Source organism: Poecile atricapillus, chromosome Z (assembly GCF_030490865.1).
Source record: "Poecile atricapillus isolate bPoeAtr1 chromosome Z, bPoeAtr1.hap1, whole genome shotgun sequence".
Lineage (NCBI taxonomy): Eukaryota > Metazoa > Chordata > Aves > Passeriformes > Paridae > Poecile > Poecile atricapillus.
Window position 1 is genome coordinate 3,021,268 of NC_081289.1, and position 288,358 is coordinate 3,309,625.

Genomic DNA, 288,358 nt, shown 5'->3' on the forward strand with positions numbered 1-288,358 from the left:
TAAAAAACTTACTGTGCTTGATTCTCTTTCCTGAAATTCCATTATATTCTTCAGCATTAGTTGAGCTGAATTATATTTAGAAATGTTTCAGCCACGTTAGAGTGGTTTTAAGACAATTTAGTCTCAGGAAATGTTACCCAGAGGGAATACAGGAAGAGCAATCATTAAGGATGCTTGTCATTAGACTTTTAACCTTCGTGCTTTCCCCATCTCTCCCTACCAGGCAGCTCCAGCAAGGATCATTCCTTCTACAGCTTGTTCATTTATCTCTATCTTTCTGCTCTCACTGAAGTCAAACATCAATTAATGCTGTTAAAGCAGAGCTGCTATGTAGGTATCTCCAACAGAAGCATCTTCTCCCTGCTGTCTTTATCCTTTTTCTCTATCTCTTAAAACCCCAGCAGGCAAACTGCATTTTCCCAAAGCACACCAGGCAGCCTGGGAGTGCTCTGCTCTCCCTGACCTGGTGTGAGAGGTCAGTGTGCTGCCAGCAGAGCCAGCAGGCCATCTGCCAACTCCACCTCCAACAGCCTGGCCAGCAGCCCAAACTGAGGGCCAGGTTCCTCAACATCAAGAGACTGGCTCTAAAATTGACTAAATAAAGATTAAATGTGATAACATGGGCTTCTTTTATTTGCATCCTGGATTTTCACCATTAAGTTACCCTAGGACAAATATTTTCTGGCTCCTAGAGACAGGGCAGGGCAGACCATGAATCATGGATAAAACCTAAAAATCTCTGTCAATTTGAAAAAAACAACAAAAACCCCCCCAAAATCCCACAGTTTTGGATTTTTTTTTCCTTTTAATGCAAGGATTATCCCTGACTCACAGGGAACTTCAGAACAAAAGAACAAGTCTTGAAATACTCATAAGAAAGCCAGTGATGACAATAACAGCCAGGTACTGATAGATACATGCACTTGATTTTTTTCCTTGCTTCATCTGCCTCTCCTGCACCATTGCCATCAGTAAGTTGTGAGGAGGGTGTCAGCACTCCCCACATCATCCCCTGGCAGCACAGATGCTTCTTCCCCCTCATGTGTGAGCCAAAGAACACTTTGGCTTCCAAGAAGTGTATTTCAGGTCGGGCAGGTCAGGTTGAATGTCAATTTGACCCCTGGTGTCAAAGCAGAGCTTTTCCACATGTTTTGGAAAAGCCCAGCTGAGACCTTCAGGCCCTTCCAATCATTCCTGGCTCTGAGTGGTGGTCAAGCCCACAAAGATGACCCAGCTGGAGCTGTCACCTCAAAACTGGCATTCATTTAATGCTCAAAGGTGGGGTTTTCCTGTACTCTGGTTCCTCTGTCATGTCCAGAGAGTGTCAGGAATTATTCTGACACCTCTGTGCTCTGGTGCTGTCTCACATCTTCTCCAGCCTGCAGCCAGTCTGTTGGAGTCTGAGATATAGTGTGTGCCCTTGTTTCTAATACTTAGTTCTAGGATTCAAAGAAACACTGAATTTCATATAACATGAAATTCATGAGCATGTTTTCATGGTGATACATGAGAACAAATGTTTAAGTTAGATAGGAAAAGTGTAAGTGTGTAGATTAGGAAGTTCTTTAAATCACTGGGTGAAGAAGTAGTTTAGAGAACAGGAGACAAGATGGAGGATTTAGAGTGTTGTCTCTTGTCCTTCTTCTTTCTTCTTCATGTTCTTTTCCTAGAGGTTTTTGGGTAGTAGTAATTGATTGGGTAAAAAATACCATAGTGCAGCACACAGGTGTTGGGTCATTGGGTCACTAAGAAAAATAATTTAGTTGGCATCTGTTAATTGGGTAAATGGACATATAAAAGACCTTGAAGAGGATCTTTGTTAGTCATTTTACCCCTTTCTATCATAGTGCACACAGCTCCTTGTACCTTGTAATGATGATAAGAAAAAAATAAACAACTGAGACCAAACAAGAGAAAACTGCCTCCCTCTCGTCAATCTTCAGTTCAAAGGGAAAAAGAACCTAATCTGAAAGTCCTTAATGAGACACCAGTCCAGATGGGGACATGTGACAGAGGAACCTCCCTTGATCCAGGCACCGCAGTCCCTGAGCATCACCTTCCCAGGACATCTCTGTGCCAGGCTCTTCATCCCAACAGATATCTATTCCTACCAAGGCCTTGCCCCAGCAGCCTTCCATTCCTCTTCACAAATCCCATTTGTGGAGCAGTGAAAAGCAAGTGGAGCACAGGTCTTCAATATTTTTATTTACTTTGGGAGCTGCAGCAGGAAGAGAAGCAAGAACTGGAAAAAATTTCCCTACTGAGATTTAGTTTGGATTTAACCAGCTCTGCCAGAGAAAGGTCTCCATTATAGGAGGGGATAGATCTGTCTCAAGATGAGAAGAACTACAGTCACAAATTATGTTTATTCCCTGCAGTTCTGCAGGTGGATGATTTTGGAGCTAAGGCATGGGCCCTGTGTGATTCCCATCTCTTCTATCAATATGGAAAAGTCCTTTATGGCCTTTTCAACACAGAGTTTTGTGGCAGGGGGAGGTTAAAGGGTCATCAGAAACACTGCTGGACCTCCTTGGAACTTCATTTCCTCATCAATACCTCTCACAGAGGATCTTATTCCTTATTCCAGGGAAGCAATATTATATCATCAGAGAGATGGCACGAGCAAAGGCCAGAGTCATCATGCTCATAGAGGTGCCATTAACAAGCGCAGACACAAAAATCAATGCCCTGCTCTTCATGCCTCTGACTCCAGATCCGCAGTGACCCCGTTATCTGACTCACCCTTTGCAGCCCTCCCTGCAGTCCCCTGGAGACAGACACCTCCCAGCACACTGGATACCCCTTCCCACAGCCCCATTCCTGAAAAAAGAAATAAAGCTCAAAAAGAAAAGAAACCAAGTTTGTAAACAGCAATTTGTCTGTGAGGTGAGAGGCAAGGAGACAGAGGTTTATTTAAAATTAATGTCAGCCCCAAAGGATGTTTCTCCTGTCTCTGTGGTCCAGGGTTATCGAGGCAATGCTGTGGCTCCTGTGGCCTCGTGGAGTCAAAGGGGACAGAACTTGTTCATGTTTAGAGCAAATCACCATCTCTCCCCTGTTTTGTTGTTCTTCCTTGTCCTTTCTGATTTCAGAAAAAAGAGGCAACACTTCATCTTTCCTTCCCAGCTTGCATTTTTGCTCAAGAGTGGAGGGTTCTTCAGATTTCTCTCTCAATGTTTTGTAGTTGGCCTCTTCTACCTGGGCTACCTGCAAACCATTGAAAGTCTCAAACAATTCACAACCAGCAATTGACAGAAACAGAGTCACCTCCTGGCTTCCATTTTCATTTTCAATGGAATGCCTTCATTTCCATTTGCATTTTGTAGCAAACACAGCTGAAGTATTTCTTGATATGTCTGTCTCCTTCCTTCATTTTCCAAGAGTTTTGATTCTAGTGGATCTCTCAGATGTCCCACTCTACACCTACAAAGCGTTTATCTCTTTTGCTTTGCTCCAAGTATGGTGAGCTGCTCAGAAAGCTGCCAAATGGGAATAGCTTGGCACAGGTTTGACTCCTCCTTTGGTGTCCAAACTCTCAGTACTGCAAAGCAAAGGGACAATGTGGATTAACAAACCCATCCCAGATCTGTGGAGGGGGCAGAGATGCCCAAAGCTAATGAGGAAGCACAGAAAGAGTGAGGGCAGATGGGAAAGGGGTCACGAGGGCTTGTTTTGGGAAGCTGAGCTGTGTTTCAGCAGGGATTGGAAAGCAGATGGTCATGCCTTCTTTGTAAAGGAAGAGTCCTGAAGAGTCACAGCTCCTTTCCCACACACCAGGTTTGGCTGCCCTGTGCATCCCCAGATATCCTGGCATGGAGGTCCTGGAGTGGGCAAGCTGCAGGTAAAGGCAACTTCCCTGGCCACAAGCACTTGAGAGACCCTCACTCACAGCAGGAAATATGACAGATTCTGTTGGTGTGGTATTCAGACTCTCTCTGGAGATGTTCCTCAGTGCTGGCTTCAGAGAAGAAATTTGGGTGCATTATGGAAATCAACAGGGAGGGGTTCTGGCTCATTTTAAACTCATGGTGGGGCAACAGCTCATTATGTGAGCTGATTATGTGAGCTGATTATTATCTCACCTCTGTGAAATGAGCCACAGGGATCAGGATTACCACTAGAGCCTTGGTAGGCAAAAAAAAAGGCTGCAGAGTGGTCACTGCCCAGCCAGGAAGACAAATGTCCCAGTAATTCCCTCATGTCAAAACCAGGAGCCTCACACTGGGCACCCAGACCAGCTTCACACCCACACCCAGTAACTTCTTGGGGAAGCCAAGTCAAATCACAACTCTACCAAAAAAACCCACAAACTATAAAAAATAAATAAAGTAGAAATTTCATTATCTCACCTCAGCCTAAAGGTATATGCTGGTCAGCAAGTGTAGGACAGAAATATAGAACGACTCACCAGGACATCTGCTGCCATTCCCTCCAGGTCTCCAGCCCAGCCCTCATCCAGCTGCCTCCACGCCTCCCTGCTTCCCAAACCCACCTTTTGTAATGCAAAATAATAACAGGCCTTGTTCCCTGCCTTGCCTGCTTTTCATCTAAATTAAAACTCGGCTAATCTTATTAATGAGCTCACCCTGGTGCCACCGTGTTCTTTGGATGCCCCCTAACATCATTAGGGGTTTATCCAGGGAAACAAAAGGGCATTACTCCATGCAGGGAATGAAGAATTAGTGCAAGGCTGGGGTGTGCTTTGCAATTGTCCCCCTAATCACTTGTTTGTGTGCAATTAGTGGCTGTAATCTCCATCTCATTGCCACCACAGCAGCGTGCACGTGTGGCAGGGGGGATGCAGGGATGGGCAGGGCAGAAGAGCATCCAGAGATGTGAAGTGTGTCCAGGTGGCAGGAAAATGGAGTGAAGAGGTCTCAGAGTGAGCAAACCCCAAAATATTCAGGCATTTCATCAGCTGAGGCGTCAATTGGTGGCAGAGCAAGGCTGAGAAGGAAATTGCTGGGGTGGGAAGACACCTTGGGAGGGACAGCAGAGATTCAGAGCACCCTCCCAAAGGATACACCTGGGAACAGGTGTGCAGGGCCACCCGGCATTGAAAGACAGGAGAAGATGAGATGTAGCTTTGTCCCTGCCCTCTTAAAAATAAAATAAATTTATGGCTATCAAATACCAAGGAAAAGGAGGAAAAACATAGTCAAAGGAAAACACTTCTCCCAAATTCACCTGGGTAAATCACTTTCCGGATATGTCATTGAGCTTCCAACCCTAGCCCAGTTTGACAAACACTTCCATTCCTTTCAGATAATTTGAGAGAGGAAGTTTCTTCATGTCTCCACAGATTTGGGACAATGCAGATGAAAATACTTTTCTCTTTCAGGCTCTCCTTCCTGAGGGCCATTATAATCATTCACCTCCAAGCTCCTGGCTGTGTGTCCTCGGAGTAAAGAAGAGGGAGGAGGTCACATCTTCTGCTGTTGGGATCCAGCCTGCAGAAGTGAGGCATCCGAGCACGGATCCATTGCAAAACAACTCCTTGTTTCCAATCTGATCTTCCCAGCTTCCCGCATACTGGATTATTATTATTATTATTATTATTATTATTATTATTATTATTATTATTATTATTATTATTATTTTTAGGGCCTGCTCCCAGGACAGGGAGTGTATTTGTTGCTCAGTGGAGCTGCCACCATCAAACACTTCAGCATTAATGTTGTTTTGTCTCTGCAGTGCTGGAGTGGGTTTTCCATTGAACTCTGGGTTTGATCTGGCAGGGCTCTGGGGTGAGAGGAGCGTGTGATGCCTTGCCTGAGATCAGAACCTCAGCAGCACTTTGGGTATTGATTAACTGAGGGAATTGCCGTGGTTTGGCTTCACAGCCCATTGCAGGACAGTTTCTACTCTGCAGTCTCATGCAGGTTTGCAGTTTTGGGGTAACGGTGATGAAAATAAGCTTGTTTCAGCCAGAATTTCAAATGGAAGATACCCAACATCTCCTTCCTTAAAATAAAACTCATGGCTTTATCATTCTGAGATGTTTAATCCCTGGGACTAGTTTCTTTGGAGTTCTTGATGCCATAATCAACCTTCAGAGGTTTTCAATGCAGTTATTTATGTGGATACACCTTGCAGTTTTTTGTTAGCCAATGCTCAGCTCTTCAGGTGGTTTCCTTAATATTTTAAACCAATGTGGAGATGAAAACTTTTTGTTTCTTCAGTACAATGTTTGAGAGGTTTTTGTTTTTTTCTGAGAGTTCACACTGCCCTGTGAATCCAACTGAGAACAGATGTGAAAAAATCAGTAAAACCCCTAAAATCACCACCTTCTTCCTCAGGTTTCCACTCATTCAGGGAGATTCACAAAAAAACAAACCAGCATTTGGCAAAAACTTAAAAAACTAAAAAAATTATCTGGGAGAGATTTTGGAGGGGAAAGGCAAGAGGGAAGGGGACAGGGAGAAAGATGGACCTGTCTGCAGTGGGCTGGGATGGACACAGCAGCATCTGAGTAAATGATGAGTACTTAAACCATCAAAACCAGGCTGGAAGTTGTAGATAGGTCTGTTAATATCAAACCTGCTCTATGTGGAGAGCTGTGAGGGATTCCTGGGAGTTATGGAATGTGAGGGAGCACTTTAGGGTGTGTTTACAGGGCTGAGGATCAGTAGGGTGTGTGAGTGTGACTGTACAGAGCACAGTTCAGACACTGTACACAGACAAGCTGGAGAGTGGTTTGGGTTTTTTTTTCCCAAGCTAAATTATGCTGTCCTTTCCCAGCTCCTCTCCAAGCACCCCCTCCTTCCTGAGACAACGCATTAAAGCATGAGAAAAGTGATACTTAACATTGAAATTCATCATTAATTCCTCTGTCTTTTATTGTCGTAACATTAGCCATAATGAACTCCTCTCGCACTGATGTCGATTTGGTGTGTCACTTTCCCCAAAAGTGCTTCATAACTTAGCATTAATTAATGGTGACTTCTTGCAAATTGTGTTACAGAGCTGATAGCACTTCTGGGTAACTGAGTGTCACCAACTGCAGCCATCAAACCTGCTGTGGTAGCCAGGCATCAGGCAGGATTAATTTCTGTATCACACCAAGACATCACCCCTGGATCTTCCAGGGCAAGGAGGGGAAGTCCCGTGGCTTGGGAATTTAACTTGGTTCGGTTCTCAGCTTCACAACTGACCTCCAAATCAATGGAGATGTCGACCTGGGCAAATCAGTGGAGATGTTTGCACCACTCTGCTGCCACAGCTGGGGCTGTGTGAGGATGGGGCAGGTGGAAATCCCAGGGGTTGGGATTTGAACACTTCATGGTGTCTGCAAAGTTCTTCCCAGGTGGAAAAACACACTTCAAGGTGTCTCTACTTCATGGAGCTTTGACTTCCAAAGGATCTGCCCACCTTGGCTCTCCCAGGCTTTGTTATGTCACTTCTTGCTCCCAAATCCAGCTGGGTGCAAGCCCTCCACTGGCAGCTTGGTCAGGGGGGTTTGCCCTGACATTACACAACAGAACCAATAGGATTTTACCCCAAAAGGCAGAAAGTCTAAGTGGTTATTGAGTGTGTCCTGAGTGGTTATTGAAGGTGCCTGAAGGGAAAAGCTTATTTGTAAACATCTACAGGCTTGTTATCAAGGGCTAGGGCTGGGGTCACAGAGACCCCCACATTTAGTGCCTCTCTGAGGCTGTCCCTGTGTGAGCTGCCTGTCTGAGCTCCCGTGGTGTGGAGATTTGGATGATGCAGTGTACAAACTGACCACGCAATCACTTGCCTAAGACTAAAAGATAAAATAAGAGACCAACTTTCATCAGCAAGAGGAAAGGCAATAAGAGGGGAAAAAAGTTTAGTTCATTACAAGTCATTGTTTATCAGATTGAACTGTGCCTTTTGGCTCAACAGGACTGTGACTTCAGTCCCAATTTCAGCACTGCTTTAAATATAATACTAAACAGATTTGTTTTCCTTGGAGAGGAGACTCAACCACCTTCTTCACAGATATTAAAAATGCAGAGAGAGGCTGGTGTTTAATGAGTTCACTTGCAAGGTACTAAAGCCAGCTACCACCTGTCAGGATCTTCAGATGTGCTCCTAGGCCTTAATTAAGAGCTGTTCTTGGTTTAATTTCATTCCTTCTCTTCCCAGCCCCACCTACCTCCTTCCACCCTTTTTGGTTTGCCTTGTTTCAGAAGACAGAAACCAGCCCCAGAGAGACGCCTTCCAAAGTCAATCAAAAATTAATTTCAGGTGGCAGCCGAGTCACAACTTCTCATTTATTCATCAAACTCCAGTGACTTCCCAATCTCCTAATCACAGATTCATTGAATCATTCAGCTTGGAAAAGACCTCTAGGATCATCAAGTCCAACTATCAAATTCCTGCTGAACGATTCCAGCTCTTCCAGCTCCTCCTGTTTGTTGCCTAGTGGTGGGACAAAAGCAGCCAGCCAAGCATGCAAATCAGATTAACAATTTGCACCTCTGTGAAAGGGATTAGCTGCTCTGCCTGGTGTGGATGCTCTAAGAAATCAGTCTGCATCTGTCAAAATCTGTAACCTTACTTGTGTCCCTGACTCCATACTTGGGTTGGTTAAGATAATAATAATAATAATTAATTAACAGGCTGCTTTAGATTGCATCTTCTCCCGTATGGGATTAATCTTGTATTTCCTTAGGGAGCTGATTTTCCAGGCTGGCTGTGAATTTATTCTTTGCTGCTCTAATACATGATGGTGTTTGCATGCTTTCAGGGTCACAGCTACAGCAGGGAAAGCATAGGAGTTAAAGCAGTGGAGCCAGTTTAGGATTGTGTCCAAATCCCATAAATGCCACATGTGACTTCAGATAAGTCACTTAATCACCCTTTCTCACACCCTATATTTACCAGATCAGCCAAGGCAAGCGGATTTACAAGGATGATTCATCCCAAAAAGGGCCAAGGGACATGGCTTCTATTCCTGACTCTGCTCTGAAACTTCACTAAAGTCACTTTTCTCGCACCATCCCGACTTCCCAGCTGCAGAGGGAGGGTGGCATCTGCTTGGCTCTAAAACTGGAGTGACAGCCCTCAGCCAAGACACTCACCGACATTCCCAGCCTTCAGCATCCTTTGGGAGAAGGTGACCCTGTGGATGGTGGCTTTTCAGTGGATACCATGCTTCTGATCTGAAATGGGGACATGTCACCTGAGGCAACAACCCCAAATCATCAGCTCCCTGTGCTGATTAGGTCTGAATTAAATATTTTGGACTAAATGTAGTGATAAGTCTGAACTTCCTCTACAAATTGGAACAAATTCTTGTCTGAGAAACTGTCTCCTGCACAAGGTAAGAAGGAAGGGACGAGACTAAAACTCACAGTAACACTTGCAATGCAATCTGGGGATGCTGCAAACCTCCCCAAGCCCCTTCTCCAAACAAAACAACACAATGACCTCACCAACTGAAGTATAAGGTCAAAACAGTAACCCATGAGTTCTCCCAATTTTTGCTTCACTGTTGACCTTGGCAGACCAATCCCCCTAAAGGGAAGAGAGCAGCCCTGCTTGGAAGGTACAATCTCCTTTCTCTTGGTGTGAGAGCCAGTTTAAGGCCAGCAAACACAGTATTCCATATTACAGTATTCCATACCTTGCAAAAGTTTACCCTGTGGAACTTCTGCATTTCCATTCCACCCAGTGCAGAGTGGGGTGGCAGAGAGAAGCTGAGCAGCCTCTTTGGACATACTTTGGGCATCAGGATTGGTTGTGATGGTGCAGTCTGGACCCCATCACCATCAAATTTACCCCAAGCCTGCTCTAGAGGCACTCTGGATGTGGGAACTGCATCCTGTTGGATGGGCACAGCCTTGGCCACACAGCAAGTTTTCCTTTCCAGTGTGTACAGAACACTTCCATTTAAAGTTAATTTTCTGTGCATTTGAGTTTTCACCCTGTCCAGTCAAGGTCTGAGTTCCTAAAATTATTTGAACACTCCCAAGTCCTTAGTTTCTTTTTTTTCCCATCCTTTCCAGCCTCCCCCAGAGGAAGAGCTGTTCCCAGCATCTCTCACACCATGGACAGGGAAGTTCAGCTCCATGGTGCTGCTCTGCCATGCAAGAACACCCACCACCTCCTGTCTCAGTCAGACCTTCGGTGACTTTGTGTCCTCTGTTTCCTCTCAGAAGGCTCCAGGCACTGCTGCAATTCAAGCAGTTGCTCCATCATCACAACCCTGGCTTGTCTGGCCTTCAGCTTGTGTGCATGAAAAGGACAAGAACATTGTCTTCACACCACAGGCTGGTCATGTCAGCCAGGGAACAGAAAGAATCTGCTTCTTGGAGCTCCTAAAGTGGGTGTTCCCCTTCATCTGCAGGCATAGAGTGATCCTGTGAGAAGAAGCAGCGAGAAAGGCTTGGGAGAGGGTGGGAATGCTGCAGGAAAAGGAGCAGGGCAGGATTTGTGATGAACTTCTCCGGCAAAATTGTAACTTGGATCAGGAATCAGGGAAGAGCAAAAGCCTGAGAGAAGTCCTGGGTGTGCTCACACACCAGGACCAGCAGCCCCTGGGACTATTTAGTCCTTGTCAAGCAAGGAATGACATCTCCCTTTGAGCAAATATCCATCCCTGGAGCTCTGATGACGGCCCATCCCTGTCCATCCATTAAGGATCACATTTGTTTTTGTGACAGCTGGCACAGTGATTGCTCAGTATGGATTGCAATTACAGCCCAAGCACGGTGAATCTGAACTTATCAAACAGGAGGCTTTAACTAACCAACAATTCTGCTCAGAGGGATGGGCCTCCTCCTGGGAGGAAAAGGGGCTCCTGAGGATCTAAAAGCTCTCTTCCAAAAGGGATGTGTGCCCAGCCAACAGCAGGGCTGGGCTTTGTAGGGGAGGGTGCTCAGGTGTTAGACAGAGAGGAAATCTTGATTTGTTCCTTTGCCAGTCACTGAGAGAAGCAGGAGGACTCCTGGACTGGTGCCATGCCACTCAATAACCCCATAGGTAAACAAGGAAGGTCTCCCCCATAGTGAGGGAATCAAATGCTAAAATCTAATGGGAGCTGGAAGAAATTCAGATTTTTTTTAAAAAATTAAATTTATTATGCAATATACATTATGTATATACATATATTTATAATTTTTTTATTATATGGGAGGGGTTTAAGTGTGTGAAATCTCACACATTTTGAATGTGTACCTTTTGGGTTTTAATCCTACAAGATCTCCAGTCTCAAACATATACAAGGGTCACCCTTCAGCCCCCTCCCTGCCAGCTTTCACTGCAGGCCACAGGAGGGAGGGAATTGCAACCCTGCAAAGCCAAGAGCCCAAGGATGTCCCATGGAGACACCCCAGAAGGTTCCCATATGGTCAGATAAGCTGCTGGAGCTGATTTCCTGGCAGCAGCCGGGGTGCACAGTTGGAACAAACCTGTCCCAAGACGTCCCACCTCCCTCGTGCATGCCAAACACAGCTGAGCCATGGTGGATGCCAGAGCTGGAGCTCATCAGGAGACCTGGAGCTGAGCTGGGAGCTGGTCTGGCTGCACACAGGTCACTCCCCAGCAGACAGGAAGGCTTCTTTGATGGACAAGACTTTTCAGAGCACAGAGGGAGTGTGGACGTTGTAAGGTTTTCCCTTGAGCAAACCAATGAAAAGGAGATGCAGCCAAGTTGCCAAATGCACTTGCAGACACAAACTGTGCTTTGGGCAGCACTTTCTGCTGTCCCAGACCTCAAAGCCTGGGTTTGCATCCCTTGTAGGATTGGTGAAAGTCTACTCCTTGAACAGGACCAGAGTGGCAGGTCATTGTCTGTTGGGAAGGTAGAATTAGAAAGAAATTATAAATATGACTCTGTAGCCAGAAAGGCTAAGGAAGAAATACAAATGAAAGCACGGTTTGAATAATTCAAAGAAACCGGGCTGGTATGCCAGAACACATTCTTTCCCCCAATAAAACTAAGCTGAGACCCCTCTTCCCAGCCTTATAAGGAAAGGTCTGAAGGACCCTGAGATAACTAAAAATACACAAAAACAGCGATTTCTATAGGTCGCACACAAATGTTACTGTATTAGTATACTTAGAAAGATTGGTTAGTGAAAGAATAGAATATTCAATGTATAGGTTATATAAGTAATTGTAAAAGAGAGTTTGCTCTCTTGGTCTCTCTTGACTCTCTTACTACGCTCTCTTGGCTCTCTCTTTTGGCTCTCTTGGTTCTTTTAGTCTCTCTTAACTCTTAACTCTCTCTTAGCCCTCTTGGCTCTCTTGCTACGCTCTCTCTCTCTTTTTCCCCGGCTCTCTCACTTGTGTTCTGTTACCCATTTTCTTAGCAATCTTAAGTCTTGAGCTCATGTATTTATCTTTTACCCCCTTTTGTATTGTTCCCTCTGAGCCCGCTTTGAGCTCTATCTGCTGGCTCATAGCAGGCTCCCTCTCTCTCTCTATCCCACGCCCTGAAATAAACTTCTAACACCTAACTCAATTAGAGAGGTCTTTTCCGTGTCTCAGACCGTCCACCCCAGAAAACATCTCCTACAGTTGTCCCTGCTCCCCTCCATCCTGGTGTAGCCCCATATCACACACAGGCTGGTGCTGAAGGGTCCCAAAAGCACTGAACATGGAGAACACATCAGTTTGCATCAGTTTGTAAACTCTGAGTAGTCTCACCATGCTTACCCTTCACTTTGCAAGGCCACTGCCCTTAATCTGTTTGTGTTGTCTCAAAGAGCCACCTGCAGCTCTGTCCCTGCCCTCGGATGCTGTTGATGGCCACGGTGGAGATGGGAAGTGCCCAACCTTTCTGGATCCTCTGTGCTGCCTCCAGCATTCCTGGCTCTGCTTCCCCTGTTTCCTCAGTTTCCCTGCCTTCTTTGCTGAAAATACATTCTCTGGGGCAAAAATTGCCAGACAACAGGTGCACAAGAAGCTTTTGTTCTTTGACCACATCTCTTTAAATTCACCTCCCTTAACACCTCTTTAGTGGCTTTACCCGGCCAGGCAGAAAATTCTAACAATTCTAACTTCTTTCCTGAAGCGTGCAAACTCCACTGCTTTGATTTGTCTCTCGGGGTGGGATTGGTCTCTCCTGGTGTTTGATGTGCACCACGTTGGTCGTCTGCAGCCTGGTCACCTTCAGACACCTTTAGAGTCCACAGAGAGGAACAAGCCCTGCCAGGACATGAGTCATCTGACCTATTTGAGATGTCTGCTTCAGAATGAGATTAATCACGCCCTGGAAGCACCTGTTTTGCTCCAGCTAAAGCAGGAGTCTAGACAACCAGCTCATGAATTCAAACTCACTGTCTTTTTAGGTGCTCATCTCCCCAGGATTGTCGGCTCTAATGAACCCTCCAGCAATTTTGTCAGTCCTGCTTTAGCTGAGCTGTACTTTGGCCCATGCTGTGTGATGACAGCTAATGATGAGCAGTGTGACCTGATGAGAGCAAGGGCTGCTGTTGTCTCCTGAAAAGAGAATTCTGCCCTTCAGAGAAGGTGGGAGAAGGTGTGTGAAGGTACCAGACTAGGCAGCCACACTCGGGATCTGGATGTGGGTGGATTTGGGGGTATTTTTATACTGCCCAGATGGTGAGGATCCTGCTCAAACAGTGCAGAAGAGATATCAGAGAGCATAAGTAACTTAAGGATATGTTCAAACTGCGAAATGCTGAGCATTTACTTGTGCTCTGTCTGCTTTTCCTGACAGTGCTGGCTCTCAGCCTTGCCAAAGTCAGGGCACAAACTGGGAAAAAGGAGCAAATCCAGAGTCCTGGAGTTGGGGACTATCTCCTTAGAGAATTCAGTGTCCCATCCATGCAGCATCATAGGCCATAAACACCTACACAAACAACCTTTGGAAAGAGCTTCAGGTGTGAAAGGTGCAGGTGAAGAACTGCAGCCAACACACGTGCCCACGAACTGGACAGAGACCTGCCCACTCTGCCCACACCTGAAAATACATCCAGGGCTCAAAATGAAGGGATGGGACCCACACAAAAACTCATGTGCACTCATTTCTTGCTGTGCTTCCAGAACTCAGGCACCACTTGTGTCTAAGTGAGTCCTTAACAGTTCTGAGCCTGAGCTTGCAAAAGGGCTTTGACCTCTGCTTAATTAATAGAAAAGACATAATCTTGATGTATGGATTGCTGTTAGCATCCCTGGTTTGATACCAGTTAATTTAACTACAGCAGGATCTGTGCTGGAAGCAGGATCATGGGATTTGGCTCTGGGGGCACTTCCAGGTTTCATTCTGCCACTGATTAATGACCATCACAAAATCATGGAATGGGTTGGATTTAACGGGGCCTTCAAGCTTATCCAGTTCCATCCCCTGCCATGGGCAGGGACACTTTCCACTATCCCAGGTTGCTCCAAAACCCATCCAACCTGGCCTGGAGCACTTCCAGGGATCCAGGGGCAGCCACAGCTTCTCTGGGCAACCTGTGCCAGGCCTCACCACCCTCATAGTAAAAAAGTCTTCCTAATATCCTATCCAACCCTGCTCTCTTTCAGCTGTAGCCATTTCCCCTTGTTCTGTCCCTCCATCCATTGTCCCAAGTTCCTCTCCAGATTTTCTGGAGCTTCTTTAGGCACTGGAAGAGTTTCTGAAGTCTCTCCAGACCCTTCTCTTCTCCAGGCTGAACCACCCCCATCTCAACCTTCCCCAACTTAAAATCACAGGGAGAATCTGAGCCCAGCTGAGTCTTTACTTGGTGGGTTTGACAGTCAAAAATTTCCACCCATTCCCACAAAGATATCACAAAGATGAGATCCTTATCATGTCAGTGGAGCAAAACCCTGTAAAATATCCACCTTTTACCGCCCTTGGAACCAGCCACAACCAAGACAGCGCAGGAAGCACGCAGTGAGAAGTGAACTGCCTCTCTCCTGGTACTCGAGGCTGGTGCTTCATGGAGAGGAAAGGAATTTCCCTGAAGGGCCTCACAGAGGGTTTGTTCTCGGCTTGTGAAAGCCAAGCAGTGTTTAACATCAGATGAAATCAGTGAGAAGGAGCACAGGAGTGGGGCCAAGGGTGAGATGATGTTTTGTGATACAGTTAAGGCTCACAGCAATCTCAGTGTTTTGGGAGCAGATAATACAAGGTAGGAAGTCTCCCATACTTTTTCCTTTTCAAGCGTCGCTGTTCTTAGAGGAGCCACTAATCCATTATGATAAAAGAAAAATTATTTACACAGCAGGAGATGAAGAAGGGCTTGAGTCCCTCTGCCCCAGAACTTGGCTAAAGTTCCAGTGCAGCCTTCAATGAAAGCAAACCAGTGCTGGGGACTGCATGAGTCTCTCTCAGGAGCAATAAAATCCAAGCTGAATCAGCCAGCTTGCTGATATGACAATCCTCTATTCTTTTGTCTCTTGTTTCAGGCAGGAGGGGGAACATGAATGTGAAAGTGCAGGGAAAATATGGAAGAAAAGGAGAAAGAGGGTTCAGATTGGAAGTCAGCCAGTAAATATTGTGACCACAGGCAAGATCTGAACCAGAATACTCTGTACTGAGCAGGAAGTATATAGCAGAGGAGAATACTCTGTACCCTGTCCATCCAAGTGCTGCAGTGATTTAATCCAGTCCTCAGGAAGCTACAGAGGGTAGGAAGGAGGGAAGGATATTTACTTTATCACAAGAACACAATCCAGGACCGACCAACTATTTCTGAGAGACTTTTCTTCATCCAAAAAAGCCCTCTAGTACATCTGCTCTCTGCTTTATCTTCCCCACATTTATCAGAGGACTCCAAGCAAGGCACCCCAGGGACTGTGACAGAGCAAAGGTATGCAAAGGAGGAAGCATTTGAAGCTATTTTTCCACTGGGAATATCCTTTAAAGTTGAAAATCTGCACTGGCCAGCATTCTGATCTCTCGAGTCTCCTTCATCCACACCCACATTTTCACATGAAGGTGCAAATTCCCTCTGCTGTGCTGGCATGCAGGATGCTGTGTGTCTGACACCAGCCTCTGCAGGCAGTTCCCCTCAGAGCCCATCAAAGTGAATTGCCTGCACCCCAGAGAAATTGGGCAGTGAGTCATTTCACCTCTATCCTGTTCCTCCAACATCCAATATCACCCCATGGATTGATCCCTACATTTCTGTGCTTTTCCTGCTAGGTAAGGTGTTGCTCCTACCTTGGTGATTTCTGGAGGTTCTTTGAGCTCACTCCAGACCAGGCTGCAGAGGGTGTTTGCCAGCTCTGAGCCTCTGCAGAAGCTGTGAATCCATGGCTGTGTCCAGCAGCATCCAGGTACACAAAAATCTGCCTTCCAGCACCATCCTCCTCCACAGCCACCCTGGGCAGGAATTTTAACTGCATTAATTAGTTGCTGTTTGAGCTCCCCAGGTCTGACGTTATCACTGGAATACTCATCTAAATCTGGTGGCCAAACAAATTAGAACTAATGAGGCCATCAGGGTGATATTAACATAGGAGGAAGATGGGAGAGCTTCTGGAGGAGGTTTCACTGCCAGACCGGGCACAGCTTGATTTCCAAAGAGGCCTGGAGAGAGCAGGAGCAGATGAAGTGGATGCAGGGATGATCCAACACCAAAGCTGGGATGTGGCAGGATGTGGCAGCAGTTCCTTACTGCCTCCTGAGGAGTTTGGTAATGGCAGACAGGGTGGGAGCAGCAGGCTTGGGTGAGGGATGAGAGGCAGAGTGGATGGATAGAATTTGGCACAAAACTCCAGGGATTCTTGTCTCAGCTCCCTACACTTGACTTCTGCTGGTAAACGAGCCTGGTGCTTCAAGAGAGGCTTCAGAAAGATCATCTGAGTAACTCTCCCACAGGTGACTACCCAGCCATGAAGCCAAGGAAGCAGAGGGGATGGGATGTGACCCAGGTGCGTCCTCTCTCTCCCACACCTTTGGCTACAGACAGGCTTCCATGGCATTTCCACTGGCCCCAGAGCCCACCTGGGTGGAGGCTGTTGGAAGAGGCAAATTCGAAGGGAAGATGAACAGTTCTAGAAGAAATACAGCTGGCACAGACATGAGGATGGCTCCTCTGAGGGGCAACAGGCCCAAATGGAAAGTCCATCCATACTGAGATCCACCCTGTCCTGCAGGCACGCCCCTGTGGGAAGCGCCAACCCAGATGTCTCCTTGAAAAGGGTGGAGAAAATTCCATACCACCCCTCTGAGAGAAGAACCAGAGCATTCCTGCTCCCCCTCTGCCTTTGAAACACAGACAGTGGGTATCATGAGGGCATATGGTGCTTAAAGGGTCACAAACTGAGGTTATCTGAGTGGAAGAGTCATCTCAGGACACACAGAAGTGCTTCAAAGCTTTGATAAGGCCCTCCAGACATCTCCTGTCTAGGTACTCTTTCTTCCTCAGGCACCAGAGAGGCAACTGCTTGGGAGAGACACAACAAAGGCTTTTGGGAGAAGTTGAAATCTTCAGCAAGGCTCAGAGAACAAGACAGATGTTTTGGCTAATATCTGTAAACTTGGCTGCTGCTTGCTGAGATTTATTTATTTTATATTTTTATTTTGAAATCAGTTTCTTTCCTGCTGCAGAGGTAGCACTGAGAAGAGATTATTTGCTGTTCAAGCTGGTGATATACCCAATACCATGGTGTCATTTCTGTTTTCTTGGATGGATGAGGGTCACTTTTAGAACCCCTTTTTGTAGGAACAAACTCTTAAACTAGACATTTTAAAATATATTTCCCATAAGCATTTATGGTAATGAAGAGAGCATTTACAGAAATCTCCAAAAAGGGGCACTGAATCATCCCTGCTTGTCTTGTTCCTGGAGATTGTCCAAGACTGAGATAATCCTTGCTTTCCTTTGCAGGGTTAGAAGGTCTTAGAAGCATCTCCAGAGGTTCTTCTGCTTTTATAACAGCACTTGAAATCTATGTAACAGCCAATAAATAGCACAGATACCTTCTGATCGTAAAATCACAGAAAAATGAGGTGTCTGGTGGTGGTACCTCGGTCACAAAACTTCACCTTGTGCTACCAGCCCAAATGTAGCCCCAGGTGGCAACAAGAGAATGCCATTGTCACCTCATGTTACAGGAATGCCATTTTATGGGACACTAACCAGCTCTCAGTGCTCTCAGTGAAGAACTCAATGACAGAATTCACAATTAGGAATGAAACCTCATCTCTCTACCAGAGGTAGTTAAATGAACATTGAGGCTTAAAGATGAGCTGATACTGAGGGAAGAGTTTGTGATGTTCCTTCCAGAGATGCAGCAGGGAACACAGGATATAGAGATACACAGGATACACAGACCCTGTGTCCTTCACACAATCATGGAATGGTTTGGGTTGGAAGAGATCATTTAAAAATGATCCAGCTCCAGTCCCCTGCCATGAACAGGGATGCCACTGAGGAAAGCAGCTCTTGAGAGGACCCAAGCCAGCTTCCCCCAGCCATCCCCAGAAAACAGCTTTCCAGTGCTTTAATTGGCAAAAAAGCAACAAAGAGTTTATGGAATCTGTGAGTGACACCAAGCCCTCCATCAGCTCCTCCACCACACGTGGCAGCCCCCTCCAGTGCCCTCAGCCTGGTGCACGGTAGGGCTGTGGGGAGGGTTTCACCCCTGCCCAATCACCCTGCCCCAGCTCCCTGGCCACTCTGAGCAAAAAGGAGGAAAAGCAAAGAAACGCCATGACAGGAGAGTTAACTTTTAGGCTGGGTAAGGAATAAGGGAGCTGGATGTCATTGTGCTGCAGAAGTGACCTACTTTCGCTTTATCTGGCTTATCTCTGTTTGCATTGGTTTATTGATGGCAGGAGATACTGCTAAGTGAGTGGTGCTTCCAGAATACAAATGAAGGTTGAGTGCAGCCCTTCTGCCCAGGGAAAACTCTGGCAGGGACCAGGAGCAGCTCCTCCACCCAGCTCCTGGCAATTAGCAGGCAGATCTAATGCAAGGAGGTGCTGGGCTCTGAGGCAGTGACCAGAGCAGTGTTACTGATGTGCCTTCTAATGAGCCCTGCAGCAGACTGTGATGGGGGAAATCCTGGTTTAATCCCACAGAAAGCCTGGTCCAGCTGGGGTAGACTTTTCCTTGGTCATTCCTTGAATTTCATTGGGCTGGGAGAGCACAGGGAGGAAAGACAACTGCTGGAAAAGAGCAGCTCCAAGTGAGGGAGGGGACAGAGAGCTGCATGTTTCTGTCTCCCATTTTCTGGCCACAGCTGTGTTAGCCCAGGGTTCTCATGGCTCTCCACGTGGGCAGGGGGTTGTGCTCCTGGTGTGCTCTTCATCCCTCTGCAAAAACCTCCCCTTCTGAGGCTAAGCCTGTAAAAACACAGAGTGCAGGGCCAGGAAAACAGCTGCTAGCACAGCCTTGGCCAGTGCCACCCTCCTCCTGACAGCAGTGCCCTGGCAGGGTTGAGGAGATGGCATGGACACCACCTGAGCCCATCAGGCCACGTGGTGGAAGAAAGGAGAAGGAGATGTGTGCACATAAATTGCTGTGCTACGTGCCCTCAGCCTTGGAGCACGTGCCCTGCTATGTTTCATTGCATACTTTACAACGCCTATGGAAAGCTTTAACCACACAAAAACTTTCTTTAGCCCTCATGGAAAGTGTATGGACAGTAACAACCTTGGAGCCACAACTCTTAGTGTCCTTTTGCCTTTCCACAGGGGCTGAATCCCCTTTCCAAGCCAAATCTGCCTGGCTGGCAACCACTGAGACCAGGGGTCTCCACTGTCCCCACTCTCCACACCTTCCCTCAGCTCTCCCAAGTCCCAAGCCGGTTCCACACCTTGTTTCCAGGATCTCGTGTCCCACCTGCACAGGGCTGGTGCCAGACTTGGGAAAATCTCCTCATCCTCTCCTCTCCTCCTCCCTTTTCCCTTGCCTGCCACACCTGTATTTGCTAATCAGCTCACAGCATGCTCAGTAATTGCCCACGAGAAAACACGGGTGCAGATGTGGTGGGGAGACAGGGGCACGCACAAAATGAGATTCTTGTTTTCCAAACAGACACCAAAATTTAATTACAGCCTCAATAAACGGTTATTAAAACCCTCTTCACTTTGTTGTTGTCCTTCCCCCCATTGTCTCCTGGCTCTGCATTATTGAATCATCAGATCCTGTTGTCTTGTTTGGCTGCTTTGAGGAAGAGACACAATGCAGGAAACTGCAGAGTTTGGACCCACAGTGTCTTCCCCCTCTCTCCTCCTTTTCTTTTACCATATATATTCCCTCTCCTTCTGATAAAACACGTAGCAGAGAGTTTTCACCCATATTTTCTGCCTGTTTTCAGGCAGGAATTCCCAATCCCTGGCACGGGGAAGAGAGAGAAGGAAGGAAAAGGGGAATTTGCTGCTGTCTGTAGGGCAATGTGTCCCAGTGAGGTGTGTTGGAGCCCAAAAAGGGGGCACTGCCTGCTGCAGCTCTCCATGATGGGATGATCTCCTCATCCCCTGCCAAGACTGACATTCCCCAGGTGTCTTCATCCTAAGGGAATGTTTTCTTGCCTAAAGACAGAGGAGCTCTGGGTTTCCAGCCCAAAAGGATCTTCCTGCCTTGGGCTTGTGCAGTGTCTGGTCTCATGTTATCCTGGTCTTTGAGGTGACCATAATAACCTCCTCAGCCATGGCAGATATCCCATGGAAAGGCCTGGATGTCCCCTTTCCTGTAATCCTGAGCTAGTTGAACACTCCTGGCTATTTGCAGGAACACCTTACAGCTTCCCTAGGAAACTGTGCTTGTTTTACCCTCAGGGCATGAGTGAGGACTGACATCCCCACCACCCTCCTTCAGGGAAAGATGGAGATAAAGTTTTCCCAGAAGATGGTGCCTTGTGTTGGTCCTTGGGAGGATTCTTTGCTGACTCCACCACCCCACTTCCCAAGGACATGGAGAGGCTGTGGGCTGTGTCACCACAAGGTCCCTGTCAAAGGGCCCAAAGCTGTGCTTAAAAAGTCAGGAATTAAATCCTGTCCATGTCCAGCTTCCCTGTGAGGCTGTTGAGGGCAGAGGGCACTAAGAAAGCTTTGCTACTACACCAGGATTCATTAGCACACCATGTTAGCCCTGGGCATGCACCAGAAATGTTAATCAGACGTTTCCCCCCTTCCCTCCTCCCGGCTTTAATCCCTCTATCAGGATCCCTAAAGGTTTGACATATGCACCCCAAGCCTGCTCACAGGGCTTGGTGCTATCTCTGCCTCCATCAGGAGGAACCAGCCGGTGTCTAAGCTCCCCTGCTGCCTGCTGGGTTTTCATACTTGATTCCATCTCATTCCTGCATAATCCCTGCTTGTAATTACAAATATCAGGCGTGGGGGGCCAGGGGGGCCATCTGTGGAGATAACAACTGCCCTGTTTGCTGACCTGAGCAACCAGAGATGGCTCCTGCTACTTGCCAGCTCCGTTGCATAAATCCAAAGGGCCTAAGATTGTGTATTTACAAGGCTCCTTAACTCCCTTTTTGTCAAGGGCAGCCTTCCCACCCCAGATGGAAATAAAAAGGTGTTTATTTGCACAAGCCCTGAAGCCTGGCTTGTCTGTCACATGGGTGGCAGATTTATCTACATCCTGTTCATCCCTTCAAGCCAGACTAGGACACATGGAGATGAATCCTGAGTGTGGGCAAGGAGACCAGCACTCAGGTACACCCTCCAGAGAGCAGTTTCCCCAACAGAAATAGAGGGGAAGTGCTGGAGAAGATTTAATCTGGCTGAGAAGATCCTGGGTGAGTGGGAGGGAAAGGCTGTGGCACAATAAGAGGATGGTCTTTGAAAGTACAGATATGATGTGAGGCACGACCACTCCAATGGGATGCTCCAACTCCAAAGCCTTGGCTAGAATTCATGCCCAAGAAGAGGTGCCTTCTCCCCTGGCTGGCCTTTTAAAATCATGGCAGATTTGTCCCCAGAGGTTGTCCCAGTCACAAATCCACCAGCCAGGATGTTTCCCATCCCAGTTACCCTCACAGACCACGACGGGCCCCGTTTTTTGGCCACTTTGCATGGAGATAGACCGGAACCCATTCTGCCATCACACATCTCCCATGCTCCCAGCCCTTCCCCGCTGTCCCCACACCCTCACCCTGAGCTCCCAGATGCATGCTGGCACCTTCTTTCCCCACCCCAACACCAGACACCCCTTAAGGTGTTTCACTGGTGGACCACAGCACCTTCCCATCCCTGTCTCCCCAGATGTCCCTTCACTTAGCTGTGCCTTGGCACCCGAACAGAAAAGAATCATGGAGTCATTTAGATTGGAAAAGCTCTCCAAGATCATCAAATCCAACCATTAACCCAGCACTTGCCAAGGCCCCCAAGTGCCACATTTACATGTCTTTTAAATCCCTGCAGGGATGGGGACCCCACCGCTGCCCTGAGCAGCTGTGCCACTGCTGGACAGCTCTGGTGGTGAAGATCATTTGACAGGAGGGGAAAGAGTCACCTGAGTGCCCTCAGTGAGGACAGCAGTGTTTGGGCAGTGCTTTCTCTGCCCTAGGAACCAAAAAGGGACTGGGTGTGGTACCAAGCACCAGGCACAGCTTTATTTTGTTGTTAAACATCCTGCCACAGGTGAAGAGACCTGCTGGAGCTCTCACACACAATGCCAAGTGTGAGTCAGACTGCTCTGTTTGCCCTCAAGGCTGAAGAGGGCAAATCCCTGGCCCATTTTATTTATCAGCACAAACAAAGCCTTTGATCCCTCAGAGTCCCTGGAGAAGCCTCCTGTGCAGAACTCACAGTGCAAGTTGTGTCATCCTAAAAGAAACACCCACTCCTGGCCCCAGGACTCACACCCCCAGCCTGATGATGGTGTTAATTAGATCCCTCTTGTCTACAGTGGGAACACAGCTCACAAGCCACCAACATTTGAGACACTCCAAGAGGTGAATCCCACCTGACTCTCAGTTCGGAGGGGCCCAGTTCTGCACCAGGGTTCAAGGAGATGCACCAGGATCCATCCTTCCATCACCCAACTCCCCTTCTTGGCACAGTAAGTGGATGAGCTCTGAAAAAAGCAGATGTGAAGGACAACAGGATCAGCTTGAGGGGATGTTCCAATTCCCCAACAGGCTCTCTTTAACACATCACAACTGGGCCCTGGCTTTTGCTCCTGAGGGCAGGATGGGTAAAAATAAAACCCAAACATACCCAAATTGTCACCTCCATCTGCTCTGGAGACTGTGAGTTCACAGCTCCTACTCATGGTTTTCAGACAGGATCCTACATCAGTTTCTTCTCTTTGCAAGGATCTTTAATTCCTGACCTTCCCCATATCCTTCCCTCCCTGCTGCCCTCCCTGGCCTCTCAGATCTTTTCTCCTGCCTGTGCTGGAGGAAAATTCCACTTGCTTTTGGAAGGGTCACTGTGTGAGCAGCAGGGAGATGACAGCAGCACTCTGAGCAGTCACCAGAGATGTTCCCCAAGCATTCCAATCCCCTTTCCCCCTCCCTTTCTCCAGAAGTTCCAGTCCTTTATCACACTCATTTCCGCCCAACTATTTATTGTGCAATAACTCATTACCATTCCTCCTAGGACACCTTTAATAAAAGCCTATGCTTGCATATTAAATATTAAATTTATAAGATGTATAATCCTTCTAATTAAGTTGAATTTAATCTAGAGCTCTAAATTAGAAGGAAAAGAGTGGGGAGAAAATAAGAAGGGGAGGAAAAAAAAGAATCAGAAAAGCCGAGTGTGGCACAGAATATCTGTGTGTGCCAACCACCCCGTGGTGTCATTGTCTGAGAGCAAAGACCGAGGGGCTGCCCCCACTGAGATGAGAGAGGGCAGGGGATCCACAGAGCCCTTTGAAGATTCATTTCATGCCACTCACAGGCAGCACAGCCAGAGGCAAGGTGTCCACCTTTCACAGACCCATCCTGGAGTCTGACAGACCCGGTTCCTTCTCCTGCTCCACCACGGACTCCCTGCCTGAGCCTGAGTGGGAAAAAGGTCCCCATGCACAAAGGGGCTTAGGAGCTGTGTCGTTTTTGAGACAGGGCTTAGCTGCCAGCAAAATGATTCTGAAAGCCTCTGACTTTGGGGAGTTTTGGTCCACGTGGCTTTCCAGCCTTTGGATTTCATGCAATGCTTGGCTTCCTTTTAAAAGTCAGAGAACCTAATCCCAAATAATTTGTCTTTTGTGTTGATCCTGAGCTGCAGTTCCTGCACACAAGGGAAATTCCAATTCCTCCTGCAGAAGTCCTGTGTATCTGCTAAGATCCTACAGCTGGGAAAGCAATGGGATTATGCCAGGATTCTTCAGAAGTGGAACCTCATGGAATCAAAGAATGGTTTGGGTTGGAAGGGACCCCAAAGCCCATCCAGTGCCATCCCCTGCCATGGGCAGGGACAGTTTCCACTATCCCAGGGGCTTCAAGGCCTGTCCAACCTGGCCTTGGACACTTCCAGGGATCCAGGGGCAGCCACAGCTTCTCTGGGCACCCTGTGCCAGGGCTCAGCACCCTCCCAGGGAAGAATTTCTTCTGCAAACTCCAACTCCTGCTCCTCGTTTTTGATGTTCTTTTAATGTCCACAGGAGACATCAGGTCTATGGTGACTGCCACTGATTTATGACCTTTTTATGTGTGAAATATCTTATTTTGTTCTTAAAACATCTTGATTTCCCATCTTACCAACCCCATAGCTTTATGACTGCCTTTGGTAAATACAGTTATGGGTTTAACAGTTATGGCTAAATACAGTTATGGGTTTTTACTTGTGAAATATCTTATTCTGTTCTTAAAACATCTGTATTTCCCATCTTACCAACCCCACAACTTTATGACTGTCTTTGGTAAATACAGGTATGGATTTAACACAGTCCTTGAACCCCACCCAGCCTTTTTCCATGGGAGGGGAAACATGAGATATTTTTTAAAGCAAGAATAAGGTAAGCATCATGCCTGGCCAGAAGCTGGAGAGTGGGGGAATTCTGATGTTTTAAGCAGAGTGTGTAAGTGCCAAGACAACTCTGCCAAACAAAAGCATTTTTTTAAAAAAAAGTTATATCAGGTTGAGGACAAGAGAAGGGAAATATTTGGCAAACTGAGCACTGCACTCACTGGGTTGTTGGACAAGTAGGAAGAAAATTCCCCAGGGATGTTCCCAACACAGCTGGAAGAGAACTCCCTTGGGATATCTCCAGAAAATAGGATATCCCTTGGGATATCTCCAGCCCATCCAGAAAAAAGCTTCCAAAGGCTGTCACCAACAGAACTGGAGGTCACCAGAAATCTATCAGCACACCAGAAAGAAAAGGTGATTATGATATTCCCAGACAATCCCACCAGGACACACTGGCACATCTGGTGCCACGTTCTACCAAGATGCTCTGAGCCCATCCAGAAGCACTAGAAGAGTTAAAAAGCACAAGAACTGGAGTGCTGAGGAACAGGAATGTGAATTATCCCTCCTAAAAACTTAATCTTCCTTCCTACCCACTGGGTGAACAAGACCCACGGCCGGCAAAGCATGGAAACCCCTCTCCTTGTTGCCTCAATTACACCCAAGTTGTGCTCCTGCCTTTTTTCTGTCAGTAGGAGACTCTTGCAGGGCCATAAAGAAAATAACTCACTTACTGGCATTTTCTTCAAAGTCCATATTGTATGCATTGCTTTTCACAGGGAATTGGATTTTCAAATTCACAGGCTCTAAAGGTCAAGGATAACAGGCTATCAGCATTTAATATGCATTCCAGGGAAAAGAAAAAAAACTATAAAATTTGAAATAAAGGCTGCATGAAAATTCATTTCCAAAAAACCCAGATCAAAACATCTCCCTTCCCTCCCTATGAACTGGCATCTGCTCTTTGTTGTTGTATCTGAAATGTATTAAAAGTCTCCTGCTAGCACCATGGCTTAAGTCAACATCTGCAGCATTGATTCCTGAAGGTGATCCAGTAGGGAGGGGGGTTGGAGCCGGGACTTTTGTTCAGCATCAAAACAACAGCAACAGCAACAAAGACCATTGTAGCTTTTGTGCCTGTGTGTGCACGTGCCTCTTAGAGATGCTGAGGTGGGTGAAGGTGTTGAAAGAGATTCAGCACGGATTTCAAACAACTCCCTGCTGCTGGAGGGATGGGGAGGAGCAGAGAGGAAGAAGAATGTGAAGCCCTAAAGCTGTCTCTGTTCTCATTTCAGCCACACCAGCCATTCTCAGCAAACAGCTACTCTGAGTTTTGCTGCATGCCCTGATAGGAATGAGATTGAAAGGGAAAGAGGAAAGAAATTTGTTCAAAATCTCATATTATGACCAATTGAACGACTGTCTTCTCCCTTAGTGGATTCCACAGGTAACACCCAAAAATTTCCACATTGTCTTGCACATCTCCAGCACTGAAACAACTCCCTCCTCACTGGAGAATTCCCTTTCTCTTAGGATCCACCTAATTCTAGAATTTAGCAAGGCAAGTCTCCAGATTGAACAGTCACTTTGATAGCAGATGGATAGAGACAGACACTTCCAGAAGCTTGTTAGCCCAGCTGGAGAGAGGCAGGACAAAAACTTTCCCTGAAAATGTATTTGTCTCACAGCCACCTCCTCCAAGAAGTTTAGACAATTGCTTATACAAGAAATTTCACTTTTCAACAGCTGAGAAGGGCCTCTCCCTTTGAGAACTTCCCAAATCCTGCACTCCCAAATCCTGCTTTCAACAGAAAAATCACTCCCTGCCTTTCCATCAACACCCAGCCCTGTGACAGACCTCTCAGCACCAGTTTCCACCTGGATCACCCCATTCCCTGGATAAGGGCAGCAGGGACACAGGGACTCACACCCACACACAGACTGATTCCAGGAGTGGAGCAGGACCAGAGCCCAAACCTCATCAAAGTTATCATGACTCATGGGGTCCCTCAGATGTGGAATCATCTCAAGTTAAGGCAGGAAGACAGACATAAAGAAAAGAATTCCCTAACTCCCCTACCTCCCCACTCACAGCCTTATCTGTTGTGCCACACGTACCACAAAGCCTTCAGCTGGAGGAAAACCCATTGAAAATGTGCTGAGTGACTTCAACACTGAGTGCTAAATGATTCACCACAACTCAGTACCTGGTGCAGAGAAGGAGAGGGAGGAAAACTCCATGGGAAAAGTTTTGCAATCACTCTTCCCAGTCAGCTGCAGGGTGGGATCAGTCTGCCCATGCTCCCCTTGTCTGGGCAAGGATGTGCTTGGCAATCACTTCAGCACAGGAGCTGCTGTCCCAGCTGTCCTTGGCTCCTAGAACAGGTATTTCACACTCCTCCCTGGAGTCCCTCAGGATTTCCTCTCCGTCAGGTTTCTCCAAAGGCCCCAGCACCAAACCAGCACATCTCATGGGCTGGTGCTGTGCAGGGCATGAGAACAAGCTCTCCTGCATGAATTGCCTCTGCAGATTCTGGGGAGTCTCCAGGGACATCCAGCTTCCAGGAGGTGATGGAGTTTGCAAGGGGATTTTGAACCTGTGGATGCTCCCTGGTCCCAGTCATTTGGGGCTTGGCAGGGAACCCTCTCTAGGGCATCTTGCAGTGATTTCTTATGGTGTACAGAGAAAAGAGGCCCAGATCCTTCTTGAGAGAGCCCAGAGGTTGCTTACATAAGAAACAATGTGATCTGAACCAGTCTGAGTCCAGCTTGCTTCATAGAATCAGAGAATATTCTGAACTGGACACCCCCAAAATCTCACCGTGTTCCTGAAAGCATTTTCCAAATTGTTTCTTGACAAGACTTGGTGCCATTTCCACTTTGCTGGGGGGGCTGTCCCAGTGCCCAGACACCTGCTGGGTAAATACACAATATTGTGTATTTATATATGTATTTATATATTTACTTTTCCTAATACACAGTATTACCTGGTGTGGTGGTGCATCCCTCCCTGCCCAGCCCTGGGACACCCGTATCAGGAGCTGCAGCAAGGAACCCATCATCCAGGTGTAACCAACGTGCAGGAACATCTCCTGGTGTCCCTCCAGGGCAGCTGGCTGCCAGTCCCCATGGGCCAGGACATCCTGGGTGCCTTGGGCACCACAGGGACCTTGTGCTTCATTTCTCCTCTTGTCCACATGGATTTTCAGGAGGAGGCCAAGGCACTCCCCAGATCATTCACAACTGCAAACCAGGTTGGCTTTGCCAGCCCATCATCTCCAGCAGCCTGTACTGAGGCCTTGGACAGGCTACCTGGGGCAGAGCTGGGCAGAGTTAATCCAGGTATTTATTAAAGATCTTTAATAAATCCAGATCCATCCTGGGCAGTGCAGGAGCCTGGCAGAGGCTACACCCGAGAAGGATGACGGTCACGAGTTTTTCTGCAGATCTAAGTTTGGTCCATTTGCATATCAGGGGTTAATTGTCCTGTTACAGCTTCAGGTAATGAAGTCACGTTCCCCCAGTTTGCTCCTCCCCAATTCACTTTTGTTGATGCTTTTCAGGCCTGAGGCTGTGAGGTGTCCTTGGTTCTCAGGCCCGGCAGGATTGTTTTGTCTGCCCAAGCTGTGAAGAGAGCTTGCAAACACTCTGTGAGAGTTCAGAGTTATGAACCAATGCACTACAGGCTCTGAAACATAGAAAAGCTAAATCTTAAGGCATCAGTACCCCCTTGCCATGGAAAACAGCCCCTCTCCCTTGCAATGCCTCCCAGCACGCCTGTGGCAGGGTTCTTGGGAGTCTCCACAGAAAAGGGGTTAACCTGCCCCTCTCTGGGACAGAGCCAGACACCCAAAATCAATCCCTCAGCAGACGATATGAATTAAGCCAATTTCTGCATCAAAGCTTAGGAAAAGCTGGTTGCTGTTAAGGGAGCATTTATGAGAGGTCTGGAGGTGTTATTACATTGGGAAGGTTTCTCCTGCCCCAAGATCAAGGACTCCTGGACAGCAAATCTACAGCCCAAAGCAACACCTTGTTGTGAGGAAAACAAAACTGCTGGAAACAGGTTAAAAATCGGCTACAGCTGCACAGAGAGAAGGTCTGGGGGGTGAATTGGTTTGGGGTGTGCAGCACAGGGATCTCCAGTGGAGGAAAGAAACACCTGAGGGTTTCTAAAGGTTTGTCTGCTGGGGTGGACTGAAATTAATATGACCCCACCAGGCAAAGGCTGAGAGGTCCCCAGTGGAAAAGTCAGACTATCACAACTGAAGCCAAGGGAGTCTTTTTTTCACAGAGTTCCTGATCTATCAGAAGAGCTTTTTGCCTCAGGAAATCAGGTATCAGTAAATGTGCAAGAGAGAGAGCTGTTTGCATCATCCATCTGTAATTCTGACACACACCCTGCCCACTGCTCCATCTCCACTCAGGCAGATCTAGGTGGACCCAGAGTCAACATTTGCAGACACTTGAAGATGTTTGGGTGAAGGAAATGCAGTTTATTTAGGAAAAAGCATTTCCCTCCTCACACTTACCTGCTTTAAATTCTGCCCAGTGAGATAAGGAATTAAATCAAGAGTAAAAAGCACCAGCAGTGCAGGAATGGTCCTGAGTGTGTCCTTTCCTCATCCAGGAAAACAGCTCACTGAATTTTTGCCCCTCATTGCCAGTGCAAGTGGCTGAACTTATGCAAGAGAACTGAAAAAGGGACATGGTGGGATAGGCAGAAATTTGGAACAGAGAATGAAGAGCATTAATGGAGAACACTCAGAGGTTGAAAAAAAAAATCATTTTGGGAGGTACAAAGGAGAACATTCAGGATTTCTGTACTTCATGCAGATAGGAGGACAATTCCTTTCATTTGTCCCTGGAGCTCTCCAAGACAGCCAAGTTGCTTAGTTTGCTTAATTTCTAGCAAGGGTTGCTGACATGAGGAAAATTGTCTTCACACTCAGGCTGTGAAACACTGGAAGAGGCTCCTGGGGAGGGAAAGTAGCATCATCTTTTGTACTGGGGCAGGTTATTCTACCTGCTCACATCTGCACAGACACCAGTTCCATGGATCTCACGGGTACAGGCAATCCCATGGAGTGACAGTGACACTCCCTGGGATTTCTGGACACTGGCCAGATGCTCTGCCTGGTCTGGCAGACAGCCACAAAAATGTAGGGCTACCCGAAATGGCAAAAGATCCTGAGCAGCAACATTTTCACCACAGAAACAGGGCCAGGAGGTTGTTTGGGTACAGCTCTGGTGGGTGCAGGGTAGAGGGAGGTGGGATAAGGTCTTTTCCCAGCTTGTGTCATCTGGAAGCTGTTTCTTGACGATAACAAGGAACCCTGAGATCCCACAGCCAGCTCATGGGCCAAGATGATCACTGATCCCCTCTGACCTTCAGCTCCTTCCCTGGGAAACAGAAAGGAGAATGTCTCTTTGTCCATTCTTCTCCTTTGCTTCCACATGGAATTTACAGGTGGATGATGCTTCCTGCTGCCTTTGTGTGCCAGGTGCTGGGCTCCAGTAATGCCTGAGACTCTGAGGCTTTGCTGCAATCTCTGCTGTTACAATTACTGCCTTGTTCTTGTGGTTTAGATGAAGGAAGAAGTTTAACCCTTCCACCTCCACCTGAAAAGCCACCAGTTCTAGTGGAAAGCTGCAGGGTTTATGGTGGAGTGCCTGATGGGAATAGGGGAGCACCTTGAGCATTGCAAACTGAAGGTTGGTGTCAGGCAGGTGGTAATTGATCTGTGCTGACCAAGCATCAGGTCTCTGTCCCATTCCCTTCCCAAAAACAGCAACCACACAGCTTCCAGCCTCCTGCTTTCCATCTGCTGTGGAAATGCCTCCAGATCAGTGGCCTCTCCTGCTTTCTGCCCTTTCACCATGGAGCAGACTGAACCAGAGGTGATTTCCCTTGTTAGCTCCTGAAGAAGAACGAGGCCCTTGGTAGAAAATTCCCCCTCAAGCTCCCCTGGGGCTGTGTCTGGATTCTGCTCCAGTTCTTCCCACACCAGGGACATCCAAGCTGGCTCCCACCATGTGTAGGATGAAGGACACCAAGAGGACATCACGTCTGCATTGCACAATTGGCCCTAAACATACAAACCTGGAGCATCTCAGCTCCATCAGACCCCAGTTCAGCCCTGGCTGTTGACAGGAGCACAGAACCTGCCCCCTGCCTCATCTCAGGCTTCTCCATGGCAGGAGAGGGACAGAGCAGCCATCAGCACAAAGCATTGCCATGTTTTGGGGCAAAAAAATGGTAATCCCTGCACAGACATCCTCTCATGGCAGCCTCTGTGCAGAGGTTTGGCTTTCCTGGGGAAGCAGAGAAACAAGTGGTGAAAGTGTTTTTCTTTAGCTTGGGCAAATGGGCTATTTTTCAGTTGCTTTTTTTCCCCCCTTTCTTTTTTCTTTTTTCTTTTTTTTTTCCCTTTCTCCAGCAATAGCACAGCCGTTGCCTGCATACTAAGCACCCTGCAGCACTCTAATTATCCTGGCAGCACACACAGCCCCTGCTTCTGCTGATGGCTGCAGGGAACCACTGGGAAGGCAGGAGGAGATTAGGGAGAGACTGTGGGCAGAGGGAATGGGATGCAGGACCCAGCCCAGGAGGTCAAGCCTAAAATCGAGGAAAAAGGGACTGGAGTCATGCTGGGAACAGGAGGGATGTCCTGGCTCTGCTACAATCTGCCTGGAGGTCCTGATTGCTCGCTAAAGTGTGGTGAGCTCCTCCCACAGCGTGCTGGGTGATGATTTGATGGTGGCTGCAGGGTTGTGGGTCAGTCCCACATCCCACCAGTCATTCACCACTAAATGGAGGCTTTCAAATGCTCAAGACTGGGAGCATTGTGGCCCCACCTCAAATTCGGAGTTCAGTTTTGGGCCCCTCATGAAAAGAAGGACGTGGAAGGGCTGGAGGGTGTCCAGGGAAGGGAAAGGAGCTGGGGAAGGGGCTGGGGCACCAGGAGCAGCTGAGGGAGCTGGAAAGGGGCTCAGCCTGGAGAAAAGGGGGCTCAGGGGGGACCCTGTGGCTCTGCACAGCTCCCTGACAGGAGAGGACAGCTGGGGGGATAAGGGTGAGGATGAGAGGAATATAATCATTAAGGTTGGAAAAGCCTTTTAAGATCAACCATAATTGAGAAAATGACCTCAGATTGTGAGGAGGTTTAGATGGAATATTCAGAAAACTTTATTCAGTAAAAGGGGTGTCCAGCCCTGGCACAGCTGCTCGAGGCAGGAGTGGAGTCCCCATTCCTGGAGGGGTTTTAAAGCCATGGGGATGTGGCACTTGGGGGCGTGGGGCACTGATGGCCTTGGCAGGGCTGGGAATGGTTGGAATTGATGACCTCAGAGTTTTTTCCAACTAAATCTCTTTATGGTTCTATGTGGAGCTAGGAGGACTGAGCTGAGCAATGGGAGACCATTTTTATAGTCTCCTGTGAGAACTTTCTTATGGAAATTCGTCTGTTTTCAGGAACAACATGGACCTCCAAAACACCATGGGGCACATGTATTGTGGAGCACTGGGAGAAACAGCCAGGATCTTCCCTTGGGCAATTGTCTTCTGACAGGTTAAAAGCAAGAAAAAACAAAACCACGAAATAAAACAACAGCAAAAAACACAATCAAACAAACAAACAAAAGAATCAAAGAAAACCCCAACAAAAAACCAAAAACAAAATCACTGAGGAAAAAAAACAACCAAAAACTGGGCTATTTTCTTCCCTCTTTCCTATTACTCAGCAAAGCTAAACTGGATTTCTGCAGTGATTGTTTCTCCTTTAATCTGTCCTGGTTCCTAAAGCTTTAATTAAAACCCTACTGGAGCCTCATAGGATGCTCACAGTTACTTCAGAGAAGTCCTAATGCATTTCCAGACTCAGACCAAAAAAAAATGCTGAAGTGAGGGAACTTGGGCTGAAACCTGATGGGATTTCAGCTGTCAGGACCAGGGAAGGGAATCCTTCTTTGAAAGAGACTCTTTACTGTTATGGGTGTCAAGTCCTGCCTGCAAAAAGGGCATGGCCAGAGTCCAGTTCTGTGTGATGGATGTCTTCAAAATGAAGAGAGGCCCAGGCTGAGGGGACACAAGAGCTGATAGTGGAACAGGGAATAACTCAAGGCTAAAAAGGACCTCTCAGATAACCCTGAGCTCCTACAATGCCCATAGTAAGAAATCAGTCAGTGCTTGTTGTATAACCCATGTTGATCTCCCCAAAACTTACTTCCAATTTTGACTAGGAGGCAATCCACTGTCCCTTTGGGGAGAGAAATGCAGTGGCTCTTTTGGCAGATTATTCCAATAGTTAATCTCAAAATGAGCTTTTAAGATAATTTACCTCTATTTTCACTTATATTTATATTTCACTTTCCCAGGAGCAGCAACTTTGCTTTGCTGTAAGAGAGGCCTGAGCACTGTTGTATCCTGTTCATTAGTTCATTTAAAAGCAAGGTTTTCCCACATTTTATGCCATCCACATCTTTGATTTTGATAGTGCAATCTTGGAGGAGCCTTGAGCTGTGTCACCATGCAGTGCCAACCCTGGGCACTTCCAGGCTGATGTTCCTCTAACCTGCTGTGAGATTCCTCCAGTCCCTCCCAGACCATCTGCAGGGTCCCCTTAGGAAATGACTCACAGGACATTATTTGTGCCTTCCCTTATTTTGCTGTAGAGCTGTAGAGCTTCCTGACTTATCCCATGGAGAAGAGCACGTTCCTTTCCCTCTGTGCTGGTCTTCTGCAGATTGAGAAGTTTCAGTGGATGAAACATTCCTCATCCTCCCAGCATTCCCCATGGACAGGGAGCCCTAGGATCACTCTCCTCTTGATTTTTCCTAATGGGTCCATCTAAATGTCATAACTGAGCTGAAGGCCTCGCATTGATCCATCAAGTAGAAGAATTGCACCGAGATTAAGTAACCACAAACAAGGCCATTGCAGTCAATCTTCCCTCCACGGAGGCATCAGCAGGGGGAACTGTCAGCTGAAATGCCTCCAAGCATTTTAAAACCCAAAGAGCTGCGTGTTTTCATCTTCATAACCAGCCTTGCATGATGCATCCGAGCTACTGTTTATTACCCTGGCAAGAGCAATCTACTGCAGTCCCACCAAATGTAAAACAGACTGGCTTTTCCTTCTTCCTTTTTTTTTTTTTTTGTTATCTTTTTTTTTTTCCTTTTTTTTCCCCTTTTCATAAAAGCAATAAACACTGAATAATCTCAACATCACCATTGGCTTTATTGGTTAATCAAAAGCCTTTTTTTTCCCCTTCTGAGCCTAAGCCAAGCTCTTAACTCCATATTTAATGGGCAGATATTTTCTCCAAATGCTCTTTTTTCATTCTCATAAGCTAACTATACAATGGATAATGGCTTCTTTTTCCTGTTGAAGTGGGCTCTTTATCTACCTATTGGTTCCAGCTGAAGTAAATCCCTCCTTTTCAAGATATGTAGACAGTATTCCTGACTGGGAGACTGTTTGCATCTGTCCTCAAAACCTCTCCACTCTCTGTTCTTCTTCCTTTTTTTCCACAAGCCATATGAAAATATTGGAATTGTTGCCCATAAATAATTTTTAATAGAATTATCATTATTTTTTATATGTGTTTACTTATTTTTGTAATTTTTTCTTGTTTGTTTATTTTAGTTCTAGTGAATATCCATCACCAAGCCTGAAAAGACCAAGCTCCAACCTTTTTGGTGAGGTGAGGAGACCCATCTGCCACCAGCCCCACAGTGGGTGAGTTCAGAGTGGGTGCCAACACCACAGGGTGGGCTCTGGGTGCAACATTTTATTGCAGAGAAGGATGAAACAGGGAAAAGCTCTTCTAGACAGACATTCCCAATAAACATTCCCACGTTCTCTGCTGGACGTGGATTTTTTTGGATGAAGGAGTTGGATAAGGACTTTTCCTGCTACTCCAAGTGCTGGGTCCTCACTCAGCTCCTTGCACCAGTTCCTTTTACTCTCTTCCCCCACTGTCCAGCCAAAGCCACCCATGCAATTGTGAAATAAACTCAAGAAAAAACACTGGGACATGCTAAAAAAGAGAATCCCAGTGATGGATCCCACAGCTTGGAGAGCTGTGTCACTGCTCTGCCCTCTGCAGTGAGCACATCAGCCCCCAAACCTCCTTCCAGCTTCTAGCCTGAGCCACATCCTGGGAATTCTAGGCTCCAAACTGTCTGACTCAGGCTTCCAGAGGCAATGAGAATATCTGCACTTTAGGTGGCTTCAGAAGCACCCGCCTTCTGCAAAAGAGCACTTCATAAATGGATGTTTTTCACTCACAGATTATTTTTTTTTTCATCTCCCATGCTTATGGGTTTTTTTCTGAGCTCATTACTGGCTTGGCTGTTAATCCCTTCCATGACTCTATCCCTCATCTTCAGGGGCAGTTTAACAGTCCCTCTGTCTGTGAAAGGGCCTTCAGATCTGGGATCACAAAGCATTAATTATGGATCTGCAGTATCAACTCCGTGCCACTTGCTACATTCGCGAGCTGCCAGAAATCAATGGGAAGTTTGTGAGAACTGCAGGCTGTGATTTAAGGCTCCTTCACAAGGAGGAGTTTGGGAAACCTCTGCATGACTTTTTGGGGAGAGGTCTGGTGCGTGGGAAGTCACTGATGGATTGTGACACCATTATTTCTAGGGGAAAGGCTGGCTTTCCACTAACCAGCTCACTTGTGGGGTTGTCTTTGCACTTGAGCATCCAGGGATGAGCAAATCCTTGGATCTGAATCCAGGCAGCAGAATCCTGGCCCTGTGAAAGTGTAGCTTCACTACATTAACAGGACTGACCTAAGGATCCTCTGACTTTTCCCCTTCCTCACTCAGATTGTCCTTGGTGACCCTCTGGTTCTTGCACAGCACCTCAGTGTGACAGCCCTCTAAAGAGGAATAAAATAAACCAAAAAAATATTGTATTTCTGGCAGATTAATATCTTGAATTGCTCCAGCACAAGCCCAGGTAAGCATCCACACCAGATCAGAAGGGTGTAAATCTGTTGACATTTTTTAAAAATTATTTATTGTTCTGTCCCAGTGCTGCCTGGAGTCCTCACGCAGCCCCTCCTGCCTTGTGCAAAATCCTGCCTGAGCACTTCCCAAACTCCAATCCCAGCTTCCAGAGGGGTCTCATGGCCCTCCCAGGTCACACTGGCAAAGGTTTTACAGCCCATGCACGGCCAGGTAAAAAGCTAATGGTAAATGTAGGACCAGGAAAGAAATGTCCTGCATCCCCACCATCCTTGTTCTCCTCCCAAGAGCAGGAGGAGGTGGAGGAAGGTGCAGGAGGATGGTGGAGGAAGGTGCTCAATGGTGGCAGGAGGTGCTCAGGCCCCAAGCTGCTGTCCAAGAGAGAGCAGGGAGTGACCCACGGGCTCTGCAAGGCACAAACCTTTGCACCTGTGCCAAACTGGGCACAAAACACAGTTATACCAAACACAGAGGGTGTTTCTGCCCTCTCCTGCCGGACCAAGCACCCATCTTCCTCCTCAGCAAAGTAACGGTGGAGCAGGGTCTCGGTCACAGACACCCTTTGCTGTAAAACTCTCAAAAGTGACATTTCTCCAAGGTCTGTGCCACACAAAGCCACCACTGCCTTAGCTTAGCAGCTGGGAAAAAGCAGGGGCCAAGCGTTGGTTCCATCCCAAAAAAGGGGAGGATTCAGCTGCAAAAAGCTGAATTTTTGCTCCTTCTGATGGAGACTTCGCTTGTGGCAAGGAAGCAAGGTCTCAGCTTCTGTCCAGCCTGGCTTTATCCTCACCCCAGGGCATAGGGACAAGTTCAGCTGCCCTCGAAGTGTTTCCAGCCCTGGGGAAGGGCCAGGATGCTCCAGGAGAAGGCTGAATTTCTGGGTGGGGGAAGCCAGCACCTCGTGCCTGGCTGTGCCACAGTGCACTGCTGCCATCGTGAGCCCAGAGGCTGGGAACAGAGGCACCAGGACAGCTGTGGAAACTTCAAAATAACTCCTCGGAGCAGGAACTCCTTTCACTTCACTCCTGGGGTGAAGGGCTGCAAGAAAAGCCTTGCTCTAATTCCAGAGGATGCAGGAAGGTTTTTGCTTGTGCAGCAGCTTTGCCTGCTGTTCTCCTAAGGCAGGATCTGAACCCTGACATGGTTTAAATGCCCCAAGCACCCACAGAGGCTGTCCCACCATCCAGAACAAACCTCTAGGGAGACACTGCTGGTATCCCAGAGTGTCTCCAAACAGTTTTGTCCTGTTCTGGAGGAGGGAGAAATTCCTGTGAGGAAGAGCTGTCCCAGATTTCCCTGTCCTTGCTGTGCTCTGTCTGATCTCAGCTCCTAAACCAGCTCCTCCAGGCCATTCTCTTCTCCCCTGTCCTCTCCTGTTCATCGTCGTCCCTCTCTCTGGGGACACAGTCTGTGGTGGAGCTCAGGGGTCCAGCCACTGAGGTGGAATCTGGAGTCTCTGAAAAACCAGCACACCCTGAATTCCCCTGATTTAAAAGGCCCTTGGAACAGCAACAGCAGTTCTTCCTCTGTGACAGGGAGCTGGAAAGGGAATCAGAAAAGCCTGAAATATTTGTTTCTGCTTTTAACAACATTATTTCAATATATGTCAGTTCTTTTCCTTGCTTCTTCAATCCTGAGGAAGAGCAGCATGGAGTGAAGATTTTCCCTCTTTGGAGGAATGTTCTTCTGGGAGGTCAAAGGCAGAAGCTCCTGATTCCTGCACAGCCCCTAACAAGGAGCCAGGGTGTTTGGTTTGTAGCAAAAGTGCTTTTCCTCTCAAGCATCCCACAGGCATTTCAGCTGCATGCAGGTAAATGAAGAGCGCAAATTAAACCAGGGCTAGGAAAAAAATTCTCCATCCCTAAATATTGGTCCCTTCACACTTCTCAGTGTTCAATATTGCAGCCCCATCAGTTTTCCAGTCACTCGTGGTATCTTTCAGGAGAGTGAGGCACATACAAACAGGACAGGAGAGATCAAATTATTCCTAATGCTGAAATAAAATGGGGAGAAAATCATAACCTTTCACATCAGTCTCAGACATCATAAGACAGGAGCAAAAAAAGGATTTAATTCAGTTCTGCTTTTCCTTCTGGAGCAGCCCTTAAACATAAGCACTACCTGTGCTGATTTACCTGGGAACATCAATTAAGCACACTGATTTGCTGTTTGCCTATTAATCCAATTACTTCATTAGACAGAAGGGGTTTAGTGAGGCAGCCTTGAGAGGTTCAGTACAGATAAGTCTGGAAAAGCTCACATGCATTAATGACATGCAACCCCTGTTCAGGAGGCAGCTGCTGAGGAAAAGCCTCAAACCAAAGAGCAGATCCTGGCCCCAGCACAGAAGTGGGGCTGGTACCATCCCCTGGCTCCGCAGGGAAGTGAACATTCCCTGCTCAGCTGTGAAAGGACTCAGAAAGTCTTTTTTTTTCATATTCTCACTTGAATATTTACCCATGGAAGCCTCCAAGTAAAGCACCACTCTGGCTCCAACCAGAGAATCATGTCTGGGGTCACATTTTCTGAGGCACTTGAGCTTAAAGACAAAGCCACCAGTCTGATGACTCTTGAGGCTTTCTGGAAGCCCCTGGAGTTATGTGAATATTTTCAGACATTTAGATTTTTACTTTTTTTTTAATTGTCTTCAGGTTTTTGCTCTTGTGGTTATAGAATCTCAGAATGGGATGGGTTGGAAGAGTTCTTAAAGATAATCTTGTTCCAACCCCCTGCCAGGGAATCGTCCACTATCCAGGTTGCTCCAAGCCCTGTCCAACCTGGCCTTGGACACTCCCAGGGATCCAGGGGCAGCCACAGTTTCTCTGGGCAACCCATGACAGTGCTTCCCCATCCTCTGAGTAAAGAATTTATTCCAAATATGTAACTTAAATGTGCCTTCCTTCAGTTTAAACCATTGCCCCTTGTCCTATCACTGTCTGCCCATTATACAAACTCCCTCTCCCTCCATCCCATACATCCCTTCAAGCTAGGGTGAAAGGCTGGGAATTTCAGTATCTATATAGGCAAAGGTGAAGTTATTGAGAATTGATAGTTTTTGGGTTCCAGAGGAGAGGATGCTGCTCTCCTTTAGCCAGAAATCCTGCTGAGTGGCTGCTCCCACCAAAATCCCAGTGTGACACTTGGTTCCTTCCCTCCCATACATGAGACTTGAGGTTCCTTGCCACGAAAGGGGTTCCTGGCCAAGACATTCCCTCAGGCCCCATGACAAGGAATTTGCCTGCCTGGAACTTCTTTAATCACAGCAGCCCAGCAACCTTCTCCCCCCTCAGAAAACACCTGGCAAAATATCCCTGTTAGTACAACATGGATCTGCTCCCCCAGCTGTCCCACACAGTCCCAGAGCAGGAAAGGGGCCCTAAATGTGGGTGGGAAGAGTGGGGAGGGAACATCAGGGGGTGTCCCCTGCAGGGCATGAGACACAACTGCCTTTGAAAGTCAACCTGAGCAGCTGTTTAGCTCCAGCAGCCAATTTTCCCTCTTGCTTGCACTTTCCTGGAGTGTTTGGTCTGTCTCGGCAGAGAGCTTTTATTGCTGAGATGGTTACTTCAGCCTTGTCTCAATTTGCTTTTAGACTAACAAGCAATGTAGCTGCAAATTAAAAAGATGGAAAACAACAATAACCAAAGCTCTGCCTCTCTCCCCATCCCTCCTCCCTTCCAAGAGGACGCTGAAAGATTGAAAAGTGAGTCACTGAGAGATCTTTCTAGGTCACAGAAACCTTTTCTTAATGCACTGTGAATAGAGGAAGGAAGGGTCTGTGATTGCTGGGCAGGGACCTGTACCCCTCACCTGGCTACAGGCTCGCAGTGTGTTTTACATCTATTAATTACAGAACTCCAAGGGATTAATTTATACAAAATGGGTAAACTACTCCCCTTTTTCCGGTCTGGCTGCTCAATTTAGAAGGTCACGTCTTTGGGGCACAGATTGCTTTTTCTGGGGAGAGTACAGCCCCAGGTACCCATCAACAGGCTGTAAATCACAGCCACAATGAGCAGCATGAACTACAAGTGCATAAAACAGCATTCCCTGGCCCCAAACCCAACATTCTTTATCATTTCAGCCAAAAGAAATTTCACTTTTTGGCATTGTGATCACACTGTTTGTAGCTGGAATTGTTGAAGTATTTGTAGGAAGGGCTCTTTTCTGAGGGGGCACAATCCTGGTATCTAAAGGATTTAGAGCACAGATCCTGTTCTTCAAGTCTGACACAGAAATTATGAGCACAAGGAAAGATTCAGAGGGATCCATTTTTGGTAGAAAAAGGAGAGAATGTGAAGCTTCAAATCCTGACTTCAGCTTTCCATCCTGGCAGAACCAAAGAATTTTGGCCAAATGGAAATGACCAAGGGAACATCAGCTGAGCATGAGATGGGTGTGGGTTGGACAGAGGAAGCCGGATTACTTAGGGAAAACATGAAAGGCATTAACAGGTTAATGGAGTTAAAATATCAGATGGCTGGGAAAAACTCCCTAAACAGTCTCTTGGATATTTGACTGTTTTCAAAGGGAAATGCTGGAAGCAGCTGCTCCTGGAGATATTTTCAACCTTGGGGAGGCCAAATGCCGTAGGACATGGTGAAGGGAATATTTGCATTGGCTGGGAGGGACAGCTGTTTTCCAAGTGTTATTTATCTGCTCTTCTCCTCTCCCAGGAACATCTTCTCCCTCCTTGGCTTTGCTGTGATCCAGCAGTCACCCCACTGTGCAGAGAAATGTCCCCAGGGAGGTTCCCAACCCTCCACATCCCTCAGAAGTGGAATTTGCAGCATGCTGGGGCTCAGGATGACATCGCTCTTGGGCTGGGCCTTGGAGATTGCTGATGGATCTACAGCCTCTGTTCTCTGTGTGGTAGGAGAGGCCAGAGAAGTTGAAGACCAGGAATCACAGAATGGTTTGGGTTGGAGGGACCTTAAAGCTCATCCAGGTCCAACCCCCTGCCGTGGGGTTCCACCATCCCAGGTTGCTCCAGGCCCTGTCCAGCCTGGCCTTGGACACTTCCAGGATCCAGGGGCAGCCACCGCTTCTCTGGGCAGCCTCTGCCAGGGCCTCACCTCCCTCACAGGGAGGAATTTCTACCCAATATCTAACCCAAACCTACCCTCAGTCAGTTTAAAGCCATTCCCATTTGTCCTATCCCTCCAGGCCTTTGTCCAAAGTCTGTCCTCAGCTCTCCTGGAGCCGCTTTAGATACTGGAAGAGGCTCTAACTTCTCCTGGAGCCTTCTCTTCTCCAGGTTGAAATCTCCAAATCCCTCGGCCTGTTTTATAACAAAGGTTCTCCAGCCCTGGGATCAACCTAATGCTTTCCTCTGGAGTTGTTCCTTCCTGTACTGAGGCCCAAGAGCTGGAGGCAGGATTCTGATGGCAATGTTAGAGAGAAAGGGAAACCTGGGAGAACAGAAAGCATTTGCAAATCTTCACCTCTTCTTATGCACACTGATTGCACAGGCAGTGCTGTGTTAACACACCCACCTCAGCATCTCCTCTCAGGAGGAGGGCTCAGGGTTGTGAACCCTCACTAACTGCCTGTGTCACAAAGAAGGAGAACTTTTGTTTTTCTGGTGGCTTGACTGAGACAGAGCACTGAACTCATGTTCTGACACAGCTTCTCTCCGAATCTCAACATCAAATGGGATCAGCAAACAAAGCTTAAAGGGTCTTGGAGATTACCTAAACCCTCTGCTCAAAGCTAAGACCCTCTATGCCTCTGCTATTCCCAGCAATTCCTAAATCAGTTGTTTATTGCTTTTAGAAGATCCAGTATTAAAAGCCCCCAATTCATCAGCATTTTTCCCTTACTCCTGGATTTTAATTAAGTTAAATGAGCAGCAGGTGCATTTCCTCTCACTTCAGTATTTATCCATTCTTATGAAGGATAGAAAAAACCCAAGGAGAGACACAAGGTTTCTTAATTGTCCAAAGATGCCACTGACAAATTGGTTAGTTTTTACTGACTCTCAGTTTCACTGCCGTGGGCTTTTTTTCCTTCCTACAGAAGAAAAGGCCATGCCAGAGGAATATTTATGAGCCTGCACAATGGGGAAATGGCTTGTAAAAGTATCTACAGCAAAGCACAGCACAGACATGTCTATTTGCTAAGGAGCAGGACCAAGTTACTGAATCTGGGGAGCCACTGATGTATGCAGTAATAGAGTGAAATCAAGCTCCAGAATAAAATGTGCAGTCAGGCAGAGACCCAAATGAAATGCCATTGCGGGATACAAATGAAAAATTATCAAAGGATAAAATGAAACCCATCAAAACACAATGTCCTTCACTTTGTTGTTTTTATTCTAATTCAGAAACATTCGGGTTTCATCTCCAGCCAGGCCCTAAACAGAGGCAGACTTGCATGTTGTATTTCAGGCGTTCTTTCCTCACTCTTTTGTTCTTCTATTTCTCTTTTTAATTCAATTTTTTTTAAGCGAATCCTAAGAAGGGAAAAAAAAATCTGCCTTTGTTTCTAATCTGAGCAGCTTGCCCTTTGCCTGCAGGCTCTGCCCTCAAACCCCAACCCATATTCTGACCTTGCTCCCTGACCTCCCACATCCCCATGGCTTTGCCTTGAGCATCCTGGTGTTAAATCCAGACCCTGGGTTGGGACAACAGGGTCTGTGAAAAAGAGATATCCAGGGTTTTTTTCCTTAGAGGACAACCCACCTGGTCCCTATTATCTCCCTCTCCTCCTCCCTCCATCAGTACAATGTTTTAGAAGTGTAATTGGCCCAGTTTTAAACACTCACAAATGATTCTCCCCTTGCCATGGATTCCAGCTGCATGGATCTTTTACTTGCTGAATGGTCAAGCTCTCTGCTCCAAGAAATCACCCCCTGCACCCTCACAAGGACTTACAGCGAGGAGTGCAGTGGCTTTTTACACCATTCTGCAGTGATTAGGCTGAATCCTTTACTGAAGCACAGGATTTCCAGGTCTGGGCACCAGCCTTGTAGCACTGACAGACACTGCTGCTGCCTCCCTGGGGCAAGGAGAAGAAAATTGGCTGTGTTGTACTAACAGAGAAGGCAAATTATTTCCTAGAGGTGATTTAACTAATCAAGCACAGTCAGAAGGTGCAGATGTCCTTTCCTCTGTCTGTGCATCAACAGGGATGCAGGCTGGGTGCAAGACATGCTTGAAGTGATGGCAAACAGCTTCACTTTGGGTATTTTTCACAGGTATTTGGGTCTGTTTTACAAGTGTTACCTGCTGCACTTCCACGTGCTGTTCCTGAGATCATTTGGGCAGAGCCCTGGTGGGGCATACCTTGAAACTCTGGTGTTGGTGAGCAAAATCCAAGAGATTTTATGGGTTTAGAGGGCAGATTTAGATTGGATATCAGGAAGAAATTTTTCTCTGTGAGGGTGGGGAGGCCCTGGCACAGGGTGCCCAGAGAAGCTGTGGCTGCCCCTGGATGCTGGAAGTGTCCAAGGCCAGGCTGGGCAGGGCTTGGAGAAGCCTGGGATAGTGGGAAGTGTCCCTGCCCATGGCAGGGGGTGGAACTGGATGGGCTTTAAGGTCCCTCCAACCCAAACCATTCTGTGATTCTCTGTTTCTATGGTTTGGGGTAAAAACCCCTCTGCTGTAGAATGTGGGGAGGTTTCCCAGTCTGAATGCTGAGGAAAGCCCAGAAGTTGGCATCCATCAGACACAAGGAAACATTAAAAGGAACTGATCAGCACATCTTGTTCCAGTTCAGACCAATCACACTTCAATTCACCACAGAAAATCTCTGTTGAAATCCAGGCTTAGAATACATGGAGTTATTATCCATCAAGGTTTTATCCTCGGGGCATTCAGAAACATCACCCCAGAAAGTTCCCCAACAGCCACCTCTCTTTAAACATGCTTCTTCAAATCTTATTTTTCCATACTCGTTTCCTAGCCCTTCTAGCTGAGACATTCAGATATTCTGCTCTTTTTGACCACACGGATCATTTCAAGCACATATTATTGCGTTGCTATGGTTATATTAGGATTGCAGTTTCCCTTTGTATTTGATTCAAACCCGAAATGAGTTCTTCCTACATAACCAGTTTTCTAATATAGAGATATCACAATTGTGGGTTTTTTGTTGGTTTTTTTTTTTTTTTTCCAGCCAATATCAAACATCATTTCTACATTTCAATGTAATGGAAGGGCTGATGTGCCCCAGTCAATGCAAAATTCAATCCACCCACGGAAGGAAATTTTGTAATCAGTTAAAATTTGGCTGCTTAACTTTTAGATGAGTAAAATTAGAGAAGATGGATGCTAGTTGAAGCACTGAAAATATGATATTTCCAAGAGAACACACTTTTGCAAGAGTACAGAAGATGAATCGTGAACAGTCATTGCAAAAAGGGGGAAAGATATTTAAACCCCTTTCCTTTGGGTTGATTTCTTAATTAGCACAAGTCCCAGCATTAGATTTGGATGAAAGACCAATTTTTGCCAGAGATTCAAAATTCTGTTCCTTCCTGCTCAGGTGAAAATACTCACAGAAAGTAGCTATGAGACTCCTACAAACTTTCTGAAACAAAGCTGAAGGAAAATGTGGATTGGTAAAGCAATTTTGAAGACAAAAGATTTATCTGAGAGAAATATACTGATAAAATGCTTTAAGAGTCAGGCTTAAAATTAAAGATACAAGAACAAATGTTAAACATCTTTCTGTTACATCATCTTGGGAATGGAAAGGAATGAAGGACCACTACCAACAGTTGCTCCCATCATAAAACCTTTACTAATTTCCTGGCCAGCATCCCTCCATTGGGAGTAGGAGATGCAAGGATACCATGTTCCATCTGCCTGCCTGGAGCTCATTTTCCAGCAGTTGCTGGGGTGGGATAGTCCCAGCACCAGCCTGAGTCCCCAGGCAGGGCTGCTCCATCCCAGGGTCTTTGGACAGTGACCCCGAGGCTCTTGGGGACTCCTTGTTGTGCTTGAGGGTGGGGAGGATCTGGGACAGGGTGCCCAGAGAAGCTGTGGCTGCCCCTGGACCCCTGGAAAGTGCCCAAGGCCAGGTTGGAGCAACCTGGGATAGTGGGAGGTGTCCTTGCCCATGGCAGGGGAACGGGATGAGACGATCTTTAATGTCCCTTCTAACCCAAACCATTCCATTTTTCCACGATGACTGTGCAGTGCAGAACCCCAGCGCTCCTTCTCTCCCATCATTCCAGCTCTGAAGTGTTCATCACCACCATCTCCCATCCCAGACTCTCTCCAGGCTCTCTTTTGGGACCAGCCCAAAGAGGGGGAGATATAAAACAGGGGCTATCAGTGCAGGGGGCACGCTGAAGACAAGGATGCTTTATTCCTTCCCTCATCTCCCCCTCCTTAGTCAGACTGTGTGAACAGCCAGCACCGATGCATGGGCTTCTCCTGCCCTCAGCTGGCTGCTCTCAGCAGCGCAAAGTGCTCGGTTCCCAAAATCCCAGCCGCCTGCAAGTCAGGAAGAAGAGGAGAATTCACCTCAGCATCAGGCAAGCACCATTTGATGCCGCCCCTCTCTCCAACAGAGACACAACCAGAGCTGGGAGCACCAGAGCAGAGAAGAGCTGAGCTTTCCATGATGCTCTGTGTTAACTCTTAATTCCAGTCTCACGGCTAGCAGGGAGAGCGCTGGAAATGTAGGAAGAGCTCGTAAGGCAGAGGTCTGATTTGCAAAATGTTGATGGTAAACAGGGAAAGAGGGGTTTACCCTTGATAAGGGGGTGAGTAGTGTGGGCTCCCAGAACACAGCACGCTAAACAGGGTGGGATCGACTCCTGAGCAAGAGGAAGAAGGAAAAATTCCTTCCACAAAACAAGATATTTAATGAGTAATTAATAATTAGTTAATAATTAATAAGTAATGAGTATGCCGTTAATGAGGTGAGTTACTTTGGCATTGCAACTATAAAATCACAGAGTATCCTGAGCTGGAGATGTACAAACATTATCCAGTCCAGCTCCTGGCCCTGCTCAGACACCCCAACAATCCCACCCTGTGCATCCCTGGCAGCGGTGTCCAAGCACTCCTGGAGCAGCCTCGGGGCTGTGCCCATTCCTTGGGGAGCCTGGACAATGCCCCACCACCTTGTGGGGGCAGAAACTTTTCCTGACATCCAGTCTAAACCTCCTCTGGCACAGCTCCAGCCGTTCCCTCAGGTAGCGTCACTCAGACCATGACTGAATTAACAGCAATGCTCTTATTTAATGTCACTATGATGTCATGGGACTGAGAGGACGTGGTGTACCTTCCTGGCTGCTTGTGGCTCCACATGTAAATTAGTTAAATGATTTAAAAGTGTCCTAAAGATGCTTTTTTTTAGAGCAGATTGCCAGGAAAATGGAAGTGTCTTTCAGGTGGGTTTTGCCATGCTGGGCTGTTTAGGAAACTTGCCAACTTACGTTTCTGCCAATAAAGTTTTGCATGGGATGTGTAGTGGAAGGAACACCATGAACTCAACCCAGTCAAAAATCCATAATTACAACATCTTCAGACAAGCTCCTCAGGGCTAATTTGTTTTCCTCCCAGATCATGGTGCAAGCCTTTCCCCCATGCCTCAGTTTCCCTCAGCTGTGAAATGAAGATGTTCTGCTTCTCTTGCCAGCACAACGGGGTAACCAGTGGAGACATGGACTGGCTCTGCCATTTCTAAAGACTTCCATATTTTCTGCAGGTGTGCAATGGATAGAGGCTCATCCCTGGCTGATTCCTCATTTCTGCAGAGGAGAACTGATGCCTTTTCCTCCTACAAAGACCTCTGGACCTCTGGATCAGCTGGATCAGCCACAGCCAAGTCTGACACAGAAGGGTCCCTGTACTCAGCTGTGTTGTTTCTCCATGTCTGCAAATTAACAGGAACGTTGCTGTGTAAGAAGCAGCTGAGATCCCTCCCTAGAGCTTCCCAGGATCCAGGATTGTCACCGAGGAGAGGACAATGTCCATCAGTGCACAAGGAGACAGGGGTTATAGGCTGGAGTGGCTGCCACCACTTCCTACAGCTGTGTCCCTGCTCCCCTCTGACAGCACCTCCTGCTCTTCTGGAGATCTCACAGCTGGAAGTGAAGGGAGAAAACATGAAGATGTCCTCAGGGAAAGCAGGCCAGGAGAGGGCTGCTCAGGAGGGGAGAAAAACTGCTCCACCTTGATAAGCAAAGATACTGCCTGGGGATGCCGTGAGCATCTTCTTGCTGGGGACACAGCTGAATTTTCTCCAAACAAAGGCTCTTCAGGAGCATTTTCTACCCTGTGAGAGTGGTGAAGCCCTGGTATAAGTTGCCCAGAAATGCTGTGGTTGCTCCTGTGTCGCACTTTATTAGGAACAGTGAAAGTACGACACAGACTCTCTCAGCTTGGTTGATCAAGAGAAGAAGTTTTATTATTCCCAATCTTCATTTATAGACAGGTCTGAGAAGGTCCAAGAGGTACAACTCTCATTGGTAATTAAACCAACACATCATCATCATTGAACAATTGGGGAACACCACCCCTTGACTGTTTCTTGCAAGTAAACAACAAGGATCCAAACAACACCTACAAAGGTTGTTGTCCTTCTCCAAGGACTGTTTGGATTCCTCCTTATGCTTTCTCAGGCCAGAGTGAGAACCTTGTGTGACTTCGTTTCACACAGGCTCTGTGCTCCTGCCTGCTCTCAGCATCCATACCCCTGGATCCTTGGAAGTGTCCAAGGCCAGGTTGGACAGGGCTTCAAGATGGAGTTTTGAAGGTGTCCCTGCCCATGGCAGGAATGTGGAACTAGATTTTTGAAGGTCTCACCCAACCCTAAGTGTTCTGTGGTTCTGTGGGTTCTGGAGGTTTTTCCCATGTCTGTTTTCAAGGGTACAGCAGGACACAGCAAGGTAACAGCACAGGCAGAGGTTGCACAGAATTTGCAATTCCTTTGGGGAAAAAACCAAAACCTGTGACATGAGCGAGTTTCTCCATCACAGGCACCTGCTGAGATGTGATCTTACTTTGCTTTGGGAAATTTCCTTGATATTTTTGTGTGTGGTTTGGGGGGGTTTGTGTGTTGGATTTTTCTTTGGTTTTAACTTGACCAAGACGAATTCAGAGTGCTTCTTTCCTAGATTAACTTTGGGAGAGGGCTGTTCCTTTGCTCACCTCTTGAATCCCCGGTGTCTCTGGCTGGAATGCAGATGTGTGACCCAGGGAATGCCCTCCAGAGTTTCTCTTTCCCAGGGAATCCCCGAAACTTGGGAAAGCCAGATGTTAGATTTTGCGAATTCTACCACGCGAGGGCAGCCTCTTCCACCTTCCCGTGTTAAAAATCTTCCCAAATCCAGGATAAAAGGCTCTTTAGTTTGTGTGAAGTCCCTTGATGATAATATTGCTGTGGTGACACCAGCTGCTGGCTGATTTTCAACGAGAGACGTACAAACTGTTGGACTTGATGATCTTAAGGATGCCTTCCAACCTAAATGATTCTATTATTCTATGAAATATCGTTCTATTATATTAAAAAAAAAAAATCATCACAGGTCTTCCCAAAAGGATACCTGGAGCTACAGGAACATTGCTTAAGGACAGAGTTGAAAGTACTCCCACACCTCAAACTGTGAGCACTGAAAGCCCGGGGTTAAAACAAACACAAGGACTGTAATGAGTGATGAGTCCTGTGTGAGTAACCCTGAATTCCTGGCCAAGTCATCTCCAACAGGCACAAACCTCATTCTTCTGGCTCTTACATCAAGAGCCACCACGTACAGCAGATAAATAAAAGCTGATTTTTGCAACCCAGAGGCAGCAGCAGATTTATCAGCTGCTGTTTGATGGAGTCACTGCTGCGTGGGGAGAGAGCATCCCACCGAAGGCGCTGAATTACACACACATTTCGCCCTGGGTTGTGTCCTCTCCTTGTTTTGTGCACTCACAACCCAGTGGAGGTAAAGGACCTGCTTTCCCAGAGCAGAGGGCAGCATGAAGAGCCAGAGTGGTTTGTTCCAGTGGCTGCAGCACTGTTAAAACACTGGTTTTTAACACTGTTAAAACTGCTGTCTCCAAGCAGGCAGCCAGAATTTCTGGAGAGGAGGAATAGTGGTGACTATCATGAGGTGAACTTGTTTCACTGTGATCTCTCCTTAAGGACTGGTCCCAGATTTCTCTCTGGGGTCCCTTGAAAGAATTTTATTATGTGTTATGCTTTAACTCTGTGTATAGGATTAACCTCTGGAAGAATTCTTCCTTCCCCTCTCCAGACAGAAATGGTTTTCCCATGGACTGAGCCTCCATCCAGCAGAGCACTCAGCATCCTCCTGGGCTTGCCACAACCCAAACACAGCAGATTGGCCAAAAAGACCAGAGCCCAGGCTGATGAACAACCACAGCATTGCTTAACAGCCTGTGGAAGCTGAATTTGTGCAGAAATTCAAGCCTTGAGCTTGATTCCCCAATGCCTCAGCTCTGCAGACTGTCCCAGCAAGTTAATCAGGAAGATTATCAATTTACACCCACTTTGCTTGAACATGAGCAATTGACTATCAGAGCAGGAGTGAATTTGGCACCAGCCTTAACATATTAAGCAAATTAAGAGCTGGGATAAAAATCATTATATCTGACAGAGCAATTTGTGCATCAGAAGATGGTGTGCTTTTAATTCGTTGACAAGAAGGAGGGGGAAAGGGGGAGTATCCATTCTCTGCAAACCCAAAGATAACTGGGTGTGGTTTATTCTGGTGCCAACCCTTCCAAATAAGAAATAAATCATCAGGCAACTGGCTCAAAAAGATAAACATGTAGAAGACAAATTGGCCGTTTATTGCAGAGAAATTCGTCCTCTTATCCTGGCACCACGCTGAGGGAATATGTGGGATGGGATAAAAGCAGGTCAGCTCAGGACACCCCAGGAAAGGTTTGTTCAGTATGAAAGAAGAGCTCTGAAAACCTCTCCTACCTGACACCCTCATGGCTCAACCAGAGGGGACCAGGGCATGGAGAGATTTCCAGAGTGGGAGTAATGGCTGAGTGATGGAAAGCTGAATACTGGTAATGCCTTTGAGCCAGTCTGGGACCTCAAATGAGAGAGATGACACCTTGATTTCCACCTTACCTGCCCTTCATCTGTGTGGGAGGACATTTATCAGCCTGAGATCACAGAATTCTAGAATCCCAGAATGGTTTGGGTTGGAAGGGACCTTAAAGTCCATCCTGTTCCACCCCCTGCCGTGGGCAGGGACACCTTCCACTATCCCAGGGTGCTCCAAGCCCTGTCCAACCTGGCCTTGGACACTGCCAGGGATCCAGGAACTGCCACAGCTGCTCTGGGCACCCTGTGCCAGGGACCCACCACCCTCACAGAGAAGAATATTTTCCCAAAATCTAATCTAAATCTCCTGTTTGAAACTGTTCCCCCATGTCTTATCACTATCTGCCTGTCCAAAATCAGTCTCCCTCTTTTCATAAAACCCCTTTAAGTACAGGAAGGCCACACTGAGGTCTCCCCAAAGCCCTCTTCTCTCAACCTATCAAGATAAACATTGTACCTTTGTTTATATAAAAAAAAAATCCTTCTACTTAAGAAAAATTTTCTACTTAAGACCTATCTGCATTCAGAGGTGCTTCATGACATTGAATGGGTTCTGCAAGTTGGGATAGAACAGGTAAATTTGGAGTGAGAGGGGAAAAAAGCAAATTGATGGGTTATTGTATCACAGCTGTGAAGGACATGGAGGACAATCCATCAGCCTGCCCAGCAGAGCAGCTTCTGGATATCTTTATTCATCTGCCCTTTTTTCATGATGTCCCTTCAAGCCTGAGACCCCACTGAGGACGGCTTTGAACCTGCAGTGCCATGATAGGAAATTTCTGTGAGGGTCAGTGCAGAAGTGTCCTCTGACAAAGAGAAGACAGGACTCTGCTGTAGCAGCTCTCTGTGCTACCCTTTTGATTTAGGAGATAAAATAACCCAAAGCTGGTTTAGAGGTTGATGTTCTTTCTGCAGGGGTGGCAAGCAGCATGAGGGATTTGATGAAAGGTGTCTCAGAGCCTCTGCAGCACCAGGTGCTTTGAAAGAGCAGAGCTGAGTTGGACAAGACACCAAAGTTCAAACCAAGCTGCCCTGAGAGTTGGGGACAGGCAGGGATGGCCAGGTCTAGAGGAGCTGCTGAGATGTGATGCCTTGGAAAGCAGAGGGAATGGCAGGGGAGACTGGCAATCAGCTGGTTTGGTTTGGTTTTCCCAGTTCTGAAAAATGGTCTTGAAAAAATTCCATCCAGCTTTCTCAGACAAGCTGAGTTGGGAGTGTTCAGCCTGGAGAAGACTCCAGGGAGATCTTAGAGCCCCTTCCAGTGCTTAAAGGGGCTCCAGGAGAGCTGGAGAGGGATTTTGGACAAGGGTCTGGATGGACAGGATAAGGGGGAATGGCTCAGTGCTCTCAGAGGCCTTTTCCAGCCTTGGTGACTCTGGCACGTGTGGCGTGGGCATTCCCCAGACATTCCCCTGCCGGAGAAGGGATATGGATATCTGGAGGATGCTGCTGCTGTTGGCATGGTGGGACAGGGTCGTGAAGGGTCACACTCTGCTCTCTGGTGGACTGCAGCTGTTCCCAGATCTGCCTTCTCATGCCTCTGCATGCTGAAGGATGGAGACCTAAACATCTCCATGGATTCTATAGAGTCACAGAACAGTTTGGGTTGGAAGGGGCCTAAAGATCACCCAGTTCCACCCCTGCCATGCCAGGCACACATTCCACTGTCCCAGGGTGTTCCAAACCCCATCCAAACCTGCCTTGAACACTTTCAGGGATGAGAATCCAGAACTTCTCTGGGCAACAAGCAAGCCAATATTTCTGTTTTCCTTCATGTCCTGACACCAAAGGAGAGATGTTCATTTTTTCTGCTTCTGTAGCCAACATCCTTCCCCATACTGGCTCCTTGGCCAAATGAAGGCTGTGAGGAGAAGGCCTCTGGAGCTGTAATGCTTTAGGAAGCATCTAAAGGCCCTTCAAATAATCTCAAAGACACGTTGAAGCCACGCAGGCCTCAAGAGAGATCTCATTTTAGGAGAAGCTGGCTCACACTCAGTGCCAAAGGAGGTGGCAAATGAAGAAAGAAAAAAGCTGTAACTCTGTAAACTCATAAATCACCAAAGTCCTAAAAGAGAAGGGAAGAAAAAAAAAAAAAAAAAGGCAAGAACCCAACATGGCCTTTTTGGTTTGCAGATAAGCACAAAGTTTGGCAGGAAGGAGATTAGGGCTTTTTCCAGTGCACCTCACAGTCGATAATTCCCACAGCAACAGAGCTCTGGGCTGCAAACAGCCACATGTGCTCCCCTGAAGAAAATGGGAGAGAGCAGAGGGGCAGAGGGGCAGGGGACAGCTCATGATCAACTCTGCCAACAGTGAGAGAAGGTCCCAACTGATCCTCTCCACACACCTTCCTCTGGGGAAGCATTTTTGCTGTCTTTGTTAATTCAGAGTTTTTGGAAGCCCTGTGATGCTTCCTGGGAAACTCCAGCCTGACTCTATCAGCCCTTGCCAGCAGCCAAGGGTCGCTATGATTAATGACAGTAGAAAACTGTCAATGCAGACACAAAGAATTAAGTTGTCACCAACATTTAAAAATCAACGTTAGGCCATGGGAAGGATGGGGGAAGAAGAAAACAGTTGTATGATATCTGCAGCTTCTCACTCTCTCCACAGATCCTCCTGGGGTGGCCTAAATCCATCCTGAAAATAATTAAAAAAAAAAATAAATTAGAAAGTATAATTTTAGTACCAGAACAATTTTATAAATAATTTAAATTATTAACTTTTTAAGTAATGCTTCGTGTCACCAGAGCTCCCCAGAGCCCTGTCAGACACCAAAGTCCCACTCAAAGGACGCAGGTCTCCCATGGTCTTGTGCCACATCTGCCACTCCTGTGTGGACAATGAAGGTGCTCTGGGACATCTCCAGTGACATCAGTTGTGTTCAGGTAGCTTGGTCAAGTCCCTGCAGTTCTTCCTGGGACAAAAGCACTGGAGAACCAAGTGAGGGACACCAAATGTCACCCAGGTACCAACTGATAGGACGAGAGGAAATGGCCTCAAGGTGCACCAGGGAAGGTTTAGGTTAGATATTGGAAAAAAAAATTAAAATCATAGAAAGGTTTGTAAAGGACTGGAAAAGCCTGCCCAAGGATGTGGTGGTGTCACCATCCCTGGAAGTGTTACAAAACCATGTGGATGGAGCACTTGAGGTTTAGTATGAACATGGTGGTGGTGCTGTGTTGATGGTTGGACTTGATCTTAAAGATCTTTTCCAACATAAATGATTCTATGAAACAGAAAGGACCAGGGATGGTGGATAAACACAGCAATGAATTCAAGAAGAGTTAATTGGAAGGAGATCCAGAGCAGAGTCCCCTGCTCCATGGAGCATCTGCCCACTGTCCACCAGGGTTCAGCCTGGGGATGCAGGAGGCCAAGGGAGAAGTAGCAAAAATTCTCTAAAATCAAGCATCTCTCTCCAGGCTGTGAGCTCAGGGCTGGGGGAGGAAAAAGAAAAGACCTCATGACTCCAAGGAACATCCCATTGTGCAAATCAAAGGTGAGAAGTGCAGGTGGAATTGCAGTTCCTTGAGGTGTTTCTCCCAGCTCTGCACCTCTTTGTGCCCCCCACTGCCACAGTGAGCACAGGAGGATGAAGCCCCCAAAGCCCCTCCTGTCCACTCCTACATGCCCTGGCCATGGCAGAATTCCCACCCCTCCAGCCCAGTGGCCTGAGGAAGTTTCATTCCACCATCCCTCACCTCCCTGACTCCCACAGGTGACAGATGAAGCAGAGACAGGGAAGGGGACTGTGGACAGGCCCTCCCCTTCCACAGTGGGGGGTATTTCCCTATCAGGAGCTGATTAGATTTGGGCAGAGCACCGCTTCCCACGGCATTCCTTGCAGGAGGGAGCTGTGTGATGGCAGTCAGAAGGGAGTGGTGGCCTGGGTGACAGCGACAGGCTGTGGGATGTCGGGCCACACTCCATCCCTGCAGCAACCCCAGCCCTCCACAAGGCACAGATGGCTCCTTTCCGTCATCTGACCTCATTGTTTAATCTGACCTGATCCGGTGCTCTAATCTAACGTCCAGTTTAATCACCACTATGGAGCTGGGATTGTTTCCCTGGGCTCCACCCTGAGTTCCTTCCCTCCAAGCGCACACGCACAGCCCGGATCCGTTGTCCTTCTGAGGGGACATCCTCAGCTGGCTCCTGTGAGGGGTCTGAGGGTTGCTCCCTCATGCTCACATAGAGGAGACGCCGCTGCTCACAGCCAGAACTGCAACAAATGGATATTTCCATTTCATGAAGTCAGCAGAAGTTTCTCCTATGGCTGCTACAGGTCCCAGGGGTACGTGAGACCCTTGGCAATTTTTGATCAGGGTTTTTGTAGTGTTTGGGGGCTCCTAAAAAAAGGTCTGTTTGATCACAAGGCTATAATTACAGAATCACAGAATGATTTGTGTTGGAAGGGACCTTAAAGATTATCCTATTCCAACCCTTCGCATGGACAAGGACACCTTCCACTACCCCAGGTTGCTCCAAGCCCTGTCCAACCTGGCCTTGGACACTTCCAAGGATCCAGGGGCAGCCACAGCTTTTCCAGGTTTGCATCATGACTCAGCATGACCTTGGTCAAGTCACTTAGCCTAAACTTTTCCCAGTTTCCTGCTCTGCTTTGTGTCCTGGTCCTGCTTTGGCTGTCAGCTCACACAAAGTCATCCAGAGGTGATTCCCAGCCCATCCTTGGGAGGTAGCAGAGAGCACAACCCAGGAAAGCTGCAGTGCTCTCCAGTTGCCTGTTTGCACATTAAGACATCCTCACCTCAGTTCCCCCTCCTTGAAACACTCAGCCCAACCTCTCCAGGTCGAAATCCATGGACAGTGCAGCAAAGAAGCACAAAATGCAGCTGAGTAGGGCTGCAGACACCAATAAGTCCCAAAATTCTTCACCCAAATCAGGTCTCAGCCAGCTGTGGGACTCGTGATGGTGCTGCCTGTAGCCGGGGAAGGACTGCCACACACACATCCTTCCCTGAGCCAGGAAGGGTTTATTGCACACATCCCCCCTGCCCGCAGCCTCACAGGGTGGGAAGGGGCCTGGAAAGGTCACGCAGTCCATGACATCCCCCAAGGCAGGATCAGCTCTCCTCTGGCCCCGCTGACAGATATTTGTGTAACCTGCCCTCGGAGACCTCCTGTAAAGGAAGGCCACGTCCTGCCCCCAGCCACCTCCTCCTCCTCTCTCCGGGGTAACTCCGAGGATTTTCCCACGCTGTCCAAATTACACTGCATCCCCCCGAGCTGCAGACAGCCCCTCTGCTCCCAGCTGCAGCTCTTTTCCCAGACTGAACGAGCAGAAACAATTTGCTGATACCTTTACAGCGTGGAAGAAATAAATCCATCCCAGGTTGTCTGCCTCACATCAACACAGAGCCCCTAATTCACAGCCCTGTCAGCATCTGGGAGAGGATGTGGCTCTGCCAGGATCTGCCTGGCAGCAGAGGTGCTCCCAGCTCTTGCTCTCTCACAGGGCTGGGGGAGATTCCCTGCAATCTGATGGTAAGAAGTGAGAATAAAATGCTGCTCCTTTTCTGTCCCTACCCCAGGCTATTCTGGGATGATGCTTTCTCAGGTGCCTTGTGCTGTGCACTTTGTCCCACTGTGGTCTCTCAGAATCTCTGTTTCAATGAATTTTGCCTCCACCTCTCTCTACCAGCCCTTATGCAAGGCCACTGACAGCTCTGCTCTGTGCTTCTGCAGGGAACAGCCCTCAGGTGAAGGTGAGCTTTGCACAGGGAAGGTTCCACTTCCAAAACACCTCAGAGCGCTCCATTTTCTCTCCTTCCATCATGGATATTTTTTTTCCTCTGAGATTAAAGAAGCTGGCAGGTGGAAAGCAAGTATTTATGCCCAGCCTGATGGCTGGTGGTAAAACTTCTGTCCAAGGTTAGAGATGACCCTTTGGTATCTCAGTGTTAATCCCCATGTGCCGCTCAGGGGCAGCATCTCCTCTTCCCCCTCTTTAAGTTTTGTCACTGCCTATTTTAAAGACACTGCTGAAACCCTGCCCAAGACATTTATTTGCCTTCTGATGGGAAGTTGTCCTATTTTTCCATTTTTCTCTGCAGTCAAATAATTTCTCTGCATTGTAATTCTCGGAACTCTAAGACACACCATTACTGCAGCAGCTGGGGCTTTACATCCAAAACACACATGTGATCAAATTGAAAGGCTTAGCAACACCAATTCCTCTATTTCCTCTGGTATTACATTGACTTTCTCGCTGAAACAATTTTCACTGCAATATCCTACCAGCGAAACTGCTCCCAGATGCTTCAGCTTAGGCTGCAGATTTGGCTCTGAAGCCAGGTTTCACAAAATGCTCCTGGTGATTTTCTACAGAGCTTGGAAATCCTGGAGGGTTTGGGTTTTTTGTTTTTTTTTTTTCCTGTGTCAACTTCACTTTATTTGATTTGATAGGCTGAAAAGCAAAAACCAGATCTCTCAGCAGCCCTATTTAAATGTTATTTAAATGTGCTGTCACGTTGGCCTCAGAACTGCTTGAGAAATATTCACTCATCTGCCCCCTTGGAAAGCTGTAGCTTCCAGGGATTGCAGACAGGAGAATGATTTCTTGGTGCAATGCACCAAGGGATTTAAATGCTATGTGCTCTTTTAGTTCTGAGGCACCTCTTAATTAAGAACTGATTAAAGTTTGGGGATTATTTTGTAACATAATCACTGTTTCACAGGGACTGCCAGGGCTGGCTGCACAGGTTACACCCTGGGCATTCAGAGATCTCAGGCATCTGGGGCCAGGTTCTTTTAAAGGCATTTTATTTGCAGAAGGGGTTTCATACCACTTCTTCATCTCTCAGCCCTGTGGCACAGTTTGTATCCCAGATGTGGCAGGAAAGGCACAGTTTGTGTCCCAGATGTGGCAGGAAAGGCACAGTTTGTGTCCCAGATGTGGCAGGAAAGCTGGAAGCTTTGCTTAGTTAAATCAGAGGATTCTGGAGTGGTGGGAAGGGACCTCCCAAAGTCCTCCAGTCCAACCCCCTGCAATGGGCAGGGACATCTCCCACTAGGCCAGGTTGTTCCAAGCTCTGCCCAATCTGTCCATAAATCTTTCCAGTTATGGGGCATCCACCACCTTTCTGGGCAACCTGTGCCAGTGTTTTACTGTTCTCATTGTAAAAAATGTCTTACTTTTCTCTAAATGGAACCTCTTTTAGCTTGAAACCATCACCCCCTGTCCTATCACTACAGACCCTGCTAAAAGGTCTGTTCCCCTTGCTCTTATAGGGCCTTTTTAGGCCCTGGAAGGGGCTCTGAGGTCATCCCAGAGCTTTTTCTTCACCAGGTGATCACCCCCAGCTCTCCCAGCCTGGCTCCATGGCAGAGAGGCTCCAGCCCTTGGAGGGATGGAGTCAGGTCTGCAGGTGGGGTCTCACCTGAGCAGAACAGAGGTGGAAATTCCCCTCCCTGCACCTGCTGCCAGGTGTGACGCAATGGTGTTCCCTGGGTGGAGTGAGCAAACCCAGCCCTGCTCCCAGAAACCACAGGAACAGCTCCTTCCTTTCCCAGCCTTCTCCCATCCGATTCCAGGTCAGCCTGCCACTGCCACGCTATCCAGGCGTGCTCCCCACACCTGGGCTTGTCCATGGGGGATGGACAGCAGCCACAGGGCTCTTTCTCCTCCCTCTGAGCCTCCTTCGTGGCCTCAAATCATCTCTTAACCCACAGCAAATGTTTTTCTCTGCTCAGCCTCCTCCATCTCATCATATCTGCTCTCCCATCATGGTGTTTATGCTCTTCAAAGAACTGAAAGCCGTTATCCTATCTTCGCCTTAGTCATAATTTGGCCCGGACTTACACATTTCTTGCTCCTTTTATTTTCTAATCTGCCCTCTCAGGTCTCTCCCATCAGGAGACTGCTCTCACAGGCTGCTTGGGCTTCTCTGTTTATCTTGGAGCAGGAACAGCGTAGATTTTGCAAAGCTAGCTGTGAAGCAAGAGACTTTCACACTCAACAAGCTCACGGGTGGCAAAGTGCCATGGGACAGCTGTGGAATGAAAAGGGATTAGAGGAGCTGAGTGGATGCCCCTGGGACATAACCCCCAGTCCCTCAAGTCCCTTCTCCAGCAGAGGGACTGATGTGGGCTGTGCTGTCCCACCCTGACACAACTCGGCCGGCAGGATCAGAGCAGGGATCTTGGCAAGAAACTCCTGTGAAAACTTCATGAAAATCACATCATGGGGCTGTAATGGGAGGGCAATGTCTGCTCTGCAAACCCTGGGCTGCAGGATCATCTTGGGCCTGAGAAATGTGTCTTTTCCTGAGGCTTTCCTCTGCCTTTTCCTGAGCCTGGCATATCAGCTGATGGGGTGCTTTAGTCTCACCCTTCTCAGTCAGATGTGGGATCTGTCAGAGCAGATCCAGAGGATGTCACCAGGATGATTCCAGGGCTGGAGCACCTCTGCTGTGGAGACAGAATGAGGGAGTTGGGGTTGTTCAGCCCAAAGAATAGAAGGGTCAAGGGAGATTTTACTGTGGACTTACAGTACTTGAAAGGAGTTTATAAAAGAGGTGGAGAGGGACTTTTACAGAGTGGATGGTGATAGCATGAGGGGGAACAATTTTAAACTAAAAGAGGCAAAATTGAGATGAAAAAGAAAGAATCTTTAGGAAAAGATTCTTCACTCAAAGGGTGGTGAGGTCCTGGCACAGGCTGCCCAGAGAAGCTGTGGCTGTCCCATCCCTGGAAGTGTCCAGGGCCAGCTTGGACAAAGTTTGGAATAACCTGGGATAGAGGGAGGTGTCCCTGCCCATGGCAGGGCAGGTTGGAGTTGGATGATCTTTAGGTTCTTTCCAACCCAAACAGTTCCATGATTCCGTGATGTCAACGTGCAAACAGGCTGGAAGGCACAGCTCACCCTGGCTGGTGGGGTTTTTGGAGGAAAAGATGAGCAGTTACAGCAGGAGAGAAGGAGGGAATCAGTTCTGCAAGGCCACCACTCCACGTGTTAGAGAACATGGAACTGACGAATCATTTAGGTTGGAAAAGAGCCCCAAGAATCCCTGAGTCCAACCATTAACACAACACTTCCAAGTCACCACAAAACCACGTCCCTGAGCACCACATTCCGTGTTTTGGCAGGTCTGATCATTGACTGATGGGAATAACATGGAGAAAAGGCTTTTCCCATTCTAAGATAGTCAAACCCCAGAGGAGTTAATGAAATAAAACTTCTGCCAGAAAGCAATGAACCATCACAGCCCTTGAGGCTTGGATTAAAGTTTTAGGCTGCCTGTGACATTATTAGTGCCTTCTGTCCATGCAAACTGAAACCTCTCAGAGTTCACAGCAAACTCCTTCAGGTTTGGAATGGATGGGGAAGTGAAATGAGAGTGGATGGTGTGTGGAGGTGCCCTCTCTTCCCCTGCAGAGCAGTGACTTCTGGTGGCATCAGCACCTGTGCAGCCTTGGCATGGCTGTGCCATCCTGACAGGCCACCAAGAGCGGAAAAAATGGCATAGAGCTGGGTCAGGGGAGGGTTAGGCTGGATATCAGGAAAGATTCTTCCCCCACAGGGTGGTGGCTCTCCAGGAAATGGTCCCGGCCCCAAGGCTGTGAAAGCTCCAGGAGTATTCAGACAGTGCTCCCAGGGATGCACAGGGTGGGATTTTGGGGTGTCTGGGCAGGGCCAGGAGCTGGACTGATGATGATGCTTGGGGGTCCCTTCCAGCTCAGGATATTCCCTGATTCTATAAAACATCATTCCTGTAGACATTATTTGTGCCCTAATCCTTGCAAAAATAAAGGCAGGCAGGAGAGCAATGTGATCCCAAGGGAAGAGCCAGCACAGGGTCATGGGATACCAGAAATCCCTCTCTTGGCTCACCACATGCTTGTGTAGAGACTTTGGCCAACTCCACCACTCTTTTCCACTTTTCCCCCCTTTCTTTTGTGTTGTGACATTGGAAGTTCACAGAAGGGTTTCTCTGTGGGCGTGTGTGGGTGCCCACATGTGTGTGCAACATTCTGAGGTCTCTCAGTACAAAGGCAACATAAATTATATCGTGTCAAATTCTTGGAGTGGTGGTATTGGCAGTTTCCTCCCTCAGAGACTTTGCAAAATAGCTACCTGTGAAATTAAATTAAACATTTCTTCTCCTGGGGTTTAAACAATACACTCCCTCTAAGCTGGGCTAAGGATTTCTTTGTACTGTATTACCTTATAGATTAATACAGTGCAGAAAATTAATTACCTTTTATTCACTAAGACATTTATTATTTTTTTCCCCTTGCAGATTTCAGATTTTCAATTTGCAAAGAAAACTGAGGGGGGACTGCAGGCAATCCCACGTATGTGAGGAATGTAACCTTAAGATCTGGTTCCTGGTACCTGGTCTGCTCTGCTCCTGGGATCTGCTCTGCCTCCCCCAGCTGATAAGAGCACTGCTGGTTCTGCCTGCCACGCTCATTCCATTACTCCTGACACTGTCTTTTGTCTCTGGGGGGCTCTGGACAGGCACAAATCAAAGCTGTCACATCCTGCAGAGCCCTGGTTTGGCCTGGAGTGCAGAGATCTCTGAACTCTGCCTCGTGCATCCATTTATTACAGGCAGAAAATGGGCAGGGTAGAAATTTGGATGCCTTTTTTGCCTCTTTCCCCAGCCTCAGACTCTGATCTTGAAGGGTAAGGTTTTGCAGCACTGCATCGAGCAGAGCTCTTTTGGTGGTCCAGGCAGTGCAGCTGGGAGGGGAAGAGCAAAGCACCACTAAGATCTTATCACAGCAGGGATTTGAAGGGCAGTAAAACATTTGTGAACACCCTTTTTGCCTTCCAGATCACCAGGTAGAGATCCCAAAGGAGTGTGTGCATGTGCACACACACACAGATGCACAAATTCCCCAAATTTCCCCTTCAGGGATAAATAAAAATCCCTCTGCCTCACTTTGCCAGGAATTTTTTTGTTTGTTTGTTTCTACTCCTGCTCCTATAACTTGAAATACTTTTAGGGGCAGTTGATGCCCACCTCCACTGCCACCACACCTCTGTCCATGAAGCCTCTGACCAAGGAAGATGCCAGAGCTGGCAGAAGTCACCCAGCTGGAAATCTGGCCAGGCATGGGTTTGGCCAGCAGGTACCACCACGTTCCAGAGGTCACTCAGCCACTGCCAATGTTTTCCATGCAGAGCTGGCTCAGGGAGGACCTTTCTGAAGTGCAGAGGGCAGCAGTTTTATCTGTTGCAGCTGGCTATCTTTAGACAATTTTAATAAATCAGTGGGATTAAAAACATTCCAGCCTCCTCCGAGGTGTTTAACCCCGTCGGGCTGGGTGATGAGGAGGAGAGCTTTTGAAAACTGATTGCATTAAGAAGGGAGATCTGGAGGAGTTTGTGGTTATATCCTCTTGAGCAAGTGCTAAAGGGATGGTGCCAGCTCCCAAACCATCCTCTGGGGATATTCATGCTTGTATCAGCCCTGATAAAGGTGCCAGAAGCCATGCAGAGAAGGAAACCTCTGGATCTGTCCTGCCCTGGCTCCGTGGCACAGTATCTCCATTGCACAGTGGCAGAGGCCTTCCTGTCATCTGTTAAATGGTGTGAAACATTTCCACAGTTCTCCTCTGGAAGACAAGACATTTGGTCCTTGATTTTGGCAGTTTGGGAAGTTTGTCTGGGGGCCTGGAGAGGAAAAGGAGGCCTTGAACTTCTGGGGACCAAAGTAGAGGCAGAAGCTGTCCCAGAGGAGGCCTCTGACACCCATCCAAGGAAGTCCCTGATTATCCAGCTCCTGTCCTTCTGCACCCTGAGAGGCCAAACAGGGCTCTGAATAACCTGGTGCAGTGGAAGATGTCCCTTCTCATTGCATGAGGTTGGACTAAGTGACCTCTAAGGGTCCCTTTTTAACCCAAACCATTCCATGACCTTACAATTCCATGACCCAAAGGGTTCTGCACAGTGTGGGAGCAATTTCTTGGAAATGATCTGCAGGGGAAAATCCACATTAATTGCCTTTGCAGGGACAGTCCTCAAGCCTGACAGGTCCAAGCCTTTGCATCTAGTAGACATGACAGAGGTCCTGAGCTTGACATTCCACATTTTTCCCCAGGGAATGCTGCCACTGGAGTGACTCTGCCATCAGGGTATCTGCAGCCTGGTTCCACGCTGAGGAGCTCCACAAACCATCACCCTGGGCTTGGCTTTCCATCATTAGGCATTATCTAATCATCCTTTGTGATTATTCCAGAGGGAAATGGGCTTCCCTTCCCAGCAAAGCCTTTTCCACCAACAGAGATGGTGAATTGAGAGGTGTAGGGGTGGCTACAGAGACCTCTCACCGTCCTCCCTGGGTCTTCATGGTGGAAGCAGCTCCTTTTCCACAGTTACTCTGCAACAGGGAAAAGTCCAGCTGTTCCTGAAACAATTGAAAGTTGAAAAGTCACCAGTGTTTTATGCTCAGAATAGTCAGCCTATAAAATAAAGAAAACTTTGACTTCAGTGGGATTTAGAATCTAAGGTTACATTTGCTTCAATATTGTTTTTCCTAGAAATTCTCAGTTGTTTACAGAAAAAGCCCAAGAATCTCATACAACAGTCCCTGTGACTGAGGATGAACAATAAATACTAACAAAACATGATAAAATTTGCTGAAAACATGGGATTGCTATCTCATTTCTCCCTTTCCCAGCTCTCAGGATACATGAAGTCCCTGACCTGTAACTATCTGGTGGTGTGGAGCAGGTTCTGTCTCTGTTTCCCCCAATAAGCAACACCAGGTGAGTTTTTCATGATCTCAGGGTACATTTTGAATTCAAAATATGGTCCAGACATTGCCTCTGCAGCAGCCCTGTGCTGGTATTTTCCAGTTAGCTGAGAAAGTGGATACAGCCTTGAAGGGATGACTTTCCTACAGCCTTGAAGGGGTGACAAACAGGGTCCTAAGCTCTGGAGAGCTGCAGCACCACAGTCACTAAGGCAGAGGAGAATAAGAGGAGTTTCCATAAATTTAAAATGGAGAAAGAATTTCATTTCATAGTTTTTTCTGTTCTTACTGCCCATTGCTCCTGGTTCATGCTCAGCTGTCGATCAAGTCCATGAGGGTGGCCAGATCCAGCTCTTGGTTTGGATGCCCCCTCCAAGTTTGGTAAATGCCAAAGACGAGCTGGCAGCCACCTCTGGGAATGTAGAAAAACTGTCAAAAACACATCTCTGTGTGTAACAAACTGCTACAGATCCAAGAAACATTATCTGGCAGCACCACACAAACCCTGACTGTGAGCAGGGCCTGAGCATCACCTTCCCTTGTGGAACTCAGATGAGTCCTCAACAAGGAGCCCAATCTGCTTTCTGATTGTAGAAGCAGCTTACATCCTAATTAAGTGAAGGAATGAGAAAAAACAGCTGCCTTCCTGAAAAGAGACCCTCCTTACAAATCTTGTGTTAACAGGAGGAGCAGGAAGATGCCGACAGCTGCACGGAGTCACTATAATTAAAAAAAGGGAAAAAAGAAAACTTTCCAGTAAGCAGAGAGCTGTGGGCATCCTGCAGTGGGGAAAGGTTAATTCCAGCCTCATCTCCCAGCTGGCTTCACGAGGACAGAGGTTAAAGATGAAGCTGTAACACACACATGTCAACACAGCTCAGATCCCTGCCTAGCAGTCACCCTCCCGGAGTCCTCCCCCTGTTTGGTGAAGAGAATCCACCTCCCAGCATGTTCTAATGGAGTTAAAAAATAAGTGTTATTAAATATGAATGCTTAAGAGGCTGTGTCTCCAATTGAGACGTCTGGTCTCAGACAAGTATTGAAAAGAGAGATCCCTTGGGGGCTCCCAGTGAGACAAACTTCTGAAAATAACTGGAAGCTGGAAAATATCTGGAGGGGCTTGCCCTGCTTGGACCTCTCCCCTGGGGTCTACTTGCAGCCACACTTCTGTTGCCTTTCCTGTTACAGACAGGGTTAGCCTGTCCTACCAAAGCCAAACACACCTCTCTAAGAAGAGAAAAAAAATAAAGGGAGACAGGGAAAATCTGTAAAAAAAAGTAATGTTTAAATCCCAGGAGCTGCCAAATGGTGCTCTGAGGGGAGTCCTGGCTGGACAAGGGAACAGAAACTGTCCCTGCTGCCTCTGTCCCACCCTGGTTTGCTCCCTTGCCAAGGCTGCCCACAAGGAGATCCTGTTGTTTGCTGAGGCCTTGGAGGAGGAAGACATAAATACAAAGATGAAGGAAAGAGCAACCAGGACCTCAACAAGAAGCTGTGGAAGGGTGGCTGCTCATTTCTGCACTGCAGAAAGGACACAGGCCAGAGGATGCTGCAAACCATTTTGTGGCAACACTCCCATGCCCTGCAGGAATATTTTTCCCCAGAGAAGCATCCTCGAGGTTGTTCTGTGGCTGGCTGTGGTTAGTAGAGATAGGTGATGGAATATAGCTGGGATTTTGCTCACACAGCTCAGTGGTAACAAATGCAGACAGTCATGGAACCGTGGCGTGGTTTGGATTGGGAGGGACCTAAAGAACATCCAGTTCCAGCCCCTGCCACAAGCAGGGACACCTTCCATTATCCCAGGTTGCTCCAAGCCCCTCCAACCTTGGACATTTCCAGGGATGGGGCAGCCACAACTTCTCTGGGCAACCAGGTGCCAGGGCCTCCCCACCCTTACAGGGAAGAATTCCTTCCTAATATTTCATCTAAATCTCTCCTCTTTTAGTTTGAAACTGTTCCACCTCTTCCTGTCACTATCTGTCCCTGTAAAAACTCACTCTCCCTCTTTTTTACAGCCATCTTTAAGTACTGGAAGGCTGGAAGTCTGGAATGGTTTTACTTCCTGGCTTTGAGGGTACCCTCAAAACCATTTTGGAAAGATGCATCACTCTCCCCTATTTTGACAGCAATTCCTTCTCTCATCCCCTGTCCTCAATTTGTTCCTCAAAAGCTTTGTGCCTCAGCAGCACCCCAGGATCTACCCTCACCCACATTTTTCTCCATGCAACCCTTACTGAACTTGTTCTTCTGCCACACCTCAGCGTGCCAGCAGGCTGATGTGTTAAAAAAGTGATGCATTGAAGCAGCCTTGCTCTTTCTCAGGTATCAGAAAGTCTCTGCTACTCCCTTGGAAATCAGAAAGCTGTCCTTGAAATGACTGGAAGGAAAACAAATTAAGCAGCCCTTACTCTTGTGTTTCCATGAGTTTAACTGGTGTAACTTGGTGCTGGAGTGTCCCATTTTCATTCCCATTCTCATCCCCTGCAGAAGTATTTTTACCAGGAAAATTAAACTATTCCTTCACTACCGATCCCAAGAAGTGCAATTTAAGTTTAGAGTTTGAAAATGGGATGGGAATATAGGATATAAAAACATGGGTAGTCCAAGGAGAAGTGTGTAAGCTGCAGAGCAAACTGAGAAGGACATTAACTAAATCCTTGGAAGATTGCAGAGCAACATAAATCTTACCCCACCTGAAATGTGATTCCCTGCATGGGGGGTCTGGGTGACCTTTACCTCTGGAGGTTTCCTGTTGGAAATCTCTTGTACTTTGAGCTTTGGACAACACAAGCCAGGGAGTGGATTTTAAGTTCCCTTCTAAAATTTCGTGGAAAACAAACCAAGGGTTTTGAGTGGATGCTTTTTCTTTTTCAAGTGACCAAATTTTTGTTTGTTTTGTGGGTGGAAGTGTTTTCTTATAGTGGCTTTTCCACTTTAGGTTTGTTTGCTTGTTTGCTTTGTGAAAACCCCAGAAGTGGGAAAAACAAACCAACAAAACATGTTTTTCACCAAAAAGGCTGAATTCTCTATTTGAAAGATTTAAAGAGGTTTTTTTTTCTTTTGAGGGGGGAAGGTGGCACATTTGAAAAATTGGAAATTAAAAAATTAGAAAGCTGTGGTCAGGTGTTTGCCTGCAAAGACAAGGACAGGCTTTTTACAAGAACCTGTAGTGATAGGACAAGGAGAAATGGTTTCAAACTAAATGAGTGTAGATTCAAATTAATTCAAACACATAAAGAAGAGATGTTTTTAATGGTAAGAGTGCTGAAACACTGGCATGGGTTGTCTAGAAAGGTGGTAGATGTCCCATCCCTGGAAGTGTCCAAGGCCAGGTTGGACAGGGCTTGGAGCAACCTGGTCGAGTGAGAGGTGTCCCTGCCCATGGCAGGAGGTGGAACGAGATGAACTTTGAAGTTCCCTTCCACCCCAAACCATTTTAGGATTCCATGATTCTGTGGAAACAGAATAACATTCAAAGAATGTTCTTGGAGGATCCCCTTCTCTGTCCCCTGGGCCTGTTTGAAACTGGAAGAAATTGGATTGAGGACTTCCATGGGGGAGTTCTGGGACTCAGTTCTGTGGCTGGGCCCTCTCTTTCGTCCCCAAAATGTAGGGCTGAAGGCTGACATGATGTAAAGGGTTGTGGGGTGACAATATTCCTGCAACTCCTCCTTTGCAACACAACAGAGACATTGAATCGACACAGCTCCCCTCCTCCATCTCCTACCCTGTGATATCACAGCCATTCTCCATTTTCCCCTCAATTCTGAGTCATTTCTGTTGCTTTTCTTCAAAATAGGAAATAGAAGGGGTGGGTTTGCTTTTTTAAAATTATTTATTATCAAGCACTCATTTGCAGCAAGGAAAGAAATGAGAATTTGCACCAGACAAGCAGAGTAGTTCTGAAAAATAGCAAAAGAAATACTTCAGTCCTTTCTGAGAAAACAAGTCTGAGGCAACCTCTGGGAATCAAATAAAGTGCACATACACACGAACAGCAAAAACCAAACATGCTGTGTATTAATTCAAGCCAACTTATTTTTCAGAGTAGGACTTGGAAAACATAAACAAGTTACTACAGAAACAGAGGAAATTGGCTGGCATTTCCCAGTCTTCCTTTCACAGTTTTTGAAGATGTTTGATAAGAGATCCTCTCAGTCTTTTGAAGTCAGGGACGGTCCATTTCCAATGCCAACCGAAAGGCAGAGTCATCACTTTCAAAGGAAATAATGGATTCCATCCCCACTGCATAAAGGCCAAACTCCATCCTATGGATCACAGCTCCTCCTCCAGTGGGACAAAGCAGATCAGAAGGTGCCTGAGAGCTGCCAGAGTCTTTCTGATCAGGGAGACTTGTTAAAGGACAAATACCCAGAGGAAATGGACTCAGGCTCTGAGAAAGTGGCCCCTTCTGAAGACAGAATTTTTGTCATGACACATTCAATACTTAAAGCCTTTTTTTCAGCCTCAAGTCCCGGTGGCAAAACTCCATTTTAAGTCAGAGCCCTGTCTCCACCACTTGTCTCTTTTCCATTGATTTTCCTTGGCAGCTGCATGGATATTCCGAGGACTGGGGCCACTGGAAGGGCTTAGCTCAGCAGTTCCCAAGTTGTCCAAGACCTTAAGGTCATTCAGAGTGGTCTGCACACACACAGACACTCACACGAGCTGAACCCATGTGTGCAAATGGGCAGATTTTTAAACCTGCCTTGGCAACTTTTCCTGGGGCAGCTGTTTGGGCAGCAGGCACAGCTGGAATGTCTCAGCTCCTTCTGCCCCTGCTCACAACCCCTGCAGTGCTGACTCAGGTGGCATTGCCAGCATGCCACATCTTCCTCCTCCTGAAGGTTGTTGTCCCTGAAAACCACTTTGGCTGGCAGATTTTTACCTGTGATTTGGATAGAAACCCTCCTAAAACCTCCTCTGTGGCTCATGGGTGTACAAAAGAGCCCAGCACAGATATTAACACTCTGTAAGGAGCACATTGCTCTCCTCAGTGTGAGGAGGGTGTTTGTGCTCCTGCCCAGACCGAGCTGAGTGACCTCCACTCTGACCCATTAAATTTCACATGTTCAAGCCTTTTTCCATGGCTGTGTAGACAAAGTCTGTTTTTCCAAGTGTAGGCAAAGCTGTCAGCACCTCCTCTTGAAGAGCATCTGTGCTTGGCTAACTGACCAGGAGCTCCTGGGGAAATCCAGAGAGGGAACTCAGAAATTTTCCAAACTCTTCCCAGGGACATCAGCTCTTAGTTCCCATTGGCTCCAATAAGAATATTCCTCAGAAAATGTTGAATAAAACACATCAGTGGACCTCTTTTTTATCTTCTGAGTAGGTGATGTGTTGTTCTGTGTTGGTGGTGCTGGGTTAACTTTTGGACTTGATGATCTTAGAGATTTATTAAATCCTATTAATTCTATAATTCTGCTAAAGTCAGATGCTCCTGGTGGTGGGAGTGTTTCTCTTGCTGGTCATAGATAAACATCAAGGTCACCTTCAAACAAAGTGGTGGCCTTTCATGCCAATCTTTGCTGTCTTTGTACTCAGCACACTAATTCCAGGTGTTCCTTTTCCAGGAAGTTCAGCCCATTTGCAGTGCTTCTATTTTATAAGGAACATCTAAAGCTGATAATGGCACAAGGAACAGACGGACTCCCTGAGATCCCTTTCAACCCTTAGGGTTTCTGGGAGCTGGCTCCTGCCAAAACTCGAGCCAGGAGCAAACTGTCCTGCACCTGAATGAGCTGCTTCTCCCAATATTGTTCTAACACAGATTTTAGGGATTTTACCTGGACAATAAGGCAATCCTCCAAGCTGCCAGCACAGAGCAAAACAGGCAACTCCAGGATGCAATTCATCTCCTTCTACATGGACAGCCAAGCTTGTGTGAGTGAGCAAATCCCTACAGGTGTCTTTTCCTCACCTTTAAATATCCAGGCAGAGATGAGCAGGTCAGGTGGAGGAATATGAATTTAGTGAAAGTAAACCCTTTACCTTTATCCTGCCCAAACTAAAAGCTCTTTTGCCTCCCCAGGACATGCAAGTGTCTTGTGGTGCAGCCCCTGGAGATACCTGTCAGAACATTTTTTCAGGTTTGGTGGGGTTTTTTTAAGAACAAGCAACTTTATGCCAGTTGCTGTTACAAATGTGCTTTTTTCAGCAGTTGGGGAGGTCAAGCCACAAGTCCCTTGGCATAAATTGCTCTCACTCTCTGCTGACATCTTGTCAGGAGCTGGTTAAAAGCACTTTTAGGGCTCAGAAAGAACCCTGCAGAGGATAAAAAAGCCTTCACTAGGGTGAATCACCATCTGCTCTAACAGGGATACATCCTTCCCAGGGCTGCTGGGAGGACCTGTGTTAAGGAATGCTTTATTCTTGGAGGAAGCCATTAAAAAAAAAAAATATGAGGAAGGGTGGGATCACAATGATGTTAAAAATGAGTAAAAACTTTTTCATTAACCCATCACCTGATCTGCAGTAACTAAATACCCATATTTGTGATCTTGAAACTTAGGGATTGCCAGAGTGAAGGGCTGGCTCAGTCCCCTCCTACATTCCTCCAGGTGGGAAAGCCCACCTGGGATTTGCTGATGCTGATCAATAATCCTTCAGCACCGTGGGTTCGTGGGCTTAGAAGAGACAGAGGGGAGTCCAAGGCTGGCAATTTTTCTGTCACTGCTGAGTGGAGAAAAGGCTACTGAGCTCTGACTTACAGAGACCAGTGATCCTCTGCATCATCCAGGAACACAGGAGGTGAAAAGGAGGCTCTGGGAAAAGGAGATTTAGGTTTCAGACTGAGCAAGTCTGAGGAAAAAACCTCTGGGAACCATCTGACCTGGGCTTTGCTATTTACTGTGCATTTCTTGTCTAACTAACACAACTCATAAGGCTGGAATGTGTAGTAGCCCGAGAGAGAGCCTGTTTTGATTGTATATGAAAGCATAATAAAAGCAAAGCTTGCTCCCAGAGAGCTTTAGAGACTTAGAAAAAAAATGTTGTTCGTATTTGAGAAGAGAGAAGAAGGATGAAAAAGAAAACAGTGACACACCCAGGAGTAAACAGAAGGTATAAGTAGGGAGGAGATAAACCCAGGTATCCTGGCAGCCTGCTGCTTCGTCCTCCTGCCTTCCCTGACTGAAAGAATCAAAAACTGGAGGAAGAAAAGGACCAACACAGGGCAAAAACAGGCAAAAACAGGCAAAAACAGGCAGATGTGATTTTTAGGAAGGATACCTGTTTGCAGGGCCAGCAGATTTCCTTATCTCATTGATGCTTCTGTTCTCTGAGCATAATTATTCACTGTCCCCTTCTACCACCAATATCAAAAGCAGCAGAAAGCCACTGATCCTCTTTTCTTCTTCTCTTTTTCTTTCTCTTCCCATCTCCATCCATTTTCCCGTGACATTTGCTGTGGGCACGGAGTGTGCAGCCCAGTCTCAGAGCAATGGCCCTGTGTGATGAACTGCATCTCCTTGTGTGACGTGTTTGTTCTGCCAAAGAGACAGCCCTGAATCGGGAAAGGACCAACAAAGAGCCCATAAAGGAGATAATTTATCCCTTTCCCAGACACATCCATGAAAGCAACTTATCTTCCCCTTCATCCACCCAGAGCCAGGATGTGGCTCTTATCTGCTTGTAAACCAGACAGAGTGGAGCATGCTGCCCTTTAAGGTCAACCTGTTGAAAAAGAAGGAAAAAAAAAAAAGGGGGGGAAGAAGTAGCATTTTTAAGCTTTGTTTTTTCCCTAGCAGCTCGGGTGTGTTGGACATGCCTGTCATCACGGCAATCCCTGGGGAATGGGACCTGTGCCTGCTTTTTCTGTTCCTCTTGGAGCTCTTATCCCTGAAGTTTGAGCTCCATTTGCTCAGAGCAAGCCCAGAGGAGGCCACAAAGATGCTTAGAGGGCAATAGCACCTCTGCTATGAAGAAATCTGGAGAAGAGAAGGCTTTGGGGAGACCTTATTGCAGCCTTTCCATACATAAAGAGGGTTAAGAGATGGAATAAGACTTTTTACAAAGACATGTAGTGGCAAGACAAGAGTTTTAAACTAAAAAGAGTAGATTTTGATTGAATATAAGGAAGAAATTCCTGGCTGGGAGGTGCTGAGGCCCTGGCACAGGTTTCCTACAGGATCTGTGGCTCCCCCATCCCTGGAAGTGTCCAAGGCCAGGTTGGACAGGGCTTGGAGCAACCTGGGACAGTGGGAGCTGTCCCTGCCCATGGCAGGGGTGGCACTGGATGATCTTTTAGGTCCCTTCCAAGACAATCATGCTCTGATTCCATGGTTTTGTGTACAGGGAGCTGGACAACGCAGTCTGTGGACAATGAGGTGTTACACAACCTCTGCTAACAGAAAGCTCTGTAGTGGCTGGGGTGAACCACATTCCTACCTCTCCTGGCTCTCTGTGGAGCCTCAGTCCCCAGCTCAGGAGTGGCCTCTGGCACAAAAGATGCCCAGTTCAAACAGGGTGAATCCACTCTTAAAGCTCAGTCAGATGAATCCCACCCTGGTGACTCAGAGAGAAGGAATTGCAGTAATACAGGCATGTGTGATGAAGTATTTCCTTTCATTTCTCTTCCAGTCTGACTCCTGGTCATTTTACTGGATGCTTCTTGGTTCCTGTGTTATGAATAATAGTGAGTAACCACTTCCTACTCACCTTCTCCATTCTTCCCCACTGTTCATAGGTCTAAAACGTGATTTTAGAAAAGAAACTACAATGATTCCACACAAAAGAAAAGGTAACTCTGCAGATTTAAGCAGCTCCATGCTGTTACTCTGTTTTGTTCATTATTCCCTTCCAGTAATTCCTAACATTCAGTTCCCCTGGGCTCTGATGCCAAGATCTCTTTTCTGAGTGGAAATAGCTGCCCCAGAGACCATCTCACTGTGTATAAATATTTAGAGCTGCATTTCCCACGTGTGCATTACTTTGCATTTACTAACACTCAGCTTCACCTGTCTCTTTGTTGCCCGGTGTTGAGATGATCCTACAGCTCCTGATGGGAATGTTAGTTTCAATTACCATGAATAATTCTGTGTCATCAGCAAATTTCATCACTCTTTTATTGTCAGTCTTACCCAAATCATTTACAAGTGCATTCAAGAACGCAGTTCCCAGTGGAAAACCCTGCAGCACTCTCGTGGCAACGTTTTCCATCATCAAAACCAATCAATTATTTGTTTCTTACCTTTTAATAAATTAATAATCTACAAGAATAATTAATCCCATAACTTCATTTTTTGACTGCTCTGTTGAAAGACCATACTGACAACTCACCCACTTCCACTGCACCAGCTGGGTGATCTGATCACATGTTCACAAACTCCTTTAAAACAGTTGGATTTGTGGGGATTCATTCCTCTAAAATAAGTGTTGCCTTTTCCCCAACGAGTTGCATTTAGCCCTGGGACTGTGGATGCTGTTCCTCCTTGCAGACCCCACCAGAGAGTTTAATTCAGACATCAGCATTAATTTCTCAGGTCCTTATGGTGCCCTTCTCAAGAACTGCCAGCACAATTGCTGTTTTATATTCCCCTGCAGCTAAGTCTGATTGAAGTGACAAGCTTCACACCACGATTAATAATACAGTAGTTTTGTATCTCCATTCCCTCTCGAATCATGTTTCCTTTCTTTTCATTGATTTTTTATAATTTATTTTATTAACCCTTCTGTTAGGGATCATTCCTGTGATTGACTCTCTCCCTCTTCTTCCCCAAGATAAATGTTGGTGTAGGAACCATCTGAAACTGCTCCACATTTAACAGGATTGGAAGAATTCATCAAACCTTTCTGCTGTGACCATCCCTTCCTTGCACACCTCCTTTACTCCACTTAAAAGTCCCATAGAGTCCCTGACAGATTCTTGTACCAATAAATTGGAGCAAGGTTTTATTGATATTTCATTCCTTTAGTAAAATGTTTCTTCAAATCTTGTTGGCATAATTTATTGACGTTTTATGTTAAACTTCCAGATATTGAGTTTCTTCTATGCCTCATTTCTCATTTAGATCTTTTTAAGGATTTTGTTTTGCTTCAATCACTTTTAATCTTTTATTAGCCACCTATTTATCTAGATTTAGTCTTTTTTTCAAAATCTTTTTAATACATGATATATATTTATCCTCTGGACATCCAGTTTGTTGCCTGCAAAGTATCTACTCTACCGTATATAAGAACTTTGCAATTTTTGCCATTTCTTATAGTTTCTTTTTTGAAAGTTTCCCCCTTTTTTATTAAGTTTAACCCCTTTTGGGGGAATAAAGTTTCATTAGTGAACTTATTTATCTTTTCCTTCCTTGCAAATATTTGAGTTTGTGTTCACTGTCACAGTACAGCACAGGTTGCCTTTGGAAGCTGCTGGAATTCCCAGGCTTCAGGAACAAGGAAATAAAATCCGGTGATTCCTCCCGTATCGTGTCATTCTTTGCATAGTTTTTTTTTTAACCATTTTTATACCTCTGGCAGAGAGCTGAAAAAGCTGGCCTCTGAGAGGTGAGAGTACACTGAGGATGACCCATCATTTAATCACAGCCTGATTATAATCAGAGTTAATTTCAGAGTTGGATTTTGTTGTACCAGATCTCATCTAGTCCAATTTTTAACCTCCCTAAGGATATTCTGAAGCTGTTTCAATAATCAGTCATGCCCATGGTGAAGAATTGCACCTTAAAACAGACAGAATTTCTTTTTCTGCATTTTATTTTTTACTTTTCTCTTGCTATCTCACTGTTCAACTTTGTCTTCACTGAGCCAAGTCCATCTCCTGCTGCAGCCTTATAGTCTGCCCATCCAGTCCCCATCTCTCCAATCTGTATATAGACATGTGAGACCATGTCAGAAGTCCTGCTTAAGTACAGGTAGGAGACACCAGCTGCTCTTGCCTGTCAGCTCATCCCAGGAGTCAAAGAAGTTGTCCAAACTCAGCCTGTTCTCAGTAAATCATATTCATAATCCTCTTTTTATTAACTCCCATTCCTGTAAACAGCACAAAAAGGGACTTGTCCCATTGTTTTCCAAAGGTCTGAAGAAAAATCAACCACATTTAACTTCCTTGGATCCTTTTACCTCCCTCTTTGAATCTGAATGGGATATTTGCCTTTTTCCATCAGGAAACCCCAGGAGTTGCCACAGTCATTCAGACATTGGCCAGTGCCCTCCATCTCCTTGTCCTCTGTTGTCTTGTGGACTTTTAATTGCCTACAAATGTTCCTGACTGAATCCTCCTCTACTCTGAGCAGCGTCTTTCTTCCCCTGCCACAAGGCAGGTAGATCTGGGAAGTTTGGAGAAGTCTCCAGTAAATATTGAAGCTAAGAAAGGACTTGGGTATTTCCTTATAAAGCATCCTACAAAGTTTTGCTGCAACAGAAAAAGCAGCTGCCTCTGGGAGCTTTTCCTGGAGCACTTTCAATCAGAGGCACACTCCTAGGGGTGGCTTTTCTGTGCAATGTCATCATCACCAGAACAGAGCTATGGGATACCTGATGATGATATCAGCTCCTTGTTTTGGAGCTAAAGCTGTTTTTCTCCACATGCACAAGGTTCAGTAAATGCTAACCCTTCCCACAGATGCTGGATTTCTGCAGAGCTGTGATTAGAGAGCCCTACCAACAGGTCTGATACTGCTGAGGAGGGGGCAGGAGGAAGAGTATCCTCTTCATCACTGCTGCAGGACAAGGAGTCATCCATCAGTTACCACTAGCCCACAGCTCAGGATTAAAATCTGGGTTTTAATGCACACGCTGCCTGCAAAGCTGGGCTGCAAGAGAGGAGGGAGGAGGGTTGCTGCAGTCCATCCAGTTAGTTGTTTTTTAGGATCAGGTTCAGCCTCTGGTGTAGCTCAGTCCTTGGTCCTGGTTTGTCTTGAGCCCCAAAGCAGAGTCCAGCTCTGGGTTTGCCCAGGCTGAGTTGGAGGAGGTTGGGCTGACACCTCCTTGTTCAGAGAACCATGTCTGGAGCTCCTGGGCTCCACTACTAACTGGAACATGGGTACATTTTTAATCTGTTCCTCTCTCCACACTGCCAGGCTCTTTCCTTTCCCTCTGCCCCACTGTTCCTTCCTTAAATCCAGCCCTCTCTGGTCTGAATTCACACTGAAACCTGCCTTTCACTTCTCTGCCTTTTCCACATGCCAGCTTCCCTCCCCTCCCTCTGCTGCCTATAATTTACATTCTGCCCTTCACTGACACAGATGGGATTTCACATTTAAACAATGTTCCACCGTGTACCATTTCCCCCTGATAAAGAGACTCAGTCCCAGAGTGACTCAGCCCCGTGGCACGCAGGTAATTTCTCCAGCTCCCTCTGATGGCATTCCTCCCTGGTGCCTGCCTGTGAGAGATTCTCACATTCTGGATGTCTGTGTGTGCCTTGGGTGACTGAAGTGCACAGAGATGCAATGTACAGATTTAATCAAAATATTCATAGCAGCTCTGTCTTGAAAACTTCAAATTGCCCCCATTAGGAGAAAAAGTGTCGAACATTGCAGGGATGGGGCAGCCATAGCTTCTCTGGGAAACCAGTTCCAGTATTTCACCACTCTCACAGGGAAGAATTTATTCCTAATATCCCACCCAAATCTCTCCTTTTTCTGCTTAAAACCATTCCCCCTTTTCTGTCACTACATGCCCTTGTAAACCACATCACGATGTTCCATGTCTTGTTTTGTGAACAAGGATTCTGCCACATCCCTTGTTACAATGCTTAATCAATTTTCCAGTGAAGAAACTTTTCAAAACATCCAAGCTGAACCACCCCTGGTGCAACTTGAGGCTGCTCCATCCTCTCTGCCCCATAACTACTCATCCATTTTTGCTGATGGATTTTGCAGATTTTTCTCTGTGACTCAGCTGCCTCATCTCGCAAGTGCGAGGTTGGGATGGGTCGGAATAACGCCGTGAGGGACCCTGCCAATTCAACCCTGCCAACACAGAGAGGCATCACCACAGGGAGAGCTGCAGCTTTGTTCCCCCCAAACATATGTTCCTCTTGTTGCCATAACTGGGATCAGCTTGTTGGAGAGCCAGGCGAAGTGTCCCAAAATAAGTCATAATTCACTCCACGGATCCGAGGGGTTTGCGTCAGGATTACGAAGGCAAAATCCAAGAGAGTTACAAATCTACGGAGTAATGGTGAGCTGATAAAGGGAACGAGGGAGGAGGATTGCATTCCTCCCAGCCCAGCAGGCTGACAGTGCAAGAGGAGTAAGAACATTTAGTGCTCCGTACAGCAAGTCCTCAGCCCAGCAAAGGGTGTTATCAGCTGGACAGGGACTTCGTGCCTCCCGAGCGCCTCTCTGAGCCAGCTCACACCTCTGAGGTGTGACCCCCTGCCCTGGTTTGCTTCTGCTTTGCATTTCTCAGCTGGGCACTTCTCCATCCCCAAAAACCCCACTGGATGGGCTAAATTCACCCTTTTTTGTTTCCAAAAGCAATACTTTGGGGCTCACCCACAAGCGAGAGGAGGTTTAATCGTTTGTTTTCCTCCACTTTTTTATTCTGCTACAACATCCAAAAATGTATCTTGCCTTCTTTTTTCCACCCTTTTTTTTTTCAGCTTTGAGTACTGACAGATTCCTTTTTTTCCAGTTGCCCAAGAGAGGCTTAGAGGGGTCAAAAATGTGCTTATTGTAGGTTTTTCTCAAGGCTGGCAGGTCAAGATGATCCAATCTAATAACAGAGAAACATCCTCCTCCAGACCGAGTTGTGCTGGTGAGGGTCCTGCTGGAGGGTACCCACAGGTCTGTCTATGAACTGCCCAGAGAAACACTGTCAAATAGGAAAAAAACTATAAATGAATAAATAAATAAGCCAGAGATGTTGAAAAAACACTTTTTTTACTCATTTTCAAACAGAAATGTTGAAGTGTTAAATTGCAAACCTGGCTGTGATTTAAGCTGACCTTTCTTAAGAGCTTGCAGGGATAAGCAAAAAAAGCCACCTGATTTGAAATGTTTCATTTTAAGACAAACCCAAAGTGATGACTCAACCTGATATGATTTTTTCCTGCTTTTCTATTTTTGTGAAGGGAAAAAAAAAAAAAAAAAAGAAAAAAGAAAAAAAAAAAAAAGAAGAATTTTGGTTCAACCAGTATCCATATTTTGATTTTTGACTGACTGTATTTTCTGAGAAAAGCTGAGCCAAAAAAGTCTTTTAGATGAAGATGTAGCACTTGTTCTGACTATGAAGCAGCTGAGAACCACCAGATACTTCCTCTATTTTTATGGAGGTCACCTACATTTAGGTAGGTATTTCTGGCAAATATCTGTGAAAACTGGATGCTTCAATTCCCTGTATGAAGAGCAAAATCAGAAATCCCTCCTAAGCTCCTGGAACATCATCCCCTGCTCAGTCTGCTGTAAATGACCCTCCTTGGACACACCTGCACCCAGGGAAAGACCTTGAAAATGAAGGTGAGCCTTGGACCCAACTTTAGAGCCTGACTGAACACCCAAAGAGCACATATCCTCCTTTCTTTCAAGTTTATTTCCCATCTGACTCTACTTACTTATTTCTAACCAGCAAACTTCCTAAGCTGACTCCCTTCAAGCCCTGAAGATGCACTGAGAATTGTGCAAGTGCTGAAAAGCTGTTTTCCATGTCTGCTCTGCATCCCAAGAGGAAAGTTGGACCAATTATCACATCCCAACTCAGCTGCAAAGGTCAAGTGGCTTTCAGGAAATGCTTCAGGTTCACCAAAATAAGTTTGTGCCTGGCCTGGTTACCTCCACATACATTTTTAAGCAGCCGAGCCAGAGCTCTGGGATCAAAGTTAGGAATCCAAATTTTACATTGCAAATCTGTCTGGAGAGCAGAAATGTCATGGTGGTGTCACCAGCCCATGTCCCCAATCCCTGAATGATAATAAATCATGGTCAAATCTCCCCTTGGTGCCTTTTGGAAACAGAAGAGTCTGAATGAATACTTTAAAATATTTACCCCTTGTGGGGGAAAATCTTAGTCTGCAGCACTACAGGGGGAAGATACAATCAGATATTTGGGAAAAGATTATTAGATGATATTTTAGGTCTACAAGGTGATTTTTAGGGTCCCTTCCAATCCAAAACATTCTCTGGTTCTATGAAAAGATGGTGTCTGCTCTCACTTTCACTCCCTAGACTGGTGCAGAGGAGAGACACAGAGACATCGTGCTATTTGCCTGCAGGAAGCACAACACCAGTGACTATTTGCTTTACCTTTTTGCAAACAGAAATGTAGATTCTTGCTCTGAAGCTGACTCTCGATCACTTTTCACATCCCCCTTGCACATAGTGCAGACCCAGTCCCTGCCTCATGCATTAGCACAGAGATAACGAGGTGGGATGAGCTTTGGGACGTTCACAAAGAAACTCCGAGGCCCATGGGCTCAGCTGTCTCCACCTGATGGCTCACTGTTCATTCCAGCAAACAGCCAGGTCGCTGCAGTGCTTGCCAACAATGCTTGGCACAGGAATGTGGTGCTGATCACACCCTCTGAGCTTCCTGCAGCTGCTGGCACAAAGTCAACTTCCCTGTGCCAGGGCAGCACAGCAGCTCCTTCAGCCAGGCCTGAATTTTTGCCCTCAGATCCTCCATTTCCCTCACCTAGAACCATGGGTTGATTTGGGCTGGAAGGAAAATCAAAGACTATCTCGTTCCAAGCCCCCTGGAATGGGCAGGGATACCCTGGCAGTTTTACTGTGCTTCTCCAACTCCAGTTCAGCAAATTGGGAAGGATTCCGGTTACCTGAAGACTAAATGTCACCATTGCAAATTTACAGAAAAAGCAGGGCCTTGCCCCAACCCCACCACAGCAGGAGAGCTGAACCTATGGAGCTCCTCAGCTCCACATCAACCAACAATATTCCTTGTAAGACTTCCCACCTTCACCTTCTGGGATAAAGAAATCTTTGTGGATCACTCTGGATGTTTCCCTCAACCATTAATGCACAGTGTGGGATCATGGGAATGTGTGGAATACATTTTGCCTTGATTCCTCTGAATTTTGAACTCACTTGGCTTTATTTGCCATGCTGCTGTGATTATTATTTCATCAGCCTACCCCAAAACTCCTCTTTTGACCCCCACCTTTCAGCCACATTGGCTGTGCAAGGTTCATTCTGGCTTTGTCTCCTTGCTTCTGAATATCCCAAGAGGTTCTCCTTGCAAAGAGTGCTTTACATAAGCAGCTATCACTCATTTCCTTCTCATGATGTGAATTTTCTTTAATTTCTTGAATAGGAATTTGTGGAAGTGTAGACCCAGTCTCAGTGATCAGTGTGTCCCTTTAATTTTCACATACTCTTGTCCTAGGAAAGACAATTTTTCAATTTATTAAAAAAGAAATCTCCAGCGACTGCCTCTTAGTTTGAAACTTCTTTCAAGTAGCTCCACTAAAACAAAGGTTTCACTTAACAATGCATTTCCTTATGTTCTTAAATTCTCAAGAGCATGGGAGCACAGAATCAAAATCCTGGCTAAACAGAAGTTTATTTTAAATGGAAATATCTATAGAAATTGTCAAGAAGGATGTTCCGTCAAACGTCACTGCTGCTGCCAAAAATACATCTCGACTGGCTTTGTATGATGGCCTCAAACCCACGGAAAGCTCCTTGAGGATAAACAATTGTGCACTCCACTGCACTTCCAGGCTGCAGGACAGATGGTGACACAGGAGCTGTTAGCTGTGGCTGAAGGAAAAAAATCAAAGGTCCCGACAGCCCAGGATAACTGACGTGCTGGAACTTACTACGAGATGAAATATCTCAATTCCAGCGCTATTTCAGAATGATGCCTGGGCACTCTCCCCATTGCAGGTTCAGGAGGCCACCTGCTGTAACACTTTGTGCTGACTTCTGTGTGCACAGCAGGACCTTTGGAGGAGGAATGCCCAGGGAGGTGTCTCCAGTGATCTCTGCAGTCCCCCTGCACAAACAGTGCTGCCTCAACTCTAACCTGGGCAGTTCTTCCTAGCCAGGAAGAATTTACTGAAATATGAAACTTCATATGAAATATGAAATTCTCATATGAAATTCTCATATGAAATATGAAATAGAAATATGGAATTTACTACCCAAACTCTTTGGTTTATGATTCCAAAGGTCAGCTGGATGAGTTTTGACAGGTTTGAAGCTTTGGGGGTGGTAGCTTTGCTTGCAAGCAGTTCAGAATCCAAAATGTGATGTTCTGTTTGGCTGTGAAAACCAAACATGGTGTCATTTAGGTGCTCAGATGGACTGATAGACATCTGGAATGTGACCCTTGAGCAGCTGAAGGCAGCCTAGAAAAAAGAGGGAAAGGGAGTTTTACGAAATTATCGAGCAACAGAACAAAGGGGAATGGCTTCAAACTGAGAGTGGGTTCAGATTATAAATTAAGAAAAAGATCTTTACTGTGAGGGTGGTGAGACAGTAGAACAGGCTGTCCAGGGAAATTTTGTATTCCCCATCCCTGAAAGTGTCCAAGGCCAGGTTGGCTGGGGCTTGGAGCAACTTGATCCAGTGGAAGGTGTCCCTGCCCATGGCAGGGAGTGGAACTGGATGATCTTTCCAACTCAAGCCATTCCATGATTTTTGTTATTCCATTAAAATAAGTGTCCAGTGCAAGTGGACACATAGTTATGTAGATACATTGGCAAAACACGGAATTTTTTCCCTCATGACTGGAATTTTCTTTCTGTGAATAAATATATATGATATCAATAACAGGTATCACGCCCTCATTGCACCAAACACACACTGAATGACTTTTGAAGCACATTGCAGCTCTCACCTAATCAGCAGTGACCAACTTCCTGACCCAACCGCCTTTTGGTTTAGGATCCACAATGACAAAACTGAAACTATGAGGCATTAACTTTCCTCAGCAGGAGGCTTTGAATATTAACCTTATTTGCCATAGTTCATCTCCATCACTCAAGATGACTTTCAGTGCCACAGATACTCTGGGAATATCAAGATTTCCTTGTCTGGTGTCCATTAATTTCAGTGATGTTTCTAATTTAAGCCTGGAGAGAAAGTCCTCAATGACAGTGAGTTACCCAGCCACAAGGAGATGATTTAAGAGCAGATGCAATGATCTAGTTCTCAGAAGTTTCCTCTCTCTCTGACTGGCTGGTGAGTTCAAGATATCCGACAGGATGCCAGTAGATAAGTGCTTCCTGTGACTGGAATCAAAATGTGCCCTAAAATTCTGCTCATGACACAAAATATGTTTGGGGTGATGTCTTTAAACAGACAGAGGACAGGTTTAGGTTGGATTTTAAGAAGGAATTCTTCCCTGTGAGGGTGGGCAGGCCCTGGCACAGGGTGCCCAGAGAAGCTGTGGCTGTCCCTGGATCCCTGGAAGTGTCCAAGGCCAGGATGGATGGAGTTTGGAGCAATTTGGGATACTGGAAGGTGTCCCTGCCTGTGGCAGGGGGTTGGAATTGGGTGGTGTTAAGGCTCCCTTCCAACCCAAACCACTCATTCTGTGATTCATTCTGTGATTCCATCCTTTTGAGCTGGGTGTTTAAACTCCCGTGGAAGTAAACAGAAACTCAACCCATCCGAGCTCTGACAGCAGCTGAGGTGCTCTAGGATGTCATAAAACATCCTGAGATGGAAGGGATCCCCTAGGATCATCCAAGTCCAACTCCTGGCCCTACACAGGACATCCCAGGAGCCCCATCCTGTGCCTGAGAGTCCTCCCTGTGGGATATAGAAAACTTACAGATGTATCAGACACCTCACAGAGACAACCCAGATGATCCAATAAATCCATGACCAGGCAGCTGAATCCCACCTATGGACAGGAGACCAAAGCAAAGCTCAGCTTGGGGATCAAGTCTCATGGAAGGTGGAGGATACCTGCACTGAGTAAGAGCTTCCTCACTGAGGGAGCAGAGACAGGTCAGGAATACCAGACATTATATGGGATTAGCTTGCACAGCCAGAGACAGTTCCCAAAACAAAACTGGTCTGGATCTCACGGCTCTGTGGTCCAAAGCAGTGGCTAGTGGCACTACCAGCAGTGTGCTGCCAGTGTTCCCATCCCTCAAACCCCATCTCCTGCCCCCAGAGAGGCAGCTCCTAAGCCTTAGGGACTGGAAATCCACCAGAGGTGTTTTGCTGCTGTTTGTTAAACACCAGCAGACCCCTGCCAGCGATGGTGGAAACTAAATATAAACTGGCTCGGGCTCACAGATTTCATTATCGAGCTCAGAAGAGGAAACACCTGGAGCGAGGGGAGGAGGGGCTGAGCTCTGGAGCTTGCAGGGAATACCCGCCCAGAGGCACCGGCCTTCCCATCACAGCCTCCTAACAAATAACAGATACTGTTTTCCACTCCAGTAGCACGTCCCTTCGCAGTCACTGTCCAACCTGGGGCTGTAATTACTGCACCAGGCTGCTGCAGACTCCTTACGGAGCTCTGCAGCTCCATCGCTCATCGGGGCATTGGGGAGGATGAGCGAAAAGCATCCTGTCCACCTGCCAGCCCTTCATCTTCTGCTGGCCAGGATTTCCCTCACAGGGGACAGTGATGCCTTGCACAGGCTGGATCCCCATCCCACTGTCCCCACCACCACCACCTAACTCCTGGCATTTGCCTTTTCTCCCTTCCCAGCCTCCAGCTCAATCCACCTCCTCCATCCCCGGCCTGGACTCATCAAAGGGCTCTGTGTTGTGCCTCCCTCTCCCACTGAGGTCGGCACTACAAATTATCCTTTCATTCCTGCTGTCGTCCCCTCCACACAGCACTGAAGTCCCTGTCCCCCCCTACTCTTTCCAAATTCAAAGCTGAAAAAAGAAATTATATTCTGTTTTTCCCCACGAAACACAGCCCACCTGCCCTGACTTTCGTCCCCATCCCTTTTTCTGCCCTTCCTTGCCTGTTCTTACAGGAAAACATGCACAATGGAAGGGATCAGAGGCGGTGGGGAGGATCACACAGGAGCCAGCATCCATCCAGACAGCTGCTCCGGCTCCACCAGCCAGCAATAAAGATTTTGTTTTCCTCTCTCCCTTCACATGCTAATCACCCAGCAGTGATTAGAGCTGCAGCCTGACTCCAAGGGAAAGAAACAGAGGCGAGGGGCCGAGAGGAATTTTTTCAGCCCTGAGTAGAAAGGGGGGAGAAATTGGGGAAAGGAAAAAGCAACAAAAGCAGCAAAATCAAGAAATGGGACTTGAAGAAGCTTCATTCCTTATGGTTCGTCACGTCCATCCCTTTCAGCATTCAATCCCAAAGTGACCAGGCAAAGGCCTATTAAATATCCCTACTTTGTTATTAGTATTCCTCCCTCCCAGCCGGAGGAGGTGGCGAGAGGGGGAAAGGGAGATGGGAGCAGGTCTGGGGAGGGCGCTGGGAAATTCCTGGCATTTTTCTGCCTTTGTGTCTGGGGGCTGAACTGAAAGGGAGGGATGCCGGGCTGCATTAAGCCTCCTGCCCCCTCCAGCAGAGAAGGGATTGCGCTCCCAGAACTGAGAGCCTCTTTATCCCCTTCCTTAGAAGGTTTCCAAGAAAAAAAACCTACAAATTCGTTGGGGTTTTGAGGGAGAAATCGTTCTCAAGGGAACTCTGGGTTCTCCCTGCCATCTCACTGGGTATCCCTGAATCCTTTGATCCCCGTAGGAAGGCAGATCTCTCTGTACATCCCTGGGGGCTCAAGCCCTTCGTTTTTTTGGCTGGTTTCACTTCATAATTGCTGTTTGATGGGGCTCCCCTGGCTCTTCTTTTGACACGATTCTACAGTGCTTCTTTTCACTGTCAGATCCCAGCTGGTCGCATTCCTCAGGGAATAACAGCCACCACACAGCAAAGCCTGGTCTGAGCCACCACCAGGTTCCCAAAATAACCGGGGGTGGATAAAGGGGAAGAGTGGGAATGGAGGAAAATTCTTAGAGAGCAGAATGAGAATTGCAGCAACAGGTGGTGGCCCAGAGCACCATGTTCATCAGCCGCCAGTAGACTCATCCTCCATGAAACTTTTTCAGCTTTTTTCCTGTTTCTGGTCTCCACAGCATGCTGAGGCACACCTGAGCCCTTCCTGGCTCTTGGCTGAGGGATGCTGCCCAGCTGCTGGAGTTAGGGGAAGGAGCAAATGCTGTGACCCGGGGGCTGCTCTCCTGCTCACACAGTGGGGACCCAGCCTATTCTTCCACAGAAGCCATTCAGGGCCTAGAATCGTTCCTGGTGCTTTTCCAGCACTGTTGTATCCTCCTGAGGTGGGGGATCAGCATTGTACCCACCACACAAGGAGTCAGAGCCCAGGTGATTTACTCCAGGCCACAGTGGGGTTTTTTAACAATATTCTTCTCATACAAACTCTAAGCTCCTATTTGGCCTTTTTGGGTCTGGCTGAGTGCAGTGATGACATTTCACTCTTTCCAGGGACCCAAAGATGACACCCTGGAAATGGCTAATTTGGGGCCCCTCTATGCTCAGGCTGCTTTTTTTTCCATGTACAATCTTTTTCACTTTTCAGCATCAAACATAGGCTGTCCCTTTTCCTGCTCACTTCCTGCAGACTAGGAAAAATATCCTTCAGCAAATTTTCATGGTGAGTTTTCAGTAGCATAAATCTCTGCTGGTTTCGCTATTCACCCCCTTTGCCAGATCACCCCCGAACAGTCTGAGCAGAGCACAACCAGCATCACAAATCCTCTGGGAAAATCAGCCACGCATTCCTGTCCCTTGTTCCCCAGCTTTAAACATTTAATGAATCCACTGCAGCCTCTGAATAAGGACAGTAGGACAGTCTCTCCAGGAATTGTATCAGTCACATCAGATTGGATTCTGCCCATGTGCCAACTCACCCATGTTTTTGACAGTGTCCAGCAGAAGAGGCCAGAAAGTCCCCGGTGGCAGGATGGCCTCACTCCTGAGGTTCAAACTGATGATTTTTGGTGGCTGTCAGGAAGAATTCCCCCAAGAGGCTTTCCTGTAGTCACCATCATCCCATGAGAAGATGAATCTGCCTAATATTATGAGGTTCAAGCATTAAGTCATAGAATCAGAGAATAGTTTGGGTTGGAAGGGATCTTTGGAAGTCCCCTGCAATGAGCAGGACACCTTCCAGACCAGGCTCCTCCAAGCCTGACCCTGAATGTTTCCAGGAATGAGGCACCTGCCACCTCTCTGGGAAACCTGTGCCAGTATTTTTCCACCCTTATTGTAAAAAATTTCTTTCTTAGAGCTAATCTGAATTGACCCTTTTTGTTTAAAGCCATCACCCCTTATCAAAGAAGGTTCTGCGAAAAAGTTTGTCCCCATCTTTTTTCTGTATTGAAAGGACACAACAAGGTCTCCCCAGAGCCTTCTGTTCTCACTGAGCCTTCAGAGCACTGCCTGGATTGATTTTCCCTGAAGGAATCATCTCACCTTATCCCACCCAGCCCACCTGTGGGACACATCTCCAATCCTTCTCTCCTCCTCCACCCCGCTGGCACCAAGAGGAGAAAGTGTGCAGGATTTTACATCATGGGGAGCTGTAAACTGTGTCCAGATCTGTTTCCTGGAAAGAATTACGAGGAACTGACACACATCCACACATCATCTGATAGCTAAAAATAGGGAGTGTCCCCACCAGGAATCACCAAGCCCCACCTTGGGCGTGCCCATGGAGCAGCGGTGGGATGTGTTTGCAGCTACACAATGGGAGATGGGGAATGCTAAATATAGGGAGAGCTGTTCTTCAGCACAGGGAGGTGTGGTGGGACATGTGCAGTGCCAGGAGAGCAGCTTTTGGCCAGTAAATAAGAGATGACAACAGTCAAGGAGGAAGAAGTTCATTTATTCCTGAATACGTGCTGTCTTGTGCCTCTGTGTCCTGCCAGGAGTGACCTCAGGGAAACAGGAGCTCTGCACCACCTTCTCCTCCTCTCCTTCCCTACTCCTCTTTCTGCTCTGGATTCCTCTGTTTACCACTTCCAGAACATGCACAAGCACCTTGTAGCAAGAATTTCTCTCATTCATTGACAAACAAATGTTTTATATCAAACCCACTGCACACTGGAGAGGGAGCTCTTCATGACTAATGCACCAGAGGAGGTTTCAGGCTTCCATTTTCTTTCTCACTATTTTCTGTTATTATCCTGTGTTGTTAATGAAGATTGAGCAGCCCAACCCTGCCTGGAGCCATAGGATCTGGGGAAGCAAATCAGGCAAACTCAGTGATGTCACATAAAAATAGGAAAAGAGAGATCCCAGCCTGGGCTGGTCACTGAAGTTTGGCTTTCTGGTTCTCACTCATCTGAGGTTCAGTCCTCAAAAAGGACAGCTAAGTTGGGAACCCCCCCACTCAGTCTTGATGGTGAGGTCAGGCCTACCATATTTTGGTTTGTTATCTGTAGCAAATGGCCATAATATTTCCTGTTTTCCATGTTTGCCCTCCTATGTGCAGGACTAAATACTATTCTGTAATCCCATCACATGCAGACACATGAAAGAGAAAACTGTTTGAAGAGGACAAACAGACTCTTTTTGGAGAAAATGGGTTTTTTTTTTTTTTGTAATTCAGGGTGTTAACTACAATGTTACAACATCAACCTGTTCTTTAACCCAGCATCTTGAAAAGCAGCATTAGGAGTCAACATCTGGGTTTGTCATCTACTCTGTGAATTCAGTGGCTTTGAAGGAGGTGAGGCTCTTCCTGCAGGGAAGATTCTCACGGGACAGCAGTTGTGTTTGCAGTCCTTGCTTCAGAGAGGTTTTTCCACGATCTGAAGCGAGAAGCTTGCATGGATCCAGATGAATGAAACCTTATACGTTAACTAACCATATTCCTTCAGTCTGGGCAGGAATTAATTTTGTTCTCAAGATCTTGGAGACAAAAGGGCTGGGAGTTCTTCCAAGGTTACCTGACTCTCCCTGGTGCTGATCCCTTGTGAGCCCACCCTGCTCCTTCCACCCTGGGTGCTCCAGGGTATCATCAGCATGGCTGCTGCCCATGGATGGCCATGACTGGTCATCTCAATGCTTGAGTTCACTGTCCAGAGGCTTGTAAATACAGAAATATTACAGATTTCACATTTTCCTTCTTGACTTAGGAACCTAAATATTTCCAAGTATGAGGGAAGTTAGTATGGCACTGCCTTCTGGGTCGTGAGGGGGTAACTGTACCTCATCTCCCATTTCCCAGAGGAAAAAGTGAATATCCATGTTAATCTCTCTCTGTTCATCCCGCCCAGGGCAATGGAGGAAAACATCTCCATCTTCTCCAGTGACTGGAGAGACCCTAAATGGGGAGGCACACTTGAAAAAGTCCAGCTGCTGGTGACCCAGAAGCCACAGGAACTTTACAGTGGACACAGAGCATTTAATAATTGGGTATGGACTGAGACTAAACCTTCCCTCTGATTCAGACCAAGATACATTGGATAGAGATCAAGTGTACAGACAGAGATCGATGATATAGATTCCAGTTCCACCCTGCTCTTGGCAGGTTTGGGATCCAGCTCTGATCCTGGAGTAGGTCCATCAGACAAAGCATGGAAAGCACACCTTCCTCATCCCCCATGCCTGATTTGCCAAACCCATAATCCTGATCCATCATCAGAGCCATGATGCCTCTCCAGCGTGGTCACTGCTGGTGTTGTGTTGAGCTCTAGCTGTTTGGAAGCCTGGTGGGGAAGGAATTGCAGGTTTTCTCTGAGTGGATTTGCCATTTGCTAGCAGGAAAACCAATCAGGTTCAACCTGGAGAGAGAGGTCAAAGCCTTGTATGATCCTTTTGCATCTTTTGCAGATGTTCTCTTCAGCTCTTTCTCACACACAGGATGCAGCGACATAATGACAACTTCCTTCAGTCCCAGAAATTCAGAAAAGCTCTCCCCACAACAGAGGCCTTCCCACCATGTTTCTTACAGGAGCAGGTCCAGCCCAGCCCCCTGTTCTTCCCAGAATTTCCTTTTATTGTTAATCTCAGCAAAGTGAAACGCAGACCACATCTGGAGTGTTCTCCTGGACACTCAGCTTTCCCACCAACCACCCTGGAGAGAGGAGACCAGGTCACAAACCACAGATTGCTGGGGATTTGTTTATTAATTTTCTTCTTTTCCTTTCCATTCTGGCTTTTAGCTCTTTTTTATTGTCTTAGTAGAGTTGCAGCCCATCACATGGCAGAGCAGGGGCAAGTGGGGGTGTGCGTCTGACTGGTGTCAGAGCGCCCTTGCAGATCTCCCTCCTTCAGGATGCTCAACCTGAGAGCCAAAACTGACATTTTTAGGACAAAGCAACTCCCCTGCCACCACCTCCTGCATCAGTGAGCTGAATCCCTCCTCCTGAAGGTAGCAGAGAGCTGAGGCACGAAGCAGGGATGTATCTGATGTAAAATACCAAGGTGGAAGGTTGTGAATGCTGCTAATTGTCCTTCACAAAATGTCAGCTCCCCAGGTGCCTCATTAACATCCTTAACACAGCCAAGAGGTTGTGGCTTTATGCTGTGCTGGGACAGGAATGCTCTCCATGCCTGTTTGCACAGCTCTGAGCAAAAGGCAGCTTTTGAATCCATTTGAGCTTTCTTAGATCAGTCTGAACCACAAGAATGAATGGTAATATTCATTAGCTCTGATAAATCCCATCTCATTCCAGTGTCCCAGGCTAAAAGGAGAATTTCTTTTCACTGGTAGGGGCTGCAGTCATTCTCCTCCAGGCTGGTTTGATCTCAAGGAGGTGAAGTGTTTGCACAAGGTCTCCTGGCAACAATTTCCCCGTGCCTGGGCAGTAGGTTTGGCTTAAGCTGAATCAACAGGGACTCCACATTTGGGGTGATTTGGGTTAATAACTCCTGCCTAACTTATCCTAGATCTGAGTGCCAGGGAAGAAGTTTAAGCCATCACAGATCACCAGTACCCAACTGCAGCAGGGAAACCACCATAAACCTTCCCCAAGGTCAGCACTTTGCTGGGAGTCCCAGCACCAGCAGAGGGGAGATGATGACAGGATCTCACACCTTCACAGTCTTTCCTTTCCCAGCTGCTTGGAAAGCTCTGAGCTGTCTTTTATTTTCAAACACCACACAAAACTTGTCATGCTGGGGGTGCTGCTGGTGTGGGTACCTGCACAGAACTGCAGGAATGGTGAGGAACTGGCTGGAAGGAGATTTCCCCTACTACATCACCCCATTTTCTTTATCCCCTGCCTATTTATTGCTGTTCTTTCACGGCTGGAGAGGGAGAGAGCTTTGGCTGTTCTCTCCTGAAGAGTACTTTGTCCACAGGTTTTGATGCAAGCAGGAATTCTCCTGTCTCTGAGCTTGCCCAGCAAGGAAATTTAGCTCCATCCTTGTCAACCTTGCAACCCATGTCCTTCTGTAATTCCCATTACTGCTGATGAGAGTGACGCATTTCCACTGACTGGGTGAATGTCCCTCAAATTAGTCTTCACTGAAACATGGAAGCAGGGAAATAAAAGGGAGGCAGTGTTTCAATTAGCTCCCAGTTTGTTTTCAGCCTTATCTTTAAATAGGAGAGCTCCACATAAAGTGTTTAAAAACCCCTCACTGTTAAGGAAGAAAAAGAGAAAATGTGTTTATCTGTACAAAGGTTTAGTTCATGGAAATAATAACGTTTATTATTTCCACTGCATGATCTTTCTGTAAACATCAAAACCTTTCATAGACCCAGCCCATGACCATGGTGTTAATCCTGTTGAGATGCGAGCTTGTAACTTGGAGCTTGTGTTGGGAAACTGAGGAACTGGAAGGGAAAATTACATTTTAAAATCTGAACTGGAGCATTAGAAATGAGACTTAGGAGTGGGGTTCACCTCAGCTGAATGCAAGAAGTGACTCATCTGGCCTAGCTTGATTTCCCACTACAGAAATGAATTCCCCTTTCCAAAAGCACCTTTCTCACCTTAATTTACCACAAACAAACACCAGCATAAGGACTGGGGGCGCTGGGGTGACACAGGATTCACACCAGCTCTGCCCAGGGAGGGGTTTGGGGGTGGAAGGAAACCTCCTGAGCTGGTTCATGTCTCAGCACCCCATGGCTTGCACCAGGCATGAAGGAAACTGCTCACAAGGCAAACTGGGAGCACCAGTCCCACAGTGCACCTTGGAGTGGGGAAGAGAGAATAAGGTTTTTAGAGTGCTGGAGGAACTGGAGGGATCAACCACTACTCTGGGACATGAGGCTTTCATTTAACCCCTTCTTTCCTCTTCGGTTTTTATCCATGTCTAGAAATGCACAAGGACAGCAACTCAAACACAGTCCAGGACAGAGAGACAAACAAACAGGGGTTTGCTCAAGGCTGCCTGACCCAACCCAACCCAACCCTCTGGCCCTCAGTCCCAGCCCTTACTGTCCCCCAGGTGCCCTCACAAAGCCCAAATCCTAAATGCTCCATGGAGGGGATCCACAAAGACAAACCACAAGCTCCCTCCCATCCCCTTCCCCACTCCAGGCTCCGAAAAATTCCCCTCATCTTTAATAATTCAACGAGCTTTGTTATGACAGGGCAATGCACTTAATGGAGAGTGAAATTGAAGAAGAATGTGTGGAAGTTGCAGCTTTTATCTCTAAAACAAATAGTGAATTCCTCAGGGCTGCTGCAGCCCTAAACAAAGATCCAAGCTGCCGGACTTTTGCAGGTTGCCCTGGTAACTTCCAGGCTTTTTTTGGGGCAGATCTTTGTCAGAGGGAAGAGGCGGTGGCAAAGCCACTCCAAAGAGATGTGGAGTTGGTGTTTGGAGAGTGGCAGAAGATATTTATTTAGGTTGAAGAGGTGTGCTGCACTCAGGGGTCATCTTGGGAAATTCCCACTGAATCCAGACTGGGACTTCAAGGAATTTACCTGCTCCATCTAGAAGGAAGTACTGCTGATCCCTTGTCCAGAAAAATGGTGCAATTCATCCCAAATTTCTTTTAGAAGTCTTCCACTGGTCCTTCACAGCCCACAGACCTCTGCAGGAGTTTGTGGGGAGGATGAACACAAGGGATTTTGGAGCAGGAGTCATCCACTCACTGTGGCCTTGGAAAAAGAGTTGTCTGTACTGCTGTCTACGCCTTCCTGATGAGGGGAAGTGGAGAGGAAGGTGATGAGCTCTGTTCCCTGATATCCAGTGACAGGACACGTTGGAATGGTTCAAAACTGTCAGGAGAGGCTCAGACTAGACATGAGGAAGCATTTCTTTACCAAGAGGATGATTAAACACTGCAGCAGGCACCAGCAGGAACTCTGGCAGCTTGCTGAAAATGAGGTTCCTCACTTTTTCTCTTGGAAAGTTAAACCCGAGAGAATCAGAAATTGCACCTGTTTGAGTGGTCAAGTGCAGAGAAAAGTGGAAGAACAGAAGTCCTCAAAATAAGATGAGATGGGGAGATTATTTCACAACTGAGGGCTGAACCTGAAGTTTATAAGTCTTTGTCTAATACCAATAGGATTTTTGCCTCTTCACTCACAGAAGCTCAGGAAAATCAGCTGGCATTGTATCCCAGGCGCCTCTTGGCTTCCTCAAGACAATTCCTGCTCCTGAGGCAAGCTGCATTTTGTTTCCTTCTTCTGCGTCAGGTCCAGGCTAAGGAACAGACTCCCACGTGACACTTCTGACTCCCCATCTTCTGAAATACAAATACAAACATCAGACCTCAGGTATTTTTGTCCCTTGATGAAAGAAGAGTAGTTTGGCTTTGGTGTTTTTTTTTTTTTATTTTTGCTTTCCTTCCTGAAATAGCCTCTAGTGATCTTCAGCCCAGGAGTCCACGGGCTGCTGTTCACACTGTTGCTCACGTCAGAGGTATCAGCCCTTCATGTTCCCCACCTTAACCCCAAATCTGAATTCCAAACATTATTACTTTGTGCCCAGTTGCACAAGGAGATAGGTGACGACATTCAATAAAATCGGATTACTGGCCAGTTAAATGATCCCAAGCTGGATCCCAGCCCGAGGATTTTCAAGCTGCACAGGCTTCCCTCCTTCATTTTCTGTGAGAAGAGGTAAATATTGCCAGGCTGCCTGGAGACGTCAGTCAAATGTTGTGACAAATCTGAGCTCAGCCAAGAAGGAATTACAAGGTGCAGAGAAGATAAAACTACCTTGGGGAATTTATCCCAGCACTGTGAAGCACAAGAGCAACTCCTACTTTATGTTTTCTTCTCCTTTTCCCAGTTTACTTATAAATTGCAGAAGAAATGGGGTGTCTGTACCCTTTGGGGAATCACAAAAATATTTTGAGGTTTCCTCAACAAGGAAATCTTGTGTCATGTGGAGTCTTCCTCCTCCTGGGAGGGTTTCAGCCCAGCTGACTCGCATACCTTGAAACCACTGACTCCCTGTGCTGTTCTTTCACAGCCTTGCATAAATATTTGGCTGGAACACACAGACCCAGGTAAATGTGAACCCACATCAATGTCAGGATTAAAAAACACACTTGACTCACTTAAGCCCAGGAGGTTTTAAAAAATCATAATGTCAATAATAAATTTTAAAGTAAATTCTTATTTTTGGCTCCCACTTCTCAGACAGATGTGCAGGCCATTCTCCAAAGGGTTTCCCTTCACCTCTGAGACATTCATGTTTGGAGTTGAAAGCAAAAGCCTCTACATAATTTCCTGGTCTTGTGATTTTGGTTGCCCAGAGCTGGGAAACTCATGATAAATTAGCACTGCTGCATGTCTTGGGGTGTCAAAGCCTTTTTCCATCTTTCTGGGAAACACCGATGCCTTTTTGACACCCCCAGAAAATTCCCAGTTTCCCAAATTAGCGTTTTCTCCTGATCTTTCCCTCAGCTGATGTTTGGGATGTCCTTTACCAGACACCCAGCTTTTGAAGCAGTCATGCCAAATATCCCTTTCTTTTTGCCATCAGCTGCTCATGATTCATAGCCTTGATCTGACACCCTCAGTAATTATCCCCTCTGCAGCAGAGGCAGATTTGGAGCTGGCACAAGTGGGAATGCGCCTGTTACCCTGCAAAGCAGCGGGAATACTGGGAGACCTTCCTGCTGCCCTCCTGGAAATGGAGGCTTAGCTCCATGTTTCTGGATGAATCCCTTTTTCCAAGAGGTGGAGGCCATGCTGCTGTTTCAGCCACTGTGGTAACTGCCAGCAGCCAAGGTTTGAGGTAACAAAAGAGAGTTCCATCCAACAAGTCTGTTTAGAACTCACAAAACTGCCTGTGCAAGTGCCAGGGTGCCTTTTGTGATAATTAGGAGAAAACCTACATCCCACATCAGCAATCTAGAAGGATTTAGATGCTCAGGGGGTGAGGCTCCCTCCTCTTTGCCCAAGGCCAAAGGACCAGCACATCCCACATCTGCTGATGGGACCAACCAGACAGAATTTTTCTTCTGTCTCTTATTAGTTACAAACACCACACAGTGAAACCAAATCCAGACTGACTTTTAAATGGATTTCAGGCTGTTCTGTTTTCCTTAGGTTGCTGCCAAGGGAGCTCTGTTCTTATCTGTTATCCCCACAGCCCTCAGTCAGAGAGGAGACCCAACATACCCTGGGGAAACCCCCATTTCCCAGGCAATGAGCCACAGGATATTTTTGCAGTTTTTTATGGGCACTGGTGACATAAACAGAGAGTTTGAGGAGCTCAGCATCACCTCCCTCTTCTCTGTGTGTGTGGTGTGTATGGGTATATGTGATCCCAAGATGATCCCAAATTAATCCCACCTCCAGATGAAAATTCCAAATAAACCCCAACCCTGATGAGAATTCCAAAATAAACCAAATCTGGATAAAAATCCTCAAGTAACTCACACCTGGATGCAAATCCAAAATCAAACTCTAAACCCCCATCCAGATGAAAATCCCAAATCCACCTCCAAATGCTCATCCTGGATAGAACCCACACATTTTTGCCATGCAGGTAGGAATACCAAAGAGATCCCCAAGTCCTCATCCAAAGGCCCTAAATCCTTATTCATCTGGGTGGGAATCCAAATTCGATTTACAAACCATCCAGATTAAAACTCCCAGTCTGCCACAAGTGTTCACCATGATAAAAACCCCAAATCCATCCTCAGCTCCAGTGAAACCCCCCAAATCACTCCTAAGTAGGTTGAAATACCAAATCATCCTCACTCCTCTCATTCCAATAAAACAGCCAAATTCTCCCCAACATCCCAAATCCAATGAAAACCCAAACTTCCCCACACAGATGGGAATAACAAATCCTCTCTCAAATGGCCTACCCTGTCAAAAAACCCAAATCTTTCCAAAGTCTTCGTCCTGATGAATATTCTGAACTCCCTCCATGCAGTCAGGAATCCCACCACCCCCCAAGGCCACATCCCAATGGAAATCCAAAATCCACTCCTAATTAGAATGTAACCCCCAAATCTCCCCACATAGTTGAGAATCCCAAATCCCCTCCACAAATCCCCACCTCAATGAAACCTCAAAATCATCCCCAGCTCTTCAACTCTAACAAAACCCCTGAATGTCCCCATGCAGTTGAGAACCCCAAATCCCAACCCCACATCTCCATCCCAGTGAAATCCTCAAACTTCGCCATGCAGCTGACAACCCCAAATCCCAATCCAAACAAAACCCCTAAACCCTCTCCAACCTCCTAACTCCAAACAACCAAATCCCCCTAAACCCGCTCTCCAATGAACCCCTAAACCCCTTTCCAACTCAAACAAAACCCCCAAATCCCTCCATGCAGTTGAGAACCCCAAATACCAGTAAAACCCCTAAATCTTCTCCAACCTTCCAACCCAACAAAACTCTCAAATCCTTCCATGCGGCTGAGACCTCCAAATCCCCCCAAACCCCTATCCTAACAAATCCCTAAGCCCTCTCCAACCTCCCAATTCCAATGAAACCCCTAAACTCTCTCCAGCCTCCCAACTCCAACAAAACATCCAAATCCCTCCAGGAAGTTCAGAACCCCAAATCCCCTCTCCTATACTTCCATCCTAATGAACCCCTTAAACCCTCTCCATCCTCCCATCTCCAGTGAAACCCCCTAAACCCCTCCATGAAGTTGAGAAGCCAAAATCTCCCCCAGACCCCCCATCCCAAGTAACCACCCATCCCCTCTACAGGCGCATCCCTCGCTTCTTGCTGCCCTCTCTATCCCCATCCCATCCCATCCCATCCCATCCCATCCCATCCCATCCCATCCCATCCCATCCCATCCCATCCCATCCCATTCCATCCCATCCCCATCCCATCCTCATCCCATCCCCATCCCCATCTCTATCCCATCCCCATCATCCCCATCATCCCCCATCATCCCCATCCCCATTCCCATTCCCATCCCCATATCCATCCCATCCCCATCCTCATCCTCATCCTCATCCTCATCCTCATCCTCATCCTCATCCTCATCCTCATCCTCATCCTCATCCTCATCCTCATCCTCATCCTCATCCCCATCCCATCCCCATCATCCTCATCCCCATATCCCCATATCCCCATATCCCCATATCCCCATATCCCCATATCCCCATATCCACGTATCCCCATATCCCCATATGCCCATATCCCCATATCCCCATCTCCATCCCATCCCCATCATCCCCATCCCATCCCCATCATCCTCATCCCTATCCCATCTCCATATCCTCATTCCCATATCCCCATCCTCATCCCCATCCCCATATCCATCCCATCCCCATCATCCCCATCCCACCCCCATCATCCCCATCCCATCCCCACTTCCCATCCCCACATCCCATCCCATCCCCATCCGTGCGCTCTCCCCCCGCTCCGGGGGCGGAGGCGGGGGCGGTCCGGGGCCGTTCCGCGCCTCCCCCGGCAGCGGGAGAAGGGGGGGCCGGTGGCCGGGGCCGTGGCCGGGCCGGGGCCGGGGGAGGGAGGGCATCGCCCGCCCGCCCCGCCGGGAGAGAGCGCCGGGAGCCGCGCCGGGAGCCGCTCCGAGGCACCATGCGGGCTGCGGGGCTGCTGCCGCTGCTGCCGCTGCTGCTGCTGCCGCTCGGTGAGTGCCGCCCCTTCGCTTTCCGTGCCTTCTTGCCCGCTTCGAGCATCCCTCTCCTTCCCGCCGCGCTCCGCTTTTCCCGGTTCTGGCGGCGAGTTTGGCGGAAAAGCAGCCGGAGGACGCCGGGCGCTCTCCCGGAGCCTGAGCGCGGCTTTACCGCGGCTCTGTCGGGCACGTCCAGCCTTGTGCGGCAGCGCAACTTGGGGCTCGGGAGCCGCAGTGCTGCTTCGTTCTGCGGAGGGACGAGCCCGAGGCTCCGGCTCTTCCCTCCCGCATCCCGCTCCCCAAACCCCCGCGCGGGGTTCGGGCTCCTGGGAGAGCGCCGAGCTCCTCACCCCGCTCTTGGGGTCCCTTCCAGAGAGGGGGGACTTTGGGTTCGGCGTGGTGGGGCTGTTCTTGCAGTGGTCCAGGTGCTGCACCCACGGAACGGGAGCCAGAGGTGCGTGAGCAGAGTGGGGAATACTGCTGGAGACAGCAATTCCCTGCTGGAAGTTGATGGGGGAGTTGGGAAAAGGTTAAGCTGGAGACTCTTGGGGATGTGTCGTGCTGGGGAGGTTTGGGAGTGGAAACACTTCCTGGGGTCCTGCGGTAGTGTTGGGGTTCAGGGTGAGGTTCAGGGTGATGGAGTGGGAGTTGTGGTTCTCTGGTGGGGTGTTCTGTGGAGAGGTGGCCGTGAACCACACGGAAAAGTAGCAGGGAAAGGAAATGCACTGATGCTTTCCAGAGTGAATAAAGGTAGGGAGGAGTGGGGCATTTCTTCCTTGTAATCAGGGAAGGCAAAGGAGGTGCAAAATGAAAATGAAATGAAATGAAAAGAAATGAAATGAAATGAAATGAAATGAAATAATAAAATAAAATAAAATAAAATAAAATAAAATAAAATAAAATAAAATAAAATAAAATAAAATAAAATAAAATAAAATAAAATAAAATAAAATAAAATAAAATAAAATAAAATAAAATAAAATAAAATAATAAAATCTTGCTCCAGCTCATGGCTCCCAGAAGAGCCTCTGTGGAGCTGAATGTGCTTTTATTCAAGGTAACAAAAGCTGGGGGATGCTCCGGAGGTAAAAGCACAAGTGGAGGCAGGGCCCTGGGGATTTAACTCTGGGGTGAATTCCCAGAAGTCTGGCTGAAATCCCTGCCTGCTCCTTTTTTTTCCTGTTCCTCTTGGGACTCACGGGGTTTGGTGGGGGAGCAGGTGTAAACATCTGTTCCTGATGCCAACATGGACGTTAAAAGAGATTTCTTTTCCCATTAAAACTCAGGAAGCCCTGAGCATCATTAACACTGGCATAAAGTAGGAGCTGTTAATGCAATTTTTCTTGTGCTGGCCAGAATTTAGCTGAGTTTAGCTGACTTTGCCTTCTCGTGAGGTTCTGTTCTGTTTTCCAAAATGAGGTGGTAAATACACTGGGGTTGGGACAAAACGGGCTCTCAGTGGGAGGATGGTGTGGGGACCTGGCTCTGTAACACTCTGAAGTGATCCTGTTACATCTTTCTCAAAAATTAATTGATTAAATCCTTCAAAACTATGTTTTCCACCATTTGTTTCTGCTCTTAAATTTTGAAATAAGCTCCTTAGAGATGCTTTTATGTTGCTCCCTGGGTATTGGAGCCAGGATTTTGTTCCTTAGGGGCCAAGACAGGCATCCCTATTTGTTGAGTGTTTGGGCTCAGAGTCCCAGCACTGCTTAACTGCAAGACTGGTATCTGCTTTGATCCTCTGAGTTCCTCAAAGCCTAAAATTTGTCTTTTTATTTCCCTTCCTCCCTAAATGGGAAGAAGTTTGGTTTGTAAATGAAGCTGTAGTATTTTGGGTATCTTAGGAAATAACGGTTGGGATGGAGCCTGCATTATTTGCTGTGTTTAAATTAGATGTGAAATGAGAGTTAAGGATTTCAGAGCTCATTTTTGGAAGGTGACAACTTCTGTGTGTGGGGCAGAGCAGAACCAGCCTAAGGTCGCTGAAGTTTTTAAAAGCAGCTCTCTGGGGTAGAGCAATTTCCTTAGAAATACTGACTTCCAGGCTTGTGCTTCCCAATCCCCTGGTTCTGCAGAGATTCCCTTTTATATCCTTGCTTAAATCAGAAGGAAATGAGCCTCAGACAAGGCACAGCCAGCGTGTACAAGAGATGCAGCAAGTATAGCATTAGGCAAAAAAACATCTTTAAATTCCACCAGCCGGGGAGGGGCTCAGAGTTACCCATTACAGCATCTTCATGGGATATTTTATTTTATTTATTCTTTCTCCACATTGCATCTTGTATTCCCACAGGCGGTCTGATAGCAAAATTACATCAGGAAGAGACAAACAATACTTTTTATTCTCAGGGGATTCAAAAGAGCCACAGCTCAAACCTGTCCTGGGGGCAAAAAAGGGCAGGAAGGGCTTTTACCGGAGATCAAGCACCGGGCTCAAAGCAAACCACAGACTGATGGGTTTGAAATCCTTGTTGCCAAAACACCGCTTCTCATTCCCTAAACTGCATTCCCAGGCTACCTCCCCGGTACTGAGAGCTCCCTGGTACTGGGAGTTTGTGTTTGTCGACGAGCTGTCAAAGATGTGCATTTTAAAAAAAAAAAACATTTTATCCATTTGAATACTAATCCTGACACGGGCAGGAGGAGGCAACTGGGGCCACGTCCCCAGGAGGAGAAGAAAAATGTTTAACCAGAGGGTTTTAGAATCAGCATCAAAACAGATGGGATTCTTGTTCGATATTTTGTCTCTGAGGAACTTTGATAAGATTTTTGCAACCTTTTTGCCATTTTAGCAGTGCAAAGCCTTGGATTCCCCGCACGGACACAGTAACACTACCCCGGGGGCTGTTTGGGAGGCTTAATTAAAGGATTGTTTGTAAATCATTTGAAGATTCCTGGATGAAAGGAACTGGAACCATGCAATATACTGATTTAATTCCAGGGAGTTGCTCTAGAGGTTTGTGAGGAGGGTGATCATTCATGCCGGTGATGGGAGACTGGCTGGAAAAATCTGCTCTCAGCATTTACAAGGGAGGCTGGGGCAGCACTTTGGTTATTATTTTCCCTCTAAACCATGTGTTTTGACTCCCCATCTGCACTTCTAAAAGGCCTAAACCCACCAGAACGAGTTTTGGGGTGTTTCTGGGGACTGAAGGAGGTAATTTACAGTGAGGATCCCCCTGGCTGTGCTGTGCCCCCATTATCCTGGGGGTTTTATCGTTCTGTGAGAGCAGAGGAGCTGTTGGGGTTTAGGTACCCTAAATTTTTCCCTTTTATCTGTGATGCTGCTCTGGGTGGCCCCTTTGCCATCTCCCCAAGGACCCACCACAGCACCCAGAGCCCTCTGAAGCTCTGCAGAGCCGGTGAGGATGGGGTGAGTGGGGTTTTATCCTTACAGGGTGATGCTCTGTGGGGGTGAGGTCCCGCTGTAACATCTGCCTCAGCTGCTCTGGGCTACAGGGGCTCAAACCCCAAGCTCAGGTGCCTCCAGCAGCTTCATCTCCAGGTGGTCCAGGCAGGATGATGCCTGTAGCAAACCCACCTGTGGATGTGCAGGAATTCCTCCCTCCCCACTGCTGAGCTGATGGGGAGTGACAGAAACGTGCAGGTTGTGATCCCGAGTGTGCACCTGACCTCCGGCGTTGTTCCCAGCCTGACACCTCTCCTGCATGACCGAGAGCCACCCTCAGCTCTGCCCAGAGCAGCACGAGAGGGTTTGGGCCCTGCAGGAATCCGGGTGGCCCGGTTGGGTCCATTCCCCATGTGCAGGCATGTGAAATCTCACCAGCCCTCTCCAGAGCTTTCACACGCTCCTGCCAGCTTCCTGCTCCAGAGCCTGTTTACGTGCTCAGCTCCTTCCACAACTGGCCCATCTCCACCTAAGGATGTTGTTTCTGAATTCTTGCAATGCCTGCCCTTTCCTTCGCAGAGAGATCCTGAGCAAACCTTGCTTTTTTTTTTTTGTTTGCTTTTTTTTTCCACTCTCTAAGCAATGCACGCAGTCATCTGGCATTTGTTGTTCTCCAGCTACCTGTGCTCAGTCCACTGCCACCCCCAGGGCTTTCCCAAATATTCCACATTGCAGAGAGCAGTTCCTTTAGGCTTGGAACTGCCAAACAAACCCATGAAGTCTTTCACTTGCAGTTTGTGAGGCCACCCTGATTCCCCATTGTGGCTCCTTTGGGGATATGCCACCCATCTCCCCCCAAAAACCTCTCTGTTTGACACTGGGGCCTGATGAAAAACATATCCTCATTTTTATCCTGAACTGCCTGGTGGGATGGTGTCCCTCACCCAGACTGAGGGTGCTTCCTCCTGTGCTTCGTAATTTGGGAGGTTTGGGGAGAGTTTGTCTGAGCTTCATTGGGTTTGAAGTGCTCTAATTAAATATTTTTTGTAGTGCTGGGCTGAAGCCTTGCCGTGTTTTACTCTGGAGATCCTCGAGGAATACACAGATCCACGGCAAACAGGCAGGAGGGATGTGCTCTGCAGAGGTGCCCAGCCACTGGAGCTATCCAAAAACATGTTAATTTTTATGCTAAGAAGCCCTGTCTGGGAAGGTAGACAGAGCTGCGGAGAAACAGATAATCTTCCTTGTCACTGTACAGAAATCATATAAGATTTTTTTCTCAGCTATAAATGGAAGGGGTGAAGTGCTGTTTAAAGAACTGGCTGTGGTGGAGTTCCTCTCTATTTTTCCAGTGTTTGGTGGCAAGACTGTGCAGTGAGTGGTCAGGGATGGGGGGATCCTCTCAGCTGGGGCTGCTGTGGTACAAATAGCATCGAGAAGTGTTCAGAGTGTAGATGTGGTGCTTAGGGACATGGTTTAGTGGTGGACCTGGACTTAATGTTGCTAGAGGTATTCTCCTACTAATGATTCCATGATCCCATGGGCAGGGACAACTTCCACTATCCCAGGGTGCTCCAATCCCTGGCCTTGGGCACTTCCAGGGATCCAGGGGCAGCCACATCTGCTCTGGGCACCCTGTGCCAGGGCCTCCCCACCCTCACAGTAAACCTGAAGTTCCTTCAAAGGTGACTAAACCTATTTCAAGTTACCTGCTGGCTTTGAATTGCAAATAATGCCTGAAATAGTGATTTTTGGTGGGAATCTTGGAAAATGCCGGTAGTAACTTCCATGCCTTTGAGGAGTGCAGAGATCTGTGATGGCTTATTTGGGGTGACTTTTGAGAGTTCCATGCCCATATGCACTTGATTTGAGCTGTTGTGTGTCTTAGAGCCAGCCTTTGGCACTGAATATTGCTGAAATCCATTGGGAACCCGAAAATACCAGGATACCCTAAAGAGAAAAAACTCCCTTTTTCCTTCAAGAGGTGAAGCAAAGCTGCTCAAACTCCATAAGCACCAACATCCTTCATTTCTCATTTGCCTGTTGGGTCCCAGGTCTTGCTGATGGAAGTTTTCTCACCACCAGATGTGCCTGTTTAGCAAATCTTTGCATCCCTGCAGCTCTGCATGTTGCAGTTCCCTTTTCTGCCCGGTAAATAACGCGCGTCTCACGACTCGCTTGGCCACGGGCCAGGCGCTCTCAGCGGACACCGGTGACAGTTTGGTGACAAAGCATTGCAAGGACACAAGGAGAATTCAAACAGCTTATTAAAATCAACTCAGCATGATGTCTCAGTGCCCAACAGAGAGTGGGAGGGGGAGGGAATGGGAGTGAACCTTTATTTTGGGCAATGGGAATTCCAGCGCTGCTGGAACATCTACTTTTAGATGTGCATCCAAAATGAACAGCAGAGGAAAGGGAACAGGCCAGGCTGAGATTTGGTTTCCATAAAGACTCCACTTGAGAATAACACCCAAGGTTCTGTGTCTTGGGGCTGGGTGGCAGCAGGAAGGGGATGGGTTCCAATTTGGACAAACTGGGATGACTGGACTTGAGGAGGAAGGAAAAAATTGGAAGTCACAGTGTGACTCTTCTGCTTTTTCCTCCCACTGAGGTACCCAAGGTAAGGCCAGATACTTTACTAGCGTGTTCAAGGTTGAAGCTGCATTATCCTTGAATCCAGCTGTGCCTTCTGAAGGCAATTCAGGTGTGTCTCGGGATGATTTGTCCACTAGAGATGCTTGTTTCCATAAATGCTCCCCAACATGGTCTTTTGTTGCATCAAAAATATCCAGGACCTGCCCCTGGAAACACTTATGTTGTGTAACACTGTCTGTATGTGCTCAAAAATGTACAAAAAAAAAAAAAAAGGCTTTGGGATTTGGACAAATGGTGGGTCAGGAGTGCACCCTAAAGGCTGCAAAATGAACAGGCAAATAAGAAGAACATGGTCCTTGGGTTTAAAAAATGTGCTTGTTGTCAGGTGCAGGGCAGATCCTGAGAAATAGGCAGAGATGGGATCTGCGTTAAAAGCTCCTCTAAAACTGAAAAGGTAATTTTTTTCTTTCTGAATTGGTCCCATTTTAGATGTTGCTTTGAGGTCTGGTTCATATCCTTATCATCCTGAATAAAAAATTGGATTAATCCAGTGGCTTTTTCACAGGCTCTGTGTGCAGGGAGCTTTGGTCTTAGGCCACATGGCTGATGAGGGTGGCGAAAGGGGAAGGAAGGTCATTTTGCAGTGGAAGAATAAGGCCTCAGTTATTAATGGCAAAGGCTGAAATTTTCTCTCTCAGCCTTAATTGATTTTGGCAAATTTAACTGGAGGAGGAGGTAGAAATTGGCTTAGAAATTAAGCTCTAATACTTAAATATATATTAGATCTATTGTAGAGAGATGAGGAGACAGCCTTGTTAGACATTTATTCTAAGTGGCTTCTGCTGAATACAGACAAAGAGAAAAATACCCAATTCCTAACTTGGACAAAGGGGACTTGAAAGGCTCTTCAGAAAGGCTTGGAGAAACTCTATTTGAGAAAGTCCTTCTTTGAAAGCTAATAGCAAAGACCACTTTTTTTCCCTCCCCTGCTCCCTGGAGTCTAAAGGCAGGAGGGCGAGATAAGGCATTCCACCACGTAGGCAAATGGGGAAAAAAAAGTGAAAAGTTTAAATGATACTGCTGCAGGCTGTGGAAAGTGGAGAGCTCTCAGGGTGACTATTATGTGCTGCTTATCAAAATACTGAGCTCTGACTGTGAGAAAAAGCAGAGTAGTTAAAGAGATGCTCTGTGCCAGCACAGATCTGGTTAGCAGTGGTTATACTGGAACAACATCAATTAACCAAGGTCCTCGAGATTATATCTATGGCTACCTATATCTATATCTATCTATATATCTATCTATATCTATATATCTATATCTGTATTTAAATCTAGATCTAGATCTAATCTATCTATATCTAATCTATCTATATCTATATCTATATCTATATCTATATCTATATCTATATCTATATCTATATCTATATCTATATCTATATCTATATCTATATCTATATCTATATCTATATCTATATCTATATCTATATCTATATATCTATGTATCTATATATCTGTATCTATATAGATCTGCATTTAAATCTAGATCTAGATCTGCATTTAAATCTAGATCTAGATCTGTCTATATCTATATATCGATATATCTATATCTATATCTATATCTATATCTATATCTATATCTATATCTATATCTATATCTATATCTATATCTATATCTATATCTACATCTATCTAATCTATCTATATATTTATTAATATCCACATTAAATAAGCAATAAAGTCCTCATTGGACATTTCTACTTTATCAAGCAGCAGAATAAATGTTTGAAGCACAGGTAAGGGAAGAGAGTTTTCTGCTGCTTGCAGAGTCAAGTTAATAAGGAGCCTCAAAGAAAGCTGTGATTGCAGAACTCTAAATCAGTATTCTCATCATGCATTTTTTTACAGCCATCACTCTCTGCTGGCAACCTGGTTTGGTTTTGGAGCCTGAAGGAATAAAAACAACAAATAAACAAGAATTTGTTCCTGTGGGTTTCTCTTGGCAAAGCAGAGAAAGTAGCAACACACAGTAAAAGCAGAGAACAGCCTCCTCCTGTTTTATTTTCTTTTTTGTTGGCTTCTGCCTTCTAATATTGGTCTCATTTTCAGATGGATCAGCACTCTGATCTGGTTTGACACAAAGCTAAGAAATGTTTGTTCTCTCCACTGCCTCATTCGATGGGCGCATAAGTTTGTACCAAATCACAGCATTGCCATAAACACTCCAAAATCCTGTGTGGCAAGGAAAATCTGTTATACCTGTGCTGCAAATGGGATGAACCAGCAATTCTGGGGCTCCCAGAAATCCTGATCCAACTGAGAGACAACCAGGACAAAATATAAGCAAAATGGAACAGAGCATCGTGTCAGCTGTGAAGACAGAAAGGAGAATTCACAGCCCTGAGCCCAAATTTTGAGCTTGCAGGAGTTAATCTCCCCATCACCTCCACTCTCCCAAGCCCCAGGGTCATTCCCACACCAAAAAGCCAAGGAGAGATGCTGATCTCTTTGACAAAACGAATAAATTTTCCTGTCCTGTTCAGTACATGGAATGCTGCGGAAAAAGAAAGTTTAGAGATTAATGCAACACCCTATTATAGACAATTATTTTGTTTCCTTAAAATTTTCCCAGATGGCTAAAAAAAGCCCTCAAGGCTCTCAGTCCATGTGATTTTGTGGGCTTCTAAGACAGTTCCTGCCCACGAATGGCACCAATAAATCCCCATTAACTGCATTCAACAGGAGAATGATCTTTTTTTCTCATTAAAGCCTCACAAAGGGTTCAAAACCTCATTTTATGGCAGGGTGCTTTGATTTAAATTGATGTGGCTTAAATTATGAATTTTAATCATGACTTAAAATACAGAAGGAGAAAGTCATAACTTGAATGATTTGATTTTTATCATGGTTTTCATTTACAATTCATAGCTATATCCCTTAACCAGGGCTGATTCTCCTCATTGTAAAACTTAGAGATTTACAGCCCACTCTTGCCTTTCAACTGTGTTTTCTAACCAGGCTGGCACACTCTGAACATATTTGTTGAAGGAATTTTATAGCCTGAGACCTCTCTATTTTGATTTCTAATTTATGCATCTCTGGAGTCGTCCTTGGTAATGATGAATAAAACTAATTTAGGATTTATTGGTGGAAATCACTCTTTGCTTGTAGAGGAAATTTCTGTTGAACTGACAAATGCAAAAGGGCATTTACAATTCCTTTAAGAAACATTAAATAACCGAGGACCTGGCTACCTAATGCAATAAACTTTGCTGAAAAGTTTTCAGTTTAGTGCTAAACAACTCACTGAGCAAATCTCCAGCGTCAATCTGAGATGGAGTTAGTGACTGAAATGAATTGTTCTGCGTCCCTTGAGGGTTTCAAATAAACAGGACTCGTTCTCTTAAAATTCACTTTTACCGTTTAAAATGGGAGAGGAAACAATTTTATTTTTCAGCTGCCGGTTTCCAGTTGTATTCACAGCTTGGAATTAACTGTTGGTGGAGCAGCTGAATGTGTCTCTCCTTGATCTGCGAAGGGAATTTCAGTGGATAGCTGAGGTTTATGCACATAATGTTTGACTATCTAACTGACTATCCCATGCTGAATGTCTGGATGCTCTGGACATCTGCCCATAGCCTAGGCAGAAAGCAATTAAGGAGGAGCAAAAATTAACAAGACTTATTTTAAGTGACTGCCCTGGTTTTGTCTCACATCCAAATGCAGCCCCACTTAGTGTTGGAAAAGCCGAGTTCCCCAAGTGCCATGGGTGTCCTGGTTGGGTTTAGTCTCACTGCAATCATCTTTTTGGTGTTAGACGATAAAATCTGGTCTCCAAAAAATTAGGAAGAGATTTGTCCTTCATGGATTGTGGCTCATTCCCCTCATCCAGCCTGTTCTGATGTGTCCCTTTGCTGATCCAACATGAGGGCATTTTCCCCAGCAAGCTTGGCAAACAAAACTTTGCTGTTTAAAGCAACAGTCTAAGAGGCGAGAAAAAGAAGGAAAATAGAATAATTCTGAGGTGATTGTGATTGCCACTCCTGCCATCACTGCACAAAGCCATTCCAGTGGGAGGACACATCTGCCTCTGCTGCAGCACATCAGTTTAGGCTCTGATAAGCTGCAGCTTGTCCCAGCTCAAGGTGGAGGATGTCCTAACAGACCCTGGGCAGGTTCCTGCAGCCCTCACTCTGCATTTCCGTAGTCCAAATCCCTCTCAGGCTCTTGGCAGGAGCAGCATCCCACAGTGGCCACGCTCCTGAGAAGTTAGTGGTTAGCAAAGCCTGGCCTGTAATTCACCATCTCCCCCCACAAACATTATTTTCTGGGGAGTTTTCCAGCCAGGAGAAGGTCAGTAGTGGATGGGCAATTCCTAAAGAGGACAAGGATGGGCAATACAAACCCCACTGTTGGCTGCCCATCACTGCCCAACCTGCCACCCATCACTGTCCACGCTCCCCATTCCAGGTTTCTCCAAATCACAGCTTCAGTTGCTGGGGGTGATTTAAGGCAGCCAGTTTGAGGAGGAAAAAAACCCTTTTATTCTGGCAAAGGAAATGGCTCAAGCAGGGTGGAGTGGCAGGAGGGTGGTGAAAAGTAGAAATGTGAGGTTGAGTCAGTGGCAAGAGAAGTGGGGATGTCATGATCAGTGTGTGTATTTATGAGTGCCCTTTACAGAGGGTTGGGGAGGGAAACGCAGGAGTCCAAGCTGATGGGCTGAGAAAGAAAAAAGACGGTTTTCTGCTTTAAAAAAATCCACCTGTTTGTGTGTTCCTATTACTGCATCTGGCCATGGATACCTGATAGCTGCAGTGGGTAAAATTTTGGGCATTTAAAGGAGTTTGGGTGTCACAGGAAAACACCAAGGGATCAGTGCTCTTCTCTCAGATCATGTTAGGAATGAAAATTCCAGCATTTTGTCAGCGTCCTTGATGGAAGCAAAGTGACCTGGCCCCAGCAGCAGCTCCTGCTCCTTCAGGAGGCTCCACATTTAATCCCTGGCCAGCGCAGAGGCTTCCAGCATTGTAGGACATGGACAATTGGATAGGCCTCTGGATGGGTGCAGAGCCCCAGCATGATGGTTACTGGTGAGAAATTCATGGGGGTACTGTGGAGAGTGGGTGGTTTGGCCCAAAGCCCAGCTCTGGAGTGCTCCCACTGCATACAACTCTCCGTATCTCCACTGTGCTCTCACACAGCAAAATCCCACTGCCAATCCCGATAAAATACTGCAAGGGGAAAGGGAAAAAAAAAATGAAAAAATAAATAAAAGAAGTCAGGAAGCCACCAAAAGAAGCTACATGTGCCTTGGGGGTTTGATGGGGAACACTGGGGGGACAGACACGCCAAAGGAGGAGGAGGAGGAGGAGGAGGAGGAGGAGGAGGGTTGCAGCTCCATGCTTTGTCTGCTGTGAGAGCCTTTTATATGTCTTGTAGGACAGCTCCAATCTGATTAGGAGGGGGCTTGATTAGGAGGGGGCTCTCTGTGGGGGCAGCAGCAGCGATGTGGGGAGGGATGTAAAGCTGCTTTCCCTGGGAGCAGCAGCCGGGGGATGCCCCGAGCCCAGCTGGCCTTTCAGGGAAGGTTCCCTTCTAATCCAGCTCAGAAGCAGTTTTGGGGCAGGAGTTTATCTCTGTCTTGGCTGGCCAGATTGGTACCCTGAGGTGCTGGAAGAGGATTGTTGATAAAGTGGATGGATGAGGAGGAGCGGCACTGTAGGGGAGCTGCCTTTGAAGCTGGATTTTGGAGAGTGCTTTTGGGATCACTTCATCTATTTATTTATTTATTTACTCCCATCCTGAAGGCTGTCACTTATCACAGTGAGGGGAAGGGTAAGAAAAGTGCAGCCCATGAGCTGCTCCTGCAAGGATTTTAACTCAGTCTGAGCAGAGGCACTCACCCCATAGAGGGACAGGAGAGAAGGGGCAATAAGATTTCGTCTCCACTCAAATCTGACAAGATTAGTTGCTCACAGCCTATGTCTGAAGAAATTAGAAGCATTCCTGCCTCAGGAACTGATTTTTTAGAGGAATTTTTTGAGAAAGGAAATAGAAGAGGAATTGGAGGAATAATTGGAGGAAATATTTATTAGAGTTTATTTCTGAGACCCTCAGATCTCTCAGTCCCCACTTTTAGCACCAAGACTATTCTTTGCTGAGATGAACAGTTGTGCCTGAGGGCAGATTTCCTATTTTTCTCCTCACAAAAGGCAAGAAATGGCTTGTTACAAGAACCTGGTGCCACCTGCATCTCTCAGGACTCCCCAAAACCAAAAAGCTGCAAATTTCCCCAATCTGTTCAAGGCATGAAACTGCCAAGAGTGGGGAAAGGAGGAGCCCTCTGCTTGATAATCTAGGTTAGGAATAAGGAATTTGTTCTGTAGTAATAAGAACCAGCTTTTGGATCTGCTTGGATTTGGATTTGAGCCATCTTCCCAGGGGTGAGGGCCTAGCATCCAAACATCCTGATGCTGTAACTCATCTCCATCACAGGTTTGGGCTGCCCTCCAAGCATCAGGGGTGTTTGCAAGAAGGGGATTTGCTCCACATCTTGCTTTTCTCCAGCAGTGTTTCTACTCCTGTTTGGGAGAGCTAATTTGAGTCCTGCAGCAGCACGGGACTTGGCCATCTGCTGCATCATCCTTAGTCCCAAAATGTAGTGCCTGGATTCCAGCACGTGTCCTATTTATTTGGCTGCTCTGCTGTGCAGAAACTTCCTGGGCAAAGGACCTGGTGCTGTTGGTTTGTACCATTTGAGCATTTCAGCCACTCATCAGTGACACTGTGACCCACATTGAGAGCTCTGGGTACTGGTGGAGAAGCAGAGCAATTCCAGGCCAGGCTGAGTGCAGCTCTGTCTGGTGGGAGGTGTCCCTGCCCATGGCAGGAGGGCTGAAAGGAGATGATTTTCAAGGTCCCTTCCATCCCAAACCATCCTGTGGTTCTGTGATGGTTCAGCCACCAGGAGTAGGAGCATGCCTGCACCACAGAGCAGTGTCTGCAGTACATAGGCTTGCAAGTTATTAATTATTTAAAGCAATTAGTTGCTAAGAATTTAAAGTGAACAACAATCAATTACTGAGAATTATCAGTGAGCACTGCTAAAAGTTGTCATTTGCTTTTGATGGCTCAGCTCTTTCTTGCCTCCATGGTCAGCAGGCTCAGGGCTTGATTTCTAAGTGGTGTCCAGCAGCATTTTATCCAGTTACAACTTCCAGAGATGTCAGGATGAGATGGGGCTCAGGGCAGTGAGAGGGTATATTTGCACAGCTGATTGTGCTTTTCCAAATGAGCATTTGAAATCTGTGTGGGGATTTTTCAGCTGTCTCTTCTGCCTAGCTGTAATCAGGGATGCTGTTTTCAGGTAGTTTTGGCAGCAAAGCCGTGCTTTGATTTGGCCAGAGATCACTTGCAAACATGCCAGGAATGTTCATGTGGCTGCAGCCTTCACCAGAGCAGGGACTCCATCTCCACTGCCAGCTCCAGGATTACAACCAGCAGCACCCACTGAATCCCAGTTCAGTTCCCTCTCTCTCCTCTGCTCTGCTGGTGGCTTTCTGTGGGTCCCATCATGTCCCTGCCCTCTCTTCCCACCTCCAGCCCCACCATGACTCCAGCTCAGTTTCCTAAAGGAAATTCCCAAGCTGACATGCCAGCATTTCCCAAAGCAGGACCCGGTTTCTGTCACCCCAGGAGCAGAGGAATTGGGATATTATCATCAAACCCAGCCCCACAGCTCCCTCCTGCACCCAGAGCTGCCACTCACCTCTGTGGATCCCCTCCAAGGTGGAATCTCAGCCTGGTACTTGCAGACCTGATGGTGTCTCTCAGGAGAGAGGATGATTAGCAGCAGGGAGGGGGTGCAGATCCTTCTTCCTTCCTGCTGCCTTTGCTGCCTTCCCTTGCCCTGCCATGGCCTTCCCTGTGGCACAGCCTCCAGACACTGCCCTGGGGAGAAGGATTTGATGGCAGGGAGATGTTTTGGTGGCAGGGAGATGTCAGTAAAGCTCTAAGATCAAAAGGTGACATGGACAGGGTCTGTTCCATCCAGACCACCCTGGGTGTAGGTGCTGTAAGCTTTGCTTTCTTCTAGATACCATTTTGATTTGTCCTCCCTGACCAGCAAATCTCTTTGTGCTCAAAATTCACTACCTGTCCAGGGAGTTTTTGGGGAGCTGAGTATGACCCTTGTTGTGTGCTGTATTTTTGTTTCATATATTACTTTTTTTTTTTTTTTTTTTGCTGGAGTTTCTCAGCACGCAACCACACCATTGAAACCTACTGAGGGCAGAGTGCTGCATCCCCAACCCAGTGACATCCCACAACTTCCCATGCTCTTCTGCTCAGCTGCAACCACGCAGGAATCTCACTCCTTGCTGGGCTGCTGGGTGGACAACATTGTTCCCCTATTGAGTCATTAACAATGAGGTCATTGGGCTGGAAAGACAATGTCATTCAGCAGCCAAGAACCCAGCTGGCTGATCCCGGTTGTGTCTCATCTCCTATGACAAAGCCACTTTTAATTGACTAATTAAACCTTTTGCAGGCTCCATCTTGGAAGGGATGACCAAAATAGACATTGTTCTTTGTCAGCATTAAGTCAGGCCAGTTGGCTGATTAAGAAGCAAGACCTTTCTTCCTTCTCCACTTTGCCACTTGTTGTGCAGGCCTTAATTCCTGGTCCTGGCAAGGGGAAAATCCCCTCAGAGATATCGCAGCATGTGTTGCAGAGCAAGCTGTTTGAATGAGGCTCCAAGGACCTCAAGAAAGCTCACCCAAAGCCCACTCACACCAATTTGGGATGTCCTCTCTGTGTTACCATCAGACCTTTTGTTGGACACTTGATATTTTGGTTCCCAGCTCCTGTAGGAGTTTGATATTGCACCTAAACCTTCGGCATTGAGGTGCTCCCATGCCCTGTAGGCCTTACAAGGACAATTTGATCTGCTGACTGTGGGCCAAGGACATTTTTCTTCCCATTTCTGGGCCATCTTTCCCTTTGTGTAGTTTTGGGTGGTGCGGTGCAGGTGGGAAGCAGGAACATGTCCAAGCACTGGCAAGAAATGTGCCTACAGTAAATCCCTGCTTCCCTCAGCTGAGTGCTCCTGCACTGCCAGGACCCTCACCACTCTGAACAAAGACGTTTTGAGCCCTGAGACCAGTGGGCCCTTCTCCTCACAACATTTCTTGCTCTCACTGCCACTCTGAGTAATATCATCCCAAAACCAGTGAATAAATGTGCCCTGAGGGACTCCACGGGACAAACGCTGTTTAGGGCAGCTACTTTGCCATTTCCATTAAGCCCTCAGGGTTTTTTCTGCCTGCAGGGTGATTGTCTCAAATCAGATTTATCTCCTTTTTGCTGCCCAGGCCCAGCCGAGCAGGAACGCTGGGTGTGTGTTTACCAGGGCTGGTGTCCCAGCCCTAAAGCACAGCAGCCGCTTCTTTTGAAGAACACACAAAGCAAGGAAGAGGAGCAATTGTTTGGGAGGAAGTTGAACCATAATGTAATAGACTCCCATGGGATTTACTATTAGTAATTATTCGTATTGCTCTGGCACCTAACCAATGCTGGGGCCCCGGTTAGAAAGGTGCTGGATCAGCCTGTAAATGAAGACAGATCCTCTGTCCAAAATCTGTCCCCTCTTGCGAGTAGAGATGGGGAAACTGAGTCAGAGAGAGGCTGACAAGTGTAATGAGGGTTGTTTTAGAGAGTTGTGGCTGAGCAAGGAGGTGAGCCAGCACACAGTGCTTACAGGAGCATCCTTCCTCTCTGGGGGTAAATCCTAGAACATGGAATTGCAAAATGTTTTGGGTGGGAAGGGACTTTAAAGACCATCTTGTTCCACCCCCCTACCATGGACAGGGATACCTTCCTCTGGACCAGGTTGCTCAAATCCCATCCAACATGGCCCTGGACACTTCCTCTAGTTGTGCTGCTTCCCGTTCCACCTAAGAGGCCATTGGGTAACAATTATGCTCTGCTGGAGGGTCCTGCCCTGGCATAACACTGGAAAAGGTAGTTTCTCACTGTTTGTGCCTTTAATAAGTGATTTCTGTGAGCATTATTTTATCATTAATTTTAATATTAAAATATTTAAATTATTATTTTAAGGAAGGGAGGAGCAGGAGCTATCAAAGAACACAAGTGTTTCAAATGGAAACTGAGTCCCACTGCTCCTGAAAAACAAAATAAAACAAACAAACAAACAACAGAACAGAAAGCTAAAATGGATTTCTTTTTCTGCAAAACTAACTGTTTCAGGAGAGTTAAATAATGAGGCAATTACGAATTTGCCAACAATAGAAGCTGATCAGATTACACAGGGCCTGTAAAGCCAGATTGTCACTGGAGCCATTTGGTGGGAAAGAAACTCAGTGCCAGACAGTCTTTAAATAGTTTTGAATAAGAGGGAGGGCTGGCTGTGTCCTTCCCTTCCGAGGCTCTCCCCATCTAAAGAATAGCACCGAGCCTCCTGCCAAGTCCAGCGTGTCCAGTCCATGCCCGAAGGCTCCACTATATAAATATATGTAGATGCTCAAGCAGGCACATGTGTATATATAGAGCTTCCCAATTATCTGGGAAGACCCCACCCTGAGGGAGGTGTGGGTGTGGAACTGCAGGGAAAAAAAATAAATAAGGTGGGACCCAAAATAGCACCGACACACAAAGGATCCCAAGGAAATGTGGAGCTCTCCTCACGGCATTGACAGGAAATCTCCGGGCTGCTGGCTCGGTAACCCCAGCTAGCCAAGGCCATGGGGGACTGATTGTGGTGGAGGGATGGATCCTGACATCTATCTTTGGCAAAAAATCTTGGGATGAGGGGTGTGAGGTGGAAGCTTTTATGTCAGTGATGATTTGCAGGTGTCCCAGGTGTGCCTGCAGAGGAATCTGTCTCCAGCACAGACTGAAAGAGAAGCAAAGCAGATAGAACTGGGGATGATATTTGACCAGGAATCACTCAAAATTTTACTTGGGATGGCTGGCATGTTTGAGGGGGTCACCAGTGCCTCTCAGAGGGGGTTTCTATGTCACTTGGCATCACCTGTGTCTTTCACATCAACTTAGAGTGTCAATAAACCAAAGATCTCAGAATCACAGAGTATCTCCAGCTGGAAGGGACCCACAAGGATTATCCAGTTCAAGATATTTCAGATCATCCTCTTTGGGCTCACCCTGGCCTGGTGGTGAGTGGTGTGTGAGATGGGCTGGGGAAGGCAATGAGATTCGCGACCCCGAAAAGGTTAAAAGAAAATTTTCTGGCTGGAGGGCGTAAATTTGGGCTGATTTGTGACTCATCTGAGGTTCTGGGTGCACAAAGGAGGGTGAGGCTCTGGGCCTTATCGTGTCCCCACCATCTCTTTTCTGCTGGTCCGTTCTGTCCTGGGACAGGCAGGCAATGTCCGAGCCCTGCCCTGAGCACAGCCCCAGGGGACTGGCAACCTCCCCACACAACCAGCAGCGCTGACAGGAGCAGGCAGGGGCTGCTGTCTGAGAGCAATTGCTGCTGTAAGTGTTCAGGGGAGGTGGAGAGGAAAGGGAGGTGCAAGAAGCAGGGACAAGGTGTTGCAGCACCACGGCAGCGCGGTGTGCCAGCACAAACTGACCTTCCATTCACCCGTCTCCATGTTTTCCCTTGTACCAGGGCAGCCTGTCACCAGGCCGAGGTCTCCTTATTCTTTTGGGTTTAGGGTCTCTCCTCTTGTTTTCTGCCCCTTAGGGCTGTGGCTTGGACCTCCTGTGTGCTGCACCTGCAGCTTCAGCCTCCAGCTGAGGATGGCATCCTTGGTTTTGATGGCACAAGTTTGGGCATTAGTTCCCTGCTGCTAATACCAGCTTTAATGCCTCTCTGTGGTCTGGCTTTGTCAGCCTGAGGTCCCAGAGAAGACAGTAGTCTGTCCTTGTGCTTGGGGTTGATCCTTTTCCTTTAGGAAGAGCCCCCTCCACAAAAAAGGGAATATTTTCTCCTTTCTTCTTCCTCACTGCAAAAATTATAGTGACACTCACAAAAAGTGAGGGGAGTTTTGGCTGCACAACCAACCCACAGGAGCTCTGCTCCACAAGATCCTTGCGGCCCTCATTGCCCATGGACAAAGTCTAGACACGTCGCTGATGCACAGCACCCAACTTGAGTGACATTGGATGTGACAACTCTTCCCTGGTGCCAGCCAGCTGGCAAAGGTTCAGCTGGCAGGATGAGTAGCTCAGGGCCAGCTCCATCCCTGCCTTGCTCAGCATGAACCCAAATGTGGACCCAGCCAGCTGGAGAGGAGAGCAAGGCGAGGAATTTCATCCCCCATGCCACCTGAAAACTTGTGGGGTGCTCTCTCCACTGCCTTCTCATGGTCCTGCCTTTCTCCATGGCAAAAAATGAGAAAAACTGAGTTCCAGAGAGACCTGATTGGGGCCTTTCTGTAGTTAAGGTGGCTTAAACGAAAGATAGGGACAAACTTTTTAGCAGGGTCTATTGCAGTAGGATGAGAGATGATGGTTTTAAACTGAACAAGGTTCAATTTAGATTTTGTTGAGATGCTGGCACATTTTGTCCACTGAAGGTGTGGGTATGTTCAAAACCAAGTTGGACAGGACTCTGAGAAACCTGATCTAGTTGAAAATGTTCCTGCTCATTGCAGGGGAGTTGGACAAGATTTTAAACATCTGTTCCAACCCAAACTAATCTATGATTCTACAATGTGGCATCAAATCTGACATCAGTCAGAGTTTTCCATGCCCAGGAATTAGGAAAGGCCAACCTCAACTGGGGAGGAAGGTGTGCCCCATCCCTGTTTGGTCAGTGCAACATCTAAGAGTTTGTTTTGTGGGGACCATCACCAAGTTTCTCCTGAATTAACTTTCCTAAAGTGTATCAGCTCCCCCTCATCATATTTAAGAGCTGAGGAGATTTTAATTTGATTTAACTTACTTTATTTGGGCTATATTCAGTAAAGACTGATTTAAAGCTGAACAGGAGTGGCCACCTGGTGGGTTGCGTGCACTTTGACTAATCCACTCTGAAATCATACCTCCTTTTAATTTTAGATTAATTTTTTCTGAGTACCCCTGTGTAGACAAGCCGTCAGGCTGTATAAATATCAGTTCCTGTCTTGCGGGCTCACGTCCTCACTCCTTCCCAAGCTGTCTGAAGCCCTCCAGGAAAAGCCAGCAAGGGATGATTCATCTTTCTGGGGTGAAAAGCACAGGGAGGAACTTATTCTCTGTCTTAGTGAATAAATCTGTGTGTCCCCAGATGTTGGTGAGAGGCAGGGCTGGAGAAAGGAGGTCAGGTCCCCAGGAGGGGCTGTTGGGATGTGACAGTTCTTGAGTTCAGCCCTCAAGAGCAAAGCTGATGCTTTGGCTAAGCAGTTCATAGGGTTGGCTTCTCCAAAGGTCTCCTTCCCACCACTTTGTCCACAGCTCCACAGCTCCTTAGTGCTGGAATCAACTCATGGCTCAGCCCCAACCCTGGAGAGAGGTGGTGAGCTTTCTCCAACGCTTCTTCCACCCCAGAGAGAAATGGGGAAGCTGGGTGGGATCCTCATGTGATCAAGGTGGAATTCCCAATCTGGCAGTCCCAGCCTTTAGGTTCTTCTTGTGGATCTGAGAATCCTGTCCAAATTCAGAAAAATCTAGAGTTTTGACCTATTTGCCTTTTCTTAAAAAAAAAAAAAAAAAAAGGCTTTTATAGTGCTCATGTTCACAGAAAAACATCCTGAAAGACCATCATAAAGACTTACAACATTGAAGAAAATTCAGTGTATAACAGATATTCAGTGTATAACAAAGTTCCATATTCTTACAGCTTTCCTGTGGTTTTCAGTGTTGTCAACTCACAACCACTGCTTTGGGACAAAAGCACCTGCTCTTTACCTTGATCCAGAGAGATTTTCTGGCCCATCACTCAGTCTAAACCTTGAGTTTATTCCAAAACCCTGTGTGGCTTTTGCAGAAATAGAGGGGTCTCAGGGCTAAATGTACCAGACACTGTGTCCTTCAGCGATGGGTGATTGATGCTCTCGTGATCAGCCCACAAATCCTCCTTCAAAGCAGCAAGGTCATCATGGATAGCTCCACTCCGGTGGTATAGAGGATTCAGGAGAGGACAGGAGCGTGGGACCATTCTGTGTTTTGAAGGGCCTGGTCAGGCTGGGACATGAGGCATTTTTGGCTCATGCTTCCCATGTTTCGGCTCCAGCAGCTCCAGTGCCATTTCCTACACACTGAGGTGTGCAGAGATCCTCATTCTGCAGCCTGGAAAGGGTGCAGGGCTGGAGCCAGGTCCCTTTAAAATCCCATCATGGATTGGATGGAAATACCCTCTTTCTCCTGATGGAAAGAGGATTATTTCCAGGCTTAGTGGCGAAAAATGCCTGTGGGTTGCATGGATAGAGGTGGGCACGTGTGTTTGTGTTGACTCCTTGACAACCTCCTGTGAAGGATTTTGGAGCTTTCGTTTTCCACAGTGATCTTCCTGTCTCATTCTGCACCCCACCACTTTTTAGATAGCCACATGTTTTCCATGAGAAGAGTCATGGAGACAATCCTAAATAGGATGTCCTATGTTTATTCGTAAGAGAGGCTGGACTTCCCACTGCTGGCATTCCTCACCTCTGGCTGGAGCTGGTCCTGGGATGCAGAACAGCCTGGGATGGACCAGCTGGGTCCACTTGAGTGAAAAATGCCACTGATCACAAATTTCTGGCAAACCCCAGACTTGGAGGAGAAATTCAGAAGATGTCCAAGCTTGGTGTGACAATGCTTTTTTGAAGGTGGGAGTGAGGAATGCTGAGATATTCTTGCTCCCTCAAACCCACTGTCTGGTCATTAATTAGTGCAGCAAATTAACCCATTTCTGCCTCCCCAAATGTGGTGTTTAGAGGGACCAAGGGAGCAAAGAGGAGACAAATCAGGGCTGCAGGGAAAGAGGAGTGTGGGGAGGTGTGCCTTGGAATGATTATTTTTAATATTTGTCGTACTTCCAAATGAAACAGCAGATGAGCTGAGCTGGCTCGAACACTTGCAGAAAGAGCTGATGGGGAATTTGTTAATGAAGCAAGTTTGTAGTCAGAAAATGCTGGCTCATCAAAACCTGGGTTCTGGGGACATGTGTTGCAGTCCTGGCAGGAAAAGTGTATCAGGCTGCAGGTGGGTTTCTTGGTTGAAACCAAGGAGGTTTAAAGGCTGTTGTGTGAATAAAATAAAGCCAGGCAGATCTAACAGAGAGAATGAAGCAGCCAAAGCTCACGTGAGGTCTGCTCGTTGGGATTCAGGGTTGCTTGTACCTGGTAAAAATAGGGAAAACTTGAATTTTTCCCAGTTCTGGAAGCAGAAAGGCCTTTTGGCTACTGTAGGGATGTGACTCACTGCAAAATGCTGCAGACTTAGAGTCCTCAAGATGATGCTAAAATGCTGTGAGGACATGTCCCAGATCTCCTGCAGAGGGGTATCTCCAGGCTGCCAGTGGAGTAGGAAGCCCCGGATGCTCCTCTCTGTCTGGAGAGGAGGCAAAACTGCTTGGAGCTTGAAGCACATCCATTTCCTCCCCCTGCCCTGCTCCACATCCAGGCAGAAAGGGTTTACTGGGAAGGGTTTCCAGGGCAGAGGCTGTGGCTGCAGATTCCTTCAATTTGACAGCAAAGAGGGCACTTGTCAGCATTATTGCCTTGCTCTCACTGTCACTTCCACACACGATCTAAATTTGAAGAGTTTTTTCAATAGAGTCTTTTCACAGTGGGGAAAAGGAGGTTCCCTGCTGGCAATAAACCCATTGGCTTTAAATCAGAGTCCAGATACACTCATTTCATAGAACTATAGGATGGTTTGGTTTAGAAAGAACCTTAAAGATCATCTCGTTCTAACACCTCTGCCATGGGCAGGGACAGCTTCCACTATCCCAGGCTGCTCCAAGACCCATCCAACCTGGCCTGGGACACTTCCAGGGATCCAGGGGCAGCCACAGCTTCTCTGGGCAGCCTGTGCCAGGGCTTCACCCCCCTCACAGTCAAGAATCCCCTCCCCTGACCTGCCCACACTTCTTTGATGCAACCCCTCCCCAAGTGTTATTGAAGCACTAATTAGACCCAGGCATTAGGTCTCGTCTTTAACATTTTGCAGTGCAATTCTATCAAAATGGTTCTGCAGCAGTTTTTATTCTGGCAGGGGTTTGGAGAGGATACATCTGCACTGGGTGATTGGACTAGATATGGATTAGAGGAGAATACTCTGGCAGCTGCTGTTGGACCTTTCCCCATTCTCTAACCCAGGAAGCCAAATTGATTTCTGGCCTGGTGAAGCCATTTCATAAAGCTGATGGTGAGGCTGGCAGCGAAGAGGTTGGGTAATGCTCATTAGGAAAGCATCTTCAGACATGGAGAGTGCCAGGGTGGTGTGTAAACCATCCTTGTACCACATCCCTCACTAAAATCTCCTCAGGCAGCTCAGGAAGTTTGGATCCCACCTATCCCCAGGCCGATGGAAGGGAAAGCCTCTGCAGAGGCAAAATTAAAAACCCTGTGAAGCAAGCACTTGCTCTGATAGCCCAGCTTAATTCCAGGATAAATAACACTGCTCTGTGATATTCTTCCAATCTGATCCCTTTCCCAGTTTCAAAAGGAGGTGACAGATTTCCTGTCCTCTGCAGTGACTGGGCTCTGCTGCACCTCAGACACGGCCACATTGCAGAGGGTGGATAAAACCCTCCTTGCTCCCAGGAGCTTCTTGCAATGCAAAGAAAGTCCAAGAGCTTCCTCAGTCACTTTGGCATGTCCCCATAGAAAGGGCCACCCCCAGAGCCTCAGCCCCTGCTTTGCCTTTGATGAACTCAACCCGCTGCCCCTGTTCAATCAGGAAAGGCTGCAAAAAAGGGGAGGAAAATAGGAACTTCCTCAGGGCCTGGCTCACATCCCTTCCCCTTCCCTGAGTTGCTCAGGCTGCTTAGCTTTCTCATCCCGCCTTGGGAGGAGCAGGAGCTGCTTGGAGTAAGGCTCCAAGCTGGGCTCAGCCCGCCGGCGTGGGGTGTGTCACCCACCATTTCCTAAGTTATTCTTTTGAGTTTCCTTTTCTCACTATTAATAGAATTTCAGCCAATATCTGAGCTGTTTCAACAAGGTGGATGGGGGGGAGGCAGGGGGAGGCGTTACCAAAATAGGAAGCAGGAAGCTGTTGGGCAGGGAATTAATCAGAGGAGCTGCGTGGAGAGGGAATTAATCGCTGGCTTTGGGTGGGCTGTGGGAGGATGGACGGGACGTGTCCTTTCACTTTGCATTTTGAGCCTGTTTGGTTCTCTTTTTGCGCTCCAAGCCTTGACCTTTCCAAAATGCTTCTCCTCTGAGGGCCTTCCCCAACCTGCAAAATTCCACGTACTCACAGCACTGAGGTTACAGAGCATCACGCCGTGGCATGGCTAAACTGGGAGACACTCCAGATTAGATATCAGTTGGAAATTAGATTAGATATTAGTAGGAAATATCTCCCTGTGAGGGTGGTGAAGCCCTTGGAGAAGCTGTGTCTACTCCATCCCTGGAAGTGTTCAAGGCCAAGGGTTGGAGCATCCTGGGAGAGTGGAAGGTGTCCCTGCCCATGGCAGTGTTGGACTAGAGGGCCTTTAAGGTCCCTGTCAGCCCAAACCATTCTGTGGTTCCACGAATCTGTGGTTGGAGGTGGTGCACAGCAGCTCAAAGCTGTGTCTGTAACTGCAGTTGTGAGGAGCCGTGCTGGCACAAAGCAGCTCACCTTTCCTTTTACATTTTGGGTGACTTTTCACATCCCACCAGCACCAGACCAGAGACCTCTCACACCATCCCCATCCACGAGAGCCCACAGGGGCACTTCCAGCCTCCCAGATGGGCCATCTGGGTAATTAGCAATAAGGGAAAGTTGTCTCCCGTGCTGGCTGTCCCCATCCCACACACACTGTATCGCAGGCCTGGTCATGGGATACACGTATCCGGACATGAAATCATGTTTTTGCAGCGGACTCATTTCCTCCTGTTTGGCCGCCGAGCTCGCGGATGCGTGGCAGGCTCGCGCCCTCCTCCCACAGATCCACCCCACACCCAGCACCAGAGGTTTGGGTTTTCTGAGGGATGCATGCAGGAAGAGAAGAACAGACCAACCTTTAGTCTCAGTGCTGCTGAGTGCTGTCAAAATACCCCTGGTAGCTGCTAAATTGCTCTCATCTTCCATCAAATGTAGAACTGGTGATGGTCCAGAAAAGTGAAAGCAAAAAAGAGTCCTTGGCGTGCCAAAATGCAGCCAGGAAAGTCAGGGGCAGATGGTTTTTTTCTGACTTCTGGAAAACAGGTTGAGGGACTCTGGTTGAAATTCAATTGGGCTTTCTTTTGGGAAGGGTCTCCTCCGGGTAAGGGGAGTGATAACTTGGAGGTTCTCTCCTCCATCCTCCTCCTCCTCCTCTCTCATTGATGTCTTAAATCCTTTTATCTCCGGGGCTCACGGCGTGAAGGGATCACTTGTTCCCTGCAAAAGGACTTACTGTATCTTTTGTGAGTGATTTTCATGCTGAACAGGCCCCAGACATAATCCTGTCCTGTCTGGCTGTTCTTAACAGAGGTTTTCTCCTCCTTCAACCAGATCCTTTTCGTTTCTTGTGTTGGGGACAGTTGTCAGGCAATACTGGCTCCCAGCCCAGGCAAACAGGGGCTCGTTACCAGTCATTACCCCTGAGTCTACCACTGAAATTTGGCACAGGTGGCCAGCAAGGGAGGAAGAGATTAAAAAAAAAAAACATTTTCTGGCATTTGAAAGAGATACAGTACATGTGGAAGGAAAACAGTGACTCCTGGGACTGTGGTGCTTGTTCTGCAGTTGTTTCTGCTTTGGAATTAAGTTTGCAATGGGTTTGCCTAAGACAGGTCTTTTGTGGGTGGTGATCCTGCAAGACACCAAAAAAAAATGTAATTTTTCTAAATGAAATGCATTTTTTCCCAAAGCTGCAGTGAGACAGAGTCCCTGGACAAACAACAACATTAAGCTCAGAGCAATAAAACTGCAGGAAGGTATTGAGCCCTGTGACTGCAGCAGCACCTTGTGCTGAGAAAACAGTTTAATTTAATGCAGCAGGATAGAAAAGGTAAATTTTGCTGACAGAAAGGTGCCCAAAAGCCTGCAGGAGGGGTGTGGGGATGAATGTGGTTGCTCCTCTGTGGGAGGGGATCTCTCCCAGCTGTACCCACAGCTCCTCTCCAGTGGTGTGTTGCAGGTCCAGCTCGTGATGCTTGATCCCACTTAAATCACTGATCCTTGCGTAATGAGGAAGAATAAATGGATTTTTTAACATCTCTTGACCTTAGTGAAGAGGAACACTAGGAGTGGGTGCAGAGATACAGAAAGATAAAATACTAATGAGATTTTTGGGCACCAGCTTGAGTCTTGATTCTTCTCCCTTCTCAAAGTAATGAAAAAAGTAATTTCTTTTTGGGGCTGTGTCATTCTGTGTGCCCCAAAAAAGACCCTGCTACCACCCCAGCCAGGACAAGCCTGGAGGATCTCACCAGATCTCTCCATCAGCAGAACAGCCCCTTGCTTTGGACTTCTGCCCTCAGTTTTTTACTAAAAGTGGTAACATCCTATCTGTATCTCCCCAGGGTGGGACAGGGAAGTACTGGGACAGGGATCCTGGTTCCTTAGATCACAGGGTGATCCCAGCTGGCCACCAGGACTGGCCTAGAGCCAAAGCATGGTCCTGTCCCCTTCCCTTGGACCGAGTTGAATTGAATTGTCTTTTTGACCTCTCCTTGGAGCCTTTAATTTCTGCCCCTCTGGGATGAGGCTGGGGCATGAAGAGGAAACAAGAGCAGTGGGGGATTTCCTCCTTCCTTCCTTCCAACCCTTTCTTTTTTTATGTCTCTGTTGTATTGTTTCTACCTTTAGGGGATATTTTTTGTACTTCTTTTGTTGTCAGGCCCCCTGTCAAACTTTCACACCCTATTTATGGGACAGACCCGTTCTGTGGCTCACTGGATGTCTGGTCTCTCCCCAGCTTGGTGCAACCGTGGCTGACAATTCAAGCCACACAGATTGATAACACAGCTAAGGAGGTGATAGATCAAAACTCCCTCCTATCTTCAGCACCTGGCACTTACCTGTCAGCACCTTGTGATGATGTTTTACTTCTTTACCTCTTCTTATCCCACAGACAGTGGCCAGCCCATAGGAAATATGATTTATCTCCACAAAAGCCCTTTTCCTGCAGATGTAATGGAAATGTTTTCTCACAAGCCAAGTGTTTCCTAAAATAATTCATGCTGTTACTTTCAGTTGCAATCACATCTTGATTGTGTTTCGAAGAGTGGCTGCTCCTGGTGGCTGGTGGGGAAACCATATTTTGGGAGGAGATCTGAACTTTCACAAAGGCATGGAGTGACACAACAAGGGGTCATGGCTTTAAAGTGACAGACAGCAGGGTTAGATGGAACATTAGGAAGAAATTCTTGGCTGGGAGGGAGGTGAAGCCCTGACACAGGTTGCTCAGAGAAGCTGTGGTTGCCCCATGTCTGGAAACATTCAAGGCCAGGTTGGATGGGACTTGGACCTGGGATAGTGGAAGGTGTCCCTGCCCATGACAGGAGGAGTTGGAATGAGATGATCTTTGAGGTCCTTTCCAATGCAAATCAGTCTGTGGTACTGTGACTCCCCTGAAATGGTCAGGCAGATGTATGACCTGATCAGGGTAGGTCCATTCCAACTGAAATATTCTCTATATTCTATTCTATTCTATTCTATTCTATTCTATTCTATTCTATTCTATTCTATTCTATTCTATTCTATTCTGTTCTATTCTATTCTATTCTATTCTATTCTATTCTATTCTATTCTATTCTATTCTATTCTATTCTATTCTATTCTATTCTATTCTATTCTATTCTATTCTATTCTATTCCATTCCATTCCATTCCATTCCATTCCCTGTTTGGATGCCTATGCAAGGCCCAGCTGTAGCTCCTCTGCCTCCTCCAAACCCACTCTGTCCCCAGGCAGTTTCCACAGGAACTCAAACTTGTTGCAGCCTCCCCATCCCAAATCCCACCTCCTGAGTCCTTCTCAAGCCAGATCCTGACATGGAGGAGCTAAATTTTCCCACCAGAAACTTGAGCTTCATCAGATCTTCAATGCACAATCAGTGTCAACAGACAGGCTGTATAAGAGAAGATACTCTGCCTGTGTGCCAGCACAGAGGAGCAAAGCAGATCTCTGGAGAGCAGCATTAGGCTAAAAATCAATCCTTGGAAGTGTGACTCCTGTTTTGAAGGGTTGGAAGTAATGTATGAGTGCTTCATGGGGAAAAAAAATTGTAGCAGTTCTTCTGCACAGTCACCAAATGGAAGAACCTTCTCCCCAAATCAGGTCATTGCCTTAACTCCAGAGGGATCCATGGATAAAGTGGCTCAGCCCATGTTCACTGAAAAGTGAAAAATTGGTCAAACTTTCCAGGGGTGAATTTGAGCAAGAGCCCAGAACTGGTGGTCACCATGTGAGGAAATTGTGGCCACTGATGGAGCTCCTGCAGTGATTACAAACACTGGATAGACAGTGGAACAAACACAAGAATAGACCCAGGTTTTTGTACTGGTTTAGCAGTGAAAATACCCCATTTTGGCATTGCAGCACATTGCAGAGCTCTCTGCTGTGGGAGAGTTCTCCCTTGTCAGCTGAGTTGTCCTCCAGCTGCATCTCCCACTGAAGAACAGCTTCAAAATTTGAAAATTTAAAGTATTCTTCAGAAACCGAACACAGATCTCTTTGCATGTGATAATGTGAGATAATTGTTTAGGCTTAATGACCTTGGAGGTCTTTTCCAGCCTTGATGATTCTGTGATTCTGTGTCACCTTATCCCTTCAGGGACGTGGGAGACACTCATAACAGGGCTGGACAATTGCAGTCTCTGCATCCCTTGGCTGTCCCTTTACAAGGGCTGGATCTACTTTATTTTGGGGACCACTTGCAGGCTGTGCATGGAAGCTGGTGGACCTCCCATCTGAGGGAGACCTGTGTCCTGAGACCCAGCAGGTCTTGTCCTCCTGCTCTTGCTCTGAAGTCCTGTGAGTTTGACTACATTTGGAGGTTCCTCTTGAACTCCTCTGCTCTATTTCCTGCTGGACACAATGGTACCAGAACGTGGAATTTGATACGACTTTGGACAGCACAAGGCAAGCCCTGAGTGAATGACTTGTGGCTTATGCCAAGTGTTTACTTCTACAAATACATGTTCTGAGGGGAAACCAAGGGCAGTTTCCTTAGTTCAGCATTTACCTTGGCATTTTTACTTTTCCCAGGTGTCAGCTCTCAGGAAGATGCAGATTCTGCAAGCCCAGCAACAAGCCCGTCCACCATGACCACAGAAACCACCACAGTGGCCACATCTGCAAGCGCTGCAGAGACCTCACCAATCACCGCTGCATTATCACCTACCACAGACCAAATCACCACTGCCACCACCACTAAGGAAGCAGCCACTCAGCCAACTGTGGCAGATTCCACCACTGCTCAAAGCAGCCCCACCACTGCCAAACTGTTAGAGTCATCGTCCCCCTCTGCGTCGTCACCGAGCACAGTGGTCGCAGCATCGGGGACAACATCACCTACCACCATGACCCTGTCCCACACGCCAGGGCAGGACAGCCCCTCACAGAGTGCCACCACCCCCAAAACCACCCCTGCTACACAGCCCACTACTTCCCAGCAGCCCAGTGGTGCTACAGTCACTTCAGGAAGCTCAGAGACCACCGCTGCTAAAGATCTTGTCACTAATGCAACCAGTCCTCCGGGAGCTGTAGGGGCTGTTGGCACACCCTCTCCCAGCACACAGCCTCAGGGAAACCAGCCTTTGGGTCATTTGCCTAACGCCACTGTGAGCACCACAGTGCCGAGGACTGACCCTTCCCAAAGCTCCAAGGACTGTCCTGTCTCTCCTCCCCCGTGTGATACCAAGCAGCCTCCTTCTTCTTCCAGTTCTCCAGTCCAGGGACCAACCCCTTCCACCAGTTCTGGAAGCACCGGCACTTCTGTTACCCCTCTGACTGGATCCCCGTCCCTCGCCACCACCCCGACATTGCAAAATGGCAGCAAAGACACGGTCCCAGACGCAGCCACCACGACAACTCCTGGGGCAGGTAACAGAAGACAGGAACCTTGGTTTCTTGTGCTGGGGAGGCCTTCTTGTATTTTCCTCTGGCTGCCCTAAACACCTGCCATTATGGGCTGTCACCACCTTGTCTCATTTTAGGATTTCCAGGGCAGTTGCCTGCGTGACAAGCGCGTGTTTAGGTCCCTGTTGTCCTTGGTGGAGGTCGAGTCAATGCAGTCAGTGAAATTCAAGGAATGAATCAGCTGGCAAAGTGCAGGCATTGGCTTCTGAATGGACCAAATGGTGCCTGAAGCACCATCAACTGCAGTGACTCGATCTTCAGTGATGGCAAACGGGAGCAGCGGCGATGGGTTGGGGATTGAGGCGGGAGAGCTGGGGAAGCAGTGTGACAGCCCCCGGAATGCTGCCCCTGGAAGATCCCTGGTGCAGCTGACAGCTTAGGGAAGGCTGTCTGGGCATGCACAGAAAATGAGCTTTAGATGACTAAGGAGATTTTGTGTCTCGACTCCGAGTTTACAACCCCTGAGGAGTCTGACTTTGGTAGGACGTTCATCAGCTGCGGGAGGGCTTGGGCTGCTGACTGCTGTCTAAGCACCATTAGGAGTGTCCACGTGCTGTTTGGGACTTTGCTGAACACCAGTAAGGTGTTTTCTCTGACCTCTGGAGTTTTACTGTCATGTTAGTTCCTAGATGTCCTGGTGAGGCACAGTTCAAACTCCCAAACTGGAATTTTGTCTGGTAGCATTTACAGGGAAATCATCACCCTGTGAGACTGTGAGGGCTCCAGGGAGTCTTCCAGACTTGGCTGGGATTTTGGGTTCAGCTCACATCTGGCTCTGAATTAAAGCTGTGATCACACTGGAGCCCTTCATTCTCTTTCCCTGGAAAATGCTCTTCTTGACCTGATTTCTAGTTACCTGGAATACAGAAGCCACTCAAAAACCATCTCCACCCCCTTCAGCCCCCCAGTTCGTGCATCACTAAATGAGCCAAGGTTTTATTGCAAGGCCATCTCCACTGGCTTTCACCACATCATGTTTTCATGTATGGGCAGGAATGAAGTGAAATGGATATTTTCCTGAAGGATGTTTCTTTTTCTTTTCTTTCCCCTCCTGCTCCACAGAACTGCTCTCCACTGGAGGATGATATATGAAATGATGTTAATTCAAATTTGGCCTCAAGCATTAAGCCTGAAGAGGTCTAAAAAACCCTTTATATTTAATAAATAGCTGGCAGAATGCATGAGAAACAGATGGCTTTGGAATTAATTCTCTCCTGGAGCCTTCAGAATGTGTCTGGGAGAGAAATATTCCTCATCTTTTCTGTGGAAGAGGCAGGAGTCCTGAGAGCAAACAGGCTGTGAGCATCCTGTGGCATTTTAATTCTCTTTGTCACCACTTAAGGATGAATTAGGAAGCCAGGATGAAGATCCATGTCTTCAAAGGGGTCTGGGGAGGCAGGAGGATGCTGTGCTCCTTGCACTACTCCCACTGCACAAACAATTCTAAGATGCTACAGAACTTAACCAAGTCCTCAGGGGCGACCTCAGTTTTCAGAGACACCTGAATGGGGCTGGTAGATCTGGGACTTGTGCCCTTCTGGAATACCAGGAAGGACACCCCAGGCTGTCTCCTGTAGAACCAGGCACTATTTCTAAGCTTGTCATCCTGGAATGTTTCCATGGAGGTGCAGTCAGCAGAGGTTATGGCATTACATCCCCTCCCAACAGAGGTGGGTGGCAGACCCTGGGTAGCCAGGTCTGCGTCTGTTGAGGAAACCTCCATGGAAGATACCCCAGATAAAGTGAAAGGAGTGAAAATCACCCCATACTTCAAAGTGATTACCCAGCTACCCACATGCAGCCATGCAACGGCCTTTGGTTCCTCTCTCCAGAACATTCTGATGAGTTTCAGCAGCAGAAAAGAAAATCAGTAATCAGCTCCTTTCCATATCAAAGTTAATTTAAAAGAGATATAAAATTAAAGAAGCAATCTAAAGCAGCATTTGACACAATGAGCTTCAAGGCAGGGCTAGAGATGAAGACTGATGTTGAGGTGATCCCTGACAGAGCTGTGCCAGCTGTATCCTCTATATTGTGTCAGTGTCTCTCTGCTTGTTTTTTGGTGCATATTGGGGAGCCAGACCAGAGCACCCACGATGCTGGATCTGCACCAACCAAACCCACCAGTGCCTCCCAGAGCCCTGACGGTGCCCAGCCACCAGTTCCAGCCTCGGGGGACCAGACAGAGAGCTGCAGTTCTGGCCACCAGCACCCCAACATTTCTTACCCAAATGAGGTAATGGCACCAAATGGGAAGGTGGGCTCCTCTCAGTGGTGTTAATTTAGCTGCCATCCCACGTACACCTGGAGTCTGAGGCTCTTCTCGCCATTTCTGTGTCAGGGAGAGAGAGATCTGCCAGCAAAGTAATTCCAGGTTGTAGAATGACAGAACTATTTGGGTTGGAAAGGATCTTTAGAGGTCATTTACTCACATCCCTTTCTCCTGGAGCTTTCCAGAGAAGAGATGATGAGGATGGAGGTGAAGGGGAGTGTGAGAGGGGAGGGACCTGGAGCACCAGGAGCAGCTGAGGGAGCTGGGAGGGCTCAGGCTGGAGAAAAGGAGTCTCAGGGGGGACCTTCTGGCTCTCTACAACTCCAAGGAGGGTGTAGCCTGGAGGGGGGTCAGGCTCTTTTCCCAGGAAACAAATGATGGGCTGTTGGATTGGTGACAACTGTCCTTCCAACTTTTGTCCACCACTGAGAGTTGCTTTTCTTTTGCCTTTCCAGCTCGTCTGTGAAGACCAGGTGCAACATACCAGGCCCACCATTCAGCTGAAAGAACCCAGAACCTGTGTAAGTACCACCTTTTTGACTTCCATGGAGAATTAACAGCTGTTGGAGGTTCAGATTTTAACCCGTGGTGCTCACAGCATGTGCCATGGGCAGGGACACCTTCCACTAGACCAGATTGCCCCAAGCTCTGTCCAGCCTGGCCTTGGACATGTCCAGGGATGGGGCAGCCACAACTTCTCTGGACAACCTGCTCCCGTGTCTCACCATCCTCACAGTAAATAATCTCTTCCTAATATCTAATCTAAATCTCTTCTCTTTTAATTTAAAACTGTTCCCCTTTGTCCTGTCACTCCCTGTCCTAAGTGAATCACAGAATCAGCCAAGCTGGAAAGGACTCTCCAAATGAAGCCACACTGTGTTCCCCAAACCCCTTCGACACATTGTGAATGCAGCTACTGACCACAGCAGCTCTTGAAATTCCCTGTGCCGGGGTGATGGCCCTGCCTGGCAGCCCTGGAAAGGGCTTGGACCTCCCAGCATCATCCCCTGTGCTCCTGGAGGAGGGAAAGCACCTGACTGCTGTCTGTTGTCACCTTCCTAGTCTGGCTACTGCTGGGTGTGAATGCTCCTTGCCCACACACCTGCAGTAGAGGTGATGTCCTTAGTGATGCTGCTCTGGACACTGAGGGTGATTCCAAGGAGGGAACCTTATTTCCTTAAAGCCCCACAGGATCCCTTTCCCCATTTGATGTCTGGACATGGCTGCAGGTTCATGCTGGAAAAGCTTCTCATCAAATTTTGTATTGAATATATTAAAATATTCAATCAAATTGACAAAATCCAGTTTTGGAGCCTAAAACAACTTAGGACAGTGATGGTATTTAAAGATTCCCCCCTCCTTTTGGGCACAGTGATGTTCCAGAGCTGCTGTCCTTCTCATGGAGTTGTACTGGGAGGCTTTGGAAGCAGGGATGGTGAGGCTGGGCAGCACCAGTGAGCTGAGGGATGGGCAGACACCACATCTTGGCGTCATGGCCTGCTCCAGGGCCATGGAGCATTGAAGCTGGTGAGGCAGGGAGCCTCCCACCCTGCTTCCCTTTGATTCTTCTGGGTGTAATAACGAGCCAGAGCATTGTTAGCACAAAATGCCAATTACACCCCAAAACAGCCAGAGAAAGGCTACAGGGCTGCAAGGGTCCATCCTCCCATCCCATCGCCCTCCTCGGCTGCCAAAGCGCCTCCCCCCCACGTTCACCCTTAACTTTCCACACATTTTATTCCTGAATATTGCAGCCCATTTTGTGCCTCCCAAGCTGAGCAGATAACGGAGAAATGGCACTATCTGGTTTCCCTGCTTTGTAGGCCTGGTAAACACGTCTGTAGCCAAATCCTGACAGCAAAGTGAAAAAATCCTTTGCGTTTCACAACCCGTGGGAAAACAGGAAAGTGTGTGCTATAAGGAGAAGTGTTCCAGAAACAGCTCTGATCCTGCTCCGAGAACAAGCCAGAGTCAGGGTGGCATTGTACTAAAAATTCAGATCCAGCAAGAAGCCAGGGCAGTGTGGGGGGACCAGAGGTGGGGGACATGTCTGGATGACACAGGGCAGGGACACTGCAGAGCCACCTGCCCCACTGGCACTGGGCTGGTGGGGCAGCACCAGTGATGGGGGCACCCCAGCAAACAGCTGGGACTGAACCCAGGAACTGCAGACCTTTCACCCCACCACACCTCAGATTCTCCAGAAAACAAGGAACTCAAATTATAAATCCTTTAAAAAAAGCCAAATATACAACTGGTACCACTTGGTGGACTATAGGTGTTTCAGAGGCTGGTTGGTGCCCTGCATCTTTCCTCTTCAGGTGATGCTTTAAACAATGCTGAACAGTTTGGTCCATGTCCCCCACTGCACTTCTCATTCCTTTGATTACAGCAGGATCTTAATGAGTGTTTTAATAAGTCTTATTAGCTCAATGTCTCACATTCTATAGGATGACTTCTTCCAAGGTCTGGCTCACAAATGTATTTTCAGTTGTGTTTTCCCTGCCTTGGAAGGGATGAAGGGATGGATGGATGGATGGATGGATGGATGGATGGATGGATGGATGGATGGATGGATGGATGGATGGATGGATGGATGGATGGATGGATGCTCCTCATCCTAACCCCAAAATGAGTTAGGTGAAGCAAGAAGTGATGATGACAGAGGTGGTTGGTGTAGCCTGAGCTGTGATTCAGCCACACAACCCTGTGTCCATCTCCCAGGGGTTCCTCCTCCACAGTGTCCCCCACCTGGGGGGTGTGCCCAAGGAGCTGGGTCAGTGGATGCTGGGGAGCACCAGAACCTGCTGCAGTGGGGGATGCAAAAACCACAGCAGGTCCACTCGAACCCACTGGAATTGCTGTGTGACACCCACGGGTCTGGGGACACAGGACAGTCCCCGGAGCAGACACAGGGACTCCCTCACCGAGCAGGGTCGCGGTGCCCCCTCACCCCGTGCAGCTGGCGGGGGTGGTTTGTTGACTCAAGTGCTGTTACCTCATTCGGGGATGTTGGTTTTAGGTCCCCGCCAGTGTGGGAACCGGATCCGAGCTGCTCGGCAGCGCCTGTCAACTCCGGCCAAGGAATGCGAGCGGCGGCGGAGCAGGGGGAGCTGCCAGGGGCATCCCTGCCGGCCCAGCGGCCTCACCCTGCCCCTCTCCAGCCCTGGAAAGGGCCAATCCCTCCAGCTCACCCTCCGAAAGGCTTTAGGCACTGCTCACCAGCTACCACTGAGGTGGTCTCAGCGAGGTTTTAGCCTCGCATCCCATTTCCCACCCCATCCAAAATAGGGGTCTTTTCCCCATGGGGTGGCGGGGGAAGAAACGGGTTATTGAGGGCTGGGGGAAAGCCAAGCTGCGGCAAAAGCAGGGGAAGGAGGATGCAGAGAGACAGCAGAGGCTTTCCCTTCCCCTGCCAAGCAGAAAGTGCTGCACAGACAGGGACTGGCAAATCACAGGACATTGCAAGCGTAGGAGCACAACCCAGCGTCCAGACGTGATAAAACCACCGCCACCACCAAGCTACAGCTCCCTCCTGCCTGTCCTGCTGGGAACCAGCTTTGCAGGGAATGCTGCCCTCGGGCTGGGGCCGATTTCCCACCCAGCTCTTTTCCCAGGGATGGTAGAACCCCGCAGAGGGGCCCCGGGGAAGTTGTCCCGCTGCAAAGCGAAAGGACAGGCGAGGGACAGTGGCCATTCCCAGGGACAGCCAGGGCCCCACGATGCTGAGCTCACCCTCGCACTGTATCCGGGGCCAGCCTTCCGCCCCGGCAAGTGCATCCTGTCTCCAATGCTGCTTCCCAAATATTTAGATAAAATGGGGTGAGATTAGATGCGTCCCCAAGCTGGGCAGCTCCCATCCCTACAATGCAGCAAGCAGGGTGCTGCCAGCCACCGGTGGTGCTGGGATGGGAGGGGAAGGTTTGGGTGATGTACAGGCAGGAGCAGAGCCTTTCCCAGCCAGGAGCAGAGCCTTTCCCAGCCAGGCACCTCAATTCCGCAGGGATTAAGGGCTTCTACACAGGATCACCTGCACAGGAAAAACATGCACACAGGAACTGTATATACAGCACCTCTCATATAGCACCTGTGAGGACCAGGTCTGTGCACAGAATCATGTAATGATTTAGATTGGAAAAGCCTGCTAAGATCATCAGGTTCAACCATTAACCCAGCACTGTCAAATCCACCACTAACCCATGTCCCCACGTGCCACATCCACACGTCAGGGTCTGTGTGGGCAGGAGGGTGATCCCCTCTACCTTAGTGAGCTCCCAGGTGCTACAAAGCATCGAGCAAAAAGCCCCAGGAACACCACAGAGGGAACATGGGCTCCATCCACCCCTCTCCTACCTCTCCAGGGATGCTTCAGTTTGCCCAGAGAAGCTGTGGCTTTCCCATCCCTGGAAGTGTTGAAGGCCAGTTTGGATATGGCTTAGAGCAATCTGGTTTAGGGAAGCTGTCCCTGCCCATGGCAGGGAGTGGAACTGGATGATGTTTTGGGTCCCTTCTAACCCAAATCACTCTGTGATTCATTCTGTGATTCTATCCAAAAGCAAGGCACGCTCTCTTGCTCTTCCCTGCAGAGCTGTGGGGAAGTTTTAAGCAGGACAGGGACCTGTGTTGGTGGGGACAGGGGGTGGAAAGGCTGGAGATGCCCTTGGGGGAACTGTGGGGCTGCACAGCCCTGCCCTGATCCTGCTGCGGCCCCCTGGCCTCCCCAGCCCCCCCGCCACACTTCCCTCAGGGACCTGCTATTCCTGGAAGACCGAAAGCTGCAGCTCACAGATAAGGCTGGTGCAGGGCCCCGGTGAGGAACGGCAGCCAAGAGCTCGGCTTCTTGTAAAGAAACTACTTTTAAACTTTTCCTGTTCCCTGGGAGGGCCGGCGGCAGCCGGGCAGTGCACAGGGATGAGGGAAGATCACAGAATGCATTTGGTTGGAAAAGACCTCTGAGATCACCGAGTCCAACCTATGACCCAACACCACCTTGTCAACCAAACCATGGCACGGAGAGGCACATCCAGTCTCAAAGGGGTCATTCTAGAAGGATGGGACACCCTGCACCCCTGGCAATGGGGTGGGATGTTCCTGGGCAGTCCCTGCATGGGGGAGCAGTGCTGACCCTCGCTGTTACTGCAGGATGAGTGGAAGACTGCCAGCAAAAACAACTCCTTCTTTGAGAGCTTCTGCTCCACGGCCCAGCACGTGTTTGATGCCAGCAGGGACCGGTGCACGGTGACGCTGATGGCCTGCAAGCCCCGCTCCCAGCACTGGGCCGTGTGGGTGGTCCTGCACCGTGAGTATGATCCCACCCTTCTGCTGCACTGGGACAGGGTGGCACTGGGGACCTGGGAGGTGGAGGCTTGGCAGAGCCCTCAGGTCTACTAGAGCTTGGCCAAAGGGCTCTGTTCCCACGGCTGCCCCATCCCAGTGGTTTGGGAGAGCTACAGTGAGCCCAGAAATGAGCTTTGTGCCCCAAGGAATACACCAGATTCCTCTGCCATGCTGAGTCAAGGCATTTACCAGACTCCAGGAGGAAGAATTCCTCACAGGTGCTTAAAACTGGGTGCCCAGTTCAAATCCTTCCCCAAAGACAACAGAGAGGAGCTTCCTGCCCATGTCAAGAGCCCTGTTGGGATACCCAGCTCAGCCTGGGTGTGCCCAAACATTGCTTTAGGATCAGGGTGCCTGGGAGATGGAGACATCCTGCTGCCCTAGAATGAGGAGGAGGAAAGTCTCAGCTCCATCCTGCTCTTACTCATCACCAAGCAGTGGTTGGGTGGGTGATCCAGACTCCACATCCGACCTCAGGGAAGGCACCCAGCACTGGGGACTGCTCCTTGAGGAGCCAGGTACAGCCCCTCACTGAGCTTGCTTGTGAATCACCCACTGGAGATGGCTGGTGGGGCCTGGGGGCTCTGGGGCTGTCCCCCTTCCAGAAGGGATCCTGGCTCTGTGTCTGGATGTGAAGCCCCTACAAGGGTTGGCTTCGTCCTCACACATCTTCATCCACCTCCTCCAGAAACTGGGTCACCCCTCTGACCAGGGGATGGTGGCACAACCTGTTCCCACCTCCACACCTTGTGCTCATTGAAGCCTTTTTCTTCCCCCAGATCCCTTGGACTCTGAAGAAGTCCTCAAGGAGCTGAAGGAGAAGAAGGACAAGTTAGAGGAGGTAAGTGGGTCCCTGGTCATGGCACAGCTGCCCCATGGGTGTCCCCCAATAGTGGGTGGCACAGAGCCTGACCTGTCCCTCCTGTGGCAGCTCGGCATCGTCAACATCACCTCTGACAAAATGGTGGAGGACATGACCATCAACGACGAGTTCAGCACCCCCCTGATCATCACCATCATCACCCTGGCCGGGTCCCTGCTGCTCATTGCGGCCATCTACGGCTGCCACCAGCGCTTCTCCCAAAAGAAGGACCAGGTAAGGTGGCAGGAGGGTGGGACAGGTATCCCAAGACCTTTTCCATCCCAGAAGCATCTTCAGGAGATGAGGATCACCAGCGTTGCTGTCTCTGCTGGTGGAGACATCCTGGCTTGCTCAGTGGGCACCACCCCAGGTCAAAATTTTGAGAAGAAAGGATTTCTCAGTCTGAAACTCCATTCCAAAACACAAGCTGTACCCCTCAAACATTTTCTTGAAATACTTTTACAAGTAGTGGAGTTGGGTTGGGTGCCAGGGAGCTCCAGGCTGAGTGCAGGGAAGAAGGAGAGTGTCAGCAGGAGGGGCATCGACACTGCAGGGCTCAGCCTTTGCAAGAGCTGGGCCAGGGCCAAATTTCAGAGTAGCAGCAGCAGCAGGATTTAAGGAAGAACCAACACAAAAAGAGAAATTAATGTGATTTTTATCTCAGGAAGCAATCCTAGGTGATTTTAGTGTAGCATCCCCCAGCAAGGACTGGCCATTTCCACACCTGGGGGCAGGGGTTTGCACTGGTCCCAGCTGCTGATCCTGAGGATTTAGCTCTAGGACAAGAAGCATAAAAGGAAAATAATTATAAAATCAGATTATGCAATCAGGGTAAACCATCCCCCTGATAGAGAAGCAAACCTATTTCACTCCTACTTGAAGTCATTTTCCTCTGAACCAGCTCATCCTTTCTCAGCAATCCCAACCTCTGCCCCACGGGAAAACAAGGGATAAAGTTTTAAATATTTGCAGTGCAAGGTAGGTGAACACAGGAGGGAGGAAGAGCAAACAAATGCCCCTGTCAGACTTGTTTGTACTTATCAGGTTTGATTTTTTTGGGAAGAAATAGGGGAAGAGGCAAGACCTCAATAAATATTTGACCTGCATTGTGGTGGTCCCCTTGGATCTTCCAGGGTTTCATCATCCCTTGCATGAAACCTCCCTAGCTGGGGTGAAAAACATCCCACCAGGGACAGATAACAACATAACACGCCCCATGTTGCTCAGAAAATGGGTAGGAATAGGGTATTTTTAGCGATGGGAACATGTCTCCCTAAAATAACCTGGTGCAGAGGAATAGGTACTAGTCCAACTTGGATGTTCCAGAGGTAAATTCCCACCAGACACAGGGTAAAATAGCAAAACTAAAGCAAGGGATGCCATTTCCAAAACCCAAACACATTCCTCCTTCCTGGCTTTGTTTTTGGGTGGTTTCTTTTGTTCTTCTTCTGTTTTGTTTCCAAAAATGACTTGAAAGTTTGTTTTTTTTTTCTATTTTATTTTTTTTTTCCCTCCAATCCTCCTCGCCCCCCCTCTCCCTCCCTGTTGTTTTACCTTGGAAATACCCAGAACATCCACCCTGATGTCCCCGGGTTTGATGATGGACATGTGGCCCTGATCTTTAATGTGAGTTCCAACACAGGGATCGGAGGGGCGGGCGCCGCATCCGTAACACCCCCAGCTCTCACCTCCGGCGCTTGGTAGGGCCCAGTAGCTTTTAACAGGACTAAAGCCCAGCTTTACAGCCCCTTTCCCCTCGCTGCATGGCTGGAGGGTGCCTTGCCATGGTGGGAGAGCAGCAATCCCAGAGGGAAGCAGCCCTTGGGAGAGCCCAGGTGTGTCCTCTGCTTTGGAGCATCCCACGATCCCCACCCTGCCACGAGTGACACAGGGGACTCCCAGCAGCGCCTTTGTACCCCCTCTGCCAGCACCAAGCCCTGCGGTTTTGCTTCTCCATCCCTCTCCTTCTCCATGGATTCCCTCCCATGCCTGTCTCCTGCCATTTACTGGGAGCACTGTAATAGAGCAAGCTGTGAATCCAGGCAGATTTTAACAGGGCTCCCCAAAAAAGGCTGAGCAAGGACTGCAGTTCCCCACTGAATCCTTCCAGGGAAAGATAGGGATAAAGGACCCACTGAGAGCCCTGTGCTCCTCAAAAAGGGCTGACCAAGGACTGCAGTTCCCCACTCAGTCCCTCTAGGGAAGGATGGGGATGCAGGAGCCCAAGTGGATGTAAAATTAGGATGGGCTAGGATTCTGCCAAGAGGTGAAGGGCTGAGTCGGAGCCTGAAGCATATCACACCAAAAGACCAGGGTGATAAAGTTTCTGATTCCATCTTTCCCTGCCTGGTTTCCACTGAGAGTTCCAGAATGAGGAGGGGTAACGCTCAAGATCTGGCAGGTGGGAGCTGCCCCTGCGTAAAGAATAATAAAGCAACTAAAAAAGGACAGAGATGGAGAGAAAGGGGAGGGGAAGAGCAAATTTGAGGTAGGGAGGCAGGAGTTGGGATGCAGTGGTGCTCAACCTCTTCCCAAGGTCCTGGGTGGAACAAACTGAAGCTGGCAGCTGCTCCTGGAGGTTTTCCACATCTCTGGCTGTTCTTTCCTCCTTCCCATCCTTAGCAGAGTCTTCCTCTTGCCAGCTCCATGCTATCCCCTTGCTCCCCGTGCCTCAACCTCACCATAAAAGTCTCTATATGTAGTTATATAAACATATACAGGGCAGCTGTCATAGCTGGCTGGGAGGTGACAGCCCTGAGGTGACACTCACAGCATGGCCAAGGTGTTGTTCAGTGGGGTTTATGGTTTTCTTTCCTCATAGCAGCGCCTGACTGAGGAGATGCAGACCATGGAGAACGGCTACCATGACAACCCCACGCTGGAGGTGATGGAGACCTCCTCCGAAATGCAGGAGAAGAAGGTGAACCTCAATGGTGAGCTGGGGGACAGCTGGATCGTTCCTCTGGACACCCTCATGAAGGAGGACCTGGAGGAAGAGGAGGACACGCATTTATAGGATGCAGAACTTGATCAAGAAAAGAACAACCACCCCCCCAAAAAAATCCCATAAACCCTAAACACACGCACACAGAGCTCCAAAATAAGGCAAAATTCCCCCCAAAAAGAAGAAAATCCCTTAATAAACTAATCATGGCCCCTTGTGCCACCACATGGGGTGCAGGATGGAAGAGGAAAGGACATGAGAAGACACCTCTGGAGCACATCAACACAAGCCACTTTGGTGGCCACATCTGGCTAAGCATCCTCCATCCCCCATCCACCTCCCAAGCCAGACCTGACCAGCCACGGGCAAACAGGGTGGCTTTGCTCCTGAAGAGCTGCTGGTGTCTCCTCCAAGCATGTCCCCTCCCATCCCACATCTGACCACACCAGCCGCATCCTCCAGCTACTGAGCGACTCAAAAATCAAGAGAAAGAAAGTAAATAGGACTGGAGATGGAGTGTGTCTGACAGCAAAGCAGCACCTGGCAATTAACAGCTTGACAAATCCTCTGGCCCACGCTGTTTAGTCATCACCCTGCCCTCCCTGACACCCAGGTAGTGAATGAAAAAAGCTGGAACAGCCTGTTCCTTTTTAATCTGGTTTCCATCCACTCCTCAGAGCTAAAACGCACAAGAGGCCCTCGTTGTGCCACAGGCAAATGGATGCATCTGGACCCAGCAGGATGGCAGGGATGCAGCAGTGCCAAGTGATGCTCAGCCCCGCTGCCAAGGGCTGTGGAACAGATCCTGCACCCACGTGGAGACTGGGAGAGGTGCAGCATCTTCTTGTTTTGAAATGATGAGGTGGAGGGAGAGGAAAAGGAGAAATTCCTGGAGTTGATCCCTCTTAGGAAGGGTGTGGAGAGTAAGAGCAATGCCTGGTCTCTAGCCCAGGTGTGATGTTGGGGGTTTTGTGGTGCAGGAGCTTAGCTCTGGTGCTGCATTTCCCCACAGAAGGATCACTTGACTTCCAGGAGTTACACAGCAGCATCTCAAAGCCCTTATCCATCCTCCACAGGACTGTGGGACACATGCACCACGATGGTTTGTGATTTTTGAGGGCACATTTTCCTGTGTGAGCAGCAGAAGAGGTAAAAGAGCAGCAGAACGTGAGCCAGGGAGCTTGGTGGTATTCAGGCGGCCCTTGGTGTTTCATTCCCTCGAGGTTTAAAAGCTCAGCCCATGTTCTCAAACTCTTCTTCACAAGCCACTAAAATAACAGAGACCTGCAAATCAACTTCCAGCTCAGCAGTGAAGCTGGGACTGAGCTTTCTCCTGCAACCCTTGGTCTGTCACCCAGGTCTCCCTTTGCTGAAGCCTTTAAAAGGGAGAAGAAAAACATGGCTGGACTGAGGCCATTTCTGGGATTTTGACTCCCCACCACATCTCCTAAATAGCTCTAAAAGGTTGGGGAGAGTTTCACGCCTTTGCTCTGGTGAAGCAGCTCTGGCACAGGCAGGGATCATCCTTGTCCTCCTGCTGGGGTCCATCCTCCAGGACATGAGGCCCTGAAGGTCATGTGGCTGAGTCCCTCTCCCAACGTGAGGATGGTGCTTGTCCCAAACCCTCTGCAAGCCAGAGGAGCTGCAGATGAGAGCGATGCCCAAACATGGCCCTTCTCCTCTGCTTGCCATAAACCAAGGCACGACGGGGAGATTTCCTTTGGGCTCTGCCACCAAGCCAACCCAACTGGGATCTGCTCCCACAGCTGCCCTGAATGAGGGGAAAAGCGGAGCCAAGCAATGGGAAGCTTGGAGAAACCCTGGTGGAGTTGGGAGTTCTCAGGAAGGAGGGGATCGGGGTGTTTCACTCAGCCCCAGGACAGGCACTGGCAGAAGATACAAGTGGCTCTTCCCCCTTCTGTCCTGCACCGAAGGGCAGAGTCTGAAGTGTTCAAACCTTTATATTTTTGTATGTAAATATTCCTGCTACTCATTAGCAATGTATTCCGCACACTTCACTTACCTGTGCACTGCACTATGGGGAAGTAATTTTGGAGGGGAGGGGAAATAACAAAATAAATTATAAAAAAAAAATTAAAAATCTTAAAAATAAGGAAAAAAAAAAAAGAAAGAAAAAGCTAAAGGCGAGCCTGATAGGGGATTAAAATTTGATATGAAGCAGAAAAACACCTCTTGCCCAGATAACTTTTTACCACGGCTTTGTCCCTGTTCAAGCTCAGCTCTTTAATGTGGACACGAGTCTCAGAATGGGACTAGGCATCCACAATTACTCTTGTGAGCGTTGTGGCCTCCCAGCTGCCCTGACAGACAAGCAGCAGGTCCATGACCTCACATTTCTGTCCTTCCCAGAAAACAAACACAGTGAGAACACAGGGCAGCAGCGACGCTGTGGCCACCGGGGCTGGAGCTGCCACAAGGACACCCCTGGCAGGGCATCTCCAGGCGGCCGGGCTTTGGCACGTGCCTCAAGATTCCCCCTTCCCAGCAAAGAGATGCCAAAGTGCTTTAATGAGTCAGGTCCAAAGACTTTCCAAGAAAACCCTACAGAGGCTTGAGATCAAGTAACCTTAAATCTTTCCGAGCAGAGACCAGTGAGGATGTTAACTGCTCAGCAAGTGCTTATAGTGATTTATATTTGAATAGGAATTGTACATTTATTTATTTTTCCAGACACCATATTTTTAAACCACTAATATTTTATAGTAGATTTTCCTTCCCCTATTTAAAATAACTATTTCCACAGGAAAAGAAAACAGTACTTTTTTCTTTTTTTTTTTTAATGTTGAGAACATTCTTTTTTTGGAAAAAAAAAAAAATCAGGTAGGAAATGCAGCAATGAGCATCTTTGGCCTTAACCCTTCCCTTCGTAGACTGTAGCCATAATTGTTAGACCAAAAAGAATTTATAAAAAAAAAAAAATTACCGAGGCATTTCCTTCCTCCCTGCCCCTCCTCCCTTCCCTGCACTCCTCTTCTCTCCCCCAAAACAGCTTTAACATCCCACACATTGTACAAAGAGATTCCTGCTCTTACCTTTCGGCGAGAGCTTTACAAGCAGCTCAGATGTCCTTGCAAGAGACTTTTGTATTTTCAGATTCACGAGGAAACGTGTAAATACTTTAGGAGCATTTTATCTCCCGCTCACAGTGCCATGACCCAGCTGATGAGGTTGATACTGTGACTGCTGCCTACAGAAGACACACAGGTCAGAATCCATGAGGGACTGGAGAAGGAAAACCTAATTCCCCAGGTGGTTACCTGTTGAACCTTGCACATGTAGTAGGGCTCTTACATACTGTGTAGCAGCATCTCTCATGGGGACAGGAGTCTGATTTACACTGGAATTTACTGAGGAACTGGATTGTAAGAGATTATTCTTGCATTTTCCTACAAATATATTTTGAGAGCATCATGTATTTCTGTCAATAAACATTCTTACTTAAAAGACTCGTGTCTTTGGATGAGTGAGGAGGAGGTGGGCAGGGCAGAGGACAAGTTCCAGGGCCACAACTTCTTGCTCTGGAGATGGGAAAACACTGGACCAGCTGGAACAAAACCAATCCAGACATTCAAGGTAGCCAGCTACAGAAGAGCCTGATTTTTCCAAAGCAGAAGGATGTATTATAGTGGTGGAAAACCTATTAAATTTAAAAACCAAAGGACTCAGGGGTGGGCAGCTGGGGTGATGTGAGGGCACCAGAGCCTGAACACTTGTTTGAGCTCTTGGTGCCTTCAAGCTGTCAGAGGGAAAGGCAGCTCACCCTGATTCCTGCATTACATCCTTTTTTCTGCATTTCACCCTTATTTATTTCCGCATTTCATCCTAACTCACTCAGGTCTGCAGCCCCTCCTTGCACTCAGGCCAGGCTGTGGAGGAGGGAATCAAACCTCTCATCCATGAAGCAGGAGAGGCATCACCCAAGGGCAGCACAGGGGCAGCAGCAGCGTGGGCAGATCAGCAACTCCACTGGCCTTCAAGTGCCCAAAATAAAACATTTTGTTCCAGGTTAAGTTTCTGCTTATGTAAAGGAAAAAAAAAAAAAAAAGTAATTTGGTTGAAGTCAGATATTAAAAATCAGCTGTTTGGCACAGCCTGTGTTCTAACTCTGTGTTCTTCCCCAGAAAAAGTTCCTGTGAATGTTGGGAATATGCTGGATTTATGGGATACTGACTGAGCTTATCAGTGACGTCAGGAAACAGGGCCAGACATAATGCACCGCTAGTTTCACAATTTCTCCAGCACTAAAAGACCTTCACAGGCATTTTTCCACTCTCCGAAACAATGTGAGAATAAACAGATCTTAAATCAACACCCTTGCTAGCATATACTTTTTTATTAAGAAAAAAATGAACAAAATACATTCTCTCCTTATGTACATTACATACAACATAACTACATTTGTAGTTATTCCTCGTGTCACTCATTCATTTATGTACAGCATGGGGCTCACACACCAACCCAGAAATCATCAAAGATGATTTATGCCAAGGAAGAAAATTAACACTCCAGGCTGAACAAAGATCATCCATAAAGAAAAGGGGAGGGAAGGAGAATCACAAGAGTCCAGGGAAGATGCCTGTACCCACCATGGGCTCAGCACAGAAGCAGTATTTGACCTGCCTATTGAAACACATGAGCAGTTCACAGCTTTCATCACCCCACGGATGCTTCTTTCCAGCCCAGGGCTGTCCGCACCTCTCAGCTCAGCTCTCCTGTGCTCAGGTGTCCCAGACAACAGCTGCAGGACAGACACCAAAGGGAATCCAGACGGACACCAGAGCCTGCAGGATTGCTAGGGAGGTGCAAACGCTTCAAGCTGGGTGCCAAAACAGAACAGAGAAGCCAAATTGTGGACAGGGGGTGGACACTCACACTTCCAGCACTAGGGAGGGAGAACCAGCTTTTGGGGACCACACTGGGGCGTGGAGGACAAGATAATGAACACTGAAAGTCCAGACAAACAAACCATCACACACCACAGTGATACCATCAGAGCAGAGGCAACAGCTCAACAACCAGTTCAAAACCCCACCCCAATCAGTGCCCAGACAGCTCACTGGTGTTTGACCCCAAGCCACCCAGGTCCTGTCTATGCCACCAACTCCCCTTAGAGGGGCAATTACAGCAGTTTCAAAGGGCAAACATTTAACAAAGCTCAATACTCCCAAAAATGACACACGCTGCATCTCAGCACCTGAATGCACATGTACAACACCACCAGCCCACAAGGATGGGAATGTCACCTCCAGCTAACTGGGAATGAGCCCATAGACTTTCCATCTGCCCCTCAGCAAAGTGGTCTGTGTGGTTCAGGGCCTCCAATTCCCAAGACTCCCATGAACACATTTGTTTGTATAATTAAGCTCTTTTCTCTGGCTTAAGGTCTCCCCAGCACCCCCTCATTTCCTGCTGTGGAGGAGGGAGTGCTGGAAGACACAGCAGAAAATACAGCTTTAGCAAATGGCAACAGCTACTAATAACGAGGGGTTTGTTTTCCTTTCCACTACCCTGCACAGCAGCTTCTGAAGTGAAGAGTGTTTTGCACATCAAAACATCAACAGGAGGGGACAGGAATGAGGAGGGAGAGATGAAGGCAATATTCACCCTCCACTGCTAGTTTGCATTCCCGATGACCACAGCAGACAGGAGGGGAAAACAAGTCAGCAGCACAGTAGTTCTCCTCCAATTTCCCCTTTTAAGAGCTGAGTTTTTTGTCAAAACCTCAAAAAAAAACGAAAACAAAAACACAAAAAACCCACTTTTCAACCTCAGCTTTTATTTTAACGAACAGACCCTGTTCACACACCGCAGTACTTCTCTATTTAGTGAAACACTGAGTAATTGATTGAATCCCTTGGTTACTAAATCAGGATATTTAAAGTATATTTTCCTATCACTGGGGAGTAAAACCTATCCATTGCTATTTGGGATGTGGAGATGACTGCAACCACTGGAGCCACTGTTATGGTCTAGCCTCCCCACCATCATATTAATTAAAAAGTACCTAATCTCCTTCAATCGAACTGGAAGCTTTCATAAGAAAGCTCAGAACATTTTCAGGTTTTAACAATCCCTTAAGGCAGGCAGACCTGATCCAAAAGCCAATGGTGCTGCACCACCTCCATTCTGTTTGAGCAGGGTTAAGCCCAACTGGCTTCCTTGCAATTGCTGTGGAGCGAAAAATATCTGATATCTTTAGGGTGGAGAGAGGCCAAAGCTCGAGGTGAAGCTCCAGGATTAGGAGACCCTGATATTTTATCACTTCTCTCTGAAAAAGAGCCAGAGAATCCACATTGTAAAATCAGCTCTGAACAGCAAAGCTACTGTTAGGAGTTCTATGAAGCCCTCTCACAAAGACAGACCACACCTTACACACCTACTCACATCTGGCATCCCTGTAATTAACCCCAAAACTATTTCTCTTCTCACTCCCTCTGCCCTGCTACACTGCAGAAATAAACCAAACACCGCAATACCTGTGAAAGTTCTGGATGATTAGAGCAGGTGCAGGAACCTAGGACAACTTGAGGGTTGATATCATCACCTTTTTCTTCTTGGGGCCACATAAAATAAACCTTGAGATGGGAGGGAAGAAGAATCACAGCACTGAATATGATTCCATATAGCACAAGTAAGTGTGTGCTGCAGCGGGAAATCATCTCCCATGTTTCCCTGTCCTTACCTGGGATGAGAAACAGCCCTGGAGAGAACAATGTAAATCACAAGGAACCTTCCTGACTGATTCAGAGGCAGCACAATGGAGTTTTGCAAAGGAAGCAACTGGAGTACGATGTGGAGAAATTGATGCCTCAATAACCACTATGCAGGTCTAACCTTTAATTCCTCTGTAAGTGCCCATTAAACTCAGGGAAGTCTGAAGCATTTTAATAGCAATGAACAGCCACACAGGGAAGGAAAATTCAGAATAAATGGGGGAATAACCAAGGGGTTGTGCTTTAACCATCACACCTGCTAGTGATAAGACTTTCCTTTCAAATTAGCAGCAAACCCAAAAATCTAATCTGACTGAGCCAGTTTTGAGCTGTTCACTCACATCCCTGTTTCCAGGAATGAACTGTGACTCCACGCTGGAGCTGAACAGTCGAGTGAGTTCTGACAGCACTCACACTCTCCAGGTCATCAGTAAAAGCTGTGCTGACTTACAGCAAACAGCTGGAAGCCAAGGCAATGTGGAGCTGTGCCTGCACCAAGTGTAAATTGAGATTTCAGGGTACTGAGGTGATGCACTGACAGCAGCTCCATTGGAAGCAGAGCACTGAATTTGGGTCACAGCAATATCTGGAGTTCACCCCTATCAAACTGAGCCCATGAAAGCAAAGCAGACAGCAGCAATGTGTTATCCTCAGGATCTGTGCTTGAGGAAGGTGCTGCCCTGCAGAGCTCCACACCTCAGCCACGCAGCTGGAATTACACACAACCCACACAGCATCCTCCTCGGAGGTTTACAGATATCACCAAAGCACACGTGGATAATCCCAAACTCCAGCCAGCTCTGTGACCTCTGCCTGGAATGCCAAGGGGACACCTGCTGGCGTCCCTGGGAGGCTCTGCTGTAGGACTCTCCAGCAGCAATAAGCAGGTCATTAACTGCCTTCCACTCCAAAACTGCATTTGGATCCATTGCCTACGGACAAAAGCATCTGGAGTCAATTTATCCAAGCACTGAGCCATGGACTCTTATCCTGGTTCCAGTACAGTTAACATACTTTCTCCACTCCAACTTTTCATTATACTAGAAGCTTTCAGTAAAAGAGGGGTTTTGCCTATAAGCCATTACCACAACTTGAATAATCTCCAGGATAACCTTTTCCATGACAGGATATGATCAGGTCTCCCATTCCCACAGGCATTTAGATACACTAACAAGCTTCTGACAGCACATTTACATTTCAACAGTATTTACAGCTTATATACTACGAGCAATCTATAGCAAGAACAAGTAATACAGTTGTTCTTAAACTCTCCTCTCACAAAATAAGACCCATCTCCAAATTAACACATGTACTTATTAAAATAGGCCAAGCTCAGAGTTTCTATAATCTTCCCCCTAAATCAAAACACCGATAATTTTAATTTTTCAACTGGGTCCACCTCTGTTTCTGTAATAAGTACAGCTATAAAACAACACAAACACTTCCAGAGACGTACATGAACTGCTTTTACTGTCAGGACTTCACTTGACAATAGCCAAACATTCCTTAACTCTGAGCCAACTAATAATCTAAAATTCAAAGCATACACGGGGACCCAAGGTTTCACAAGACATTTTTCCACTTTTAAAAACAACAGGACCAAACTGAAACGTATCTACTATTTTTTGCCATTCTCCCCAGAAGTGGCATAGGATTACATCAGCAGAACTACTGCCTGTACAGAGATGGAGGCTGTACTCACGTTATTCAAACTTAAAGTTCACTCAATAAACTCTACAAAAGTATTTATTTTTCGATTCTGAAATGCAGGAGGCAGCAAGAGAGCTGATAGTATTTGTGTTACAGTATCTACCACCCTCCTGAGTTTGACACAAGCAGCATTAATGCTCATCTTTCTCAAAGTAAGAGCAGCAAACAAGTTTGAAGCATTCGTCAGGACCCTGCTCTGAATCCATCACTCACCAGCACAGGCTGGCACAGCACAAAACTTTGGGACAGAGAAAACTCCCCTGGAAGAATCTGCACACATCAGGAAAATGGCTCAGCAAACAGCTGTTCCACAAAGCCCTATGGAAAACACTCTTCCAGAGTCATTACTCAGCTTTGGAAGGAGTTTCTTCTGGAAGAAGGAATAGCTCATGGAGCCCTGGACACTTGTGGTTTCCAAGTAAAGAAACACACAGATGAGCAGTGGCAATCCCTGGCCACCACTCCCACACCTCTGCCACCCTCCTGCAAATAGGTGGGTCCAGTTAACTTGCTTACTGACTCCTCAATCTTTAAACTGTAATCATTAAATCACTCAATTTTCAGGCTGGGTAATTAATTATAATCAATATCCAAAAGGTTTCAGCAATTTCATTTAACTTTGTTGCTCCACAAAGGGAAGCTTTTCTGTGCTCTTTAGGAAAATTCCTAATTTCACTCCAGCTGCCACTGCACAAGGCAATGCCTTAGAAAAGCTTTTCCAACTGGGTGTTCCCAGACTGATTCTTCAAAATAAGGTTTTGCTAACTGAAGTTCTGATAGGAAGCTCCAGCATGATCCCTGAGCCAGCGTGTACCTGTGTACACCCAGAGCCATTCCAGGCAAACAAAAACCAAATTCCAGAGGTTTATTTACACAGTTGAGTACAACTACTTTAACTACCCATGCAAGATGCCACCTAGGGAAAAGGCAAACTGAACTTTTCCAAGACAAAGTTCTCCTTCCTCATTATGCTCAGCAAAAAGAAGATATTATAAGAATAAACACATCACAAATATCTTTAAAAGAGCCAGAAGATAACAACTACAATTCATTTCAATGAACATTTTGCATCACCCTTCAGGCCTTCCCAGGACGAATACTAACTAATGAGATCCTCAAAAGAAAAGAGGCAAAAAGGTGGCTAAAGTGGTTATAATCTCATTCAACAACATGTAACAAAGTCCTTCTGCCACATGACAACATTTTGGGTCACACTGCAAGAGCAGAACATGCTTGGAGAAGCCATTTTGGGAGAGCTCTTAACGTCTACCTCGTGACTATGAGGGGTTGTGTAGAACAAACATTAACAAACTCACTTAATTCTACCTAATCCAAGTGACCAAAAAAATTAATTCCAAAGGGCTTTATTTCTCAAAGAAAATGTGTCACTTGACAGGAACAACATAAAGAATAATTTCTTGTTTTGCAAGGAGATCATCCAATGAAGGGTATTCTAAGGGTCAGAGTCAGTAAAGAACCAAACACAGGGATTTCAAAGGATATTTTAAAAAAAAAAGCTAAACCAGGAGTGAAGTCTGGATATCTGTATCAAGTTTACCCCACCCTCACTTCCTCTAGCTTTAAAAGACATACCATAACCTTGAACTTTGGCTTTAAAGACCCAAAACATGATGAATGAGTCCCTCTCTGACAAGGAAAGATGCTTTCCTTCGCAATACCTTATTTACAAGTTAACACAGAATTTACAGATTAAACTACTCACTGTAGTGCAAAGATTATGTGGTGTCAAGATCATACACGAAGTCACCTTATAATCTAAAGTAAAGGCAAATAGAGTATGTTTGTCTTGTCTAAGCTAAAGAGCAGCCTCAGACACAGCCTACAAGCAACGATGGTGAGGTTCCAAGACTTTTCAAGCACAGCTCGGATATTTATAACCTCGCATGCACTGGGCTGTGAAACATTTTCAGGTGGCTGTTTTCAGATCCAGTGGGTTTCTTTACTGTTTGTATTTTGGGCTTTCTGTAATGAGCACATCAGATGCTTTCCTGGAATATCACCAGTGTCTTTAAAGATCAGCATGCAATGAAATGTAAACTACCTGTGTTGCTGCCTGACAACAAGTGGCTGATTTTGAAAGAAAATTTATACTTCAGTCAGAATTTTTGGTTAAAAATTTAAAGCAGGTAATGTAGCATACACCAATGCAAATAGATCATTTGACTCCTAGCCTTAAGGACAAAAAAAAGGAAAGACCCTTGGCAAAGCCACAGAAAGCTTTCCCTTTGGATTAACCTCTCTGGCCACACGGTGCCTCTGCTGCTCAACAAATACTGCAGAGCTGAGCAAAGTTTCTGCTGGTTAATCACCAGCTGCAATCCATGAACTGTGCTGGTGCGAGCGGCATCGATCTGCTCGGGACAAAGGCAGGTCAATATTTGATCATCCTGAAGTGCTCTCGTTAGCTGGGACTGTCAGTCCTGCAGAATCAACGTTCCCCTCACTCAAACAAATCATTGATTTGCACGACGCTACAGAACACAGAGAGGAGGCTGCCGGGCTCCGCGCGCGCCCCCGACGCAGAGGACAATGAGTTTGGATCGAATTCCTGTCACACAGATCAGACCTGACACGATGCACTGCTCACCAGCAACACCATTCACAGCTCTGGATGTTCCTGAACTTCCCCTGCCTGCTCGCCAGGCCCTCTCCACCTAGGTGTATCTTTTGGGTTCTTTTAGCCATCCAAGGTGGACACACAACAGCTTATGAAGAGCTTGGTTAATTACAGAACCACCACAAAGAGCATTTAATCATCTGACTGAAGCTGAGGATACACAAGCAATGAGATCAGGTGATAAAGGAGCACAGCACCACTAAATTTAAGTACTAAAAGGTTGCAGAATTTTGTCTGGTTGCATTAAAAGTGCTCATTTCGATCTCAATGGAAGCAACAACTGAGCTGGAATATTGCCCCAGTATCGACATTTGTACTGTATAAACTCTACATTAGTTAACAAAGCCTCAGCACAGGTAGCACACCACAAAGCCCAGCAGTGATGTAAAACTTTCCATGTCAATAGGAAAAAAACCTGCCACGTTCCAAAGAAACAATTTCATCAGATTTCATTTTCCACACTGAGTGGATTATTCCGCAGACATCTGATTTGCCATCCACTGAAGTACAGTGTCTGAACAGTCTCAAGTGACAGGTTAAAAACACTTCACTTGTACAGTCCTCCCTGAAGACAAGCCTGGCCTCTGACATACTGTTCCTTTCTAAGTGATTAAACACCAGTGTGAGGTTTTGAAATTTATTGCTAATGCACCAGGACTACAAAAGTCACACAAAGAACATGATAAAGAGGCAATACAATCAAAGCAAGCAGACACTCAAACTCTGAAAAAGACACTTGACTAACTCTTTATTTCAAGAGTCCAAATCATCTTTGCATACACGGGACTTCCACCAAGTTCAACAGGAGCCACAGTGGGTGCAGCAACAATACCCGACTGGCATGAACACTGCTGGACAGAGTTTTGCAGTTTCATATAAATATTTACATCTGCCAGTGTGTACTGAATGCTCACGGAGACCGAATGCGGAGTTTCTAATGCTGGGTATGCATGTCCTTCATTCCACCTCACAGTGCAGCACCAAGCCCTTACAGTGTTTATAAAGAAGGCTTTCAGCAAAAGGAAGAATACATTTTCTATATATATATGCATCAGCTCATTTTCAGAGATTTATGCTAAGAAGGCCTCCCTCACATTCAGATCTAGGTCTAAAATGCATTGACAAGGGAGCTGCATTACATGGGAAGGAGACAAGCTGTTGGGAGCAACGCCCTGTACACATACACACGGACAAACGCACACAGAAGCACATGGAAACGAAGACAACCTGCTTCAGAAATCCTACACCCAACCTGAGGTCAGGTTGCAGAGGTTGGGGGTGTGTGTGTTGGAAGACCCAGTTCTGCCAGGCTCGCTGAGGACCCACAGGGTTTCTCAGTGGATGAGCACAGCAGCAAAGAGAACAATCTTTGAAAAGGGATCCATGCGGGCAGCGACTGCACTCCCATTTTCTGGTTGTATCTCTGAGGTTCCCTCTTGCCTGCCAGGTTGTCCTGGGTTGATTAAGTGGAAGGCTCCAGAGAACAGGAGAGAGGGATGCAGGTAGTCAGTTTAGATGGAGTCTCAGAAGCAATTAGACACGACTGTCAGCACAAGTCCAGGAAGGGGAGACAGACGGTTTGGAACACACGCTTGCCTTCCCATGACACACCGTGAGTACAAAACTCAGGACGTAAATTACATCATCTCAACATGTGCCAGTGTCCTACCATCAAGTTATTCAGCTGCTGAGGATAGAGTTGTAGGATAAAGCAATACATCATGACTAGCTACAAATGAGGAAAGAAAAACCTCTTCCCCCTCTTCCTCAGGAAACGCAGAATAAAACCCATCATCTTTAATCCCAGACAACTCACAAATCTCAAATTTTCCCCCATAGGCAAAAAAGATCACTGCATGACTGGGTTTTATTTCTTTTTCCCCCACCTTTTCATCTTATATTTGCTAACTCAAAATCCAAAGTCAGAAAAAATATATATATTTAGTCAGAAGTATGTCAGTTACATTTTATTAACCTACTCCAAGGGAAAAGCTCCAGGGATTCACCATACAAGTATAAAACCCCTTTCAAACACCTAGGGGTTACTATATTAACTTCATCCCAGCAGTCAATCAATGCAGTAAAAAAATTAAAATACTGAAAATGGATGCCTTTCCCCTCTTCCATGTGTCCAGTGATTGCTCCATTACAGCGTGATGAGGTCCACCAGGTTGCCTTTAGGAGGGGTCATGTTGTCTGGGAAGAAGTTGACTAACGTGTCAAACAGCTGAGTTCTCTGGGCATACGTGTGGTCAACGTCTGAAAATCCTGGGGGAGGAAGGAAAGGGGAATGTAAGTGACTCTTCCCAATCCCAAACACTCAGTTTAGCTGTGGAATTGTCCATTTGGGATAAATGTTAAAACAGCTCCCTCTGTCTCCACTAATAAGGCTGCCAGCTCTCCGTCCCACTCCTGTGAGCACATATACAGAGATTATGTCACCCCAAGCCATCACTGCCATCAAAATACCATAAAAAGTAATAAACAAATGCCTGTCAAGCTCACTGACAGCCCTGAAGAAACAGGGGAAGGAGGAGTTCTCAGGGGACTGCTCTGATGTCCCAGAAAATAAAATCCATGTAGCTATTTTTATTTGGTGCCTCATTTCTTCTGTCCTCAGGCTTTCTTCATTATCATCACTGCCATAACCAGAACTGTTCCTTGGATTGCTTGGAGTTTTCCTTGAGATAAGCTCTGCTGACAGCAGGAGTTCCAACTCAGAGTTGGTATTTACTCACTGGACTTGCACCTGGCTGCATCCTGGCACACAGGAGCTTTGCAAACTGTTTTCTGGAGTGCTGCCTCCAACGCCGCAGGGTTTGGTTTGCATTGTTTATCCAAATCCTACACTAAAACCATCACCAAGAACAACAGGGCAGGCACACAATGATCTCCTCCGCTTTGGATTACTTCCATTGCTGCTATCTCAAAGGAATGCTTTTTAATTCAGTGAACTCACTCTTCAGTTAATCAAAGTCAACCAAGTTAATCAAAACAAGGAGGGCTGGGTTTTTTATTTTCAAAGCTTCTCTTGATGTACATACCCTCCTATCTGTAAACTCAGAATCTGGATAAAGTATTGCACTGAGTCAAGAACAAATTCATCTTTTTAAATGCTTAAAAGTAGGGGAAAGTTTTGAGGGGCGTGAAGCACTGCCACAGGTTGCCTAGGGAAGCTGTGGATTCCCATGGCTGAAGTGTTCAAGGCCAGGTTGGATGGGGCTTGGAGCAACTTGGGATAGTGGAAGGTGTCCCTGCCCATGGCAGAGGAGGTTGGAACGAGATAATTTTTGAAGGTCCCTTCCAGCCCAAACCATGAGTTTCACCAGCCTATGGAAAACCCAACTTTTCTGAAACTTGGGTTTTCTTTCTTTAAAAAAAGTTCATCTTACAGGGTCAACTTGATGTCTTCCAAACCACAGGAACTCCGCAGAGCTTCCTCATCCAGCAGGGCAGAACTGCAGTGGGCTTTAGCTTTCCCTAAGTTTCTTAGACTGGGAATTATACCTCCATCAAAAACTGAATTCATCCATTCTCTTAGTAAGAGCTCAGTGACTTGAGGATACCCCAGCAGTACAAGGATGTAATTTCTGCCTGTAGCTCTCCTATAGCTTGCCCAGGATGGGGCTCAGACCACTCAAAGAGTTAACTGGACACAGCAGCGAAACAAATCATGGCTTTGGCTCAGCCCTCCTGTTTCCAGCCCTTCACGCCACTGTTTTCTCCGCTCTTGACACTCTGCCCAAAGAACTCGTTCTGCAGAGAACAGAGCGAACCAAACTACTCCAGGAATTGCAGTTATCACAGCAAACAGAGCCGTAGCCACGCTGTGAGATTCCAAAGTGACATGACAGGAGGTGCTTTATTCTGACCAAAGCTTCTGTTTACTTGGGTAACAGCGAAGGATCAGATGTAATAAGAGACACAAAATGATCCTGGGAGGCATTGGTTTAAAACCACTGATGTTGACAGATGTTTTAAATATGGGCTTGAGGCACTGGACACTGGTCATTATAAATAACCTCTCAAATGTCTGGGTAGTGGCGTTTTGCATATTGAAAAGAGCCTGAAATGTTGATAGGAACTATAACATTTGATATAAAAACCAGTAGAAACTAAGTAATTATCAAAGGGAACATCATGTAATTCCTCCGACACACAATACTCACCAAGAGTCGTGAAATCCGAGCCAGACTTAAATAATGCTGAGGCAAGAAGCTGAAACTACAGAAGAGGTAAAGGGACAAAGAAAGAAAAAAGTGTTATTAACCACACAGGCAAAAACCCCAAAGGATTCATAGAAGTACAAGTAGCTTTAGAAGTACACAGCTTTAGAGTTGCTGTGTTTTCTCTATACAATCCTCGTAACTCCTGTGTCATACACATGAATAACAGCAGCAGGCACTTCCACACGAGCATTACAACTTGTCATCCTGGCACAAGTTAGATGGTTTTTCCTAGAATTAGAGCAGTGTTGATGCAATGAAAGGTATTTGACTGAGAGCTCTAAAAATCTATTTTTTTTCACATATAATTTTTTGCCTCTATGGCAGAAGGTAGAGTCTCCTCCGCACAATAACATTCCCAGAGATTAACATGGTACAGGCTCAGCAGCCAAGGATTAGATGGCACAAAAACAGGGTAATTGCTGGAGTGAGCATGAATCTCTTGAACACAGAGTAAGTTCTGCCTTGATGAGCTGTGGATAACCAACCCTGCCAGTGTTCAAGTCCAGGTTGGACTGAGCAACCTGATCTAACAGGTGGCATCCCTGCCTATGGCCTTAAGGTCCTATCCAACCCAAACCACTCTATGGTTCTAATGACAACAACCCTTCTGCAGTGCCAGAGATCTCATATCACAAATTTAAGGCAGTATCTTCTTAACTAAAAATAAAAATTCTTTGTTTGGGAACATCAAGGCCATGAATAAAAACATTTTAATTAACACATTCATGGTTTTATTCTCCCTTCATGTTTCACTGATAGATGGTGACCACAGTGTCTTCCTCTGCCCCTTGAACGCTGTTTCCAGTTACCCAAGGAACAACAAAGCTTAGTGCTTTGTCATGCTCCTGCAAAGAAAGAGTTGATTTCTTAAAGCCTCGGAATCTTGTGTCTCCTACCCTTGTGTCTTTTCAGCACCCAGCCTGAAGGAAACGAAGGGAGGAAAAAGCCAAAAGAGAAGCAAATATGTTCAGGGAAGGAGTGGAAAGAACAGCCAGGCATTACATATCCATCAGTTTAATTTCAATTTCAAGAAAAAATGGGAACACAGACAATTTGTAGGCATGTAGGAGTGGAGAAGGTGATGAGTAGCAGCCAACGTGAATTTGGCAACAACAAGTTGTAGCACATCAATCTGATTTCTCTTACGAGGCAGAAGGCCCTAGGGATGGGACTTGGCAATAGACCTTGTCCATTCTGACATTCATAGGAATTCTAACACTTTTATATGATATTTAAGGCACGTTGTCAAGGCATCACTTAGATTAAGCCAACGGGGAAAGGCAAACAGGTCAAATAACTTTACTGTGGGTGGCCATCAATGGTTTGACATCAAAATGGAGCCTCGAATCAGGAATGATTCATCTGTGCCCCAGGGTCAGCATCACCCTGGACTTTCAGTGATAACCTGCTTGGCAGAACAGGGCAGGATCACCAGACCTTACACCACACTCAGACTGACTGCCAGCATGGAACAGACAGCTTTCCAACTGTTTTTCCACTTAATCCAAATTATGATGATGGATTGAGGTGCATTTCACCAAGGCCAAGTGCAAATCAACATAAACAGGAAAAATCAGCAATACGGAACAGGTGCAGAGGCTCTGTGAAAATGCACTTAGGAGCTACAACAGACCAGTATCACTTTATTATAAAACTGACGAATGCATGAAAAGGAGCAGAATCTTCAAATAAAATACTCTTGCTGTTTTAAAGTCTCCTCTACAATAAGGCACCCATTTTGGGATGCCCTGTATCAGTTAGCAACATATGAGGAAAGCACTAGAAAAAAAATTAAGTGTTCTGAAAAACAAGTTCTATGAAGAAAGCTCAAAGGAGTCAGGGCTGCAGAACAATGGCCAAGCACAAAACTGCCAGAAGTCACAGATGCAAAAGGCTGCTACAAGAAGTAGATCTACAACCAAATGCAAGAAGCTACAAAAACACTTCAGTAAGATCAATTTCAATGTGACATCAAGGGAAAAAACAGGCTAAAATAAGGATTGTAGTGTTCTAGGGTAAGTCTGCATCCTTTGAGGAGGGTATGGTGGGAAGGATACAAGATTGACAAACTGGAGATGAGGGGGAAGGGGGTGTAAAGTGCCCTCCTGCGTGTGAGGCCTGGTTACACAAAATCACTGCAATGCCACACATGGATTCCACCGTGAGCCTCATTTGTGAGGGCAGCTCAGCTTCCCAGCAGCACCGTACTTAAACAGCTGCCCAGCATAAATAGCTCCAAAAGTTCCAATAAAACCCGTGGCTAAATCCGTGCAGCTTCTGAGAGCAAATGCCAGGCTCTGGCCATCCCTCCCTCCCACACAATTGCCTCGTGGGCCCGCTGCCAGCTGCCTGGTGCCACACGGAGCTGGGACAAAGCAGACACCACGAGCTTCCAGGGGTTCTTGTGCTCCTGCAGCAATGCCCTGCTGGGAGCACAAAGCCACACTGGGGCTCAGGTGCCCAACTAAGAGGCCAGATGAGCAGGGTTCAGCCAGGAACTCGCTGACCTGAGACCAAAACACTGCTGAAAACAGCCTCTGCCAATTATTCCAGCCTCATCTGCACCACACATGATAGATTTTCATGGCTATGAGTTTCTTTGCAGATCTGCAGGGAAGGAGGATCTTGTTTCCTTCTCTGCTGATGGTACCACACTTGAGTTAACCTTGAGGGCTGTTGTTTGTTTGGTTTGAAATTAAATTTGTGTATCAGCTCACACTTGAAAAGCACTTTCTGATGGAAAAGTCAAGCATGTGAGTTAAGAACATCAGTTAAGGACAGTGCTGAGCCTAAGCTGGTTCACTCTGCTTTTGTATTACAATCCCAAACCCTACAATGTTCTCCCAAAGAATCCCTATTTTTTTTCCCCAAAGCATAGGACAGTTACTGTTCACTCAATACCAGGTCTCCTACTGTTCCCAGCAGATATCCAATGTACTATTTTCTTCACGAAGTTCAAGCTCTGCTCTAAAGAAGGAATTAATTTCTTCATTGACTTTCTTATCATATTAATTGTTATTCTAACAGATGGCACTTCAAACTCTGATTAATTTTGGGTTTATTTGAAACTAACAGTATCTGATCTTTCAAAATATGTAGTGTTATGCAACACAGAAAAAGCAAAGCCCTCAAGCAAATCACACCTCAGATCTCTCCCATCAGGCACCAGAATGAAACACCCAATTAATGACCATCTAGGAAAAACAATTTGCTTAATATCACATAGCAACTCTGTTATGGAGGCAAGAGCAGAATTCAATTATCCAGCAGAAGCATCCAACTGCTTTAATCACACCACCACCCATTTTCTTCCGACAATCCCTCTGGCTCACTGGCTTCATCCATTCCAAATTAAGCCTCAAAAGACAGCAGTTCCCTTTGTTACACAATTAACTTCTCTCTCGGAGATGCAACCAACCTTCTGAACAGGGGCAGGGGTTCCTTGGAGATAAATACGTCTGGTTAACTAATAAAAGGTTATACTATGCTATTTTTATATATTTGCTGCACATCCCTGCCTTTGCACAAACAAAATGATTAAGGGGGAATGAGTAACTCTTGTTTGGGATACCTGGCAGGTTGTGTGAATCAGACACAATTCCTCCTCCTCCTCCTCCTCTGTAATGTCTGCATGTGAGTTCCCAGATCACAGCATAAACCAGTTCCTCAGCTTTGACCAGTTCTCTGGGGCTGGTGACTCCCAGCACAGGCTTAAAGAGGCAAAAAGAGACTCAAACCCTTTGAGGACGGAGCTGTTGCTGAAATTGGGAAGGCTGAACGCTGTTTCTGTAAAGGCTCCTTGGCTCCAAAGCCTCTGCTCCTGCAGCACTCAGCCGCTGAGGCTTTACAAAGAATCACAGCAGGACACAAAGAAGAGAAACAGCCTTTTCTTAGCTCCTTCCTAGAATTATTTTTTCCCATTTGGGCTTCAATTTTCCCAGAAATATCAGTCTAATGCATATTCAAACAATACTTTTGGGCCCTGCTGGCTTTATCTGTCAAATTTATTAAAGACAAGGTCTTAAGAATGGAAAGTATGAAGCAGCCTCGAACAGGCTCAGTCTACAAGCAAGTCAGGCCTCGGATTGGCCTCCAGGTCCTTGCTCTTTCTCCTACCATGCTCCAAGAAAAACATACTGTGAGTTTTCCTTGTGCTTTGTATCTGTTTTACAACAATCACGGGATTGAGCTTCATCAGTTGCTGAATCTCCATGTACAAAATCAAAATCATCCTGCTTTCCCATACTTGGAAAGCACTGGACATTTTTTGTGTCATCTTGATTTCTACTGCAGCCCACTTAACAGCAGCAAAGTTCTGGGTATGATTACTGCAATATTCAAGGAGCATCTTTAGCTTTTATACATAAACTACTGATGTTTCTATGCTCTAACAACACCTTTTTTTCTCTAAGTACAAAATTTGGAATTCAATTTGATATTTATTTTGACCATCCTTTTATCTTTAAAAGCCTGCTGTTGTAATCTTCCACCAAATTCACATCTGTGTGACAGAGAAGAACAGCCACACCAACAGAAAATTTTACACCAGAAAATGATGCTTTTATACAACTTTTAATCTGTTAAATCACAGGAAAAATTCCCCATTTTCTAGGGACTTACCCTCCTTTTCCTACAGTGTCAGGGCTATTAACCCACAGCCAGTAAAAAAGATCCACTAATTTGGGAACACTGAACTGACTGAAGAGGTTTAAGTGATGCCAAGCAGAATCACAGTTAAAAGGGACTGGATCTGCATTCGTGGGCAGAGAAATTGCTGGCACACAGCCTGTGGCCACTAAACCAAGCACTCGTGCAATACCTGCTACGTGCAGGCATCTACTTAATTTCAGAGTAATAAAAAACATAGTCCGCAGCATCTCTAAAATTCACAGCAACAGAATGAAAATCTTGGGGTATGGTCCTACTATCAATCATTCATGCTACTTTAAACAAAATCGGTTACTAATGCCAAAGTAAGTTTCAAGAACAGTCTGTTTGTTTTCCTTGGCATCCAACTGCAAACAGCTGAACAGACTTGCCTAAGTAAGTTAGAAGGAATTACTTCTATTACAAAGCAAGCAAGCCTCACCACAAGGGGAAATTCTGCTTGTAATGGTATATAACACCACCCAGATCTCCATCCATAGAACATGAAGCCATACAGGCCAGTCTCCAGAACTATTGCACAAAGTTGGGGATAAAACTATTCAGCCTGGGCCTTCCCAAATTTAACAGTTGCCCTGAAAAGAGAGAAAACAGATAGGAATTGATTCCCTAAAGTTCTAAGAAGCCTTACAGCATTCAGTGGCTGCAGCCAATCACATCTATTGCCTTTGCCATTAATCAAGATACAAATCAAATAAAGGCAGGGTATGGAGGTGTTTGGGCTGAGAGACACAATCAAACTGGTGCTTGAAATTCGATATGGAATCCAAAATGCCTGCGTCAGTCCTTTGGAAAGCACAGGAGCTATTTGAAGATGCAATGCCAGAGCAAAAAGCCAACTCGATGTGATAACCGGAAGGTAAATTGACGTCAACTGGAAATGCACCCAGTCAGTACCAGCCCAGCAGCTGGCTCTGTGCCACAGCCCTGGCAGATCTGTCCCAGGGTAAAAAAGCTTTGCAAGTTAAAGCTTTATAACCAGCATAATGAATAATAATTAAAAACAAAACAGAACAACCAAAAACCCAAACAAAAAAGCATCCCAGAAACTGTTAAATTATTTTGGAGATGGCTGAAATGGATGGAAGCTTTAATTGTGCTGAATGGTGCGTGCTGATCCGACGGCCCAGCACGACAGACAGAAGCTATTGGATTTTGTTTGGATCAGACATTAGGCCTGCAGAGAAAGAACCCACAGTATATTCACTCAGCTGGATTGAGCTATGTAAGCTCATTTGCTGGATCATTAATGTTCAGAACACCAGTGTGCTCTCTGAAAAGGGGTAGTTACTTTTTTTCAAACATTTTTATTCTATTTCTACCTGGCATGATACAGCTTCTACATTCCCCCAAAATCTCAGAGGAGCCCTTGCAGTCATGTAAGTTTTCCATTCCTACAAGGTGGACAAGAAGAACACTGAACTGGGAAAAGGAAAAGAGGGATATTAAAGGCTTTCCTGTGCCAGATGTGCCCATCGTGCAGCTTCTGCAGCAGCTCCTTTGGTCTGTGGGCGACAGGAGGAAGCAGGAACTAGGAGAGGAGCTTGCTCATCACACCACTGATGTTTGCTGCTCAGGGTATAATACAAAGGCCCAGCCAGCCATGAGATGCAAGATCTCCTTAGGAATAACCAGCTGAGGAGAGACAAGCTACCAGCACACAGGTGTGACACGGAGAAAAAAAGGAGTTCACAGAACACAGGATACATCTTACAGGAGTGGGAGGGAGCAGCAGGGGAAAAGAGAGCATCAGAATTAGGGCTTATACTGTATGGGTTAGTACAGGCTCAAACAGGAAGAAGAAACTTTGAATTCTGGGTTCAGTTTTGGGCCCCTCATAACAAGATAGTCACTGAGGGGGTGGAGTGTGTCCAGGGAGGGGAATTGAGCTGGGGAAGGGAGAGGCTGAGGGAGCTGGGAAAGGGGCTCACCCTGGAGAAAAGGAGGCTCAGGGGGGACCTTGTGGCTCTGCACAGCTCCCTGACAAGAGGGGACAGCCGGGGTGGGGGTGTCACTCCCAAGTAATAAAACACAGGACAAGAGGAAGGGGCCTCAAGTTAAGACTGGGTATCAGGAAAAAATTCACACAAAGGGTTGTCCAGCTCTGGCACAGGCTGCCTGGGGAAGTGCAATCCCCATCCCTGGAGGGATTTAAAAGCCATATAGATGTGGCACCTGGGGACATGGTTTAGTGGTGGCCGTGGCAGTGCTGGGGCAATGGCTGCACTTGACAACCTTAAATGTCTTTTCCAACCTCCAAGACTCTGGAAGTGTTACCACACTGGGAAGATGGCACTTATTGGAAAAAAAAATAAATCTCCTTTTCTACCTTTTGAAAAGCATGATCATCTGTTGTCTTTCCTATGCAAGAAATTACTAGAAAGGATGTGAAACTACTTGGTATGGAACAATTTGAACAAGAAACCATTTACAGAGAACAGAGAGACACAGCACTTAAATGTTTTGTTGAATCACATGTTTATAAAGGCTGATTAGAATTTATGACAAATGTGATCACTTCCAAGATCCTGATAAAATTAAACTTTTTTCCTAGTTCTAACCCTACAATTCCATCCTGTGCACACACAAGAAGCATATTCTCCAAGACCTTTCAGTGTCTGTATAATCTTCTCTTTAGCTAAAGTAGCAAGTTAAAGCCACCAGATTAAGAGATTTAATCCAGGGACTCAGCATGGAACAGAACTGCTCCTGTTCCTATCATGATTTTATAGAAGGAGCTGTCAAATCCCTTCCCGAGTCATTAAGGAAAGAAGACAGCAACCACAGACTTTTCTTTATCTACCCATCAGGAGCTAAACGCTGGCACATCTCAGCTGCCTGCCCCAAATACCATGTGGAAATAAACACCAGAGTCAAATCAACCACCTTATCTGACACTTCTCACTATTTCTTTAATCCATTTTGTAAAGTGACACGCACTGTGGTACTGGAATCAAAACAGGAAATGGGAACAAATTCCTGGAATAAATAAAGAACATGCCAACTGGATAATATTCAAAAGGCAAAGGAAATAAGATTTTAAGGGTAGCAAACAATGAATAGGTATAAACTACTTCCAGAAGTATTGATCATCTTTGGAAAAGCTCTCCCTCCCCAGAGATGCTGAATATTGAGAGGCCTCAGCACAAGTAAGTTTCTACTCCCTTTCTACTGCACAACCAACTACAGACTGGTGACATTTCAGAGAGTTTACATTTCAATTAAAGCTCCCAAAATATACACCAGCACATTGGAATTAAAACAAAGGCTTAGTCTTCACTCTTAGGAGTACAAAAGTTATTTTATCTGGACCTGCAGCTGTTAAATGACTGTTTCCAAAACAGTGTGACTTAAGTGCAGAGAAATACATGACACAGCAAAGTGTCTGGCACATGCAAAGGTTTTACAAACTGAATAAAGACCAGGTTTAAGAGGCTCAAAACTTTCAGTGAGTTAGGACAAGGATCATTGATCCTCACCTCCTTTGTCTCCTCAGGGTCCGAGTGATCCACAGTTACATATAAATCATTCTGCAGGTACTTCAGTGCACTAAGAGGGTCAGTCTGAGCTTTCTCTTCAAACCTGCAGAGAAGAGACAGAAAACTTGAGCACAGCCATTTCCTTCAGGACTAAACACTACTGGTACAACAAAGAGCAAAACCCATCTAACAAACCCAGTATTTCCAAAGAAAACCACGTTAATGGCAGCTGAGCCTCATGTTCACTGGAATTTCAAGCCAGACTGAAACATGGAAGAGGGTCTTTTCGGAGTGTAAAGGAGGTAAAAGGGCAAAGTATTACATTAGTACTAAAAATATCTAAAAGTATATGCACAGAAAGCTGTTAATATATAAATAGAAAATATTGAGTACAGCTTGTTTTCCACAAATGAAGTAAGGTGTGAGCAGCACTTCACAGATCAGACACAGGCAAGCCTTGAGCACTTCAGTCCCTAGGATATTAACATCCCACCTTTGGAAAGAGCAGAGCTCCATAAAAATCCTCTGCACCACCACCATTATTTCCTCATTTTCTTTTAATGAACAAGAACTGCAACTTCTGTGAATTCCCTCAAGAAGCGAACAGAGCCCTCAGGAAATGATTCTGGGCTCAGCATCCTCAGTCAGCAGAGCTACTTCCCTGCAGCACTGAGTTGGTTGCATAAGCCTAGAAAGGATGAGGTTTAAAATCATCTCTTTCCTCCTCTCACCTATCCAGTGAGTGCAGCATGACACTGTCATCTTCTCACATTGTTATTTTTTCATTTGAGCCATCTAGCTGGCTATTTATACCACATTGGACATGTGTAGCCTGAATTTTGAAACTGCCTAAAGATGTCAGTGATTGAGCAGCACAGGGAGCACAAGGACCTTGTCTGCCACCTGATGCATCTGACACTCTGGTCACTACATGTGGTTTCAAACACTGCCATAGATTTTCTCAGGTGACAGCACCATGGTCCAGAGAGCTGAAGTGCTTTAAATGTTTGGAACCATGGCCACTGTGCTCTTTTCCACCAGCCCAGCTTTGCTGGCTGGTACTAAATAAGTTCATAGGAAAAACAGGACCCCAGCTGATGCTGTGGATCCAAGGCCAGCACCTGTTCTGGTACCTAGAGCTTGGGGGAGTGCAGGTAAAGGACAGCCAGTGACTCCACAGCAATTCAGCCCCAGCCAGGCACCCATCCCACCATCCCTGCTGCTCAGGTTTGGCTCCCTCACACAGACCCAAAAACTGGGAGCACGGTGCAAAAACCCCGAAATTCTGCCAGATAACATACAACAACATCTCCTTCAAGAGCAACTTAAACAAGTAGAAACAAATAATCCAGAGCTGTCACTGGAGGAAATGCACAGCTGCATTTCCATACCACCGCATCTGGGTTTAAAAAGCCTCCCAAGATAACTGAGCAAGGCCTTTATTCATTCTTGTAGGTGCTCACATCTACTGTGTGGCTAATCTCTATGTCTCACCCAGCCACAGTGCTGCCAGTTGAGTACAGCAATTTGCTTGCTGCCTCAGAAATAAAATACCATCAGGAAAACCTGACCTTCCAACTCTTGGCAGAGCCTGATAACAAAGTATTCTCCCCCAGAATGCAGGGAGAGCTATTTACTGCCTTCAAATGATTTGCTGGGTCCTGAAAGGCTCTCTCACTGCTGCAATTTCTTGACTAAGGCAACACCATAGGTTTGATTTTGAAAAGCTGCTGCCCTAAATGGCAAATATAAAGCAGCTCTGAAGCATCCAGAGTGCAGGAAGCACTGCAGAGTAGCTGAATTCTGCCTAAGTGAGCTCTTTCAGGAGTTTCTGAATGAGAAACTCTGATGACCTCACCACGGTTGAGTCTCAGATGTGCAAAGGCATCCAGCCCCCAGACTTCATTAGCATCCTTGCAGGCTGTTACTATCTCCAAGAACAGTGTTTCCAAAACATACTCCATTTCCTTGGGAGGTGACAGCACCAAAACACATGTTGATGAGCAGCAGAGTGAAAAGGGAATCTAAAAATTCCCCATGACTCCCCACACAATAACCAGATTTTTTAGTTTTAGAATAGCATAGGCAAAATAAATCGAGTTAATTTTGTAGTTTAGCCCTGGCCCACTGCTTTTTACGACAATAATTTTTAAAAATAATCAAGAAGCCTGCAGAAGGTTTAGAAGGGACCTTGAAGATCATCTAGTTCCATATAACCAACAAAATGACATTTCACAAAATGGTTTATGAGAGATTTGAGTCTCAGCAACTTGAAAAAAAAAAGAGACACCTGGAAAAGAAAATTGCAAACCACTTTTGTTTCTATACCTGTGCTTTCTGATGAGGTATTTGCAGTGTCTTAGCAGGTATTCCTTTGAAGGTCGACAGAGCTTCAGAGACCAGAAATCATCTAATCTCATCTTTGGAGAGCAGGATTTACCAGGATTCCCTCCAAATAAGTAATGAACCTAAGGAAATGAGAGGCAGATCAAAAAAATTGATTGTTTGTGTAAATCCACTGAACAAAGGCAATTTACTATGTCAGCAGCTTTGCAGAGGTTTATTCTGGTGGAAGAAACTCTGCCTTTTAGACAAGTTGCTCCATCTTATTGTTACCTTTACTTTGTCCCCTTGGAGATTAAAGAAGTTCTCTTAAACCATTTACATTTTAAGATAATAAGAGTTGTACTGTTAGAACATCCCTCTAGCAGATACCTGAGATATCTATAAATAAACATGCAACATTCATGCAAACTCTTTCTTGAGGAAAAACCTGTGAGTGCCATAAATCCTTAAGCACTGACAAAGCGAGTTGGAAGTCCTCAAGATGTCCAAAGTAAAGTGAGACCAAGCCCAGTCCAGCATACTCTAGACTTACAGAGAGAGGCCGATTTCCAGAAAAGTGGAAGTATCACAAAAGGGCTGTTTATTTCTTTGCTACATTTTTCTTCCCATCGTGTGGTAATTTCAGACTCTGAACTGTTGATATTAGACATGCTACAAAGGACCTTCAAATACTGAAGTTTAACAAGTCCAACAAGCTACCTTTCCCCACAGCTTTAAAAATAATCAGTCAAAACAATGTATTCTGCATCCCACTGCTGTAGGCTCTCCTTATTTATATCAGAGGAGTTTAGAAAGGTCATTGGAACAGAGGTTTCTAAAAATAAGACTCTTCAAAACAAGCACATCAAACAGCTCCTCAGATAAAGCTGGGCAACTGAGATGATTTATTCAGAGTAACTCAGAAAATACTACTCTGTCTCATGGTGCCTTACACTTAGCAGTAAAGGCAGAATAGTATTTACTTATTTACTGTATCATTACAGTGAAGACAACAAGCAATGCAATTTTTCCACACAGAATCTGCACCCACTCCTCCTCAAAATCCCTCTTATTGTCAAGTTTTGGGCTAGTTGGGTTTCCCAAACTTGATTAACATCCCAAAGAATGCAAGACTAAAATATGTTTTTCTTTAACTCAGACTGTTTCAGACTAGGGAAAATTATAGAAAAATCCGTGAAAGGATCAGTAAATGTGTCACAGTAATTTAAATTCATGAGTTAATGAATTTATGAACCTGATCTGTGAGTTTGTTGGTTAATATGCACAAAGCCCTAAGTTCACTGAGCTGTCATATACACTAAAGCAATTTTTAAGTCTATTTAAGTATGAATGCATCCATTGGAGGCTGACAGTGCTAAAGAATGACAGTTGCTTCTGACATGCAGGGCAAAGTCAGGCACCCCTGGTTCTGAAGATTCTTAACTGTGATTAGTTCATTCAAACACGTATTTTCCTGGAAATTTTGGTAACTATCTTTTCTCATTTAGCCACCAACAGGTGACATTAAATCCCTGATGATATAAAAATAGTTTAGCACCTTATTTCAAAATATGGGAAGTTAAGTGAGAGTTACCATATTAATCCAAACATTTAAAAAGTATATTTATTGTACTATCTTTAAGGAAAGAGCTACATTTTAAGAGCAAGAAGATTTTAAAAAAAATCACTTCATACCTTGTGCAACTCATCATACACCAGCTGATGGGCAAACCTTGGGCAGGGCTCCTCTTCCTGAAGGCTTTTACCTGGATTCTCTTTTGCTGCTTGGTCGTTCTTATAGACACAAGACCTGAAATTCAAAGCAATAAGGAATTATTAGCTGTACCTACAGGAAGCACAAAAAGTTGCTGAAACGCTGGAAGGTACAAATGATGTAAAACACCAAAGATTTTCTTACTTCTCTCTATGTTGTCCTCTATTATCCCATCCCCTTCTTAGCTCTACAAAGAACCCAGCCAGCAATCAGAGGTCACCTTGGCTGAAGACAGTCGTCAAGCACAAGCCAAAGAAGAAAAAATTCTAGAAAATTATTTGTCACGAGCTTTGGAGATGTCTTCAGATGTTACATTATTTGTCTACAGAACCATCAGCATGAGGTGTTTTTTTATTATGGAAAAAAACATCTTGGACCCAGCAGAGCTTTAGACCACAGATTATAGCAGAGGTGGCATTTCAGTCAGCGATTTCCAAGCAGACTTAAGTTATAACTGAGAATTCACTTTTAAAAAACAACACTCACACCTTTTGAAGTGATTGACCCCACTTTAGAAGAAGCCTTGAACACAAAATCTCTGCCAGCTCTGGAAAGGAACAGTGGCAACGGGCTACTAAGTACAACACAGTGAACAAACCAGGGGATATTTTCTCAGAATATCAGGTCTGGCATGGAGACTTCTCCCATCACCATTCATCAGTTTCCTCAGTTTCTAAGAACTAGAGCCATGTACACTGCTATTAACAACTTACACTGGACTGAATTTGCTGCACTGGTGCTGAATGCTGGCCTTGAACCCTTCCTACAGGAAAAGCCTTTTGTAACTGCTCACTTCCCCTCATCCCCTCCACCTGGCTCCAATAAAGATGTTCACATGAGTTGTCTCTCTCATTTGGATTATTGCCACGGTACCTCTAAAGACAATGGGAAAAAGAGATACCTTAAGGGAACTCAGCTGTCTTCCACAACTTTCAACAATTCCAATTTTAACAGAGGTTGCAGAGTTACCTTAGGGAGACAGGATTGCTTCCTAAATAAAGTCAGTGTGGAAGTCAGAACTTAGGACTTACCAGCTGTTCCTCACAATGTCATAAATCCAGAAGGAATTCCTTACGTTCTCTTCCCGCTTCTCCTTGTCTTTACTGAGCCCTGACAAGACATGGATTTCATTCAGTTCAGGATCAATGGTGGCCCTTTGAGTGAAACCTGTCATTGGAACTGAGAAAAGAAAATAAAAGTTACATGCTGGAAACAACGGAGGATGATGCAGGAAGGATCCAAACATCAGGCAAATGAGCTTCCTGCCCCCTGCAATTCAGCAGATCATCATCCAGAGGCCAACTTCTTCCCTGTTAAAGCCAAGTCCAATGAAAATTCTTCTCTTTCTATCTCTGACTCTTGGAAGAAAAAACAAACCATTCTGAGAGCTGCTGTTTCCTAGGAAAAGATATGGACAGAGCCATTTGGGAGACTACCAGCTCAGAAATGAGGATTAAGCTGCCTAACATAGAACTAAATGACCAGATGACCCTTAAAAATATGAATGGAGTGATTTTGTCATTATCTCATCTGTAAAAGGAAGCATTGATTCCAGAAAGCTTAATTGCAAAAGCTGGGAAACTCCAAAAAATTCAAGATGACCTCACAATTCTATAGCTCACAATCGTGCAGGACAAAGATGTCAAAGAAGTTTTTTGTATTTTCTGAATACTTGTGGCATAATTACCAATCTATTCTTCTGTCCCACCTTCGCATTTAGAAATATGGTGAAATCCTGCAGATTCCAATAGTTTTCATCATAATTCCCCGAAAAAAAGGTCAGCAAATTTGTTTGGCAGTCCTTTTTGTTTGTTGTGTAATTCCCCGTTTCCTGTTTCCCTAGGCAACCATCCTTCCAAAATGTATTTGTGAAGGGCACGTGATCTTTGTTTACAGATCCTGTTTGTCTCCTTTCTCTTTCTGGGTCAGTTTACAAAGGCTGGTAAAGGTTCCTGGCCTTCGGTCAAGATTTTGGCACGAAAAATTCTCAGAACTCTTGTATTTTGCAAATTCTTCCTTCCAATTAACTGAATTGCACCCACGGCCTAGAAAACGAGCCCTACGTTAATAAAACATTTAATATTGCCGTTGCGGAATACACAAAATGGTATTTTGGAAATCCATTCTGTAACTGGTTTAATTCTCACACTTCACTCTATTCATTTGTTAGGCCAGGAAAGCAATAAAGGAATTAAAAAATTCTGAGTAGAATTTGGTCTTCCACAATTTTAGCTCCTATCGAATAACTCAGGAATACCACAAAAACTAAGCATTTCTTTAAAAAAAAATTTCAATGCTTAATTCTCATGTAAATTTAAATAGAAACTGGAATATATATGGATAACTCATTATCAGACTCCCTTTGACAAAATCCTTCCTTACGATTTCACAGGAGGAAGAGGCTTTGGAGCCTTTATCAGCATAAACCTGTCTAGTTTGACCTCCAGTTTTGCCATGAAGTTTTAAAGGAAAATTATTTCAGTTTATAAGCAAATGGATGGTAGAAAAGAGAAAAAAATAAGGGACTAACATTGACACAACAATGACTACACACTTTGTTTTAGTTGCAAACCACAAAGAACTTAGTTTTTAAATAAGGCAAATGAAGACTGTCAAAGTCGTGCCACAAGGAAATTGAGAACAGAAAGACAACTATAGATGAAAAATTGCTAATTTTTGAAAAGTATCATGCAATGTGTTTGTTTGCATAGTCAGGGACTAAGCTGCTGACCGAAAAGGATTAAATTCAAGGCCTGTTTGAGACATTTCTGGCAGGAGAGCCATCTAAATTTGATCAGCAATGCTAATGCACATGGAAAATGTCTTTGCAACCCTATCTGCTGCTTTGAACATTTGAGACCATGCCGGGAATATTACAAAAAAAGAAACCCTGTGCAAATCTTCAGAGCACTAATACCTCATTGAAATGAAAATTATTATAATCATGAGGAACATAGCTGCTCTATTACCATTGATACTCAAAGCATCTGAAACTTGTCTGTGGAAGTCCCATCCCTCCTTCTGAAATGTTGTTAAATAAATTAATTTTGTATCTCGTTTATGCTCGATTTCCCGAAGCTGAAATTATTATTTAAATAATGAAGGAGGGAAAAGCTGCCAAAGTTCAGAGCTGGTGGTTTTTTCCTCTTGATATTAAGAATAGAATTCATCTGCAGCAACTGCAATCAAACCCAGATTCAAGTCAAGTAATTTCAGGCTTCCCTCAATTGTAAATCAATCTCTTCTTGAGACTGTTTGAAATGCAGAATGCCTAGAAAAGTATCAGAAATATAAATCCCCAGATTTACTAAGGGCCGAAGACAAGGAGTAACTTACATAAACTCTGTGACCTATCTAAGCAACTGTGTAGAAACTGCATTTAAGCAGTGCCTTAGGCAAGAAAGAGTTGACATCTGGTCTTCTGCAGAGGAGGACAAAATGAGGAAGTTGGATGCAGTGTCATTAAAAAAAAACCCGTAACACAAATTTGATAAACAAGTCCATGAAAATAAATAAGACAGTAAGACAAGATACTACACAGTGAGCAGGAGAGGCTGTGATGTTTTAAACCCAACAGAAACATCAAAAAGATGTTTTCCAAGGAAGTCTGATCCTTGACAGAGCAAAAAGGCTCCATAAAAACCTCAGCACTTAAATACTTCCACTAGGGGGTAAGAGAGGTTCATCATCTGCAAGTGCAGCAGACTGGCAGGAAATGCTGGACAGAATTCAAACGAGAATGGTCAGAGTATTAGAGAGGGACACAGGCTGGAATCATCGGAAAAATACTTGTGACATTTAGGTAACAAAATAACACTGGGAAGGAAATCTAATTCTGCATTGGCAACAAAATTGAACCTGTAAAAATGGGTCTATAATAGTGACAATAATTGATTGCTAAGGACATGTCTATTTAAATTTTAGGACTTGGGAGAAAAAAGTCAAATAACAAGGGGTGAGAACCAGAGCACTTCCAGATCTGTTATTTGCAATGTACTAGATCCAAGGGGTGAAAGAAGTGGGAAGAAAGGCTCCATGCAAGTTCCCTCACTTGTGCTTCTTCACAGAGATTCAAGATCAGCTTTGGAGCAAACACCCACCAATTCCACACCTTTCAGGGCACCTGTTGGGTCAGCTGTGGGCAAACAGCTCCAAGGACAAAGCAGTGACTGAGGACTTAGCCCTGGGTGTTTTGAACACTGGTCTGTGGCTACGTGGTATTAACTTGGCTCCTATGGCAATACATCACTTATTGAAGAGGAAAAGCTGTTCAGAGAAATCACTGGACACAACACAATCCCTAAAAGTCTAGAAGACTGTTTTCTTCCCATCTAGTCTAGAATGTTTTCTTCCCCCTTAATCTCATTGACCAGCCCAGGGTAGAAAGGCAGTAATTACCTGAAAATAAGGTCTGAATCCTTAATCAGGAACTTAGTATTTCCATTCATCTACACGGCAAAAATTAAAAGCTTATGGCCTCAGTATTTAAAAACAATATTCAGCCACACAGGCCTGGAGTTCACAGCCAGTTCCATAAACAAGCAATAATTCCTGAGCAAGCTCTGAGGAGATGCTGTGGAGCTCTGTACAGTGTAATTTCCATTTAAATACAACACATGGGAAAAGGTTTTCTCCAAAGAGACACCTAATCATGGAACAGGTAGTTCCCACTACCACAGTCCCTGCTTACAGGAGTTTATGGGATCACAGTGATCATTTCAGCCAGCTGAATATTTTTTGGCTTCTGTGTGCAAACAGCTACAGTTGTTTCAAGAACGGCCCTGGCTGCTGCCAGTACCGAAGCAAGAAAACAGCTTGTGCAGAGACAGAGCTTGCAAAGCAGAAAATTTAAATTCATGGAATTCTAGGGTGGTTTGGGTTGGAAGGCACCTTAAAGATCATCCAGTCCCACCCCCTGACACAGACAGGGACACCTTCCACTACCCCAGGTTGCTCCAAGCCCCGTCCAACCTGGCCTTGGACATTTCCAGGGATCCAGGGGTAGCCATAGCTCCTCTGGGTAACGTGAAGTCAAGTTTATGGTTACACAGATGTGGTTCTCATCATACTGGACAGCATTTTGGAAATTAAATCTCGTCTCTTACATCTGAGGAGTTACTACAGCAAATTTTTCAACACGCTTTGAAACACAACAATGGCAAAACAATTCTATAAGTTTATAGTCTACGGACCATGCCTGAAGAATTCATGAAGGATAAATAAGGGAAGCAAGTTCACTGACAGGGTTTTAGTGCCACCTGAGTTATGAAACCCTCAGAACATGTGACTGCCAGTCTCACTGCAAGCAATTCACAAGTATCCTCCCTCCTTCTGATACCTCGTGATTACAAAATTGGGAGAGAACTGCATCACATGGATACTGCTGCTCACCAGAACCTGGCACCTCCCAGTGGATTAATATTTAAAAAGTGGTAGGTCTGCAAATTATTCCATGCTACTCCTTGTAGCTCCTACAAAGCGGAAGTAGCACCTCCCCCAGACTGTAATGGAGCAAGTCATGGTGAGTGATAGCACCAGGCCAGCTGTTGACACAGCAAGATAATGATTATCCTCTTGGATTTTTCCTGATGAGACTGCATCTGGCAGTCTGCCAAGGAGCAGCTAAGGAGACCATCTGAACAGTTTGGTTGTCATGTTGACAAAGCAACAATCCAATGCCCAACACTCAGGTCTCTGAGATTTTGGGAAAAAAATGACCAGTCAGTAAATGTGAAGGGAATTCTGAGCTATGGCAGCTCTGCAAGGCATCCCTAGGATCTGGTGACTACCTGTCCCCCCTCCTCACCTCCACAGGTAGGGGAAAGGATTTGGGGATTAGTTCTCAGAAGCAGATCACAAGATAAAAAGCACCTAAGGTCCCTCACAAAACAAAATGCTTCCACAGCAAGGGAATGTGCTGGCCACTGAGCAAGACCTTACCTGAACACAGGCACAATATGCCAGGTGTCACTAAGAGGTGATGAAAATGGCATCTTGAGGCTGCCTGTCTGAGCTGGATGCCAGCCATGCTGAGCCAGCTGTACTATCTATTTTGATTCATGTTTTTCTGACGTTGCCTTGTTTCCTGGGCTGGGCTGTGTTGCCTCTGTCCGTGGTACTTATCCATGAAATTCCCCATCCATCAGGTGCACAGTTCTTTATGTGAAATGGGCACCTGCCCAACAGGAGACCTGGGAGCTTCACTGGGAGCTTCAAAAACCATCTGTAGGCTGCCCTTAAGAACCACCTGACCACTACAACAGACCACAAGAACTTTCAGGGCGTGCTCACATTTGACTTTGGAAGTTACTCAGTGCCGAGGGATACAAGATGCTCTGCACATCCTCTTGCACAAGGAATTCTCCCTCTGAGCAGCTCTGACACACCACCTGAGTCAGGGCCAGAGGGGATTATCACAGGAACCTTGACCACAAGTGTTGCCACAAGCTCCCTCAGAGCTGGAATGACTGCCCATGATTAGTCATGGATTGTGCACTAAGGGACTCAGGAAAGCTCCAAGTCCAGCCCTTGGGGACACCTGGGACTGGTGGCATCTCCAGACCACCTGTATGCTTCAGATACACACTATTTTTGTCTGCTTGGGGAGTCGGTTTGTTGCTTGAGTGTTGTTTATGTGCTTTTTAAAAGCAATTAAAATATAAAACTGCTCTAGAAGTGTGTCCATCAACATAAACATTTCTGCCTCTCCTCCAAATACAAACTCTGTTCAATAGAACTAAAATTCCTCTAATTTGCACCTCTGTTGTCCTTCTTCACATCCAACACATCACCACAGTTGCATGTCTAAATTTGCTAAAATTATGTCTTTTACTTCAAGTTAAGAAAATTTAAGTGATACTTATCACCCATCATTCCCAAACACATCAGCCATCCAAGGAGTCGGTCATAGGATCAACATCAGAGGCAAAAACAAAAGCAAAGAAACGCTGAACAGCACAAATATCTCAGAAGATGAGAGCAGCAAAACCAACATATCATTACCATGGTTTTAAAGCAGTGCAACAACTCTGTGTTACTGATAATCCTTATTATCCACTTCACTACTTTTTAAAAAAATCTCCCTACTCCACAAGATATTTAAACAAATGCACAATTAAGTTCTTTTAGAAAGGGTAAAAATCAAAATAGCTCAACTAAGAATAGAACTGAATGCCACATGCGAGCCAGGAACAAAATGTAATCATGGGACTTTATAGGAACATTTAGGTCAGGCATCCTCAACTTGACTCATCACACTGAGCAGCTTAAAACTTCAAGCGACCAGGCAGGCAATCACTTTGTTCAGACAGATCAAAATGGTGTATCACTACCTAACAAGAGCACAATAAAGACTTGCTTTTTTGGGGTGAAAACAGTGCTGTCAACATTTGCTGTCTGAATGTAATAAGCATTTTGTTCTCTTCCTGTTAAAATGCAAATTATCCCAGCATTTTCTTTCAAAAGCAATGGAAACGTTCAAATCTGTTTGTTTACTTTCCACACACAGGAGAACAGTAAACCAAAAAAAATCTACTTGTGAATTATTTCCAGTGAGTCATTTTCTTATTAAAAAAAAAAATAAAAAAAAATTCCTCTATTCCTCACTTCAGGGCCCGTGGGAATGGGGAGAAGGGCTAAAAATTTACTTAATTTCTCATTTACTTCACTGAACATTGCAGTTCATGTATGAAAAGCAGAGCTCAGTGTCCTGACAAACTCAGTACCTTTAAATCTAAAGTAGACAAAGGTGTCAGCTTAAAGCCACATGTTTTCAAGCTTCTGACTATGAAGACATGATCTTTGAAAAGATCAAAATGGCAGAATGTTACTAATTTCCTGGAGGAAAAAAAAAAAAAATCAATTCTTTAAAAGCTCTAAGGACAACAAAGGGAACGTGGGTGTGTGCAGAGCAGCATCAGGCAATGCACACCTGAATAAAGGAGACTGTCAACAGTATGAGCTGGTTCTTTCTTGGAAGCACCTGAGTAAATAAATGACTCCAGAGAATTAGAGCTTGGGTACTTTTCCCTCTTATTGGCAGAACTAAATTAATGAGCAAACAATAAGTCATCACCACCAATAATTCACTTCAAAAATTTAGCAAAATTACTTGCTAAAAGCTAAGCCTGATCAAGAGGAGGAGGGCAGCCTAAATTCAAGATTAATTACCTTCCTGAGGTTTTTAGTAACTGGAAGGAGAGATTAGGACTGAATATACAAAACCTGAGAAATTCTTGTAACTTCTGTCCCATAGTGGTACACAGTGCAACTCAAATTTTAAATTCTGACTTGTTGGATGAAGAGCAGGGTATTTTAACAGGAAATTGATGTGCTTATACATGCAGAAATGTTTTTCAGGAAGAAAGGAACATTTTTCTCTGTCATTTAAGGAGAAAAGGCATGAAATCAGTTCTTTATGGTTGTGTCACAGGCCTTCTGGGTGTTTTTAAAGACTTCTGTCATATAGAACTACACACAGGATATGTAGCTCTAGTGCTCTGAATTACACAGAACTGAAGCCCTCTCCCTCCTCTTCCATTTTTTTTGCTCCTTTCTGATATTTATTACAAATATAACAGGACAACAGCTTGGTCTCATCTTTCTGGTCAAATAACTTCTGTCCCTCTACTCCAATTCTCTACCTCTGAGCACCCTACCTGCCTTTGTGCAGATTATCTCATGGTAATTTTCACTTGGTGAAAATCAGAAAAATAAGAATTTACTTTCTCCTTTCCAGGTTTGAAGGCTTTTTTTCAGCTTTTTTTTTCATCTTTGGCAGAGTTTCCAGAAGAAGTATTCTTAGCTCTTATTTTGCTATTCGTTCTTTTTCTTTTGAGGTGCCTTGTGGTTTCATGCATCAATTATTTGTATTGTGCTCAAGATGGAGAGTGTCAGATGACAGAAGGGACAGAAGAGCTGGTATAAGATTAATCTGTTTAGTGTGGAGTTTACCTGGGTATGGAGGGTTAGTTAAAGATGCCAACCTGATCCCACAGGTTGAACCAGGCCTTTCACCCACACATTTCCCCTTTCACAGTATTTCATGGTGTATTTCTCATTTGTACCAAAGAAATGAAAAATGATGAAATTATTATGTAGTTATCCTCTTACCCATCCCTGAATCTTTCTTCGTGCCATCTGAGATAATATCCACGTGGTCACTGTCCACATCATAACTGAAGAAGTCGTTCAAGTAAGTCTTTGATCTCTGGCCACCAAATACATATAAGCAGCGATTTTTCTGGAATGAGGGAGAGAAAAAGTCTTTACAAGTTCAAGACAGTATGTTGATCAACTGTGATCATTAACAGAAATATTTATCATAGAATCTTAAGTAGTTTGGGTTGGAAGGGCCATTAAAGCCCATCCAGTTCCTATCCCCTTCCACTATCCCAGGTTGCTCTGAGTTCCATCCAACCTGGCCTGGAACACTTCCAGGGATCCAGGGGCAGCCATTAATGAATCAAAGAGGAACAGAGATGTCTCTACTAAGTTTAACATAATTGTGCACAGGTTACTGATGCAGCCCTGCCTCATCCAGCTTTAACTTTAGAACATTAAAGCAGCAGCTCATCTTTCAAGTTTATTATTAAAGAATTAAAAGGCCCCATCTCCAAAATCCATCATAAAATCACAGTTAAAAACACAACAGGAACAAAAGACAGATTATAGGAGAAATACAGGTACCAGCATACTAATAAATTCAGTAAAGGCAAATGGCAAGGAGCAAGCCAAGAATAACAGGTTTATTGCTTCTTTCAAGTCTGCCAAGTGGAAAGTCCGTAAGAGGCAGATTATTTTTCTTTCAAATGGTTGAGAAAACAGAAAAGGACTTAAACTTCCATGACCTGTGCTTACAGAAACCTGTATTCTTCCATTTATCACAGACACCTACTTGAAAGATCCTCAAGACCTCATGCAGAATTTTGTGTGGCAATATGCTTTTCCACCAGATTTTAAAGAACCATTCAAAACAAAAATAAAATGGAAAGCTCAGAAAGCCCAGTATTCACTGCAAAAATTCTAATCTTTCACTTGAAAGGGTAGGAGAAATAAAATCAGCAATTTCTTCATATTGGTGGGTTTTGAGTTTATGGAATCGGTAAATATTTAAATGTCGCAACATTAATTTTAATTCTCTTTAGTTCTCTTAAATACACATGTGGTTGATGAACACAACTGGAAAGGCAATGGAAGGTGGCTTCTAATACCCAACATAAAGTAAAATGCTATATACACCTCACCCCCACCTTTCTGCTTCTCCATGAGGCTCTGGATGGAGTGCTCATAATCCCAGCTGTTTACAGCTGTTTGCAGCTGCCCAGGACAACACAGAGCAGCTGGATGCTCCAGCACCAAAGGCTCTGAGGCCTGTGCAATTCAATATATACCCATTAAATCCCATTCCAGTAACAACACAGAATATCTACCAGACCAGAAGCTTCTAAATTGCTCTACTAACTTAAAAAGAATTAATTTTTAGGTCAAAATGAACCAGTCTTTGGGTCTATTTACTATTATTTCATTAAGACCAACTCTTAAATTCACCTTGATTTTTACTTGAAATTTTATTCAGCTGGAAAAGCTCCATGAAATGAAAGCTCCAAAACTTGAATTAGCACCTCCTGCATTTACCAAAGCAGCATCAAAATGTCAGCAAACATTGAATTAACTGAGACAACACATCACTAAGGAGATTAAAGAGCACAAAATTTGCAAGAAAAAACAAAACCAGATGTTCTCATTAAAGTCAGCCATCATAAATCAAAGCAGGGTGTGGATACTTACAGAATGGAACAACATGCAGTGTCCTATCCGGGACTGGATATCCTCGGGTCCGGCGTTGCAGGAATCCTCCCTCAGAAGTTTCCACGTCTGGCACTGGCAGTCAAAAGCAAACAAGCCACTGAACTGGGGCTCACTGGCTCTGCTGTCGTCCACGCTGCCATTGCAGGTCAGAATTCGGCCCCCAAATGTGTAAATCATGTGTTTTTCAGAATCCATGCACATCTGCAAGAAGCAGGGAAGCAGGTTTAAGCCAGCAAGATAAGACCTGAACACTCTGAGATCTAACATTGAACAACCCCTCTCCTACAAGCACGACAGCCTCCACTAAGCTGAGACAGTGCTCTGCCCAGCTCCTGAGCCTCCAACAAACAGAAAAAGACACACATCTTCATGGCTGTCAGGTCTTAATCTCATAAAATAAATTTAAAACACAAGTTTAATTTCTATATGCCATTTAATATGCAAAAGAATAGAATAAATGTACCCTTCATCACCTAAAAAACCCACTGGGAAAAGTACTTGAGGGTTTTTCATGAGGATTCACAGGGTTCTTCTCCATAGATTCCGAAGAAAAAAATCCATGGGGATCTTTTCAAGCTACATCCTCATAGCCAGAGTTAATAGAATATCACCTCTGGCAATGGCTGTGCAAGGGAGAAATTCAAAATCACTGCTAATTCACCACCCACCAATGAACTGATGCAAAAATCAGCCTGTGATTTGTCACTGAGATTCCATCCCCAGCATACATTTACTGCTACCCCCATTACTGGAACACAGAGTGGGGGCATAACCTGGCCAATGATTCCTCATGGGAGTGCAGCAGAAATATGTTTAATCTCCAAACCTAAACTGAGGTTATGGCACACATGAGAAGCACTGCAGCACAAATCAAACCAAACCCCCTGACTCCAGGTGATGTTTTCAGGCAAAGTGCAAAGCAGAGGGTTACAAAATACCAGAGAGGGTGAAAAAAAAAAAGCAAACCAACAAACAGACAAGATTACAGTAAGATAGAGATGCTACTCAGCAAAGCCTACACAAAACACTTCTAGTGCAGTGCATTTCTGAAGGTTAAATAAAAACCTAAGGGAGGTGCTGGGGGAGAGAAGAGGGAGAGCTGCAGACTGACAGAAGTCAGTGAGGCCCTTCTTCCCTGAGACAGAACTTGGAAAAAAGGAGTAATTTCAAGAGGCAAGCAAGGTACCCAGAGTAGCCTTGCCAGCTGACAATTTCCTTGTGCCTCTTTCCCAACACCTGGGAGACTGGCATTGGTTATTAATAGAACCGAAAGACTGATTGGCTTTTGTTCTGCAGACATGGCATATCTTTAATTTTCGGTGTCAGCAGAAAGGCACATTGTGCTGGCAAACAACAGCTTTGGTTACAAAACAGCCAGTACCAATAAAAGCTGATCTTGGGCTGCTCTAAAAATTAGTCCTGATGTGCTGTTTCTTGGCGATGCTTCATAAAAAGAAAATCAATTGAGAACAAAATACCTTTTTCAAGTAACCAAAAGCCACTGAACACAACGTAAGTAAAGTTGTTTTCAATTTGAACACATGGAGAGATGTGACTTTTTAAAGGATTAGCAGCCATTCCTCTAAAGTGTTTCTCCAAAGAAAGCACATTCTACAATTTTTAAAGGTAACCAGTTTGGAAAGAATCCTGCTCCTGTGTTGGTCTCATTCCAGAAGCTTGCTTGGAGTATTCTTCCAAAGGTACCACACACAGCTTTGCAAGTTGCTCCCCAAGGCCCTCCAGGCAAGGCAGATCTGCAAACCCAGCTCAAGGAGACTGATTAAAACCAGATGAACTGTGCTTTGAGCTTTAATAAAATGTGTCTTAATAAAATGCATTTCTTTGCAAAGGTTCTTATGATTCTTCTGACTCGGTTTGATTGGAGAACCAGCAGCCAGTGGCATTGAGCAGCAATGCTATTAGGACTTAACTGAGTGCAGATCACGCCCTCTTCATCCCTGCTCTGTTACCTGGTACAGCACCTCGAAATCACAGAGACTACAATCAAAACTGACTTTTAAACACAGAGAATTTGCAGGAGGAGGATGAGTGTGGCTGACCTGATGATCAAACACCAGCTTGGGGCCTCCATCTGCTGCGGTGTCCTCGCTCAGCAACATCCAGGTGTTGGTGTCGATGTCGTAGCGGTAGAAGTCACTTTTCAGGGACTTGCTGTTCCTCACGGAGGAATCCAGGTACCGCCCCAGGGTGTAGATCTGCCGTCGCTGGATGTCAATGCACATCTTGTGACAGGACCTGGCACTGGGACCACTCTGAGAAAGCAAAAGACCACAAAAATGAAGAGAATAGTGGATTTAATATTGCTCCAGGTAGGTCACTAAGGGAAAGTAAGTATTAGCAGCAACTAGAAATCCTTGGGGAATTTAGGAAAATCTGCTTGTAATCGAATACGGGATTAATATAGAAATAACTACAAGAGCACATCCCATAACTTCTGTCCTTTAGAAAGACACCAGCAAAAACCTTAATGCACTTGTCACAACAAACTTATGATTGGAACCTTTTTTGTCAGATTCCTTAGAAAACAGACAGTTTCTCCCAGAAGTGATTCTCAGAGGCGTGTGAAAACTACTTGATCTTTTAAAATAACAGAAGTCGATGCACATGAGAGGCAAATTAAGATGTCACAACCTATAAATAACTACACAGGAAGAAGATTAAGAAGTGCTCTATTACAAGAGCCTCTGTTTTATTAATAGGCTGTTTTCTAACAGATCATAAGCAGACACTCCCCCAAGCAATCATATCCTGTAATGGCTCTGGGAAGGTAACAAAAGCACTCCCTGTCCTTCACAAATAGATATGGCCCTCCCAGCCTCCATCTGAAAGAAAGTTTCCCACGGTAAACAAAACTGCCCTGAGTTATGATCTTCAAGAGAAACTCAGAGAGTGCCCCATGTCAAATTATTATGGGCTTAAGCCATCCAGGAGTGCTCAAATTAAATCATGGAGTAATTTATTTAATGACATTACAATGATGACTGCAGTCATCTGGGCAGTTTCCTTTCTGCTTCCCAAATCTCATTTTAAGATGAGATACATTTCATACACTTTTTCTTTAAGCATGAGAGTGATGTTCTGGTACACCAAAACACTAGAAAACACAGTCTGCAAAGTCTTATGTCCAAAATATCAGACAAAAGAAAAACATCAAGAGTGTAGATCAATACTGTAGTTTATTTTGTAGTCACAGCTGGGTGACAGGACACAGAAAATGACATCCCACTGACAGAGCACAGATTTAAATTAGATATGGGGAAGAAATTCTTCCCTGTGAGGGTGCTGAGCCCTGGCACAGGGTGCCAGAGAAGCTGTGGCTGCCCCTGGATCCCTGGAAGTGTCCAAGGCCAGGCTGGACAGGGCCTGGAGCAACCCTGGGATAGTGGAAGGTGTCCCTGCCCATGGCAGGGTGCTGGAATGGGATGATCTTTAAGGTCCCATCCAACCCAAACCATTCTGGGATTCTATACCAAAAAATCCATTAAAAAACATTCAAAAGTAAGTAACAGGCAAGTAGGCAAGGATATAGCAAATCTTTAAAATTGTTATTGAAGACTTAAGGAGTAGAATATCATACCAAATAATCACAGTTTAATAATAAACAGTTGCTTTGTGTGCTACCAAGTATTGCCTTATAAAAAAATCTTCATAATTGTACCCTTTCACTTAAATTCTACTGAAATTTAAAGTGGAATTTTAAAAAACACTAATGGAATGCACGTCACTAAATTGAATAAAAAAAGAAAGGAAGCATTACATCTTTGTTGTCAAAAGCCTTTACTATTCATGTTACAGAATTTAATTTCTTGATTAAGCAATGGTTCCAGGAAACTGCTTAGAGTAACTCAAAAGACCACATGAAGAGGTGAACTGAATTGTTCGTATTTTGTAAATATGAAGCATTATGTCGGCAATGATTACAGCTTTGAGGATTAGTTACTTCAGGGTAATTAAGATAATTTTATTTTCTGAAAAATAAAAAAAAAAGTACTGATAGCAGTGAAACATTAGCATAAAATCCTGAAATGCAGAAAAAATTCATTGATTGCCTTTGGTCACATGAAGGAAGATGACACAGAAGGCAACAACACAATTTATTTTGTTCCTAGAAAAATACAAAACCAGTACCTTGCAGAGGACCCTGTTCCAAACACATGGGGGAGTTCCTTTGCAGGAGAAGCACCAATCTGTGCTCTCACAAAGGCAGCCCCTGGCTGACAAATAAATCACCCCAGTGTGCAAAGTCCACCCCAAGCCATGGAGCTGGGACACTGAGGGATATGGCACCACTCCCCCACCAATGAGCACCTATTTGCCTTGGCACAGCCCCCTTGTAGGTGAGATGTGAGGACCCACCTGTGCTTCCTGACCCTCTCCTCTGGCAGGTCACTGCACCTTTCTAATGGAATTGGACAATTTAAGAATCATCCCCTCAATCTCTCACCTCTATGTGGTGGACTAAATTTAATCTTCCCAAATTTGTTCACATAATGTCTTTAGCACTTTCAGGAGTAAATCTATTTGGCAATTTCCAGATCTGCCTTGTCACGAAAAGCTACATAATCAACCAAAATTTGTCTGAGCACAGATACAAGGCTGAGACACTTCACAACTCAATACCCATTTCAAGGCACTGGCACCAACAACACACTTGCTACACTAAACAGGCAACATACAGATTTCCTAAGACTATTTTAAAATAAGAAAAGAATTCAGGAAAAATGCCTTTTTTGTTTAACCACGTCCTGGCCACATCTCACACAGTAATGTCTGTTTTCTTAAAGAGCAGTTAAGGTTAACATTTCATTTCTACAGACACAGAATCTTCATCACCTCAAGTTCACTCCAAAACTTCAGCTCCACCAAACTGCAGAGCCTGCCATAGCATGAACTATCTCTTGTAATACAGGAAACTTCATCCAATTTGAAATCTGTTCTCAAAAAAAACTGGAGTTCTGCCTGCACACCACTCACACGATCGCAAGGAACCTGCCAAAGTTTCTTCCTTAGCCTATATGTTTACCAAAATGAGTAACTCCATTAACAGTGATACACACTGGTTTGACATTTAAGGAAGAAAAGGGGAAATGTCTAAATCTGTGTTCACCTCTGAGTTCAGCTTGACCATGGCAGCCCTTGCAGTTCATAAGTACTTCAAAGAGGGACATGAAATCCATTTACAGAGACACTACAAAAGAGTAAAACGCTTTGAGGCACATGCGATGAATCAAGTGCCCGTGGGTGGCTGCGAACGTTCATCCAAAGCCGTGTGCTCCATGTGGTTACAACAGCAGCCTGTTGTTCACACAAAAAACACAGTGCCACAACTTGTCATGGACACAGCAATCCAGTAAATTCAAATGAGAAAGTTTGTTGATTCCACAAGTGTTCAAAGAATCTGACCCTTTAAAAGCAATGAGTGAGAAAAACCGACCATGACAGAGATGACTCTCTAACCCAGTGTTGAAGGTTGAAGATCAAGCATGGCTAGAGGGCAAAAGAACAACCTTTTGTCCCTCTGCCAGGATACAGGCTGGTCATAATCCATTAATTAATGTCCCAGGCTGAGTGGATCTTACTAGATATCTCTATGCCCTTCTTCCAATTCAGACCTTATCACCAAGTCACAGTTTTGACAAATTGTTTCTGTGATCATCTGAACTCATAACAAATCCGTGCAAAACTCTTCATCTCTGGAAGTGTCCAAGGCCAGGCTGGATGGGGCTCTCAGCAAGCTGGCTTAGTGGAAGGTGCCCTTGTCCATGGCAGGGGGGTGAGACAAGAGGGTCTTCAAGGTCCATCCCAACCAAACAATTCTGTGATTTTATAATTAAGTACTTTAGATCTGTTTTTTTCTAAGCTGTTACACGTGGAATCCACATTTTTGCAGATGAAGCTTCATCACCTGACTGACTGAGGTAGTAGAGGTGCCACCTCTCAGGCAGAGCCTATCTTCCATAAGACTCTCAAAGTCACATCCAGCAACAGCACCCAAATGACCTGAACAAAACTGGCTCTGGGGACTCCTTCCAATTCTCATCAGAAAGCTCCTGGCACACACACTGCAGAAACCACACGTGAAAGGGGCTTGTGACTGGACTAAGTCCTTATTCAGATGGCAAGCAGTGTGTCAGGCTGCCTTGGCCAGTGCCTCAGCTGCTGCCAAGGCTGTGATGGCAAGAGGAAAGCATTAGCATATCACATTTCTAACCTACAGGACACCAAACAATACCAAAAACTGCTAAGCACAAGCACTGTTGGGTTTGTGTGGGACTCAGTAAGTGCCCGCACAGAGCCAGGACTGACCTGAACAAAGTGGCTCTGTGCCACCCAGCCCCACCAGACAATCAGCACAGCACAGTAAACAGCTAAAACAGATTAAACAGCATGTGCAGGGTCCTGTTTGGAAGCGATACAAAACACCAAGCTTTATGCCCAGCTCCAAGGCTCTTCCTCAAACAGGTTGGTGTTGACGCAACTCCTCCAGTCTCTACAACACAGATAAACGCCCCGGTCAGGGTGGGATGGTGGGGAAAGGAAGAGAGGCTGTATGGCCAGGAGCACTTAAGGCAGGCTTTCAATCCTTTAAGCACCCAGGGCCAAATAGGATTTTTAGGTTTCGTCAGTGCTACACGAAATTCAATTGTGCAACGCCAAGTGAATACACAGTATACTTTATGAAAAGCCTTCTCAACATGCTAAGCCACTTTATAAAATCTAATTAGAGCTTTCTTCATTTAACTTGCAAATGCTGAAAGCAATTATCCCACTTAAGGACTAACTTACAAAACGTTTTCAAAAAGCAACACAACAGCACCGAGAGACAACACCGCCTCCTTAGAATAATTGATTTGTTCCTATACGAGGGAGAAAGGATTGGGACTCAACTCCTTAGGGCAGGGCCTGCTCAAATCACTATTTATGCCAGAATCAGCAGGCATCATCTTAGCAACAGCATCCTGGCATGCTACACTAAGGCACAAACATGACAGCTTTCACTTTTTTGATTTTAAATAAATGTCCTATGAACCTCCTTTAATGTGAACATGACCACAGGAAGCCGGTTCCACTGCCCATCCCAAACAAAAACTGGGGGAGCTTGGCTTCTTCTGGTTATCATAACCTTTTGCAAATAAAGGGGTTTCAGTTGCAAGAAAAATCTGTTTTATTCAGACCAATCCAGATGAAAAACCTCAGGAGCAAGCCTGGATCTTTTTCAAGAGTCAGGGAAATAAAAACAAAGAACAGCTGACTAATTCTCCCTTCTTGGTCCTGTAAAAGACTGAGTGGAATGTGAACACTGCCTCCAGTATGAAGTTCAAAAATAAGCGTCATGAGGTAAATGCTCTTGTCCTAAAGCAAACTAGGACGAGGACATAAAAAGACACAAACAACCTACTTTGTTTCCAGTCCTGAGAGCGGCCTGTCAGACAACAAATAAGTCCCTCCTGCCTGCACACAACTGCAGAGATTAATTGCTCTCATTTCCCAGTTTCGGATTGCAATTCATTTCCTCCTCCACCCCCTACCACCCTCCCCAAAAAAAGGGGAAAGTTATCCACAAACTTGAAAATGAAAGGAAATGCATATTATTCCTGGCATTAATTCAAGTCCATGTGCTTTAAGATTAGAGCTTGTTAGTGCTTTATCAATGCCAGTTTACAGCTAATGCGCTCCCAAAATGTTTAATCTGAGCTCCAGCAAAGATTTGCTTTGCTCTAGATGAGCACTAAATTCAGTAAGAGAAACAACTGCAGCCATACAACAAAATAAATCACTTTCATCCCATACAAGTTACAGAAGGCATTTTAAGTTTATCATAACCTAAAGGTGCCAGGAAACATAATCATTTATCTATTCCTTTTATTTTATGGTTGCATGGAGGATTTGTACGGTCCCTCAACACAGAACAGAAGGAGCTGGGGGCTGATGTATCGTTCCTATCACCCACAAAATCACCCATGATATGCAAGGAGCACCAGACCACCAGAGGGAGGGTCCTGCACATTCAGTCACACAACAGGAGCAGCCCAACACAGGCACATGGCAGAGGCTCAGAGCCCTCAGTAAGGGTTTCTTCAGCATGAAAGACTCTCCCTCAAACAGCACATCCCAACTTCCTACTCTGTATGATGGCAGAAATCAGTGCCACCCGTGTCATTTGATGCCAAACACCTGACAGCTCCAGCACTAGAATTAAAAACCTTTGCATGCCACACAGGGTAGACAGAGCAAATGACTGAATATTTCTAGGACTATAAGATGGGAGTTTAGCTCCAAAAAACATATTTTGGATACTCAATGTATACTCAATTTTTAAAATTACTCTGCAAATAATCCCTGGAAGTGTTCAAAGGCCAGGCTGGATGGAGCTCAGAGCATTTGGGTCTAATGGAAGGTGTCCCTGCCCATGGCAGGGGTTTGGGACTAGATGATTGCTAGGTCCCTTCCAACCTTTAACATTCCATGATTCTTGCTAGTATTTATAAAAGTAACTGATATTCCAACTTAATTTTAAGGCTGCTTTACCAGTTATAAAGAATATTTCTGAGAACATGCAAGTTCATTAGTCATAGAATGGTTTGGGTTGGAAGGGACCTTAAAACTCATCCAGTCACACTTCCCTGCCTTCCACTATCCCAGGCTGCTCCAAGCCCCATGCAGCCTGGTCTTGGACACTTCCAGGGACAGGGCAGCCACAGCTTCTCTAAAAAACTGTTCCATATAAATTAAATATATTCTGCCAATAAATATTTTGGGAGGCCTAAGAAATTGACCAGCATCTATCTAAGAGTCATGATGCTGAAAACTCCTCAGGACCAGTACTGGGAAGCCATGAATTTACACAATTTTTCATACAAGAAAGTTAAATGTCTTATGATAAATATTAGGTTTGGATATTAAAAAGTTATAATTAACTATTAATAAGTCCAGGCACAGCCAAGACCTGGAAGGCACCCTCAGTCAGGCAGTTGACACAGAATTTGAGCTATGGCTAATCTGCTTACCAGCGCCCTCCTACAGCGATGCCACGGGATAGATTTACCAGCAAAGTCCTTTCTGGGCATCTGACTCAGACATGATGGAGCAGATTAAAGACAGAGGCAGCTTTTAGCACACAGTTTTGTGTGTACATCTCTTCAAGGTGGGAAAACAACAAAATTAAACAGGATGAAGCATTCCTTTTCCCCTTCCTAAAAGCACGCTCACATTTGGAACAGTCCTAATTTCCCACTGTTGATACTGCGTGGCCTTGAGCTGAGCCTGCCACGAAGAGACTTTCCCTGCTTAAATTAGAATTAAAAAAATAAATGGCCTGATGTTCTATTTTTGACAGACGGTTCAATGAGCTTATAAGTCAAATGATCAGGCTCAGAGATCATACGACACGCTCCTTATGACAGTGGCGGGCTGGATTTGATGACCCTTGACAGCCCAACCCTTCCAGTCTGACATGAACTTGACTCCAAGTCTCTGCTCTATCCTTCAGGGATCAGCACAGGTTTACCACAGCACAGACTGGGTGCAGCATATGAGCATAGTTACAAAAAAAGATAATGTTCTATTCTCATGAAATTATTATTTATTAGCCTCTCTGCCAGCCTGCTTGCAGAAATAACTCATTTAAGAGTATTTTCATAAAGGAATTAATTAATACATGTTTTTCTGTTTTCTGATGCGCTCTGATCAAGGCACCTGTAAAGACCAAGTGTGTCCTCTCAGCTGAACTTTCGAAAGCACCAACATCGTGCTTTGACAGCTGTGCTGCTGAGTTTTCCTACAGTGCAGAAACAGCTTTGGCAGCCAATGCCAGAGGAACTGCCAGTGGAGGAGACACATTCCTGGATCTCCTGAGCGCTCTGCTCTCACACCAAGGTATCATCAAAGCCTTCCAGCAATGCATAACGCCACGGATATCATGCTGCAGTAAAACAAGACATCTTACAAGCCAGTGGACAGTAGAAAGGGGAAAAAGCTTCCACATCTTCAAGCATTCAAATAGTGGGAAATAATTTGTAGCCACTCAGTATTTAAAATGAGGTTATAAAAAAGATGAAGTGGGACTTTTACACAGGCAGATAGTGATAGGACAAGGTGGAACACTTTTAAACTGGAAGAAGAGATATTTAGATCGGCTGTTAGAAGGAAATTCTCTGCTCAGGAGGGTGAGGAGGCCCTGGCAAGGGGTGCCCAGAGAAGCTGTGGCTGTCCCATCCCTGGAAGGGCCCAAGGCCAAGTTGGATGGGGCTTGGAGCAACCTGGGATAGCAGAAGGTGTCCCAGTGCATGGCAGGGGGTGTAAAGGGTTGATCTTTAAGGTCCCTTCCAACCCAAACCACTGTGATTCTTTAATTTATGTGAAGGAGGTTGTAGGAATGTGTATGAAGGTCTTGTGCAGGCTCTAGTTTACAGTCAAAAATAAAAGACATCCAACCTTTGTGATTCAGCTGACAAATGCAAAAAAGAGAAGTACTGAAGGAATACCCCAGTACAGAGTGACCTTGCAGCAAAAGGACATTAATTCTTTGCTATTTCTAACAAAAGGCACAATTCACCTGCAAACAAAGCGCTGCTCACACTGGCGAAATGTGAAAAAAATTGTAACTTCTTAAATTTTACCAAGTAAATTGTCAGTTTGTTCCACATCCACTGCTCAGCCTTGCTTTCAGCAACACTGGTGAAATGTAACGAACAACCCACCAGAGAACCAGAGCTTTCACCAGCTCTGAGATGGGCCCTCAGGACAACATCCCTCGTGTGCCGAATTTAAGTAACCCCATTAACAATTGCAGGATGTTGAATGAGGTCATTTTTGCATGCATCACAAGTTCACGCTGTCCTCTCATTACCAGTAACAATGGTCAGCGAAGGTCCAGCCAAGAGAGATTTTTCCATAGACACAAACTACTCAGCTGAGCTACAGCCCCACTTGCAGACCAGAAAGCCGAAAAAATTTAACTGGTTGCTTATAAACTGTTCAGCCACAAAGGCTGTAGCAAGGCTACACTTTCAGAAGTTGATTTTTTTTGTAATTAACTGTCCTTGAGATGCCAGTGACAGACAAACGTGAAATTCTAAGTCTAAATCCTTTGACAGTCACAGGCTCTCAGATGTTTCTGAGAAAGTGAAGACAGTTTTGAACAGGTGACAAAAGAGCAGTTTGCACCCGAAGGTGTTAGCAAGCTGTAAAAGCGGCTGCTTAATTTCCTAGAGCCCAGTATCAGTAACGTCTCCATCACATGCATGGCCCAGAAAATTCATGGATTAAGTCCTATTGAACGTACTAAGCTCTTTCAGGTAGGTATGAACTCAACACATCATTGCACCAGCCATTGTGCCAGTAAGTTCTCTTGAGACGCTCCAGAAAGCTCAATTCTCAATTACCTCCAAAACCCAGCTGCTGAAATACCTCAGTAGCAAGGTCCACAAAAACTTACTACATTTTCAAGCACGTAATTATCCAGACAATTTAGCTACAGATTTGTCTGCGATACCACTTGAGACTGCTTCCCCTATGTTACCACCTTGGGATAACTGATATTTCTTCAGGGATTTCTGTATTTGTAGAGATTGAGGAATGTTAATGCAACATTAATGTAACAAGTCTCTCAGTGTAGCTGAAATAAGAAATTACTCTACTCCCAAGACAAAGTTAACTGGTGTGTGAAGCTATTTTCACTCCCTGGCAAAAGAGTACTTTTTCCTTCCACCTCTACATATTCTCCTATTTCTTTAAAATCCTTTTCTTTTAATATCTTCAGTGTGAAATGCTGGGGTCCTGGTATTCCTGCAGGCTCATTTATGCTCAGGTGCATATTTCTGTGTCTTTAAAAGCCAAAAGGATATAAATCAGAATTCCTTGTACCAACATCAACCTCTTCACTAAATCTTTACCTGAAAATCCTGTAATCCCCTAGGATGCATCCACAGCCACCCAAGAATGACTCTACACTGCCTCATCTACAATTTACAGGGAATTGCAAAATGCATTAGGATGATGCAATAATGTCCTAATAAAGCCTTGTAAGTAAAATAAAGTTCCATTCCAGACCAGAGATCAGAGCATTAAACTCATCATAAGCTGCAGTTGAAGTGGTGATTTTTATCGGAACATAAACGCCACAAATCAACTCCGCCTGATGCATTACTTCAAGGACTGAAAGTAGTTTTACTTTGCAACTGAAAGCTTTATGATGACTTGGAAATTCAACATAACCTGAAGACTGGCACGCACAAGCTCCAGGGCTGCCAGAGTTGTGCAGCCTCCAGAACATCGGGCACAAGGCATTTATTTAATGCGCCTTTTTCCACGAGACTGACTTGAACAGCAGTGTGTGGGGGAAAGGGACCTCCACACATTCAAACATCTGGTACGAGGAATAACTGAAGTTTGGCTGGTTGTCTGGGTTTTTTTTCATTCTGGAAGCAAGAAACAGGCACCTAGTGAGGGAGCTGAACAACTTGAGACCCGAAGCTGTTTTCAAATATGGATGATCTTTTCCTTAAAAAAATGTCAAAGTTAAAAAAAGACAAATAAACCGGGCTTAAGAGGACAGAACTCTTGAGGCACACAAGGTAGTATCAGCACACAAGTTAGCTTGAAAAGCAGAAAACCTTTTCCAAAATGTTTATTTAAAAATAAATTATTTTAAAAAGCTGAGGTGCTACTCCCTTAACAGGGTCTTTTTGCCTTAGGCTGCCTAAGTGGAAATCACTGGGGATGTCAGTCAGACATATGTTAAAGTCTCTCTCTAACATTATGGTGAAAGAATGCTGGCTTAGAACATTTTAAAATCATTATGCTACTAAATAGGGAGGAAAATAAACCATTAGCCTGTGATATTTAGGATCAGCCTAGGATACTTTTCATTTGGTTCACTCCAGCATCTGCCGTCTTTGTCCCTACTTTTGTAGGCATTTGCACTATTTAGGAAGTTGGCTCCGAGGTACGTCTGCAGTATCCAAGTTTCTTTCAGGGACAGCTGCCTTCTCCCTATGTGCTTTTGTGGCACCAGGCATCTCATATAACTGAGCATCTGTACCACTGGAACTGCTCAGCAGTAGGACGTGGCACATTCACTGTATTAGATCTCAAGTCCGTAAACATCGCAATATTTGCAACAAAAAGCCCCTCAAGTCACTTGAAGTGTCTTCCAAACTGTATCACCATCTGTGGGAAGAAGTCAATATTTGAGACTAGTTCAATTCCTGCACTTCAAACAGCATAGGGTAAAAGCTTTACATTGCTAAGCTCATGTACTGCTCCATCACACCCAAAAAAACAGTCAGAGGTGTCAAAAACTCCCACAAAAAATGCTTCTGTGGTAATATGACACTGAAAGCTTTGGGTAAATTCATCCACATCAACAAATGCAAAGAAATGCATGCAGAGACTGGAGAAAATTTAACTGGAAATACAATAGCAGCTGAAATTCCCCCTGGCTCTCACCATTAGGAGATCTTTCTACACTTGTCAGCTTTTACTTTCAGCATCCTGGAAAAGCAGTTGGTGTTCACAGCAAACTGTCACCTCACAATATACCCATTTTCTACATCATTTTGAACCTACTGAACAGGAGGCACTTGTTGACCTACACTTGTCTTCATTGTGAGCAAAGATTTATCCTCTCAAGCAGTTAAACCATGACAGGACCTTCACTACTACCTTTGGTAAGGAAACACTTCAACAACTTTTTAGAGAAACACAGTGTCACCTAAACCTAACCCATTTACACAATTTCCACATCCTTCACACAGCTGATTTGTGAGCAGGGTTTTCCTCTGAAGAAGCTAGAATGAGGATGAGTCAATGTATTTTCCAAGAAGCATCTCACAGAAGGTACCAATCAGTGCAATGACATCGTTTGAAGGGAGATTCCCCCCATCTCTTGTCTCTAGGAAATGCTAAGACAACGTACAGGAATACCAGAGACACACAAAATATGCCAACTATAACACTGCTTTAGTCTCATTTATCTGATCTCCAGAGGCATCAACATCCCTCAGCATTTTGATCCTATTTCAAAATCCCCTGACTATCAATTTACACCAGAAAAAGTCTTTCCTACACTTAAAACTGTCCTCCTGCGCTGAATTTCAATAAATTAGCCTTCCAAGTAGAAAGTTGCTGCTTGGAAACTAGAAATAGACATCAAAACACACACATTAAATTTCTCTATTAACTGACACTGGCCTAGAATAAAATTGTCCAAGGAATGACAAGGTTTAGTTTTTTTAAATTATTTATTCCCTAATCCTGAAGAGGTCTGCTGATCTACAGACTCCAAAAATCCCTGAAGACAATAGCATTTATCAGAACACTCCACTTGACTCAGGGTAGAAACTCTTAAGGGCTCTTAAATGGAACACATTTTGGCTGTGCCTTGTGCCAGCTGATTCACAGGGCTGTCACACACTCCAGAGACAGAAGCTGTGGGTAAGCTGAGGGGTCCAGAGCTGCTCCATGGAGCATCTCCCTGGAAGGATTCAGGCTTGAGGAAGAAGATTTGACAAGCACAGCAGGAGTCTTGCTGGATCTATACACTGAAGGGATGGTGGGGTCTGTTTGTCCATCAGCAGTGGTGGTGTGCTCCAGACCATGTTTTTCATGCTGGAAGTGATCAGCTACTCCAGGAGTGCCCTGAGCATTTTGTCCAGATGGACAAGACAGACATAAGGACCTGGAGCGTATCCAGGAAAGAGCTGTGTGGGAAGGGGCTGGAGGCCCAGGAGCAGCTGAAGGAGCTGGAAAGGGGCTCAGCCTGAAGAAAAGGAGGTTCAGGGGGAACCTTGTGGCTCTGCACAACTCCCTGACAGGAGCGGACAGCCATGGGGGGTCAGGCTCTGCTCCCACAGAACAGGGACAGCAGGAGAGGAAATGGCCTCAAGTTACACCAAAGGAGGTTGAGCTTGGATATTTGGAAAAATTTCTTCACTGAAAGGGTTGTCCATCCCTGGAACAGGCTGCCCAAGGCACAGGTGAAGTCCCTGTCCCTAGAGGGATTTAAAAGCCACATGGATGTGAGACTTGGGGACGTGATTTAGTGGTGGCCTTGGCAGTGCAGGGAGAACGGCTGGAGTTGATCTTAGAGGGCTTTTCCAACTTAACTATTCAATGATTCTATGCAAAAGAGCTACAGAAAAGCAGCTTTAGTGGTCTAATTGTTAAAAAACACAAATGCAACTTCAGGTGACAAAGAGACACCTCACTGGAAAACTTTGAAAAACAGCAGCAAAATCATTTTCTAAGAAGATCACACGTTTTCCTAATGCACTGCAGCAGAAGCTCCCAGTACCCTTATCCCAAAAGCATTACTGTGCACTATCCCTACAATAACACTGGACAGGATGCAACTTTCACCATATTTTGTTCTTATCCAAGTTTAATTATTGAGTGGCTAATTTAACCACTGTCACCAATTAATTAGAATAAAAAAGCCAGAAGCAGAACTAGCACAATACAACAAAACAAGATTAAGCTCTACTGGAATCTTCTCTGAATATTTTTTAAAATTCCATGTCAACAGACATTTCCTTTTTGCAAATTGTTTGTGAGCAGTTGATGTCCCTATTAGAGAAACATCTGGAGTCTTTGTTTTTGAATTTACTTCTCAACATTTGAGACTGACCTTTCCATTTCTAAAGCAGGTTTCATCCAGATCTTTTTGGGAAAAAAAAAAACAACCACAACCCACTGCTGGTTTCCAAGTACTGCAGCTGCCAGCTCACTGTACCTCTGAAAGTCATCAAAACCCTGAACTATACTTCAGGAGGCCTCCTGAACACTGTGAATGTATCACAAACTCACAGAATGGCTTGGGTTGGAAGGGACCTTAAAGTCCATCCACTGCAACCCCTGCCATGGGCAGGGACACTTCCCACTAGCCCAGGCTGCTCCCAAGCCCTGTCCAACCTGGCCTTGGACACTTCCAGGAATCCAGGGGCAGCCACAGCTTCTCTGGGCACCCTGTGCCAGGGCCTCACCACCCTCCCAGCCAGGAATTCCTTCCCATTATCCCATCTAACACTCCCCTCTGGCATTGAGAAGCAATTCCCCCTTGTCCTGGTACACCTTGAAGGGTCTCTAAGGTCTCCCTGGAACTTTCTCCAGGTGAACAGCCCCAGCCTGGCTCCAGAGCAGAAGTGCTCAAGTCCACATCATGGAGACCTTCAAGTTTCTCATGCACCAACACCCCAAGTCCTCCTCAGGGCTGCTCTTGGATCCATTCTCTGCTTGGCCTCTATCTATTGTTGCAATTGCCCCAGTCCATGTGCAGGACCTGGCACTTGGCCTTACTGAAGCCCACGAGGCTCACAAGTTTGTCATGGAGAGTCCTTTCAGAATTCCCTTTCACAAGCCACCCACGTTCCTCCACACTTTTCTCTAATTAAGCACATCCCTTCTTCAAAACTCCTCATATATTCAACACGTCTCCACTTTTTAAAAATTCCTTTCTTCCTGTCCCAGCTAGACCCTTCCCACCTTATTTTCTGACCTTCCATAACACTCTGCTAACTTTTTTCCCCTCCAAAATCCCTTTATAATCATTTAATCCCATCAACTCACAACTCTTCTACTGTGTCTCATCCACAGCTCTCCTTTTGTGCATCTGTTCTTCCTCCCATCCCAGTCTTACCCTGCTGGAGTCAGACATGAGGAACCTGGAGGGAAAACATCCCAGCCAGGCTTCCTAAGCTTTAGAGAAATTCTATTGGATGTGGCATGACCCCAGCAAGAAGGAAATTAATCCCTTAAACACCAGACATTGGTTTGTGCAGGAAGAAAACACAGCAGCCCCTTTTTGACTAAACAGTACATAAATATAACAATTTCACCTCCCCACAGCTCTGTTATGACAGAAACCAGAATATCACGTTCAGTTTTGTTATTGCCCATTTTGTAAAGGATGTTCCAATCAGCAAGTACACGACACAGAGATTTGAGGGCTACAGGAAATGCCTGTGAGATTTTGTTCTTTTTTTTTTAAGCTCAGGCTATTTGTCCTATTTGATTACAACCTCTAAAAACCATTTGCCATGAAACAAATGAGAATATTGAAGTGTTATTTAATCTGGTAAGGAAGCTCACAAAATTAGCCATGACAAGAAACTGAGAAATACAAATGAGAAACGAGATATTTTTATACCGTTTTCAAATAGCTGAGGAAATCAACGCCTGAATTTGTCAAAAAGTGGTGGGATCTCAAACTTTTCATACCTCCAAGAATAGGTGGCATGAATTTTCCTCTGACAAATAAGTAATGAACTCAAAACACAATAACCACACAGAACTTGAGGATTTCGGTGTACAGTGAAATGATTTACACAAGCCAAAGGCCTTGGACTTTTTCTGTCTTGTCCTATAACCCAGGCTACATTCATTTCAGGTTTCATACGTCAAATACTGAGCAAAACAGGCCAAGGAAAATGGTTCAAGTGAATTCCACGAAAGCTCTCGGGGTTGTGTAGCCTTTGGCAGTAACCCCTGTCCTCTAGATTTCCATCTGGTAGTTGTCCATTTCTATTCATTTTTGACAGAAGCTAGAAAAATAAACAATTTGTTTCTGAAGCTCAAACACCAGGATCAGGCCTGAAATGTTCATTAGCAAGTCCTTGGAACCTTCCAGTGGGAGATGTCCCTGTCCATGGCAGCAGGACTGGAACTGGATGATCTTTAAGGTCCCTTCCAACCCAAAACATTCCGTGATAAATCTGGTTGTTCAGCCACACAAAATTATTTAACTCATGCTCTACTTGCTGAGCTGATTTTTTGGCTGATCATTCCTGCTTTTGAGAAATAAACCTTTCCCCTCCAGGAATCTTAACACTTCAAAGCTACCTCCAGCTCATATTTTCCCCATGTAAGCATTTCAAAAGTCCTCAGAACTTGAAGGTCTGAACTCTGTGGCTCTCACCTTATACTGCACTTCAACACAAGTACTTTAGTAGGGGCCTTTTTAAGGGCAACCATTGATGTATTTTTAAAAATATGGATGTTTGCAGAACTTACCTCTTTCTCGGTATCCCTGGATATACAGGTCCATTGGTTTTCCTTCACACTGTACGCCCAGAAGTCAGCCAGATCCTGAGTTCCATCCCAGCCACCAAACAAATAAACAGTTTCTATTAAAAAAAAAAGTTAATTTTATTTTAAACAGAGAATGTGTTTAAACAGGCTAATGCCTACAAAACATCTGTGACAAACTATTAGAAGAGAAATTTAAACTCTTTTTTTACTTAAAACACCACTCCTTTTTGAATGGAACTAGTCATCAAGACAAAAATGTGGTTTGGTTTAGTAATGGAAGATTTTAGGATTGATAGGCAGCCAATTCTCAGAGTCATTTTCTATTTCTACATTTACATAAGAGGCAATCAAACCCACAGCCTTCTGATTAAAATTCCAGACAGACAAATGAACAATATTTAACATTTTGGATCCTGTGCATGTAGTCTATCAATGACATCTCAGCCTGTGCCCTGTTTGGTGCAGGATTTATGTATCAATGAGGTTTCAGAGATAGGAGCAGCAAAGTTTTTCTGTCTAGTCCATCCCTTAGAAAAATCAACTAAAAAATCCACTTCAAGGGAAATGTCTTGCATAAAGTAACTTACCCGATGCCACAAAAGCCAGTGAGTAGAAGAGTCACAAATTTAAGTCAGTGTTTCAGGGCTGTCACCTCAAACCCACAACTGCTCTGTGTACAGCAAGTTCTAAGACTTCCTAGACTCTCTGATAAAACCAGATGAAGCCTTTGAAGAGGGGAAGTATTTAAGAAAGGAGTTTCTGTTCTGCCATGGGGAGATAACTAAACTGCTCCCATTATAGAAACAGCACTATCTGGTCTCAAATACTAAAAATACTTCATTTTTAGAGTGCATTAAAACATAACACAAAGCCAAGTCCAAGAAGAACAAGTTCCTCAAGACTTGCAGAGCTTTGAAAAACTCCTTTAAAATCTACAAACCACTTCTATTATGGAAGTAATGGCTAATTTTTAATCCAACGCCAATTAAAGTGTGGAGTTAGAGCGCGATTATAAAATGGGACTAGTCCCTGACCCTTACCTACCATCAGGATAGTGGTCATCACCATGGAAAGGTTACCCTGGTTCATTAACTTTAATTACCCTTCCTCCTGGACTCAGGGCTCCCTGTGTTCCCTGCAAAGAGCAGGTCCCTTTGTGCGCATAAATTCTCACAGCTCACAAAACCCACATTACCACAACAGCTTCATTGATAGCCGAGAAAAATAAAAGATTTGGCACCAGCTAAAAATCCTACTGGGGCCTTGCCAAAATGTCAGGCCTGCCTGGAAAGGCTTTGTTGGCTCACATGAAATTTAATAGCAAACCTGAATGACTCCGATGAAAACTCAGATTTTGGAAGTTACCTAACCCATGCTGACAGAATTAAATGTGAGCACTGAGAGAGGAGCACAAGCACCCAGCTGGTGCTGAGCATCCCCAGAGCAACACCCTGAACACAAGTGGACATGAACTCTGTGCCAGAACCATTTTTCATCATGAAGTAAAACTGTAGCTCAAATGAAAGAAGGGCTCCATCACTATCTAGAACCAATGAAAATTTTTTAGTTTCATGCCTGATTGCAGAAGTATATGCATATTTTAGAGGAAGGCTCCATGTTCTAAAAGCAGTATTTCTTAATGCATAAATGCATCTGTTGCTGGTAATGTCAAGTAAATAATTTTTTTTATAGTTCTCCTAAAATTTGCAATTGTTTTCCCATGGTATAAAGCAAAAAAATAGTTGTTTGGTGGTTTGTGGGATTGTTCTTGCTTGGTTGGGGTTGGGTTTGATTGTTTTTGTTTGGTTGGGTTTGAGTTTTTTGAGGATTTTTGGTTTTTTTTGAAGTCAGACTTCACTCCATTTCCCAACCAGCATCATTGCTTGTATTCTAGCTGTTAATTCACATTTTATGTGAGGGAGCTTTTTTCACCCTGCATGCAGAGACCCAGCCAGGAGAGATGTGCAAGGCCAACATTGAAAGAAGAGGACGGAGGCCACAAATCCCAGGCAGCAGCAGTGGGGCAGCTCAAGGGGAGCCCAGCAGTCCCACACCAATATAACTCTGGTAGCACTGGGGAACTCAAGGAGGAAAGGATCCTCCCTCTGCATCCAAGCAATATGGAACACAGCAAAATTGATGCTGCTTTATTAAAGCAAGTCTCGATTCAGCTTTAGGGGCAGAGCAGGAGAATTTTCAAACCTAGCTGCAAGGCAACAAGAAAAAACATGAAAGCAATTATATTTACCCAAAGCTTTTACCAGATACGTTTAGGAAGTCAAATTTCTCCTCCAGCATCCTCAGCTTATTTCCTCTACATTTATTTCTGAATACAAATTCAACACTCTGAATTAAATATGTTCTGTGAGTATTTCTAAACTGCTTGCTCAGTCAAAAATTTTTCTGTAATGTCTGAGTTCTTTTCTTCCTTTACTCTCTAGATGATTAAGGTGCCAGAGAAGTTGTCAAATTAGAGGATGTACATTCCCAACAATCAATATATTTCCTGTCAACCTCTCCTTAATTTCTATCTCTCAGAAAAGCAGCAAAGCAGCCCTCTCCAACCCATTAAATATCGAAATTCCAGGAGTGGTTTCAGTCCAGGTTCACACACATTCTCAAGGACAGTTCTCTAACTCCTGTTAACTCAATTTTCTCCACATTATGAAATCCTTGGTAGGATTCTGGTACAGGAGGTCTTCCTCAGTGAATACATTGCAGTCTTGGTGACATATTTAACTACATTCTTTGGTTAAGTTGTATCTATTTCCATGTTTCTACTAGAACAGTTCTCCATGGAATATAAAAGAATTGTGGATCTACAGCACTTCTGCAAGGTCCATCAGTCATCCCCAAATCCCTCACAGGAGGGCTAACTTCAGCAGAGACCGTGTTGCCCAGGGAATTATTCAGTTATACTTTGAGTATCTCAGAGGATGGACATTTCAGACTGGATTCCTGCTGCAATGACTGATTAACTTCATTACAATTTTTTCCCCCTAATATCTAATAGGATTTTCCCTTCCTGTCCTTTATCCTATCCCTCTGCTCCCCCAAAAATGAGCCTGGCTTTCTCCATATTCTCACCAGTAGCTGAAGACAGCTCTAGGATCCTCCTGTGAACCTTTTTTCTACCAGATGAACAAAACCAGCTCCCTGAGCATCTCCTCACACATCACACACTCCAGCCCTGACCACCTCGGTCCGTTCAGTTTGACACAATCCTTACTGTCCCAGAGAGCCCAAGTCAGGCACAGCACTCCAGATGTGCCCCCGAGTACCCAAAAGAGGAACATCACCCTCCCCTCTCCCTGCTGGCCCTAGTACAGCCCACCAGGAGAGAGTGGCCTTCAATGCCACAAGGACACATTGTCAATGCACATTCCGCTTCCAGCACCAGGCAAATCCTTCCATGCAGTCAGTCTCCAGCCTGTCCTGCACAGCTGTCACATCCCAGGGGCAGGATCAGAACCTCACAATGCTCCCCTGCAGCCCCTTGGGCTCCCCTGGACTCATGGTCCTGTTCCCCAGTTCATCAGCCACTGCCCTCCCAGCCAGCTGCCATCACACACTTGCTGGGGTTGTACTGGAGCATCACTGTCCCTAAAACTCTGAAGGATTCCTCTCAGAAATAAAAAAAAAAAATCAAGGCGTAAGACATCTCAAAAGCCTTCTACAAAAGGATGTCACTTCCCCAAGTAGCACCCACACCTTTAGTTACATGCCAGCAGTGCTGCCCACTTTGAGAGAAGCATTTAAGAGCACAAATATAAAACCAGCTCTAAATCTTCTTGAGGTATCATACCCCTTGGTTTTTGAGCCACAGTTCAGCTGGATAGAAGCTGGCTGAATACAGGGGTTTTTTTAAGGATAGGCATACAGTCTCAAATGTGAAAGCCCCATGAAGTTGAGTAACCTCCAGGATTCAGCAGCTGTTTGTGTTTCAGAGCTTAGAAGCCATCTGTGTTTTGTTTCTGAGATCCCTTCATCCTGTACACAAGTCTTGTCTTTAAATATCTTATGGATAGCAGTGTTTTCCTCAGGCAAAACAGAATCCTTCATGTCTGCTGCTCTCTCTTCGTCTTTTTCATCTTTCCATGCTGCTTTTGAACCAGCCTTGTCATTTCTGCTGTGCTGCCCACGTATACAATGGGCACGCTGGGCCCAGTGCTCTGAATCTCCCTCTGTTCCCAACCAACAGATCTGTCCTCATTTATCTAATGGAAGGAAGCAAACAGAATTCCTTCGGACGAAAGGAAAAGCAAAGTGATGTACAACCAAAATTACACAACAGTTGCACTTCAGTGAGAGAACAGAGGTACCACATCAATAAAGACAATTTCACTAATGCTTTCCCTCAAAAAACTGTTTCACTTGCCAAAGAGAAGAGAAATGGAGACAGAAGAAAAATCATCCTGGTTGCTTTGCTTTTATTTCTAAAGCACGCTCAAGGGAAAACTTCAACATTTAAGAAAGCCTGATATAACACCAAGTATCTTTTTTTTTAATAGAATGATTTCTACATGGTCCATATTTCTATTGTTAGCAAAACTATTACAAGGTTTTATGGACTGCACTGTCATTCACTGTGTCTGCCCTGTAAGAGCAGAAGAGATCAATTCCACCTTGCCTATGGAATTATAAACCACATCTCCAAACACAACACATATACTGTTCATAAGTACCGACATTACTCCTTAAAACTGGCTCTTGGCAATTCACTTACCCATTCCCTCTTTCTTCCAGAATAAGCACTGGAATTTTGAAACATGTGGCATATCTGACCCATAAAGAGCCCAGGAAGGGTAGACTCAAAGAGCTGTTAATAAGGAACCAGTGCCAAATGCTGATACCCTCATCCAAAACTGCATTAGGGTTCAATTTCGTGGGAACACTGTTCTGCACTAGAGCCTGTGTGTTACTGCCCCAGTATTTCCCCAGGGCCTGCAAAAACAGCTTCTCATGTCTGACATGCAGCACACAACACTGTGTACTTGTGTAGTTTTGAGGTTGGTTGGGGGATAATTTTGTTTTAATCTATGTACCTCTGTTGCAACTACTAAAATACTTCCCCTTCCTTGTAGAAAAGCAGAGAGAACTCTCCAGCCTCCCACACGGAGAGCTGCATGAGAAATGCACCTTGCAGGGAAAAGCAGGAATAACAGGAGCTTTCTGTTTTCATTTGCAGCCTAAAGCTTTAAAGTACCTAACAGCGGTTTCTGCTATAACTGTGAATTTCTCTTAGTTTGTTTCTGCACATACATATCAAATTCAACTTCCTAATTCTGCCATTCAGAGTCATTCCAATCTGAGTGTTAATGTGATTAAAATGATGGAGGATATTGTGGAAATCACTAACTTCCCATTTTTAATTTCTCTTTTTTCTTATATATAGGAAGATATCAGGCTGCATTCTCAGTTCTACATCCCACAATGCCTACGGCTCCATTTCAAAATGCTTCAAGAGCTTCCCAAAGCATCAGGAACACTGCACTTACTCAGTCAGCTGTGGCAGGTATTAAAAACAGGAGTGTCAGATGGAAATGAGCTCCAGCACAAGTTACTGGCTGCCAGCAGAGATGCTAAATTCTCTTTCAGTTACTTTCAGCCTACTCTAAGTGGAAGTTAAACCATGCTAAAAGGCAGCTGAGACCAAGTTAATCCATGCTCTACCTGAAACTGACAAAAACAGTCTCAGTGACTCCATGCATTAGCAGCAACTTAAGATCTACTTCAGCTACTCACCAATCCATATCCTCTATCTTAACACCAGCACGTGCATCCAGCAGGCTCAGTACTATTAAGTTAGAATTATTTTCCTAGTCAGTAATAAGTGGTTAAAATCTCCTTGAAGTTAATCAAAATGCCAAACCATACATAGTTCATATATAGCTACAGCAGGTCTGGCCATCAGAGATTAAAATCTGCTTCCAACACTTAAATCTACGTGATATAAAACTTGAGAATCTCCTTGTACATATGATTTTGCCGTTTGTTTCACTTCACTTCCAAAAGATTCAAGCTGAAGAAAATACTCATTTTTGAGAAGGACCTCACTCCTCAAGGAGTGCAAACTGAGATGATTTTTCTTCAGTTGCTAAAGTCTTCTTAAAAAACCCACTCAGCAGGTGTGTGAGTAAGGCAGGAGAGGATGTCTTTGAAGGGAAGAGAACACCACTGCTCCCTTTTCCATTAACACTGGATCTGTCCAAGGTTAGCCAGGGAGCTTTCCAGCCCCAGTCTGTAAAATGCATCCTGACATAACTGGCTAAATTCCCACCAGCTCATTAAACTCCACCTATATTCAAATGGAAAACTCCAGCAATCAGCAATGGGAAACAGCCCCAAGAACTTCCCCTGGCCTGTCATGAGCCAAATTAAATGGCAAAACTGATCATCTCAAAAACATTTCAGCTATTACAAGCCTCAGTGGACCTGGATGCAAAACTGACAGCAACTTCCCAAACAGCCCACAGGGAAACTCTGGGAAGGTATCCCACCACCTCTAAATAGAGCTACAGCAAGAAATGCCCACCATAACAGAGGGAAGGATATCCAGGACTCCACCTTGGTGGGTATTGTCCAGACACTGTTGTGCAAGTAAAACAAATAAAATAAAATGTATATATTATACGTAATAAAATAAATTGTAGATATTTGATAAATTTCTAATATACATGTTATATACATATGCATAAAATAAATATTAATATATAATAAATACACAAATATATTCAAAATATATGTATATAATAGATACAAAATCTATCACGAAATATTAAAAAATATATGGATGAGTTTCACTGCCTTGTTAAAGCAGAGTGAAACTGCAAAGGCAGAGCTGAAGACCTTACTGTTGCTGGAAAAGCAAGAGGAATGGAAAGGAAGGCTCACACTATCATGGATATTTTATTTTCAGGAGGTGTGCAGGACTATCATTTCCAAGTTGACACGGATCATGTTTCTTCCACGCTCTTGTGAAACACTCACTACTAATTCCCGAGGCCACTAGGGAGCGTTCCCAGCCTCTGCACAAACACAGCAAATCCTCCAGCAGCGTTTTGTTCTAATCAATCTCAAACCTCTCCCACCAAACGAAAGAAGTTTACTCTCCTACACCAAATAGCTCAAGTGCTTCCTCCAGAGCAGTAACTACTCTGAGCAAAAGCCAGAGGCTGCAGCTACTGCTGGATTTTTGCTTGTTCACTATGACTTAGCAAATTACTCTGGAAGGTCCTATCCTGTCACATGCTCTGTCTCCGTCCTGTGACCACAACAGATATGGCCATGGGCATTTTTTTTGCCAACTCCTTCAATGCCACTCTATTTTCCTATCCAATACCCACACCCCGATCTTGTTTCTCCCTTCCCAAGAAAAATCCTTTCCTTCATACAGCAAAGACTTGGGCAGATGCTTTCCTTATTTTAGTAACGACTGACGTAGCACAGAAATCTGATTAAATAACAGACGAAGATATAGAAAATTATGCAGAACAACAATCACTGGAACTGCTCCTGATACACCACCCCATTTTCTTTTCTCTGCAGGGTCTCTGAAACAGAGGCCGAGCCATTCATTAAACTGCTTAAGGAAACAGTTTTGCAAGAGATGTCGAAAGAATTATATCTAACAGGAGTTTCTTGCACACTGTGGGAATTAGAAGCCACTCCAACCAAAATACAAGGAATGTTTCAACACATCAGATCTATTGCTTGAGCACAGCCTGTAGCAGATAAGGGAAATTATCCCTAATTTCTCTTCTCTTGTTTGAATTCCTGCTCCAAGATGGTAGGAGGAACAAAAAATTAAAATCAATTGTTCTTGGTTTCTTAGTTAAGACAAGACAATGGCTAAGGCATAACACAGAATTATTAGGGAAGAAAGGGAAAGGCAGCTGGAATATAGATCCAGAGAGGAAACAGAGCATTTAATCCAACTACAAGAAAGCGTGATTTTTTTTTTCCTCAAAACATAACACAGTGTCTGAAGAAAAACACATTTGCATATTTATCTGGAAAACAACTGATTAAATAATTTAGTTAAGAAATGTAATAATTACTCACCTGTCTGCACATCTATAACCATCTGATGGCCACCTCTCATGCCTGGCCGACTGTCTTCCCCATCACCTTCAGAAAAAAAGGGAATGGAGTTTTCCATTGTAAAATTTTTAAACCAAAGAAAGATACAGCCTCAACATGGAAGCAGAGGAATTGAGTGACTCACCCTTCTTTAAACACTAGCACATCACTTCTTCCAGGTAATATTATTTTTGTGCATTATAAAAACTGTACAAAGTTTTATACTGAATTATGTGGTGACTGACAGTACAGAGAGAAGTGAACAGTGCAACTCCCAGTGCCTTGGGAAAGGAGCGTCAACGTTCCTGACGCACTTGGGGCACACAGAAGAGCTCTGAGTTGTCCTTGCAGCTCTCCAGCAGGGACAACACAGCCACCCTTTGGCTCCCCTTCCATCTCTCCCTACCTGAGAGCTGCCTGAGGGCTGAGCTGTGGGAACAGATACTCAAATGACAGGGAAATGAACCCCTGGGATGGCAGCAGGAGGTGATCTAGACACAGCACAGCCGTCTTTGTACCAACTATTCTCACTTCTAAGGGAATTCCACCTGCCCAATTAAAGCAGCTTTCCAACTACTTTATATATCTTAGGCATTCAGGACAGGTGACACAGATAACCTCTCCCAAGGGGCTTGGGGACTCTGCTCCACATTTGGCAATTGTCACCTTGGAGCCTACATTTGCTCTATGACAGTGATTTTTGTACTCTGCAGTTAAAGATGCTGCTACAAGTCTCCTCTCAAGGCAGACAGGAATGGAAAAGATTCTGCAGTTTGGATATACTGTGTAAGAGATCAAGACTTCAAAAGATACACCTCATTTAAAACACTCCCTGTTAAGATAATGTATTTATTTGCCAACTCTCCACTTTAAGTTGAAGCTACATCAACTCCTTGTGCTAAATCCAGTAACACAGGTAACTGTTCTGATGTTTAACCAATATTCTGGGATTTGTTACTAAACTGATGATCTATCCTTAAAGTTACCACTTGTATTCCTGCAGTGTTCCTTACTCAACCAGAGAGCAGGCTGAATTTCACTGAATTTGCAGACAAATGCAACTTTTTCAGAGAAGAAACCATTCCCTAGAACTCTCCTAGAGGAGACTTTCTTGCATCATTTTCTTGCTCCACATTCTCAAAGGAACAAGACAGAACTGGCAGTACATGAGCTCTATCTTAAGAAATGTCCTTACCTTTGGTGCTTTTGGGGATAATCTGCCCCCAGCGAGGTTTGTACTCTTGCTGACTGATATACTGATTGAACAAGCCATCTGCAAAACAAAAATTTTGCTGGATAAAACATTTATCCTTCCATTATAGCAAAATCACTTTTAATGTGGATAACTTCAGCCTAACTCAATCCAGTATGCCAATCCAAAGCCTCCATTTTCAGTGAGTTCTCCATTATGTGTCAGTTAGTTTGCTAAACTTTTGTTAGTTGGTTAAACTTTTGTTAGTTTGTTAATGAACTAAATGTGCAAGCATTAAAATAAAAAGAATACTTGCTACTAGATCAATCAGGAATTATCCAGTTTGCCTGCCAGGTCGTGCCAAGTGTCTATAAATCTCCAGTGTGGTGAATTTAATTAAGAATAGAATTCCTCCCCCTTATTTAAGCAAAAGGAAAGTTGCCAGTGCATATAAAATTCAGCCATTTTAGTGCACATTAAGTTAAAACTAGGTCAGACAGCATCTCTAGAGCTTCATCTGAGAAGAGAAGGGAAGCAGAGCAGATTGTCTAAATGCTGTGATATGGGACAACCAAGCCCTGGATGAAACACAAAACAATAGTTTACACTCTCTTCAGAGAGTTAAGCAAGAAGAGCAATAGAGGAGGTGTTGGATCCCAGGCCAGATGTGCTAAGTGCAGCGTTTCTGTGAGCAGCACCGGCTCCAGCACTTTATCCACACTCCCCTCGTGCCTTCCACCTCCTCAGTACCCAGAGGCCAGTTCCTAATCCTGTTCAGATGCTATCAGTCTGTCACATAAACACCAATTTTCTGTAAAAGAGACTTGTAACACCCACACTCCCTAGGACTGCTCTCCACTCTGGCAAGGGCTTGGCATGTGGGGAACTTGGTGCTGTTATTCTCCAAATGTCTCCTCTGAAACACCTACCTCACCTTCTGTAGCACAACAAACTATGAGAGCACCTGAGCACTGCTTGCCTGGCTACAACTCACCCATCACCCACCATCTCAACACAATCTCTTCCTGACTAATGTTTCAGCTGTATTCATGTATTATTGCATTACCTGGAAAAAAAAACAATAGGAATTTAATAGACGATGAACGCCTCTGCTTATTTATACAAAAGCCCTTTGTAGATATATAGGCAAGAAAGAATGATCCTCACTGAACACATCCCTATTTATTTAGAAAAAGGTAAAAATCTTTGTTAAGCATGACAAAAGACTCACAGAAAATTTTAAAGTGTTTCCTGGCATCCTGTAGTTTGTCGTGACTGAAATCCAGGTTTTAATTAAAACCCAAGCCAGCAGCAAGTATTTCCTTGGAGAAGATGAATGCTCTATTTAGAGACCATCTAACAGGAAAACAAGGGCACTCAAGAGCTCCTGAAAGGTGATGAGTTTGGTCTGAAAATATAAAACTTTTATAAACTCAGCTGTGCAAGTTTTTCCAAATAAATACTCTGAAAACATGGCAGACTTTACTTTCACCTCAGCGCCAAAACCAGCAGCTCTCCCCCCACATTAGGTAATCGAGGAAAGCCAGAAGTTTGCTCAATGTATGTAGAAAGAAAAGTGGTTTATTTTGGGTTTAATAGCAGGGTTCTTAACTCCCACTTCTTCAGCATTTATGAAGTTGGGACAACACATGAGAGGCTCGAAGCTTGAGATCTCATAAATTCTGATTCAGAAAAGCCAGGCCTAATAGAACAAATGCATGTGCTGTAAGAAATCCCACAGTGACTCAGCCACAAACCCAGACAGAAATGCAGCTTTTTGGTTATCGTTACAGCCTTGGGTCTGCAAGACAGAAACCAAAACCGTATTTATCCCGATGGCAGCCAATAGATAATTGGACATAAATAGCTCAAAAGGATGAATTACAGCACATAGGATCTGAAAGGGTGATTTAACCTCTCTCCCATGCTCTACACCCACAGGCTGCACTTGTCAAGATATGACGCTTCTCCCCTACTGTGCCTTCAGCCTCTTTTAATAATGCTTCTTGTCTTCCATGGGACATCGGTTTGGAAATACTCCAGCTTGCTTCCCAGAAATGTTTCCTTCTGCTGGAAGCAGTTCCACATTCACTCTACTTGCATTGCAAACCAGCAGCAGCTTGTTTTGGAAGCTGAATCACCACCTGTCTGACACCACCAGGGAAAAAAAAGGAGGATTTCTAGGTGGATTCTGTACCCGACGCCAGACCTACGCCAGCGCACTCCTTATGTTCCTTGTCAGGAGAGCACTGCTGACCAAAAGGTCTCCAAAGCTCCTGTGAGGCACTGAGGATCAGATCTAGGCCTGCTCAGGTCTGTCAGCTGTTCCCAATGAATCAGGAGTTTAAAATAAATTTTGAGACTCTTGTCAAAAAAAAAAAGCGTCGGGTGGAAGTTTTTAAATGAAGTGTTTTCTTTTGCTCCAGAGACCTCTCACTTCAATGTCCACGTTTACTAAAATTACAGCCAAAAAAACGACTTGTACTATTTTCAAGCCCTTTGCAGCAAGTCATGACGCATTTTGGATGTAACAACACGAAGTTCACTGTGATTAAAGCTCGGTAAATTCTGCCTCCCCGATAACCCAAGTCTTTATTTTGCCAGCCAATTGCAGGTTACTCAGAAAGGATTAGGACAAACATTGTGGACAAAAATATTTAACTTTCTGAAGCCACTCAGGAGCAAGTTCTATCAAGTTTGGGGGTTTTTAGACAACACACATCTCCAGGAAGTGTTGCTGAAAGCTATTCACTTCACTGCCAATGGCTCAAAAACCTTCAGAGTGACATTTAGCCCATAATTTCTGGGAGCTGGGGTTTGAGGTTTCAATATTTTTCTCAAACCAAAGAAAAGTAGCCAGAATACCTAAACAGTTTGAAGCTTTTTGAGTTACAAGCTACCTTCTATAGAAAACCTGAAGGAGAGAGATGTTCTAGCAGATAAAAATCCAGCTGTTACTCGACAATTTCCTCAAGATTTGGGAGAAACAAGGAAACACCATTTTTTTCCCAGCCTCAGAGGTGTAATATTTTCTGGCACTTTGTTCTTCATAAAAATGAAACAAGGTTTGCTCTCAAATCCATGTAAGTTATCCTTCTTCTACACAAACTCTACCATTTACTTCCCAGAGGCTTTGGATCCCTATCCAGCATCTCCCCTCCACATATCCCAGTATACATAGCAGCTTTCTCAAAACCAAATCCAAACAATATTAGATGGTAAAATTCAGGTATACGTGTCTGTCTAGAGCTTCCAGGGGAATACAATTGCTCCTGTGCATCCTGTTCCTGTGAATCCTGAGTTCTGGGAGACACTGGGAGCCTGCAGGCTGAGCATCAAAACTTCTTGTTTGTCACACAGGATTGACTTGTCACCAGATAAACACATGTCACATACTGACATGAGCAGTGCCAGAAAGAACACCTCAGTCCCTGGAATACTAATAGGAAACAAGCAGTTCTTCTACCCATTCCAAGCAGCTTTCCACGTCTACAGGAGCTGTGAGCAGTTCAACCAAGCAATTTGCACTCCACATACTCTCTGTAGGAATATTAAGCAGATTTTTTCCTTCAGTAATATAGGCCCGAAAGCTATAGGAATGGATCCAAATGTGAAGCATTTGAACCGAGTCTGTGAACCAGCTGAGATTTAGGGAACCTTTTCTTTTTGAGACGAAGTCAGGCAGCTGCCAGAGTTTCCATTTGCCCATTTTCTAAGTGTAACGCACAAGTCAAAAGAATCAGTGGGAAAAGTGTGGCTGCCTGCCACCGAGCTCTCAAAAGAAATCATCTGGTGATGTGAGGTGGAAGACAGCGTTCATCATTAGCAATGCAAAAGAACAAGAGTTAGCTCTGCCAGCACTAATTCTTGACCACCTACTCTTTTTCTACATGACTAAGCCTATGGAAATAGCCCGCGAGAGATGCAGAGCGTTGCACTTTGTCAATACCCACCACTGCAAATATCAAACTCTCCAGAAGACATTTTAGGCTGCACTGAGTGTGCAGTATCTCTGTCAACCTCACTGCACTTCTGTTTGTGCCTTTAAGGCAATGAACTCCCAGATCAGCAAGCGGTCAGGAGTTCACATATTCATGCCCAGTCTGCAACAGAACAGTTGCTCTTTGAACGATTTCAGGGATAATTTAAGGATCTGTATGTCTCAATTAACTCTACACTTCAGCTACACTACACAGACACAGGACTAAAGTTAATCCTCTTTTATTTGGAAAAACAACACATCAGACAGGAGTTCAGTGGTAAGAACACCCACACCTTAGAGACTAAGCAGCAAGCTACTGAGACTTCACAACAGAGCTGCTAGGAAAGTAAAATGATAAAAAAATCATCACATAATGGCCTGGGTTGGAAGGGACCTTAAAGATCATCTAGTTCTAACCCCCATGCCACAGACAGGGACACCTTTCACCAGATCAGGCTGCTCAGAAAATGCTGGGAAGCTTGACAAATGCAGAACAAAGTAAGGACAGGTAACTGTGGAAGATCACAGGGAGCAAGTAGGAATACATAGGAATACTGCAGGAGAATGTGCTGAAGGCTGAAAACCACTATTCCCATCCTACCAAGAAGAATCCAGCTGTTAAACACCATTAATATTCAGCACCTTGACTGCCACAACTTCAGACAAATTGTTCCAGCTGCAGTTTGAGGGGGTTTTGTGGATATCAGAAGAGGTTTTTCCTGTTCTCTCCCCCACCCCAGCCTGATCAGCTCCCTGTCTGGGTTGGCCATGTGGCAGCACGAGCACCAGTGCCAGGGACACACTGTCCTGAGCAAGGGCAGGATTGACCCAGTTAGTGAAAACCCGCAGTCTTGTCAGCTTAAAGCAAATATGGGATGCAGCCTCGGTGTCTCGGGATAGATAGCACTTCTCTCCAAAGGGTGCTGGGAGGCGACAGAGCTTTAAATGGGTACATTTAAAGCTGAAGACAGCATAAAAAATGGCAGGAGGATGGGGGAAGGAAGGTTAATGTATTCCAAGGCAAGCAAAATCATTAAGGATGACCAACAGAGCGATGGGAGATGCGCACACTGACATTTCACTTCAGCTAGCCAGGTGCCGGATTAAAATGAAGCAAAGTAAACATCCCCATGCATATTTTTCTGTCCCTCAGAAGCAGTGACAAAACCTAATGATGCTCTTTAAGACTCTCCTGCTAAATTATCCACCGTCTGTTACTACCATGACTTGCTTCTTATACTTGCTGCAACAATAAAAAGGCTAATAAAACAAGCTACAGCATATTCCTCCAGCTCATCTAAGTGATGCTGAGCTCCTCAGCCTCTAAAAAGGGACATGATTAAAAAAAACAGGGAAGGAGGATTATCCACATCAAATCTGACACGAAACAAGTGTCTGTCAGACAGGACAATACAAGACCTACAGTTTCCTAACAGGCTGGTCCTTTGACAGTACTTCCACACGTGGAAAAGCAAAGCACTGCTGACAGCAGCCCCACTCTCAGCATACGTTAAGTAATAAAAGAAATTAATAAATAACAGCTCAAAAAATGAGGCTACAAACATTCACTTCATTAGTGTCCAAGAAAAAAATTCCATTTTTGAGAGTACTTTTTCAGTACATTCTAAGACTTTGAGTGAAATTCCATTCAAGAAATCATTTCCACTCCAGCTTGCAATGAAGTGGAAAGAGGACAGCCTCCAGGCACTGAGATTAAGCCATGGCCAAGGCAGCAGAGCGAGGCAATGATAAAATCATCACCATCAGCACACAGCACTCCTCTGGCTGCTGCAACGTCATGGTGGGCTCATCAGCTCCCTCCAGGCACTCGTGTCTTTGAGACACAGACAGAAACAGCTCCCTGCTGCTTTTCCAGCCTGCAATCCTCCCCTGCCCTTACGGTTCAGGAGGAAGCTGCCAGTTGCAAAATGCCCCTGCATTGCAGGAAGCTGCTCACGCTCCCAGCCCAGCCAACACTCTGCTGTCTCAGGAGGATGACGATGAACATGGCAATTCTCAGTCCCAGTGCTTGTGTAGCTGCTCCTGGAGCTCAGCGCAGGGCAGGTCTGCACTGTTCTGTCAGAAGAGAAACCTTGAGCCAAACCCATAGAAAACTATTCACTGCAGTTTTGGAGGACCTGTTGTAATAACCTCCTTAAAACTGCTCAACTGAATGGCTTAATCACAAAAAGATGGTGGGTTTTCACGGAAGACAACCTTTGGTTTTCAAGCTATCATTTCCATCACATTCTGAGAACCACTTCTAGCTTCCTTGGTACAAACCACACTGATGTGAGTCAAGCAGGTACACTGGCATCTTTCCAAACATATTACGAAATGACTGATTAGCCCAGAACTAGAGAGTAACATCTCTGGTGCCAGCTATCCATGAAATTGGTTCACTAAGTCCCTAACTCTACTGGCATCAGACACAAAGTTTTCCTCTTACACCAGTACAAGTCTCCCATAATGAGTGACTGCACAGAGTCAAAAAGCTCTACACCCACAACCAAGAGCACCTCTGTTTTATCAGACTGCAATCCAAAACTGCTGCACAGGTCCTTAGAATCACTTCAGTGCAACAGCCCCACTCTTTGTGTATCCTATTCGACCAAGAGAGAGTACATCTCCCTCTTAGGAGTTGAGAGCTGTTTATACACTGTGTTTTTAAGCAGAAAGCTTCCAAGTAAAAAATTAATAGCAGTTCCAATGAAACTGACTGCCCTGCCAAGGTCCCACTCTACAAAGGAAAACAGGTTCTGCCTCCAGTCACTGACTTCCACACAATTCTCCAAGGATTATTTTTCCCAAAAGCAAAGAGAGATTCCTCATCCAAACACAGCGGAAAACTTTTGCCTGAACACCAACTTGGTGGTGAGCTCCAACCAGAACCCATGATCCAGACCACCACTGAGAACCCTGGTCTTCTGCTTCCCTGCTCACCATTCCAGTGACTTTCCTGACAGTTTAAGCCCATCCCCAGCTTGCCAACGCTTACATGAAGAACTTGTCTTTACCCACTCAAGTGCACCTCCTAGTCATCTCTGGGAGAAAGAGACTCCAAAAGTAGCAGTGGTAAGAGATTTCATGAATTTTTATCCTTCAACACACACACACTCACAAATCTAAAAGCTGACAGCACACCAGAAATGAAACAACACATGGACCTGCCAATTCTACTACCAGGCACACTAACATTCAAAAGAAGGTAATATTTCACTGCGCTTTTTTTAAAATTCATGGATCAGATTCCTCTGATTCTCTTACCATTCACAGCTTTTTCTATCAGCTCTTCACAAGCATCGAAGTCCCCCTTCAACACCAGTTTGTCGTGCAGGTCTGTCAACATGGGGTGCTCCAGAGCAATCTTGGTTTTCTTCTGCAGCGACTCGAAAGCCTCGGTGTAGTTGTGCTGCCGAAAATGCTTTAGGCAAAGGCGAATGGCTTCCTGTTCACGGTACTACTGGAACACAAGAAAACCTCTGAGACATGGAGATTTTTCCTTTGACCAGCACTGCTGGCAACCACCAGTGAACCTGCCCAGAGACAGGATGTCTTATCCACGCTGCACAAACAACTCGCGAGCTCACGGCGGAGCACCGTATGAGAGGCATTACAGGCTGTGCAGGCATTTACTTTCCAACAGTATAGAAATTATACAATTTGGTACCATCCAATTTAATAAGCATACAAGGAGAGAGTGCACAGTGTCCCAGATCTCTGGGGTGACCATTATTTCCCCCCCATCTGCTTGGCCCTGCTGTTCAAGGCCTACACGAAGCACAGAGCAGGAAAAAGCCTTCGCTATCAGCGTTACATAATTTGATTGTATGACTCTTACATAACAAAATAATTTAGAAGAGTAAGTAGGTCACAGCTTTTCTAGAAGCAGAAGGAAAAAAAAAAAAGCTGTGAGAATGGAAATACTTGCAATGACCAGCACTCCTGCTACAGAAAGGCAGAAGGCTGACCCCAAATCCTGAGGGTTTGTGAGGGTTTGGGATCAGCAGCACCAAGGATTTACGTGCACGTCAAAGTTTTAACTTCTAAATATTCTCCTGCATCTTGAAGCAGAACCTCTGCTTTTACACCACGGATGGAGGCACAGCTGCCCATCTCCCACTCGGCTGTGGGAAGGGGTGAGAAAGGTGAGAGAAAACCCACACTGGGTCAAACATCCTGGCACAGACACACGAGGGAGTAGTAAACTCTGAGTAAGAGCTACAATTTTCAAAGCTGCTAACAAGATGCATAAGAAACACAGATTTTTAAGTTGGTAAGTAGCAGAACCAATTTTTTTAAATAGACTTTTCAAGCCTAAATTCTAAGGCATTAAAGAAAAAAAGAAATCTCAATTTCCATCTTTAATACACAACTACTGTGGTAAAAAACAAATGTAACTTTAAGCATCTATAAGACTGATTGAATTACAGACAAAAGATTTTAGACCTAAATGGACATTACTGCAAAAAGTGAAGTTTATAGTATTTAAATGAATAGAATCTTTCTAAAAACCTGGAACTAACACCGACATTCAACAAAAATTTGTGCTCTCAAAATAATGGCTCAATAGCAAGAATCTCATAAACTGAAGCAGCTAAAAAGAAACACGGCCATGAGCTGTATTTTTAGTTCTTAATCCATCAGTATTTCACAGCTGCAAATAGCCAGAACTATGCATTTTTAGAAAACCAGTTCCCAGCCCACATAAAGGCCAAGGACATGTACCGATAAGAATGCAAGGCTGTAGCAAAGGAATATTAAAGCTAAAATAGTTTTACAGCACAACTGGCAAAAAACAACTCCTTTTTTTTCATTCCAAGAGATGCTTAAGACACTCTCTTTAAGCAAATCTTCACTTGCATGAGTCAAGGCCAAAATCAAATCAAATTTTTTGTACAAAGGGATAGCAAGCAAAAGGAGAACTGCACATCAGTAACTACCAGCTTCCAGATTTTTAGATCCCTCAGTTTAGAAATTAGACAAAATGTAGACCTGGGACAGAGGGTACCTCCTCCCTTCCACTGAGCCTCTTATGACTGATATGATTTGACTTAGAAAGCAGGGAACAACTTAGATGGAGTTTGGCCACTTGATGCAGTAAAGAAGTTTATATTCAAGCGACTCCACAGTGGTACTTCAGAAGTTAAATGTAAAAACTTGCTTTAAGCAAAAAAAGTGGATAAAAACTATATAAAAGGCTCCTTCTAAAATGCTGTCATACAGGTTTAAAGAGATGACAACCCAAATAATAGCTTTGATCTGAAGCTGTAAATAATTCCTATGGTTAAAAACGTAACAAGAACATGAGACTAAGACATCAACACTGTCAAATAAACTCGTAGAATTAAAAATACTTATGTGCCCATTATCAGAAGTGGTACCCCGTGATAAAGTACGCCTTCTCAGGTGCTGAATTATGTCCACTCCTCATGAAAAAGGGGCAAGGCTTTTTGGAGGCAGTAGGCTGAGCTGGACAGCAAGGAGAAAGTGCTGAGGAATGTTTCAGTCCTTATCCATTATCCCCAGCTCCACTCCCCACAGGAGAGGAAGGTTTTGTTGGCACAAAACAAAAAGGAAGGGCAATGTGGTGTAGAACTTTCCTCTCATCTGATGTCGCAGGCAGTGAAGAATTATTATACTCCAAAAACTCTGAGATTTCCAAAAACACACACGAAAATATTCCCACCATCTGAAAGAACTGGAAAAAGCAGGTCAACCTTTCTGCCTTTCCCTAAATATGGGACAGCACATCCCTCTCTGTGGATCCAGCAACAGTGGCCTCTCCCCTGTGAGACAGTGACATCAGTGACACATGCACTCATCACCAAAAACTTGGCAGTGGATCCTAGCAGAGCCCACACCATCATGACTCAGTCTCTGCACTGCTGCTTTGGGGCTCCAAGCTTTAGGAGAACAATGCTGGCACCCCTTGAAGAAGCCGTCCCTACACACAATGCTGACCAGGAAAAGTGCCGATTCCACGGGCTAAGATGGAACAAAACAGATACAAACATCATCACTGCATGACTCCTGACCAAAAAAAATGAAAAAAAATCAGAGCTTCCTGCTCGTAGCTACTGGGCCAAACTGCCAGACACACCACCATGTGCAGAGCCAGCAAAAGGAAAACCATTAGCAGCTTCTGTCAACTGGACTTTTCAGAACTGGACATCCATCATCAGCTGATTCATGACCACAACACCACTTGGACCATAAAGCAGCTCCAGACAACTTCCACTGTGCTGGTTATTTAAATCCTCCACAAAGCAGCTCATGATGCTGGTGTAAATGAGCACGAGCCAGGCACCACAGTCACACATGGCTTCTTCACCATTCTGACAGCATCATGATCTGGTAAGGGAGTCTCAGTACTCATCACACACAATATCTATCTCCTTCTAAGTTCTTCCTTCTGGAAGCAGAGATACACTGCTCCACTACTCAGTCTTACTCAGCTGGGAAGGATGTCTTCTCTGCAACACAATATGAGTTTCATTAATCGTTCCAGAAGATCCAATGCACAAAATGTATCAATAAGATGAGTTCTGCTTCGTAGTGTGCACTTCCCTCCCACAGGAGAGGCCTATCTTATATTTAATTAAACACGGGTTATAAAAATAAAGTTTAGAACCCTTTGAACTTTCTGTCTATCAAATGACAAATGGCATAAATCATCTCATCCCACAGTCCAGTGGCACCAGCCCCACTGTGTTCTGAGGTATTCAGCAAAAAGACAGTAAGAGGGAAACATCTAAAGTGTAAGACACCAATATGGATTCTCTTTAAAAAAAGGTAATTTTTATACCCTGTAACAAAAGCTGCATCTGTAACCCAAAAGGCTCTGGAGTCCAGGGACTCGAGTTAAAAGAATCAGAAGGCAAGAAGAAGGAGAAATGGAATCTGGTTTTGTTAAGATTCATTTACTTTCCAATACAAATACTACTCTCCTAATATTGTCCCTTTCGGCTCAGTGCTCCCTTCTTTCATGTTCTTCTTGTCATGTCTACCTGGCAGGTTTTTTGGGTGATGCTGGTGGTTTTGGGGTTTCTTGGGGCTGTTTTGTTGGTTTTTCAAAGAGAACAAGCAGATAAAATTCAGAAAGTTTCCCTTAGGGTCAAAGTCAGCCATGTGGTTTCAACTATGCATGTTTGCTGTTTTAATAGCTGCTGTTCAAGGAATTAAAAGGTCACATCACTCCAGTAAGAGAAGTTTCACAGGATTCTGAGACTGGGAATCTTCAAACAAACAGGCATCTAAAATGCAGGCCTACCTTGCTGTACCAGTTGAGGCACGGCTGGACCACATCTGGATCATCAATGCCATTTAGTTCAACATACCAGATACTAAAATTGAAGCTAGGTCCCCAGGATAAGAGTGGAACTGGAGAAGAAAGGAAAAGGAGAAAAAGTATGCATAAACATCAAACAATCACTATTGCAACAGAATGTTTTTAAAGTTTACACAAAATTCAGCTTCTGACTTAAGTTCTAGCTCATTTAACTTAGCTTAGGAAAATTACCAAATGCATCATGTTCAAGTTTGTCATTTAAAGCAACCTGTGCTGAGCAACATTAACACAGCAGATCATTACAAAGCAGAAGCTTGCTTTAAGCAGAAGAGCAAAAACACTATCATTAAAAACAGCTCCAAGAGGCAACAAGCTTTGACAAGCATGGGAATCACGAGCATACTAGCGACAGTATTTGCTCCTCATAGTACATTTATTTCCCCATTTGTCAGCAACAATTATTTTCCCTAATGGTGAAGACAAGAAGCTTGGGTATTTTACATTTTACAAAATTAGTAACATCTGCAAGTTGTGGAGGAGGGAGGGAGGGATAACTGTCAATTTCCAACTTAAAAACTCTATTTTTTTTTTAAGCTTTAATCTGTGCAGTTTCTTTGCTGATACTATTTTATCTGAATATTAGAACAAATGGACTTGAAATACTAAAAGACCTATGAAACACATTACAGCCTCTTACCTACGGCTTCTCTACCACTCTGGGTTAACATCTGTGGCCTTGCACTGATTTTGTGGTTAATCTGCAGGTTAAGACCTGGTTCTGCTTTTTGAAGCAACTCCAGCTCCCAGAAAACTTGTGTGTGAACTCTGACTCCTTAAAACTGCAGTGAAATCAAGTGGTTTCATTTCAAATACTTTTGTTTCCTTTTTATTTGACTGTAACTGATAAACAGGAAAAGACAGTATTAAAGTTGAATGAGCAGTTACCAGCAACAGCAAGGAGTCCACTACCTCCTCCCTTCCACTATTTTTGCCACAGAGAAATTGCTTGTTGTCTTTCAAACCACCATGAAATACCACTGAGATTAACCTGTTGAACTCATGTTTTTCTGACCTACTCCTTGAGGAAATAAAAACCCCAACTCATCATAAAGTTGTTCTTGAGCTCTTACAGGAACTTAAGTATTTATACTTCAAACAAACTACATCTATGATTGTCTGTAATGTGTTTGGGCACAAGGCACATGTTCAAACACATGATTTTCTAAGTTTTAGAGGGTGTATTTACAAACCTATTGCTGAAGACTCACAATAACTTCTTCTGGGAACAGTCAAGATCCAAAGAGACTTTGTATATGCAACTCTCAACAGATTTTAATATCCCTAAGAAGGTACTTTCTGTGTTACACCACTCAAACCATCTTTTCAAACAGTTTTTTAAAACTTGATCATTCAGCACACTGTGATGCTTTCAGAGCAGTTCCTTGTAGGTGCATGTTTGTGGAGACAAGAAAGAAGCAAAGTGGTCAGAAAAACCAAGAGTCACCTGTCTCCCACCCACATGCCACACTCTGCCCAGGAAACTTCCCTCTTGCTGACTTTCATCCTCTGCACAAGCTGAGTGCTGCCAATACGGTAACTTAACACCATAAAACATGACTGCTGCTAAATTCAGATATCCTACCCGTTACTGCAGCAGTCTGAAAAACCACGACATCTAAGGGTAACATCCTTGGTCTGTCCTCAGACCTGAACACACAGACCAGACCGAACTGAGGTTAAATTTGGTATTTGGTCATCTATAAACATCAAAGTCTATCCACCAGCTCACTGAACTGAAACACTCAACCACAGACCACCTCAAATAGGCCAAGACCATACATTTCCTGATGGTAAACCTGAGGCCAATTTCCAAACTAAAGTATTACCACCTTCTCTAGCCACCTCTGTTTCTTTTCAGCAAAGTTCTCCTCAGAACTTATAGGAACTTCTCTCAGAAATAATTAACAATTCACTCTCTTAACTTTGAAGCCAACTACAACACCTAAGAAGTTATTGAGATGTACAGAAGAATCCAGGGCAGCTCTCACCACAAGAAAAAGCAAAGCCATCCACACTGACATTTGTCTTCCCCACAGTTAACTCAGAGCTTCCAACAGTCCTTTTTACCAAAATAAAGGAACATAACACCAGAAACTGTGATTTTTTAACAGCAAGATTTTTATGGTGAAACCATCTTTTCTGAAGAAAACACATTAAGCTGTATAGGGAAGGGAAAGCAAACACTTCCCCAGCACTGCACAGGCAGAGAAAAGTGAACCTGAACTTTGTCAACTACTCCATAGGAGCAGGAAAAGAAACAAAGCTGGAGGTTGAGACTGGAATGTGATTTCTATTCCAGTTAGGCAAGTTGAAGTGTTCTGCTGGATCATCCCCTCATTTTTGAACTTCTTCTCTGGCTCCCAGGAGACACCTCTCACCCTTTCCTACCCTTTCTTCTGCCCTCTCTTTTTTGAGGCCTCCAAAGGAGTGCTCAGATCTTCAGAAAAATCTCCTTTAGAGCACCCACAATCTGACTTATACCTGGAAAGAGGAGGCACTAAGTGCAGCGTGGAAGCACTTTCTTCTGCACACCTTTGAGATGGAAATGCACCACTATCAAAGGTGTTGAAAGCCTAAAGCTATATAATTCCTCTGCTTTTCATCATAAAGACACCTTACCATGCTTTTTTTTCTGCAGGTACCAGAGCAATCCATCCTAAAAGTTGCAACTGTTCAGTACAGTTGAATTGTCACTCCACAGTGAGAAAAGCTCAGCAGAGGAAAAATGATTTTTAAAAACATCAATATTCTTCTGAGAAACAGAAGGTATTTGAGTCACTTAACACTTCTTAATCTATACAAAGATGATTTTAAAGGATACTTCTCAATAATAGCTACACCTAGACAAGGACTGCAACTCTACAGTAGAGAAGAGAATAGCAAAGGCATTAAACACAGTAATTTTAAATACCTCTCTCAAGCTAATTTCTGTGTCCCTCATCTGTCTAGGCACACATACAAACAGGTATGCTTGCAAAAAATAAAAAAATATCCATTTAAAAAGTAACCCTCATTTTTGTTCAATCAAAGCCTAAAAATCTAGAAGCCTAGTTACCAAATCTCATGCTAGTAACAAACTGGAATGAGAATTACACCTGGCATTTTTCAAGTTCTTTCATGGCAATCAGTCTTTACACCTTCTGCTTTCAAGGACACAGCACAGAAAAATCTCTGCTTGGAGGAATCACAAGAACAGAGCCAGAAACAAAGCCCACAGACATGAAAAAGATTATTCTTCGATATTTTGTCCAGATAAATATCTTCTTCCCTCTCTCCAGTTCTTTAATGAGGTGCTACATGAAATGTAAAAATTACCTGTCAAGTAGGTCAAAAGCCTGCACAACTGGGCATTTCAGTGCTCAGGAACTGAAAGTGAAGTAATTAAACTAGCAGAAGTGCAAGGCTTTTCTTGACAGAGGGAGAGAGGTTATTCTTCCTGTATTTTATGAGCCTGAAAATTCCTCTGATACACGAGAAATGGAGGCTGGAGCAGGAACCTTCCCCTCTCCCAGATGTCCCCATGGTTCCTTCTGCCCCATGCCCCCATATAAACACCACCATTGTGTTATTGACAGTGGTGTTGTAGGTGCTGATCTGTGGAATCATAAAGCCAATTCCTGATGCAAGTGCTGTGAACCCCCAAACACAAACCTCACTGATAGCGGGATTTCACCGTGTCAGTCCCTGAGAGTCCAAAAGGGCAGATTTTGGCGTTGTTTCCTGGCACTGTTACAAGGAACACAGCACGGTGCTTGAAATTTTGAGTTACTTTGGCTAGCAGCTTGGAAATTTTAACAAACTCAAAACACTTTCAAGCTGTGAATCTGAAAAATAACAGAATTTCGTAACAGTGTTTTGCAGTTGTTTCACAGCAAAAAACGCTCTCACAACTTCATCAACAAAATGACACCAGCTATCAACCAGAGGCTTTCATAGGTTTGGGTGAAAAGATCATTTCCAGTTCTATCTTAGCACAGGAATTTCTTCATGGAAGACAGTTTCAGGAAATTAAAGGCTACAGATAAAGGAAAACTCATCTCAAATCATAACCAGTGAGGAAGTGACAGCTCAATGCAAAGCTAATATTAAGGTAGATATTAATGTTTATTCATGGAATGGTTTGTGTTGGCAGGGACCATCCCTTCATCCCCCTGCTGTGGGCAGGGACACCTTCCACTATTCCCAGGGGTCCCAGCCTCATCTTGGAGACTTCCAGGGATCCAGGGGCAGTCACAGCTTCTCTGGGCAACCTGTGCCAGAGTCTCACCACCCTCAAGAATTTCCTCCTAGTATCTAATCTAAATCTACTCTCCTTCAGATAAGGCTGTTTCCTCTTGTCCCATCACTACATGCCCCTGTGAAAAGTGCTACATAAAGATCCCATCCCAAGAAAACAAGGTACTCATGTAACTACAGAGGAAAACATCCTGGTAATAGAAATTAATAAGCATTTCACTTTCATAACATGTATGAGCTCACAGCTACACTTCTTTTCATCAGAACACACTTTCCTAGAATACAATTTACACATCCAAAGAAGCTGCCTGAAATCTTTCCATTGGCCACTTTAGCCCTCCAGGAACTACTTGCTGGTTTTCAGCCACTGAAAAATAATATTTTCCAAAAACTTAATGCTGGAAGCTTCAAAACAAATAATAAAAAGTTTTTAAAAATTCATTTAACTTCCCTGATGTAGTCAACCTTTAACTTGATTCCTCTGCGACTCTTGAGGTTTCCTAAAGCCAAGTGCTACAGTTGCTTCCAAAAGCAGCAGCCAGAAACCAGCCCAGTGAACAATCAAATCCTCTGCCTCTCTAAGAACAGGAAACCCCACAAACGATTACTGGATTCCCAGCCTGAAGCTTTCAGTTCCTGACAAACATGAGGAGATTCAGAAAGAACACATTGGAGCAAAGGGCTCTGAGGGGAGCCCCTAAATAGCCACTATCATCAGAGTCTTGGCAAAAGAATTACTCAACACATAAAACAATTCTAAATTCATCTAAATTAGTCAACGGGATCTTATCTCCTTTTTCAGCAACTACCTCCCTGCTCTATTTTTACCCTTAAACAGCTAGCTTAAATCCAGTCATTCTTGTACTATCTCAGTAGGTAGGAAGGGAAAGATAAATTTACTGAGCAAGCTGAAAGACTCCAAACCCTTGGATTAAATCCAACAACTGTAAGGCTCTTGTTCTCTTTGGCCTGCAGAAAGCAAGGAAGAGATATCCTCACCTGCTGCCATCACATGTCCCAGTATCTGGCCTTTGGAAGCACCCCCCAACCCCTGCCCCAACCAAACAAGACATGAGGGGGTACAACCCTTCCCTGCCCCTGGGGTTCATCCTTAGCCAGAGGTGAGTGAGACATCATGATAAAAGCAGCAGGGAGAGAACAAGGGAAGCTTCTGCTGTTGCTTTATGTGTTGAGAGCGTGTTTGAGAACAGAACTTTTCAAGCTTTTTCAGACTCAAGATGTGTCAATGCTGAAACTTTTACAGGTATTTAGCTTAGTTATTTATTTAAAGCTCTATATAGCAATTCATAGGAGGACAGTAAGCAGCTTCTCCCGCAATTAGTTGACTCAACAGCTGTATTTCTGAAAATTGCTCTATTTTGCTTTCACTCCCCAGGATCTAAATTATGAACCTATTATTTCTTATTAACAGGACTTCACTGTGTTCCAATCTAACCAGCCTAAAAGATGATGAAATGGAACAGCTATTGTGGATACTTCGCCTGAGTACAATGAAGTCACAAGTGCCAAGACAGGCACAAGTATCAGAAGAGATTATTTTCTACTCAGAATGCTGAAAAAATGCATTTACCTATCTTAATGAATCGACAGGGGAACATCTGTTCATCAATTTTATGCTTCAAGGTGAATGTTTCTTTGTTATAATCATTCTTTAAGCCACTGTGGGAAAAAATAAATAAGGTTACTAAATCTTACCTTGTATTTTAGGACTAGCTAATAAATGCAATCTAGGTCACGCCTGAAACGCGCAGCTTGTTTCACACCACTCTGAATCATCAGTACACGTGCTGGACCGAGGCCTGGGCTGCTCTCCACCTACCTGTGCCTGCCTGGGAGGCAGCACTGGGATCTGGGGAGGGAATTGGCTTTGGATCAGTGCTGCTCCTCTGCACCTGGAACCCTGAGACTTCAGCTCCTGATGCGCTGAACTGCACTCTTCCATTCTCAAGAGGGAGATGGATCAGATCTCAAAGTTATCACCCTGACAAAGTGCTTTGTGATTCATTTATGGGCATTGCTTTCTAAATATATCAAATATTTAGTATAATTTATAAAAAATCTTAAGTCCATTTTTACTGAAAATACAAGTACAGGTCCCAAAATGAGGATTTTTATTAAACTTCAGCAGAAGTGAAATGATATTAAGTGTCAGTAATTACTGTGATACTAAAAGACCTCTTCCCCCACAATTGTAACAGCAATAAAGGCAAATTTCAAGACTGATCTATCTAACAAGGGCAAAAGTGTGGGAAGGGTTGCGGATAGATTCTATATGGTCTTGAATGATACTGCAACATAGAATTCCCTGTTTGTCCATGGCTACCTGCTTGACTACAGATGATGTACCCCATACATTCCCTGGAGATGGATTTCTCTTCTGTAGGCCTCCCAAAATACACTGCTTCTTGCTATTCTTTCTGCATGTACTCCTGAATTTTACCTCTCCTTTCCCTTTCTGAAACAGCACACTCCTTAAAAGGCCCTTGCAAATTTACATTACCAACTACTCAGAAGTTCTGGATAACCTGAACAGCCACAAGGCCCTTTTTTTAGTCCGTATCAGTACAACTCTACCAAATCCAACTAAACAAATGTAGGTTTCCGTTTGCCCATTTGATTTATTTACCCATCTGTAAAAGGCAGAGAAGCTGACTAGTTCAGATCTTTAAGGCTGCAATAAGGGTTTTGATATGGGGAGGTTACTTGGGTTTTTAAAAGCTTCAAAGCCCCTTACACCTGGGGAATCATTTCTCCAGTGCCTCAAGCTCATGGAAGGAAGGAACTGCAATCCAGCAACGCTGCACCCAGTGCTCAGCTCTTCCAAATCCCCAAGAGCTCGCTCTCCACAAACCCTCTGTGGTCAGAGCAGGATAAGGGAGGCTTCTGGAGAGAGCGTTGGGATTGCTGCTCACTGACCTGACCACAAATAGGACCAATGGCAGGGTCACAACCACAGCTCTGCCCCACTGCTGGCCATGTGTCTTCTGGGAAGAAGGGGAAAGAGCATTTTGGTCCAGCCTTTACGATTCCCAGAGCTGACAGAATCACATCTTACCTGGATAAGAGATCTGTCATATTCTCCTCATTCATCCCACCAAAGACTTTAAACTTCTTTAAATTGCAGACATGCGTTTTCTCATATTTGCCAAATGTGATGCTCTGGACTATGGCAGGTCTTTCAAGCTTCAGAATCAAATACTGTGGAAGAGAAAACAGTGAGTTTGAATATTAAAGCTAAGGCTGCAAAACACACTAAGGGAGAAACATTACAGCCTACAAATATTCAGTTTACAAAGCCAGAGAATTAAAGTGAAACTGAAACCTCCCCATTATGGTATTTTTTCATTTGGTCCTGGAATGAAGGATAGGTTTTTTTAAAATATTATTTTAAAACCAGCTTATCTAGGAAAAAGATTTGGTTTAACTGCTTACGCCTAGCAATTCTATTCAGAGCTCACATACATTCCTTTTAAGTTGGACGCAAGACTTCCTGAAATCTGGCAAACAGAATCAAACTACAGAGTGAAGATTCAAACGCCCACTAGAGCCTGAAATGAAACCTAAACTGAATACACAATTAGATAAATACAGTATGTTCCACATGCTAAGAGAACATCAAATTACTTTTCCTCTCTGGGCTGACACTGTTTAACCACTGAACACAAAGTTTGGTGTGTGGCGAACACAGGAACCAACTGCTTATTAACCATCCCAAATAAAACTGAGCCACTTAATTACAGAAAAGGAGCTTTACACAGAAAATGATGAAAATGCTCTCCCTTATGAGTATTTGCTCCCCTCTCACACTAGGTGGACAGAGTCTGTGTATGAGTAGTCAAATTATATATACTCAGGCCACAGCTACCAGCTCTACCAGCACTGCTGGAGAAAGAGGTCTGCTCCTATGGAAAAGCAGGTGCAGGGAAGCACTTGCACCATTCATTAGGGACCACTGAGTACCTTCCCCTACCAAACAGCTCTTGGGGGGAGTCTGGAGACACCCTGTTTTGCAGAATGCATCGAGTTTTATATGTAAAAACAGGTTTCACTCTCTTCCCTGATTTCTCAGAACTAAGCAGTGCACCACAGAGGCAAAGCACGGAATGACAATTACTCATGGTGCTGGATTTTGTTACAAAACCCTGTCATCAGGACTCCAGCACAGCAGATCAGCACGTTGCAGGCCACCTCCCACCACAGGCTCTGCTGGTGGCCCTGTCCTCTGAGCAGCAGCACTGACAAGCCAGACATGATGCCTGATGTTCATCGGCATCAAACAGAGTTATGTGCATGTGTGTGGCTGCTTTCTGTAGATCCTGAGTAGAGATTGAGTAGTATGTCCTATGCTAAACATCTTATCCACCATCCTAGACAGCTCCCTCAGTAGGGCAATCTTACCCCAGAAAGGTAACTTTTGGGAGAGCAGCAAAAAATACTTGCTCATCCATTTAGTTCTCAGTCTTTTTTTCTCTTTTTTGTCTCAGCCCTATAAAGCAAATAATTCTCAGTCTAGGAGCAGTACTCATGTTGTTCTGGAGAGCACCAGGATAAAGGTATGATGAAAAAAGGTTTGACCTCAATGGCTCGTTCCTACTACATTTACAAAAAGCATAGATTAAGTGAAATACTTTTATACAGAGCAGTTACAGATGAGGATGAAGACTGGATAGGTATTAAAAGCAGATTTACTGTCAAAGATGTTTCCAGCATCTCAAATTTTTTCAAAATTAAGAAAATAAATCAGTAGCAGCACTGTGAGGATAGAACAGAAGAATACTTTGGTGCTTTTCCAAATACTTTCAATGAAAAACTACTTTTGTGAAGAACTCTGTCCATCCAAATGTAAGAACCCACTGTTTACGCAGCAGCAAGACATGCTGTTGTCTCAAAAACACTTCCCAAATTTTAGGGGAAAAAGCCCCACTAAAATTCTATAGAGAATACTGATTTTCTAAAGCAGAAGAAAGGAAAGGATGAGCAAAAGGACGGTCCTTTAATGAGCAAGGCAGCACTTGATACATGGCACAGCCCGCTGCCAAAATTCCCATACAGAACAGACAGTACACAATGTCTAAGAACTCCTCCTACACCATCATATCTTCCCTGCAGATTTCTCCCAAAGCTGGAAAAATGAAGCCAGCCCTACCAGCAATCGCAATTCCTAATCCTGCTGGAATCCCAAACCTAATGCCTGGGCCATGAACACATACTTTCTCAAGTACCACACAAGATTTGCAAAAACTTGGCACAAATGTTATCCTGTATTATTCAATTCTTACCCTAAATTAAAGGAGAGAAAACCAGGACTGCAGTTAAATCCTTTATGCCTGGAAGGGAGCAAGGCACAGCAATTACTCCACATGGACAGCAGTGATTTCTTAACCCTACAGACAGAGAGGGAACTCTGCCGCCCTCCTTCCCACTTCCACACATCCCACCACCTGCTGAGTCATGCAGACCTCACAGAAAATAGAAGCACAAAAGCTAAACTCAACCTTTTTTTGTGAATTATCTGCTGATTGATATGGAAACAAAGGACAGATTTGCTATAAAACCCTGTGCCTAGATATGTGTTTTTCTGGTTTATAATGCATACACATACACATCAAACTGAAAGACTTTCAAACTAAAAGATAAATTTATATTCGCTGTTAGGAATAAATTCTTTACTTGTGAGGGTGGTGAGACCCTGGCACAGGTTGCCCAAAAAGGTTGTGGATCCCCCATCCCTGGAAGGGTCCAAGACCAGGTTGGACAGGACTTGGAGCAACCTGGCCAAGTGGAAGGTGTCCCTGCCCATGGCAAGGGGGCTTAGAAAGGCCCTTAAACATCTCATTCCATCTCAAACTACTCTATAATTCTATGATATATGTAAAAATACAGAGATGTACTTTTTGAGTTTCTACACACACCGCTGCTGCTGTGTGGGTACCAGCTATGAATCTCACTGATGTTGAAAAAACACACTGCCTCTAGAGCTGCTAACAGCTGGCTGCATGGATATTTTTGGACTCCTACCAGGATTTTAGCTATGTTAGACTATTCTCTAGCTCTAAAAGTATCTGTAGGATCAAGTGATTTATTCAACCTGGAGAACAAGCCTATGATATTTCAGGCAAATACACCAAGAAATATGACACTTTTCCATTTTATTGCTGTGAGCAACATCAGTACATTTAATGTCTATGTATTCATGCATTATTCCAAAAATCCAAATTACAACTGAGGTGTTTGTCCATTAGAACATGCACACAGATACTAACTGGCACAACTGAGCAAAAACCTCAGCCCAGTTGTTAGGCCTCAAATCACAACACTAACAAAAAAGATGCTACAAAACACTAGAAGAAGAAAACTTCTGGATTCTGATTAAACACATTTGTAAGTAAATATGCACAAAGAGCAGAGTAACTCACATATGACATTTCAGCACCCAAACAGATGCTTACAGCGCACTCCCAAAAAAGAGCAAGTCCAGTCTTGTGACACTGGGAGCTGCAGCAAATTCCCAAGTTTTTTGAAGCTCTGGTCTGTGCTACCATTTGATGACAACCATATGAAGGCTGCTGTATCACACAACAAAGTGTAAATTTTATTAATGTACTTTAAATTAATTCCTGATACAATCTACACAGCAGGATGGGAGTCAGAGGAAAACTGGTCTTCAGATGCAAAACTGACACCGATTGTTTGGACAACACCACTAACGTTATGTGTATCATCTTCAACTGTTCAAAATTCACACCTCCACAGCACCGGAATGCGCTGCCCAGGGAGCCGGTGGCCAAGTCACCATCCCTGGAGGTGTCCAAGAAACAACGGGATGTGGCATTTAACTGGACCCTGGCACTGAGAAGGTGGTGACTGGTCAAAGGTTGGACTCTGATCTCCGAGGTCTATTACAACCTAATTGATTCTCTGATCAAATATGCTGAACCAGACTCCAAACTGCACTACACAAGCTGCCTGTACAGTTAGAGTCACACCATAGTTTATCAGTTTCTTTCTCTTTAACCAATTCTGCTCAGGCTTTTTTTTTTTTTAATTAGGGAACAGTGAATTGCATGTAAAAATAAAACCCACAAAATAGCAAAATAACAAGGGCTGCCCTTGTCCACAACACAAACATCTTGATTGCTTTTAAAATTAAGTTGGTGGCTAAATAAAAATCTATGCTTCTGTTCTCCATGTTATTAATCAAGCCACTCAAGGGAATTAAATGCTCTTCACAGTCTTCCACGTCAGACCATCACTGGAATCATCAGGATGAGCCTTTCTGTCGGGGCCGTGGTCTTCAGCATCACCAGCCTCATTGCTTCACACTTCCAATGTAAGCTGAGAACGGCATTAAAAATAGAACCATCAGCCCTCTCCTGCCTGAATAGGTTACTACATAGCAGGTTTGTTATTAAATATATAATTTCTGGGTCATCTATTTCAAGACTCAAGAAAGATATCTAGTTTAATAAACAGAAAAACAGCTGTCAGATATATTTCCTTTCACTGGCACTCATTCATAACCAACTGGTGGCTTTCATGGCCACGAGAATTATTTAACTCTACCATACCCAAGAAGCCAGGAAAACCCTTTACTAAATATAGTCACATGGCAGTATTTCAACTGTCTACACTTCCACTTTCATTTTCTTTCTCTTTTTAAAAAGGTTTCATATGGACTTTAGCACATTTACTGCATTTTCATTTAGCTTCTGAACAATTTTTGATGGTTTTACCTAAGTTCCTCTGATTCCTGCTCTGAAAGAAAAGGTGCCTGGAAAGGTTTTGTTTCACTCATGAGTGAAGGGAATAAACCAATGTTTAGGGACCCACTCATATTTTTACCTCCAAGCCAGCACAGCATCATCACCTCGGCAGGGAATTACTAAACCCCAGCATTAAGGTGAGGCACTGAGGAGACAAACACAAGCGATCAGGGCTGCAGAGCTTATTAAAGTATCTCACATTGAGCACGCTGGACATCAGTCCTAGTGTTGTGCCTTAGCCCTGCTTTCAGCTAATAAAGCTGGGAACAAGGAGAGCTTTATTTCCCTGAGTTTTAGTTTGCTTCCTGTCCAGACCATTATGGCCACCCACGCACTTGAGCAAGTGCGTCACCGCACGAGTGACCAGTTCTGAACTGAAGAGCTGCCAACACAACACCTAGAAAATGCCTTCCAGCTTCATTTTCTATAGGATCCACTATGTTTATTCCAGAGATTAAAAGTCGTGTGTATAAATCAACATTTTTTGGAATATGTACTATTCAACTTGATTTTTTTTCTCCCCAAATTCTCTCCTCACCATATTTATAATTCAGTCATGCACTGTTTCAACCGAAGTTTTCCAAGCTAAGATTTTGCTGTAAGAACTTCAGCCACTGGGAAAAAAAAAACAAGGAAGCAGAACACCTATATAAATGTTTTTCCTGCATTTAATTTGGCAGTCTTTCAATGGACAAGGTGCAAGAACTATTTTGACCAAAATGCAACCAAATCTGGAGTTCTTTCATCTGTCATGTATGAGACAACACAAATGGGAACAGCTTCTATATACACAGAAATAACAAAAACTGCACTCTTTGCACACGGGACTCTTTTGCAGATTTTAATTCCCCACTTCCTCTTTCCAACTAATTTTTCAACAGAGAAATTAAAGCATAAAAAATGCTTTACATGAATAATTAAACACTCAGCTTAGAAACACGAGAATTTGCTGCAGTATATAGTAATTTATACAGTATAAAGGCACTGCAAATACTCAGTGCTCAGCATTGGGCTTGCTGAACACATGAGCAATGACATAGTACCTTACAGTCTCATTATTAGATACAAAGATTCAAGCAAGAGGATCCAGCAACATGGTCTTTTCCAGTCAGGCCACATTTTCTGTTAGTTTCGTCTTTAAGTAATAGAATAAAACTCAAATACTGTCTTGCGAATCTCAGTTACTATGCGAGGACTTTTTTTTTGCCAGCCAGGCCTTAATTCTGGATACTTAACATATGTTTTGATATGTGACACACAGGTAGATAATGCCAGTGTTAATTCATCTCTCTTTTACCAAAAAGTTTGGATTAAATACATTGCTTAGCATGCAGAGCAGTGCCCAACTCTCCAGGGTTGGAGTCAAGTCACTCTGCAACAGTATCTCCATTCAGGTCACGACTCATACACATGAAATTTTTGGAAGACATCTCTTTAACAAGCTCCTGTGGTTTGTACAGAAGTCTGCCACTCTAATTAATCCCTGCTTAATCTACATGTCTGAGTATAACCTGCATCACTCCTTGTAAGCCTTAAGTATAAATTTGGAATATTCTAAAGCATCGACTTACAGGAGGTGTTTCCATTCCAGAATCAGATTTTTAAAAGGACTGAATGTTATTTCAAAGCATGGCTCAGAAAATCAAAGAGTGAATTTAAGCAACAACTAAGAGCACATCTCAGATGACAAACCCAGTCCAAAGACACACCCTGAGCCAACCCTTCTTTGGGAACAAAAGCACCCCAAGAAAAACACGTGCTTACAAAAAAGAAAGTAAAGGATGGTAAAAGGCTGGGATACAATCCATGCTCAATAGTCATTACTCTGCAAATCCATAGTTCCTAGATAGACGAAACTGCTTCAGGCTATAGATTAAAAGTCTACATTGTTTATCAAAATATAAATAAGTAAAATAATCAAATTCAAACAGCAGCAGATGCACAGAGGCATCAAGAGAATCAATATTAGTCTTCACAATCAGGTTTAAGGAACATGTTAATGGAATACAAAGGATACCTTCTCCTCTAAAAAACCCAAAAACATAATTTTACAGACACAATGACAAAGAAGGATTGACCAGAAAATCCAGGTGAAATCTCTTCAGTTGCAGCAGATGATCTGCTGCTCTAGGGAGCCACCAGTGCAGACTGGATTTTTAGCACAACTCCAAGACAAAGCAGCAAGATTTACCTGGAGAAAAATCCCATGAGGTTTCACTCATGAGGAATACTTGGATTAAATAAACAGATAAGTAAAACTTTGCATGAGAGAGACACTGTGCAAGTCACTCTGCTGTGCATCAGTGCTTAAAAGAATTGAAAACAAGCAGCACAAGAGACATAGAATCTGATCAAACCATATCAGAGTAATAAGGTACAGATCTAACACAGAGAGAAGGATAACATTCATTGGAGTAAAAAAAAAGTGGAAAAGCATATTTTGGATAATCTAACAGCCTTAATAATAGTGAGAAAGCAAATCAGATGCTAAAATCAATACAAATCTTATTTTAATAAGGTGCTTAACCAGCAGAAGAGGTGTCTCTAACCAGAGGCCACATTTCTGAATGTGCTGTAAGGAGAAACAAACACCAGCTCCTTAGATCTGGGATTTAAGGCCAAGAATCTACAACAGCCTCCAGTAGTGCTGACAAAGGGGGACCTGCACGCCTCATTAGCAGCTTAATCTCACCATAAGGTTTGATTATTTTCAGCATGACCACGATTGCCAAGGAGGAAACCTGAAACTTCCCCTGCAATGAAGCACTTCTAGAAGGATCAAAAATTGCTAGAAATGTAAATATCTCATGTACCAACAACCTGCATTTTACTCAGAGAAGGAAGCCTATAAATATGTCGATGCCAATAGCAGCAGCCCACATTTAAAATAAAAACCCCGGTATACATTAAATTGTACAAAACAGCTATAGAGCAGCACAGATTCAGGAGCTTACCTGGGGAGGATAATTGCTTTCTGAAGACCATCTTGAGGATTGATCATTTGGCCTATCCACCAAGATATTCCTAAAAAAGAGAAGCCAAAAGTAATTTAAATAACTGTTGCATATTTTACATCTCCAATAAATGTGTTGTACGTCTAGATCAGTAACAATCTCACGCAAGGACCAATATCATTAGGTACACTCAAGTTCTCCCCATTCTTTATTAAAGATTTTCTACATTGCTATTTTACAGGACCCATCAAAATACACCTTTGAGCATTGTGGCTGTGAAACAGAGCTCCAAGTTGAGAAATAAAAAAAATTCAAATTGTGAAATAAATGTAAAACAGATGAATCTACATAGGCTTGAGTCTGTAATGAAGTGGGGAAAAATGGGCTTATACATCTCAGTAGTGTAAGAACTTTTCCATAAGGTTAAAATGATGAGCAGTTGGAGGTTTAGCTAGCCAAAGACTCTCCTTTAGTAGACAGGCAATACTGGAAGGGAGAGAGAGGGCTGCTAACCTACTTAAGCGATCCTGGAGCATAGAGAGATGACCATTCGAGTCACGCCAAATTTTAAAAAGTATTTTTCATGAGCTACAATCCCAGAACATCACACAAAAAACCAGTTCAATTCTTCAACCAGCAAAATTGAGTTGCTTTCTTCACTTTGAAATAGTACAATACTTAGGTATTTAATAAATTCAAAACAGTTATTTTTTGGCTAAAATGAAACAGATTCACCATGACAGTTACATGACACATCTGCTTTCTCTTTTGTAACCATGCAGTAAAGCTCCTATAACCATACAGTAAAGTGCCAGATTAAACTAAAAAAAACCCTTAAAAATCCCTAAAATATATATAATTATTGGCAAGGTGACAATGCACCACCTGCTGGACAGGGCTTGTGAGCTCCACCACTTCCAACTAACGAATTTGTCAGCTCATAAAACTTATGTAAAAAGAAGGAAACAGTCATCAAAAGGCTTCTGCCATCTCCATCTGCTGTGTAGGAGGAAAACAACACGAGCATCTGGATTACTACAAAGAACTGGAGGAAAAAGCGCTCCAATGAAAGCTCTGAAGGGAAAGAGGTTAAGTCAGAGGTTGAGCATTACCAGACAGAAATTAGCTGGCTCTTTCCACACTGGACAGCCCAAAATCACTGCAGCAGCAATGGTATCCAGGCAGTCCCATGATGAGACAAGGGACACAGCCAGAAGTCACACCAGGGTGGCCTCTTAAATCTGAATACTTTTGAGAGCTGGCCAAGTGGCTGTGTCTATCCATAGGCTTGGAGAACACCTCCAGATTTTCACACAGTGTAAGAATAAAACTCAAGTTCCTCCTCCCTTTAGCTGATTCTCTTCATAGCACGGCATTTATTAACAGCAATGCCAGCACCAATCCAGGTCTGTGGCTGCTTTATTCGCCCATCCCCATTTGGGAAAATGCAATGGAACAGCACTGCCCTCTGCTCCAACCCCATCAAACATAAAAAACACAGCTCTACATAATTCAACATCCAGCTACAAATATCATCTGCAGTGCAAAGAGACTCAATTCCAAAAGAAAACCTGGCCCTGTTTTTAATTACAACTGGGACAAAACAAACCAATCTAAGCAAAGGGAAGAATTTGAGAACTGAGACACAAATTTCTAATAAATGCTGCCAGTCTGAAAGCTAAGTCACCATTAGAAACCACACGACACTTGCTTTGGACAAGAATCACCTGCAGTCTCCTATACCATGCCAAGACATGGTATCTAATAAATTCTTAATACCTGTTAGTATCTGGAGAGAAAAAAAAAATGCTAAACTTAAAGATATATATCTTATATTAAATACTTTAGGGATACAAAGGCAGATAAAACTAGATAATGCTGCATGGCTTTTCTCCTTTATGGAACTTTATCCGAATCTTGGAACACAAGATGACAAGTAACCCTACAGAATAAATTTTATTTATGATTCCATTACATTTGTTTAAACATTAGACAATAAGCTCTTCATACACTGAGCAACACTCGCAGGAATTGGCACTGCTGCATGGTCAGATAATGCCCAGCTGGAAAGAGGCATTTTGTACCTGGGACAGATCCCAAATATCGTATTTTTAGAAGTAGATTTGTTTGCTCCTCCAGGTCAAAGATCAGTTTGCCACAACCAACGAAGATCTCAGTCAGTACAGCCAGACAAGTTAAAATTATTCCACAGAGAGAGAAAAGGGACAGGCAGCTCACAGAAAATAAAGGCTAAAAAGAAATGTGAAAGATAAAGATAGCAGTATCAATGGAGTTAAAAATGTTTAAAATACATGGGTTATTAACTTATTAAGATTAAACAAACACTGAAGACAGTAGTCCATGTGTACAAAGCCAATTTAAAGTAACAGTGTAAGAAAATTTATGGACTTGTATGAATTGAAGCACTGCAGCAGCCGTGAGGCAATAAGAAACAAACAAATGCATGTCCTAACAGCTGATGTCTTTTTCCATGTAAAGCCCTTTTTCTGGACATCACAAAACTCCTACGCAGTACCCGGAGGGAGGCTTTGCAGATATGACACCTAGATTAAAATCTGAGAAACTTCAGAAGTGAAAATTCCATTAACACAATGACTTTCCATGTAATTTTCACAAGACATTTAAAAAAAAAAAAAGGTATTTGTAAGCCCTCGAGCTACCACAAGTACCAATGGTTTTACGCAAGCTTTTCCTGCAAAAAAAGCAACCCATTAAACATGATTTGAGATAACTTCATCAGCTGTGGATACAAGATCAAGTCTAGCAGGAATCTACAACACTGCCAAAGGGACCACCCCACCCACTCGCAAAGGATCCTCCCCCTCACTACACCAGCAGCTATAATGAAGATTTGCATAAATAACTCCACATCAGTTCTCCAGTTCGGCTCATACCAGGGCCAGCACAGACTGAGACTAAAAGATGAGCAGCTGGACTGGGACAAAGGGTTCCCACTGGAGTGAACTCCCAATCCCCCCTTCCCACTGTTAAGAAACTACTAAGAAAATGAGATGACGTGGCACCTCTGCTATGAGAAGAAGCAAGGCAGGAGGGAGCCATTTTATTAACACCACAAGCAACTCCAGAGGCAGCTCTGCTGTGCCTCATTTCCTAACCTGCCTGCCTGCACAGCTATCAGCAGCTAAGCCTTACTGTAAGCATTCCCAGCACTAAAGAGTGGATGGTTCCATGCAGAAAGCTCTTGGCAGAGTACAGTGCAAGTTTCTTTTTATTGCCCAGGCAGACAGTGGTCTCACAACTGCTGGAAGGAAATAATTTTTCCTTTTACCAACCCAGAAACCATCGTATCCTTGGTGCCAACTGTTGGCTGATCTCTGCTGGAATGACAGAGATGTCACCACATCTTGGGACTTCTCTGTGCAAAGAGCTCTGTGAGTTCAGGCATGACAATCACCAAGGGAGAGTTTTCCTTTGCTCCAGTGGGGAAGAGAGAAATAAGATGACTTTGCAAAATATGCTGCAAATTAGGTTTAAGGCTGCTATAATTTGCATCTAACCTAAATATTTTCATGGAGCTGCTATTAGGGAAATCCATGACTTTAGGAAAGAGTCTTTAAGAATAAACAAATCCCAAACACTCTCTTTGCTTGGCACATTCACATGGCTCTTCAGAGAGCAGCTGTGCAGGAAAGGGCACAGGCTTTACTAAGAGAGGACTTGGAACTCAGACTCTCCTTCAAAACCACAGAGCTACCACGCCATTACACTGCAAAAATGCACTTGAAGTGCTTGGAAAACACAGACTGGCTAGAAATGGACTAAATACTTGCTCCAGGGTTGTCCACGTGATAATTCTTTCAGTTTTTCCTACAACCATCCCAAAAGAGATTGAGAAGAATACAGCAACTGGAATACACATAGTAGAATTTCCACTAAGTCCACTGTAAGACGTGGTGGACTGAACCATTCCAAACACACAGAACCCGCACAGCAGCCAGCAGAGAGCATCCACAGAGATAATCCTACCTAGCCTAGACACTGGAATGTACACACAGCCTTAACCAAGAAAAACAAGGAAAAAAATGACTTGCCAGCTAAATACCCAATGGATCTGGAAAGAACTACAGATTTATTTTTTTTTCTCCTGAAACTCCCATAACTCAGTGCAAGCCATGCTGGTTTTGAACCACCTGGCTGCAATGTTTGAAAACCTGCATGTACCTATGGCTGTCCCCTAAAGCAAGTCAAAAAACACTTTTTAGGTTCTGCTACAATTTCTCTCCTCACTGGAAAAGTTCTCTGCTCAGAATGGCAGAAGGATATAAAGACATGAAAACATCTTGACTTAAACACAGTAAATACGGGAAGTTATTATGCAGATCCATTCAGGAAAAAAGGGAGGGTTTTGGGGTTACTTTTACAACACATGATTTCTTAACCCCCTGCATAGCAAAACAAAGTTTGAGTAGAACATGTACAGGACTGCACAGTTTGAAATATAATAATGTCACAAGATTGGCCAACTTGCTGCTCAATTTTGCTTCATCTCCTCAGGAGTCTCACACTGTTTTCCAGTATATTACAAACCCATTTCTATCAAAAATAAAATAGCTTAATAAATACAGCATTACAGAAATAAACTGAAGAATTTAGAAATCTTATAGAAATATATATTCATCAGATCACAGCTTACTATATTGGACAACAAACCTGGCATTACTTAGCTCTGGCCTAGAAACAGCCCAATTAAAATCAGGTTCTCAATTTTTTTCAATGAAAAGTTTACTTCTGTTTTAAAAGATGCCTATCATCACTGCCAGACCAACCAAACTGCTTCTGAAATGCTACATGACGCTGCTGCAGACATTTCCAGTAAGGCAAGTTAGGAAGTATTTTTTTTTCACTCCCCTCATCTAGTTAAGACTTTTAAACAAGACTTTTTTGATTCAGCAGATCTTTCTCAAGACATGACAGGAATGAAATAGTATCAATAGTGACTAAAACTACAGCAGTGTAGCACAGGAAGTTACAGCATCATGTGGGACTGGAAAAGCCCTAAGATCACCAAGTCCAACCATTAAACCAGCACTGCCAAGGCCACCACTAAACCATGTCCCCAGGTGCCACTTCCACATGTCTTTAAAATCCCTCCAGGAGTGGTGACTCCACCACTGCTCTGGGCAGCTGTGCCATGGAAAATCCCTTTGCTCAAGAATCCCTTCCTGATATCTAATCTAACCCTCCCCTGGCACAACTTGAGGTCATTTCCAAGTTATCAGAGCCTGGTAAATAACTTCTATTCCAGTGACACTCAACAACCCTAAATCACAGATTAAACTTTTGACTGTATCACTGAGAGATTCAAATCCTTGGTAACAAGAGCTCCCAGCTCCAGGCTGGGAATATCAGTATTAGCACAGAGGAAAAATGAACAGGAGAAAAAATGAAGTCAGGCTTATTTACTTAGGTTGGTACCCACAGTAACTTCACACATCGCAAATGATTACCAGCTTAATTGTCCCAACATTTACAGATTATAGTTTAGATGCAATTTCACTGCTAAGTGATGCTGAGAATCTTCTAAGCTTGAAAAATTACCAAAGTTCATCCTCTCCCTGCATTAACTTTGGGTTTAAATTTAAGAATTGTTAGATCACTAAAACAGATCTTTCCTGTGGAGTTTAATTAACATCTATCTGATTTTTTATAAGAAAATAAAGTGCCAGTGATATTAGTGAACTCAAGTGATTATCAGATCATCTGATGCAGTTTCTTTTATTCATTTAATACTCTGTGTTCACCTGTACATGTCCTCTTGTACATATTATTATCCTGAATACAGATATTAGAGCACACAGTGATATCTGAATTCCAGCTTTTAACCAAGCCTAGGTAAGGTACCAGAAGACTGCCTGAGTAGAAATAAATCCCTGGCTTAATAAAAAGACCAAGAATAGCATGAATTCTGCCCTTCAAGACTCAAGGAAAAAGATAAATAGATTACACTCTTCAGTTAACAGAATTTGTAGCCAACAGATAAAATACTTGAGTAAAATCTTCCACGGTTTAAAACACCACCACCCACAACCACTGGATAACAACGTTCAGTTTTCATTTTGAGAAAATTTCGTATCTAGCTTGAAAATAGTTTGGATGGTGTGTGAACATAGGGATTTCTACTGCCAGCAATCACTAGACAAGTCACTGACCTTTGACTTTCCAAATCTTCCACAGTTCTGGTGGAGCAGCCCACTTCAACACTGTTCACTTCTCATTTCCAGAAGCATTTTCTTGGGACAGGACAGATCCTTTTCAAGTAGATTGAGGAAAGCAATGTCTAGCACACATCTATGTAAATTCCCTGTGCTGTATTTTGGAAGCATCACAACCTCAGTAGAGTATTTCTGTTTGACTAACGCACATATGGAAAAACTTAACGAAGGCCACGAAGTAGACCACGATTTCAGAACAGTGCAAGGATGCTCTTCTATTCCATAAAATCTGTGATAATTCCACTCAAGGGAAGCCACAAAACCAGACTGAGTGATTACATGTGAAGATATACATTGCTAATGTAAGCCATAAACACATCTTTAATACTCATCAGCACCGTAACCTCACACCCAGTAAAAGTTCACCCAAAAAACTGATGCCTGTAAAAGAATTTAAAGCAGACTATGTTCAACAAAACAGACTGAAGCACCCTCATGCCCAAACTGATGTCAGGTTTGGTTTTTTCCACCAAAACTGGATGGAAAATGCCTCCTGGTTCCAGGTGGGAAAGTTTTCACAGCTTTCCTTTCAAAATTAAGCTTCTCTCACTGACAATGCAACTCAGGGAATGGAGAAGACAAAACACTGATCTGGGAAGATAAAGAAGTATCAGCCTTTGAAGTGCTGGTTATATGGAGAAATGCAGTACAGGTCAAACATTTGACCCTGGATTACATTAAGGAATAATTCCTTATTTTGAATCAATATACATAATTCATGCTAAAGGATACAGCAGTTCCCAGGCCAAAATTACTTTCATATTTGGCAGCTTCCAAACCCTGTAGCAGAAACCAGGATTCTTAGAAGACAAAACTGAAAGCTAGCAATAGTACACTGTCACATAAGAGTGGAGTGGGAATTCATTCATCAATTCCTTATTCACGGGTCAATTTACCTAACCCAAATTTTTATCTCCAATTTAACACTCTATGTTAAAAGCATCTCTTTACTAATAAAACTTTCAAGGGTAAAACAGGCTAGGAAATTGCTGTTTAAATATAATTACCATAATAGCCAAATGCTGTTTAAACTATGTACTGAGAGAAAAGTATTCCAGAAAAATACAGGTCATGTCCTAAACAGAGTTTCAATGTTTTTTCAGGCACCTTCCCAGAGCTTGAGCATGACATTATGAACCCAGCCAGTCTCAGGAGGAAAGGCAGGGAAGACCAAGGAAAACACCACCAAATTCAAACTGACCAGAGCACAATTTTTCTCTATGATGAAGATCCTGTCCTTTTCCAGGAACAGCAGAAGGTGCCAGCAGAGGAAGAGCAAGTGCTATCAGCCAGTCTGCTCCTGCAGTTTAAATTCAGATGTGCAGGCTGCTGTCCTCAACTTAAATAGATGGTTGTGCTCCTTGATTTAAATTGATACAGGAAATAATTTCTCAAGGATTATGCAAACTGAGTTGCAAGTAATGACTGAAATAGCAACTACCTAAAGCAACAAACCACTCTACATCTTCAGTGTTCCTCCTCCCCTTCCAGTAGCTGGTATATTATGGAATTCAGACCCAATGAACTTACCCTTCCCACAAAATTGAACAGGCAAAAAAAGCAAAACTGCATCTGGGTTTACAAGTTTATATTACCATGCAATTAAAATCAAGCACTGGCTTGCTTTGGAACAAGTCACCATCTATGTAAGTGATGGGATCAGTGCTACCCACACCACTTCATCTCAGCAGAAAAATCAGGATCAGACCACAGAATTGATGGTGGTGATAAACCTGACCATTCTACCAGCAATCTGATAAAAACATAATGAATGTACAGAATTAAAAACCATATTCTTTGCTATGAAAAAAAAAAAAAAATCAAGCAGACTGCACATGATGCCTGAGCAACATTTACCATAAGGAAAACTCTGTTTCAATAACTAGTCAGTCTTCAAACCAGTAATTAGTAATTAAAGGCTGGAAAACTTTCATTAAACTCACAGCAAATGATCCACAATCTGATGATGTTAACACCTCCCATAAAAATTTTACATTCTTAATGTTCCTGTAAAATGCCATCCCAGAATAGGCTGAACATCGGAGCACGACAGGTTCTGCCAGGTTGGGCACACCAGGGAACCTGAGCAATTAGCATTTCACCCTCCTCCTCCTGCCAGTGAATAAACCTGTCTAATCTCTTAAATAATGTCTATATTTTGACTGGAGCCTAAAGAGATTTCTCCTGATACTACAGCACTTGTGCTTTTACCTGGGGAGCAAGAGATATCATAACTCGTAATTCCTCATAACTTCATAATTTTGTGATTTTTTTTTCACTCTCTCCACCTTGACATTTTTCTTTCTCAGTAATTAATTTTATTAGACACCAAAGAAGCATTTTATAGTTATGTATTCAATCTGTAGGCAACTTTATTTTCTACAAAAATATTTTGCTCTTTAAGTACTGAATCTCAGCGCTCACAGAAAAATCCTAGGCTATAGAAGCGATGTAAACAAGCAGGAAAATGCCTGTCAGAACATGAGGCTGTCTAGAAACATCCAGAAAGTCCACACAAACAAGCAGAGGAGAAAAAAATATTTGCCACTGGCCAGGAAAAAAATTAAAAATGAGAGCATTTCTATACAAAGGGTTCAGATGAGAAGAAAGGAGTGGGTCACTGGTTAGCTACAGTTTGCATCCCCTGCTTAATTAATAAATGTTGGAAGTATTGATCAATATTGAAAGTCATCAGCAGTTACAGAGCCAGCCCCTGTCTCTGCTCACCTTCCCATATCTAAAGGCAAAGCAATTACAACAAGGAAAGTCAATTTTCTATGTCAAAATACTGAAGATAGAAATGCTGACAACCTAAGCTAAAAAAAAATTTAAAAAATACACTAATACTTATTATTTTGCAAAAAAACTCCAAAGTCACAGTTCTACAACTCTTCCACACATTTGGGTCTGGTTTAGATGGCTTAAAACTGCTTACAACTCAGCAGAAGGTATCCTCACCTTGTAAAGGGAACAGAGCTTGGGCTCATGGAACTTAATATTAAAAATAAGCCTTTTCATTAGTCATGACTGATCTCAGCTTGAACATGAAGTTCTTCAAGACCTGGGTGCATCTTCAAGGAGATTTATGAACCTCTAAGGTACAAATTTGAGTCATCAGTTTCATGTGGTTGGAGGAGAAACTGAGAACCATATTTCACTGGCCACAAACATGTTTTTTCCTGTTACAAAAATCTCAGCAAGCACAGGAGCTGGAATTCGGGTTATTTTCTACCTGGGGTTTTTTGTTTGTTTGTTTAGGTCTGTTGTTTTTAATCCTTATGGACTTTACCCCAAAAAGCTTGCTAGATGTGTTCTCTTCACCCTCTTGCTAAGGTTTTGCAAGATTTGAAAACATTTGAAAAAGAGTACACTTCTTTCAGAGTGGACCACTACAGCAGTACATTTTAGTCTGGCCAGGAACTTGCTGTTACACCCTCATAACTAGAAAGCAAAAATAAAATTTGCATTCTCACTTTAAAAGCCCATGAGTCACCCATATTTTACTATTAAAGTATCTTTCATTAAGTTTTCTTTCCCTAGTTTGATGGAAATCCAGAAAACCAATGAAAAAATAAAATTATTTTGAGTGTATTTTAACAAAACAACTGGATCCTTCCCTGCTCCAGGACCAGTCTTAGGAAGTGGACAAAACAGTTACTCAGCCTTCAGCACAGGACACCACTCAAGGCATCAAACTGGAGAAGACTGGAATTCTCTGAACAATTGAAGTTGACCGTCAAATAGATAAAAGTGAGTTGCAATGAAAAAGTGACACCTTCTAAGAGGTTGTTAATGGTATTTAATTATCAGCTAAGAAACCAACCTTAATTTATATTCTTAATAACAACCTTAGCACAAGAAATAAACAATATACTAATTCAAAATCCTGAAGTCAAACATATGAAATATACTGATCTTCCTCTACAGAGATTCCACACAGGGAAACTTGAAGGACTGAAAATTTGAGCAACAGAAGCAGAATGAACATTCCTCACTAAAGTATGTGAACAGAGGAACACAGCAAAAAGCTCTTGTTAGTCTCTGAAGTGGGATTTCAGCCACATAAAACAGTGACAGAAGGACCTGAGTGCATTACCAAATACAAAATGCCATCATGAGGCTGATGCAGCCACTAGAACCCTCAGCCCCAGGATACAGTAATCAGGCAATAAAAAAAGGGTACACGGCTGCCATCACACAGAGCACAGCACTTCTACTCTCATTCACCTCACGAGGAAGTTCAAACTGGAGCAGGTACAAAAGCAGACCACTAAAAAAGTCAGTAAATGAAGTGCTTCTCCCAGTGTAGAGCAAGAGCTTCTGGTTCTATTCTCTACCAAACAAACCCAAGTTGGAGCAAGGCCTGCATTACCTTCTATAACTGTTTATTCCCTCCTTGTGCAGAAAGAAACGAAGTGATTGAGCTCATCACTTCTTGCAGGAGGGAAGAGAAGGGAGAGGAATAAAGTCCATCTCCCCATCTCTGTGCATGTCTAAAGACACCAGCACTCATTTGTGTCACTGCAGTGAAGCCACTGCCAGTGCTGGGACAATCCCTAGGCCAGTCCCATGTGAGGCATCAGGGAGCAGCCTCCCCTGAAGCTCCATTCCTTCAGGGAGGAACCTCGGAGAGGGCAAGGAATGGATCTGACAGAGCAGTCTCAGGCAACGGGCTGGGTTGATCATTTTTCAAGTTGGATAAGCTCAAGCCTCTCAATGCACTGGTGCCTCTGCACAACTAGAGCATCTCTGAAAACACCAGATGTTTCAATACCAAATTACCTCCTGGTCCAATTCTTTTCCCAAAGCCACAACCTCCCCTACAACACAGACCGAGCCAGCCACTATCACCAGACCAATATCCAACTCAGTCTTCTTGCTGCTAAAAAACAATAGACAACAACTCCACTGATTTGAAAAAACAGGCAAACTATTTATTTTCATTATGACAATCTTCATTTAATGTCTGGAAAGGTCCAGGCAAACACGCAGGTAGCTGCAGCACTGGTAAAACTGCCAGAAACTGGATCCAGCACTAAGTAATCATCCAGTACCACCACCAAATGCAAGAGGAAAGACGCTGGCACTAGCACAGGAAGCTTCTCTGTCACTGGAAGAAAATGAGTGTTTTTCAATAAACTAGTGATCCTCAACTCGAGCATGACCAGAAAGGCCTTTGAAAAACACTTTTCATTTTGCTTTGTTGAGGCTTTTTTTTAATTAAAAGAGAGGTTATCAGATGGTTTCACTGTTCTGAAAAGTTTCGATGTCAGTTCAGCACCACATAAGCAGGTGAGATGTCACTAGACATCTAATTTCTTCCCTGGTCAGCGATGATTAAACTTTTACAGTCCATAACTTTGTTTTACATTTAAAACCATACAACTACTTAAGGCATGTGATTAAACCATGCTTGACTCCTCTGCTCCTCCCCAAGCACTTTGCCTGCAAGACCAGAACTCCCAACAATAAGCAATAATATTTAATAAGCTGTATATTCATTCCTACATACATAAGGGCAGAGCCCCTTTTCTTCTTCAAGGTTAAAGTGGTTTCTTTCTAGCTATGCCAGCAAACTTATTTAAACTACAGTATAACCAGAATTCCCAATGTCATAGAATCATGTAGGTTGGAAAATATCCTCTAAGATCAAGTTCTTCCAGACAAGCATCATTTTGTTCTACGTATTAAATTCTAAGACAACTTTTAGTTCTACATGCATGTTCATCCCACAGGGTATCACGGGCTTGTCACAGCAATTTTCAGTATTTCCATCTTCAGTCCATCCCCAAAAACCAACCCTCCTGTATACTTGTTATTAAACTTTCTCTTTTTGAGAGGCTGATCTTAAATCACAGGTCAAAGCCTCTCCTTTCCAATTCAGACTGTACTCCACTTCTCTCCCAGACCATGAGAATAAAAGCAAGCAAAAACCAAAACTTCCATAGCAAGACAGCATTTAGGACCAAAATCACTCAGACCAAGGTCAGCACACCAGAGAACAACCCCATTGCTGGGACTACAGTGCTTAAAAGCAGATAAAATTGTTTTCACTGATGACAAGCACTTTTAAACAACATCTTAAAAACAGCCAAATGTAAGGTCACGCATTTGTAAAATACCAGCCCAGCCGCAGGAATGGGAATTTGTATCAGGGAAGGCATTAAGGACTTTGGGCAGCACTGCAGATCCCACGTGAACATTAATTCCTGACTGGAGTCTGTCGCAAAAGGGACTAATGGGAGCCTTGGAAAGGAATATCAAGGAGAAAGACAATACTCTGTGTTTATATCACATCACTGAGATCAATAATGCACTGTCACCCCTCTCTTCAGGGACCAACACTTTAGCAAGACTTTAAAAGCCAGAAATGCCAGTAGAAATAACTACAGGACCATCAGAGATCTGGAAGAGGCACCCTAAGGGCAAGCTGTTTTAACAGGAAAGGTAAAGGGATGGCTTAATTACCATCAAAGATTACCAACTAGAGAAGAAACCAGTTCTTTTTCACATCTAGCATAGAAAATATACAGAAAAACAAAACAATTTGGAGTTTGGTTCAAAACCTGTTTTTAGAGGTTTGCTTCATTTTGGAAAGTGGAGATAATTGAGGATATTAATAATTAACAACTAAGGCAACTCTGTCACTTGTTGATAGCGGGTGAGTTCAGGATACATCAATCAAAGGTCAGTAAATGCAGCACAATCGATGATCGGATGAGTCTCGACAGCCCACGATGACCTCGTTGTGCTGTGACCCCAGCAGTTCTCCCGAATTCCAGCACCAAGGATGATCTATCCAAAAGGTGTACCAAAAACATCACACCTAAACCACGCTGAGGTCACTCCAGACTTGACTGTCACCAACTAGAGGAATTCCACAGGCTGCAGCTGGATGCCATATGGCCAACAGAGGATGGGGTCAGCTGAAGCACAAACCCATGGCTGTAGCACCTCCTGCCAACCTTCGAATTCCTAAAAGCAGGTGATTATGGCAGCAAGTGACCCCTTTCACCTAAAACCACACACAGCAGGTGACACAGCCCAGCATTCCAGAGGTCAGGGGCATGAGAGGATGCCCAGCTGCCAAAAAACACAGAGCCCACAGGCACCTGACAGAGGGAGGGCAGGGAAGGAGGGGCACTGACCCTTCTCCCCGTTTCACCCAGTAACTGACCAGCCTCTCTCACACCGGCACCTGTTCTTCCCCAAAATCTGGGGTCGGCTTCTCTTTAGCTGCAACTTTCCTTTGCCCATACCTAAAGCTACCTAAAGCTACCCCCAAACCTGATTCTCAAGGCCCTCCCCATTTAACTCATCAGCCCAAACCTGCAAGCCCAGATCCTCTACCCCACGCAACTCCCCGCAAATCTCTTAATGAACCACTTCCCCAAACACAGCCCCAAACGATGGTGCCCTGTCCCTGAACCTCCAGCCCTGCTGAGAGCCCCCTCCCCCGCTAAGACCCCTAAGTCTCGCAGTACAGACCTCCGTCAAACGCAGCCCCCCCCCAAACCCTGCTGCAGAGAGCCCTCTCACACACAGCCACCCCAAACTCTCCTACAGAGACCCTGCTCACACACACGGCCCCCCAAAATCTGCTGCACGAAGCCCTCACACACACAGAACGCCGCTCACACACAGCTCTGCTCCCACTCCCCCCGCCGCGGCCTCCCCGCGCAGGCCTCAGCGCGGGGCCCTCGCAGGCCCCACACAGGCCCAACCGCCCGGCCATCCCCAGACCCGAGCCCGGAGCGCGTTCCAGGCGCGGTGCCGAGCCCGGCACTCACTCGGGCAGGTAGGTGGAGGAGAAGCTGCTCCAGCGGTGCAGGCTGTAGCCCAACACGCGACTCTCAGCGCCCGCCGGCCCCGCCGCCGCCGCCATCTTGTTGTCAGCAGCGGCCCCGGCAGCGACCGCGGGGGGCGGGGCCAAACTCTTAAAGGGGCCGCGCTCTTAAAGGGGCCGCGCCGGGGGGCGGTGGGGACGGGCTGAGGGGGCTCGAGGGGCGCCCGAGGGTCTGCCCCGTGGGGTTGAGGGGTTCAGGGGGTTCCCCGTGGGGTTGAGGGGTTCAGGGGGTGCCCCGTGGGGCTGAGGGGTTCAGGGGGTGCCCCGTGGGGTTGAGGGGTTCACGGGGTGCCCCGTGGGGCTGAGGTGCCGTGCAGGGTTCAGGGGGTTCCCCCTGGGGCTGAGGTGCCGTGCAGGGTTCAGGGGGTGCCCCGTGGGGCTGAGGTGCCGTGAGGGGTTCAGGGAGTGCCCCGTGGGGCTCAGACAAGCTGTGGATCTGAGGAGGTGCCCTGAGGAGTTCAAGGGATGCCTCAAAGGTTTGAGGTGAGCTGAGAAGTTTGGGGAAGGCACTGTGGGGATGAGGGGCTCAGGGGTGTCCCATGGGGCTCAAGAGAGATGCTTTGAGGGGCTCAGGTGGGCTGAGGAGTGTTAATTATCAAAGGAAATGCTCCTTCCCTGGCCCCACGCTGGTGGGTGATTGGGAAAGGGATCAAGAGAAACCCAATGAGGTTTTATCCTACACCGGCTCCTGGAATTATAAAATTGTTAAAGTTGGAAAAGACCTTTAAGGCCCTCAAGTCCAACCATCAACACAGCACTGACAGGATGAGCACATAAACTGGGGATTCTTTGACAAGCTTCTCTCTGGCTGAGGTTCTTGTAGGGTTTTTCCTGGAGGAGGGAGATGTTTTCATCCAGAGCTCCTACCAAAGGAAGGGGGAAATCTGGGACACCCCTGGGGGAGCTCTGGGCTACTTGAGAAAGAAGGGGAGATATTTCAAGACCAGGGGGAGGAAAAAAAAAGCCAAACCAGTAAACCACTGTATGTTGGAAATGACAGATTGGAGAGATATTATGAGGCAGGACAGCAGGATGCCTGGCTAGATTAAATTAGCACAAGGATTCTTTTATTTTTTTTCCCCTTTATTTTAGGAAAGTGAGTGAGAATGTGGCAGCAAAATCTGCCTGCGGATGAAAAACTCGCTCAGCAGCCTTGAAGGCTGAACATCAACTGAGTGTTTCAAAAGTGAGGGGGAGCAGAAAGTACTTCATCTCAAGACCCCTTCCCAGAGGGGGTTCGCTGTGTTTTCACTGGTATCAAAGCCACACGGCTCAGCAACAACACAACAAAATCCATGGATGAGGCACAAATATTCACTCACGTCTCCCTCCTGCTTCGCTAACGAGATGTTTTGAAGTTTGTGGCCTTCCCGTGGCATTTCAGACTTCATTTATCCCAGCTCCAGCCCGCAGGCATCCCCCTCCCAAAATTACCACAGATGTAATAAAACAAATACTTTGCTGATAATATATTCCCAACCCCACAGTAAGAGACGCAACCTCAGTGTTCGGAGCCTCACTAACAACCAGCCCAAGGGGAGCAGTGTCATGTGAAACCTGTGACCTCTGAATATGAAATTTAGGAGATTGAGAGTGGGGGCAACAGCCCTGCAGAAGCCAGGAAAAGGAAGAAGAACCAGCAGCTTGCTGCTGCACAGTGAAAACACCCCAGGATTTCTCTGCCCAATATTGTGTTACCACTTGAATCAAGACCTGGATGCCAAGACAGCGTATTTTTAGCACATTTTGGACTTAAAGTGAAGGGAATGCTGGTGAAATACGCAGTACTGACAGCCCTGGAAAATCTTTATTCATCTGCAGCAGAGGCAGCAGGGAAGACTGGGAGGAAGCAGAGCAATCCAAAGCTGCAAACTGAGCCCTCCGGTCCCTCTGGCACAGCCTGCTCAGTCCTGTGCAGTTACCAGTGCCTGCTGGAGAAGAGGGTTTTTCCACACTCTGAGTGGACAGAGCACGATGGGGAGGAGCATGATGTGCAGGGCAGTGTTGTGCTGCAGACTGGGACAGCCTGCAGCCTCCAAATGAGCTCTGTATCCCAACAAGGGCAGCTGCTGGAGCCCAGCTGGTGACAGGGGAAGAAGAGGGGGAGAAAACATGAATATCTGAACCCCACTGTGCTGGTCCAGGCCTGTACTGTGCTTGCTCTGCCAATGTAACACTGGATATGAGGAATGTGGGGAACCCAATGGCACCAACATGCCCCATCCTGCCTCCAGCAGTGACTGAGACCCATTGCTCCAGGGAAGTGCTGCAAAAAGGGCACTTACACATAGAATCACAGAAACATTAATGTTGGAAAAGACTGCTAAAATTATCATGTCCAACCACTAACCCAGTAGTGTGAAACCCACCGCTAAACTATGTCCCCAAGGGCCACATCTGGAGGATTTTTTAACACTTACAGGGATGGTGATTCTACCACTACCCAGAGCAGCCTATTTCAGTGCTTGACAAAACTTCCAGTGAAGAAATTTTCCATAATGTCCAATGTAAAGCTCCCCCAGGACAACTTGAGGCCATTTCCTCCCATCCTGTTTCTGGGAGCAGACACCGACCCTCACCTGGCTGTACCCTCCTGTCAGGGAGCTGTAGAGAGTGAAGAGTTCCCCCCTGAGCCTCCTTTTCTCCAGGCTGAGCTCCCCCAGCTGCTCCTCATCAGACTTGTGCTCCAGGCCTTTGACAAGCTTCCTTGTCCTTATGAAGCAAACCCCGTGCAGAGTTTTCCTGCTTCTGCCCCCCTTACTTGGGACCTCACTGGAACCCTCCAGCACGTTTTGGTGCCTCCCAGCCCAGAGCTGGCTGGGTGAATCTGTGCTGCCTGTGGCTGGCTGCTCTCTGAGGATGGGGCCGCAGAAGGGAAGTGAGAGCTTTCCTAGCAGCAGAAGGTCCCTTTGGCGTTCAGGGACAAGCCTGCCAGAGAGCTCGGAGGTCCCTGGATGTGTGCCTTGGACAGTAGCAGGAGTTGCTGGGAAAGGCCAAGGTGACCACAAGAGATGTTCCCCACGTCTCTTTGCCAGGAGGATGCACACACAGTGTTCACATGCTTGTCATCAGTGAGCTGGAACCCCAACTGCAAGAAACTCAGGGATTTGACAATTGTTTGTGTCAGCCTCAAGAGAAGTATCTCATCCCCCCATCAGAAACTCGCTCCTCTACTGTGCGTGTGTTTTGAGTTTCCTCATGCAAAACCTCGCGTGGGCGTTTGGATATGTAATGAGCACATAGTTCAGGATGAAAACAAGTTGCGTGGAAGAGCCAAGTAACGCCAGAAAAATGAAAGCAATACAAATAACAACATGGCACACAGCCATACCAGCCAGCTCATGGGCCAGCCGGATCTCACGTCCTCCCCGGAGCTGCGGGGCCGATCAGCTGTTGGAAAAAGAGACCTTTAAAGACAAGCGAGAGAGGAAATAGCATTGGCAGCACAGGCCGCTGCATGTTTCCTTCCAAAGCAGGACAGAGCCAAGGACATTAGGCAGAGCTGTAACATTTGGGGTCTCATTGCTCAGCCATGAAGCAAGGCAGAAACCTCAAGTGGGCTGCAGTTGTGTAAACTCTTATTGTTTAGGGAGCGGAAACAAAGCGCTGCCCCGGCGGAGTATTGTCCTACCAGATTTTGGCGGTGCTCACCTAACCGAGCTCCTCCTGCAAGCCAGGGCTTCATTTAACTCAGACATGGTGCAAAGGGAACAAAACCTCCTGCCTGCACCAGACCCATGCTAAGAGCTGCCTCCCAAGCCAAATGCCTGCTGCCTCCCATAGCACTTTCAAAGAAAAATATTTCTAACCTGTGGACAAGGCTGGAGCAGGACCAGAAGGAATTCCGAAAACCCCTCAAACTGGCCTCATTCGTCTTCATCTCTCATTTTGATGACATGATGGAAAAGTGGCAAAGCTCACTGAGACCCATTTCCTGTTGGGCTGCCATGCATATCCACACCAAAATGGGATGAGAATAAGCCTCAAAACCAGATGATGTTTTATTTCTCCCCATAGAGAGAGGGATCATCTGTGCCTCCTTACAATGCAGTAAAACAATGCCTCCTTCAGCATAATAAAATACCTCTTCTGATCTAGGCCCTGATCCAAGCATCTGCTCCTGGGCTAAATACTCCAATACCTGCTTGAGTCCTCTTCACTGCCTCTTGCAGCATCCGTCCTTTGGTTGAAGGCTTAAATCAGTGAAAGACCTCGCTGACAATCCAGAAGATTGAAAGGGGCCCAAAATGCCAGTGCCTCCATGCACACATTGGCATAATTCTCTGCATAAAAGCCAGCTTTAAAAGGCTTGTTTTGAAAAACACAAGTGTGCATTTTTTTCGAATCAAGGTCAGTAACTCAGCTTCATTCACCAGTCTCCAGCTGCAAAACAACATGCCCCAGACAATGGAGGAGAGTGTAACTGAGTCAGAAGATGCCTTTTAAGGGATGCAAGTGGCTCTGAGCCACACTGGGGAAAGAAGATCTCCCTGGTACCCTTGCATGCTCAGCCCTGTCTGAACTGAAATAGGGCAGCTGAGGGCAGGGAAAGACAGTACAAATCACTCACACTCTCCATCCTTTCATAAAATCTCAGAATGGTTTGGGTTGGAAGGGACCTTAAAGATCATCTAGTTCCAACCTTACCTTCCATGAACAGAGGATTCCTTCCACTAGATCACATTGCTCAAGGCCTTATCCAGCCTGGCCTTGGACATTTGCAGGGTTGAGTCATCCACATCCTCCTAATGGTGTTACAGTGCCTTACCACCCTCACAGTAAAGAATTTTTTCCTAATATCTAGCCTAAATTTCCCCTCTTTTACTTTGTACCCATTACTCCTTGTCCTATTACTAGAGTTCCTGGTGAAGGACCTCTCCAATGTCCCTGTAGGCTCCATTTGGATACTGAAAGGTTGCTATGAGATCTCCATGCAGCCTTCTCTTCTCCAGACTGAACAGCCCCAGCTTCCTCAGCCTGTCTTCCTAAGGGAGATGTTCCAGTCCTCTTGCCAACTTTGTGGCCCTCCTCTGGACTTTGCTCCAGCGATGCTATGTCCTTCTTTTTTAGAAAATACAGTTTTCCAACGTCACCCCCGTGCCACTCTCTTTGCCCACTGATGTGATGCGCCACCACGCTCAGCTCGACTCCACAATTCAGCACTCGTAGGAAGCAGACGAGACACTCCCAGCTGTGCCTCAGGCTAAAAATATTTACTCATCTCTTTTCCCCCAGGCAGGTGTGTTCATCCCAGGCAGGACTGCTCCCACAGGGATGCTCTTGCAGAGCAAGCACTCGCTGCTTATTGTACACTGTGCGCTGGGGTGTTGTGATGATTCCTCTGAATCACCCAAAGAGAGATCTGTCCCATGTTTCAGATGCAAAATGTGCCATGGAATTCAATAGTTGCTATAGTGCCTAATTACATATTTTATGGCGTACTTAGTCACAATGGCTAGAGCTCTTGTTACTAGACTTGGGCGCCTTCTGTTGCTAAAAAGCTCTTATTTTTGCTAAAACGTTTTCTCTCTGCATTAGAAATAATGTATTGCAGCATTTTCTCCCTACAAAAATATCCCAAATTCATAGAGCGCTGGTCATCAAACTGATAGTAGAGAGCTTGCAGCCCACTTTCTGTCATGGTGCTCCACAATGCTCATCAAAGTCGGCTCAAATGACAACAGCAAAACATTTCCCAGAATACAGGAACTCTTGAGCACTGGTCCTGGCAACACTGCGGTCTGTGGTTTGGAGACAAGTCACACTGTCTGCTTGGGGCATCCATTTCTTCCTCCGGCAGTAGGGAGAAGGTGGACTCCTTGGGTGCTCTTCCCAGAGGATGATTCAGCCCACCACAGTCGGATATGTCTTACGTGAAGCTGAATCACTCTCCTGAGGTGCTGGTCTGTCTAAGCACATTCTAGAAGTGCTCAGCTTTATTGCAGATGGCTGAGATGGGTAAGAAAAGCCCCATGCTCTGCATTCCTCCTCTAAACGGGAAGAATTCAATTGGAATTCACTAGAAGGTCACATTCCATCTAAGGTACTGTGTTCATCTCTTGACCTCCAAAATAAGAAGAGCATGGAGCTGTTGGAGCAAGTCCAGAGGAGGCCATAAAGATGCTCCAAGGGCTGGAACAACTCTGCTCTGGACACAGGCTGAGAGAGCTGGCAGTGTTCACCTGGAGAAGACAAGACTCTGGTGAGACATTAGAGCTCCTTCCAGTGCCTAAAGGCACTAAAAGCCTAAAGGGGCTCCAGGAGAGCTGGAGAGGGACTTGGGGCAAAAGCATGGGGTGACAGGACAAAGGGGAATGGCTTCCCACTGCCAGGGTTAGAAGGGATATTAGGAATAAATTATTCCTTATGAGGGTAGGGAGGCCCTGGCACAGGTTACTCAGAGAAGCTGTGCCTACCCCATCCCTAGAAGTGTTCAAGAAGAGGCTGGATGGGGCTTGGAGCAACCCAGTGGAAGATGTCCCTGCCCATGTCAGGGGAGTTGGAATGAAATGATCTTCAAGGTCTCTTCCAACCCAAACCGTTCTCTGATACAGCCACAGGGATGTTCTCCACCCTACCGAACAGGACTGGTCTTTCCCCCACTAGCCTCTTTCTTTTGTGCCTGGTTCTCTGCACAAGGAGAAAGAAGCTAAGTACTTAATTGCCTACTTTCTAAGTCAGGCAGGATAATTAACTAATGTTTGGGTAATATGTCATACCGGTAGAAGTGCTAAGTAGTGTCCTGTCAGCACAGTGGGAAAGTGAAGAACTCAAATCTTGTTTTTCAGCCGGGAATTTCACAGTCTCCCCTAAGCCCATTGTTCCTGTTAACTGGTTTGCTGAGGGCAGGGAACTTGGGTAAAATGTTTAAAGAAAGAGGATTCGAGGGGACAACAAAAAGCTGTTTGTGGTCCAGAAGAACTGTCAGAAAAACTAGGTGAATTTTAGAAAGAGAAAATTGCCAATGAAGCCAAAAGCAGGAAATATGCCCAAGACTGCACAGAAAGTCCGTACATTTTTAAGTGTGGTGTAAATATTCAACATCAACATCCTCTGAGTAACAGAAGCACATCAGATGAACTTTTCTTGCACTGCACTTAATGCACACAGGCAACACAGTGGGAATCATGGTACAGGGACCCATCTAATTCACCCTGGGGACTGAAGCAGACTCAGCCCAGCAGAGATTTCACATCTTTAATTTTTATTACTCTGCAAATTACGTTATGGTTGAACTTCAAGCCCTCGTCATGCCCACTGATCATAATTGATAAGATTTCAATCACACCTCCTTGAAGTTAAAAATCTGAGAGACATTTTGGTTAATAGTTTGCCTTTCAGAGCAGCGCATTAGCTCTCTTGTGCTCCTGTCTGCTTAATTTAAATGAGTGGCCAAGAGTGGTGCAATTAAAAAGAAGGAATCTTGGGCTGAGGCTCTTGGTGCTTTCAAATGACCAGCAGACCCTTCAGTGCCAGCTTGTTTTTTACTGTAGCTGGAACACCACTTTCCATGACTCACTACTAATTGTGCTCTGGATTTGCAAACAAAGGTTTTTAACCTGTTCTGATTTCATATGAAAGTTATAAAATTGGGTGCTCCCCCAGTGGCCTCCTAGGATGTTCTGTCCCACCTCTACAAGCCCAACTCTTGCCAGGCCAATCCAGGGAGGAACATTCTCCCTCTGCCTCTCTTCTAAACAGCCCAAGGTTTCTCACTCTCTAGTTATTTTCTCCTCTTGAGGACAGTCTCATGCTTTGATCTGTGCCGAAGATGACTTTTCCAGTGAGGCTGTTGGGCTCTCCCTGTTTCCTGTGGAGTGTCCAGCCGCAGGCCACATGGAGATGATGCCAGCTCCCATCGCTTTTCCCTGGAACTGCTTAGCCAGCTGCAGACCATCTCAGCAGCTTCTGCCAACTGCTCTGCATCCTGTACAGACATCTGACTTGGGATCTCCACAGCCAGGAATAGGGAGAGGAAAAACCACAGATACCTGGAACTGATCCTCTCCACCACGGGTGTTCTCTGATCTTTCGCACAGAGATCCATAAGGAGCAGTAATGCCTGACCTCTGGAAAAGGAAAGCATCCTTTCACTTCCCAGGCCTGACGAAATGCAATTATACGGCCGCGCACATAAAACATCCACACACCAAACCCAACAACCCATCCCAGCACTTCCTGGGGAGAGGTTGTGCCCAGTCTCCAAAGTCTCTGAAAAGCTGCTTTATTACAGAGTGCTGCTTCCTGTTGTGTCTGTTCCTGGTTTTGTAGGTGGAAATACTGGCAGCAGTTCTGGGAAGGGTAGGGCTTGGGGAAGGATATGCCTGTTCACCAAGTTCACCCTCCATGGCCATAGATGCTCCACTTCAGACCCTCTTTGGCACTCAGGCACAAGTGGAAAATAAGGGGAACACACTGCTGCCATGAAGAGAGATCAATTTTTCTTCCACTTAAGAGAGAAATAATATTCTATGGAAGAATAAGCATTTTCACTCAGTACAAGTCATTCAGGGCTCTCAAGCTGCATTTTACTGTTGCCCCAGCAGCAAATCCACCCAAACTGATTCCTCTGTTCTGTCCAGAGCCCAACCTAACCACCAACAAAAGGCTTTTTGGGAGGGGCTGGGGTGACACATGGTCTGGGGCTGTTTTTATCTACAGATCCAGTTCTTAGTCCATTGCAGGACAGTGCTTTCATTTTTTTCGGGAAGAGAGGAGAGCCACACACCCAGCAGGAGGCTTGCTTCTTCCCAGGCTCAGCTTCTCCTGCCTCTTCAGAAACAATTTTGGAGGAGCCACAGATGAGCGTGGACTGACGCCTGAGCCCTCTGTGCTCTGCTGGTCCCTGCTGTCACATGGGTTTGCAATCTGCTTCCTGGGAAAAGGAGGCAGGCAACGGTCCTGTGACTGCTGGAGGTTGGGATGGACTGGTGCTTACAGGCAGTCGTCTCTGTGGGCTTGGCAGGTGGAGCTCAGAGGTTTGTGGGGTGTGGGAGTGCCACCCCTGCTACTTTCCTAACCTGCCCCCACATCCATGGATTGAGTGTGGGGCTCAGGGGTCTCCCCACATTGCTGAGAAGGAGGACTCCCTCTACAGAGGTGCCAGAAGAGAAGGATACACAACACAAAGTCAGAGAAGAGAGACAGGAGTATGACCCAAATCACCACATCCTTAAACATGAGCACCTGGATAAGCACAGTCCAGAGAGTATCCAACATGTGCTGGAATAAAACAAGCTCCCTCCTAACTCCATCTGGCACAGGTTTTCCCTTGCTGGTTTAGACTGGGACACAACAACATTCAAGTTCCATCCTGAAGTGGTGCTGCACACTGCAAGCCAGGCAGATGCCAGTATCTCCTGGTCTGGTGTAACAGGAGGGACACTGAAAGGCAACTTTCCCTTCTCCAGTCTTGGCACTTAGCAAGGGACTTCTCTTCTTGCACAGGTCATCCCACATTACCTGCTGATGTACTCCTGTTTGCCCAGTTAGGTGTGGAAATTCCAGTTCCTTGGTCACTGCAGGGCATGAAGCAGTTTGCTCTGCATAAGCACCACGTTAAGAGGCTTTGTGCAGACACCTTGTTCCTGGGATTTGTCTCAATGGGGCCTAAGTCTGGCTGTGTCCTTCTGCAAGGTGAGGCTCTGATCCCATGAGAGGCCTCCAATTCACCCTCTTTATCTTCCGTGAGACCCTTAGTTCTGCCCTTGGCCTTGAATCCAGTCATCTTTGGCAATGATGAGAAATTTGGCTCCATGCAAAACTGAAGGAAGCTCAAGAGTGTGTTCTAACTTCATGGAGTATGTCCCTATACATTCCCCAAAGCTAAAGATTGGCTAACGATTCCCAGCTCCCCGTTTGTCCTGGATGTCTGGGGAGCACCCATGAGATCTGCAGAGTCCTAAAAATGAGTCCTGGAGAGGCAGAACAGCACTGCCTCCTCCAGCAGGACAGTAGCAGCAGACATGGCTCCCCCTGGGAATACAGAGCTCTGAATAATAATAATAATTATTGTAAATGCTAAAAATAATAGTGGTAAAAATAACAGGTCTGGTAATGGAAAAGGGCAAAGCAAGCAGGTTTTCTTGAGAAAAAAGAAGGTTGTTGGGGATGAGCAACAACACAATTCTGAGCTGGGGGTTGATCCTACTGAGCAGTTAGGGGGCATTGAAGCTCAAGAAGTACCAGAGACACAGGTCTGCCTCTAGAGGACAAGGGTTGGCAGATGTGTCCCTGCTCTGTCACATTGCCTGGGTAATGCTGGAGGGAATGGCCACAAAAAACCACATTCCCAGAAATGCTCTGAGCCTGGTGCAAGGCTTTCCCCTCACAGCACCAGCCCTACTGAGCTCCTCCTCAGCTCCTACGTGTGTCCTTCAGGGCTGCCCCATCCCGTGAAATGAAGATTGCAACACTGGGCAGAATGGAGGTGCCAAACCTGCCCGTGGTGGGTGCTGAAGTACTTTGTGTCAAGAGTCATTCAAGCCACCCACTGCTGCTGCCCGCTTAGACCTTGGCTTCCTCTGCTGCCAGCGAGCAGCAGTCACAGCTGTGTGGGCATCCAGAGTGTGTGGCTGAATGCGGAAGCAGCAAGTGGTTAAAAAGAAGGTAATTTCAAGAATATGGTTGTGTGTGGTAAGCAAGGACAAAGTGTACTCCAGATTGCTGGGAGAGTGACCTTTTAGAAGTGATGGAAAACCAGGCAGATAGCTGGGAACGTGGAAAAGGAAATGGAAAGAGCAATCTTGGAAATTTTTACCTGGCAATTCTGACTTTGGTCTTGAACACAGCAAGGAGGAAGACAGAGACTGACATCAATCTCTGACTGGCAAAAGGATGACGGGATAACAAAAATTAAGGAGTAGGGCAATTGAGAATGCAGAAATTGAGAGATTTCTTATAATTTTGTAAAATACGATGGGAACACTAAGGCAATGAATCAACTCATCAGTGAAAAGTTTGATGTAGTGTTTAACAAAGGCTTTTTTTTTTTTTTTTAATTAATTTAACTTGGCTTGGATCTGAACATTGTCACGCAGGCTGAACATTGCAATCTAAAGGTCCTCTCAGATATGACCATGCGGAATCTTGATTCCTCCCAGATAAAGTTTGTGTGTTTCTGTTAATGACCCCACCCCTCTGCTGAGGCTGGCGCTCTGCAGACATGAAACCACTGCATTCATCTGCTTCCTCCAACCTCAGTGCAGATAAGACTCAACAAAACACCGCATCCTGCAGGATGGAGGCGTGAAGCGAGAAAGCCAGCGAGTGACTCATCGCAGCCTTACGGGCAGGAGTTGCCTGGGATCTGCACTGTGCAGGAGGCAAAGAGCGGTGCTAGGGGCTTGCAGGAAGCTGGTGCTGGTCTTGCAGGAATCCTGGACCCTTCCCAAGGATCACCCTGTGCTAGTATCATCATCATCATCATCATCATCATCATCATCATCATCATCATCATCATCACCTTAATTATAGAATCACAGAATTACAGAGTGGCCTGGGTTGGAAGGGACCTTAATGATCATCCAGTTCCAACCCTGCTGTGATGGACAGGGACACCTTCCACTAGACCAGGTTGTTCACAACTCCATCCAACCTGGCCTCCAACACTTCCAGGGACTGAGCAGCCACAGCTTCTCTGGGTAACCTCTACTGGAGCCTCCCCACTCTCAAAGGGAATAATCTATTCCTAGTATCAAATTTAAACCCACTCCCTGACAATTTTAATCCACTACCTCTTGTTCTGTCACTCCAAGCCCTTTTAAACAGTCTCTCTCCATCTTTCTTCTTGGCTCCTGGAAAAGGTACTGGAAAGACACAATTAGGTAACCCCAAAGTCTTCTCTTTTCCAGGCTGAACAATCCCACCCCTCCCAGCCTTTCCTCACAGGAGAAGGCCTTCATCCCTCTTATCAGCTTAGTGTCCCTCCTCTGGACTTGTTCCAACAAATCCATGTCCATCCTGTGCTGCATGCAGAACTCAGCAAAACCATGTGCCAGTCACCACCTTATCCTTGGCTCCCTCTCTTCTTCTTCAGGACCAGAAGCCATCTCTGCTGGTTTTCCATCAGGGAAGGAGTGTCTTCTGAGAGGCTGCAGCAGTGGTTTGTGGCCAAAATCCTACAGGGTGTAAATATGGGCCACACTGCAAGAGAAAGTGGCTTTCCAACTGTGTGGCAAGAATGGCCCCTCATTAAGGAACCAAAACACGATCCATCAAGGCTGTCTCTTGCAACATGCCCAAGTCCTGATTATGGTCATTTTCCTCCCTGCTTCCACTGCATGCCTGGGAAAGGGCCGCAGTAATTAAAGTCTGAATCTCATTAAAACCCAGAAAGTGCTTGGCTTTCTGAGAATCCAATTATCACAAACGCTACGTAACGCCAGTCAGGGCACGGCTTGTTTTTGGTGTTTGGAATTATTTTTGTTAAACATACAAATATGGTGTGAAATCAAATTTTCCAGAGGACATTGCAAATCCAAAGAGAGCACAGTTATAAAAGCAATTGAAGAAAAATGCTTTGGAGAGGGAGAGGCTGCAAGAAGGAGGAAGTGGGGGGAACATAGTGATGCTGCTGAAGAAGGACAGAACCAAAACGCCAGGCAGCAGGGATGATGCATATCCTGTCCAAGGCCCTCCAGGGACAATCTGTCTGGGTCTGCATCCCAGGATTGGCATGTGGATTTGGCATGTCCCAGCTCCTGGCTGGTGAATTTAGGCACGGAGCAGTGGCCTGCTGTGGCTCAGTTATGTCCCATACTCACCATACAGCTGCTTGGGTTTCACAGGGAAAATCCTTGAGTCAGTAGGTCCAACATGTGTCCATGGGATGGGCAGGAGATGGGAAATTACATGAGCTGGGCAGCAGGGAATGAAGCTGCTCTTCCTCTCCCTCCTCAGTGTAGCAAGCCCTACAAAAATGCATTGTGGGAAGAAGAACCCTGACACTTCCCAAGGAAATTGATCCTTCTCAGAAGAGCTTGACTGTGGAAAGGGAAGAGATGAGGTCTCCATCCTTTGCTAAGATGGGTGCCTTTCTGAGGACACAAACTGTTCATGTCAGCACACCTACACCCTGTGGCTGTGCACCAAATCTGCAGGCCTTTCCCCAAACTCTGGTGGGCTGCAGCATCTCCAGATCCCATCCAAAATATCCTTCTCCTCTGCTCCCAGCTGATCCCTGGGCTGTGACCCCAGGGTTTTGCTGACAGTGTGTGGCAGCATCCATGCAGCCAGGGGTTATGGAGTGTCACCCCTAACTGGAACTAGCAGTGGAATTTGGGATGCCTGGCTTTGCTGCTAAGTCTCCAGGGGAAAGGGGACAAGGCACTTCACTGTTCTGTGTCTCAGTTTTCTTGGCTGTAAATGCATATTAAAACAATTTGCTAATTTATTGGGTGCTGACAACCTCCGGCAGCAACAGTGAGGAGCTCTGCCAACCTGGGGGAAAGGTACTGGTTCAGTGCAGAACAGTGCCATGGCTTGCATGGCACACTGGGTCTGCCATACATTGCACTTTATGTAACATTTCTTAGCACTCAGTCGGCACTTCACATCTTTAACTAATTACACACATTCGAACTATTTACCAGCATGAACAGAAAAACATCCAATAATGACTGATATGGAAGTGTTGGACTGATTTCCAGATTTCTTCAAGAGTGAGAATTTGCAGAAGATGGGAAATAGGGTTTTGAAAAAGAAAGGCCAAGCAAACAGATGCATTAAAAGAAAAAAAAAAAAGCACAAGAAGTGTGTGCATGGAAGGAATTGCAGGGTGAAACGACTGACTGCAATTGCTTGTGGAAACACTCAGCCAGAGCTCAAGCTGCAGCATCTCCAAAGTGCATTTAAAATTCACCTCCTCCTTCTTTTTGCAATTAAACACATATTCTTGTGCACCTCGACATTTAAAATAAATAATGACAATTTTTAGCACTGGCAATTAAAAACGACGCTGTTTACATTTTAATGAGCTCCTCGAATGTGACTAGCTCAGCTTCTTTCAATCAGAAAGGGATGGATTTAGAAACAAGACATCTTTAAATGTGCTTTGGATTTCTGTAAACAGTAGCCCAGCTCTGCTTTCAGGTTCTCAGGGTAGAGGGAACAGAGAGGCAATCTGCTGGATAGAGAACTCTGCACAGCTTTTCTTCCTGGTGGCGATTCTCTGTGGGAGTGCAGAAAAGGAAGTTTATTTTGGAAGTGAGAAAAATAAAGCAAGGTTTTGTTCCAGGAGAACACAAAAATAAGTAGCATCTGTGCAGCTGGAAGCGTCGTATGTGGCTGTGAAGCCCGTATTTACAGCTGCAAAATGCCAGGTACATTTTCACATTCTGGTAAGACTTCAGAAGGCATCAAAGTGCTACCAAGCTGGTTTCCAAGATGTATTTTCCACCCACCTTTGGCTTGCACTTGGAAAACCATTAATCATGTTGTGGCTTGGCGCCATCCAAGGGTCTTGATTCAGCGTAGTGAGAGGGATGAAAACTTTACTGCTGATTTCAGTACAAATAACTGTGTTGTTCCAGCCTGGGTAATACGGGTGGGGTAGACTGGGCCCTAGGGCTCTACAGATCCACGCTGCTCCATCTGAATCTCCTGCAATTCCAGGACAGCAGGCAGCTGGTTGGAGCCAGCACATCTGCACCTCAGATACAAACCTCTCGGAGAAGAGGTGGATGTCAAAACACCACTAAGAAAGCTTTTGCTGCTAAATAATTCCTGCATAAACAGCAACTGTGAATAAGTTGGCAAAGGAGAAGGGCAAAGGAGAAGCAGGTTCAGAAATCCAGCAATAATAGGAGTGGGGTTGGATTTAGTGCTGCTAAGCAATATTCCCCTTCCTGCACCCTCACGCTGCTCAGTGACGAGGTGTCAGCATTTCTGACTCACAAAGAGACTCAGGCTTGCACAGGGCAGCAGGAAAGACTTTGGAGGTAGGATGAGGATTTAACACTTTTTTTGGGGAAGTTGTCATAGAACCATAGAATGGCCTGGGTTGGAAGGGACTTTAAAGATAGTTTTGTTCCATACCCCTGCCATGGGCAGGGACACCTTCCATTATCCCAGGTTGCTCCAAACCCCATCCAGCCTGGCCTTGAATACTTCCAGAGATGGGGCATCTACATCTTCTCTGGGAAATTTGTTCCAGGGCCTCACCAGCCTTATAGTAAATAATTTCTTCCTAATTTGTAATCTAAACTTACCCTCCTTCATCTTAAATTCTGCCCAAAAATCCCTGTTTCCCAGTGATTTCAGCCCTGGCAGGCTGGCAAGGGAGAAGGTCAAGAGGCACTGCAGCTCCTGAGAGCTCTAGCTCTGAAAAATGCATTTTCTTTGTCTCTCTGCTTCAGTTTCCTTCTACAAACAGCACTCCTTGACATGGGGTTAATGTAGGGAAAATGCCCTGTAAAGACCAACTGTTGTTATGAAATTGGGAGAGAAAAGACAAATCACTGTGATTTGAAAGATAATAGAGCATCCCTGCCATGGCTGAGTGTGTAAGGAGAAGGAGTGGGGTATTTGGGGGTTGTATTCCCATGGGGAAATGACTTCTTTGCTCAGGAGAAAAAAGGCTGTAGAGATCCTTCCTTGGGCGATTCCTGGCGATTCCTCATGGGGGTGGCTTCTGGTGAGTGAATCTCCAGGCTGGTCCCTGCCAGCCCCAGGATCCCATAAATCTGTGTCCTTCCCTCGCTGCTCTGTCTCCTTCAGCCACACAATAAACAGATAAAACAGTAAGACCTTCCTTCAAGGGTTAACTCATGGGTGCCATGGGCTGGGATCTGCTGGTGCACGCAGCCAGAATCACACCTGTGTACTGAGTCACTTTCAAAGAAATCCATTAACAGCCAGGCTCTGGGGAAGGAGAACAGCCTGTAGAGAACCATTCCATAGGGAAATGCAGTTTGCAGGCTGACATCACCGCACCTGTTTGCCCAGTGAGGCGATGACCACTGAGTCCGTGTGATTTAGCAATTATTCCCCATGGCAGGGCTGAAATCTGATACTGAAATATCAATTTAATCATGATTGTGATTAGAGTGGGATATTTTTTCCCTTTTTTGGTGCTTTCTATGTAGCAGGAATTGTATTTCAGGCAGAGATGGGCATTCCCTGAAATGATTCTGCCTTTGAAACTCTCATCCTTTCCCCTTAGACAGAAGCCTTGGGTGGTGAGTGTAGAAACACTGGTGCAAAGCATGTCCCCCCACCAAGGCCAGCACAGTTTGACGCAAAGCCAGGAGCCTTCCTGCTATTTTGGAAGCAGCCCTTGCCAGTGTCTCTCCTCAGGGCCCCATGCTCCTGGCAGCCCAAGGTGAGGAAGCTGCCAGCAAAGACCAATTCCTGGGGCGATGGGGCAGAGCCTGGAGGCAGCCTGACAAGTACAGGAGAAACCAGAGCTGCCACAGCTGGTTACGGCTGCCTGCCCTGAGCTTGAGTTGCTTTGAATGTTCCTTGGATGCTTTAAAAAGGAGCCCGTGGATCATTGGCTCCTGTTACAAGGCTGAAGGACCATTCCAACCTCCCAAAAACTGGGTTGCTCTGTCTTGCTGCTTCGAGGCTGCACTTTGCTCCTACATTTTTCCAGCCAATCCTCCACCCAGTCCCTTCTTCTCTCCAACTCAGCTGCTCACCGCAAAGTGAGGATCCAATGCAAGGGTCCAAAGCATGAACTCATGTGATGAGTTACACTTCAGAAAACCTTCCTAACCCTGCTTCTTCTAGGCTGTAAATGGATGGGAAACCTTGGACATGCAGCTTGTGAAAGTTCAGCTGGGCCACAGTGAGGATTGCATAGAGAAAGAAATAAAATAAAACAGGGATTTGGGGAGTTTTAAGTCTCTGCTTGAAGGGACAGCAAAAGCCAGAGGTGAGGGAGAAGGCTGGAAAATCCTAAAGAAGGCTCTACCTAGGGCTGAAGTCCAAGAGTTTTTCCAACATAAAAGTTTTCCAAGGCTGAGTCTCAAGAGGCTCCTCAGGGATGGGGAGCCCTGGACAGATGTGTGCTCCTGGATCCAGCTGTGCTGCTGGACACGCTCCTCCTCCAACCTCTCCTCCCCACCCCTCAGCTGCTCCAGCCCTTTCAGAGAGCAGCATCACTCCTTGGAGCAGATTTGGGGTCAGAATGATACTTCCATGGACACCGTGGCACAGACTGTCCTGTGCTGCTGGGGATTGTAATAATTAGCTGGGGCACAGTGACATTTCCAGCTGGCACAGCCCTCTGCAGGGTGGACATCTGCCTGTGGATGGAAAATATAGGGAGGTAACCACGTGGGAGCCTTTTGAGACAGCTAAGAATTGCTGGGAGGAGGACAGTGAGCCAGGCAGGAAAACAGGTTGGTCATCATTGAAGGATTAAGAGAGGATTTACACACAAAAAGGAAGTAGGAAGGTAAGTGAGGAAGAAAAAGACGCTATTGACAAGCCAAAAGAGCCAATATTCTGAGTGATCCTTAAAATCCTGTTCTCCAAGTGCAGGGAGAAAGAGAAAAAAGGCATTCTTGAGAAACTTTATATTTAAGGAACCAATCTGTGTGGGTTGCAGACATCCAGTATTCATTCTCAGTTGCTAACAAGAGGTTTCTTTAATGAACATATTGATCCTTGGGTGGTTGCATTTTAAAATACTTGGACAATGTGATCCTGAAAGGCAGAAGAAGGAAAAGGAGGTGGTGATTTAAAACAAAGAAGAGGAGAATATAATTCTGGCAATCACCAGCCTATAAAAGTAGCAGAACAAATATTCTCTAAAAAATCATGATGAAATATTTAGAGCTTGGTTCTGTCCACACAATAGTGTCAATGGGGAGAAAATTTGCAGAAGCCAGATGCTGAATAAAATTACCATGAGACAACAGACAGACTCAAGGGATGATGGGCACAGAAAACTGCCAGTTTTCTTCTTTTCCAACTTTTTTTGGTGCGAAGAGAAATGCTGTTAGAGAACAGCATGGCCAGAGGATGAAAGCAGTGCAGCCTTTGATGAACATGTGTTTTTATTTTGACTAATGTATTTTGCTTCTTTGTCTTAGGAAATACAAAAATTAGGGGAAAAAAAGCCTTGGTCTGAAATGTGGTTTATACAAACTGAAAACACATTGGGATGCAGTCAGTAATCCTGAACAGGAGTGGGCTACAAAACACACAGGTACAGGGGCAGAACTAGTAAGAGTCATGACTAAAGATCAAGTTTCATTAACACCTTTGCTAATGATCTGGAAGGGCAATGCATAAAATGAGATACACGGAGGATGGGCAATTTGCAGCAGTTTGGTAAATAATAAGTTGTCTCTGGTTTTCTCGAAAACACCTGGAAATTTCCATCTAATATCAAGGGGTGTTGAGCACACTGAAACATCTCCTCTGGCTGAGTGACATCTCCATTACTCACCACTTAGCCCACTCAGTGTCTCTTTTTAACCCTTCCAATTTACTTACAGACATCTTTCCAGGCCTTGCTGCAGACCCAGCCCTGGGTTGATATTTAGAGAGACATTTCGGGAGCAAGCAGAGCAGCCCAGCACATGCAGCCACCTTCTCCAGGTTCATTCTCCTTCCCCACCTGCAATGAATACTGCTGGAAAGGATGATGATGATGAACACTGTGCCTTCAAACGTGTGTCCCACCCCACTTCTCCTCCAGTGCTCTGACACAGCATGGCTTAAACTGGTCCCCCCAGCAGGCTCTGAGGTCTGTGCTGGCCTCGTGTTCCTCTGGCCGCCTCCTCTTTGCACTATTTGGGTGATTCACGGCTGTTGCTCAAGACCTTTCCATCCGTGAGGGCTTGAGCAACAGCCGTGAGTGGCTGGGTAGCCTGATCCAGGTCCTTGGGGCGCTGAGCTGAGCTCCCTGGGCCATCAGGAGACAGGGAGCAGCAGGGGACAGGGACCTGGGAGCATCTGTGTTCTCTCTAAGCAGGCTAGAAGGACACAGGATGTTTCTGGGCAGGATTTAACAGCTTTTTGTCTTTTCTCACAGAACAAACTCAGTGGTGGAAGGGAATAAGAAAAACTGTTAGCCTCACTAAGGGGATCAGGAGTCACTATGGGGACTCCTTCATCTGACAATCTTCTCAGGACCTGCTGGGAAAGAAGGGAGAGAGGGAAGACGTGAGGATTGCAGGAAAAGTGTTTTTTACCTACATTTTCTATGATCCCAAAACCTCCTTCTCTCTCCTGGCTGTGTCTGCCTGTGGCAGATGCCCTGGTCAGAGCATGACCAGTTGTCCTTGGAGCTGCAGCACCGTGGCCTCAGACACCAGCACCACAGAAGGCCTGAAGAGGGGAAGGACATAAAACATTGACACCCTCAGGTCAACAGGTGTGGGATCTGGTGCTCAGGAGGTGCGTTTTGCAATTCCAGACCTTTAATAAAACTTTAAATGGGAGGTAGGGGTTGCAAACTCTATTATCACCCACTGGAATTCTTGAGCGCCTCTGAGGTGGAGGAGGAAGAAACTTGAAGAGAGCAGAAATAATGGGTACAATGACTGATGAGGGGACCATGAGCAAAATTACCAGAGATGGGGTCTGGTTGGGTCAGCTGTGGAGGCCATACCCTGCACAGGGCAGGAGCAGGCAGTGTGGGGTAAAACCTTCTGGAGACACAGTATTTATCCAGTTTGGTTTGAGACTGTTTGAAACCGCTGGATAATTTACTCCCAAACAACCAAACAAACAGAGGAAAAAGAAATGCATGTGAATGGATCCAAATGTCTCCTTATGGTGTGGGGTTTTTTCCCTTCTTTTTTTCTTTCTTAATGAAATATGTGGATTTTATGTTTGCAACACATCAGGGCTAATTTTAGGAATGATTTTCTTTTAAAAAACATAGCCGGGAGGGGTTGCAGAAACCTTGCAGAAGATAATACATGGGCTTCAGCCCCAAAGGCTGAACCTTTGGCTTTCCTGCCAGAGAAGCAGTAAGGTGGGAGGGCAGGCTGTCAGCAAGGCTCTCCAACCAAGCCATGATCCTCGAGCAGGGCAGGAGACCAAACAAAACTGCTGCCTCTGAGTACGGGAAGCAGGGTGGCCTTCCCAGGGAAAGCAGCTCCGGGATTGCCAGGAGCTGGTGGGACTTGCTGGTACCTCCTTGTCCCTCCCAGCCTCCAAGGGACCTCCTGGCTCAGCAGGGACAACACAAACCACAGCTGACCCTGTCTCCTCCCTTCACGCTGCTTTCCTGGGCCATGCTGGAATTGGCCGCAGGCACCTTGTTCTCTGACTCAGCTGTTATATCTGGGGAATTTATGGCTTTTCCTTCCTGCCAGCCTTAGTAAATAACCCTGTCATCTGACTGGCTTTTGGGAACTGACCAGGAACAGGAGCCTTGCTGGCAGGCAGAGAAAAGGACCTGCACCCAAGCAGGAAGCAGCACTGCCAGAGCTGCAGGGTCCCCAGCAGGACCCTCAGTCGTGGCATCACTGTCCCCTCCACTGTGGAACTCTCACCTGCAGCATCACCATCCCCAGTGAGACCCTTACCCATGGCACCACCGTTCCTGCTGGGATCTATGGCATCAACATCCCCAGCAGAATGCAGAGCCAGGACCAGGGGTTCCAACCCAAAGTGTTTCCTCACTCAGGAAGGGGAGCACTGGGCACAGCTGTGCTCCCACACCTGTGACACCTGGCTGGGATTTGGCTTTTATTTTCCTTTTTCTTGGAACATCATCCATGAAACTAGAAGGAGGACAGGAGGGAGTGGGGGGATTGAGGCTATGGAATAAACAGATCTGCACCAGCCACATGCTTCAGCACTGCTGGTATCTCCTCTGCCTCCTTATTCACCCAGTGGGAGCTGTGCAGGTGGAGAGATGCTTTCACCCAGGGCATCCCAATGAGCCAGGGGCTCCAGTGAGCTGAGCAGAGCAGGGAGACCTGGGTTCTCCCTGGTGGACACCTCATTGCTCCAGGACAGACCAAAGTCACCTCCACAGATTCCCTATAGCAAATTTGGGCATCCTGGCTTGCCCCCTGGAGGCGGCCCCAAGCACTTGGATGGAGGCAATGAAAACGATGCTGGCAGCAACAAGTATGAGGATGAGCTGATGGAGAAGTTTGAGCACCTTTGAAGGGCTGTAGGCAGAAATATGCACTTTTGGTGTGTTGAAGCAGCTCTTTTGGATGGATGGGACCATGCTGGACTGGGGATGGGATGAGCCAGGACTTAAATCCAGTGTCTAAGCCAAGGAGTGTCCCAGGATAGATGCTCATCCATCTCAGAGCACTTTCTCCCATTAGGCACCTCGAAGTTAATGGGAATTTCGAGCAGGAAGATCAGAGAGGCATTTTAACTCCCTGTGGTAAGGTAGGTCAGGCTGACCCTCGGGGACTGCTGTGAAAATGGCCATCCCTGTGCCAGGAATTATGTGCTGCATCCTCCTGGCATGAGCACAGGGAAGTGCCTCTTCCTTCCTGGCTTTCCTCTTCCCTGTCATCACCTCGGCAGGCTTTGAGGACTGCTCCAACACAGGGTCTCTGGAGCCCAGATGCCAATGAAATACCATCAGGCAATGAGTGACATCTCTCCACTCCCCTTTCCAGGAGTTTGCCCTTTCAAGGGTCTTCTAAGCAGCTCCTCCTCACAAGACTTTTCCCTGTTGTCTCCTGTACCAGCCAGCACCATCCTCAGCTGGAGGACGGTGTCCCCAGCACCATCCTCACATTACCTGTCACTAAGGCTGCCATTCCCCAAACAGCCCCCAAATCCCTCTCCTCCCTGCCATGGGGCTGCACAATGATCTCAGCTGGGGAACTGATCCAGCGCAGAATAACCCTGCAAAAAAACCCTCCAAGCCATGCTTGGACAGCATGGCTGCGAGAGAAATGTTCCGGGATACATTAAGAGTGAGGCTGGCACATCCCTGCACACAAAGAATAACAGAATAGTTTAAGTTTGAAAGCACTTTAAAGATCATCTGCTTCCAACCCCTCTGCCATGGGCAGGGACACCTTCCATGAGAAGCAGCCCTGTGTTACTCCTGGAAGGCTTCAGCACACAGTGAACTGGAGGAATAACATGGAACAAGAGCCGACCTCCAGACCCTGGAGTACCTGTGTGTACTCTTGGGAGCTGGGCTGCACAAGGTGTAAAATATCCTCTGTCTTCTGGCTGAGCACTGTTTTACCCTCTTGTGGATGTTGAGCAGTTGATAGTATGTAATTAACTTCCTGTCCAGTGTGCACTTATTGTGTCTGTGTGTTCTCTGCATTGGGTGGAGAGTTCATAAATCAAAGGCTCTCACGAACTCTTCTGTCCCAAAGTGCTTTCGTGGGCAAGCAATCCTCAAGAGGCCCCAGAGCAGTGATTAATAGCACCCATCTCTCTGGGCTGGTTTAGGACAGCCTGAGTTACTGTTCTCGCTGAGAAATTTGCAGGTTGGCACAACTTCTCACCCCCAGAAAGCTCAAGGCAGCAAATCCCAGTGAAACACCAGAGTCAAAAATAAATGAATAAGTAAAAAGTGCTGCTGGGAACCTGGTGGAGACCCCACAAGACAAAAATTGTAAAGACAATCTGCAAATTGCCACTGTGGACAAAGCTGCGGAGGCAGCCTCTAATCACTATCCTGATGTAGGGCTGCCTTAGTCATCCTTTATTGATTCTCTTTTCTGTGAATCATCAGCTCCTCGCGGGGAAGGGCTCTCCAGCTCCCCGGCTCGGAGAGACACAAATTACCAGGGAGCAGCACGTAAACAGGAGCAGGAGAGCGGAGATGCCGACGGAGATGCCCTCGGTCATGTGCCCGGCAATTTGGGAAGACGATTAGAGCTGCTAACCAGGAAAAAAAAATAAATTGAATTTTCAGTGGGAAAATGAGCCGGGTGAAAGGTAGCAAGCACGCAGAGGAGGCTGCTGGTCTTCTCCACGAGAGAAAGTCACCTCCTGTTCACTTTCCAGGGGGCAATGGGGATGGGGTGTCTCCCTCTGATCAAGCATCCTTAGTGCTCTTATTTATTTAATCAGGCGAGAGGCTCCTCAAGTCTGAAGCAGCGGGAGCACGTCGGGAGCAGTGATTTGAAGTCACCTACATCTCTCCAACCTGCTCTGAACCCCTTTGAGTCATCCACGCCCTATCACACCTGAGCCATCCCCTCCCCTGCTCTTCCCAGGAGATTGCTCAATCGCAAGAGCCGAAATTTCCTCTGCTTGCCCGGTGGCCACCCTTGCTCTCGCTTGCACGGAGCAAGGGGGGCCACTGAGGAAGGATTTGGACTTTCTGGGGGGAATACAAGGAGAGCAGCCCTGGAGGCAGCTCCGCTCGGCTTTGCTGGCACTGAGCACCGCTGGCCTCGGGAGCGGCTGCAGAGCATCCCCGGCGCTCTGCAAACACAAACTGCAGCAACAGCACCGCGGGGGGAGGAATGGGGGTACCAGCCAAAAACCGGAGCGGCTTCCTAAACGCTGAGGGCTGTGTCCTTGCTATTAACCCCCAGGGCACGGGAAGGGCTGGAGTCCATCCCTTCTCCGCCCTGGGTTTATTCTCCTGCCTTTGCCGGGGAGACAGATGCCGCTGCAAGAGCGAGGCAGGCGGTTCCCCTGCAATCCAGAGCAGAGCGAAGGCGAGCAGCCTCTTCCGCTGCCAGGGAACGAGCTTGAAAGGGATCCAGCGGATAAAGAGATATTCAAAGTTCAGCTAATGAGTGAGATGAGTCACTGGCTCAACGAGACAAAGGTTAGGCTGGAAAATAAAAGCTCTCGCTGCAAGAAGCGGGGTTGGTGGGGATGCGAAAGGCAGAGGATGGGGCGTAGCTAAAAGCAGTAAGTGCTGACAGGGGCAGAGGGGCAAAGCAGTGACTCTGGCTTGGTTGTGACCTCGCGTTTGCCCCAGAATTGGCCCAGGATGAGTGCAGGGAAGCTGAGACGGTGGCTGTGGATATTCAGGCACATCGCAGCTCCCTCTGGCAGTCAGCAGCCCTTCTGCAGCCCCTCCAGCCCCTCTCCGGGGTGAAGCACAGCTCTTTGGGGGCCCAAGGAGATGCTGTTTGCAGATGAAGCACAACAGCCCTTCCTTCACCACCCAGCGCTGATGAGAAGGAACAGGGGATGGTCAGACCTCAAAAAACTCTAATTAATCACTGGGAAGCATCAGCCTACTTCCAGTGCTCTCATTGTTACCACTGTGCCCAAAGAAGAGAAATACTGTGGTAAATGTGGGTCCTGCTCCAAACCATCCCAAAAACGAGGACTGGAAAACCATTACCTTCCTGCTCCTTGAGGATGCTGGCTTGGGGTACCCAAAATCCCTGTTAGAGCACCCCTGTGTCAATGCTGAGCAAAACAGAGGAAAAATTCTTCTCTCCCCCTGTTTCTTTACAGTCCAGAAACCAAAAAACTGCAACTTATAGACAGCACAGAAGGGGGACATGTGGCATGGGGCAGCTGCAGTGCTGAGGAACTTTTCTGGAGATGTCAGGATTTTGTTTTTGGATGGGCTTTTATTTCCTTCACTACTGATTTTGGTCCGGGCCAGCTGAGTTGCCACCTGAACTGCTACACTGAAAAAACATTCCTCTCCTCCTGAGAAAGTGAGAAATAGCAAAAAAGAGAGATGGGGAAGGATGCCATGCATATATTAAATCGAATGCATTTGGAGATTTTTATGGTCCTTAACATGCTTTGGAAGCCTTAATTAATCATGTACTAGTTTTGCTCACTTGCACTGGCTCTGCTTTGCCAGGCCACTGTCCCTCTGCCCACCAAGACCTGTGGGACAGGCTAGAAACAGTGGGATGCACATAGAAGTTCCTGGCATGAGGGCTGATGGTTTTCATCTGGAGGAGGGTTGATTCAGATAAGCTGTAAGGAAGAATTTTTTTTTTACCATGAGGGTGATGAAATATTGGCACAAGTTGCCCAGAGAGGTCATGAATGTCTCATCCATGGAAACATCTCAGGTCAGGTTGAATGAGCTGAGACATCTTCAACTAGATCAGAGCCCCACCCAGCCTGGCCTTGAGTATTTTCAGAGGTGGAGTCACCTCTCTGGGCAGCCTGTACCCGTGTTTTACCACCCTCTTTGATTTCAGAGCTAAATGTGCAACCTGGGAATGGATGTCTGATCTGGGCTGCCCCAAATGCATCACCTGCATTGGCAGTGTTAGAAAAGCCAACTCTAGGATGCCCACAGCCTCCTGCAGCCCCAGATGCTGTCACTGCCAGGAGCTGGACCTGCTGCTGTCACCAGAGCTGATGGAAGCACCTCGCAAGGTGTGAGGAATTGGCTGGGTTGAATAGAGACAAATGGATGGAGTTATCAGGGAGTTCAAAGAGAATGGTGACAAGTCAAATTGTTTTTAAAAATTATTTCCACTCTAGTGGTTGAAGGGATTTCTCTCAAAAGCCCTACTGATGGTGAGTGACTCAAAATAGTGCCTTCTGGTAAACGGAGCCTTGGCATTCCTAAGGCTGCACAAAGAGGGCATGAAAAGATTTCGATTAAAATAAAACAATTCTATGACTGATTGATGTTTACAAAATAAAAACATGGGTAAAAGGCATCAGTGTGGACAGAATAAGGCTCTTCACACCAAGAATCCTCAGAGCCCATCCACCTCCTCAACATCACCAGCAGCACACAGGGGAATCCAGCCTACAGCATGGAGCAGCCATATTCCACAGGCTCAGATCCTGCCCTCACCTCTGCTCCTGTGCCCCTGTGCTGTGATCAAAGTCCTCCAGTAGCTGTAGACTGTGATGATTTGGTTATTTTGGTGACAGTCCTACCCAGGGCTTAAATAACAGTAACTGAGTAATTGTGCAGAGAAGTTGTGGATGCCCCATCCCTGGAAGTGTTCAAGGCCAGGCTGGATGGAGTTTGGAGCAACCTGGGATAGTGGAAGGTGTCCCTGGAACTAGAGGTTCTTTAAGGTCCCTTCCAACCCAAAGCATTCTGGAATTCAATGATTCCATGAACATGCACAGGGAGCTTGGAGAAAAGTTTACTCGCAACAAAAAGTTTTGCCTGTGCATATTTTCTTGTGCATCTTGAGCTAATCCTTTCCCAGGGTGGTGCTGAGGAGTTTATTAATTTTACAAGAGTGAAAGCCTACAAAAATACCCTATTTGTTTTCAACCATTGTTCTGAAATGCCTGTAATTAAAGTAGAAGTGAAGGATCTTCTGCACAAAAGCAATGCAGCCAAGCCCTCAGCAGCTCATGGTGCTGGAACAGCATCATCCCAGCTGCCCCCTGGGAGCACCACGAACAAAAAACACCTTCTGAAAGCTTTGTATAAAACACCACTTGTAAGGACGTGAAATACAAATGGGTTTGTGTCTGTACAGCCAGAGTAAAAATGAGACAAGGAGGCAAATTAAAATAAACGGATTGGATATGAGAGTGATTTGTGCCCAAGGGATGAGGTGAGGGCTGGACTTTGAGAAGTCAGCACCGTGTTTTTGCAGTGGGCTTCAGGGCAGTGAGTGTTTCAACAAACATTTACCCTTTGCATGTGTTTATCACACTCTTCGCACCTTCAAGCACAACCTGGAGGAGACTGGCCTTTCTGATGATGGATGAAAACCCTACATTTGTGCAAGAGAGGTGTGAACAACTAGGGGGCTTGATGCAAGGAATCCGTTCTGCATCATCTCAGGCACCTGGGAGCATTTAATTCACCCAGATGATGCTCCCAGGCCAAACAGACTCATCCCTTTAACATGACATTATCTGGTTGCTGCTGTGACTCCTGTTATTAGCTTGGAAACAAGCTTTACGATGGATTGCCAAGGGGATAAATGGGGATACAGGGGTGAAATGAAGAGAGGGAGTGTTTACATTAAATGCTGAATTTTCTCGTGGAGGAAATACAGTGAGTTGCCTCCAGCATGTACAATTGGACAAGGCTGAAGATCAGAAAATAAATAGAACTCTACACTGGCAGGGATGAGGGCTGGGTGACCTGACATATCTTCCCTCTCTCCATGGTCAGAGCAAAGATTTTGCTTTAATTGGCTTTAAACCATCTATCTAAGTCACTCCCAGTACTCCAGAACCTGAACAACAGCCAAGTTTTTAATATACTCATCCTCATGCAGCTCTGCAGGGATAGGAAAATACCCAGACCTGTTTTGTTTGTGGAAAACTGAGGCAAGAGAGACCAAAAGCCTTAACCACAGCTTGCAGGGTGGGATGGCTCCACCATTGGGTGACATACAGTGTCCTTTCCCAAGAAATGGCCAAAAGCATGGCACATCCCTTAGGATGCAGAGAATGGCACTGACTGTGGCCATCTTGAGAGAGATGCTGGACCACTGTGTAGGGCACCATTTCTTGACTAGGCTGGGTCTGTCCTGTGTTGCCCTGAAAATTAAACCTTCTGATCTTGTTTTCATAGTTTCTAGACACTTTCCCAGGAAAGTAACTATAGATGTTATACATCTATAAAGATGTTTATACATTCTTTTAAAGAAACTTCTTTTGATGGACATTTCTCATGACCAGTGTGGTTGGGAAGGTGGTAACCTAGATATCCAATCCCTGGTCATTGTCCAGAATCTATAAATACTGGAGTCACAGAAATAAAATCCTTCTTTTTTCCCTATCATACATTAAGCCCTGTCCGTGTGAATAATTTCGTGTCCTACAGCCACAATCCTGGCAAAATTTCAGTGGAGAATTTCGAGGTGTTGTCTGCAGTGTGGGTTGACCCACAGATGCCATGTGGGCTAGAGTGTGAATCCTCCCTCCAACACCTGCACAACGTTGCCATCTTCCAAATCCTGAAATATGCTCCGCTCCACACAATGAACCAACCATACTCCAGCACAGCTGGCAACTTAAATGAAATACCTGGAGCTCCTGTGAGTCACTTGGGAAGCATCTCCCTCTCAGTGATGTATAACAGGTCTACAACTGCTGGACTTGATGCCAATTTGCAGCTTGTGTGAGCCCATGCCCTACTCAGCAAGGCCATTAAGGGCATCACTCTCCAGCACCTCCAGCAAACACCTGCCCAGAGATGAAGCCATCCTTCCTCCTTCCCTCAGCAGAGCAGCTCTTCACTTGGATGTTCTTCGTGACTTGACCTGCTGCCAGGCTTTGAATTTTGGTCTTCATCCAGGAGAAGCAGAGACTAAATTCATCAGCTTTTGCCTCAAAGCATCCAGGCACAGGTTCCAGGTGTTGGGCTGACGAACCGGTGGGACCCAAGGTTGGCCAAAGGTCACTCCATCTCCAGCAGTGACTCCGGAGTGGTGCGTCAGCTCCTCTCCAGCCAGAGGCACAGCAGAGGGGGATCCCAGTTTTCCAGGCTCCTCCTCTGCTGTGGAGCCATTGCCCCTTGTCCCTCATGGCCTCTTCCCTTGCGGTCACATGAAGGCGATTCCTTGGTGACATCCCAAGGCGATGGAGTCACGCTGAGCAGGACAGGGAGGACTTTACTCCTGCCCTGTCTTTGCAGCTAGTCCAGGACAAGGTTCAGTGTCTAGACATGAGTGATTGGCAACAGAACAGGATCATTCTGGGCAGTCTGTGCAAGTCAGCAGTGTCTGGGTGTTGGCAGAGGCAGCGGGGACCAAGCCTGGCGCGGTAGCTGGCGGTGACACAGTTGGGTGGCATCTGCTGCAGCCTGAGGGTTGGACCTTTTCCTTTGCGCAGTGAGGAAGGATTGTCCTTCCTTGTCCAGCAGGACTGTGCCAGACTCCAGGGAAAGGGACGACACTCATCAACATACCCCCCTGACTTTGGGGGTACTCAGGAGTCTTCTGCTACTCTCATCATGCTCGGCTCCCTTCAGTCACCTGCTAAAGGAGAGACGCAGCTGCACCTGGAGGTTGGTCTGTCATCCTTGATGCCAACTTTAAAATGAAGCAAATCAGCCCCTGCTGCTGCAATTAGCATTTGTAATGCTATGATCTTTGTTTCTTGTGAGTTATGAAGTGCTTCAGTGAGACACTCCACAGTCCACCCACGAAACCTGACCTTTCACATAAATGATTCTATAAACATGTCCATGTCTTTTAATGTGTCAAAGCCTGGCATCCATTTAAAGGGTACCACACGCCTGTTGAGTTCACAGGATAATAAAAAGTTAATCCCTACAAAAGCTTTTCATGCCTTGGGGAAGTAGCTTCTCTCATTTATTATGACAACAGCCAGCTCAAAATCTGTGGATATGGAGCAAAACTCAGGAAGTCCATGAGCCTGTCCTACCCTGGCTCGCCAGAGAGCTCTGTGCAAGCCACATCTCAAGGTCTCATTCTCAGTATTTTGCTCCAAATACTTCTTATAGATCTTGAATATCCTTCAGGGCTTTGTTTTTTGCCTCTGGCACAGTGGAACCCTGGGCAGTGGGGAGTCACCAAGAAGATGTTCTGCTGCCATCTCTCAATTTGACCAAGGTATCTTCTCTGTCGCAGTGCTGTTGGTCCTGCATTTTCACATCAGATGGGGAGGAAGGGGACTGTGGACCTTGCAGGACTCTCAGGGGCCACATCCGACATGCTGGGAAGTACACAAATGGGTTTTATGATCAAGTTTTAGAGCTATGGTACCCTCTAAAACGGTTTTATTCAGGCAATCTATAACACATCAACTGTCCTTTTTGTTCAGTCTTGTTTTCCTTAGTTAATACATTCATGAAAGTTTCTCCCTCCAAACAGACCCTGCACTGGTGGGATTGCAAGAGGTGTGGAACAACAAAAGGTGTTTGTTTCTGTGCTTATCATGAGTATTTCTAATTTCAGTATTTCCTCATTGTCTTTCATCTCATCAGGCTGAGATTATAATTTATTGTTAGTTCCATAATTACTTTCTGTCTCCTGAACTCTTCAGAAACTCTAAGGAAACTAAATGCCATGATTTTCTCGTATCTTTGATGGCTTGTTTGTTTAAAAGTGTTTTTTGGGGAAGAACAAGCCAAACATGGCTGGGTTTAATCTGGAAATTGGATCTTTCAAAGTGTTCCCCTTCCTGCCTGGCACTCAGCTGAGCTAAGCTGCTCTCTGGAGCAGTTAATTCCACTGAGTGATGGAGACATATGATTTTTTAACTTCTAAGTAGCACACCAGGATGGGTTAGTAAATCACCCAGAGCTTCCCACTAGAAGATGTATTACCTTGCTTTTAACACTGTGAACTCTGGAACATTTGGGCAGAACTTTTCTGTGCTGAGTGTTCTGTACTAATGCTCAGCCTTCAGCCAAAACCAGGCAGCCATTTCTAAGAACAGGGGTAGGGGAGAGTAAGATGTTTCTCCCTTTTAAGAAAATATCTGTGGATTTCAGCTGTGGAGTGGGATTGATTGTTCTTTGGATTCCCGTGAATGCCATCATCTTCAAAACCGGCCATTGGCCAGCGTTCAGATGAGACATCTTTGATGACAGCAACTGAAATCCCAGTGCACTCAAAGCCCACCAGGAGCCTTCCCTGCACCTGGAGAAGGAGCAGGAGGATCCCTGTTCCATCGGGGCTGCCAGGTCCATCGGCTCTGCGGGGCTCAGCCTCCAGCAGCCAAAGAACAACACTGATTAGCTGCTCATTAACTGAGCACAGCACATCCTGAGCACTAAATGAAGCAGCAGCTCAGTGCAAAAAATAGCTCAATTAAGGGCCATCAGGACTCACCCACACAAGGGGGATCGTTGCAGGTTGCAGGGATATTTTTAAGCCAGGGTCTTCCCAACTTGCATTTGCTCATCTTTGCTTGGTGAGGGCATCCCACCACAAGCATGTCTGGAGTTTTCTCTGCTGAGATTTTCATCTAATATGTGACACAAAGTACTAAAATTGATCCGTGTTTTCTTCTTTCCCATGTCCCAGAAGGACCTTGCATCCCCTAGTAGGGCAGACCCAAGAAGAGCCACACTCTTTTACCCACAGGAACAGCCACTCTCCTTACTCCCAATGGGCACCAAAGCAGAGAAAATGTTCCAGAAGCACATCCCAAGCGCCTTCCCCGTCCCACCAAATATTTGTCACAGGTCCATCCGTGGTGGCTGGAGTAAGGTGACCGTGCCCTCGCTCTGCAGGGCCCCTGTGTCACCTCCCCTGCTCAGTTTCAGGGTGGTCACACGGTGCTTACTCAGATGGGATGAGGTAACACCAGTGTCAGCAGCAACGCCATCGCCTTCTCCGTAAAGCACCCTTCTTATCGCCTTCTCAGTCATGTTTTCCTGGCAGGCAGCCCAGCCAAGGGATATGGTAATCTCCAAACGCTATCAGACAGGGCAATCAGCTGAGGCTGGGATATCTCCCTGCAGTGTTTGTGGTGATAGCATCCATCCCCATGGAATCAAAGAGTCATTCAGGCTGGAAAATGTCTTTAAGGTCACTGAATCACGCAGCCATCTAGGTTGGAAAAGACCTCTTGGATAATGAAACCCAACCATGAACCCAGCATTGCTGTGTTTACCACTAAACCATGACCTCAAGTGCAACAGTCTTTTGAACACTTCCAGAAATGGTGATTCCACCACATCCCTGCTCCAGTGCTGGACAGATGTTTCAGTGAAGAAATTTTTCGTAATATCCAACCTGCACCTTTCCTGCTGCAATTTGAGGCCATTCCCTCTCCTCCTGTCCCTGTTCCTGGGAGCAGAGCCCAACCCCCCAGCTGTCCCCTCCTGTCAGGGAGACAAGACAGAGCCACAAGGAACTCCCTGATCCCCCTTTTCTCCAGGCTGAGCCCCTTCCCAGCTCCCTCAGCCTCTCCTGGGGCTCCAGATCCTTCCCCAGCTCTGTTCCCTTCTCTGGACGTGCTCCAGCCCTTCAAGGTCTTTCTCATCATCGGGCCATCAAGACAAGACAGAGATTTCTGGTTCCCTCAGGCTCTCTCCCACACCTCCGGTCATTCCCTTCCTGCTCTTCTCATGGCTCTCTCCTTTCCCACCAGGAAAGGAGACCTTTGCAAACACTGTCCCTTTTTGGTCTCACCACTGCAAATGGAATAATCCTGCTGCTGTCTCCTGGCCCTTCCAGGGTGATACAGAAGAGGTCTCCATGGGGTTCTTCATTTGGAAAGGAATCCTAGGTACCAAGTGTGGATTGTCCTAATGGTCAGCCCAGCATGGATTTTAGAAATCCACTTTTTTTTTTCCCTTCTGGATGGCATTCTTGCTTCTCATGGTAGGTTTCAGTGCTGCTGACTCACGTAATTTTATTATAAATCTTGTGAAATTTCATGCCATTGGTGACGCAGAGGTGGCCAGAGTCACATGGTTCTGTGACAAGGAGCTTTTATAAGGGGCAAAAATAGTCTGGTGTATTTGTGCTCCTCATGCTATGAGGGAAACGGGAAAATATGCCCCCTAAAGGTTTGGAAAGCAGGCACAGAAAGGAAGAAAAAACCAAAACACAGCCTAAATCTGGATGAACACTTAAAAAAATCCCATGATTTTTAACCTGCTGTGATTTTTCCTGGTGCTGGTTCACAGTTCCTGCTCTCCTGAGAGCAGCTGCTGTGCTGGCTTCCAAGCTATTCCCTGAAATGTGGAAATCCCCCTTACACAAACAATGGCACTGTTAGTCTTGCTGATTTTCTGGAAGCACAAAAACATGTTTGTTTTCAGCCATGATCCTCTGAGGGAATTTCCTCCTTGATTTGGAATTTGGGAAATATTTTTATTTTTATTCCTCAGAAAGCCATTTTCCCAGTTTCCAAGATCCTTAATAAACTACAATCACCACGATTAAGAGCATTATGTGGCTGGCATCGGACACAGAAACAGACCCTGAATTGTGATCGCTTTGGTGGAATCTGGCCAGAATAACTGAGTGAAATGATCCCTTCTCCTCCACAGAGGGTGAGAGTATGGAATTGATGTGCTCCTGTTTGGGATAACAGGTTCCCTGTGGCAGGAATTTTGTGCCCAAGGAAGCTCAGGCACCTGCCCCAAGTGCTGAACTGTGGAGGAAAGGCAGGGAGGACCTGCTGGCATCATCAAAAGGTGCTGCTGGGGGGTTTGCAGGTTCATGGAAAGAAAATTCAAGGGCCTTTCCCAATAATGGCTGAGTCCCAGGTGTTGCTGGTGGCCAGCACATCCTGTGTGTTCTCTCCCATGGCAACACTGCATAGCTCTCAGACAGAATTTGATGGAGAAATGGTTGAAGGGGTGGGAAAAGACTCAGGTCACCATCTGGATGGGTGACAGGGAGGAACACACTGTCCTCATGAGGAGCATGAGAGCATCACTCCTGGAGCTGGTGCTGGGTTTGAAGGCATGGAGCCTGTGACTCCTCTGAAATGATCCATCCTGACATGCAGGAGGAAGAGCTGCTCCATGGGAAGAGCTTTTCCATTGGCATCACTGGCAAATGGTCTTGTGGTTCCTGGAGCTTCCTGCCGCTCTTGCTCCATCTGCTTACGTGCCCTTGTCTGGAGAAATATCGGCAACACCAAATCCCGCCCAGAGCTCGCAGGGATGGCCGAGTGCCACCAGTGCAAAACAAACGCTGACCCATCCCAGGGAGGTGTTTTGGAGCCAGATGAGCTGCAGCACTCGGAGCTGCCAGTGCCGCCCTTCCTTCCTTTGTGTTTCACTGACTGTGGCCACCCTGTCCCTGTGCCCCGAGCCTGGGTGGCACCTTGAACCCTCTGATCTGTGCCATGAACTCAGGCAGTGCCGTGCGGACACTGAGCAGTGCCCAGACAGCTTTGGGAGAGCACTGGGAGCCTCAGCTGAGGGATCTTTGGCAGATCTGAAGGGAGGTTTGACCCTCCTGGGGGCTGCAGAGGTGGGGAGTGCCATGAAGGCTCCACGAACATCCCTCCCGTGGGAGGAAGAAGCTCCTCTGCTGGGTACGCTTAACATCTTCCCAGCAGGGAAGACAGCAGTTATTCAAGGAGGAAGTCTTTGAAACTGCACTCTGCTGCAAGGAGTTCAGACATCCTCAATGACCCCATGATGAGTAAGAAAGGACTTTTTTCTCTAGAATAGGTTGAAGGATATGTGGGATTTCCTAAAATCCTCCTATTTGCGTGGCCATGTAGCTTTGATTCCAAGCTGCCAGGCATGTTAGCCGCTCAGCACATCCTTTGGAGCACAGAAACTGCTGTTAACCACGGTGCATCTTTCCACCACAGGTACTCAGTGGAGACCCAGGTGATGTCAAAAATTTGCCAACATCCATTCTTAATCAGGCACCCACAGCAGGCTTTACAAAAACATCCAAATCTGTTGCAAGGGAAGTCTTCTCCTGTCACCTCTGCAGCTTGATGGTGGGATTGCAGCCAGGGCAGGAGGATGAGGAGCCCTCACCCCTTTTCTGGCTGTGTGGGCTGACCCTAAGATACTCAGCACTGAACCAGATCCTGAACTAGAGGCTCAGGAGAGCATCCCACAGATGGATGTGCAGCACCAGCTACACCCTGGTGGGCTCAGGAGAGCATCCTGCAGACACACACGCCGCTTTTCCCACGGCGGCTTCCCTGCAACGCTCCACCAGCGTGAGAGCTGCGAGGGAGGCAGGACTTAATTAGAGGAATCTGGAGAAAGGCAGATTTTGTCATGTAAATGATTCCTGTCATAGGACACGTTCTAAATTTGGATTCTGAAGCTGGGGCTGAGCAGAACAATCTCTGCCGTAGCGTGGCAGCTGTCAAAGGTAGGGAGAAGCGTTGAATGCCTACAGGAGTGATGGCTGGTGCCTTTTATTTCACTGCAGGGTGCTTTCAACCTCCGAGCACATCAAGTGATTTCATATTGCTGGACAGGAGCGATCCTGTGAGACAGCTTCCATCATCCCCACTCCTTTTAACTAAGGCAGCCAAACCCCCAAGTCGGTGTGGGCAATAAAAGGAGTTGTTATCGCAGACATGATTTGATCCTGGATTTCCAAACCCCCGGGCCTGTGCTGAGGCTGTCAGCCAATATCACAGCCTGTTTCTGTTTAATATTTTCTTTCTCTGTTGCTCAGCCCCACACAGCATCACAATGGGAGGCAGCGCTTTCTGCTCGGCTCCACCTGCTAATGGTGCCTCTCACTGTGTTTTTCTTCTGATGCTGCACCACAAGGTACTTATTCCTTTAAAATAACAACTTTTAAATAAATTTTAAAACTCCCTAAAGTAGGTATGGTAGCAACAGATAAGGTTCCTGAAAAGGATGCATTTTGAGTGTGAATTCTCTTGTGCCTCATGGGGTTGAGGCTCACCTTGCTTGCAGGCAAAGGTCTTACAAGAGTTCATTTCTCTCTGGATTCCCAGGGGAGTTGCAGTCAGCCTGTAATCTTTCTTTTCCTCGCTGCTCCACTTTGCTTGCTTCAATTAAACTTCCAAAATCTCACAGAATCACAGACTGGTTTGGGTTGGAAGGGACCTTAAAGATCATCCAGTTCCAGCCCTCTGCCATGGGCAGGGACACCTTCCACTATCCCAGGTCGCTCAGAGCTCCGTCCAGCCTGGCCTTGGACACTTCCAGGGATGGGGCAGCCACAGCTTCTCTGGGCAATTTTCACTTCTCCATCTATTAAATTCAGATGAAGACACCCACCAAGTTCAACAGCTCTGAGAGGTGCTGGAGAGGCAGGTATGGAAGTGTGGCTCCAAATAAACGGTGCCCAAGCACGTCAGCCTTGCTTCCTTGGGAACCCAAGCTAACAGGGAACAGTAAAAATTCTCTTTGGAAAACGGCTGGAACAAATTCTGTTGAATGTATAATGTGGATAATGTTCCAGCGTCTGGGAGAAGTGCTAAGAGAACCAGAGCAGAGCGATAAGTGCATCATTCATAAGCACCAGCTTCTTTAACAAATGTGGTTCCTTATTATGCTCATGAATTATACATGGAGGAATCACAATTCCTGACGGTGTTCGGCGCTCGCAGTCGCTGGGTTCAACGGTGTGACTGCACGGACCAGGCACCGGCGCCGCTCTGGAGCTGATTCCATTTGGGTGGGATCATTCTGGCTGGCCAGAAAGCATGGCTGCTCCTGACTGACTGATTCTTTCAACAGCTTCAGCCTTGATGTAAATCTCTCAGCTGTGAATATTCAGTTGTAAATTTGATTTGCAGTTTCTATAAGCTGGTAAAACTTCACCTAGACTGGCAAAACTGTTACTGAGCTGAAAGATCCCACCCATTCAAACACAAATCTAGCAAACTTCTTGGAATATGGAAGGGAACAGAGGCAAAATACTATTGGCAGCATTTGCTGAAGATTCTTCATCAGATTTCAGTTTTGCAACCCATAAAGCACGTCCGTATCATATTAAATCAAACAGACCATCCTAATAAATCATTTTCAGGAATAAAGCCCCTGAGGGAGAGGTCCAAAAGTCAGACTGCTTTCTATGCCATCAGAGACAGCAGCGACCCGCCCTCCTCCTGGCCTCTCCATCTGCAGGGAGCGAGAAGCAGCAATTAGCCAGCCTGGGGATGTGTTCCTTCCTTGGGCTGAATGACTCCCTGAGCCCAAAAAGTTCAGGTGTTACCCCGTTTGGTGGCAAGCCTGGCTTGGGTTCAGGCAGCCAGTGGTGAATTGAGCTCTAAGGTCAAGCTGAGTTGGCAAAGTGGAAAAACCCAGAGAGCAGCAGCCTGAAATCACAGCCCGAGTGCCCTGATCCCGGAGCGGTGCCCCAGCCGTGTGCCAGGCTTAGGACACCAGGTCCTGGGCTCTGGCTCTTCTCCCACTCAAAGATGTGGTCCTGATTTTGGAGACCTGATCCTAAGCTTGGCTCAGCTCCAGGATGGAGGAAATGACTCAAGTGACTCTTTGGCAGCAGCGGTGAAGAGGAAATAATAAAGAAATGCTTGAAAATAAAAATATACCATCATTAGTAAAGGACAGTGAAAATCCATCAGAGTTTTTGTGGGTTTTTTCCCCCCAGGTGAACAACCAAACTCAGAGGGAAGCAGCACATGGTTCAGATTCTTCTTGTACCTGGAACTGTACGTATGGACCAGGATGGGCTGTGCAAGGAACACAAACCCAGAGCAAAGGACTCACCTCACCCCAGTGGTGGTTCCACCTCCTGTGTTTGGCACAGGAGACGGCAGATGGACTCAGATTGAAGGACACATAAATGAATATGAGATCTCAGTGACAAAGCCATCTGCCCGGCCAAAGTCACACACTTCTGGAGTCCGTGAGGCTTGGATCCACCCACTTGTGTTGTGGAGCCAGACTCTAAGCTCAGTAATTCTGCTGATGGTGGAGTGTGGTGTCTCTTTTATGGGGAGATGGATTGTACCCTAAGGGTTTGTCCTTCTCTGCGTTTACTGCAAACTCAGAGCAGGATTTAGTTGTTGTTTTGTCATCTTCAGTCAACACATCCCTGGCAGACACTCAACAGTTTGTCTATTGCCCCATTTGAGATTACTTGTTTTAGTGTCTTGGCTTAAGTGATGGACAAGCAAAGAGGAAATTCACGATACTCTCATGACTTGATCCAATAGCAACAGGATTTGTGCTCAGGAGGACCAGTCCTACCTCTTCTCACTCACTGACACCTGAACACATCTTCTCCCAGACTAGGAGAAATCTGGGAAAAATTTCATCACCGAAGGGGCTGTCAAGCACTGGAAAAGGCTGCTCAGGGCAGTGGTAGAGTCATGATCCCTGAAGGAATTTAAATGACATGTAGATACGGCACTTGGAGAAATGGTTTAGTGTTGGCCTCAGCAGTGCTGGGTTAATGGTTGGACTTGATGGTCTTAGAGGTCTTTTCCAACCCCAATGATTCTGTGATTCTGTACTCAAAGGGCCCTGTAGGAGAACAGTTAAATAAAGCCTTTGAGATTTTGGTGCAATGATCTGCTCCAGCTGGAAGAGAGGTGAAGTTCCCTGCTGTGCCACAAGTTTGCTTTTTGGTTTTGTGTGCTTGGACGTGAAGAACTGACTGCTCACCCAGCCATTCATCCCAGTTCAGTGTTTCCTCTGAGATCCTGCATGCTGGGAACTGGCAGGAACACCTTGAATGCACTTGAAAGCACGGGGCTGAAGGGAGTAAACACCTTTTGGGGAACTAGAAAGAAGCCAGCCAAGAACTCTGATTGTCTTTGGATTAAGCTGGTTTTGTGCAGGTTTCTGTGTCTGCACTGGCCCCACAAGGCCCATGTGGACCAAACTCAGAGCCCCTGGTGTGGGGCTAGCTCCCTCCCTTCCTCCCCACCCATGCTGCTCACGAGGACCTGCCTGACAAAATGAAGCTGCAATGTCTCCACCTCCACGAATTTCTGCTTAATAAATAGTCCAGTGGGTAATAAAACCAACCATTTCTGCTGGTTTGCCCCACTGGATGGAGGGGGCTTCGCATGCTGAGGGATCTTGGGACTCGGTAGAATTCTGTTTTCACGTCATTATTTTGAAATGTCAGGGCCACTTTGCATTTTGCAGCTTGACATCAACAGGAGCCACCCCACCACCCATATGGGACAGGACAGGGAACAGGGAGCTGGCTCCAGCTCTGGCAGAGCCTCAGCCTGGGATAGATTTGCAGAAGCCACCACGGAGCCTGTGCAGAGTCCCAGTGCTACAGTCAGGAAAAGAGGCAGCTCTGCTTCCAATGTGTTTCCTCTGCTGTCCTCCCACCCTCGCTCCTACGAGCTCCTCATCATCATTTTTACAGCACAGCTGACAATTCCCTCCCATATTTTCTGTCCCTGAGAACTCTCTGTTCAAAGCACTGGCAAGAACTGCCAGGTATTTATACGGAGGGTTCGCACAGGTTCCCCTTAAGAGCTGTTTCTCCACTATTTACCTGCTTTTTGCCTTGTGCAGTCTGCGAAGTATTCAAGGGGGCAAAGACATATTCACCCTCTGGGCTCCTGGGCTTTTTGTGGAAAGAGCATCAAAAGCTCCAACCTTTCCAAGCTGTGCTGCAGAGCTTCTTGCGGAGTCATCTCTGTCCTCTGGCAGTGACCGTCTCGTTAAAATACAGGCTCCCATTATCTCTGACTCGGCCAGGAGTGTTACAGGTGCCTTGCTGGGCCTGCACGTGTTTCTCCTGCAAATGCATCACTTTCCTCTGGTCAGGCTGCTTTTTCCAACCCTTCCCACAGCCACTCATTGATTCTTTCAAGCAAATTGCAAAGCAAACAAAGAAAGAGAAACAAACCAAACCACAACCCCCAAATACAATACAAAACACAAAACAAACACCCCAAGCCTCATCAACCTGTCTAGTTTAAAGCCAGAGAATATATTAAAAATTTCCATCATGGAAATTTCCTAGCTCAGCATGGAGATTTCCCAGTATATTAGACTCTTCTGTTTTTCAGGGCTGCAAGCAAAGAATGGAAATTTCCAATTACTGCATCAAAGGCTGCTGCTCTCCTGACAGTCTGCTTAGCAGGGGTCATCTGCTCCTGTAGGACATTAAATAATTTAAGGGAGGGACAGGGAGGATTTGCTCAGCTGCACCATTTCCTGCACGAGGCATGAGCATTTCCTCTGCTGCTTGGTGGAAGGGAAGGATCTCAGTAGCTGAGAAGGGCCTCAGGGTCAGGATTTTGGGAAATGCTTCTCCCCCACGCTGGCAGACCTGGTGTGCAGAGGTGGGACCACAGAGTCTGGTCACCTTTGCCTTGACTGGAGCTGTCCAGCTCTTAACCTGTTGCACAGTTGAATTCCCACCACTGGGATGCACAGGCAGAAATCTCTCTAGCAATGGATAATCACTTTTTTTTTCTTCTCAGAGCACTGGACTGGGAGGAGAGGGAAGGAGGAAATATTCCAAATGGAGAAGGGTTCATACAAACCCCCCGCTTTGCAGCTGTGCCCCACCAGCACAGGCTGCAAAAAATGCTCCTCTGGCCACCCCGAGGCAGGGTGTGGATGGAGGCAGTCAGAAAGGCAGAACCAGCCCCTGCTTTCTTCTCCCACTCCACCACGGGACCTGGCATGGTGTTTGGCAAAGGGGGGTGATGCACTGTGGGGTTGGATCAGTTTGTGCCTGTGGATGGTGTCGGAGCTCCCAGCTGCAGGTCCTGTACAAAAGTGCCAAGTAATGCCATTACACGGGGATTTTCCTTAACAAGTCTCGGTGCTGCAAGACGAGAAACGCTCGGGATGATGCCATTAACAGTAACCAGCTCATCTCCTTTGGCAAAAGCAGCGGGGAAGGAGGAAAGGGAGGGAGGGAGGGAGGAGAAATGAATACATATGAGTCCTAGGAGAATTGAGATTTGAACTCGGTGTCTGATTTTTCACAGGCCGTGTCTTATCTGTCTTTGTAAATCTGGCTCCGGGGCATTTAAAGGAGCTCTTTTGTACTAATGCCTCTCCTGAACTCTGGTAGTTACAGCGTGTTTTTTGTAGGTCCCAGCTCATTACAGAGGTAATCATGTGAGCCAGTTTATTTAAAAGGGAAACTAGATCTGAATGTTCTCCAAACCCAGAACACCTTTTACGAGCATGAGTCTGCAGTAGTAACTGCCTGTATTTCTGCAGCCTTTCACATCCAAGAAATTCAGGACCCTTTACCAAGCAGAGTTGATGTTGTTTACCTTACAGTGGCAGAGAAATGGAGAGGAAAAAGGGCTGGTCTCAACGTTTCTTTCAGATTTATTGGTAAAACATGATTAGAAGCTCGGTTTTGTTGGCTCATATACCTTCTCCACCCTCTCAGTTTTAAAATTAAGTCAGGCTGATTGTAGTCAAGCTAAGAGCAGGTATTTGTAGCACCTGAGAATCAACATGGGTCACAGAGTTGAAGAACAAAGTCAAATGAACTTTTCTACGAGTTCATCTTCATAACACATTACAGAAAATGCAACTGTTGTTAAGAGGAACATCAGCATGAGTCAGGTATAAGACAAGTTTCCTGAAGCCAGCAGAAAAAACATCTCCAAGCCTTCTCAAAATTAAAGGAGATCATTTCTGACACAAATGGTCTTGCACCAAATGTGAGCCAACTGGTTCAAGCCTCATTATGACAGATAAAATTATATTTATCACTGGGCTGGAAGTTGGTGGCTGTTCACAGCCTCGTGAACATCACCTGCAACAGCATTTGAGAGAACAGACCCGAAGAGAGACACAGCAGCTGGTGGCACAGTAGGTTTCCCAAAGCTGTGGAGAGAAATGGGATTAAACATTGAGACAGAGCCCCCTGAGTGGAAAAGGCAAGGTTGAGAGGAAGAGGTTTTTTTAGGATGCCCAAAACACTCATGTGTTCAGCATGGTGTTCATCTTGGGTGAAGAGCAAGATGAAAGCAGCGAGAAGAAATAAAAAGCAGAATATAATCAGCAAAAAGCAGGGGAAGAAGGGGATGTAGACCCTGGATAGAAAGTGTCATGCACCAATTAATTAGGAGAACTGTAACTTCGAGAGGCAACACAGGATTGTTGGGCTGAGGGGCACAAGGAAGATAAGGAGAAGTACTTAAGGTAAATGAGGAGCAAAGGGAATGCTTGCAATGGAGATGTTAAATCACTGCCAAAAGGGAAGAGGGCTACCAAGCCTCAGTGCCTGGTGCAGCCGCCTGCTTTGCCTTTCTAAGCAGCTGATGGAGAGAGACACCTCTCCTGGAGAGTGATTCAGTCACTCCAGAGATGGGTGGGATGAGCTGCTTTCTAAAACTGCTTCCCTCCATTGACTAGAGAGGGGGAGGCCAGACTTGGCTCACACCGAACACCTGACGTTTTGGCAGCTAAAATTAGGTGAGATGAGTCTCATCTGTTGGTGGAACCAGGGAGGATATTGGATATCTACTACAGACAAATATTTTTAGATTAGCCATTGAGGAAATTTGCATCGAGTGGTCCTCAGGAGCTGCCTCCATAGGCCTCTGGATTGCTAATATTTCTGCAAGCCTTGGCATATGGAGGAGCTCCTGAAGGCCAGGAGAAGGATAATCACAGAATCATCCAATCCTTGAATGGTTTGGGTTGGAAGGAACTTTAGGATCATCTATTCCAACCCATCTGCCATGGGCAGGGACACCTCCCACTGGATCAGGTTGCTCCAAGCCCCATCCAGTGCTGATGGATGACGAGGCAAGCAGGACAGCACAAGTAATTATAGGCATGACAACAGTCCCATGCAAAACAGTGGACATACAATTCAGTCCATATGGAATAAAATGACAAGAATATAATCAACATCAATTAAACTGGTTTTGATTGAAAACCAGCATTTTTAACTGAATTTGGCTTAGCATTCTTGAGTGAAATGGCAGGTTTGTTTGATAGAGGCAATGATGGCAGTACAAAATGCTCAGACCTTTGTCCTTGCACTCATACTCCATACTCACTCGTTGGGGATATATTTCCATTAAAAAACTGGCACTGAAAATTATCACAAATTATTATTTGCAAAATGGATTAAAAAGTGCATGCCTGGCAGACCTCTAGTTCCAGCTTTGGCTGGGAATTAGCACCAAATGCAATTTGGAAGGTGAGGTGTCACAGGGACGAGGAGTCTGGTGGTAAACACAGGAGTCACTGCTGCTGATGTGCTTCTTCCTGATCACACATGGTGGGATGAACAGATTGCCTCGGGCTCCCCAAGCAAACTCTGCTCATTTAAATACTTGCTAATGGCAAATCCTCCCCCAAGGGAGGAGGATGGCTGAAGGATTGTACTCTGAAAGATGGGATTTCAGGAAACAGATAACTCAATATGGTCTCCCAGTGTCAGAGTGGTTGAAATGGTTGATGCAAAACCCCTGTAAGAAGCACATCCTCCTTTCTGTGCATGGTGGGGAGCTCTTTGCTTGTGGTTGTGAGATGTTGGAAAAAGGGTAAAAGGATCAGGAGAGAAATATCACATCCAGAGTAAGAAATGGAGCTGTGGAAGGATCTGGAGCCCCAGGAGAGGCTGAGGGAGCTGGAAAGGGGCTCAGCCTGGAGAAGAGGAGGCTCAGGGGGGACCTTGTGGTTCTGCACAACTCCCTGACAGGAGGGGGTAGCCAGGAGGGGTCAGGCTCTTCTCCCCAGGAACCAGCAATAGGATGAGAGGAAATAGCTTCAAGTTGCACCAGAGAATGTTTCGATTGGATATTAGGGAAAATTTCTTCTGAAAATATTGTCAAGCACAGGCTTCCCAGGGAAGTGGTGGAGTCCCCATCCCTGTAAGTGTTCAGAAGACGTGTGGATATATCAGCTGGTGACATGGTTTAGTGGGAAGTTTGGCAGTGCTGGGTTAATTGGTTGTGTTTGATGATCTTAGAGGGCTTTTCCAGATGTCATGATTCCATGATCCTGTGATCAATGCCTTGGGTGCTGGAGGCAAAGTTTTGGAGGGAGTGGTCAGGAAGTTCTGGCTTTTAGCTGCTGATAAGCTGGGCAGAAGTTTGCCCTTCCACAGGATGTGAGAGAATAGGCTCTCATGGGCTCTTTAAACATCAAACAGTCACAGCAAGACCCAGTGGCTCCAAGTGGAAGCCAGACAAGCTCAAAGAACAGAAGAGCTTCAAGACCACAGCAGGAAACCTGATCTACCACTGGAATGAGTGGTGAAATGAGTGGTGGCTCCTTCCCTGTGTGATACCTTTCTGGGCTGGAGCATGTGGGAACGTGCAGGGACCCTCATGCTGGGCAAACCAGGGAAATGCATCAGCTCATCACCTCAGAAAGGCCCAACAGATGATCTAACACACCACTCATGACTCTGATTTGAACTCCCCACATCTCCCCGGGCCGGGAGACTTGCCAAGCCCATCTCCCCTCGAAGGGGAGCTCTGTGTCAGAAGGAGCCATGCAGAGCCAGCAGTGCCTCCTCTGAGCCAACTGTGCACCACTCACTCTTGGGATTTGCTCCAGCACTTTGGGCTTTTTATCACGTCCCTGCTGCCGGTCACACGGCGCTGACAAGGCCCTGACTCACGACGGGATGTGCCGTGTGTGCATGACTCCATCTGCCTCCCTGACCCACTGCTCATGTACCTAATGACTGCTGGGTGATTTCAGGGTTTGGATGTTTTCCTTGCACCAGCTCGGATGACTTCAGCCACAATATTTCCCCGAATGCCGACGGCTGCTTTTGCTGCAGACACTTCAGCACTGGCAGCTGTTTGGCACATTTTGTGTTGGGATGGAGGACACCGAATACACCAGCAGCCAATTTTGGGGTTTGCAGCCTGTGGCCGGGGTGGTGACACCCCGGTGGTGCTGCTGGCACTGGTCTCGTTGCCAGCCAGGCGATTCCCCGTGACTGCTCAGCTCAGCAGGGATGAGCCGTGCCACCCACGGCCTGAGCACAGGCTGGGGAGGGAGATGTTCTGCACAGGATCTGCCTCAAAAAACACCTTCTCTCCCAGGAGTCTCCCACCACGTGGAGAACCAGACGACTGGAAGATGGTGGCGTCTTACAAAGTGGGATTTGGCCCCCTCACAGCTTGGGAAGGAGACTCGTAAGGAAAAGGCAGATGCTCCGGGAAATGCTGTGTGTGAACTAGCACGTGATGCTCCTTGCCAGTGTGAGAGGGATTTTACAGAGCAGAGGACAGAGACGGTGCAAGGTGCCCTGGCCACATGGAGGAAACACCCTCCATTCCATGTCCCACCTGTTGGGTGATTGCAAATCTGTGCACTCATTCCCCTCAGTTTCCCTGTTTATAAAACCCAGGTCCATAACCTGAGCAATACAATGATCCCCAGCTGCATCCTACACCTGAGGTGGGAAAGAAACGTCATGGCCATGGACTACAGAAGGTCTTATTCTTCCAAATATTCTTCTTGGCTGGACATATTCATTTTGTTAAAAATTGCTGCATGTGAGGGTGGGGAGGCCCTGGCACAGAGTGCCCAGAGAAGCTGTGGCTGCCCTTGGATCCCTTGAAGTGTCCAAGGCCAGGCTGGAGAGGGTTTGGAGCACCCAGGGTAATGGAAGGTGTCTCTGGCAATGGCAGGGGGTTGAAACTGGATGAGCTCTAAAGTCCCTTCCAGCCCAAACCACTCTGAGATTTCTTCAGGCATCCTTTGGATACTTGGCCACCCAGATGAAATTTCTCCTCATCCTCCACAGTGAAGGGAAGGGGATTTCCCTCCTGCCCCATTCAGACAGGTTGTGTGTTGTCTCATTGGAGGCACCACCCAGCACTGTGGAGGATGCACCAATTTAATCCCATAATTAACCCCGATAAATAATGAAAATATCACTGAATAATTCAGTCTAACCTTTCACACTCAAAGGACAGTGTTTTATGGACTGTAACACATTTTCCAGATGGGCCCTACCGCTCTCTTCATACTCTGGACTTCCAGGGACTAATAAATAAATATGATATAATATAGGATGCCTTTGTGCCAGCCAGTTATACTTTTAAAACAGACTCAGAGATGTGCCACATGAGATGGCAAAAATTACTCCAGTAGCCCAAAAAATGCATTGCCAAGGCTTTTTTTTATGGGATGCCCAAGCAATGATGCAATCTGATGCTTCTTGCAGCTTCACTATATCATGCAGAGACAGAAAGAGAAGTGTGCAGAAAGTATCCAAAAGTCCTGGGCTGAAATCCCAGAAAATCTGGTGGCAGGATTTCCATCCATTTCAGTAGAGCCAGGACATCTCCCCTGAGAATTCCTGCTGGCTCTGCTGGGCTGTGTGTCCATCTTTTTTTTTTGCTGTTACCAGTACAAAGGACACAGGAGCCCGTTTTACTCACAGGGGTGTTGGGCAATTTAACTCCCCCATTTTTGCATGGTGGGTGGGAATTACCCTTTTTTGAAGGGTCAAAATGACCTCGTTATTCTCTTTCTTGCCTGCATTTCTGCCCATGCTGAAGAGTAGGAGCAGATTGGTGCTCCCAGGACATGCTGTGCCTTCAGATGTGAAGTTTGTTGGTGGAGTTCTGACCCCTCCCTCCATCCTCTCTCATTACAGGCTTTAAACTGTGGCCAATTAATATGAACAATGGGATCATAGGTGTGTTTTCCTGATGTTTTCTCTTTCCTGCCTGGGACACAGGTGAAATCCATCCCAGTGGGATACCTGGCTGGAAGCTGGACCAACATTATGCCATTGTTTCATAGGGATCCGTCTGTCCATCCATCCTCTGGACAACTCATGGATTCTTCTGCTCCAATTTTTCTGGTCCAAAAGTAAAGTACAAGCTCCACATATTTTTTCAGATACTTTCACCATGCAAGTCCCTATTGCTCTATGTTCATCCTGGACCTTGGGTTTATATCCTCAAAAAAAAAAAAAAGCAACAAAACCAGAGCTCAGAGTATGCTGGGGGCGTTTCTCTGGGAAAGCTTCACAGTTCTTCATTGCCCATGGAATCCAACTCTGATGGAAAGAGCCATTCCCAGATGGTTTGATTCCCCAGTGAAATTTGTGGTGGTTGCAAATCCCTTCAAATCACAGAATCATAGAATCATTAAGGTTGGAAAACACCTCAAGATCATCAAGTCCAGCTTTGACTGAAAGGATCAAAGGATGGTGGGGTTTCCTGTGCCTTTTCCATTGGATGAGCAAGGGTGAGACAGGTCAGTGTATCACGCCCATGTCTTCCTGAAAAGCCAGGAAATATTTGTGTTTAAAGACTGAAATTCCTTT

The 288,358-nt window shown here is 45.7% G+C and overlaps 2 protein-coding genes and 1 long non-coding RNA gene across 5 annotated transcripts; 2 read left to right on the top strand and 1 right to left on the bottom strand.

Moving 5' to 3' along the window:
* The first annotated feature begins 95,183 nt into the window (after positions 1-95,183).
* On the top strand, positions 95,184-137,996 carry LOC131573506 (podocalyxin-like). The gene is made up of 9 exons (XM_058827516.1): positions 95,184-95,355; positions 123,582-124,418; positions 126,536-126,690; positions 127,182-127,247; positions 131,869-132,025; positions 132,843-132,904; positions 132,995-133,159; positions 134,495-134,551; positions 135,747-137,996. Exons 1-9 carry the CDS (start codon positions 95,304-95,306, stop codon positions 135,939-135,941), a joined length of 1,746 nt encoding a protein of 581 aa, XP_058683499.1. The 5' UTR covers positions 95,184-95,303; the 3' UTR covers positions 135,942-137,996.
* Positions 137,997-148,891: 10,895 nt separating this feature from the next.
* Positions 148,892-242,031, bottom strand: LOC131573505 (muskelin). 3 transcript variants are annotated; one of them, XM_058827513.1, is made up of 18 exons: positions 241,906-242,031; positions 227,862-227,931; positions 220,200-220,342; positions 218,715-218,803; positions 212,810-212,919; positions 208,804-208,996; positions 201,558-201,635; positions 200,345-200,410; positions 192,263-192,375; positions 176,293-176,505; positions 174,212-174,433; positions 172,535-172,664; positions 164,455-164,602; positions 163,345-163,459; positions 161,653-161,792; positions 159,325-159,427; positions 151,121-151,175; positions 148,892-149,219 (listed from the first exon to the last, which is right to left on the bottom strand). In XM_058827513.1, the coding sequence occupies exons 1-18, from the start codon at positions 241,998-242,000 to the stop codon at positions 149,098-149,100; spliced, it is 2,205 nt and encodes a 734-aa protein (XP_058683496.1). In that variant the 5' UTR covers positions 242,001-242,031; the 3' UTR covers positions 148,892-149,097. The 3 variants fall into 3 exon arrangements, with proteins under 3 accessions (XP_058683496.1, XP_058683497.1, XP_058683498.1); XM_058827514.1 differs by lacking the exons at positions 218,715-218,803; positions 227,862-227,931; positions 241,906-242,031 and having other exon boundaries at positions 220,200-220,333; XM_058827515.1 differs by lacking the exons at positions 218,715-218,803; positions 227,862-227,931; positions 241,906-242,031 and having other exon boundaries at positions 208,804-208,999; positions 220,200-220,333.
* On the top strand, positions 215,525-218,688 carry LOC131573507 (uncharacterized). The gene is made up of 3 exons (XR_009276208.1): positions 215,525-215,653; positions 218,099-218,244; positions 218,556-218,688. It is a non-coding gene; the product is annotated as an uncharacterized LOC131573507 (long non-coding RNA).
* Positions 242,032-288,358: the final 46,327 nt, after the last annotated feature.

Coding starts and splice junctions, on each gene's coding strand:
- LOC131573505 (XM_058827513.1), bottom strand. CDS start 242,000: ATGGCGGCGGCGGCGGGGCCGGCGGGCGCTGAGAGTCGCGTGTTGGGC. Junction 176,506..192,262: donor CCAGGGATACCGAGAAAGAG/GTAAGTTCTGCA, acceptor TTGCTTTCTCAG/AGTGGTCCCAGTGCCAGGTC. Junction 164,603..172,534: donor GAAGAAAGATTCAGGGATGG/GTAAGAGGATAA, acceptor TTCTTTTCTCAG/TTCCAATGACAGGTTTCACT.
- LOC131573506 (XM_058827516.1), top strand. CDS start 95,304: ATGCGGGCTGCGGGGCTGCTGCCGCTGCTGCCGCTGCTGCTGCTGCCG. Junction 126,691..127,181: donor ACATTTCTTACCCAAATGAG/GTAATGGCACCA, acceptor TTGCCTTTCCAG/CTCGTCTGTGAAGACCAGGT. Junction 134,552..135,746: donor ATGTGGCCCTGATCTTTAAT/GTGAGTTCCAAC, acceptor CTTTCCTCATAG/CAGCGCCTGACTGAGGAGAT.